This window comes from Camelus bactrianus, chromosome 1 (genome assembly GCF_048773025.1).
Source record: "Camelus bactrianus isolate YW-2024 breed Bactrian camel chromosome 1, ASM4877302v1, whole genome shotgun sequence".
NCBI classification, from domain to species: domain Eukaryota; kingdom Metazoa; phylum Chordata; class Mammalia; order Artiodactyla; family Camelidae; genus Camelus; species Camelus bactrianus.
Window position 1 is genome coordinate 10,711,749 of NC_133539.1, and position 268,652 is coordinate 10,980,400.

The 268,652-nt window shown below is 41.9% G+C and overlaps 4 protein-coding genes, 1 long non-coding RNA gene, 1 other non-coding gene and 1 pseudogene across 21 annotated transcripts; 4 read left to right on the forward strand and 3 right to left on the reverse strand.

The window, feature by feature from the left end:
* The first annotated feature begins 12,975 nt into the window (after window positions 1-12,975).
* On the forward strand, window positions 12,976-44,518 carry PAXBP1 (PAX3 and PAX7 binding protein 1). The gene is made up of 18 exons (XM_010956577.3): window positions 12,976-13,464; window positions 14,883-15,011; window positions 19,217-19,393; window positions 20,811-21,032; window positions 21,594-21,697; window positions 22,521-22,738; window positions 23,247-23,436; window positions 27,160-27,283; window positions 30,654-30,753; window positions 30,841-30,956; window positions 32,818-33,017; window positions 34,062-34,206; window positions 34,894-35,015; window positions 35,858-35,934; window positions 36,458-36,524; window positions 39,216-39,362; window positions 41,006-41,160; window positions 43,321-44,518. Exons 1-18 carry the CDS (start codon window positions 12,978-12,980, stop codon window positions 43,436-43,438), a joined length of 2,898 nt encoding a protein of 965 aa, XP_010954879.3. The 5' UTR covers window positions 12,976-12,977; the 3' UTR covers window positions 43,439-44,518.
* Window positions 44,519-48,255: 3,737 nt separating this feature from the next.
* Window positions 48,256-52,131, reverse strand: LOC123617329 (uncharacterized). Of its 2 annotated transcripts, none has more exons than XR_006725448.2 (3): window positions 51,743-52,131; window positions 49,565-49,614; window positions 48,256-48,451 (listed from the first exon to the last, which is right to left on the reverse strand). It is a non-coding gene; the product is annotated as an uncharacterized LOC123617329 (long non-coding RNA). The 2 variants fall into 2 exon arrangements; XR_012505616.1 differs by lacking the exon at window positions 51,743-52,131 and adding an exon at window positions 50,553-50,939.
* On the forward strand, window positions 51,020-132,461 carry SYNJ1 (synaptojanin 1). Of its 8 annotated transcripts, none has more exons than XM_010956580.3 (31): window positions 51,020-51,132; window positions 52,140-52,285; window positions 71,972-72,058; window positions 73,437-73,704; window positions 76,796-77,021; window positions 77,835-77,918; window positions 82,827-82,888; window positions 83,911-84,007; window positions 85,356-85,525; window positions 86,292-86,373; window positions 88,738-88,890; window positions 91,111-91,276; window positions 96,264-96,455; window positions 98,392-98,476; window positions 103,021-103,161; window positions 103,441-103,633; window positions 103,903-104,061; window positions 104,939-105,095; window positions 105,705-105,822; window positions 105,922-106,137; window positions 109,058-109,136; window positions 112,301-112,463; window positions 115,771-115,980; window positions 116,908-117,051; window positions 117,618-117,656; window positions 119,371-119,418; window positions 120,661-120,699; window positions 120,834-120,904; window positions 122,577-122,685; window positions 122,962-123,179; window positions 129,446-132,461. In XM_010956580.3, the coding sequence occupies exons 1-31, from the start codon at window positions 51,035-51,037 to the stop codon at window positions 130,244-130,246; spliced, it is 4,821 nt and encodes a 1,606-aa protein (XP_010954882.2). In that variant the 5' UTR covers window positions 51,020-51,034; the 3' UTR covers window positions 130,247-132,461. The 8 variants fall into 8 exon arrangements, with proteins under 8 accessions (XP_010954882.2, XP_045373786.1, XP_074216665.1 ...); XM_045517830.2 differs by lacking the exon at window positions 119,371-119,418 and adding an exon at window positions 126,856-126,879 and having other exon boundaries at window positions 129,446-129,582; XM_074360564.1 differs by lacking the exon at window positions 119,371-119,418 and adding an exon at window positions 126,859-126,879 and having other exon boundaries at window positions 129,446-129,582.
* On the forward strand, window positions 84,562-84,634 carry TRNAD-AUC (transfer RNA aspartic acid (anticodon AUC)). The gene has a single exon. It is a non-coding gene; the product is annotated as a tRNA-Asp (tRNA).
* Window positions 132,462-136,335: 3,874 nt separating the features above from the next.
* CFAP298 (cilia and flagella associated protein 298) lies at window positions 136,336-147,323 on the forward strand. 2 transcript variants are annotated; one of them, XM_010956590.2, is made up of 7 exons: window positions 136,356-136,841; window positions 139,548-139,715; window positions 140,914-140,981; window positions 144,263-144,421; window positions 145,733-145,864; window positions 146,614-146,709; window positions 146,998-147,323. In XM_010956590.2, exons 1-7 carry the CDS (start codon window positions 136,703-136,705, stop codon window positions 147,106-147,108), a joined length of 873 nt encoding a protein of 290 aa, XP_010954892.2. In that variant the 5' UTR covers window positions 136,356-136,702; the 3' UTR covers window positions 147,109-147,323. The 2 variants fall into 2 exon arrangements, with proteins under 2 accessions (XP_074216707.1, XP_010954892.2); XM_074360606.1 differs by lacking the exons at window positions 146,614-146,709; window positions 146,998-147,323 and adding an exon at window positions 145,961-146,595 and having other exon boundaries at window positions 136,336-136,841.
* Window positions 147,324-170,831: 23,508 nt separating this feature from the next.
* On the reverse strand, window positions 170,832-251,211 carry EVA1C (eva-1 homolog C). Of its 7 annotated transcripts, none has more exons than XM_074360621.1 (9): window positions 250,416-251,211; window positions 218,949-219,145; window positions 215,994-216,117; window positions 211,745-211,816; window positions 208,323-208,475; window positions 188,530-188,673; window positions 181,353-181,424; window positions 179,803-179,892; window positions 170,832-171,405 (listed from the first exon to the last, which is right to left on the reverse strand). In XM_074360621.1, exons 1-9 carry the CDS (start codon window positions 250,573-250,575, stop codon window positions 171,029-171,031), a joined length of 1,389 nt encoding a protein of 462 aa, XP_074216722.1. In that variant the 5' UTR covers window positions 250,576-251,211; the 3' UTR covers window positions 170,832-171,028. The 7 variants fall into 7 exon arrangements, with proteins under 7 accessions (XP_074216722.1, XP_074216714.1, XP_045373790.2 ...); XM_074360613.1 differs by having other exon boundaries at window positions 181,344-181,424; XM_045517834.2 differs by lacking the exon at window positions 211,745-211,816.
* Window positions 251,212-260,150: 8,939 nt separating this feature from the next.
* On the reverse strand, window positions 260,151-261,190 carry LOC105070407 (elongation factor 1-alpha 1 pseudogene; annotated as a pseudogene).
* Between the last annotated feature and the right edge of the window lie 7,462 nt (window positions 261,191-268,652).

A 268,652-nucleotide genomic window follows, 5' to 3' on the forward strand; every position in this document is an offset into this window, starting at 1 on the left:
GTACCACCTCCCTATTTCTCCTCTCATCATTCTCATCCTGTCCTTCTGCTCTAGAACTCAGAACTTAGATTAATACCATTAGAGCTACATTAAGGGCTAGCCTGCAAATATAATAGCCACTGATAGCATTATTCCCATGAGTAAATATACTCCAATTACTAATAGATACTTTTTTTTTAACTGAAGTACTGTCAGTTACAATGTGTCAATTCCTGGTGTACAGCACAATGTCCCAGTCATGCATATACATACATACATTCATTTTCATATTCTTTTTCTTTAAAGGTTATTACAAGATATTGAAGATATTTCCTTGTGCTACACAGAAGCAACTTTTTTTTTTTCGATTACTAATAGATAATTAACAAGAGAGCTTTTAGGGCTCAGTCCACATGGAAGTTTAAGACTGAAAAGTTAAGACACTTTGTACAACCAAGTTAACAAAATAATTTTATGCGTGTTGATACAAGGAACCAAGCCAACATTTTTTTTCAAATAAACTGGCTCATCATGGTACAAAGAAAATTTTCCCTCACAGAGACACAGCTCACCATTAAAGTGGAATGTAAAGAATCTGTGGTAGTTGTGGTATAAATGTCTAAATTCAGAGTGCAAAGAAGTTGAAACATTATTGAATTTATGATACCATAATGATAAGAAATAGTTTTATTATGAAATAACAGGATGTCTTGGGATTGATGACTCCAAATCACATTTATCACATTTTTCTTTTAATTCTTAACATAGGGTAACTGAAACAACCTGAAATGTCTACATTTGCTTAATTGGTGGGGGATTTGGTCATTCAGGCTAATTAGTATGAGTCTATAATGTCAGTGTTTAAATTAGGCCAAAACTAAGACCAAAGTATGAATTTTAATAGAAAAATATAGTGACCTCATTACTGACATTGTATTTGAGAGGTAAGATTAAAATAATAGAAAAAGACAAAGAAGGAAAAAAAAGAGGGAAAGAAAAAAATAGTAAGAAGGATATAAGTGAAAAGATTAATAATAAATATACTGCCATTAGTTACTTAAAATGTAACAAATTGAATTTTAATGGATTTTTATAAATAGAGTATAAAATTAAATGACTTTAGAAATTATGAGCATCTTAACGTGTGTATCTTCCATTTGGTGGCTTTTCAGAGTTTCAAAGCCCTATCACATGTTTTAAGTGCTTCTTCTAAGAAATAATTGTGGGTCACTGGGATTTAAATCAATAGAAGAAGAAAGCTAATTAAGTTATAAATCAAGCGTGAGGTTGCCAGATTTCTGGGCTGAAATGCATTTCAGGTTGTGGTGGCAGAGGATAAACAAGGAGCAGAGAAAATCTACAGCCTATACATGGCGGAAAAAGGCATGTGGTGCTCAGCCACAGGGTTGGGAGGACAGCAGGGAGTAGTGGGGATGGTGGCAAACTGAGAGTGTACATCCCCCCTGAAGGGGCCACAGCAGCTCAGGCCAGCTGAGTGTTGCAAGGGGAGAACACAGTGGGGCCAGATCTGATCCTTTAGGAGAAGAAGGAATTCCAGGTAATTTGTAAATGTCAGCACACTCTCTCACTTTTTTATTCATTGCTTTAAATAGCACTGTGTGGGTCAAACTATGTCAGTGGTCTGCAGCTAATCTGGGGCTAGCCGTTTGATCAGTGATGTGCTGGTGAAAGTTTAACCACCAGCTCTCCCCCAGAAAGTATGTGTGTATATAAATGTCCATGAGTTTATTATAAATTTTACTGATATAAAGGATGTGTAGCACATAATTTACAAATGATAATAAAATATATAATGATCTTTTTTTTATAAACTCTGTATACAATTAATTCTCAAATAATGCATTAGTTGATTTTTGCCAAATGCTTGTATCCAAAGACAACCTAGGGTTACAATTAATGAGCAAGTATAATTCTGGCATAAATGTTGGTGGATATTTTCATTTACGTGAGGAGTAAGAGGAAATTTAAACAATAAAGATGTGTGTGGGAATGTCACTTGCTAGTCAGTGCTGTAAACAACTACTTAGCTGAATCAAATAATAGTTTTCAAATACTGAAGGAAATCTTCCTCACTTTTGGGGACTACTCACAATGTAAGGGCTACAGACATGATATATATTTTAAGTTCAGTTGCATTGTTAACCTTTCTTTTCTATCACACTGAACAAAACAATAAATCAAACCCTGACATGTAGCATTTTTTGAGACATTTTTAAGACATGTATTTCTTAGCTTTATCCACTGAGACAGCCAAGAAGCAATGACACTCCTGTAGCAAAGAGCACACCAATATCTACATTTTAGCTTCTCAAAACCATTTCCCATTAAAACAAACACCACCACAACAAAGAAAATAGAGCCTTAAAGAAAGGACTGATTCCAGGGGGCGAAGGCAGCAAAAAATTTAAGGTGAGTATGAAACATCTTAATGTGACAGAAAGTAAGAAAAGGTCAATAAATTGATGGGGACATTTTAAAAAATACAGGAGTCAGCTTAGAGGATTCCATTAGCTACAGAAGGACCACCTGAACATCAGTGCGATCAATTACAGGAGTGATCATAGCATACTGATTTGGAAAAGATTCCATGAGTCAGTACTGTCACAAGGAAGGAAGGAAGGGAGGAAGGAAGGGAGGAAGGTGAAAAGAAAGAGGGAGGGAGGAAGGAAAGGAAGAGGGAGGGAGGAAGAGAGAAAAAGGAATGAAGTGGGAATGGGAAGGGAAAGTACTGCTTTTCAGAAGAATGGCAACTAATACATATAGAAGGAATATTAGAAACCAAAATCAGCATTTTGCAAACAACACAGTAATGATGAATTTTGAAAAGAATCATTAGTAGATGCTAAAATGATTGGATGAAATATTGTCTAAAAGTATCATGATCCTTCAGATTACTTATTCATTAAAAATTGTACCTTTATGATGGAGAAAGGTCCGTAAGTGAGTGACTCAACTTAAGGGAACAAATTGGCATCGCAGGCTGCCTGATGAGAAGGCACTCATTCCTTGTGTAGTATTTTTCCCGAAAATGTTAAGACTGAATCTAATCCAAACCCAAATTGAGGGACACTCTGCAAAAACAAAAACAACAAACATTCCCCCACTGCAAAAAAAAAAAAAAAAAAAAAAAAAAAAAAGACCTGGCCTGGACTCTTAAAAAATGTCATGGAAGTTTTAAAAAAGGAATGGGCTGTTCTAGAATGAAGGACACTAAATAGCCATGACAACTAAATGTAACGTGCGATCATCGTTGGACCCTAGTTAGGGGAAAAACCAACAGCTATAAAAGGCAGCAGAAGACAGATGTCCCAGCTCAAGCAAAGAGAGTAAACTTTCGCCTTCTTTGCCTTTTTCTTCTATTCAGGCCTTCAAAGGATTGGATGATGCCCATTTGCATTGGTGAGGGTGATCTTACTTCTACTGGAGACACTCTCACAGATACACCCAGAAATAATGTTTTGCCAGCTATCTGGCCATCCCTTAGCCCAGTCAAGTTGACACATGAAATTAACTATCACAGACAAAAAAAGGCAAATCCATAGAATAAGTAATCACTTTATCTAGTGAGAACAAATTGCGCCCCCTTCATGATAGAAAGGGTCTAGTACAATGAAACTAGCTGGTCCTCCCAGGGAGTGTTCCATATTGGGGGATCAACACTGCCTCTGCTGCTGACAGGCTGAGCACTAACCAGATCAGAAGTCCATGTTGAATCTATCCTTCATCCCTGATACCATGGTTACTTTGTTCACAAGCCCATTGTGTAAGCACTGGCATAGGCAGGGAAAGAGGTAGACTGGTATCTATAGAATGAGTCATCTCACCCATCTGCTTATTGAGAGCATCCTTTTTGGTGGGAGCACTTCAGAGTATTCACATAGACACAAATACCCCCTTATTCCAAGTCCCCAGTCATCCACCCCAGCCTTTCTCATTCTGGGTTCTATGAGAGAAGTAAACCATATAGAAAATTATCTGAATGACTATTTTCTCAATTCTCCCAAGATGGAACATACTTAGATGCATACAAGATAAGTTAATTTAGTACATCAAATGGATGCCTTTAGGCATTATGGCTAATTCTCTCTAGGAATCCCAGTTGAGAAGTGGTGATCAAGCCAAGCCATCAGTTACTATTAATGAGTCAGGATAGACTTGCACTTCTCACCATGTTCTTTCCAGGTAAAGCAGACAACCAGATGAACTGCTCGGTATTCTGATACTGGGAGGATTCCCCTTCACCACCTCCCTCATGTCCACTTCTGACTGGGGCTATAATGCTACAGAGCCCACTTTAGATGATGCCAGCACAACATGTGGAAATATACGTGTCCTAGACTTGAATTTTTTTCTTCCTTAATCAGTTGGTCATAGGGAATTTCTCAAGAGGTCACAAGTATAGTTCCAGGGACAGACAGCAATGCATAAAGAGCGAGAGCAGAAAAGCACAGGGAGAAAGTAGGTGTTCTCCCAACTTGCTCGTGTCTCGGAGACTGCTAGCATCCAGTCACCTATATACTATGTCCACTCTGTTTTGCTTGCCCAACATTATATTTTTAGTAGATCAGATAACTTCCATTTATTTGGGGCAGCTAAGATCACATGGTCCCTTGGTGTCCCATGGTTAGGCATTCAGTCTCTGTTAGGACTTACATCAAGCCAGGAGCAATTTCTCAAAAGGAAACAACTCATTTGTCATTTAATTGAATTCCACTTCACCTTACTACTTGATCCATATTGGCCACGGACCTAAGAGCATCCTTATTATAAGAGTATTTAAAGCCATAGGGCTTAATTTGGTCCCTAAAAAGAGAGTGAAAAAGAGGACCCAGGGTCAAACAACAAAGCACCTGAATACTTAGGGATCACTTAGAGGAGATCCAATAAGGGGGTTGACAAGATTTGTGAAGAAGGAAATAACATAAGCTTAGGGTGTTTTTGAAGCAATGGTGTTCTGGTAAATATTTAATAACTGGTAAATACTTAATCTCCAGGAAAAAGAGATCTAATCTGAGGCTTTTGCTGATTTCCATGATGTAAATACTCCCACCATGGCCAATTTCAAGCTACAAGGTGGCATCACTGAACCTGAAGTTGAGAGGAGAGTGGACAATTAGCTCTTGTAAGCCAAAAGGGCCAGCTCCAGCACACCCTTCAGAGGAGAGTGTTTCAAGTAGGAGACTGGAGTCAGTTGGGCTGAGGGCTGTATATGGGTCAAATAAGATGAACACAGAAGAGTCCACTGAATGTGCAAGAGGTAGGTCATTGGTGACTTCCATAACAGGAGTGTTGGTGAAGTAGTGAGGACAGAAGTCAGATTGGAGAGGTTTGAGGAATGAATGGGACAGGAGGAAGGGCTGGCAGGGAGTGGAGACAAATGTGTGAAGCCTGGCTATGAAGGAGACCAGAGAAAAGGAGCAGTGGCTGAAAAGAGATGTTAAAAGAAGTTTTAGGACGGAACATACTAAAATAGGTATACATGCTGCTGGGAACGACACAGTGGAAAGTGTTGATGAGGCAGAAGACAGGGTGGACAGATTTCAAAACTGTAGAATAGATAAACAAGATTACACTGTATAGCACAGGGAAATATACACAAAATGTTATGATAACTCACAGAGAAAAAAATGTGACAATGAGTGTGTATATGTCCATGAATGACTGAAAAATTGTGCTGAACACTGGAATTTGACACAACATTGTAAAATGATTGTAAATCAATAAAAAATGTTAAAAAAAAAAAAAGAAGAAGACAGGGTGGACAAAAGAGAGAAGTCCTTGAGGAAACAGAATCTTGAGAGCAAGTTGCTGAATTCATCTTTGATAGGAAGAAGGCTACTTTTTTCATTTTCACATTTTCACTTTTTTTCACATTTTCATTTAAGTGGAGGCAAGGGAGACGAGTCCAGACACAAGCAGGTTTGTCCATGTGGCTCTCTCTGATGGTTCTATCTTTTCAGTAAAGAATTATGTAGTTATCAGCTGGGGAGGCATGAAAGGTTAGGGAAGAGGTATATAGTAATAAGCTCATAGTGTGGGAAAGCAAACTTACCAAGGAGACATTAAAAATACTGCATAGAAATCTCTGCAGATGGCTCTCCCATGAGCTCTTCATTGCCATATGTTCATACATTTTAAAGTCTCTGTCATTGTTTTACTGGAATGATGGGGAAAGGAACTGATAAAAACACAGTCATTCTCACATCTTTACTCAAAGTCTCTTTACTTCTTACTAAAAAATCTTCCCAGCTTCTTCTTAGTCTACCATTTTGTTAGGAGCTATAAGGCTCTTCGTAGGACAGTTTTGTGAAATTTGTGTTTTGCTAGAATACACATTTCCTGCAGAATTTCAAATATATTTTGGGTTCCATATAACATTTTCTCATAATTAATTTGGCTCGTCCTCATATCTGGTTATATCTGAAGTTGTGGGTGATATGTGTGTGTGTTCTGTATTATTAGGCTTCATTTTTCTTTGTAATTCCTATGTTTTTGGTTTTTATTTTATTATTTGCTAATTTATTAATTACTATTTTATCTTTGAATAGTCCTACTCCTCAAATTCTTTGAATTGTTTTGCTAGTTTTATTTTTTTGGGTCATTTCTGAGGCTGAATACTTTATTTTTGTTATTACTTTTATAATTATAAACTTAGTTTAAAGTTACACATTATTCTCTGAGTGCCCCTTCAGCTACGTACCATATATTTTTATATGGAAATAAGATTTTTATTAGTTTCTGGAGTTTTCAGATAATGTACATGTATTTTGTCTTCTTTGATTCAGAGATTTAGATGACTATTCATTAATTCCCAAGTAGTTAAGGCCTTTTTTTTTTTTTAATTAGGAAGGATCTCTCACTTTCTTGAATTTGGTTTGTCATCTAATTTTTTCTCTGGTTGGAGAATGTGCCCTATAAAATCTCTACTTTGAAGAATTTGTTCAGGTTATTGTTTGTTTGTTTGTTTGTTTTTGTAGCCAGGTTAATGATTGATATTAACAAATAGGTGATTAAGTAGTCTGTGCAGAGTACAAAATTCTATCTGTACATTTGAGCTCACCGATTATATTATTAAAATCCCATATTACCGTGCATGTTATTTGACTACTTTATCTGTCTAATTCAGACTAAGAAGCATAGTAAAATAATGCATTACAAAAAAAATTACGTATTTAGTGTCCATTTGAAGTTTGTAGTCAATTTAAGGGAAAATCAGGAAGGTTAACTAATTAGAGACAGATACAGAGAAGGCCACAGTCTGGCTCAACTATGGCTAGGGTTTTTCTGGGTGAGAACAACAAAGGAAGAGGGGGAAGGGAGTTGAAGTTGTTGCAAGGAAGTGACTGTAATCTTGTCCCAAAAAATCCAATCTGGATAAGGAGGGGGGAAAGGCAGGAGGAAGAGGATGGGAGGTGAAAAGTGAAGGGCTCATTGGACTGGAGGTAGAGTCAGTAGACTGAAAGGACGAAAGTGAACTAGAGAAGACTCCCAGTAACTCCCTAGTAATTTGAGAAGGTCCAGGGTGCAATCATTATGATTATGATAGAAGGCTGACGGAGGAGATCAGGAGGATAGAGAACAAACTCCAAGTAGGTGTTGCACTGGAACGTTGAAACCACTAAGAATGAATGAGCAAATATTCATAAAACAATTCTGGAAAGAAATGTACCAAAAATGAAGTGTTAAGATTATCAGTGCTTCTTATTTTCTTCTTTGTATTGTTCTGCATTTCCTAAATTTCTAAAATGTGCAGGTAGTACTTTTATAATTAGAAAAAGATTATTTTTAAAAGTCCACTTAGTTTTTTAAAAATTCAAAGCTTGATTTGATACTTCCTTCTATAACCATACTACAGTGTATTTAGTGTACAATTTGCTGCCCTTGAGTAAAACTAAATAACAGAAAAAAGAAACATTAACTTCTTTTATACCCAGAAGAGATACTTACAACTCTGTTGTCTTTAATAATGTATCTGCTTTTGATTTTTCCCCCAAGAAGGAAAGACAATACTGCATGCATGGTATTGAGCTAACAGAGATAAGTATGTTCTTTTAGACAGGATGCACTGCTATTTTTGCTTCTGTAACGGTTGTATAGTTCTTAGATGTATTCATAAAGTGTGCATTGTGAATGTAATATAAATATCATACCACGGTAATGAATTATACTTTCACACAGTAACACTAGAAGACATAAAATACTAAACCAGATAAAATAATTTTCAGCTGCTCCCTATTTTGCATGAAATACTCAAAGAAAAGTTTACAAAAGGAGACATCCTGGAGCTATTAATTGTAATCATCTTGAAGGAAAATGTTCTGCTCAATCCCAGAAATCTTTCCACATGTACTAATGATAAAGAGATTTAAATGGCCATTGGCACATAGGGAAAAAATGAATCAAGCTGAAATTTATATCATTTTATTGTATCTGTGGGTTTTAAGTTATAATATCCTATTGATTTCTTCATAATATTAACTACAATCAGTAATTAATTTTTGTTTTTTTACTTGTTTTATTATCTATCTCCAGTACCTGATTAAAGACCTAAAAGGAGAAAAAACACATCTGTCTTGTTTATATTCCTATTACCTAGCATCATAGCAGATCATAGCAGATGCTAAATAAATTTTGTTGAATGAATGGATGATTGGATGATGATAGAACTACCTGGTCTAAATAGCAGATGTATTTTTAAAATACTGAATAAGCTCAATATTTCCATGGAAGTAAATAAAACATTGTTTACTTTTAAGATACTCTAAATTTGGATGGAAAGAAATTTCACTAACTTTCTTTTTGTTGAAGAAACTATCATTTCAGAAGATGAAGGAATAGCCATTACAGTTCAATTGCCAGTCCATTCATAAAAGTTGAGTGTTCTCCAGTGGGCATACTAATGTGGCAAAAAAAATTTATTTTTTAACTTCTAAAAGTCTGAAGCTTTCAAATGTGAATTACACCAATAATAGTAGTTTGCTAGAAAAGATAATCTTACTGAATTAGATACAATGGCTAAATGCAGTTTGAGGTAAAGAATTTAGAAATTTTCTAACATTTTTAAGAGGACCATTCACATGCTCTGGAAAGAGGTGCTTGGCTCTCTTTAATTGCAAAAGCTACATGCTTGCACGGTAAAGAGCTTTACTCAGTTTAACCCACTGCTTAAATACCACTGAGTATATCTGTATGAATATCTTTAAAAAAAGAAAAAAAGGAAGAAAGAAAAGCTCCTCTCTGAACAAAAGCTATAGCTGAAGAGTTATTAAACTGGCTAAAATTACCATTACTACGAATTTAAGTAACTCTTGTTTATTTTGTTAGAACTCATTGGTCCTAGTGTTCTTAGCTCCTAATTAATGGAAATAAACTTGAACTACTTTAAGCAAACACACACACAAACAATAAAACATCATCAACAGCAAAACAAAAAAGAAATTTATTCTAAGGATTTTGGGGTATCGAAGGGAACCCACAGGCAGGAGTGCAGTCCAGCTTTTAAGAAGAATTGAGAACATGAACCAGTAAAGATATGAGAATCCCATATGCTATTCTTCCTGTCCTCTTCTGCTTTCTAGCACATCTGCTTAATCCTTCTCTCCTGCTGCACAGACTAGCTTTCTCAGCTCCTAAATTGACATGGTAATTTATGCCTTTCCTTTGGCTTCTGAGTTCATTGCAATTCCAGCCACAAGCAGGGACTCACTGTCTCTGTTCCAAGTACAAAATCTTGGTAGAACCTGATTGGCCTCCTTTGGATCAGATGCCCATCCTCTGCCTAGTTAGTACACTGTATAACCAGGCTTCCAGCCTCGCTGGGCTGGGTGCCTTTCTCCCAAAGGACGTAGTTCCCAAAGGCAGAGAGGGCAGTATCTATGACTATTTTAAGAACTAATCTATCCAGTAATTTATAACAAATGTCTTCCCATCTTGTTTTGAGAATAAAAGGATACAAGCTGTAGAAAATGTTGATTTATAGCAACATAGGGCAAAACATTTACCACTAACTAAACAAACAGATAATGTCCAGGACCATTCAGTTGAGAGATATGTATTGCCTACTGTGTGCCAGGTCGGTACTGTGAAGCTAGCAGTGAACAGAACATAAAATGTCCTCCCCCATGAAGCTTACACTTTAAGTTAATGTAGAGCTGCCTTCACCAAGGCAAGGTCTGAAGAAACTTACTTAAATAATTAAATGATTTCAGCTTTTTCGCCCCCTAGAATAGAATTATTGAGTTATAGTTTTAGAAAGAAAAAAATTCATAGATAAGGGCTTCCTAGACTACTAGATTTTGCCTGCCAAATAAAAATTTTAGCTAAAATAAACCATTTGGGAGGACTCAACGTTTTCACCACTTTTTAGTTTGCCAAATAAAGGTGTAACAACAAACTAACACTCTACCAGATATTATCATCATTCTTTCATATAAAGAAAGAGATTTTAGTATAGTGACATGGAAAGGGAAAGATAATCTCAGAATAAAGGACCTTTTTCCCCCCAAGAAAGGACATCTGGCTATTCTATACAAACAGACTGTTCTTCCTCTTCTCATTTGGCAGCTGACTAGGGAAAACTTTTCACAGATTCATAGACCTGCACTGTTCCAGACTACAGAGTCTAGTACTGAGTCGGCAAAGAAAACAAACACACTGGTTTGCCTATTGTGTCTGAATATATGAGTCAATTAATGTGAAGTCATAATTTTTCGGTGAAAAAAACTAATCAGACTTACTGCTTGGAAGGATGATTTAAAAAAAAAAAACTGAACTAACTGATTGATTCAAACAACATGATAAGATGTAACAGTTCTATGGAAGCACCTTTGTCTTCCCAGAATATTAAAAACACTCCAATATTACATAGTGATGACATAGCATATTCAATAAACAAATTCATTTAATGCTCAAAGCACTATAAAATAATTAGTTTTGGATAATATACTGGCTGACAGGCGACTGAAGCAGCCATTCAGTTTCAGGAATTTAATTTCTGCAAGGTCTATAACCTCTAGAAGGACCTTTGGCAGCAAGATAACTTTTCAGTGTTTAACTTTGCCCTTCAATTATCTGAAGAGGTAGACTGTCAAAGTTATAAATACATGTTGTCTTTTAATTTGTTGGCTTGCTTTAAAATGAACAGTGTCCTCCTCTCTATTCATAGCCAACCACCAATTTTACAGTGGAGGATCTTTTTGAAGTTTTAGGCCAAGATATTAATGTATTCTGCTTGGGACCTTATCTTTGTTACCTCTGCCCTAATCATGTTACTGCAGATTTGTGTCTTGGCTCTGGAGTTGGTGTCTAGAGGCTGATCAGGCACAATTCGAATCTTCTGTGATGGGAACTGGAGTTTAATTTCACCAATGAAACACTCTGTTTGAATCAGAACTTAAATCAATGCTGAACTGTCAGAATATAAGAACTTAAGAGTGATGAGAGTAGAATGGAAGCCAGATGTTATTAACTTTCCCTACTAACTGGAAAGAAAATGTTACAGAGGATGCTCTCAGCCTACACCATCTTTCTAGTTTCCAAAAGTGAGTCATGGGTGGGCAGATCTCAAATCCAATCAAAGGAAACCAAAGAGGCGAGGCAGATGTGTATGACACAGAGATTCTTGGGTTTAGGATCTGTTGCTTCAACTTGGAACTTAAAGATCAAGTGAAATTTTGACAGGATGGAGAGTACAAATTGTTGCAGCTTCTACAAAGAGCAATTCAGAATGAGCACAATTACAAATGAACAGTTTGGATTCAGCAATTTCAAACCTAGGTTCTTCACTAGTGACCATTTTTTGAAGCTTTTCATTGCGGCATTGATTATTACAGCAAGACAGGAAAAAACCTTAATACCAATATTTTGGGCTTGGTTAAATTACAGTACAGTCTACCAATGGATCACTATGCAGCTGGATAAAAGAAACCACACTATGTACAGATATGAACTGACCTTCAATTTATGTTAGATTAAAAATACAGCATTTACATACTGTGTAAAAAAGGTAACTCATAAAAATATACATATTTGCTTTTATGTTCGTAGAATATCTCTGGAGGATCATGAGAAACTTTTAACATTGCCACTGAACTGGAAGGCTTCTAGAGGCCTGTGGGTTTTTTTCACTATATGAATGCGCTTTGTTACCTTCTGAATTTTGAGACATGAAAAGTAATTTGCATATACGCACACAGGTGAAGGAAAAGGCCCTAGATTTGGTTATACAACGAGAAAGCCTGTGAGTTCAACTTCAGATAAGCGGTTCCTCGCCCTTGCCCGTTAAGATTGTTATCTCTGTGACACGAGTCTGAAAAGTGTCACAACCATCCCCACCCCTCGAGCTGATTTCTCCTTCCGTTTGTTTCTGAAATCAGCCATGTTTCGGAACTGCCTAGCAAACTTGGCATTCTTTCAAAAACACTTTTGCTTTCAGTGTAATAAAGGGAAGGGGGCTAAAATACCAGGCCAGGTAACATTTTCTCATAAATAAAATTCAGTGTTTTTGGAAGTGCTCTGTAGCCATAAAGCTGTAGAAATACTAAGTGTTACTCAAACAGAGTTAATAATAACTATCATTTCACACCTCAGTTTAGAGTCTCAAGAAGACCACCTCACCGTCGGGGCAGCACTTTCGCTCATCAAACCTGGCTGCACCTTCTAGCTCCTCCCCCTTCTCCCGCTCCTCCCCCTTCCCCTCCTCCTCCTCCCCTACCTGCCCCTCCCAGCGCTTGGCGGGAGGTTTCCTCGCGTGAACACTCTGCGTAAGCGCGGAAGACGCACTGCAGCACCCTGGGCTGAGGAACGGCAGGGTTTACTCTTTCCTCTCATCTCTATGATCCTCTTTGTGACCTGTCAGATAGCATTGGAGTCACAGAGTTTCGTGCCAATAGTCTTCCACGCCGGCAGAGGACGGTGCAAAAAGCTGACACTCTCGCGAGAGGCGCGGAGATCTCTCCAAGTAGTGAGAGCGGGAGCGCATGCGCACTCAGTGGAGCGCGGTAGCTGGAGGGAAGACCGGACCCGGCTGGAGCTCCGGAGAGCGCGCGTGCGCCGTCGCGAGCTCGGTGTTGCCGGAGCCGCGGTGTAGGATCGGGTGTGAGACCTCCGTTCGGGCCACAGGAATGTTCCGAAAGGCCCGGCGAGTGAACGTGCGCAAGCGGAATGACTCGGAGGAGGAGGAGCGAGAGCGTGACGAGGAGCAGGAGCCGCCGCCGTTGTTGCCGCCACCGGGCACTGGCGAAGAGCCGGGCCCCGGCGGCGGCGACAGGGCCCCCGGGGGGGAGTCGCTGCTGGGCCCGGGGCTGCCACCGCCTTCCGCGCTGACCCCGGGCCCCGGGATTGAGGCTGGGGGCTGTTTCCCGGGCGGCGCAGAGCCTGGCAACGGGCTGAAGCCGCGCAAGAGACAGCGAGAGAACAAAGAGGTGCCCCGGGCCAGCCTGCTCAGCTTCCAGGACGAGGACGAAGGTAACTGCGGCGCTTGGACCCACCTCGGGTGCCCACATTCCCTGCACTCCCAGCCTCAGCCCCCGGGAACCGATCCCCTTCCCGCCCGACTTGCTGCATAGTTTTCCCCGCCTCCGGCCTTCTGCTCCGGCAGGGAACGCGTTCCCGCGCCGCCACCAGCCTTTTCTTAACTACCGCCTCCTCTTCACCGTCCTCCCGTGCATTTCTTATTCTGAGGGGCCCGGTCTCAGATCAGTCATTCTGGGTTTTTCAAGTGGAAATTCAGTGTCCCCTGCCCTATCTCTTTCCTGGCGGGTGTGTTTTAGGGAGAACTTGAGTGTCCTGACTGCTCTTGGCACGTTCCTTGAGCCCTGTGCAGGTCACAGTGCCCACGCCTCTTGGCATCCTGGTCTTGGTCAGACATTCTTGATCAAGAAGGCCGGGTTTGTGAAGAGTAGTACTAAGTCTGGGAACAGAAGCCTGGAGTTGAAGTTCTGGTTCTGGTTGACCTTGGGCCAGTCCCCTGCGATGGCTGAGCCTCAGTTTCCCCGAAAAGTGAATAGAGCTGCAAATATGTGGCTTTCCTTGCATTGACATTTGGACAATGAAGAGGTGTAATGGTAATTGAAAGCAATTTGTCCAATCCGGTGTGAGGGGCCAGGCTGCAGTGGATTTAGGTTTCTGATCATAAATGAGCCTTAAACCATTTTATTTCTAGAAGTGCTCAGTGTGTTTTTATATAATTCAATTAAGTCCACTTTACGCAAAAAGAAATTAAAATTTTTTGGAAACCACTCTTGCGTCTTGATGCATGATACTTTCTTGTTTCCAGTAATAGGGAGTTTCTCTTTGGCCTTTCTGTTATTTTTTATTTCAAGTTTGAGAGGAGTACAGCCACATTTTTGTTTTTGAGGATATAGGGGCAGTTTGGTAAAGTGTGTTTGATTTAAAATTTTTTGAATCGAAGTTGATGGATACGTCATTAAAATTTACTTTTGAAAAGTGATTAGTCCTCATTTAGTCTTTGAAATAACAACATGTCACTTTATAATCAAAGAGAGTTACTCAGACTTGACAGCTCTGTTAACTGGCACCTTTTGATTTTGGATATTTTGTTTCATATTCCTTAAGAATTTGATGACTAGGTGCTTTTTCAATAATTTTTTTTCCTCCTGAAATATATGATTTAAGGAGACAGTAAGAGACAGGAAGATTTTGTTCAGTTACATGTGTTACACCTTTTTAAAAGTCTCAACTTGACATTATTGCAAATTAAGAAGTTGACTCAGTTTTTGAGAGCCTATGACAGATTTGAAATAACTTCATATTATGTAGTGATTTGGACTATGAGTATGTACACTTTTTAAATTTTAAAGTTAAAATGGAAGATAGTGTCTGAAAATGGTTGCTACAGACTTCATTTAATTTCTTTTTTTAAGAAAATGAAGAAGTTTTCAAAGTGAAGAAATCAAGTTATAGCAAAAAGATAGTAAAATTGCTTAAGAAAGAATATAAAGAAGATCTTGAAAAATCGAAGATTAAGACAGAACTCAACTCATCAGCTGACAGTAAGTCAAACTAATAAAATTCTTTTGAAATGACAAAATGAAACTCTCTCATAGAAATTGAATGGGTTTGGTATATATTGTGAACTTGTTCATTTGACTTTGTCTTTGTCAAGACTCAAAGTTGAGTGATGATTGAGTTCTTTTATTTAACACAATTGCATTGTAAGTGCGTTTTTTTCAAAAGATTGAACCATTGCCACTGGAATGTTTCTGCTACAATGACTAAATCTTCTCCTGGTTTTTTTTTTTTTTCACTTGTGTTCAGATTCCTGTTGGACAGAGAAAGGAGGTTTCCCACTTAAACCTGAGACTCAGGTTTATTCCTATTTGAAGTAGTACTGTGCAAATTCCTGTAAAAGTACTTTGCTGAGACAAGTTTTCAGTTTCTTTGGTGTTACTTACACAGTTGGTTTAATTCTTAGGGAATTTTTAGGAATGTCCTAGGTCTAATGTTGATAATACTCCCATTCAGCAGCCTTGTCAGATACGCAGATGAAGACTCCTCAGTGGATGGTGCTTGCCTACATTGTATAGATATCTCTTGCTTCCTCTCACAACCTCAGTTAAAATTTTTAAGCAGTTATTTGTCCTTAGGAAAGTCGTTTCATTGTAATATGCTGTGGTCTTAGTTACTCTCATGCAAATGCTTTAGGGAAATCTTTCTTTAATGTAATTCAAGGTAAAATTATTGTTTCCTAGGTTTTCCACTACAGGCTTAATGTGAAAAAGTGTATCATTATATCTCAAATTTACAATCTAATTTTGGAGACAGCATCACTTAAATGTATAACTGGACCCCAGTGTTCGGCAAAATGTCCAATGAGTGACTTAAAGGTTAACCACTTTCTTTTTAAAGAGGTGGGTCAAGGAATGTCTTATAGATAAAGTAGAATTTGAAGCTGGATCTTTGATAATTTGAATTCCAAAAACTAGGGAGTGTATGGGGATATTACCTAAGATTAAAGTGACTTAGGCTGCTTTGGAAAGGAGTAAGTACACCTGGTGGCCAAAATAGATGATTTGTGGAGGAAGCAGAGGTTTAGGGTGAAAGGTACGTTGTTGACAGATTGTGAAGGATGTTTAGTATGTAGTAAGGGGTTTAGAGTTGGCTGTATTCAGTGACCTGCTGAGATGGTGACATGACAAATGCCTTTTGAAACCTTAACCTGGTATTAGCATGCAGCATGGATTGGCACAAGGAGAGACTGGAGGCGTAAAGCAGGTTAAATGCAAGGGCCAGCTTTGATCCATTAATAGTGGGTTTAAAAAGGTCTCAGTTGAGCAAGACTGAGGCTTTTCCTGACTCAGTTGGAAATCGTGGATGAGTTAAAAATGTTTATTATGGGTGTGGGAAGAGAAATGGAAAAAAAAGGGATTATTTGAGAAGTATTCCAAGGGAAGGATTGGTCGACTTGAGTGCTTTAGCTATTGGATTGAAAAGAAATAGTCAAATTTGAGCTTTTGTGCCAGGTGACTGAGTGAATAATTATATATTACATACAGAAATAGGGAATGCAGGTGGGAGGAGGAGTATTTTTAGGGGAACTGATTATTTTGGAGTCTGGGAAGCTGCTTCAGTTTTTCCAAACCATTTGAGAAGCAGCTGTGTATGATGAAATCATATAAGAAAGATCAGGAAAAGTGAGAACCGAGAAAGGATCATTCAGTGTTGAGTTTAGAAATTAAAGCAAATAAGAGGTTTATGAGGCCACCTTCTGTGACCTTCTCTGTCTTCTGCTTTCATAAAACCGATTTTCCACTCACCAGATAACTCAGTTAGTGTCCTCCCCAAAGGTAGAGCCTCTGTATTATAAGTTGTCATCCCTGAAGCGTTGGTTCTCTGGAGCTCTTTCATTAATCAACTCACAGTCCTGAACTCTTCCTACCCCAACCTTCCTGAGATAGGCAGAGGTGCATTGATTTGAAAACTAGGGGAGTATCAACTTGGAAAACCTATTTTGTGATATTCCTACAGTGGTGAGTTCACTTTTAAACTTGAATTTGAGTTCAAGTTGAATCACTGGCTTGATTTGAGCCAGTGAATAGTTGGAGATGTAGATTTAGGTACATTGAGGTGATAATTAAAACCAAAAGTAAATGAAATTGATAAAGGAATAGCATAAAAGAAAAATTCCTTTGAACCAAAGACTTCTGCCTATAATAAGTGTTACATAGAGAAAAGGATTTGCTGAAGAGAGGAAAGAATCATAAAGTCCAAAGGAGAAAAGATAGGAAAGTTTCAGGGTGGTGATTGTCAGTTATATGAAATAGTACCGGAAAGGTCAGGACAAGTTAAGGCTGAGGAAGGGCTATTGCCAGGGTTGCTACATTTTTTTCTGAAGGAGGGCATCTGGCAAAAGAGGCTAGTTTACTAGCCAGGCTGTGCGCCTGTTGGGAGGAAGGAACATCTTTGCTAAATTGCTCAGTGATACTGTGTGAATTAGCTGTGGGTGCAGCTTTTGAGTTAACTGGTGAGCGTGGAATGGGAGAAATCAAAGGCCATTTGCCAGTGTTCAGGTGTGCAGATTGGTGAGAAAGTCGTAGGGAGCAGGTCCACACTGCTGCTTTGGGAAGCTGGGCAGAGAGAGAAGTAGAGGATAATAGCTAGAGAGACAACTGGAATCAAGTAGAAGTTCTGTTGGTAAAGAGAAGCCTGTGTCTGTAGACAGAAGAGAGGAGAGGGAGGGCCTGACCAAATTCAAAGTAAAGAGAATATTTGTGAGAGCAAGTTTGCTAAAATAGTAGTCAAAGAAATTGAGGCACAAGAGTAGCCTAGAAAAAGGTTATTTAGCATCTCTTTCATATAAAGATGTCTGGAAGGAAAATGCCTGACAACTAACAAAAATTTCAGCTGTCACCGTATTTTAGACTTGTGTATGCTCAATCACAAGCAAATACTTGGGAACTTGTTGAGATAGTGAGTCTTTTAAGACTGCAGAAATCATTATCCGGGAATATCTGATCTTGTAAAACTTTCGAAGTTCTGTTTTGTCTATTAAAAGCCATTGATTTAGTTAGATTTAGAGCAGAAGGAAATGGGTAGTTCTTGACACCATCTGTCTTTATATGTCTGATAAAGTGAGAGAGCCTAAAACAGTGATCTAAATCTTATCAGCAAAGTTAAGGAGGGGTGGTGGTGGTGGTAATTATCCCTGGAATTCTTTAGGGAAGTAGAATATGGTTTGAGAAGAATTGAGAATTTTTGAAGCAGTTTTTGGGAAGGAAACATTCTAGGGACACAACAGAAGTACACCTTTCATATTTAGAATGAACTTTTGTTTTACTGTTTCATTATATTCACTCTGCCTGTTGTGTACATTGTTAGGTTCAGTGCTTCAAGGTGGAAAACACTTTCTGACTTTTGCCTGGGTTGGAAGGTAGTAATAGGACTGTTTAATTACAAATAAAGTAAACCACTTGGTGTAAAGTAAAACCAAGTGGTGCCTCCGGGAACCCTGTGGCAGGAAAGCAGTCTTGAAACTGGTTTCAGGAACGTCCTGAGAATTAGTTCTCTTCTCTGTCCGTAGGGCTACTCCACAGCTCCCTTCCTAGTTTGCATGTGATTTTTAGTACCACCTGGTCTCTGACTTGTTTCTGTGTCCCAGTTCCAGATTCCCAGAAAGATTAGGTTCAGTCACAAATTAAAACATAACACAGTCCGCTCTTTGGTCATGCAGTGGAGTCAGAGTTTTGTACAGTGTAACTGTGATGTTTGGGTCTCACCCCTTAAGGTGATAGGTGACAAATGGTTGTGAACTTAGAAGATAACCTGTAAGTGTTCACTACAGAGAGGTTTATCTGGTCTTTAATCTTCATTCTTGATAGAAAGCTGCCTTGAATGGGCTTAAGAGTTTAATGAATTAATGACATAAAGTGAAATAATGCTTCCAAGAGGTACAGACAGTTACCTATGGGAATTTAGAGGAAGGAACGGTTAGTTTTGATAAACTAGTAACATTTTGATAAAATTAACTAGAGCTAGGGGTTGAGCAGGGCCTCATGCATCCGTTTCCCCTGTTATTTTTACCTCTCAATTGTGTCTATTATGGTATTTCATTTTCACACATCAGTAATTTGAATTTTTTTATAAACAATTAAAGTAATTCAGGCTTTAATGAATCAAGCCCATAATAGGAGAAAGAGTATCTCCTTAATCTGTGGATTTTGTTTTAAATATATTTTAATTACTTTTTTCAAAAATGTAGACGAACCACCTTTGGACAAAACAGGTCATGTTAAGGACACCAATCAAGAAGATGGAATTATCATCAGTGAACATGGGGAAGATGAAATGGATATGGAAAGCGAGAAGGAGGAAGAAAAGCCAAAAGCTGGCGGAGCCTTTTCAAATGCTTTATCTTCTTTGAACGTTCTCCGTCCAGGTGTGTGCTCGCAAATACTTCTCACAACTGAAGTAAGCCCTCAGGAATGAGCCATCTGTAAAGATGGTTGTTAAGGAAGGGGTTAGCTAAGTGGTATTTCTTATGACATCCCTGTTAGAAGCCAAGATGTTTGTTTCCTTTTGCAAATACAGAAAGTAAGAGAACTAGAAACTTCCCAACTTTCCAGTTCATCCTGAGACAAGCAGTTATCAAAGCAAATATCAGTCTTCAAGTAAATAGATAAATGGTATTAAAGTCTTTTTTTATGAATTTCAGATGAAGATTTTTAACTTTTTTAGAACTGTCGCTAAAGGCAAAACTAGCTATTTTATGTTCACACTTTTTTTTTTTAAACTATTTTATGGAAATAGTTTGCAGACCTATTCACTGGCTGATCAGCTTTTGAATAAGTGCTTGGTAGCCAAATTTAAATTATGAAGAATTTCCATTTAACTCATTAATGTTTATAAAATTTAAAAGCGCTCCCCCTGTGTTGGTAAAGTTGAGAAAATACTGTACATACATCTAGCAGCATTTTAATCGGTACAGTCCTTATGGGAAACCGTTTGACAATACGAATAAGTAGATTTCAGATACTCTTACGCTTTGACCCTGTACTGTAATTCCATAGCTAGAAATTTATCCCAAGGAAATAATGTTTTTATTGCAACATTATTTGTAATGAGCAGCATTTAGATAAAATGTCTAGCAGAAGAGGAATGGATTAGTCAGTTAAGGTGCATTTACATGGTGGGATACTACATAGCTATTTAAATAACAATTAGAAAAGTAGCAAGACATTAATTTTTACTGTAGGTAAAAATGTCAGTTTGGTTATGTGGTAGATTATACTTTGTCTACGGAGTGAGTGTTGTTAAGCAATTAAAATTTGTACTTAGCAACTTGGAAAAAAGCTTATTTTAATATGAAGAAAAATTGATGAAAATTATATATTCAGTGTGCTTACAGGTGAACGGAAAACTATTTGCAAGAGAAATATATTTGAAATCTAATGGTGTATTTTAGCGTTGTAAAAAATTGTGGGTACCTTGTTTTTATCTGTTTCCTAGTTTAGTAATGATTTTATTACTTTTGCTTATTTTTAAAAAAATGAAAAAAAATTACTATTAAAATAAACTGCTTTAGTATATTTTCCCTTCTCTCCCTTCCCATACATATTGCCATTATGTGTACTTTTTAGTCTCCTTAGTGACTTTTAGTTTCCATTTAAACTAAATTAAAAATAAATCAGTTGGATTGCACAGCACAATTTGGGAAGGGGGTGCCAGCAACTAACATTAGAACATCACTATGCAAGGCTATCTTGGTGAAATTCTTTTATCTTTTATATTTTTAAGAAAATAGAAACATGTGCCCTAATACTTTATAGTTTATAATCCTTACCAACTATTTCCAGGAGAAATTCCAGATGCAGCTTTTATACATGCTGCAAGGAAAAAGCGTCAGATGGCCCGGGAGTTGGGGGATTTCACTCCTCATGATAGTGAGCCTGGGAAAGGCCGCCTTGTTAGAGAAGATGAGAATGATGCCAGCGATGATGAAGATGATGATGAGAAACGCCGTATAGTTTTTTCTGTGAAGGAAAAGTCACAAAGACAAAAAATTGCAGAGGAAATAGGTAACTTGATTTAATGGGACAATAAGCCTGTTACAATGCTACTAAATATGATTTGATATTAAAGTCAAATAAAAAGTACCCGTATTTATTTAACTACATTTAATGTTATAGAACTGTTCTTGCTTGGGTACAAGTGTCTCACTGGGATTTTTTGAAAAGTAGAGCATGGTTTTGATAGCTATTGTTTATTGAGTACAGTGTGACCAGTATTATGCTAAGCACCTGAGATACGTAGAGATATAACTGGCTCAACATTCTTAGGAGGCGTTAGGTTTCGTTCTTCCCTTTGTTGAATTCATGTCAAGCTCACAGAGGTAAGGAAACCTATCTAAGGTTTTAACTGTTACATTGATGCTGCCTTCTGCTTAAGGGATACTGTGTATAAGACAAGCAAAGTCAGTATCAGATGAGATGGAGATCATAATAGACATTTAATTTTCGTAAGATTGAGTTAATACCAACAGTTTTGCTTAGTTTTTATATTAATAAATGTAAAATAGTATCCCTTCCGTCACTGCTTTTCTGGAGTAATTTACGTTTCTTTGCTGCTTATGGCTGTAGGTATTGAGGGGAGTGATGATGATGCTTTAGTAACTGGAGAACAAGATGAAGAGCTCAGCCGATGGGAACAGGAGCAGATAAGAAAAGGAATTAATATCCCTCAGGTAAGATGAAAGAATTAAACTTCAAAAATTAAGAAATTAATTTTAAAATTTTTTGTTGTATTTTGTTGAAGTAAAAACATTGTATATTGAATTGACTAAGCTATTAGAAGAAACTATTATATTTTGATTTTTACAGTCAAAATGGTGAAAGAATTTCTAGATTCTTAGTTAAATATTTATCAAAGTGGTCTTTCAACCACAGCATCAGCATCATCTGGAAGCTTGTTAGAAATGGAAATTCTCTCACCCTCCTGAGTGAGATCTACTGAATGAGAAGCTCTGGGGGTGGGCCCCACCATCTGTTTAATAAGCCCTCTGGGTGATTCTGATGCTCACTCAAGTATGAGGACCACTGTATTGAATGTTTCTTTCTCATATAGCTTGTTTATTTTCTGACTTTAAAAATTATTTTGTAGAAGATGTATTTCTCAGTAATGCAATAACTCACTGTAGATGAAAAATATCTTCCTAAATAGTTACAACAATTTGTTTTATAGAAGTAAATAGTGCAATGGAAATGTTGCATAAATGTAAGCTATTTTTATTACTAGTGTTTTGACATAATTTAATGTCCCTTCTAACTCTAAACTTCTTTGATACTGTTTTTCTGAAAATTATTAGAAATGAATCCAGTAATCCCATAAGACTTAGAACTTTCATCTATCCCTACTTTTATTTGATTTTAAGGAGCTCTGTGATTATTTATTTTATACTGTTTAGAAAATAGGTGTAATTTTTGCTTTTTTTTTAACCCCAAAAGCATGAGATTATTCTTTTCATAGTTTTACTACTAGTTTTCATTTCTATCCCTTTTCTTTTCTAGGTTCAAGCAAGTCAGCCCACTGAAGTGAATATGTACTACCAGAACACTTACCAGACAATGCCTTATGGTTCATCCTATGGCATTCCTTATAGTTATACGGCCTATGGATCATCGGATGCCAAATCTCAAAAAACAGATAATACAGTCCCTTTCAAAACTCCCAGTAATGAGATGACTCCCGTTACTATTGATTTGGTAAAGAAACAGCTTAAAGACAGGTAGGGCAGATCAACTTCTTAAAGACCTGTCCTAGCTTTCTGTTCCCTCAGGCAACATGTAGTCTGGGGTAGCAGCAGATGCAGAATATCGGCAAAGAAGATTCACTGGCCCACCTTCAAAAGCTAAACAGAAGATGACTTCATACTTGGTTCTGCTACCTTCTTGGATTACTTCTGTGGAAGCCTCGAAAAGTTTTTAAAAATGCCACTCCATGGTCTTGTTGAAGACAGTTCTGAGTTTGCACCTCTTGGACTCTGAAAAAGTGTAGTCAAGATATGGGGGGAAAAGCAAAACAGTGAGATTTTTGGTTAGCCCACCAAATAACTTTATATGAAGTGTATAAACTGCCACTTTTGGAGAAAAAAGCAGTACAAATGAAAAGATCCACTCCATGCATTTTTGTATTCTAATAGTGGATCTAAGTGCATTATTGTAATTTTGCAAGAGTCCTGACAGCATAGACTTTTGGATGTAAATGTGTTATATTTATCCTTTTCTGTTCTTAAGGTTGGACTCCATGAAAGAGCTGCACAAAACAAATCGACAGCAGCATGAGAAACATCTGCAAAGCCGAGTGGACTCCACCAGGGCTATTGAAAGATTAGAAGGGTCTTCTGGGGGTATTGGTGAACGGTATAAATTTTTGCAAGAAATGCGAGGGTATGTCCAAGACTTGCTTGAGTGTTTCAGTGAAAAGGTAAGAATGCAAAAATATTAATCTCTTTGAATAAGGCAAAATTAGGGAAGTCTAGACAGCCTTGTAGAGATCATTTCTATATTTCTCAGAAAATACCCACTGAATTCAGCTTTAAAAGAGATGAAAAGTCATGCCTCATTTTCTTCACTTCATTAGCGACATTCTATCCTAGGGGCTAATCTAGTACCTTTGTTGAAAACAAAAAGATAATTCAAAGCATATTTAAATAAGATTTTGGCAAGTCCTGTCTTAATGTAATGGCAGATAATTGGTCTGGCCTTGAATATTAGACTATAAGAGACTCATCTGGTAGAATTTTCTTTTTTGTGGTCAGATCCAAACTTATCTTTAAACTTTTTCTACAAGTAATTCCAAATGTGCATAAAGTTGCAAAATTTTGTTAGTTTTTATTTTTTATCCTAGATAAAATTGATTGCCATTGCTGCTGATAGTTTTCATCTGAATAAGCCTCTGCTTTATCCATTTCAGAAACCATTCACTGGCCATAATTTCTTTTAAGGTCTTATTTCTCCTTAAGTTCATTTTTTTTTAGTATGATAGTTGGCACAATTATTTGCATTCTGTTGTACCATTTGTTTGCATTTTAAAAATTAGCTGCACACAGAATCCTTTTCTCAGACAACCTTTTAATTGATTTTTCTTTTAAGATAAATGTATTGTTTGATGCATTGGTTTGTAGGCACTTGTGAACTTTCTAGCCTTTTCTTTAAAAAAAAAATTAAAATATGGTGCTTTTGAATATCCCATCTCTATACTTGCAAGAGATAACAGGTTTCGGAGGCACATTTTCTCTTATTCTTGGCTATGTGAATTAGCATAGAATCTGTAAGCATATAGTATGTTTAAATGAGTATTTTAACTCTTACTATCTCTGTTGGGTTAATTCAGTATACCCTAAGGGCAAAGGCTGGCTAAAGAACAATGGCAGACTATCTTCCTAATGGGTCTTAATGGTTCCAACCTGTCTGTAGTCAGATCCAGGCTGAGACGGCATTCACCAAGTCTTCTCTGAAGGGTTCATGGTTTTGTGCTTAACACTTAATTTCTGGAAAAGCAGCTACATTCTGAGCTACAGTATCCCTTGTGGCAGATCTGCGGCTTAGGGTGACAAGTACAGGGGTGAGAAAGAAACATGGGCTAGACTCTTTACAGAGGGGCTAGAGTCAAAATGGGAAGCGGACAGAAGGATCAGAGCTGGTGGTTGGTGTTCTTTGGATAAAGCCCTTTTGAGCCCAGCGGGCATGGTGGTGGGGGCTGGTCTAAAAATCTTCTGTGACCAGAGAAAGGATCTTCGTTTTAAACCATACTTTGTAAGTGAAGTTTGTCTCTGTGGAGCTTTTTCTTGAAGTACCTTGGTCTTTGCTTTGGAACTTACTTGAGTAAACTCATACACTTGTAATTGCAAACTGAACTCTTAAAAAATACTGGCAATAATATGATCACAGAGTATACCATGTTTCAGTGAAAGAGACTAGGTACTAGTCTAGGTACTAGGTCCATCTAGTTCCTATAGTTTTCAACTGCTTATTATTTTAAAAACAGTAGTACACTTTCTCTCTCCTTGATTACCCTGTTCCTTAGATTGTGTTCATATGTTTGCTTAGAGTTATTTAGATAAATGTTTGGAGCAGTTCTTAAACCTTATCTATTATATAGTGACTACTCTATTAATAAAAGAGGTAGATAAACCCCTCTTTTAAAGATGTGTTAATTCGTTTTGACATTTTCTTCTGTATTTGGTTTTATTAGAGACCACTCCTGAGGTACTATTGTCATAAATTGTCATTTTGGAAATATTTAGGAATAATTGGATAGATTTGAATATTCATTTCAGTTATACAATAAAAAGTGTTGTTTCAGGGTAAGGCCATAGAAAGATAAATATTCTTTTTGCCTTTTCCACTTACAGAAATTTAAGTGGTTTTGAACTTAGATTTTTAATTATGTTGCAGGTCATTTTAACTTTCTGTTGTTTTATTTTCCTGTAGTCATCTTCCTTGTGTTCTTTGCCTTAAATTTGTTCCTGAAATAATAATAGTTAATAACAGTTTTGAGTTTGGAGAGGGTAAAGAAATTGTCATGGTGCAATTGGGATAAATTGTATTGTTAAGAGACATGAATGAGAGCTGGAAATGTATTTTAGGGCTCTTATTCTCAGTAAAATTTCCTCTGGGCTTTGTTAAAAAGTATTTCAAGTACATAAATAAAAAAAATTACAGTATCAGAATTGTAACTATAAATTGAATAATGAAGTTCTGTCTGATGCAGTCTCAGGCATGTAGTTCTTACAGCTGAGGAGTGTTAACAATCTCCAGGACTAAAAGAATGCATCGTAGGTCCATGGGTACACTTGTCTTTAGTACTGCGTGGTTTGAAAAAATGAGGGGGTGGGAAAGTGTAAGTCACAATAATGTGGAAGTAATTACTTTAAAAATCAATGATAGTAAATTTTAGAGTCTCTGGGCTCAGCTAATATCAAGATAATCAATGCAAATTTGGGGACATTGTTCCTCATGGTGTGGCATATTAAAGAATAAAACAACTCCATCAGTTTGACCTCTCTGAACATTTGCTGCTTTTGCAATGGAATTATGCAAGTGTATGAAATTGCTTTTATTACAGACATCTTTATACTCCACCTGCCTTTTTTTATTTCCATTTGCAGTCTGTTCAGTTCAGGAAGCTGCTATAACACTTGGTGCCAGTGTTTCCCAAACTCTAAATAATGTGTTTTCCATTTGTACTAACCATCAGGAAACTAGAATTTCTGGTTTCCTCAGGTATGTGTAGTGGTTGTTAGTGTTTTGTGAAAGTTTCATAGCATTTGGTTATAACATGAGGTATTTATAAAGAGAAAGTTTTCTGGTTTCTTCTTTTTAAGTTAGGTTTCATTCTATAAGCTTATGTATTCCATATGAACCAAGTGAATGCTTAGCTGTGGATAATAACCTGGAAAAATTTGTTGACTTTGTAAACTGACAATTCATGCAAAGGATTTTATTACGAATATGGAAAAATTTAAACATTTGATAAGAAGAGAAGAACTTTCTGAGTTTGAAATAGATTGATTTTAGATAGGTTAGTGATAGTTAGAAATTTTATTTACCTTATTAATGTAAATGAATGCAGTTCACATTTAAAATGTACAATACAGCTGCAAAATAGTGTAACATTGCTGTAAGGTACTTGGTACACATGAATGGCAGAGCAATTTAAGTGTTCAAAATTGGGCATTTAGCACACTCCTGTTCTTGTCTACTCAGAGCCATTTCATGTTTTTTGGTGCCACACTGCAATAATGGTTCATTTTAAACTATAAAAATTGCAAGGCAGATCATGTTGCTAGAAAATTAAAAATAGACTTTCAAAAAGTTCTTCCAAATACTTTATTTTAGAAGAAAAGCACTAAAATTTCTGACATTTCTTTACTTGCTCTCTTTACTACTGTTAAAGTGTTAAGTTTCCTAACCAAACTTTTGCTCCAATAACTAGGCACTGGACATTATAGCTCTATATATGGATTAAAAGAAGAAGTGGTGTTTCCCAAACATCCTAAAACTGAATTGCTATTTGTGTCCCATTAGGGATTCATGGTTATTCTGTCCAGAGGGTACTTTTTCAGAAATCCGGAAATAATATGGAACCCTCAGATAAATAAGCAGCTGGGAGTTTGGTGTTACGGAGTGTGTTGTATTTTTACAGGTGCCACTGATTAATGAACTTGAATCAGCAATACATCAGCTGTACAAACAGCGAGCTTCCCGCCTTGTCCAAAGACGACAAGATGATATTAAAGATGAATCTTCGGAGTTTTCAAGCCATTCAAGTCAGTCCATCTTGAAGGTTTTTATTATTCATTAAACAACCTTGTTTACTTAGTGCATCCTAATTGAAAATTAGACATCTCAGAGCATTTTTTTTTTTTAAGGAAATGAATTTCCTTGTTCTTGTGTCAGGTAGATCTAAAAATTATAATAGCATGTGCTTAGATTGTGTTTGAGAAAAATAGCTCGCAAAGGAGCTCAAATCATGCACTAGTATTCTATCAGTCTTACTCTTCTTTGGGTATATTTTTTCATTGTTTTGAGTATAGAAAAGACATTGTCAGTATTTTATCTTAAAACCACTGTTTATTTGACTCTTAATTGATTTTTGCCCCCATTTTTATCTTGTTTATAACACTGATACAAATGCTATTGTTGATCATAGCAAAGATTTTTTAATTAGGAATTGAGAATTTTTGGATAGGAGGGGGGAGTTTTATATAACAAACGATATAACTCCAAGATTAGGGGAGTTTTGAGTTTCACCCCTTGGATAAAGCAAAATTTTTTGTATTTACATTTTTTTTAATATTTTCCAATTTGCCTTATATACTGGGTTTTTTAGTAGATCAGTTGATTCCTACACTTCTTAAAATTTTAATGTAAAAATTTGGAAATTGAATTTATATTCCTTTCATTACATGTGTTAATTGAAAACCAAAATTAATTAGAAACCTCTTATTAAATAGTTTAGCTGAAATTCTTTAAACATCAGACATTTTAAACCTTTTAATTCTATTTTTTCATTGCCCTCTGTATTCTTGGATGCTTGGGAATTTTCCTTCATTGAATTTCTTGTGGCTTCTTTTGTCATCTCTTTGGTCCCTATGTCAACAGTTATTAAATGGAAGTATGCATTGAAATTACCCATGATATTGGTTTAAAATGCAGATTTCTTGGTGCTGTCCCCAGGTCTTGGGTAGTGTCCAGTAATCTGCATGTTAAACAGCCACCCTAGGTGTTTCAGGTGCAAAGGGCCCTAAGTTACTATTCTTTCTGAAAAGAATACTTTGCCATATAGCATGTCCTCTAGATTAGAGAGACATTGGATCCCTAAGAAAACATTCTTTGTGCCGATGGGTTTTGGAACAGCATACAGAGGTGGAAATACGATAATCAGAGATGAGTCAGGCTCAGATATAAGCCATATGAGTGGCTTTGACCTTTTGTTTTTGCCACACATGTTTGAATTGGATTGTTGCCATGTTGGGCATCTAAGTGACTAATGCATCCCTCCCAAATCACCTTTGATCCAGACAGAACCAGATTTCTGGGGCAGATTTCAGGTAATCTTTATACCTACGACGGGAGGTAATTTCCTTTTAAGTTAAGGTTGTGTGAGCTGTGCATTTTATCAGATACCTTTTCCTGCCTATATTCTGTTCTTTATAATTTGGAGCTATTTACTTACATGGAATTTGAAGTAAGAGTTGAATGATGGATGTTAATTAGATTGAGAGTTGGAAAGAAATGAAAGGTAATGAGAAAGTGAAAAATACTATCCTAGAGGGAGTATTCATTAATTGCCAAAGAGTTGAGGAAAATTGTGGGGGATATTAAAGTATCAATTCCTTTTCTGATCTTTTTTTGAAGAAACAAAACATAGCCTGAAATTCATCTGTTTAGATTTGTAAACTTATCACAGTTATTGCATACAGTTCTTACAAAAATGAAGTAGGCTATCACTTGAGTCATCTACTCTTTTATCTCCCTCAATATATGTTTTACAAAAAATATAGTAACATTTTAAGCATTTACTATAGTGAATTTTCTTTAAAATATTTCTTTAGTGAAGGCTACTGCTTAAAGAGGCAGGAATCACTTCTGTAGTTTGGGATGTCTTAGCTAATTCATCTGTAGCGTGTAGTGGAGTCACAGTTGAGGTAGAGCTGGGGCATCTTTCTCGTTTACTAATCTTTTGTGTAATGTAAGCTCTGGAACACACTTCCTAATATCTTAAGCTGTTCTGAAATATGAATGAAAGACTCAGTGAAAAAGACAACTTTTAAAAGTAGTAGCATCTAGGTTAGTTAGGATACACTGAAGTAGATAAGAGCTAATTTTTGTTTTTATTTTTCCTGTTGCTGCTATTGGTGACACATCTTTGATATCAGGGAAAAAATAGGCCAAAGCCCTTAATTGTTGTCTTTCATTTTGCATGTGATTCCCCCATCATTGGATTTTTTGCTTCCTGTTACTATCCCATATATAAGAATATCTCCATATAGGAAGTGAGGAAGTATCACAGACAGTTGTTTCCCCCACTCCTCCTCTACCCTAGGCGAGAGATTCGAGAACTCTTCTCTGAAGAAAGAGAATGGGTCCAGAGAAAAAACCCTGAGACACTAACATCTGGGGGCCCCAACAAAAAGTTGACTTTCTACCCAGTGATGTGATGGATATGCCTCAGTTAGACAACTCCCACCTATTCCATGGAATTTCCAATCTCATTCTTACATAGGAGGTAGTTAATGATCATCAGAGAGCAACACAAGCAATAGAACCAAAGGACTGAGGAAAAAGACTGCAGGTGGCAGGAGAAAATTTAAAACATAATTGATATCCTCAGGGAGATGCTAGAAGGTATCCTGTGCATAGTGCAAATAGAGGGTGCTGTAGAAGAGAGATATTCTAAGACTAAGAACCATCTCTTGGAAACTAAAAAAATGTGGTAACTGAAATAGAAATTTAAATAGAAAGGTTGAAAGCTAAAGCTAGAGAATTGCCCTGGAAATTAAAAAATAGAGATGGAAAATGTGGAAAAAAAGAAATAAGAGCATTGTGCTTTGAAAGTAGTGTTTGAGAAAGCACGATTTGTTCCTATTTAGGTACGATTTTCAGTCTACATGTTGACTCTGCTCTTGTTCTAAAAATAGTAATAGAGAATTAATTTCTACAAAGAAAAATTAGAATAAATTATTAAACTCCTGCAACAAAGCTGCTTTTTCATCCTTCCTACCTTTGTTTCTTTGCTGTCATTTCATATCATTCAACATGTGGTGCTTAAGTTCATCCTTAAAAAAAAATCTTAACTATTTTTCCCTTTGCACAAGTAATTCAGATTTTTAATTTATTTGGTCATCATGATAGCATAAACTAGTTCTGTTCTTAGTAGACATAAGAACAGTGATTAAGCCCAGTTGCATTTGTGTAGTGTTGTTGAGCTCTCTGTTTATTTTTCTACTCCTTTTTGTGGGAACACAATAATATTGAGATTTGCTCTGAACTAGAAAACTGTCTGGTTTACTAGATACTGCAGAACCCTGCTGTTGAGATTCGTAAGCAGTCTGTCATTATGGCTTATTCTGTGCAAACTCTTTCCTCAAGATTGTTGAAGGAAGGCTTTTAATTTTAACCGTTACTGTTTTACAGATAAGGCTCTGATGGCACCAAATCTTGATTCCTTTGGACGAGATCGGGCACTGTATCAGGAGCACGCAAAGCGTCGGATTGCAGAACGGGAGGCCAGGAGGTAGTTCTACCAATGCTTTCCTTTGGTTTGCTTGTGAAGGGTGGAGCCCCTTTTGTCTGGTGTGGGAGCTTGTTATTTGTTGTTTAGGACTCGTCGTAGACAAGCCAGAGAGCAAACTGGTAAGACGGCAGATCACCTTGAAGGCCTGTCCAGTGATGATGAAGAAACTTCTACAGATATTACAAACTTCAATCTGGAAAAAGGTTAGACATTTACTTGGAAATGAGATTCGTTGTGAGTAGGGTTTCTCCTTGGCTGTGGTTTTTACCATGAAATAGTTTGAAATTTTGTGGCCTCTGCTTTAGAATCAGGCACTTTTTGCTTAATTGTAAAAACTTGCACCCATTTTTTTTATTATTGAATATCATGATGAGTTCTCAAGATCAGTGGTAACACTTTGTCGTGGGGTTTCTTTAGTACTTGCATCATAAATGGTATTAGCCTTCAGCATCATAGAATTCTGAAAGTGACAAGAATATGTTTCAGATCCCAGGGGCAGCCCCATGCAGCCTGTATGGTCTAGAAAGTTAGGGCACTCAGCCCTAAAGGAGATTCCTGGTTTAGAGAGTCCTGAATAATTCAACCAAGAGGAATAGTTAGTGCTGCTACATGTCAGGCATTTTCAGAAGGATCTCCAAAGAAAAGTCTTCATTTCCCACCAATGGCTATAATTATTTGGAGTTATATTAAGTGCAGGCCCTTTGGAACTTAGTTGGAGAAGCTTATCCCCCCCCCCCTTTTTTATAGTATATTTCTACATGTATTTCCAAACATAGGAAATTGGAAAGAATGACACACTGATAACTTGTATACCTGTCATCCAAATTCAACAGTTCTTACCATCATTTAACCAAGTTTGCTTTAACTCTCTATGTAGGGATATGTGTGTTTTGCTGAACCATTTGAGAGTGACTTAAAAACATCATAGCACTTCCCTCTAAACACTTTAGCATGTGTCTCCTAAAAATAAGGATGCTTTTCTACCTAATTGCAACACCACTATCACACCTGAGAAAATTAACTAAAATTTCTTAATACCATGTCTGTATTTAATTTTCCTCAGTAGCAGCCCCACAAAAACTCTTGGGACTGTTCTTGTGGTTATTCTGTTTTTTCCAAACCTGGACCCATACAAGATTCCTGCCTTGCATTTGGTTGTTACATCTTTTTATCTAAAATTAATGAATATCACACATACTTACACATACATACACCCCTAGTATGTATTTGTTTAAGACATTAACTTTCTGAAGAGATTTTCTTGTAGAAAATCCTACATTCTAGATTTGTCTGTTTCCTCATGGTATTAACTTGTTCTTCCATTCACTGTACTTCTTGTAAACTGGGATTTAGGTCTGAAGTCTTGATAAGATTCAGATTAAACTTTTTTAGGTGAGAATACTTCATAAAAGATGCTGTTTCTTATTGCATAATACAGAGAGCAAATGTTAGATCGTCCCACTATTGGTGATATTAAGATGGATCTTGAGAAGTAGGCTGTCATGACTAAAGCTCTCCATTATAAAGAGTTCTCTTTCTGAAGTCATATGAGGCATTAGATAACCTTTCATTTAGAGATGCTAACATCCATTGCTGATACTTGTCTAAGTCAGTTACTGCAGTCACCAGCATACTTTGAAAGAAGCGATATGATTGGTCACTGATCATGGTACACATCTGTTATTTACACAGTGATTTGTGAGCTGAAGAGCTAGATACAGAGTTTGTACTTTAAGCAGTTACTCACAGTTACTATACCATGGTAACTGAAATTTGAACCAAGATGTTGGGGACAGATATTATTTAAATTGTGCTGACAGAAGATGGTACATATTGAAACTGTACAAAACGAAGACTGCCTGCATTGTGGTTTTCATGACAGACATTTGGAACCTAAACTTACCTCTGGTTATCCTTTCAGTTTCAGTTAACAATTATTCCTTTGTTAATAAGCCTATTTTATTGTTAGGCAAGCTGCAAAGAAAGCACTGATGAAAAAAAACTGTTTTTTCTACTGCATATTAAGTTACGGTTTTCTGTGGGGGTTTTTGTTGTTGTTTTTAGATCGCATTTCAAAAGAGTCCAGCAAGGTTTTTGAGGATGTCCTTGAGAGTTTCTATTCAATCGATTGTATTAAATCCCAGTTTGAGGCATGGCGTTCAAAATACTACATGTCCTACAAGGATGCTTACATCGGTCTTTGTTTGCCAAAGTTGTTCAATCCCCTCATAAGGCTACAGCTTCTCACTTGGACTCCTCTTGAGGTGAGTGGCTTCTGTCACTGTTAGAAAGCAATAGACCATGATGCCTGGGTAATTTTAATCTCAAAGCTGGAGATGTAAGCTTGAGCAAAGTATTTTTCAGGGGAGATAGGTCACGGAGCTATAATTGATAGAAATTATATCTGGGTATAATCTTATGATATTCACATTTATGCTCTGTCCCTCTTCAGGAGAGCTGTCTGTTGCTTTCTGATTTATATGCAGTGTCTTTCTCAATCAACTAAAAGTACACGTAATGACACTAAGATATGAATGTGAGTGAATAAGAATTTGGTTCTTTGGTCCCAGAAACTGTAAGAGCCTCATGGGAAAGCTCAATGAGGCCCATGTGAAATGGGGCCCTGAACTAAGTCACTGGTGATGGAAATCAGGAGAATGAGATAAACTGATGGATTTAAAAGGTAGCATCAGTAGGACCTGTTGCCTGTTACATAAGGGAGGAAACTAGAATTGTCTATATACATGTTAGTGGTCATGTTTAAGATACAGTTTTGAAAGTTACCAACATATGGATGGAGCTGTGGGCATGAATGAGATGGGCTGGGCTCAGTATGTAAACTATTATGAAAAGAAGGCTGAGGGTGAAACCCTGGAAGCAACAGGGGGAAAAAAAAAGTAAGGTCTGGGAACCATTCAACTCACAGCTCCTGGTGATTGCTCTTTGCTAGGCCTTGTGCCGTTCCACCTTGTGCATGTGGCTCCCTCCTCTGCCCCAGAGCTTCCAGCTGCCTCAGCCTCCCTGAACTCCAGTTTCTTCTCAAGTCAGCAAGACTGCCCCCTGCTTGCAATTCCTTTCCCTGCTCTGCAGTCCTGACCAGGAGCTCACCTCATTTCATTCCCTTCTTTCAGGGGTCACAGTCCTGTACTGCCAGTGGTCCATTGTTTGAAAATAGATGTTTCATAATATTTTATCCCATTTTTAGTTTACGACTGAAGGCTAAATCTAGTTCCTGTTAACTCTGCATGGCTAGACGCAGAAACATCCACCATTTTAAATGTTTGGGTAACCTTTTAAATATTTTCCAGGCTAAATGTCGTGACTTTGAGAATATGCTGTGGTTTGAATCTTTGCTGTTTTATGGCTGTGAAGAGCGAGAGCAAGAAAAAGATGATGTAGATGTTGCACTATTACCTACCATTGTGGAAAAGGTGATTCTTCCTAAACTAACAGGTAGAGATTACTGAATTGAATCTTCAAACACATTGGGTTTTTAAATCTATTTTTAGGAGTTTTTAATCAAAGCGTATTTTCTCATAGAAACTACATTATAAATAATAAAGTTGCCACCGGGCCCAGAGTTACCTAAAGGGTACACGTTTCTCAACCTGGGATTTGAAGACCACCTTCAGGAGGGTCTGCAGCTGGGGACAGTAATTGATCCATAGGCAAGTTTTAGACATTTAAGGACTGCCTGAAGCAAAACTGAATACATAGTTTTGGGACAGGGGAGCATATGCATTTTTCTGTGGAGCAGTTTTATTACTTTCATCAATTTCTCACAAAAGATTAGGAATCTTTGACATAGGAACCTATTTAAAATATTAAAAACAGAGCTCAAGTTCAGTTAAAAATTCTTCATGGAGGAGGCATCGCCTCCTAGGATATAGAAATCCTGCTTTCCCCAGTCTTATTTTCGCCAAGCACCAGAAAACAATGGGAGGCTGTCCCCTCTCATCATTTGCCTAATCTTCAACATTCCCACAGTTAGCAGGACAAAGAAGACTGAAGCTTATACTCTAGAGAAAGAAAAAATAAACGTCGATTGGCATTTCTAAGTTGAGGACTGCTTGACATTAGATATAGTCAGCTGCAGATTTCTTCTGCATCTCACTATGTGCTACTTTTTTTCCTTAATAGTGATAGCTGAAAATATGTGGGACCCCTTTTCTACAACACAGACTTCAAGAATGGTTGGAATTACACTAAAATTAATAAATGGATATCCTTCAGTAGTGAATGCAGAAAACAAAAATACACAGGTAATTTAATTATTATCTATGAAACATTTAAAAATTTTTTAAACATTTATTATTTTATCTTCTTTCCTTTTGAAAATGAGTAAGAGTTGAGAGAATTTGAGTGGTTATGTCCTTCTGCCGGAGCCAGCCAGAAAATCTGATTCTCCCATTTGGACCATTTGGTCCTTTATAGCGTGAAATATATAAAATTTAAGATAATGGTTTTTAGTTTTAAAATATCTATATGTAAGGATGATACTATTAGTCTTGATAGACTCTGGTTTGTACTGTTGTCACCCTCCTCACCACCCCACCCCCATTCTCAACCAGAGTAATCAGACATCTCTTGAAGAACTGTATTTTTTAGGAAAAACGAAAACGTGAAACTAGTAGAAAAGGTAACGATGATTTAAATACTGAAACGTTTAAATAGCATATAAAACAACTAAGTATTGTTTTATAACTAGTTTCCAAGCTTCAAATGGCTACTATCCCCCACTGGACATTCTTATGAGCTATTTAGACTTGGACAAGTACTCTTTATCATTGTTTTATTTTCACTGACCTCGTTTTGAGAAGAACAGGATTATAGGTTTGATCTTAAGTCTTTATATAGTAGTAGTTTAAGGGGTTGGAAGCTTTTTAAATGGGTTCATTGCTTGGTAATTGAAGAAGGGTAAGCTAAGAGTAGTAAATATTAAAGACCTTAGACCCTTCAGTGGGGAAAGTAAAAAATTTGAGAAACTGTACACTCAAAATTGAGTACTCAGTTTATTATATGATTTGGAATATAGCTTATTTTTATTTCTTAAAATTTTGTCATAACCCTTATTAAAATGCATGCTCAACTTTTAACCCTTTAGGTGTACCTGAAAGCACTTTTATTGAGGATGAGGAGAACTTTAGATGATGATGTATTCATGCCCTTATATCCCAAAAAGTAAGTAACTCCTGAGAACATGAAATATGGTAACGTTTTCCATTATCTTTCAGAAAAGGCTTCTTAAATCCTGAAACAACTAAACATAGCTTGAAACACAAACTTGATTTATGTATTGTAAACCTGTAGTCCAAAGAGACTAGTTCAGTGGGTAAATTGTTCCCTCAAGCGGAATAAAGCAAATAATGCCCTTTATTCTCCTTCAGTATCTCAGAATAAATTGCCGTTACATTTATTTTCTGGAGTGGGGAGGTATAGCCCAAGTGGTAGAGCACATGCTTAGCATATACAAGGTCCTGGGTTCAACCCCCAGTACCTCCTCCAAAAATAGAAAAGTAAACCTAACTATCTCCCCCAACCAAAAAATAAAATTATTGTCTTCTGGAATATAGTTGTTTGAAAATTTGAAAAATTAGTTACTTCTTTTGTTCACCTTTTTTACTTGTACAAATGTTCTAGCAATCAGATGGCACTTCACATATAAAATATTTTTGATTGTGATGTGTTTGTCTTTTTTCCTTAGTGTCTTGGAAAATAAAAATTCTGGGCCTTATTTGTTTTTTCAACGACAGTTTTGGTCTTCAGTTAAGGTACGTGTCTGTAGGCTATCTAAACTAAAAGACCTCAGATTTTGTTTGACTTCATACATTATACCTTAAAAAGTATTTTAATATTTGGTTCAGTAACTTCATAGGCTTAGGTCTGTATCTAAATACAAAGTCTCCATTTTATAAACTGATTTTATTCCGAAAGTTTATTCAGGTTTGATGTTTCCAGAGGAGAAAATGAATCCTGAGTTCCAGTAAGGTCCACCTGGCCAGCAAAATGCCCTACTATACCATTGTTAATTTATTTAGCAAACAGAGTACTGCGCACTCTTCTAAGCTGGGAAATGTAGCACTGAATAAGATAGAAGTAGAGCCTTCATGATGCTTATAATCCAGCACAATCGACAGATAGAAAATAAGTAATCTTCAGGTGTGATGAATTTTAATAAAGAAATTCAAAGTAGTATGGGAGCATATGACAAGGGGCACAGAGACCTTGATGGGTGGGTCCACCCTGAGGAAGTGGTATTTCGGTTATTAGACTAGAAGAATAAATAAGAGTTGACCCTGGGGTGAGGGAGAGCAGGGCATACTAGAACTGAGAAAAGTCTAGGATGGCTAGAGTTAGGGAAGAGATAAGTGGTCCAAATGATACAGGAGCTGTAATTTACATATAGACATGTAATCACTGCCCAGATCAAGTTGGATAATGCTTCCATCATCTCCCCCAAAATCTGTGTTCTTGATACAAGTACTTGATCAGATACATGATTTGCAGGGTTGTGGCCCCCCCATTCCTCCACCCCCCCAATCTGTGGCTTGTCTTCATTCTCTTAACAGTCTTTCAAAGTGTTGAAGTTCTTCATTTTGATGAAGTCCAACTTAACAGTTTTTCCTGTTATGAATTGTCCTTTAGTTGTCATATCTAAGAAATCTTTGCCTAAAACAAGGCCACAAAATTTTTCTCTTATTGTTTCTTCTGGACATTTCATGGTTTTAGGTTTTACATGTGAGTCTATGATACATTTTGAGTTAAATTTTGTATAGTGCATGAGGCTTGGATTGAAGTTTGTTTGTCCCAGCATGGTTTGTTGAAAAGGCTACCCTTTTTTTGTTAAGTTGTTTTTTGTACTTTTGTTGAAAATCAGTTGATCCTGTATGGGTTATGGAAGGGTTTTTAGTAGGAAAGTGACTTGAAAAAATTGCCATTTTAAAGATAATTCTGACTGCTGTGTAGAGATAATGGATTGAAATAGGTGAAGATAATAATAATGAAAATGGGAATTAGTATTTCTTACATATTTATTATGTGCCAAGCCTCGCACCACATTCTTACATAGATCATCTTTTTGAATCCTCACAACAGCCCTGTGAGCTTGACACTGTTTTTCTCAAGCTCCTGATGGGACAGCGAGGCACAGAATAACCTGCCCAGGCTCATTCCTTTGTTAAGTGTTAAAGATGGGAGTCTAACTCAGGGCACTCTGACTCTTGAGCAGCTCTTCTCAGCTAGGGTTCTTTGATAGCTGATGCCCTAAGGCCTCCATTGTGTATGCATCTAGAATGGTACTGGCTTGTACCACCCTTGGGAAAATTAAGACGTCACTCAAATCATTTTCTGTAGGTTTTAGTTCTCTCACAGAATGCTGTTTGAGAAAGACTATACCAGAGCTCATGTTCGTAACCACTTGAGTAACTGTAGGGTCCATAAAGAGATGATGTCAGCTTAGATTAGGGGGTGGCAGTGGGAACTGAGAGGAATGTACAGAATGGATGGAGGTGGGGTCCAAGAACTTGTGGAAGAGGTTAAAAATGACACGCAGGCTTCCAGCCTGATTGGTTGGATAGGGTTGCCATTTCCTAAGATGAGAAATACTGGAAGCTGAAAAATGTTTACGGTGGAATGGGCTGGGGGCTTCCATTTTACATGTTTTGAGCTTAAGTAGCTTCCAGTGCCCAGGATCAAGAGGTTTGGTAAACATGCAGTATGATAGTCACAAAGAGAATTTCCATTTCTTGGGGGCGGGGGCACATAGGACTGGTTTAGGCATGATTTTCAAGGAGGGCATTTACCTAAGAATCAGCACTTGACCACTAGTATTTTCTGTTATGATGGAAAATGTTCTGTATTTGCATTGTTTATTACGGTAACCACTTGTTCCACATGGCTATTTAAATTTTAGTTGATCTCAGTCATTCTGGGAAATACTCAGACCTTTTAAAACTGCTTATTAGTACTTGGGCAAGACATGGTCCACTGTATTTCATAAGGTGTTTTACTGTGTAACTAACTTACTTTGTACTTAATTTAATTGCTTAACGTTGCCTCTCACTAATTTTTTTTTCCTTCTCCAATAACCAAACTTTTAGTAACAGAGTCAGATTTGTAGTTGCCACAGGTAGGGAGTTGTCGGTAGGGGTGGGGAGATTGAGTAAAGGGGATCAAAAGGTACAAACTTCCAGTTTTAAGATAAAATAAGTTCTGCGGATGTAATGTACAACATGATGACTGTAATTAACAATACTGTATTGTATATTTGTATATTTGAAAGTTGCTAAGAGAATAGAAAAAAGATTTATAACTGAAATAAGGTGAGGTATGTTAACTTATGGTGATCATTTTGCAATATATACTTGTATCAAATCATTATGTTTTATACCTTAAATGTATGCAATGTAACATGTCAATTATATGTCAGTGAAACTGGGGAAAATAATTTTGTTTCTTTCTAGCTCTTAGGGAATTTTCTCCAATGGTATGGCATTTTCTCAAACAAAACTCTTCAGGAGTTATCAATAGACGGTTTGTTAAATAGATACATTCTCATGGCTTTTCAGAATTCAGAATATGGAGATGACAGCATCAAAAAAGCCCAGAATGTGAGTTAAATGATTTATGGTAGTTTTTAAAGCATGTAAGTTAAAATGAATTAAGTTTTGTTTGAAGAGATTTGAGAATTTTATGAAAACTCCTTTGATTATTGAACTTGGTGTAATGTTGACAATCACCTTGCTTCCCAAGTAGTTCCAAACCCCCTTAGCACTTTTTAAATAAAGATTTATATTGTTATTTATGTGTATATTTATTCTTCTATCCATCTATCTGTATCAGTATTTATTTTTGTAGGTATTAATAATAGTTTTAATTTGGGGATTTTTTTTTTTTCAGTTGAGTGAATGCTATTTTGAGTGTTACTAAAGAAATGGTCTCTCCTCATTAAAGAAATAATTTTAGTTAATTTTTTTTTACTTTATATACATGAGTTTGATCTTTTTAAAAAAAATTTTTAAGCAGTCATATGATTAAAGAAAATTTGCTAGTGCAGTTTTTTGACCTAAACTATGTCAGAGTAATTCTCTGATGTGATACTTCTCTACCCTTAAATATTTTTGTGTCTGTTTCCTATAAACATGGATATTCTTGTACACGATTACAATATAACTATCAACATCAGTAAATAAACATTTATATATTACTCACACCTAATCCTAGGCCTCTCTTCAGGTTTTATCAGCTGTCTCAATAATATCCAAAAGAAATTGGCAAGAGGAAGGATTGTCCTTTGCAATTAATTGTCGTGTCTTGTTAGTCTGCTTTAATCTGGAAGACTTCTTCATTCCTTGACCTTCATAACTCTGACACTTTTGAAGATCATGGTTCAGTTATTTGATAGAATGTCCCTCAATTTGGGTTTGTCTGATAGTATCTCATGATTAGATTCAGATTTTGCATCTCTGGCAGGAATTGTCCTAGACTTCATTAGTGGGAATCCCTCCAGGTTGACTTCTGTGACCTCGTGACATGTCCTCTAATTTGGAGGAAGCACTTTCTTGCTTACTGGCACACAATGTTCCAGGTCCATTTTGTACTTGCTCGGCCGAGTTCTGGAAACAGTCATTTCTTCGAACATCCCTGGGTTCTTTGATGAGGAGCCTTCTCTACCCACTGACTGCTTTCTCCCCTGTGGGAACCAGCCTGCCCTTGCTTGGGTTGTGGTACCCCATGCCAGGCTGCCACCATGCTCTGTTTCCCCTGCGTAGGCTCTTGCCCTAGGCTGCCTCTGGTGTGATGCTCTCTTTACCCCATTCTGGGCTAGCATGGCTCCCACTGCCAGCACGGATGCCTACTGACTGAACCGTTCAGCATGGGGAGGGGCTGCACTTTGGTATTTATACTATACATGTTTTTACATCAAAAGCTACTGATGAAGGACAGTTCAGTTCATTTAAGGCTTCTTGGAAGACTGCAAAATGAAACAATTGGTTATTAACTTTTTGTTCCTAATTTACTTAAATATTGGAGAAATATACTTTGCTTTTAGTACCTATCTGTTGAAGTTAAAAATTCAGGTATATTTGCATAATTTATGTAGAAAATCAGGTTTAAAAGACAATCCTTTCTAAGTAATGAGTTACATATAGCTCAACAGGAAGTCTTTTAGTTAAATAGATTATACCCATTATCTAGACTCAGCTTTTAGACACTCATTTATTTTTAACTTTTATATCTTTCTTCTTCATAGGTAATCAATTGTTTCCCCAAGCAGTGGTTCATGAATTTGAAAGGAGAAAGAACTATTTCTCAGTTAGAAAACTTCTGTCGATACCTTGTACACTTAGCAGATACAATTTACAGAAACAGTATCGGGTGCTCTGATGTGGAAAAAAGAAATGCAAGGTAATTATTTATAATTATTGAATGAAACAGTGATCGAGAGTCTTTAGTTGTCAGATTTAGTATTAGTAAAATGTTTTCAGTAGAGATGTTTCTATTTTACTTTAAACTGTACAATGACTTAGTATTGATAAACCTACCGAAGTTATGCATTTCTTCATTTTTGCAGCTTTTACCTAATCTTTTTTCAATGTGTTATATATGAAGGTCTTAAGGGAGGACTTCTGGTAAGCACCAGCCATAAGGGGAATGAATGAATCATTGTTTTCTCTGTCTCCTCCCTTGAGGAATTGAGAAGATCTTAGGCTCTTAGAATGTCATGGAAAGGGGAGGGTACAGCTTAGTGGTAGAGTGCATGCCTAGTTTGCACAGGGTCCTGGATTCAATCCCCAGTACCTCCACTAAAATAAATACATAAAAACCTAATTACCCCCCCTCCAAAAAAGAATAAAATTTAAATTCAAAAAAAAAAAAAAAAAAAGAAGAAGAAGAATGTCATGGATCTTGGTCTTTGGAGATTCATTATACAGATGTAAACCCCAGGAAAGATGGCCACTGAAACCTAAAGTGTACTGAAGGTTCTATCCCAGTTTGGGGACATTTGTGCTCTACATTGAGGTTTTCTGTATCCATATTGTGGACTAAAAAGGTCATCACTCATGATTTTTGGGGAGCAGCTCATGCATATTTTTTAATCAAGTGTTTTGAGGAAGGAATGAATAAACAAACCATTATCCCTTTCTCGGGACATTGTCTTGGATGTTCATGTAATTTGGGGATAAATCTCTAGCATAAAAAGTAAGTAAATAGTAATAATAACAACTAGTATCATTCAGAAGAATTTTATTTTTGAAAGTTTTATTTCATATATTCTTCCTATGTCAGTTTTATTTTCACTTAGATCACACCATTAGTCATGCCCCTATAACAAAATCTCTCTTTTTCCTTGTTCCCCTTCCACAAAAAAAGGACCTTATTTTCTTGAGAGAAAATTTGCTAACTTTTACAATAAAATTAAAAGCCAAGTAGATAGTAAATCCTTCAGTGGTAAAATTGGCAGGTGATTTTGGGTTATATGTTTATTTCATCCTTAATGTGTCATTTTGGTGCTGGTTGTTACTTATCGGCACTAATATTCTCAATATTGGTGTTTACTAGATAGATCCCATTTACTTACTAGATAGATCCTATTTACTTTTTAAAGTTTAGTTTATATGTTTAACAGTGTTTTTGTTTGGGAGTTAAATATCAACAAACAGTAAATTCTTTTCTATAGAAAACAATTTCAGCAGCTGTTAAGCACCTTCTCTGTGCAGTGCACATAAAGTAGGTTCCACATGGATTACAAAGTCTTACAAATTACAATCCTTCCCTAAAAGGTGCTTCCTACAATTTTGTAGAGAAGAGACAACTAATAATGTCACGTTGTGTGTGGTTTCTCACAGTGGTTCAAACTAAATGCTGAAAGTAGTTTCTGGGCAGGCAGCATCAGCATCACCTGGGAGCTTTGTTAGAAATGCAGATTCTCAGGCCCCACTCCAGACCTACCGAACAGAATTCTGAGGGTGGGACCTGGTGGTCTGTGTTTCAACACCCCTCTAGGTAATTCAGAAGTGCGGTGAAGTTTGAGGATTACTGAGAATGACTCCTAGCTGGGGTGATAAAGGAAGCCAGTTTATACTTTACTAGTGAATTTTGGAGGAGTGGGAATTATACTGGATCTTAATGGATTTTGATGAATACAGACAAATATAATTTGTGTTCCAGGTATATTCTAGAAGAGCTAGGACTCTGGGAAGGAATGGGAGGCAGGACTCTGGGAAGGAATGGGAGGCAGGGCTCTGAAGCAGTTAGGCAATAGATTTTCTTATCCTTTCTAGATATTGAAAATCATGTATCTGAATGAAAATTTAGGGTTTTATTTTTGAAAATGGGTCCTCTGTTTCTGGGTTGGTCATTTGAACATAGGCAAGTTTTGTTTAATGTGGATAGTTTTTTTCACACGTTGTGACTTGCTTGTCTCTGTTTCCCTTTTTTGAAAGTATGTGCTTGGAAAAATTGATTACCAAGTGCAGAAAGGATCATAAAGTCAGTAACAGATATTTTCCTTGAAGGCTTTTGTGCTAATTAATGAGATGCTGCTATATATTTTTTCCTTTTTAGGGAAAACATAAAGCAGATAGTAAAACTCCTTGCAAGTGTTCGAGCTCTGGATCATGCTATGTCTGTTGCAAGTGACCACAATGTGAAAGAATTTAAGTCTTTGATTGAAGGAAAGTAGATCTGTGAGACTGAAAAAAAGCCTGTTTGCTCTAATACCATTCCCAATGTACAAATTTTGTATATATGTAAAGTTTCTTAAACTGTAAAATACTGATTCTTGTTTTAATACAAAGAACATTATTAATATTCAATACGTGTCCTTAAATGCAATTTCTTTGGAATGAAAGGAATTCGGGTTATTTCTAGGAAGTCTATGAATGGTTTCCTTACTGCCTGTCATACTTTGTTTACAGAAGTATTTTATATGTTCATTCAAATGAACCCTTTCAGTTAATTGTTTTCTGTAAACGATGTGTGCAGTGTATATTGTGTAATTATGCATATATATATATATATATATATATTTATACCATCATGGAGTTAACTTTCACACTGGAAATTTGTGGTGTTTTTCTACAGAGTAAGCCTTTTAACAGCAGAAAACTATTCAGTAGCATATTGTCTTAGGGAAATTCCTACACTGTTACAAAAAAAGGGCTGGCAGGTGACTAAGTATTCATCACCTTTTGGTTAGCAGTTGCTGTCACTGTAGCTACGCTGCCTTAAAGTTGAGACGTGAGTGTGGACTTGGTTATTGGGTGAATGGGGAACTTTTCTTCCTTGAATAGCATTACAGTCAAATGTAGGTTTAACGTGAACTCTAAGTAGTACATGCAACATAGGTTTTTGAAAAGAACATAGCAGCTTAATTTTGGGGAATGATAGACCCACAACCTAACTGCATGGTTTTGGGCTGACTGTCCTGTCTCATTCATGATTTTACTCCCTGACCAGCTTAAAAAAATACATGCATTTGAATTTTAGTAGTCTGTCATTATATTTAAAATCCCACATATGTGAGTTATATATGCAATAAAGAACACGCCTTGCCGATTAGCTACACCCAGGCAGTTTAATATCCATGGTCTTCTATAATGTTTATACCATGCTGTAAATATTCAGAGAACTTGTTTTAAAGTTTATGCTTTCTGATTCTGTGATTTTCAAAAGAGGAACTTTTTGGAAATTAAGGACTATTGTTTGATAATTATATATGTAATTAAGCTTTAGCCAAACATTAAATTAATTTTTAAATAGACCCTTTGTTGTATTTTGCTGACAACTAATTTTAGTTAGAGTGTTTCATGTGACTAATATAATGAGACCTTAGCACGTACCCTTGGTCAAGTAATATTTAGAACAGTGCCATGCACTCTAATTGCTGTCAATTTTATCTTTCTTGTAGGAACATTGCTTATCCCTACAAATTCATTCTGGATGAATTGTTCGTTACCCTTAGTGGCATACTAAATAGAATTAAAATGAGAACGCTTATTCTCACCTTCAGTGGGCTAAAACATATAAATGTGTGTGTGTGTATGACACACGTAATTTGTGCCTTAATTTGTGTTTCCAAACCCATTGGACTGATTACTTTTCAGGTATCTTCTTTTAAGGACATTTGAAGTAAACTCAGCTTTTTCATCCTGTGAAATCCATCAGGCTGTTTTACTCTCAGAAATGAGTTTGAACCCACAGTAGGACCTTAATGTAAGGTGGATTTATCATAGAAAGCAAGTGGTTCGCACACTGCAGCCAGAAGTTTTTTATTCCTGAAATAGCTAAAGGACATCCTTTCTTATGAAGTAAATTGTCAAAAGATAAATCCAGAGAGTGACATTTTAATGAAGTGGAGGTTTTGTCCTTTCAGTTTTGTCTTTTGGAGCGGTCTTCTGAAATACTTCCAAAATAGGTGAGGAATGTTTTTGAAAAGGAAAGTTGTTTTATTGAGACTGTATTAACCATAGTCATGAAGACTGATAACTACTATTGTACCAGATGATGTTGGTGACCTTATTGATGCCATGGTGACTTGCAAACACCTGCAGCTCTACCTGAGGGCTTTCCCTTGGCCTGTGCTACAGGCTAGAGTGTCTGTCACCTAATGTCACTGGGAGCAACCCTCAGCCAAAGAAAGCAGCAGGAGGATAAATACCCCAGTGCGTTGGTTCAGGTCCTCTGGGGAGCAGTCACTGTCATGGCATTAGATGTACAAGCGACTTGTTGAGGGAAATGACATTGACGGGCAAAGGAGAGGAAGTGGAAGGGGCTGAGCTAGCCTTAGAGCCAAGAGCTCACGAGGCAGGTGTGATCTCTGAAGGAGAGAGGGAAGGAATTAAGGAAGGTGTCAGACATCAGTGCAGTTCTAAAAGTTTGGGCAAGGCTGATGGAGCCCTCAATCCAAAGTCACGATTCTGAGGAATTTCATGTCACCAGTTTTTTTTTAAAAAACAATTTTATATTGAGTTATAGTCATTTTACAATGTGTCAAATTCCAGTGTAGAGCACAATTTTTCAGTTATACCTGAACATATATATATTCATTGTCACATTGTTTTTCACTGTGCTACCATAAGATCTTGTATCTATTTCCCTGTGCTATACAGTATAATCTTGTTTATCTGTTCTACATTTTGAAATCCCAGTCTGTCCTTTCCCACCCCCCACCCCCTTGGCAACCACAAGTTTGTATTCTATCTCTATCAGTCTGTTTCTGTTTTGTATTTCTGTTTCGTTTTTGTTTTGTTTTGTTTTGTTTTTAGATTCCACATATGAGTGATCTCATATGGTATTTTTCTTTCTCTTTCTGGCTTACTTCACTTAGAATGACATTCTGCAGGGACATCCATGTTGCTGCAAATGGCGTTATGTTGTCGGTTTTTATGGCTCATGTCACCAGTTTCTTACCTTCCTTTGTATTCCCACCACACTCAGTAATTGGTAGAGAGCAGTTCTTGGGGACCATGGCCGGTACAACCAGATTCTCCTTGTAGGAGACCTGAGAGGCACAATTTCATGTCTACAACAGCTTCCTAATCTCAGATAGGAAGAGGTATGTTCCACATTATCTCCCAGAGGGCTTCAGTTGATTTGAGCCATAGTTGCCTGCAGTGATAACCTTATCACCCAGAATTGGCCAAGAATTGCACAAGTCTTAAAGCAAGTACCTGCCTCATGAGAATATACTAAAATGTAGCGTTCCCTAATTTTCTTTAAAGATGGGTTTATTGAAGTATGATTTATAAACTGTAAAGTTTACCCTCTATAAGCATGTATAGTTCAGTGGGTTAAGACAAATGCCTAATTTTGTTTTAAATGGCTAATTTCCCTTGAAATCATGAAAACCTAAAAATGGTCAGATGTATAGCTTCAAAATATCCTGTCAAAATGTCAGTTGCTATGTTGTAGTGGTTCTTTATGGTTACAGTTACTCTTCTGATCTGTAACATGGTAATACCCATATAGTAAAGGGAGTGTTGCCATTCTGATTATGACAACACTTTGGTCTCTAGTTTCAAGTAAATGAAAATGAGGACAGTTAAGCACTAGAACTCCTACATGTAGTGAGAAAACAATGAAATATGTCTGAAATGTTTGGGAGGCCTTATACTTCGATAAGGCTGTCATTGTCCAATACGTTTTTGGAGATTCCCCCCCCAGAACAGTCTATGGATGTTAGGTTCACAGCTGCTGAGAGTGACTTCAGATTGCCCAGCAAAGGCAGACAGGCTAACAATTGTCATATGGAGTTGATATTGATATGTAGTGTTGAGTTCTGGACCTCTGGGCCCCAGTAATTTGTACTAGCTTTGTCCCAGCCCTGTCAGCCCTAACTGTAGCAGAGGCTTAGAGGAGAATCATCCAGTACCATGAGAATGCCTAGCACAGCATTTCTCAATGTATGCTGTGGTCCACTAGTTCCTGGGCTCTTACTTTAAAAGATCTTTAGGAAAATGTACCTTACATCCAATGCTTGATAATTGAGAATACATGGTAAATGATAAAAGGTTAGACAAATCCTGTAGAAACCATTTTAAGCTACTTTACAAAAGCACTTTGACCATGAAATCTTACCTTTTACATGTAACTTAGATGTTGAAATTTCAGAGATGCCTGCTGCTTAGGGACCAAGAGCCAGGTTGAAGAGTGAGCATCCTACAGCTCTGATCTCAATAAGGCCCAAACCCTGTTAGAGCTCTGGTCCTTTGATTTCCATGAGAATCCTTACGTGTCATTAAAACAAACCTTTTTATTTGAGCTCTCTTGACTTGGTCTCTTGTTCCAAATGAAAATTTTTTGTCACATGCAAGTTCCCTGTTTGCTCCCATTGCAGTTTTCTTATCTCTGATACATGTGAGCAATTTTTCAGTCTTTCAAAAACTTTGAAGTTTTTGTTTGATTTTACTCTCACGATGATTCTGCTCTCAAGCTCCTATATTTTGCTAGTTATAGGATTTTCATTTTTCCAATTTAAAATCTTATCCTTCACTGATTACTGTGGACGTATTCTAAGCAAATAGCAAATGCTTTTTGTCACCTACTGTTGTGTTGCCTCTCAAGACCACTGTTTTCTCTTTAATAAGGAGACATCCCTTCCTATATATATCTCTGCAGATCCTGACATGAAAGTTAGCTCTAGTTTATGTAATCTGAAAAGAAGCTTTTAAAGATAACTGAATCAGGGTTGTTAATATTCTCCAAATTTGCCAAATGCTTTCTATCATTTTTGATAGGGAAGTCCTTTGATAAGAAAAAGTATGCCCTACTACTAATTTACATGGTTAATTTGTCAAAATTCATAGCCTTGTAACATATGGTATATTTTTATGTCACTGGCATAATCAGTCTTTTTTTTTAATTGAGTTATAGTTGGTTTGCAATGTTCAATAATTTCTAAATTAATAAATCCTGTCATGTACTGGGGACATACTATTAGACTGGGCCATATATAGTCACTATGTGAATATTTTTGACCTATGGAAATGGTGATTGCATGTTTCAACCTGATACAGGGAACTGCCCATAGGAGAAATGACTCAGTCAAAAAGCAACATTTAAAAATCATGGTGTTTACCTTCATTTCATTGACACTATTAGAGCTGACGTCTGAAACATCCATCAGGCTGTTTACTGATCTCAGTTTCTCTTCTGACGGAGTCACATAAGCCTTGTATGGAGTTGTCTGTGGCTGCTGTAACAAATTACCACAAACAGGGTAGTTTAAAACAACAGAAATTCATTCTCTCACAATTCTGAGTCCAGAGGTTTGAAATGAAAGTATTGGCAGAGACATGCTCCCTGCAAAGGCTCTAGGGAAGAATTTCCTGCCTTCTTCCAGCTTCTGGTGGCTGCTGACATCCCTTGGCTAATGGCCACATTGCTACAGTCTCTACCTCTGTCTTCACAGTGTGTGTGTGTGTGTGTAAAATCTCCCTCTGCTGTCTCCTTATAAAGACATTTGTGATTGCATTTAGGCCCTACCCAGATAATCCAGAGTTCAAAATCCTTAATCATATCCACAAAGACTTATTCTTCCCATAAGTTAATATTCACATGTTCCAGGGATTCGCGTATGGGTATCTTTTGAAGGTGGTATTTCTTCCTACCACTGGCATCATTGCTCATTTTCAAGGGTCAAGATAGTGTCAGCACATCTCTGTAGGCCCTTAGGACCTCACTAAGAAGTATGCATATGCCACTTAACCTGTATTTTAAGTCAGGCCACGCCAAGGATACTCTAGATTTGGTGAAAATTTGTCCAGCTATTTTCAAGTGCTGTGATGAACAAAGAAGTATAAACAGAAAAGAGTGAGAAAAACAGAAAGGAGTAACAGCTTTTAAAATCACTAGTAAAATGGCCCTTATATTTTTAAACCCTGGGCATGTGCTCATTTCATGACTAAAACGATCTATTTTGCAAGGATTTGGAAAAGCTGTGGCCTTCTACTGACAACTTGAGGACTAAGAGTCCCACTTACCCGCAGATTAATTTGAAGAAAGAAGCAGAAATTCAAACACAGAACCAAGAAACATTGACCTCGGTTTCTTCAGTTCAAGATCAAAAGAAGCCAGAAATAGGCCAAGCATTTGCTTCTAAAAGAGCCTAGCACCGATATTTCCCACTCTGAGAAAGAAGGGGTACCTAGTGTAGCCACACAGACACAGGTGCACTGGAAGGTTTGGGGTGGGCAAATTTGGATGGAGGTCTCAACTCCACCTCAAACAGTAATTTTTAACCAGTTAACTTTTCTGGGTCTCAGCTGTCAACTTCCAAGCAATATATTCAATAACATCAACCTCTCACCTGGAGCTGTACCTTCCACATGTTTTTCTTCTGGGGCTATAGATGTATACCTGAAAAGGCAAATAAGAAAAATTCCATTCTCACCCACTTGCATTTTGTTTTCTCTGTCCAATGCAATCTCCAATTGAAATGGATTCTCCAAGAGGGAAAAATAAACATAAAAAGCAGAGTATTTTAATGTAGAGTAAGTAGAATATTTTAATGAATTTAATTCTGAGGCTGCTGTCCGTAACCACTACAAAGAGCAAAAGTTTCTCTAAGGAGATGGTACTAAATGAGAGAAATCTCCAGTTCTCAGAACTAAATCTAAGTGTCTTTGCAAATCTCCTTTTAGAAAAGAAGTGGCTTCTTTTCTAATGAATTATAGCTACTTTAGTATCCTGAAACCAGGGTGGGTCTAGCTTCTCTGAAATAGATGAAGAAGTGTTAAATCAAGCCACATGACAGGGCTCAGAGGGGGAAATGATCTTGTGCAATACACTAAATTTAAATTCTGCTTTTGCTGTTAATAAAAGCAAGAAGGGGAAGAGGTAAAGAAAAAGCAAAGGCAAGTGGAAACGGTTTCCCAGAGAGCTGAATTCTTTGGGTTTTCAATTCCTCTTGACCCTGCAGGTTTGACTTCATTCCCATATTTAGATCTATTAGGTGGAAACGGAATGAGAAGCCCGTGGGGGCACACGGATATTAGCCAGGAAGCATGATTTGTTGAAAAGTGAGGATAGGGTGAAAGGGCAAGATGTCTTTAAGAAATTACACGGTTGGCAAAAGCTAGTCGCCATTCAGTGACGACCACAGCTGCCTGGGCCTCAGTACCGCCATGTTTGAGTCTTGAGATCCTGGCTTGTGACTTCCCACTCTCCACAGCTGAGCCCTCATTTTTTTTTTTTTTTTATAATAGTACTCCTGAGAGCTCCAGAACACACCAGAAGAAAAGGAAGCGAACAGAGCTGTTCCAAAGCAGGCATTAGTTTTTCTTCCTGCTACCTACCCAGACGCTCAGTCATAGTAAGAACTCGGCGCAGTTAGCAAGGGGACACCATGGACAGCTCTTCAGGCGCCGCGGGTTGGCCAGCAGGGCAGACCGTCCCGAGCCCTCCCCAGAACCCGTTAGGCCGGTGGAGGCGGCAGGGGGTGGTCCTGACACCCATCTTGGGCACGTATCAATACCCAGCCCCCAAAGCTTTTCCCCAGAGTCCCTCCCTAGCGCCCACGGGGAGGGTTGGTAAGCTCTGAAGAGCCCACGCGAGGAGGCCGGGGAGGCCGGGTTTTCCCTCTCCCGGCGTCCTCAGCGGTGGGACCTGCAGCTGCAGGCTGGGGAACACGCCGTCCGAGGCGAAGGTCGCTGCGTGTGGAGGCGGCGGGCAACCCACGAGTACCCGGCCTGCAGGGCAGCCCGGAGTGGGCGTGACCGCTCCGATGCCCCGCCCCTTCCCCGCGAGGGGCGGGCCTTCCGCCCCCGGCTGAGGCGCAATGCGGAAGAGATGGGCCTGCTGGAGCGGAAGTGACGCTTCCGGCGGCTGTGGCGGCGGCGGCTGCGGGAGAAGGAGGAGGAGGAGCCGGAGAAAGAGGTGAGCCAGCCGGCGGGGGGGCGGGTAGCGGGGAGCGGCCGCGGCCAGACCCACCGGCTGCGGGGCGCGCGGGCCAGCGCTTCCTGAAGCAGTCTCCGCCTCCGCAGCTTGGGCGGGAGCGGTGAGAGCCGGGTACGAGAGGGCCGGCGGGGTGGTTGGGAGACCACCGGCTTTGCCGGGCGCCTCGTCGGCGGGGTCTGTGGTGACAGCAGCTGTCAGCCTGCCCGCGGAGAAGGCACCGAGTCGGTTTGGGCGCCGGGTCATCTCTTCTGGCGTGTAATGGAGGGGTCAGGCTGCTCGGCGCTTCCATCCCTCTGGGAAGGAGCCGCTTTCCGGGCGGTCGACTGCCCGGGACCGCCGAGGAGCCCGGGTCGGGCCCGTGTCCCAAGTCGTGACTCTTCCCGGTGGCCATTCATATTTACTGGCTCTAGCCTGCGGACCCCTCAGCCCGAGGTGCCCTGGGGCTGGGCTGGAGGCAGCAGTAACCTGTGCCGCTTCCTTGCCTTTCACCGCCGCCCCCGGGAGAGCCTGTGGTGTCGGATAATCCTTTCCCTTATCTCGCCCCCTAAGGAGCTTTGAACCAGCCTTGTTAACCTTCCTTCCCACCTACCTCTCTCCTTTCCCCGCAAAGGAATGGCTCGAAGTTTCCGAATCGTTTCCCTTTCAACGTAGTGGCAAATCCTGAAGCAGGAAGCTGATAAACAACTCCGAACGAAATACGCTCAAAATTTTCCCTTTTGGTAAACATAAAGTAAAGGGGAAACTCAACTTAACCAAACCGCTTATGGACTTGGAGTGATAAAACCTTGTCTTGCCTTGCTGTGAGAATTGGTAGCTTTTCCTCTTGCATTTTACTAAAATTAAGTGACGACTTATCTTTTGGAATAAACCATTCTCTTCCTTTTTTTTTCCACCCCCCCCATCAAAACCTGGCAGGGAGGGACTTCTGGATGCCTTGCAGTCCTTGCTGCAGAAGGAAACAGCTTTCCTTTGCTTGGTTTTCACAGGGCTGCCTCCGAAGAAAGGAGAATGGCGTTCAGCAAAGGATTTCGGATCTATCACAAATTGGATCCCCCACCTTTCAGCCTCATAGTGGAAACTAGGCATAAGGAAGAATGTCTTATGTTCGAGTCCGGGGCTGTAGCCGTGCTCTGTAAGTCATATCTTACAACCCAGCTGATCGTGGTCTGTTTTGATTTGAAATAATTCAGATTCAACCATTTTTTCAAAGAAGACCCTGATAACCCCCTCATTGTATTTCATCTAGCAGGTCATGCTTTTATTTCCTTTTAACTAGACCTTATTTTCTTTTAATCTTTTTATTTTCTTTTCCTTCCCCTTCTGCAGGTTTTTGTTGGGGTTAGGGGGAGATGCAGGTTTTGGTACAGGTTTTGCTTTCTTGGGTTCTAATGCTACTTCAAAAAGTAAATCTTTCTTTCCAAAGAAATATGGTTGCAATTTATAGCATAGCACATAAACCCATAGAATGGCTTGCTTGACATTTTTCCTGTGATGAACAGAATTTCTTATTTGTCAGTTTTAGACATGGATTATAAGAGTATTTAATGTTATTGGAGTACCGTATGGTAAGGCTGTTATATTTTCATTAAGAGAACTGTAAACAACCTTTAAACTTTCATGTTAGGTAGACGATTGATTTCGTATTATTAAGAAATTATTTTGACAGTTTATTTTAAAGAAAAGGACTACTGCGCCACAAGAAAAATAGTAGATTAGTAAGATTTGGGTTATTTTGTGGGCAGATGGATAAAATTAAAATAAGTTTAATTTGAATATTACATTTCTTAATATAAGATTTTGGCAGATAACTTCAGCTTGGGATTATTTCATATGTGATTGTATTGTTAGAGGCTTTCTAGTGACAACTACTTGTTCTGTATCATGTTTTTTGCTATGTAGGATCAGTTTATTTATTGGTCATATTTTTATCAATTAAAAATAGCGTTTAAAGGGTATACTTACAGATACAAGCCGCAAAATATTTTAAACACTAAACTTTCTCAAGTTTCAGTAGTGAAGAGCATAAGTCTATAATCTTTGCATACAGAATATTAAATTAATATCAGTTAAACCTAATCTTAATACTCTAAAGTGGAAACATTTTATCCGGATTGGGGAAAAGGATGGTGACATAATGAAAAGTCTTAAGCAAAGAACAGCGCATAAGAAATACGTGTTTTTTGGTACATATAGTAACGTGGTTTGAGGGAGCAGGAAGAGGATCTGTATGTTCTAAGAAACAAATATTAGTAATATTAGTTATTTTCAGTCAGTATGGACTTAATTCATTTAAACTGTTATTTATACTTAACCAAAATATAACTTGCTACAGTATTAATTTGCATAGCATATTTCTTCATACTACAAATATAACTCTTAGATTCTTGAATTCTTAATTAAAACCATCTGTAGGAAAAAAATATTTGTTTTAATATGTGAAACATTTTTCAGCTGCTTGTGTTTTTTTGGTGACATCTGATTTCCTAATTTGTCTAAATTCTAAATGTTCCTTTAATTGTGGTTACTGATAATAATGGGAAGTCCAATTTTTGGCTACAAAGTACAGATTAGCTATTAGTTATTAAGGTTATTGCTCTATTTTACTCCAAGATCAGGAAGCCTCAGGATAATCCTACTTCCAAACCTTCAGCAGTCCTCTTTTATGCCAAATCATGGTTAAAAAAAAAAAAAAAAAAAAAAACCACTCCCCAAACCATCCATTTGGCATTAACATTCATTTTGAGAAAAAAAATATTAAAAAATTGTCTTAACTATTTATTAATTCTATTTATTTTCATTAGCTTTAGACTATATAAGTAATTCAGGGGGAAAAAAACCTTTAAATGTAAAGTTTGTAAAGCTAGCATAAATGGATATATACTTTCTTGGGTATGTCATTAACGTTTCTATTATAAGCTTTAATACTTAAATATTAACATTTAAGAGCTAACAGATTTTTTTAAATAAATAATTTGACTTGTAAAATTAATTTGACCTTCAATTTGGAGTAATACCGAGATGTGTATTGTGCTACAGAATGTTCATCTTTAAAACCTTCACATTTTTTCAGTGCCTGTTGTACTTAGGGAACTGAGCTTGGACAATACTGAGGTGTTCTGTTTATCTTTAACAGTCCCAGTCCTTTGAATTTCAATGCATTCTGCGTATTAATCTACCAGAAGGATTTTCCAGAATCATTTTTGATATAAAACCAAAATGTAACCCCATTTTTCAGTAAGATTCAAGTTCAGTCTCCTCGACCTGTCAATCAAGGCCTTCCACAGTTTGGCCCCATCTTGTTGGTTCACTGTTGATCTCCTTTAAGGACGCCTCTGATGTTTCCTCAGCGCTTTTCCAAAGTACCATGCTTTCTCCAACCCTCATCATGCTGTCCCTCTTCCCTCCAAGACTGTTAGAATGCTTTTCTGTACTTTTCCAGTTGAAGCCTGTCAGTTCCAGCTCAAATCTTCCTTCTTGAGAATCTGCCTCCATCTTCTCCCCCCACCCTCCACCCCCAGCTCACTCTCCTCCCTTCCTTCCCTTCATTTTTTGTAGAACTTAGTCTGTGTTGGAGATGACCACCTTTTTATATGCTGATTTTGTTGTTGTCTTCAATCCTGTATACAGGTAGTTTTCTTGAATGTAGATGGTGAAGATGACCCAAGCAGGAACCCAAAGTTTCTGATTGCTCTAGGCTGCAGTTGCCTGGCTTTAAAGTTTAAACAGTTAGACATCTTAGGCAATACATACCATGGAGGATTGGCAATCACTTAATTTTCTTGGCGTAGGCCAGATGTGCCATGAGATACCCAACATGAACATCTTTCATATTATTAGCTGTATTAAAAAACAGAGCGCAAATAACAGTAGTAATCTCAGATCATGGATCCTCTTAGGGGATCCACTAATCAGTCCAGCCTTAGAAATCTGTCTTTATGTCGATAAAGATGTTAAATCAGTCATGATGCCATGACTTAATCAGTCAACGATCCAGTGATTTTCAGCCCTAGACACACATTCTATTTACCTTGGGAGTTTTTTTTTTTTTTCCTCTAAACAAATCCTGGTGCCTGGGCTCCAGCTCCCCAGAGATTCTGGTATAATTAGATTGGGATGACCATTTCTGAGCATTGTTTATATACGCCTTTCTGTGATAGATTATAGCATAACTATTTTGGCTTGCAAATTTTATCCAAAATAGCCATGTTTCCAGAATTTTAATGCTATTATTATCTCTTATGGGATCAGGAATGAGTTTGCTTGAAACCCGCAGCCTGAACCACATGCTACCATTCCCGTAGCACTTTTAGTCTAGTGCTTTCGCAGAATGTGAAACTGTTCGGGTCTCTGTGTCTGGATGCTGCACTCCTTGAGGAAAAGGTCTTAGTAATCTTTGTATCCCTAGTATTTAGTTCAGTGTCTTACTTACATTGCAGAATAAATGATTATTAAATATGCGGCATAGGGGGAAAGACTAACCTAAACTAGATTACAAAGTTGGCAAAGGTGCGATCTTCTGTTTGAAAGTAGGGTACCTTTTCCTATGAAATTTATTTTCTGTCTTTTAAAGAATTGCTGTTTGACTGAACTGCTGATATACAACACATACGTTACACATTATTAGAATTTGTTATAGAAAAATTCTATTGGAAATAGCTATTAGCTACATTATTAAGGCTTTTTAGAAATACCAGTTAAACTGTGTGTGATGAATGTTATTTATAACTTCCGTAAGTACTATTAACAATTTGTTTTAAAATTACTTTTCTTTAGATGGAAAACATTTTCATTATTGATTTTTCTTTCATTGCATATATTTATTTAAAAAAATCTTCTGAAACATTCTTTTCCTTATATAAGTTAATATGTTTTTTCAGTAGTATGTCCATTTTTAGTATTACTTATTTTTGAAAATGTTGGTCCAGAAAAAAATGTTCAGCTAACCTGAAAATTTGATGGACCAGTGGTAGAGTGTAGCACGTGGACTCTCTGTGACTAGTATGCTGTGTCTAAACCAGCATAAGCAGCAAGTGTGATGGTCAGCAAGTCATAACACTACACATTTTTTCTTGGAAACTAATTTATCAAGACATACTAGAAGACATCTATCAGTTTTGTGTCGAGTTCAGTTTTCCTCCTCATTCTACAGTTACGCACATGAAAAGACCATCATGGGGCAGGGGGGACAAGTAGCCAGTCAGACAGATACATGCACTCAGTTCACAAGCTATCTCATTATTTTATAGTCTATGTCATACTTCAGTAAAGATAAATAATTTACTTCATAATTACATTCTAGTTAAAAGATGAAGAAAAGAGAAGATCAGCACGTGGGAAATGGAGGATGAGTCTAAAAACAGGAATTAGGGATTGCCTCATTAAAAGATGGGGATGTAAGATGTTGATGTAAATTCCTAACTTAAAAAATTTGAGCTTTTGTCCTTCTTGGTATCACTTGCTGGTGCGGTAGTAGGTGTTCATTGCTTTTATCTGCCTAGTGGTGAGATTATTTTCAGGCTTTAACTCTGGACCTGGTTTTACCCCAGATCGTCTAAGTTTCTTTGTCTACCTTCTTTTTTTCCTTTAGCATGGAAACTCGAGCCACAGAACTGTAGGACGATATTCTGGAACTCTATCACAGAATGTGAAGTGTCCTGCCATTTCTTTGAAATTGCATGCCATAAAGGAGTAATACTTGCCATTTTTTGGACACTACTCTGCTAGTCACAACATTAAGCCAGAGGTTCCTAAACTTTATTGCTTCATGGTGTCCTTCATGTCTCATTAAGTTTTTAACAGCACCCCTAAGGCACAGTTCTGTTCATTAAATAGTTAGGTACAAACAATAAATATTTATGTCCTAACAACTTCAGTAGATGTTTGGAAAAAATAATGCAAGTAAATTGAAAATAATTAATTTCCTTTATAAATAACCAGTTACTTAACTTATGGCATGATACGCCTGTTGAGCACTGAACAGCTTTTCAAACCTTGGCATCAGATTGGACAGCACCACCCTCATTTCCTGTTGCAGGTTGATTTTGGAGTGGTATTTGCTTTTTATCACAGCAACCATTGGAAATCCAGCTTCACAAAGATATGATGTCATGAAGGAATGTACTGCAATCGAATGTTAAAACTTTGAACTACCTTCTGCTAATAATAGTTCAGGCAGTGTCCAGGTCATGTTGAGCATCTCCAGGTTTCCTTCCTTTTAAAATATCCCTTGTCTCTCCTGGGAGTTTGCTGAAGTGTCCTGGAGCATCTCAGCATATAGTTTAGATGGTGGCATTAGACATGCTTTATTTTATTTAATTCTGTGGGTTGTACTTTTATCCCCATTTTGCAGATATGGAAACTGAGGCTTGGAGAGATTAAATAACTGCTCCAGTGACATGTCTTACCATTTGTTTTTTTTTTCATTGTAATTATTATTTGTGCTGTTGTTAGGGTGGTGGTTATCATTTTTAGGGTTGGGGAACGAAGAGCAAAAAGAAAGAAATGCTGATAAAAAAGACTTTACAGTTGAGTGAAATTATGGTTGGTGAGGTTCTTGTCTCATCTCAGAAAGAATTCGGAAATGAGACACAGAGGTCATGAAAGCAAAGCAAGGATTTATTAAGGGATAGATAGTACGCTCTCAAGAAAAGAGTGGGCAGACGCAGGTGGGTAGTTGCCCCGAGTTTCTTTAGCAAGTTGTTTATATGGGTGTAAAAATGAATGGACAGAATATTCTTTGGCAAGAAGGGGTCTGGGGTCATCTTTTCTGATCTTCATCCCAACTCCACCTTCCTAGTGGGGGAGGAGGGATTTTTTTTTTTTTTTTTGTCCTTAGCCTTGATTGGGAAGTCAGATGAGGTCATAATGAACAAAATGTTGCGTTTGAATGGGGTATCATAAGTGAAAGGTTACATTTGGATGGAGGTCATAATGAGTGGGGGATGGTGGAGATTCCTGTCTTGTCCCACCTTTCTTTGCCTCCAGGACACTTGTCAACCCAGAATGTATGGTTTCTTATCAGCCTGGAGGATCCTGCTTTTCTTGGTCTGTCCAAGGACCCTCATTGTTCACAAGATGTATATTTTTCTGCCATTTGGCCTGTGTCCCCATTTCTCTGCTCGTATCTAGCTGCCTGCCTGCTCTAACAAAATGGGCAGCATTTTCTAATGAGTTTCTAATGTGTTAAATTTGCTGTGTATTTTTGCCTATAAACTATTAATACATAAGAGGGAAGCATGGTTTGGTTTAGCATTAGGTCATTAAAAACAAAGTTTTTTCTCTGGGCCAAGTTAAATGTCAGGTTTTTGAATTTTGGATGATAAGCATAGTAGGTGGTGATGACAAGCAGTGTGCATAGTTTTGTTTTTTTTTAATTGCCAAATGCTGCCAGTCAGCATGATTGCCCTTTAGATAGTTGCAGTATCTTATCTCTTTTTCAGAAAAAATTTCAAGTTGAGGGAAGAAATGACTTTTTATAGTTGACTTTTTCTGCACAAAAATAATGAAATTTAGACTTGTTAATGTATCACTTTATGTTAGGGTTGCAAAAATTCATCTTCTTTTTGTAAATAATTTTTGGAATGTTCATCTTTAATAGAACAGAAAGTAAATAGCAACTTAAATACCACTGCTTAAAAAAAAAAAAAATCAACCTTTCTCCTCCATCCTGGGCAGCATGATTAGCCTACTAATGTAGGGCCAAACTGATAGTTCTAAATGTTTTCGTTTCTTTAACTTTGCTGTGAGGAGATAAAAGGCGAAGGGAAAATTTCTCTCTCACTGAACAGTAAAACTTTGTTATGTGACTTCTTAAAGCATGATTTCAGGTCTATCAGATGTTCTAAATTGTAGACAGGATTAAATGGTTCAAAATTGTATAATAGCAGGACAGTGACTTAGGGATATTCACTTCTGAGCGTGATGCTGTGACAGGATCTGGATTTACCTTCCGCCGTAGACAGCAACAATAACACTACAAACAAAATATGTGAAACAATTTTCAGACATTAAACAATAGGCAACACAAAACATAGAAGGGGAACAAATGAGGTGAGTCTCACAGTAGCTCCAGCCGACTGCCCTGGGAGCTTCCAGGCTACAGCTGCGGCAGGGTGAACCCAGACAGAGCCTGGCCATCTCCCTGAGTGGAGGAGACAGTTGGACTTTGGGGAAACCAGAGCTAGAATTCTCAGGACTAAGTACCAGAAAAGGGATAACGGCACTGAGCTCCTGAGATGTGTAGTGGGTTCCACTTGAGACGTCAGAGGAGTTCTGATTGGTACCAGTGTGTGAGGCAGCTACCAAGGCAGAGAAAGAACCACCAAAAAGGAGCAAGAGGGAAAATTCCTGGGGCTCACCCAGGCCTGGGAATAGTTCATGCTCCAAACAGCCCAAATGGAGAAATCTGGTAATACTCGGGGAACTGGGTTGAACGCTCAGAGAAGGGGCTGTTGCTTCAGTAGCCGGGCTAAATAGCCCTAGGCCAAATGCCGTTCTGGTCCTGCCCGACAAACAGCTTATAAGCAGGACCCAAAGGGATCAGACTGTTTCCAAATAACTTAATTTCCAAATAATTTAACTCTATCCCACAACAAAGTTTAAGAATGTTTATAGGAAGACAAAATGTATATACATATATCCAGCATTCAACCTGGTAAATTTCAGTGTCTGGCCTTCAATTAAAAATTATCATGCCTGCAAAGAAGCAGGAGAATATACCCTGTAGTGAGGGGAAAAGTCAATCTGTAGAAACAGATGTTAAAATCAATAAACAAGGACATTAACATTAAAACAGCTATTACAAAGATACTCCATATGTTCAGGAACATGCAGTTAATGAGCATGTTAAGGAGAGACATGAAAAATGTGGAAGACCCAAATCAAACTTCTAGATATGAAAACAACAATATCTGGAATGAAAAAAAATGCAGTAATAGGGATTAATAGATTAGACATTGCAGAATAAATGATTGGTGAATTTGAAGACAGAATAATAGAAACAACCCAAAATGAAACACAGGAAAAGACTAAAGTAGATAAAACAGAGCATCAGAGGGCTATGGGACAACTTCAGATGGCCCAGTATATATGTGTGGTTAGAATCCTAGAAGGAAGGGAATGGAGCAGGAAAATATTTGAAGAAATAATGGCAGATAATTTTCCAAATTTGTTGAAAACTATAAATCCACAGGTCCAAGAAGCTAAATGAACCCAAGCAGAAGAAACATGAAGAGAACTACACCCAAATACATGATCAAGTTGCTTAAAACTAATGGCACAGAGGAAAATCCTAAAAACAGCCCAAGAAAAAGAAAGACGTATGTGTAGAAGAATCAAGATATGAATCGTGGTACACTTTTCTTTAGAAACAATCCAAGCCAGAGAACACAGAGCGAGGTCTTTAATGTACTGAAATGGAAAAAACAAAACCAAACCTGCCCACTAGGATTCTGTACCCAATCACAAACAAAGATGATACAGACTTTTTCAGGCAATCCAAAGCTTAAAAAAAATGAGCCAGTTTTGTTGAGAGCAATTTAAATAGTATTGTTTTTCTTTGCATCTAGTGCCAACATTTTCAGAAATTCTGAGATTGTCAAGTCTGAATCAGTGAGATTTTATTACTTAGTTATGTTTAAACTGTAAATTTGAAAGATCAGAAAGAGTGGAATGGATTAGTGCAATTGGCGTTATCCTTGTGAGAAGAGTGCTAAAAGGAGATACAACTTTAAAAATTGCACACATTGTTACTGGTGATGGTTTAAATTCGCTAGAGTTTTTATAATGGTTATTAGTAAGAATTTATCTTTTTCCACTAAAATAGATTTTGTGAATATAAGCCATTGGTGCTTCTATGTGATGTTATGTAATATAAGCAATGCATTCAAATTGGAGTGCATTTCATAGCTACCGAACTATTCAAATAACTGAGTAAATACGGCATTTAGAAATGTGCATTAACTCTTCTTGGTCAATTGGACACTATTTAATTACTCCCTCAGTTCAAGTTGAAAGAATTTATGTGCTCTTTACATTCCGGGATGATTTTGAGATAACTAAGTTAGTTAAAAGAAAAAAATAAAAGAGGGGAGGGTATAGCTCAGTGGTAGAGGGTGTACTTAGCAAGCATGAGGTCCTGGATTCAATCCCCAGTATTTCTGTCAAAAACAAACAAACAAACCTAATTACCTTCCCCCAAAAAACAAATAAACAAAAAGATACTACTTATTAAATTATTGGCTTAAACATTAAATATTCCTATATGTTGAGTCATTAAGATACTCTACCATTTTTTTTGTAGTCTCCTTAAATAAGTATGAAGTATATTTACTTACATAAACTGAGTCTTAGCAGTAAATATTTATTATGGGTTGTGTTTCATTTTATCCACTAGAAGACCATAAGATTGCTGTAGTCTGTCTAATACCTTATTAAAATGTAGGTAAAGTCTTTTAATATCCTGTGGATCATGTGCAAAGTATGGGCAGGATGAATCTTATTAAGTAAATTTCTAGCTGGAATCTTGTTATTAAGTAAATTAGTGCTTATTAATGGTCTGTCTTGGTCAACATTGGGGATATGTCTCTGGCCTACCTTGTTTAATAGTTTCATCATTCTCTTGGAGAATGGGGTGGAAAGTGTAGTTGTCAGATTTGTAGATGTTGCAAAGCTGTGTGGGATTGATACAGAGCTGGGTAGAATAATTAATTATTTTGGATGACACAACTGAGATCCAGCTTTTTCAAACCGAGATTGTGGGTTACAGCCCACAAAATGAAAATGCACTCCCTGTTACAATGGACTAGTTTGAGGTTTGGGTCCATTCCCGAACGAACTGCTGTGGCTATAGTGATGTCAGGTGCTACTTAGATCAGGCAGATGGTGGGCAAAAGAAGGTAGAAATTACTGTGATTGTCTGGATTCCTGTGATACCCCGCCTGTGTGGTGTATGATGGCTACACAGCAAGGGAAGGTTGGCATGGATGCTGGGTTGGTGGTCGTACTGACCACTGCATTCCTTCAAACCTGCTCTTCCCTTGGTCCTCCTTTTCTCGGTGGATGGCTCTCCATCCACTGAGCTGTTTAAACCAGAACTTAAGAATCACCCTCTACATCTCCTCTTAGCACATTCACTCTGGTACCAAGTCCAGTCCACTCAGCTTCCTAATTTCATAGAGAACCTGTGCAGTTCACCGTTTTCACTAGTTCTACACTGGTTCTACAGTCAGGCCACTGTAGTCTCTTTCATGGACCAATATAAAAGCCTTCTTAACTGGTCTCCCTGCTTCCACTCCCCCTACTCACTCTCGAGTGTTTTTAAAAACACAGTTTAGATCTTATTATTCCCCTGTTTAATACCCTTTAGTGGTTGACCACTCAACTTAAAATCTAAACTCTGAAATGACCTGCGATAAAATTGAGTTCCTGCCTCCCTCCCTACTATCTTGTCTTTTGGTTTCTGTGTTCCAGCCACATTGACCTCTTTATAGTTCTGAATGTGCCAAATTCTTTCTGGTCTCAGGGTCTTCACATATGCTCTTCCTTCTGCTCAAAAAAAATTTTTTTTTTCTGCTCAAAATTTTATTTTTGAAAATAAACTTATTCGCACATGTAGAAAAGTACATAAACCATAAATGTACAACTTGATGAATTATTACAGAGTGAACATATTCATGTTACCATACTAGGTTGAGAAGTAGAACATTATTGCTGGCTCTCCAGAAGATTCTCTCAGTTCCTTTCCAATTATTATCTCCATCATGATCTGCAAAGATAATCACTGTCCTGACTTCTTGCATCATAGATTAGTTTTAACTGGTTCTCAGCTTAACATAAATGAAATCATTCAATATGTATTTTATTGTGTCCAGCTTCTTTCATTCAGTGTTTTGTATGAGAGATCGTTCGTGTTGTAGCATATAGCAGTAGTTCATTCATTTTCATTGCTCAGTAGTAATCCGTTGTATGAATAGTCCAATATTCTGTTGACGTTTGCTTTATTTCCATTTTTCCCTATTATGAATACACTAGTATGAACATCCTTGTACATGTCTTTAGGTGCACATATGTGCACATTTCTGTTGGATATTTTCTTAGGAATGGAATTTCTGGTCATAGGTTATGTGTATGTTGCCTGGAACATTTTTACCTCCACTCTTCATTTGGCTAACTTCCTGTTTATTCTTCAGGTTTCAATTTATGGTCACTTCTGCAGGCAGGCAGGCCTGTTCTAATCAACACCCTCCCCAACAAATAATTTTAAATTAGGTCCTCCAATTGCAGTCTGTTGGGGCTCCATCATTGTACTTAGTATAGTTTATAACTTTGCATTTATATGAATATAGAAAGCCTGTCCTCCTAATAGAAGGTATTAGGGCACTGGCTCTTTTATTCCTAGTACCTTGTCAGGGTCCTGGTACATGGTAGGCATTCAGTAAATACTTGTTATGTGAGTGAGTGAGTGAAAGGTTGTTTTTATTTAAAATGTTGCCAAGATTGGAACGTATAACTTATATGAACACTAATTTGAATAGTTTTGTATCTTTCAGCTAGAATTCTGATTACTTAATAATACGAAGAAAACCTTTTCCTTTTAAAATCGTTTTCTTTTTATGTATGATGAAATGGAAAGAGACGTTACCACCAGCTAGTTATGTGATCTTGGATGAATCACTTAACCTTTAGTCTTTTTCTTTTGAAAATGAGTAGCTTGAACTGCATTATCTGTGGGATCCTCTGACTAGAGGCTCTCTGGTTCTAGAATAGTGCCCGCATGCAAATAAGCCAGCCACAAACTGCGGAGCGTGCAACCATAGGCAAACTGTGATTCTAGGAAGATCATGCTAATTTGTAATCTTACTTTCACATTCCTCCTGGTTTTCTTTAGTCTGGTCTTCTGTATCAGCTGAGGAAAGACAGTCTGTTCCCACCTAGAAGGTTTGAGCCACAGCAGAATGTTGACATTGGATGGCCGGATCTTCATTCGGTAGCTTGATTATTTAGTTTAGAATACTGTAATTCATCAGAATTTAGAGAAATTTACATATAAATTTAATCCTCAGAACACCATTTAAGTTTAAGAAAAGTGACTTTTAAATTATCTGATGATGTTAGGTAATGAGTTAGTTTTGTTTCTTTCTGTTCAGACGGTGGCATTGGCAGAGCAGGTATGACCACTATGTGACAGTTATTCTATGTTTAATAAGCCTCTGTTTTAGAATCACAACTCATGAAAATCAAGAAATGGATATATGATTATGTTTTTATCTGAATTTCTATAGCCTGATCTTATGTTTCATAATTTGCCTTCAGTTCTGATTTGTGAAGAGAGGCTGTAGTGCTGAGTAATGCCAGCTATGTCATATGACACAGTGCTGTAAAAGCAAGCCACTCCAGCAGAAAAAACTGTCGACTAATGTGACAGAGAACAATCGGTATGTTAAATTTTGATAGAGAACAATTGATATATTTATGCTCTGAGTGGTTTCTGCAGTCTGTTAAAATAGATCATCTTGATAGCTCCTATTTTCACTACTTTTCCTGTAACTTAAATAGGAACTGTAGATTAGGCCTGCCTTCAGTCATGAATTTGTTCAGTTAAAAGAACTCTGAAAACATGCATAGAGTTAGAATAATGCATGAGTTAAGCTATCTGTATGAAGTTGTAGGGTATCACTAGCTCAGGGCTTTATGTAGTTTAAATTATTTCTTAACTACCTCTGTGATGATAAGTAAAGGCAAGTTTATTATTTTCCAACTATACCTTCTTCAACAGAGGAGGGTATTAAGGCTAAGTTATTTAGGACAATTGTAAGGAAAACTTCTATGACAGAGTATAGCAGAAGTTACTATTCCTGGGGTCTCCATTCTCTAACTACCTAGTCTTCTCCTTTCCCAATTTATTACATATTTATTATTTGATGAATAATGTGGTGGCCTTGGGAAGGACTGGGAAGGGCTGGCCACGGGCTGATCTCAAGGTTGTCGAACCTTACTGCTCCTTTTTAAGTTGATAAAAGTCCTAGTGCACATTGAGCTTTTGACTAATTGGAGGAAAATAACCTGTCGGATCTCTTAGAATTCCAGTAGCCTCTTCTCTCTCACTGACTGGCCAAAGTTATCTTGTTTTCTCTCCTCTCTGAATTTATGCAGGATACCAAAGAATGCTGTCAGAATAAATTTTATTTGGGGGAATATCAAACATACATCAAAGAAGAAAGGACAGTATTATTGATTCCCATGTGTCTGTCAGCCTCAGCGATTAGCATGGACACTAGTGTTTATCTGTATCCCTTATCTACTGTCTCCCCCTCCCCGTTTATTTTGAAGTAAACCCTGAACATCATTTAATTTCATCCATAAGTGTTTTTATGAGAATAAATGTTTATGGCACATATTTTATTTTGCTTTAAATTTTTTTCTGTGACCTTACTCATATTCGTATATTCACTAGGTAGAATCAGAAGGCCTTCAGATGATCAGTTCTAATGATGTGAGGATATATTTAAAAATATAACTATACTTAAATTGATTTACGCTTTAGATAGCTTTGTGTTCTCAGGAAATGCATATTGGCATTAGACTGAAGACTTAAGTTTTAAAGCATGAATGAAAAATAGTGTTGTTATTGTGACACCAGAAGAAACGTTTTTCCTTTTAAAATAAGCTATGGAGGGAGTTAGGTACTATTGATGCCTGAGGTGTCAGAGCAGTAACTTGAGAAGCCTGGCTCTGCTGTACCTCGCAGGTGCGCTGATGAGGTGCATTCTCCTTACCTCCGCTGAACTGGCTGCTCGAGATCTTGATTGGCTCAGAATTACTCCTATAACAATGGTCTTCTTGGACATTCATACCTACTTGTGATTAGAAATAAGTAACTTGCAAAAAGAAAGGTTTGTTTTTCATTGCATTTTGTTTGTTTAATAACAGCAACATGAAAAGGAGGAAAAACAAAGCCCTCTTAACAAAAAGCAATCTGTCCTCGTGGAAAGCACAGTAGATGCCTTGAAAGACTGCACTAGCAGGAGAGTGAGTGGCCTGACCTCGCCCTGTGACCATGTTTCCTGAACTTTCATTTCTACTTGTTCTTCCACTTTGTTGCCCCTGAGCCCTCCACACCCCTTGCCATTTTATACACTCTACCAGCTTAGACCCTGGTTAGTGGTCCCCTGACAATGCCTGTCTTCCCCACCCCACCTTCACGCCCCACTGTGGACATCACGTTTGAAAATTTCCAGACATCACTAGGAGGAATTGTTAAACTTCAGTCAATAATGGGGCATTCAGATACTGTGAATGGTAAGATAAAATGTTTATCCTTTTACGTGCTATTTTAAAACTAGCAAAACATTCCCTTTTGTGCCCAAACCTCTCAATTTATTTTTGTCTATTAGATGAATACTTAATCAACAGCTGCAGTGTTCAGAGACTCTGTGTTAGGTGGGTATTGTGTTGAGCTATAAAGAAATAAGACCTAGTTTCTATTGCTATTATTATACAGGTGTCTGTAGTAGCAAATAAAGAGCAGAAAGAGAGTTCCTTCCAGCCAGAGTAATCAGAGAAAGCTTCAGGAAGAAAGTAGCATGTTTTGTTAGGTATTGAAAGGTGGGTAATATTTGGAAGCACAAAGATGGCTAAAGGGTCTTTGGGATGAAAAGAACACTGAACAACAAAAGAGGGAAGGGAGAGGAAAGATCTTGGAGCTTGTAGAAGGGGCAACACGTGATTCATTTTGGCTGAAGCCTGGGATGCAGGGGGAGAGTGTTCAGGGGAAAAGAATGATAAGGGTGGGCTGAGAAGAGTCGTTACAAATGCTTTGTTTTATCTAAAGGTTATACACATTGTTGTAAAGTATTACAGCTTCCTTATTTTAAATAATCTCATTATAGTGGAAGATTCTCAAATTACTTTCTAGAATTAAATTACCAGAGAAATGGAACGAATAATTTAATTAGGTCCAATCTATTTCTCTGTATCTCATGCAGTTTCATAAAACAAGGGAATCTTTTTCCACCAATTAAAAAAAAAATATATGTATGCAGAGGGTACAACATGGCATTATGAGAGAGTTTATCTTAATGTCATTTAGAGATAAAAGCTTCTTAATTTAGGAATATGCACCTGCATTTTTTAAAGTTGTCTTTGCTGGTTACATTAAAATTTTTTAAAACAATTTCTAACATAGAAAAGTTGGAGTTCAGTACGAAGAATTTTTTTTTGAACTCTTTGAAACTACCAAGTTGCTGACATGATACTGTTGCCCCCAAATACTTTATTACATATTTCCTAGAAAACTAGTCTCCTGCGTAACTACAATATAACCATTAAAAAATTAACATTAACACCTTACTGCTAAATCTCAGACTCCATTTAAGTTCATCAGCTGTCCCAACAATGTCTCTCACAGCAAAAAGATCCAGTTGATTTTGTACATTTTACTTAGTTGTCATGTCTCTTTGGTCTCCTTAAATTTGGGAAAGTTTCTCAGTCTTTGACATTTGTAACCTTAAAACTTTTGAAGATGAAGGTCAGTTGTTTTGTAGAACGTCCCCCACTCTGGGTTTGTGTGATGGTTCCTCATGTTCAGACTCGGGTTATATACCTTGGCAGGAATATTACACAAGTGCTGCTGTGTTCTTTTCATTGTATCCTGTCAGTTGACACAGTTTTGACTTGTCTCATTACTGTTGGCCTGCACTTTGATTACTTGGGTTAAGGTGGCATCTCTGGACAACTCCTTTTTCTTTTATAATTAATAAATGTTTGGAGGTGAGGTACTTTGAGACCACGTATGATCCCATTCCTCTTCAAACTTTCAATTTATGGGTTTATTCAGTGCATTGTAATCTGTTACTTTGTAATTTATTTTGATGCTCAAATTGTCCAAGATTCCACCAGTAGAAGCCCCTGTGAGCTGGCTTCTGTGTTTTTGTGGTATGTCTCCATTATTATTTGAACGCTTTCTTATTTTCTGGCACTAAAATATATTCTAGGCTCATCTTGTCCCTGCCCTTGCCCTGGAATCAGCCATTTCTCCAAGGAGTCCTTGTTCCTGTTAGTAGCGGATGGTATTAGAAGGCAAGGTCTGGGTGCTAGGTATGCTCGTTGCTGTCAGAGTATTGCTTATTACAGGTCCCGTCAATGGATAGAGCTAAGGAAAGTATGTAAGTATGTATGTATGCTGTCACTGCCGCTTCCTCCACCACATAGGTGCCTTCCTCACCCCACTGGGGCTCCAACACCCTGTCCTGGGCTCCTTCCAGTGACCCCTGCTCTCCCCCCGCCCCTCAAGCTCCAACATACCATGCCAGGCCACTCCCACCATCCTTGGGTGGACACCACCCTCCTCATTTCACTCAACTGTCAATATCTCATGCCAGGCTGCCCCTCCTCCCAAGTGGTTGCTTTCTTTCCCCACCTCTGGCTTCAGCTCCATGAACAGGGCCATGATAGCCTGGGCTCTGATAGCCTGCAAAGCACCTCCTTCCATTCTGCCCCAAACCTTTAAAGCATAAGTGGAAAAACAGGTAAACATCCACAGGCCTTTAGATTAAAAATATTTAAGAAGAAAAGATTGTTTTCTTTTATGAAGTTGGAAATGACTAGAGGTAAAGGTTCATATGGCTCTGAAATCTCGTTCAGCAGTTCACTGAACATACAATTACTAAACTCCTGGATGCCAGGCACTGAGCTAGGCCCCGGGGGTAGGGCAGTGACCTGGGCAGAGCCCCTTCCCTCGTGAAGCTGCGCTCTCTGTCTCTGGCTGTTTACGCTTAGACGAGTTAGTAACAAATTAATAACCTCTCTAAGCCTGTTTTCCTCATGTCAAATGAAAATAGTAGTAATTCTGCTCATGGGGTGGTTGTGAAAATTGAATAATGCATAGAAAATACCTAGCCCATGAGGTAGTTAGCTGCTGTCACAGTCATCACAGAAACAGGTGGGTAAGGTACGGCTCAGTGGTAGAGCATGTGCTCAGCATGCATGAGGCCCTGGGTTCAATCCCCAGTACCTCCATTAAAAAAAAAAAAAAAAATATATATATATATATATATATATATATATATAAAATTATCACAGAAACAGTATACAGGTACCTCAGCTGAAACAACACTTGTCACTCTAAAAAATCATTTTAAAATTTCATGTAGTGTTTTGAGGGGAAACCAAAAAATTCCTAGCAGGAAAAATGACATCTAATCTAGTCTTCGAATCATTTCTCTTTCCTTAAGCACACTTTTATCTAAGAATAAGCACTTTAGTTTAAATTGTGTGTGTATGTCCTGTTTCCTGAGTCTCAGAATGTAATACAAAAGCATAACTAACTAAGCAGCATGACGTTTGTTTGCATGTGTGAATCGGGTGACAGTCTAATACATGGGTCTTCATTGGGCCTGAGAGACATGATATACCCATATATTTGGAGCACAACTAACGAAAAGGTAATTATATTGCATAATTAGAAGAGAGAAGATTTTGCATGGTAATTTGTTATAAAATGGCTTTTTGTTTTCTAAGGGAAAGTGATGACTTAAAATTAAAAATATATTTTATTTCAAACCCCTATTTACTGCTAAAACCTATAGATACGTCTAGTAATTCCTGTATTACTCTATTAGTGATGGTATTTGAAGTGCATGTAGCATATAAAGTGTAAAACTAGAATAACATTTACCCTGGAAGCCATGCTTTCTGTCTTAGAGATGTTAAGTCTCTCTAAGGTTTGCTTTTGTGTACATATGGTCCTCTTAATGAGGCCGTATTTGGGGGAAAGGGTTTCTGTTTTACTTTATAAAATATAATTAAAATTTATGTTATGATGTTTTATATTTGTGTTCCTTGTCATGGAACGTTGGGAGTATCTGTTCTCTATTGTATATAGTATAATAAAAATAATAGGAATTATCATTTTAGGAATGCAGAAAGAAATTCAAATCCCCATCATTTTAATGACTTGGTGAAATCCTACTCCCTAATTTCATACTGGGTGGTTTGATAAAAATAAAGGCCCACCCCTAATAATGAACATACTAAAGAACTGTAACATTGTGACAGTTTCAGTTAATGGCGTGATTGATCGTTTAGTCTTAGCCTGTGCTGCCAGCTAGCAGAGCACAGCTCATTCAGAGGCAGAAGTGGGATAACCAGGAAGAAGTGTAAAAGTAGATGGTCTGAAAAGAGGTGCAGTAGGCAGGGAACGTGAGGTGGTCTGTAGAACCCTGGAGAAGAGCTCTGAGACACAGGGGAAGAGCTCTAATGTAGAGCACTGTGGGATATTAGGCAAAGCCAATAGACTTCACTAGCAGTAGAAGATAGCCCTTTTCTTGACAATAGAGATTGAGAAGAAAGCCATGAGGATCTGCTTACATGCTTTTCTAATGTGGAACACATGAGTATTGTCACAAGATACTCTAGTTCTGTATCAGAATCTAATTTATTAGAATATTAGAATTGATAATGTCATGTACAGATCATAGAGGAATGAGGAAAGGGAAAAGGGGCCAGTGCAAGAGATAAGAGGTAAATAAGGAGTGGAGCAGTCCGCCAGGAGGTGAGTTGGGTGTGGGGTGGGGAGTGGATGAGGGAGGGCAGTAGAGAAGAAAGAATTGGAAGGGAAAGGACTGAATGAGGAAGAGGATCATATCTTTCCAGATCTGCAGACCGTAGAATGTACTGTTTGTAATTGTTCATGGAGATACTAGCTATGATTTATGTTTCTTTGGTCCTGTGTCCAATTTTTAATAAGTGTATTTGCTAAGAACTCAGAAGATTTACCTTTAAAGCTTCAGGATTTGTTTTTGTTTAACAACTACAACAGCCTGTCCTAAGGAAATTACTCCGTGGGTTATTCATTAGCAGATAAAATTAACTTTATAGCAGAAGAAATAAATCCAGACAAAGGTCAGACTCATGATTTCCCTGTTCCTGTGCTAGACTCTGCGGTGAGGTGTTACCATTAGCTTTCATTATTTAAACGTTTGCAGTCTTCTGTGTGTCAAGCACTGTTCTAAGTGCCAGGGTTGAAACGATGAATAGGACAGAGTTCCTGCCTACAAGCAGCAGGCCGGCTAAGGAGAAAGACAAGTGATGAGTGTCTTTAAAATGTTTTGAAGAGGGAGCTCTGTGGAAAGAACTATGCCTGGAGGAATAAAGAAAGGTTTCCAGGAAGTAACTGTATGCCTAGGTTTTTATAAGGTGAATAGAATTTTGCCGAGAGGCAAAGGTTGTGTAGAGTCTTGCAGGCAGAAAGCCAAATTGCTGTGCAAAGGTACAGAAATGTGAAAAGAGCATGTTTGGGTAATAGTGAGAGTTTAATGTGATTGGTGTGTAGGATGCATGGGGCGGGGGGAGGGAGAGGGCAGTAATAAAAAAGCGAAGCAGACAAGATATGTGGAGGCCAGATTTTAGAAGATTCCTTGTTAAGGAGTTGGATGTTGTCTTACAGGGGATATCATAACGTAGTGTGTTCCTGGTATTAAGAGTAGGCAAACAGATCAGTGAGACAGGGAAGAAAATTCAAAAGCAACCTCCAAAATATATGAATATTATTAAAGTTTGTACTTCAGATCACTGGGGTAGGATGGATTAATGAATAGATGGTGCTAGAATAACTTGTTAATTCTTTGGGAAAAACTATTAAGTTAACTAGTTTGAAAAAATATTTTATGCAGTACATTTAGGTTAAGAATATCTCATTTAGATTTAGGCATTTTGGGTTGAAACTCTGGCTTTATCGCTAAATAGAATCTGATGTTTCAGGTCCTTTTTCTCAGCCTAAAACTGCTTTTTGTTTTTTTGTTTTTTGGTGTTTTTTTTGTAGCATCAGCAGAAAAAGAGGCAATCAAGGGTACATACTCCAAAGTACTAGATGCATATGGACTTTTAGGTGTTTTACGATTAAATCTTGGTAAGTATACAATATAATTAATTTATATTTTCATTTCTATTTTTGTAATTCTAAGGATTTGAGAGAGATTACCTATTTCAGATACCATATTTGAGCTGTAAGTACATAACATCTTTTAAACCTTAATTAAGCTAATCTTGGGATAATGTTTGTTGCCCAAAAAGGTATGCTATGTGCTTATGCCCTTGTGAGTTTAAGTTCCAGAAATAGCAGCCTATTTGAACACTTGAAGAGATTGGTATTACCTGTCAGGAGAGAAGATCGGGACATTTCCCTTTTTCTTTGCTTCAGTGCATTTAGGAAAAGATGCCTTCCTAGGAACTACACCACTGATTTCCCTGGTTTACAGTGGAAAAGAAATACATATGTTTTGTATTCAAAAGATCTCAGCTTGAGCCTGTCTCTTCCACATAGTGTCACCATGGCTACAGAGTAACCTTTGTGGTTACCAGTTTGATTCTGTAATGGTGTGACCTGGAGTGTGGCCCAAGGACTGGCTACCGGTCCGTGAACTGTTTTGTTATTGGTCTGGATGAGGTAAAAAGCTTGCACCATCATGCAGATCAACACATGGCTTCCTTCACTGATAAAGTCTTACTTACTGAGAAAGAAGGAAGTCAGCTAAACCACATGGTAAACTTAGTGATGTAGCTAATTTCTGTTCTGGAACAAGCACCTTTTCTCACTGCGAACAGGTAATTGTGAACTGGTTCATGACCATACTCTGAGGAGCGCTGGTCTATACGATGGAGATTTGCCATTTATTATTCATCTATCACATGTAAAGCACTGTGCCTAGCATTTAGCTAATACCGTCTTGGGTCATCCCTTACAGTCCCATGAGATCTGTCTTAATCTTATTTTATAAGGGAGGATGTCTCAGGTTGGTTAGGTCAGAACAGTGAAGTTGGTCTAGATAGTAAGTTGTGGAGGAGCCAGGATTTGGGGCACTTCTGCCTACATCAAAGCCCACACTCACAGTACACCCCAGCTGAATTCCACCTGCATACTCATTTCCTAGGTTTTTTGTCAAAATTAGATGAAAAAAATCTCTATGAAAGTTTTTGTAAGCTAAATTGCTTTATAAATTGTTATCAGGGACTTTTTTCCATACATGTATCAGCAGCATGTCATTTTTATTTGCCATTTTTTCAACTTTACTGTACAAAAAACTCTCACATTGATTGTCTTATCTGAACTTCCTAACAATCTAAACCAGGATATTTTTCAATTTTTACCTAAGTCTGGTTGTGAACTTAAATATAACCACGATGTCATATTTTAAAAGATGGAGACACCAGAAGAAAGTTGGGAAAAACTTTGACTAGCTTGAGAAATATTGGAACTTTTCATCCAATTAAGTCTTCGGTTTTTGCAGGTGATGCTATGTTACATTATCTGGTCCTAGTCACTGGATGCATGTCTGTTGGGAAAATTCAAGAATCTGAAGTTTTCCGAGTTACTTCTACTGAATTTATATCGCTACGAATTGATTCTTCAGATGAGGATCGCATTTCAGAAGTGCGAAAAGTTTTGAATTCAGGAAACTTTTATTTTGCATGGTCTGCATCTGGAGTCAGTTTGGATCTGAGTCTTAATGCCCATCGTAGCATGCAAGAACAAACAACCGATAACAGATTTTTCTGGTGAGTTTGTATTATGTTTTTCCCTTCCTAATCATGCGCTATACAGCAGCTTTGTGATTTGGGGTTTAGCAGATTTTACAGTTATTTCCAGAGATAACAGCAGTGGGCGTTGCTGGTTGAGCTCACCACTCTTCACTGCTTCAGATCCTCAGCAGAGCATAGCAGGCATCCACCATCACTTTATTAAAGTTGTCATGTGATGTGAAGCCTATTTGTCCCTCCTGATCTAGACTGACTTTCCATTTCAGGCATCTATTTAAACTATTTCTCTTAGGGGTGAATTAATTGTAATAGAATTCTGTTCTACTATTCCTAGTTTTGAGATCTTGTCTCTGGCAGTATTGCCTTTCTAAGCCAACATTCCCTTATTATTTTAATTTTAAGGTTGTTAAGTAGATGAACTTAATTCAAGAGCAGCAGACTGTGAGGAGGTAGTACACTGCGATGAAGTTGAGTCCTGTAATAAGATAAGACTTAAGTAGATAACTGTGACATACTTCTTGATTATGCGTAAATGTGCTCCATTTTAAGTACACACGAATGGAACAGAGGACCTATGTGACTGTAATTAATACTGCTTTATTGGAGCAGACCAGATTTCTAGCATAGTGGTTCTCTTGTTCACGGTCAGCATCACTGTTGACTTTTTTTCCTTAACACAATGGACAGATTATATTTCATTTGTTTACATAGGTTATAAAGCCAAAGTCCAGGACTCTGCTCCCGGCCTCCCTCAATAGTTCAGATTCAGGGTGTTCTGTATACTTCTCTCCCTCCCAGTTTCACTGTCTGCCTGTGTGATCCTGGGTAGGCCCTGGGTGTCAGAGGCCTTCAAGTCAACGATGTTAGGAAAGGAAACTAACTCTAGAACAGCATCTGGGTTACCTTGTAGCTCCCAAGTGTCTTGGCCCAGAGGAGTGGCACAGGGGTGCAGAGAGGGCAGAGTGAGAAAGGGCTTTCTCAGAGTGAGAAAGGGCTTTCTACAGAGTGAGCACTGTAGTAGGAGACTTGGAGCCTAGCAGAGGAGGAGGTGATGAGGGGGCGGGAAGGGAAGTCAGTGGGATGGATGAGTGGACAGTCCTGTCTGCTCATGTCAGCCCTTCACTTTTCCGTTGGAAGTGATGTGGAAGTTTCTGAAGAAGGTAACAGTATTGCAGTTGGGCTTAGGGCAGCTGTCCTTACCTTTTTCTCCCCCTGCTCATTCTTGCCCCAGATTTCTTAGCTTGAGAGAGAAGAGTTTTCCTGCCATAATTAGAAGTTCAAGCAGGTGCAGATACACTGGCTAAACGGTCAGCAGTCAAGCACGTCACTGAGTTTAACCAGAGGGAATAATTCACTTATCTTTTCATTTAGTGATGGGCGGAGGTGGGGAACATTTAGACGGCAAATTGAGGAGGTTTACGCAGCAGGAGACAGGCTGAACAGATAGGCTGAAACTCCCCCAGTTTCTACAGTTTTGCTAAGGATCGGATTTTAGATTCTGGAGCTTTACTTTGCATAGAAAAATGAAAGCTTATAGAATTCATTATGCATACCCTAGCACCTTAATAGAAATAGTTCCCAGGATACAGCCAGATAAGTTCTGTAGCCAGAGAGTAGCAAATACCTATCGCAGAAACCCAGGTAGTTTTACTCCATCGGAGATTTGAGGCCAGTCTTGAGTGGTATATCAATTTAAATAGAATTAAAACAGTAATGTATTGTCAGCAAAGCAAAATGAAGAGTGACAGCAGAGGGAGAAACTCTACCTGAACAAATACACAGGATCTCTCACTTCTTTTTAAAGGAGGACAATAAGTCTCTTATACTAACTCTGCTAGGACAAGAGCCTCAGCTGTGGTGTCTGGACAAACTGGGTCGCAGTCAGTTGGGCTTTGCCTTAAGTCAATGTAGAGAATAGTCAAGTATGGAAGCATAAGTCCTATTTCTAAATTAATCATGCTCATCGGATTTAATATTATCCCAGTAGTAATCCTACTGCTCCTTTGCATTCCACTGTGCTTTCTTGAGTGGATGAGAGGGGACGGGGTTATAGCTGGTTACCAGAACTGCACACGGCTACCCCGCCTGCTTTCTCGCTCCTGCAGCCAGTGGCGAGGGAGGGTGGGGAGCGGGGGTAGGACGGGAGGTGGCATTGGGGATGACTGCTCCAGCAGTGTTTCTGTATATGCTTGATATTAATGACCCTAAGGCTTCAAGAAAATGCTATTGCATTGTTTTTATACCTTTAAGACAGCAAGATAGTGCAAAGCTCTTATGAAAGATTTCCACTTAAATTGGTAGAGTTTTAAAACTTAGAGACCCACGCTTCAGTATTAGAGAAACTTTACTTTTGTGAAGCACCTTGTTATCTGAAAGTACCGGACAGAAAGTTTTTCTGTACGACAGTGTATTTTCCTTGGTGTTAGGTTGGTTAGGAGCTTCACATCTGTGCTTTGGAGGACTCAGGTTCCAGCACAGACCCTGAGGCAGTCACGAGGGTGAGAAGATGGCCAGTGCTGCAGGCCATAGCCCCCATTCCTGCTTTAGCCATAGCCACTCTGCTTTTATCTGTTTCCCACTCATCAGGCTTCCGCATGCTTGTCTGAACAAAACCCTTTGCCCTGAAAAAGTTTGGAAACCAGACCCCATCTGTTATGTAGAAGGTAAAAGTATTTGCAGCAATGGAAAACTCTAGGCATGCGTTAATATGGTAGCCACTAGCCCATCTGGATATTTAAATTTAAATTAATTAAAATCGAGCCTTATAAAGGTTAAGCCTTAAAAGTAGAGCCTTCTAAAGTGAGATAGGGATGTGTGTATGAAACCCTTTTTGAAAGGAGTTATAAATGCATTATAAATGAACATATAATAGAAACGGGTTACAGATTCTAAAAACATAAAATGTATGTTGCTTTTATATGGACCATAGATCACATGTCCAAGGACCTCATTTTATTGCTTATCTTCCAATCCCTAGCATAGTAAATGTAAATGAATTGATTTATTTTTGGTGCCTTTTAATGTTAATGTTGGAGGAGCACCGTTTGAAACTTAACGCTATGTTACCCAGTGCTCATTACGCTAATGCAGTTATTTCTTTTTCTGTTAGGAATCAGTCTTTACACTTACATCTCAAGCACTATGGTGTGAATTGTGATGACTGGTTATTACGCCTCATGTGTGGGGGAGTAGAAATCAGAACAATTTATGCTGCTCATAAACAGGCAAAGGCTTGCCTCATTTCCAGACTAAGCTGTGAACGTGCTGGGACCAGATTTAATGTCCGGGGAACAAATGATGATGGTCACGTCGCTAATTTTGTAGAAACAGAACAGGTATATAATGTTTATATTACTTAATTCATGTATTAGATGAGAGGCACCGAAAATAATAGAGTAACAGATTTTTGATTGAGTTAGAACTCATTTTGACATAAGTAATCTCATTTTATGGTTGTTCTTGGCTCCTTACTAAGCCTTAAGAAAGGCTTCCCTAAAACAAACTTACTTGGGTGTGGCTCTTCAAGTAAGTAACAAAATTTTTTACTGATCAGCATGGGATTGTCAGTGCCATATGTTTTAGTATTGAATTTAAAATCCTCAATTATAGAGCTAGACAACTTAAGAAAAGTGGGGTTTTCTGTGTGTGTGTGTGTGAAATTAAGCCAAACCCAACTCTTAAAAATAGATATATGTACCATCTAAAATTAAAAGTTATATAATATTTTCAGCTGTGAAACTATGTAATTGTAAATTTAGGCCGTGCACCTAGTGCAACTAAGATCTTCAAATAAGTTTTCGAAAAATATAAAAAACTGAAGAAAAAAGTTAAATGAACTGTAAAGGTACATGTATAAAAGTATTGAGATTCAAAAGGAATTCTTCTTCAAAAATTGTGTTTCTTATGCTTATATTTTCACTATTTTCTTGGTGAGTGTATATAGAAGAACTATCACTAGTTGAAAAAAAAATTCAACTTATCCAACTTATATAGTGTCCTATTTTGGATATGTTGTTAGGACAATTTGTAAATGAGAGATTGGCCATAAGATATAATTAGTGTGCAATAGATGTTAGTAAATTTGTCTTCCAATGTAGAGGTAACAGCGTTGCCTGTGGGAGTATTTTATACATTATTTTTCTCTGTAGGTTGTGTATTTAGATGACTCTGTTTCTTCCTTCATACAAATCCGGGGATCTGTCCCGTTGTTCTGGGAGCAACCAGGGTTGCAGGTATGTGTTTTGACATTCAGTTTTTTTCCCTCTTGGTGAACTTTCCATATTTTCTAAACTTTCAGGATAATTTATTAGTTCATTTAAGAGTGCTATCAATTTTTTTTTTTTTTGCTTTTTTGAGGGGGGAGGAGGTAATTAAGTTTATTTATCTATTTATATATATATATTTTTCAGTGGAGGTACTGGGGATTGAACCCAGGACCTCATGCATGCTAAGCACCTGCTCTACCACTGAGCTATACCCTCCCCCAGTTCTATCAATCTAATAATATTAGCTAGATTCATATATGAGGACCTATGTACAGAGTTCCTAAAATTGTTTTAGATCTGTTTTTTCCTTTAATGTTCTTTCAAATATCCATAGAAATTCAGCTCTTGTATTTAATATTACAATTTTGATGTTTTCGTTGCACATTGATTTTCAAAGTGTTTCTATTTCTGTATTTACTATCTCAGTATCTTGGTACATAACAATTTAGTCTCTGTAGGCAGAAAAATGTAGTAGTCAAAACAAAGCTTCTGAAAACAGACTTCTCAATTTGAATCCTTTACCACTACTAGCTGTGTGATCTTTGACAAGTGATTTAACCCCTTTGTGTCTCAGCTTTCTTATCTGTAACATGAGAATAACATTAGTAGTACCTACTTCTTCGGGCTCTTAGAAAGATGAAATGGAAAGCGCTTAGAATAGTAATTGGCACACACAGTGCTATATAAGGGTTAGATAGTGTTATTGCTGTTAAGAATATATCTGCTAAAAAAAGAGTATATCTGCTACTGAAATTTTACTTTGTAATTTGTAGTGACTTGTCATCTTGAATATATTCTCTGTCTTGCTTTCTGATTTTTTAAAAAATTTCCTTTGTTGATTAAATGTCTGATCTTTAAAATGTAAGTTTTTTTTTCATGTAGGATCATAATATTGGATTGCCCATAGTAGTGTGATTTTGCATTTTATTTTTATTCAAGTATCATTAGTCTTTAAAGTATAAATTATATTCATTTTAGGCTTCTGGTATATACTGTCTAGTAAATTTTGTGCCTCAGTCTATAGTATTGAGAAAATGGACGGAGAAAAATCCTGCCTCCATTTAGTTCACAGGTGGATCTCTCTGACATTCTAGGATGGTTGTTGCAGAGAAAAATTGCAGACCACTTGACTCTTTTCAGTAAAGCAGTTTACTCAAGACAGGCTAAGAATTAACACGGATTAACACTTGTACTGCTTTGCTAAAATTCTTGAGTTCTTGTCAAGACCATTTTGACCCATGTGGATTTTATCTTTGGCATATAGACATAACTTAAGTAGATATATTTCTCCCCAGATCTCCCTTGGGAAAGAATACCAACCCTACCCGACTTCTCCTAAGCTTTTGTAAGCAGAGAAGGGTGTTTGGAATATTTGCTTTAAGAAATTTCTAAAACCCAGCTTTGAATCAAGTTTATGGTTTTGCTTTAGAAATAGGCTAGTGTAAGAGATTGTTATAACCTATTTATAGGCCCTATGTTTTACTAGTTTCTGTGTTATTTTGTTAAGTTCAGAATCACAATGTGTAATTATTCAGTAAGGTTAGATCCTGAGTAGTTATACTGAGGGATCCTCCTTGTGCAGAACTTCCTTCTCCTTCCTTCTGTGTTCGTCCACACAGATAGTCTGGCTGGATAATGTCATGTGATTATGGGCTGAAAACTACAGATTTTTTAATTGTGCTTTTTTTGATAGATACAGTAATTTTTGAGACATCAAGACAGTCGAGCAATCCTGCCAGATTGTCACCGAGCTGGCCTCTTTTCTTGGGTTGGGTTGAGGATTAGGTCAGTGGTTCCCTATTATTTAGCTCAGTAGTTTTTAAAGCCAGCCTGTCTTTAACAGGGATCATGAGTATCTTTTATCATTTCCCCCACCATTCTAAAAGAGTAGGTAATAGAGGAATGAAAATAATGGATATTGATTAAAAAAAATCAGAATACCAAGGCCCCAAATTCATTTCCTCATAGAAGATAAACAAGGACTTTTGACTTAGCCTGGTTGTAAATGGTGGTTAGTCGTCCTGTGTGTTCTCAGGACTGGAATTTATTTTAGAGGATCCTTGAAGTTAATGTTGCCTAGTGAGATGTCCCACCTCAAAGTCACGGACCGACAATCCTTAGGCAATTGCCCCTTGTTCTGCCTCTCTTTCTCCATGATTAATTCCTCTCAGGTTCTTAAATTAAAATATTTTAAAGGAATCTTTGGGAGTGATTTTAAAATGCAGATTCACAGCCTCAGCCTCATATCAGCTGAAATAGAATCTCTTAGAATGGGGCCAGGAATCTGCATTTTTAACAGATTCCCTGCCGCTCAAATTTGAGCACTCCTGTTGGGCGGGGTCCTCCTCTGCTGACCTTGCAGCACATCCAGCCCCGTCTGCTCCCGCCGGCCGCGGCTCCTGAGTCAGCAAAGCGGCGCTGACGCCCAGCCCCATCATTCTCCTGGGTCCAGGGACTCTCTCTCTCTTTTCATTCCCTCTCCTGTCATCTCAGTTAAGGTCTTCATAATTTCTTCTCACCTGGAAGATTGTCACAGTGTTCTAACTGGTCTCCTGGCTTTCAGGCAGTCCTTTCCACTTTTAATCTGTTAATGCTCATCAGATCTACTAGGCCCGCATTTCTTCTTCTTGTGGCTCCATCACCCTGTGCCTGTTCACACCTGGCTGTTCTCTGACAGGGCTCCTCTGCTCCCCAGATTAAGGTTTGTTGTTTTCCAGCAGCCGACTCAGATCTCGTGGAATGGACTCCAGTCACTCCTCTCTTTATTAAATCCTTGAATTCTTCCAATAGGTATTATTCCATATACATTAGGTGTCTGTAGTCTTGTGTCCTATGAGAAATTCAAAGCGATGTTCTAGTTATGCTTCCAGAAAGAACTCACAATCTGTTCAGGGAGTCAGGCCTTTTACAGAAAAGGCAAATGTCAGTATCAATTAGTCTGAGGCATCAGAAGAGTTGTCATAAGATGCTGCACAGTTAAGAATGATATTTTACATGCTGGCAACTCACCCATTTTACTTACGATTTCCTTTCTCTGAAGTTATTTAGCATTTATAGTTTGTAGTATCACTCTGATATTATATTATAGTCTATATTAATCTTAAAAGATGTAAACATCATGAGATTTTGCTCCTGGCATAGTGTTGCATACTGAATTTTTGGCTGAATTGAAGTTTCAGAAATATGTGAACATGAAGCCATAACATTGTCAGAAAATGATGTTCCATACCACCCATTTAAATGGTTTTCTAAAAATATGTTTGATGCGACTTGTTAAAAATAATGGGTAAATTTATGGTTTTTTAAAGCCTTAAAAGTTTCCAGAGTGCTACTTTTAGTGCCATTGATATAACTCTTTTATTATAAAATTTTTTTTTTAACATTGAGTAACAAAGCCTAGTCTAATCTAACCAGTATATTGCTGTGAGAGTTACAATACGTAGCTAGTTGTGTGTATGTGTTGGGGAGCAGGGTGGTAGGGATCAACCACAGCCATTATACCTGAAAAATATGAGAACTTATATTTTTTACCATCTTGACAGTTAAGAGTACTGTGGAAGATGAATGAGTAAACAGAATGCTGAATCTCAAACTTTTATAGAGTTATAGGCAATTACCTGAGATTACTTCAAAGAAGTATTGCCTTCCGCTGAGTTTTCTGGAGTCTAAAAATGCTTCAAGTCCTGGAGCACACCTTTCAAGTTTTAAAATTTTATGCAGACTATTAAGCACTAGAAAATGAAATTGAATATACATGTGACATTTGGCTGATCAATTTCTTATTAAGAAGAAAAACACTAAAGAGAGAATCCACTAATTTCTCAGGACAGCCATTCAATTGTCTCACTTATCAGAACAGGAGGGAGAATGCGGAATGAATGATAATACTGTAAATTCAACTTTTGAATTACATGAGCACATGAAAGCTTATTTTTTCTAGCTTTATTTGTCCAACTGCTTGACTGATTTGGCAACCCTTCTCCCATGCCCCCTTTAAAGTCACTTTGTTTACAGATTAGCGGGAATGACTTCTGGGAAACTTTGATCCCAAAGTCTCAGAGGGAGATGTTTAAAAGGGAAATTCAGGGAAATAATCTGATCTCACCTTTGTATTTCTTCTTGGCGTCTGTTACATCTTTCTCAATTCGGTCTCATCTCTCTGCTACTTTTCTACATGAGAAAAGAAAAACTGTAACAAAACACAATAGGTGGTTATTTTCCATCTGGTTTAATTTTCTTAACCCTCATTTTCTTATTTTGCAAGATGTGCTGTTACTATAGTTGTGTGACTGAGAGATTGACTTGGAAAGTCTTTTTCCAGGAACAATATTTTTAATGTGTTGCATCTTTGGATAAGGGAATGGTAAGTAGAGTATTCAGCATAACAGAGGAAAAAAATATGTAAACATTGCACTTGTAGGCAGCCTAGAAGAGGAGGAATTTTAGTCAGATGGCCTAAATTGTCATTCGAATCTTTTTTGGAATTAGTGTCCCTAGGAGGACACTTCCCTTGGCTGTATTTGTTTTTTTTTTATTGCCCAAGTGGCAATATCTGTTGGCTTATGTTGTTTGAGCTTAAAACAAAGTAGTGTATATGAGAGCAGTCTTAAATATATTTCATAAATAAAAATTCCTGTTAGTTTACTTTACAAGTGTTTGATAATGAACTAACTTGTTCTTTTTCATGAGGTTGTGTTTTACAAAATAAAAAGAAGAAACCTCTAGAACTTGTTTTTTTAAAAGAATACTATGAATGACAGTCCTTCAACTTACTACAATTTTTAGCAAATGAATTATTACCTGTTGTAAACAATGGTATTTCTTTTGTCCACATGCTGCCTTTTGGTATGATTAAATATAATTTTCTTGTCCTAGGTGGGATCTCACCGTGTCCGTATGTCAAGGGGATTTGAAGCCAATGCACCTGCTTTTGACAGGTGAGACTGATTATTTTTACATAGCGCCGTTAAGTTTTGACATAGTTAAGTGGTAAGACTCTTGTAATTACATTTATTGATTCATTTCAGCTTTTGGCTCTAAGTAATATTTCTTCCTGACTCCTAATTTCACTGGAAGACAGTGACACTTAACCATTATACATTCTAGGAATGATGGCACTAGGTGTGTGGGTCTTGATGTCTTGGCCTTAAAACTACCTCTGATGGGTGTGCTCCTGGATTCGGTAGCCACTAGCCACGTGGAGCTCTTGAGCATTTCAAATTGACTAGTCCAAGTTGAGATGTGCTGTAGGTGTGAAGTACACACTGGATTTCAGACTTAGTGCAAAAAAAGAAAAGCAGAATACCTTATTAATATTTCTTTTACATGTTAATTACCTGTAGAAATGATAGCTTAGCTGTATTGGGTTACATAAAATATATGTAAATTAATTCATTTGTTTATTTTTGCTTTCTTAAATGTACCATCTAGAAAATTAAAAATTGTATCTGTGGCTTATGTTATATTTCCTTTGCATGGCATTGCTCTTCACCCTCTTGCATGGTTAGAAGCTGGAGGGAAAAGGGGCTCATATTTGGGGCCTATTTTCCTTAAGGCTGGAGCTCTAAGGAGGCCTCTGAAGATTGACGGAGTATGTGATGTCCTCACGTGTGAAGTGCAGCCCTGCGCCCTCTGCCCCAGCTGCCTTCCCAGCAAGCTGGGTGACCTGTGTTTTCCATGCCTGTCTAGCATCAGCCTGAGTGGAGAGGGAGCTGGATGACTCTAACAGCTCCAGCATAGGTGGGAATTTTAGCATTGATAAGTCAGAGAGGAAACTGCATTAACTGAGTTTTCATAAATTTAGAGTTTTGAGACTGTGTGAAATGAATTTGTATCCAGTTGTGTCAGTTCTGTGAGTTTAAAATACTGCCATGTAGGTCCTGTTTAATAATGGTTTCCTATTAATTGAAAAAAATTTTTGGCTTATCATTGATGTATGCTTATTTCCTTTCTTTAATAGGCATTTTAGAACACTTAAGAATTTATATGGTAAACAAATAATAGTAAATTTGCTTGGCTCTAAGGAAGGTGAACATATGCTAAGTAAGGCTTTCCAGGTAAATATAATCATTTTTTTTTCTTCTGTTCTGGCCCATGGATGCCTAAAATGGTACTTTTAAAATAATATAATATAATAATCAAATTCTTCCAGGAAATAAATTACTTCCAAGTGAAAGGTTGGGTACTTCTTGGAACCATTAACTCTTTGAGGCAGTTAAGCAACAGCTTAGAGTAATGTTGCTGAAATTGGGATTATGGAAAGCTTTCAAGGCAACTGACTCTGTTTTCTAATCTCCTTATTTATGTTGTAGAGAAGCAGAAGAATACCTTCCCCCCAAAAATATTCATTTGTCACTGGTAGAAAGATACCAGGCAGTCTCCTCCTTTATCTGTTCATTGTCTTGTCTATTTCCTGGAAACCAAAGTCATTGTTTTAAACCTATGAAGTGGTGAATAATGCATTTGTGTACATGCAAGACTATACCTTGTATTGAGAAAGAAAATTTGGATTTGGGAATTTCAAGTAAATAAGAACCTAAAGAAATGTATGACTTCTAAAGAAAAAATATTTTTTACAGATGTTTATTGATTCAATAATGAATTAATAGGGGGAGGGTATAGCTCAGTGGTAGAGTGCGTGCCTATCATCCATGAGGTCCTGGGTTCAATCCCCAGTTCCTCCATTAAAACAAACAAACAAACAAGCAAACAAACAAACAAACTGAATTACCTCCTCCCCCCAAATTAAAAAAAAAGAATTGATATAAATTATGGTGTTACATAAGGTTATAAGCTTAAATTAAACAACATGGTTAGAAAACATTTTCTAAAGTTCAAGTTAATGAAGTCCAGAATTATTTATTATTATAATAATTTATTATTTGGCTATTTTGTTTTAATATTATTAGTAAACAATTTATACTTTAGCGAATGACCTTTTTATGCTAAACTTTTAAAATATCTGTATGTGTTGAATGAAGTTACAAAAAATGAATTTTTCAGTCTTTGATAGGCTTTGTCTTAAAAATAATTTTCTTTATTTTGAGATTCTGTAATAGATATAAACAGTCATTATGTTCGCATAGTAAATGAAATGCTGGTAGTTGAAAATCGCTTTTCATTTTCTAAACCAGATGAGAATGTTATTTAAATTCCCTTATATTAATTATGTCATACCTAATCTCTCTGGGATTGTGAATGAGGTTTTAGGGAAAAGATGCCATAAGATATCAGCAAGTAATTTTCCATTTTACTGCCAGTGGTAATGAAAGCTTTGTGAGATTAGTAAGATTTCAAGGACCATGCTGAGATTTTAATTTAAACTGTAAGTTTCCATTTATAACACTGTATTGATAAGATCAGATTTGGTTAACATTTAAATGATTATTTGCCTTTTATTTTCAGAGTCATTTGAAAGCTTCTGAGCATGCTGCTGATATCCAGATGGTGAATTTTGACTATCATCAAATGGTTAAAGGAGGAAAGGCAGAAAAATTACATAGTGTCCTTAAACCTCAAGTCCAAAAGTTCCTAGATTATGGATTTTTTTATTTCAATGGAAGTGAAGTTCAAAGGTCTGACTGCTTTGTTTCGCTTTTCTTTAAATTGGCACTTTGCTGTAATTTTATTTAATTAAGTAAAATATCTTCCTTTATTATATTTGATTTTAAGCTTTTTTTCTTTCTTTAGAATTCAGCAAGTGGTGATAATAGATTACATTACTGGGCACATACTAGGGGTTGGGCAGTGTACTTAGTCTTTACAAGTATTAATAACAACTGTAGGGATAGGTTCTATTACTGTCACCATTCGCATCTGAGGACATGGAGGCATAAAGCCATCATCCGCCCCAAGTCCCATAACTGGGAGGCATTAGAGCTAGGATTCATCTGGCTCCAGACTTAATGCTCTATTCTATTTCTCTCTTAAAATTAATGTCTTAATATTTTGTGACCTTAGTAAGGCTTATTAAATGCAAATAAAAATAAAAAAACACTATTATCGTCTGCTTTAGCATAGAACTGTAGGGTTATAAATCTGAATGTGTGTTCAGCTCCTAACTGCTGGCCTAATTAAAAATAAGTGGATGTGGCTGAAAAGAGAGATGTGTAGTAAAGAATATATGGCAAAGTGTTAACAGTTACAGAATCTGGATGGTTGGTTAACGGATGTTCAATGTAAAATTGTTTCACTTTTTTTGTATGTTTGAGAATTATACCAAAAAGGTTGGGGGTGTGGAAAGTGGATTCTACATTTTAATCTGCTTAATTTTTCTCAGTTTGTTTTAGCTTTCCTATTTTTGTTTCAAACTAGCTGTTTAACTTCACCACATTTTTACAGATGCCAGAGTGGTACAGTTCGAACAAACTGCTTGGATTGTCTTGATAGAACAAATAGTGTACAGGCGTTCCTTGGCTTAGAGGTAAAAAAAAAAAATTAAAATATGTGTATGCAACTTGTATCAAATGACTTTTTCACTGCTTTTTTAACATTTTATGTTTCTCATTAATTTTCATAAAATGAAGTTATGCTAAAGGCATTCTTCTAGTTTTTTTTTTTGCCAACATCCCTTTTCATTTAAATGTTTCCTTTATCTGTTCTAATTACTTCCTTTAAATAGCTTCTATTTCCCTCTATCGTTTAACTTTCTCTTAAAAAAAAAGTGCTATTTATACTATTCCAGTAATTGCTTCTTTTGCCTGTCTTTTGGATAAAGAAAAAATATGTATATATATGTATATATTTGGCCTTCATTCTCTTTTAAAAGTCTTTTCAGAATTGGGGAGGATTTGTTTTCACACGTACAGCTCAATAGTATTATATACTTGACAGAGTCTTATGCAGAGCAGTTTACATGGCATTTTCAAATCAGTTGCTACAAAAAACAGGATCAGATGAAAAATGTCATTGTCAGAATGAAAGTAAATGAGAGCCAACTTCTCCAACAAAGTCTTTCAAAGTGTTTTTCTTTATTACTAAATCTATCAGATTCAGTCTAATTTAGGCATAGTCTCAACTATTTGACAAACTGTGAAGCAATGCTGAGATTCCTAAGTCTTACCTATTATGCAATAGTTAGGGTCCTAGGACTATCCTGGGTCTTCATTTAGTTCCATAGGAACTTAACATAGTTCTCAAATACTGTAAAAAACAGGAATAGAAAGTAACATGTTCTTGTTTTCTCTAGTAAATCATCTTAGATTTGGCCAGAATATTGGTTAATTTCTTCTTTCTATCTCAAAAATGAAAATATGCTGTGTAGAATTCTCTGCTACAGAAATATATTTTTCATGCAACTAAATAAATGTTACTATCATGAACATCTACTTCATTTACTCGCAATATACAGTCATTGACCCTGAGCAAAAAAGTATTCAAAATAAAAATTAAATATTAACAATTAAAAAAACTGTTACTACCCTGCCTTTTTTGAAGTCTGTCATTGAATTTTATCATTTTAATTTATTTGGAAAATCTGACAGAGACAAGAAAAGTGAAAGCAGGCATTTGGTCATTGGGATGGAGTTTGTCACATGGCCCAGGGTTGTTTTGAGTTCTGTTCTTAAGTGGCTGAATACATGTAGTTAGATTCTGAGAGTAAACTTAGTGAAATACTTAAACATCTTCATTAAAAGTTAAACAGGTGTTTTCAGAATCTGACTTGACTAAGTACCCACTGTTCATTTTTAGGTGTGAGAATATTCCGTGGTATAGCAAGTGGTTAACTGGTTACAAAAGTTACTGCTAAAGTAGGCAAAACTGGACTACTAGTGGTGAAGACTATTTTGCCCAGTTCCTTAAAAAAAAAGGTATAATTATAAAGGAGACTCTGGAATTTTTTTTTTTTTAATTCTCCATGCTAGCAAAGAATAGCTTTCGTGTAAGTCCCTTGGCAATCAGATAGACTCAGTTTAGGTTTTCTTTTATATTATTTTAGTTTTTGATCCCTCTATAAGTATCTCCACTGATAGACAAAATAAAAGAAAACACAAGTGGTGGGGAGTTAAGAAAAATGCAAGGCACAAGTTACGACTATATTCCAAATAAGAGAAATAGACTGGATAAGGATTATACATTGCCAGACTGACTCTGCCAGACTTCAAGGCTAAAATTCATTCAGAGTAAAGACCAGTAACTTTTCTCAACACTTCTACCGTGATCTGTGATGAAGGAACTGTGCTGGCCTAGGAATCCTTGCAGTCTTTGCATGCTGTGTTTACACTGGTTCTCCCTTCTATGCATTATCAGTATGAATTTTATTCTATAAAAGCTGATGTGACTTTATTCAGAGAGATGACTTGTTTTTTAAATTTTAGTAACAGTTCAAGAGCAGCTCTACTTTTCTCATAGTCTTCTGACCTTAATTAGCCAAACTTACAGAACCAAATCCCCAAACTAAAGAAATTTAGTTATATATATTTAAATAAACTAGGTAAATATTTCTTTGCTCCAATGCATGCTGTTGCATAATTAGTTCTTTTAGGTGAACAAGGTAAACTTGTTTGATTTATAGGGACATTTTAATAAAATAATATCATTTAGCCAGAAAGAAATTCTTATTACGATAAGGGGGTGCTGAGTTGCTTGTAGATTTCACTGATGTGGCACTTACTTTAGAAACTGAAATGGTGGGAAATAACACAGCTTAGTAAACTGTTGTGTTTTCAGAATCCAATCCCCCATAGTCCTATAACTGTATATTTTTGGTTTCATTCTGGCAGTTCTTAAAATGTCACATAATAATTAATGTATTAACATACATATAAGATTTCCTTTGTTATTTTAGATGCTAGCCAAACAGTTGGAAGATCTCGGCTTAGCTGAAAAGCCCCAGTTGGTGACTCGCTTTCAAGAAGTTTTTCGATCTATGTGGTCTGTGAATGGTGATTCAATCAGTAAAATTTATGCAGGAACTGGAGCTCTAGAAGGAAAGGCGAAGGTAGATCTAGATCTATTGTAATGTTGTAAAAGATCCTCTTTTTCCTTTTTTAATAAAGCTTTAAATGGATTCTTTTTTAAATTGATAGGATTTTTGTTTGTTTTTTAGGTATCTGTTTTAGAATTCTGTTTTATCATGCTTTTATGTCCTCTGACACTTCCTTCTATATTGGATACTAATGACTGAGTGAAGGTAGCTATTTCCCTAGGTTTGGAGGGTGTATATGTATGACCTTTGGTTGTTTAGTGATAATCCACTAGACCTACATATGTACTGCTTACATTTTTAAAATGATTTTCACTTGCATGTCTGTTTTACTTTTCATAATGTTTATTTTGATTAAAAATATGATTTTTTAAAAAATCCTATCCATTAGTCCTTCTAATAAAAGGTTTTTTCTCACTTGTGTTTGTGTCCCCAGCACTTTAGATAGTTCATACTGTTGAATAGATGTGTGACAGATGCTGGATGGACAATAAACCAATGGGCAATTTATCCACTGTGGGTCCACTATGAACCCAATGCTATTAGGGCTTAAGTTATTTTTTTTTTAATCTTATTTTGAAAAGGAGGCTGTCAAAATTGCAAACGAAGTGTGAGATCTGGACTTAATTATAATTCTGTGCCTTATCATTACTTTTTTATTGCTGGTATTACCTGCAAACTACTTTCTACTCTACTGTTTGGCCCTTATTGAGGGACTTTGGATACATACTTAAGTTATTTTTCATTATTTTTTATACTTAATTATTGAATTTTTAAAGCTCCCGGCCTCAGTTGAATTTATTAATATTCTAAATCTTTACAATTTCTCAAATTACCCCAGGAATAGAAACAAGGACATTTACCACTTTTATAGTTTCTTATTCAGCCTCTTCAGTGTAGCAGTTGGAATTCTTAAGGACCATTTATTATCTCCAAGTCTTCTTTTAACTTTCAGATCTTCCTCCTCTTCTGTCTCATAAAATGCTATGCCTCTGTTCAGAGGTATTGGCCTTGCCTGCAAAGTTCCTTTTGTTCAACTCAGAAATTTTTATTGACATTTACAAATATTTACTTCTTAAATGGGCCCTTTGTTTGAAAAGCTGAAATAGTTAAACTTTCAAGTGTTCCTTCTGAATAGAGAACATAATTCTTGCTTTCAAACCTGGTTCTCTGCAGCTGTTGCCTAAAATACTCTTCTGTGCTCTGCCTTTTTGTCTCTGTAGTTGACTAAGACTGTGTATGTACAGAGGTTACATATATTTTCAATGGTCTTTCATCTCTAACAAAAGATAGGAAATTTTATGTATTAAATATACCAACCTGAATTGAACTAAAATCTAACATCTGAACTGCTCTTTCTTTTCCTTTCTCTGTGTTCCTTTTGATTAATTGCCTGATAATGTGAATGGTGAGTGTCTTTTCAAATGTCATTTGCATATGTTTTATGGAAGGAAGTAACATTTTAAACTTCAAATTACTATTATTTCTTTAAAGAATAAGAATTACATATTGCAAACTAAGTTTTTTTTTTAATAATTATCAAAATCCATAAGATCAGAATATCTTCATAGTAACTAACATGCCTGAGTAAAATATATGTTCATTAAAAGTAATAATCAACTCTCTCACTTTAGGAACTGGCATAAGTTTATGATTTTTATTATTTACATAGGCAACAAAATGACCTAAAGTTACTAAATGTAGTTTATATGTTATAGGCTAGACCTTCATTTTCATATTCAGTTTTAGTTTTAACTAATACGAGCTATTTGGGGGCAATTTCAATTTTATTTTTCTTCTATTAGAGTACTTTGAATTTTTTCTAAGAACACATAAGTGTGGTGTAGCCTCCTTTATGTCCCCTTCTTCTCCCCACCCAACCCATCCATCCCCAAGTCTAAAAGATAGTGCAAGAAGTCATTTCCTTGTTTTAAATAAGTACATATCAGTTTATTTCCTTTATAGTAAACAATTTTAAACTTTACTGCTCTGTAGATATCATTAGTGGATGCAGTGTGGCGCAGAGCTTCTTCCGTCTCTGTGCAGAGCTGTTATCCAAAAGAGGAAAAGAAACAGTGACATCTTGAGGAATTTTAATGTGATGATTTGATATTCAAAATAGAATGATTAGGTCTTTTTTTATTACAATAAAGTCATATAAAACTAGGTTCAAAGACCTATTGAGGAAAAACATCAGTATTTAGAATGAAAGTCCGTGCTTTTTTTCCCCAACAGGCTGGAAAGTTAAAAGATGGTGCTCGTTCTGTTACCAGAACAATTCAGAATAACTTCTTTGACAGCTCCAAACAAGAGGCCATCGATGTTTTGCTACTGGGAAATACTCTAAATAGTGATTTAGCTGACAAAGCTCGAGCCCTTTTAACTACTGGAAGTTTGCGTGGTATGCATGCTTTATATTTTACTTACTTTATTTTGTTTATATTCCTTCCAAAAGTCCAAGAGATAAATGTAAACTTATTTACATAAATACTTTTTAGATTGAGTTGATTAAAATAGTTTTGGAAGGGATTTCTATCAATGTAATTTTCTAAAATTGTATTCTTCAGAGGAAGTTTATCTCTTCTAAGATGCTTGTATCATTAGAATTTTTAAGCCATAAACCAAGGCCTATGCATAATCTTTCATAGATTATGATTGAGGGGGTAAATGGTTTAGGTATTGCTAGCTTAATATAAGACAGGATCTCCTAAAATATTCAGCTAGTACTTTTAGTATTTCAATGACCCAGTTATATAGAAAAACATCCCTATGTTGGTTATTTTGCTAATCACCACACCAAAGGCTTCTGTAACTTGGTATTACTTTTTAAATGCTATTGTTTAAATAAGCATTAAATCATATTAATAATTTAAAATGTTGCTTATTATTGGACACTACCACTCCTAGTTTTAATATTTGACATAAGTATATGGCTTTTAGGATGGCTGTTGATTTTTCACTGTGTCTTTCATTAAAATCAAAGGAATTTGAGCTCAGATCAGTGAGCATATATTAAGTGGTATCATGGGAAAACTCAGTATTATGCATTGTAGAACTTAATAAATTAGACTTCCTTGGTTTTATGTTTTTTTCTATTTTAACTTTTCAGCACTCTGAACATTTTCATTTCTTCTGTTATCCCCCAAACCAAACTTTTCAATTACCCCTGTTCAAGCAGGAGAAATTGTTTCTCATCAAATAATGTACTCTTGGGTGATTCCTTGGTCAAATAGGTTATCATGGATTCTTTCAGAATTCCACTTGGGGCTGGAGGTAGTTAATTATAGTCACCTCCTCAGGGATCTGTGGGTAGGCTGGGGGACTGAAACCTGCTAAAGCTCTGAAGACCAGAATCCGATCTTAGCAACCGCTTTTAACTTCAGGCTTCCTCCTGGCTTCCAGCAGTAGACACTCACTGATTTGCATCTTCTCACCTCTTTCCACCTGTGCTACTTTGATGTGGAGGCATTAATCAGCAACAACTGAAAGTAAGCCGTTGAAGGAAAGAAAAGAAGTGAGGGCCCTGAGTAATTCTCAGACTTGATCATCAGTTTTTTAGTTTCCTGCACATTTTACTCTATGAAAAATACACCTTTAAAAAAAGCACAGTTCTACTATAACGCTTTTTCTGAGAATGGGAGTTTGTTCCCACATGGATGCCATATCAGGGAACATTCTGAGCATAATGCCAATTCTGCATCAGTTTATGCATGATTTCACTGGCAATAATGCTAGGTAAATGCAGAAAAGTGCACCCAGCAGAACTGAGTTGGGTAGACATATACAAGACACATGTACACGTGTACGTACACCTCAGACACCCCTCTCCCTCAGTCCACCAGATGTGTGATGAGCCATATTCATCCATATCTGGTGTTACAGCTTACCGTCCAACTTCAGAGACCTTTTCTTCCAGGATTCACAATTACAAGCACAGGCCTCCTGATGCCCATTTCTATAAGAAAACTTCATGACTTTTTTAAGATAAAGTACCATATTTTCTACATATTCAATATTTCTTAACCATGTAACATGCAAAATTCTGCTACAGTTTTTATATTCGGTGCCTATCTTTTTTGGCACGTAATTGCCGAAGTGTTTTGAGTGTTGTTCCCAAACCCTATTTTTGCCATAAGCCCTGTGGCTGTGTGAATTTGCACCATTTTGCAGAGCACAGTGATTTTGCTGGAATGCATATGTTTTGTTATAACTGATTGTGCTTACCAACTGGTGAATCCCAGAAAGACTACTGAAAGGTATATGTTACGGCAGTATCTCCATATTTCAATGTCCTCCAGCCTCTTAGGGTTTCAGATTCATATTCTCCCTTACAAGTATGTGCACATGCACACACATACATACACACAGAGAAGCCTGGGCAGCAGGCCTAGCACCTTCTGATTGTGAAACTCTGGACATCCCTGAGTCACTGTCGGCTTTTTCTTAGATGCAGAGGGTTTGCATCAGTTATTGTCATTTATTTTTATCTTTGATGTCCTATTGCCATCAGAAGAAAAGAAAGTCATTGAACTAAATCAAAAGGAAAAAAGTGAGACCGTCTGAGACTGTTTTGTCATTAACACTCTAGACTTCAACTGTAACTTGCTGTTTCACTAATGATTCTTTGTTTTCTTCCTGACGCATCCGTAGTTTCTGAACAGACATTACAGTCAGGTACAGTATAGAAAAATCAATCTATAAATAAAAGCAACTTTATTTTTTTAAGTTGATGTTGTATATAAATAAAGCTGTAAATAAATGGAAACTTTCTCTTATTTTGCCTTCAGATCCTAACAGGATAAATTGATACCATGTTTTAATCTGAGAAAAAAAATTTGTTTGAGAAAACTGAGTAGCTCATTTAGAAGGAAATATGCAGTGCTCTTTGTCTTCCTGTAGCAAATGCTTCATTCCAGTTAAATATAGCTCATGGAGTTTTAATTTCACTTTATATTTCATTGAACAAACATTAGTAGTGTTATATCTTATTCCTAATAGGATAATGGAAAAAACCCATATGTGACTCTTTTGGATTAATGTCCGAGTACTCTTTGTGAGATTTATGGCTCAGCAGTCTCTTTCACATGTAATATTTTAAAAGGTATTGATTCATTTTCTCATATTGTGGATGAGATATTTTCTGTAACTATAAGACCAGCACGAAAATAAGATCTGAACTCTTTTAAAAAGCATTAAGATTGCTGACAAAGTTAGAAGAGTTAAGTGTATAAGACCTAAGGGTCATTATTTTTCTTTCCTTTCCTGTTCTTAGGGATCTCACGCCTTCATTCTCTGGACAAGATTTATGAGCTTGTCTTTAAACTTGAATCTGTGGCAAAAGGGGCCAAAGCTAAACTCTTGTCTGAAATTTAACCAAAAAGTCATCTTCCCTTCAGTTAAGATTTGGTATCACTTAAGATTTATTTCACTTAGTTGTTGTTCTGAATGTTTCGAGAAACTATTGGTGATTTTTTTTTTTTTGAGAAGGTTGTAAAAGAGAGCACTTGGATATATTTTTAAGTTACACATAAAATACATTTTCTAAAATGATTCGGTATTTAGGGATGGACATCTGTTTGAACACAGACTCATTTCGTTCTGCACGTTTAGGTGCCAACCGATTAAGAATGAACTAGGAATTTAAAAAAATTTTTATCCCATTTGTAAACTGACTTTAGTAGTTCACACAATGTGGCAATGTATTTTTGTTCACACAACTCATTATTTGTCTTGCTGACTTATTTTAAGCTGTTAACTCATAGAACTTATGTTTTGATGTAGAAAGGATCATAGAAGCTGTTTTTGTAGCAGTAACAATGGCAATGACTTCAGTTATAAAGACCAGTGATAAGTCGTAGTAATAGGGAATGATTCTTTATCGAGGTACAGCCAGCCTTCAGTTAACGATTTCAATAGACCGGAACAAATAATCTACTTCCATTCCCACTGGACACCTCTACACAAGTAATCTAATCAAATAGCAAGAGGGCTAGAAATCTGCATGTCTGTCCCTGGGAGCAGTAGGGGGATGTGCTTGTCATCTAAATCAGCAGTTCTTTCATGGGATTCACAGGTCATACGATTTTCATTCTAATCCTGCAATGTTATTTGCGTTTTTCACTCGTTCTCTCTCAAGACTGCTTGCTGTGCCTTGGTATCCAAAAATAATATCATAATAAAATAAGATCATTTGGTGAAAGATGAGAATCATTTATACTTCCTTTTCCTCTGACCAATTAACTGCCAATTAAAGGCTTATTTTCTGTCTTTAGGTTGAGGTCTTGTTAAGGTTCTGTTTACTTTAAGTGCCAAGAAAAAAGATACGTGGAAGTCAAAAAATAGGCAGGGAAGAGATTGAGGATTCAAAATGTGTTGAACATTTTTTCATGTAACCATCATTTATTGAGCATTTACTGTGTACCAGGCACTCTTCTAGTCCCTAGGGATATGGCAGCAAATAAAATAGACCAACACTTCTGCCCTTAGGTAGGTTCTGTTCTTGTGAGGAGGGAAGACAGATCAGTCACAGGATAAATAAATAAAATACATAATTTGTACAAGGCGATAAATGCTGTAGAGAAAAATAGCACAAGGAGGGGCTATGGAAGATAAGAGACAGAATGCGGATTTGAATCAGGTGGTCAGGAAAGTCAGGACCTGAAGTGGGTGAGGGAAGAATGTTGCAGGCAGTGTGAAGGAGGGTCCAAAGGCTGAGCAGTGAGTGAACAGGGATGGAGTGACAGATGAGGGCAGAAAGGCAGGGCAGGTTTTCTAGGACCTTGTAGAACGTCCTCAAGGACTTGGTGTCTCCTCTGTGATGGGAAGCATTTAGTAGTGACTTCATTCTCTGTCATCTCATTATTGTCCATAATTTGTATTTTTGTCAGGGAGCTGTAATTCATCAAACCACCTGTCACTAGCTTAGCTAAAATCCTAAATGTAATAGTTCTTGAGTGTTTTTGTTTGGGGAGGAATAAAATTTGTTTTACCAGCCCTTGAATGAAAGTTGTATGAAAGTCAGTTGCTATATTCCTAAAAATGTGCAGTGTCTAATTCTGTATAGCATAAAATAATGTACTGTTTCATTGAAACAGGACTGTTTGTTCTGCACGTTTTATGTTCCTGCAATAATTTTGTAATTGTTTTTTTCCTTTGCCTGTTGTATTTAATGAGTTGATTTTTTTTTTCAATTGTGTTGGTTAATGGCATCGTGCTGGGCTCTGTGTTCAAGGTTAATCCTTTTTTGTGTGCCTGTGCATGTATCCAAGGCTCGTTTGTGCTGACAGTGATGATTGTACTTTACAGCCATCATTTCTGAGTTAATGAAAATCAGTTGCTATCGGTGGTTTAATGCAGCCAAAATGCTGTTGTATTTTGTTTTTGATTAGCATCTTCTAAAGTACTAAAGAGCATGTGTGAAAATTTCTACAAGTATTCAAAGCCCAAGAAAATTCGAGTGTGTGTGGGCACGTGGAACGTGAACGGCGGGAAGCAGTTTCGCAGCATAGCTTTTAAGAATCAGACCCTCACCGATTGGCTTCTTGATGCACCCAAGTTAGCTGGCATCCAGGAGTTTCAAGGTTGGCTTTCTAGAAAACGGATTTAATTACTCAATTCTGACTATGAATTATTAACCTATAAAGCAAATGTGGCACTTCACAACATGCATTACTTTACAGAAGAAACTGGGATTTATACATTTGAAGACCAGTGTTTTTACAGATCAGATCTCTTAAAATCTTAGCTCTTTTGTATTCCTAGACCTTTATCTGCTACTTCATAAGAAGACATCATGGGAAAATAAAAAAAAACTTTCTCTTTGATGTTTGATTGTCAGGAATTGGGATCCATATATAAATAGGTATCTTTAAGATAACCACATGGATGAGAAATGCTAGTTCTGTTTTTATTCTTCTAAATTGATACAAAGCAAGCTTATTTTGTAATTGATAATTTTTCAAATCCAGTATGTTCCACTTTTCAAATACAGTCCTGTGCTTACTAAGATAAGAGTAGTCAGGGTGGATCACAAGCAGTTTTACAGAACTTGTTTTGACATTTGTTGGCCCTTTATACTTAACAGTGCTGATTTATCCTTGTAAAAACTTGCTTGTCATTCAGTTTGGGGACTCCGCCACCAAGCTCTTAGTAGCCAGAAACAAGGATTAAGCTAAGGACGCTTTTATTAAGATTTTGATTAGAATCATGAATTTGAGGCCTTCCTTTTTTGAAGTCAGCTTTAATTCCTTTTTAAAATGGTACATATTTGCCAAGTTTTGTTTATAAAGGTGATGTGCCTAGGAAATATCACGAGAGACACATTTTCCCTTTTGAGTTATCTTTAACCAGTCACACCCTAAACCCTGGGACTTTTCCCTAAACTTTTTAAAAAATGCCCCTTTTCTTTTACATTGAACCTAACTTGAAATTGTAGTTGTAGTAGTAATAATAGCAATAATAAAATAACAGCTAACACTACAGTTCTAAGTACTTTACATCTATTTATGTAATCCTTATCACAGACCTAATACACAGTTACAGTCACTGTTATTATTCCAGTTTCACAGATGAAGAAACTGAGGCACAGTAAGAGATGTGACCTGCCCAAGGTTCACATCCTAGTGGCAGAGCTAGGATTTGAACTCAGGCAGTTTGGTTCCAGAGTTGTGCCATGCTGCATTTTATGTCTGAACTTTGGCTAGTTGCTTGGCTTCTTCAAAGCCTTAGTTTCCTGTCTGTAAGTAAAAGGCAGATAAAATCAGTCTCACAGGATGTTTGTGTGGTAAATGAGAAGATTCATATATAAGCCTTGCACATAATAGCAGTCAATAAATATTTTTATCTTCGTATTTTTCAGAATTCACTCATAGTACTTATAGGCTCTCCCTCTAGCTATTTTTTCTCATTTCTGAATCCTTGGGCCACCAAAGTCCCCCAGGCTTGCTTATCTAAAGCAGCTTCTGTTCTTTTTGGTCTTGTCAGCTCTGAGACAGCTAATGGCTAGAACAGACCAATCAGCCTAAACCCCTGACTCTTCTCATTTTCCTAGATTTCTTCCCCCTAGGAATTTCCAAATTTAAGTGTAAAAAATCTCTCAACTGTTTTCTCTAGTTTGAGATGGTTACCCAACCACTTTATTGTTTGTGCCTTTCCTGAAAAATGTCTTTACCTCACCAGTTTGATTCACTTTAACCTTTGAGAAGTGGCTTGTTTCTCTGCTGTCCATGGTAGAAACTTCAGCAAGAGTTCTTGCAAAATGCTTTCTGAAAGGACTTAAGGATCTTTAAGAATAACAAACTTAAAGAAGCAAACTTAGGACACCTAAATAGAAAGTATATTTAAAGTAATTTTGTCCCCTTCATGGATTTTTGCCTTTGATTTGAATTTGGTTAAACTTGAAACACAAAAATGGACTTTTATGAGATCTGATGTTGATCTTAGTTGTGTTGGGGATAGGGGAGTTGCCATTTAACTAAGGCCATATTTTAAAAGTCTTTCTTGGATGCTTAATTGTAGATAAAAGAAGTAAACCAACTGATATATTTGCAATTGGTTTTGAAGAAATGGTAGAGTTGAATGCTGGAAACATTGTGAATGCAAGGTAAGCCAGCTGGGTAACACACAGGAAATTTTTCTAGTTGAGAGACACAGAGGGCAGGTAACTAAGTACTTGTTACAAGGATAGATTGAGATAATTTACAGAATGGTGCTATTTAAACTGTAAAATAGCAGTTCTCAGACCTTTTGGTTTCAGGTCTTTCTACACACTAAAAAATATTGAAAATCTGGAAGAGCCACATTAGAAATTAAAAGTCAAAATTTTGACACTTAATTCATTGAAAAATAACAATAATAAACTCATAACATGTTAACATAACTAACACATTTTTTTTTCCTGAAAAGTAACTATTTTCCAAAACAAAATTTACTGAGAAGGATAGCACTCATTCAGTTTTGCAAAATCTCTTTGGTATCTGGCTTAAGACAGCTGGATTCTCACATCTGCTTTTGCATTGCTCTGTGACAAGATGTTGTTTTCTTTGAAGTATATGAAGAAGATCACATAAATATGTAGTTGGAAGCCGAAATATTTTAATCGCCTTTTCAGATCATTTTTTCTCTGATACTGCTTAACAAAGAGCAGTTTCTGAAAGCTTAGTTGCACTGGGGAGTCTGAAACCATAGCAATGAACTTTTTCTGCACTATTGTACTAAAACACTGGTCCATCTTTTACCCTTGGATGATTTTGAAACATCGTGTATTGGTCATTTGGAACATATTAGTTCACTGAATTATGTAGGTCTTTCAAATTTTGACACATTTCATTATATAGTATCAAAACATCATACTGGTTAATTTCCTCACTGATCTCATCAGCAGATTCTTCAAGTATTTGGAAGCTTTCAAGATCATAGTAGCAGAAGCAGATTTTTCAAAATTCTCATTTTTGCTTGAAAACATGAATTTTATCATTGGAAATAAATACTATTGGTTGTTTCGCTCGAAAAGACAGTGTTGGTTAAAAAAAAGTTTGCCAAATAACCTAAATCTGAATAACTATAGCCTGTCTGTCATTAATTCCTTCAAGTAAAAATTGTATTCCACGAAAAAAAAGTGGCATTTTAGCTCTGAACTCAGACTGTCGAGTGTTTTCCTCTGAAACAACCATCGTGTGTGCATTCAGTATGCAGCAGAAGTGCTTGGTGTGTTTTTCCCGTTCATCACACAGAATATAAAAAGATGGGACTTTGATTGAGCTTTGATAAAATTAATGATGTTTACTGCTTCATCAGGATATTCTGAGATGAAATGGCATTTTTTTAAACTGCGAGTGTGTGGCAGTAAAGGTTAAGGAATATTAGTAGTACAGTTTGGTGCCTGGTTTCATGGTAAGGCGTCAGCACTTTTACTCGTTTTTGCACCATCATGCAAATGTCAGGCAACACAGTGAAAGCGGCAAAACAATGTGTTAGTGGAGTTCTGTCCTTGTAGGTTTTGGGGATCACCAGTTCCTAGACCACACTTTGAGAACTGCTGTTCTGAAGCCTTATTACAAATACAAATTATTTTAGTGAAATTTAAAGCTTAAGTTTTATTTTAAGAAAGGATACTTGCCTTGAAAGTTTAGTAGTTGCCCATTTTTGTGATTTTTTTTTATATTCAGGGGTCTTTTATTTTTTTATTTTTTTTGCGGGGGGTATGATCTTTTTTTTTTAACATTTTTTTGTTGAGTTATAGTCATTTTACAATGCTGTGTCAAATTCCAGTGTAGAGCACAATTTTTAAGTTATACATGAACATACATATATTCACTGTCACATTTTTTTTCACTGTGAGCTACCACAAGATCTTGTATATATTTCCATGTCCTATACAGTATTAATCTTGTTTATCTATTCTACAATTTTGAACTCCCATTTTGTCCCTTCCCTCCCCCCGCTCCCCTGGCAACCACAAGTTTGTATTCTATGTCTATGAGTCTGTTTCTGTTTTGTATTTATGTTCCTTTTTTTTAGATTCCACATATATGAGCAATCTCATATGGTATTTTTCTTTCTCTTTCTCTTTCTGGCTTACTTCACTTAGAATGACATTCTCCAGGAGCATCCATGTTGCTGCAAATGGCCTTATGTTGTCATTTTTATGGCTAAATAGTATTCCATTGTATAAATATACCACATCTTCTTTAACCCTTCAAAAAGACACCTGCACCCCAATGTTCATAGCAGCACTATTTACAATAGCCAAGACATGGAAACAGCCTAAATGTCCATTGACATTTTTGTGATTTTTTTAAAAAAGTTTTCAAAATTAAATTATGGGCAGAAATCATATGGTATATAACCATCAATCTTGTGAATGAAAACTTTTTCTTAGCAAAAGTGAACAATTTATATAGGGAAGTAGAAAAGAAATCCATCTTCATTCATTTTGCTGTTTGAATATCTTTCCTGAAAATGCATATTCAGATCTTAAAATAGAACATACTCTTAGGTTTCCCAGTACCAAACAAATTGTTCAGTTGTTTGTTTAAGTAGAGATTAATCAAATTATCCTTTAATAAAAGTAGTAATTACTCATTCATGTATTTAACCGATATCTATTGAGCACCTATATTAGGTGCTAAAGATACATCACTAAATAAAACACAAAAACCCTGACCTGCATGGACCTTCTTTTCTGATAGAAGAGACAGACAATAAACAACTCTAGTAAGTATATTACATAGCATGTGGAGGTGGGGAGATGTGTGCAGTTTTGAGTGGGATGATTAGGATTCATGGAGAAGATGACTTGGGAAGTGAGCTGAAGAAAGGGCGAAAGCTGTCATTTTCTTTTCAGAATCCAGGTCGTGGTGGGTGGAGTCATGGTGGGTAGAGAATCCATGCGCTGAATTTGTATTTTGGTGGTAGCATGGCGTAGTGTGAGGTAGATTAGATGGATGGGTGTGAGATCATAGTCTGGCTTACCATTTATCCTTTGTATGACCTGGAACTATGAGAAAAACTCTTGCTCACCATTGGAGGTTCTTGGGCACAAACTTATTACTCTGAAAATGCCTAGATAGAATGGCTCAAGCGTTTATGCTAACTGTGTTTCAAAATAACTGAATCATTGATTAGAGAAAAGTTCTTTATAGTTGAATTCCAACTTATTACAAATGCCCATGGAATGCTGAAATTATAAAGTCAACATTTTGTAACCCCTAATGACATAATGGGTCTAGGCAGTGATCACCAGTAAGTGTTAAAACCTTAGAAGAAGGATCAATAGGGGAACTTTTTATTATAAAGAGGTGATTGTATATAAAGTATTATATATAAAATAGATAAACAACAAAGTCCTACTATATAGAAGGGAACTATATTCAATATCTTGTAATAACCTATAATGAAAAAGAATATGAAAAAGAATATATACGTGTAACTGTGTCACTTCACTGTACACCAGAAACTAACAAAACATTGTAAATCAACTGTACGTCAATTTAAAAAAAAAAGTTGATTGTCACAGTCTGAACAGCTGATCGGGTGTAATATCAGAGAGTATGTACTTCTGCTGTGATGCAAGGGTGACTATACCACCTATGAGATTATTTTTTTGCCAAAACAAATAAATAAAATGGACTATTTATTAATCAAGCTTCTATATTAACCAGTTTAAAACAAATCTGACAATTAGAGGATCAAGTTAAGGTACCATGAAGACGCATTAGACAAATCCAGACTGTTAAACATTTTACAGACAGATAGCCTAGCTTCTAAAAAAGTAAATGCCTTAAAAAGGGGGTGGAGTGTAAAAAAAAAAAAAATAGAGGTGCTAGGGAGGGCTGAGGGACTATTAAAGATTAAGAGAGATTCAAGAGACAACAAGCAAATGCAATGTATGGGCCTTATTTGGACCCTGTTTTAAATAAACCAGTTGTAAGAAGACTTTTTTTAGATAATCAGGGAAATTTAAATATGAACTGAGTATCAGATGATATTATGGAATTGTTAACATTTGATTGTGATAATGGCACTGTGCTTATGTGAAAGGTACATACTAAGGTGTTTCTGGGTGAAATGGCCTGTATCTTAGATTTGGTTTAAAATATTCCAAGTTAAAATAAAAAGGTGGGGGGAGGAGTATGGATGAAAAAAATCTGCAAAATGTTAATAATTGTTGAAGCTGGGTAATGGGCATATGGTGGTTTATTTTATGATTATCACTTTTTGTGTATATGTTTAAAATTTTCCATAATAACTTTTTTTAAGCTATTACAATCCATAAAAATAATGAAAGAGGGGGAGAAGTCTATCTGGAAGCATGTTCTCTGTTACCTTAGTGAATACTAAGGAAGAAGTAAAGTGTACAAGCTTGAGGTTACTCACATGGCGAACACACGTTTAATAAGTAAGCTCAAGTTTTCTTTGTAAGGAAGGGAGTAATAAGTTAGACTTCGAAGTGTGGTGTTCTTGGCTAAGTTTGGGATTTTCCTTTTTAAAGGAAACCAAGAAACGGCCTGCATTCCACTGCTGGTGTGGATTTCATGACGTCAGTAGTTTAATAAATGTGGGCATATAAAAGTGAAATGTCTTACAAAATAGGCTATATTACTGTAGTCATCTTTTTGAAGGTTTCCTTTTTAATAATTTTGATAGCACAACAAATCAGAAGCTCTGGGCTGTGGAACTTCAGAAGACCATCTCCAGAGACAACAAGTATGTGCTGCTGGCTTCTGAGCAGTTGGTGGGCGTCTGCCTGTTTGTTTTTATCAGACCACAGCATGCTCCGTTCATCAGGTCAGTAAACAGATCACTCCCCCAAGGCTCCTTCCCAGAATCTCGTAACAGGGAAAGCACATTTGTGGCTTCAGAGAAACACTTACTCATGGTTCTTGTGTCTAAATATGTTCTTGATTGGAGAGTCACTAGTGGTTTCACTGTACTGTTTCACAGACTTGCCCTCAAAGTGCCCCACGGTGTGCAGGGTTGTAATTATGTAATAGACATTCCTAATTGCTCATGCACACGGAACTGTTGGAATTTCTGGTCTTTGATTTAGAATTCTTCATTTTAAAGGGATGTTGCGGTTGATACTGTGAAGACTGGAATGGGAGGCGCCACTGGAAATAAGGGAGCGGTTGCAATACGCATGCTGTTCCACACAACTAGCCTCTGCTTCGTCTGCAGCCACTTTGCTGCAGGACAGTCACAAGTCAAAGAAAGAAATGAAGATTTTGTAGAAATAGCACGGAAGCTGAGTTTTCCAATGGTAAACTCTTGCGGCTTGTTTTTGAATTGGAAGCTTTGAAATGTATTACAGTTTACCCCAAATTCTATATCAGTTTTTGCAAACTTCAGGCAGTTCCTAGAAATGTCAGCAGTGTTCACCTGAATAGATACTTCATGTGACATGACTGTCAGGCTACATAAACAGGACACAGCATGGGGGAGGCAAGCGTATCTGAGGCAAAGAAAAAGTTGTAAAACATCGTTTAAATTGATGGTTTTTAATTTAAAATTTTATCTCCCTGCTTCTAGGGAAGGATGCTGTTTTCCCATGACTATGTATTTTGGTGTGGTGATTTCAACTACCGAATTGATCTCCCTAATGAAGAAGTTAAAGAGCTGATAAGACAGCAAAATTGGGATTCTCTTATAGCAGGAGATCAACTTATTAATCAGAAAAATGCTGGGCAGGTAAATACATACTTAAAGTACTTGCATTAAGAAGAGGATCTGCGGTTATGAAAACATACGTTCCTTAATCAAACTATTGCTTTTTCTTTTAATCTCTTGGAGTCTCTCTATACTTAATAAATGTATATTTATAGTTTAACAGCTGTAAAACTAGCTTCTCTTTTAAAAAAAGAAAAGGAAAGAAAAACTCATAATAATTCCCGGGGGCAAAAGGTATTATGTCTCTATGAGATTCACTTTCAAGTAGAAGAATATGCTTTTTTTTTTCAGTAATAGCAAATTTAGAATCTTACTCATCAGGGCTACTGCTTTTTTGCCTTTAAGAACCTATGGTAATTGGCTTTATTTTTTGCTGTTGTTTCTCATATAATCTGACTTTTTGAAACTTACTTCTTAAAACTTGTGACCATAAGATTTGGGAATAACTTACTAAAAAAAATTTTTTTTTTAAAAGAAGTGATTGAGGCCATTTGATATGGTACCTTTGTGGTCATCCGCCTTAAATTCTAACACTTTGGGTACTATGTAACTTTCTAAGGCCCCAGTTCCTCATTTGAGAGTAAGACACCAGACTCTGTGATTTCCAAAATTCCATACAGTTCTAAATACCTCATATAGCGCAAAAGTCTCATGGAATTCCACCGTTCATGTTTTTGTACTTTGTTTAACCAAATGTTAGACAAGTGCCATGAAAAAGGCCAAGTCTTAAGTTGTTTTCCTTAAGGTCTGTCCATTCAGTTAGAAGTGTTCATCAGAGGCACGTAGATTTCACATGAGCGTCTCCAGCACATAGTAGATATTTAATGAATGGCTGCCTGAGTGAAAACAGAACATTTTTGCCTTTTTGAATAACTTACTTTGTGTATGTTCATTTTAGATCTTTAGGGGATTTTTAGAAGGAAAAGTAACCTTTGCTCCAACATACAAATACGATTTGTTTTCCGATGACTATGACACCAGTGAGAAGTGCCGCACTCCTGCATGGACAGACCGTGTCCTCTGGAGAAGACGGAAATGGCCTTTCGACAGATCAGGTCGGGAAATGGGGTTCATTTAAATGAGTTAGTGCAAATTTTACAAAGAAAAAGGGAAATGATATAAATATCAAATAAGGAGAGAGATGGGCTACTTTTTTTTTCAATAAAGGTTATCTAGGATAAAATCAATGCAATTTAAAAGTAAAACTTAAAAAAAATTCTCAGACCTGCTTATAATTATTTAATTTTTCAGTCTATTTTCTTTCAGTGACATAGTGTCATATAAAGAAAAGCAAGGAAACCTCTTTATAAAATTGTTGGCTGGATGCTAATTAAGGTTTTTAACTTGAATAAGTCAAGTGGTTTGCAAATATTTTGAACTGCTACTTGTCTGTTGAATTATGTGTGAAACCCTGTTTGGTCACAGGCCTTTAAGTAATCTCAGTAAAGGCTCATTTTAATTTTAACTAAGTAAAGCATAGCATGATAACCTCACCAAAGAACCTTTCTAACCTAATGGTGTGTATGCTTCCTGCCTCTTAGCAAGTGTGTCTGGCGTCCCAGCCTCAGAAAACTGAAGCTGGTGAAACAAAGGCGGCAGCTCCTTTCTCCACGTGACCTGTCATGCTCATGTGGCTTCTGTGTTTTGTTTTATTCTGACTGCAGCTGAAGATTTAGATCTTCTAAATGCTAGTTTTCAAGATGGAAGCAAAATCCTCTACACGTGGACTCCTGGCACTTTGCTGCACTACGGAAGGGCTGAGCTGAAGACTTCGGACCATAGGTTTAAAGTCTCCGTATTTCTATAACCGTGCTTGCAGTTTACTTGAAATACATCCTTTCTTAAATGTTTCTAACACATCTCTCTTCCTTTATGCCTAAGGCCTGTCGTTGCCCTGATTGATATCGATATATTTGAAGTTGAAGCTGAAGAGAGGCAGAACATTTATAAAGAAGTGATTGCCGTTCAGGGTCCACCAGATGGTACGGTGTTAGTCTCAATCAAGAGTTCCTTACCAGAAAGTAATTTTTTCGACGATGCTTTGATTGATGAGCTTCTGCAGCAGTTTACACACTTTGGTGAAGTTATACTCATAAGGTGAGTAAAGTATGTACTGTCCAAAAGCAACTCATGACTCATAAGTAATATTTTCTGTATTAGAAATCACTTACTTTATGTTTGACTAGTGTGTGAGTATTTGTATTTTCAAACTAAAAGAAAATCACACTATAGAAGTATTATTCAAAGGGCTCATAGGTTTTGAAACTGAATTCTTGAGTCGTGAAACTGTATATGAACAATTGATAAACAAAAATATGTGCACATTTAAATGTGTTCTCTCAAGATTAATATGCTATATAACATGTAAACCTGTGGCAAAATGAAGATGTGATTGCTGTTTTTTTTCAAGGAGAGGTAAGAGTAAAGTGGAGTGACTGTTTTGCCCTAGGTTTAAGAAATTTAATATTTTAATAATTTTAAGTCATTTAATTTCCAGCTAATGGAGAAGCAGTACTGCTAGGGGAACAGTCAGGAGTCACCCGTTCCTGTCTTGGTTCCCGTCAGCGACTTAACCATGTGCCTTTTGCAGAACCAGATGCCTCTTTTGTTGTTAAAAAAAAAGTTCTCTTCTGAATGTGCAGCAGTTTTGAGACATCGAAAAACATATGTGTCTGACTTCCATACAGAAGAGGTACTATTAAGTTCCTTTCTGTGCTGTCCATCTGCTTATTTAGGTGTGTTTTATAGACAGTTGGTGGGCACATCTCTATACTAGGTGCTGTGGAAGAGCAGAGGAGAAACTGAAGACTCAATTCCTGTCTGGAATCTAGGGGTGATCAGCATATGTATAATGGCCTCCCTAGCTCCTAAACAGAATTGTCCACAGAATGAAGTTGGTATGATTTCTTGTTGAGTGAGGAACATGACTGAGAACCCTAGAGTCCTTTTAGAGAGTAAATGGGCAAATAGAGAGGAAATTGTGTTTAGACTTCCCTCAAACCGTTTGACAAAGATCTACCCCAAGGATTTAAAATGAGACATGAAATATCTGAAAATTGTAAGGCTCTAGCAAGTCCATAGTGAAATCTGCAAGTTTACAGATGACAGTAAGCTTTGCCAAGTACAGAAATGCCAAACCACCGGGACCATCATGTGGACTGTGTGAGTGGGCGGCCAAGTAGCAGATAAACGTCCTTTGAGCAAGTGTGAAATATTGCACTGGGCTAGACAGAACCTGAAGTGCACTTCAGGGATGAAAGACTCTGAAGAGGACTGTCTTGTCTGTATCCTAGTCTCAAAGAACTTGGTATTAAATTAGAGCCAAAAGCTTCCCCCCCAAATGCTTGTTGTCATTGGAAGAAGTATTGGTAACAGAACAAGGCATTACTCTAACATTATAAAACCATGGGGTGCCTCCTCACACGGAATATTCCAGTTGTTACACCTTAAGATATCCAAGTTAGACTAGAAAAAGCAGGCGCTGAAAGTAAACAAGGACAGGACTGCTGTCACAGGTAAGGCTAAACTGATTATCACCTTTTGGTCTAGAATAAGGTAACCATTAAGGAGTGGCTCAAGTCTGTACACCCCTTTACATGTAATTAAGAGATTTTCTGGAAATGTAGACTGGGCAAATTTAGATACTTATTGGGGGAAAAGTGTAGTTTTTATCCTAGTGAGTGAAAATAGGAAGAAAACACAGCTTCTGAAATGTCCTACATAAATCTGTGGGTTATCAGAATCAGAATCCAGTTAACAGTTAACTTGTTAAAGTTAAAAAACGTGTAAGGGACACACTGGCAGTTAAGAATAGGACCAAGAAATTAGCCCTGCCTTATGATCACAAATGCTTTGGTTCCACCATCAAAGAACAAATGCTGCTTGGGGTCGGGGAGACTGGTGCAGCCTGAGTGCAGCTGTATAGTAGTGATTATAACCTTTGGAGGAAGGTTATTGTCCGTTGTCAACAATTTGACTAAGATCCCTTCATAATCTTTAGGTAGGAATGGTGTCCCTATGTTGTTCAAACAATAGCATCCTGCAACTTAGTAATAACTTCATGCCAAGAAATTGAGTCTCTTACCTAAGTTGAGTGTGTGTGTGTGTGTGCGCGCGCGTGCGTGCACACGTCTGTGTGTTTTGCCATTTCTCATCTGAAAGATCTGCAAGGATGTCTGAATTTATAAATACAGTTTGGATTTAGTTCAACTGTTAAAATTGTTTCTATAAATAAGACTCATAATGTTATAATTTGTTTTATTCTTTTTTCATGATAACATTATTTCATATCAGTGACCGTCTTCTTCAGAACTTGTTCTAATGGCCTTTCTATTTTTCCTTTTGTGGGTTTCTTATCTCAAAACTATAAACTTAGAATCACAGTAAGGCTTTGAAGTCTCAAGAGAGTAACTGGCTGTCATTGAATAAATAAAGACAGGACCATAACCTAAGAGTCCCTCGGGCCAGTCTGATTGAGTGACTGACTGACAGACTTTGTTGTTGTTGTTGTTGTTGTTGTTGTTGTGACAACTCCCTGCCTTCTTTCTTGGTCAAAAGAAATTTGCTTCAGGAAATTTGCTTCAGGAAAGTCACTGAGACAGTGGCAATACAGAGTACTGGATTCCAGGCTTGGGAGACTGGGATCCTAGCCCTGTAACTTACTCTCCTCGTAGGGTCACTTTGAACAAGCCCCTTAACCTCTGGCCCTTTTTCTCTTGTCAATGAAATGAAAGATTAGATTAGCAGGGATCATAACTGGAGGTCCACAGGCCCATTTCTTCTGGCAGACTGTTCTATTAACTAACATAGTACTTGAAAGAAATTTGTATTTGAACGCTTTTAGGGGAAGAGTGCCCTCTGCAGGTCACCACTGGCCCCACTGCTCTCGCTCTTGTGTTTTTACTTTCTGGCCTCTGTAAGCCTTCGTGAATCAGTAATCATTGGACTAGTCACTGAGCTAGTTATAAACTGAATATTAATTATAGTTGTTTATTGTTTGTTTTTCTCTTCCTTAAAGATTTGTAGAAGATAAAATGTGGGTTACATTTTTGGAGGGAAGCTCTGCCTTGAGTGTTCTGAGCCTGAATGGTAAAGAGGTAAGTTTGTTGATTCTAAACCATTCTGCAACTAAGTATCTGAAGATTGTATTTTTATAGGCATACAGCAAATTATCTAAATATATTTCTAGTTCAAGAGGATAAAAGACCTTATGGTGTACTTTAACATTTATTATTTAGACTAGGTTTCAGATTAATTTAAGATTATTTTGGTCCCTCCCTAGAGATATTAATCATGGCTATAGACTAAGAAAAAAAAGTATTATTACCCAATTTTATTTTTATTATTTTTTTATATAAAACTAAAATTTTTAATTGGAATAGTTACTATGGCTCATCTATATAGTAGAACAGATTTCTAGCAAATGAAGAAAATGCTTTATTTACAAGAAAACAAGGGAGGAAGGTGCTCATTAGTCTAAGGAACTTGTTTTATTGGCTTGGATCATGGTACCCAGGTACCTTTTTTCAAGCAAAGGTAGAATAATTCCCATAGGTAACAAGTCCATCCCATTGAGGCATTTTAGAAATTTTTAATTAGTGGAGATGTTCCTAGCCTGTGATTTGAAGTGTCATTGATGGGAGAAGTTTACATCAATGGCCTAGAATAATTTTACTTCTGTAAGATGCTGTCTATGTCCACTAGTGTTTCGTGAATGGTTTCAGACAAATCCTAAATATCTAAGTATATGATCAATAGACTGGACTAAAATCAAGGCCTAATTTCTCCAATGGTAGGTAATTCCATAAAGATTTTCCTGAGCTTCCTCTTCTGTTTCAGAACTTCCACTTGGAGAAAAAGATTTTCATCCATTTATTGTTTTTGAAATAGATTTTGTAAGATTTTATTTGTTTTTCCTGAATGCGCTAGTAATATACTCATGCAAAAATAAATCAAGAAATACAGAAAAGTATAAAGAAAAATAATAAAGACTGTTTGTAATCTGACCATTACAAAATAATTTTTCTTAAGCTTCATATATGCATATATATATTAACACAAATGAGCTATATGAATCATGGACATCTACATGAACAAACATGTCATTTTTAATGGCTGAATTAGTTTCATTATGTAGATAAATATATAAATATAAATATAAATTTACTTAACCAGACTCTTATTAGTAGACATCTGGATTGTTCCCAACTTTTAATAATTAAAAACAACATTCCAGGGAACCCCTGTATACACTATAATTGTGCATGCTTATCCTGTTATTCCTTAAGATAAATTCTTAAATGTACATTTGCAATGTCAAAGAATATAGGCATATGAAAATTTGATATTTATTGGCTAATTGCTCTTTAGAAAGAATGTATCTAGTTGCATTGTGACTCGGATTACCTAATATCCAACATCCTAATCAAAATGGGGTATTTTTTAACTTCGACAATCTGTAGAACTAGAAGTACTATGTCATTTCTGTGTTAATACTTTGATTACTAGTTTTTTTAATTTATTGGTCATTTGTACTTCTCTGACAAGCTGTTTATGACCTAGCCCATTCCCCATTGGGGTATTCATCTTTTGAAGCTCCCTTGATGTTAATCCCTTTTTATAATGTGCTGAAGATACTCTTCCCAGCTTGTCTTGTGACTTTGCTGTGTCTTCACCATATGGAAAGTATTGATTTTAAAATTTAATTCTACCTTTGACCTCTTAAAAGCCCTTCCTCATCCCATGAAGACACATTTAAGAGCAACTCTCATTTTGGTACTTTGTCAGCCTTATTCCCTTCCTGAATATTTCTTTTACCTTTCCCTGATAATTTTCCTAGTTTTGTTTTTCCTTCCTTCTTTTCAGCTCTGTTCCTCACCCTCAAGTCTGGTCATCTATGTTATGCTCTTAGAAAGTAGCCGCCTTAGCTCCCTTAAAAGATTTTCAAAATTCTGAGAAAATAATGTTTTTGGAAAATACATAATGTTTGATTTATCCTTTTGAAAGTTAGACATTTCTACGCCTCTGGTCTATCTTTGTTAGTACTGTTATTTCAGCCCAAAATCTTCTAGCTGCAAATAGATCAATAGGAACTCTTCCATTTCAGGGGAGAATCTGGAAAAAGTATACAGCTTCAGCAAGGCAAACCTAAAGGATGACCTTCTTGAGCATTTCCTTTTCTGTCACGTAATTTTTTTTTCTTTTCTCTGGGCTCCAATTTCTGCCAAGTGGATATTCTTAAGGAAGTTCATCTTAAATGGCCATGATAGTGACTGGGGCTTAAGAATACTTGTTGGTATTCTTTGGCAAATACATAAAGAATGTGGTTGACTTTAAAAAGTAACAAATGACCTATGAAGCCTGTTGCCAAGTTCTGAAGTTTAACTGATGTGGTCTAATAAGTGAGTAAAGAATTAGTCCTTAGGACTTTGACTTCAAAGCTCAATGTAGACACTAATTACTCTCATACATAGCTGTGCTATTCACGCCAGCAGCTTTCAATCTCTCCATCCTATGCCTTCAAAGAATTCTACTGTCAATAGCACTTTGAGCCAAGGAGAGTATTTTTTTAATACATCGACAGGACAGTATACCTTGATTATAATGTACTGGTTGGTTTAGATTATACTTTTATCTAAAAGCTGCTCATATTTATGGGAAAGGCAGGGTGCCAGTGTCATAGATACCAGCCTTTCTGTTTTTAGAATGATTAAACTTTTGTTGAAGATTAAAAATGGTCTTAAATTCTCTCATTATTCTTCTGACATTTGAAATGCTGAAACTACTTTGGCAGTATAAGTAACTTTCAAGACCATTATACCAAGTTAGAAAGTTACCCTTATACCGAATGAACAGGGAAAGTATTTTAAGGATTGTCCACCGTCCTTTCTGAAGTTGTTTCACATAAGAACAGTGATTTAATCTGTATCTCAAAACCCTAGGAAGTATGAAATGATGAAGCAGAATTGTCAGTGAATTTATATCTCACCTTCGGAAGATACTGTCAGCAAAGGAAACTTAAATCTGTGTGCATTCTGGAAAAGAAGACCTTAGATTTAGCAACATAAGCTTTTGAAGGGAGAATTGGGAACATTTTTAACTAGTTAAAAATGCAGTATATGTAAAACAGTTTATTTTGAATTGAGTGTAGCCGAATTGAGCCTATACTGTTGCGTAGTATAACTAAGGCAGTCACTTTATTCCCAGAGAGTTAATTTTCATGCCAATGAATTTTTATTTTATATCTCTGTTACTTACCTAGTTATTGGGTCGGACTATAACTATTACTTTAAAAAGTCCAGACTGGATCAAAAATTTGGAAGAAGAAATGAGTTTAGAGAAAATCGGTGTCCCGCTGCCATCGTCAACAAGCTCCACACTGCTGGGGGAGGACGCGGAGGTCACGGCCGACTTCGACATGGAAGGTCTGCTTACTGGGCGCGTTTACTTCTGTACTTCTAGATAAGTTTCCTTCCCATCAGTGAAGTCTCAGCCTCCGAGTTTATCCTTTTCTTCCTTCTTGTAACACACAGAGCAATATTAATTAGGTTTTGTTTTGCATTGTATTGTGTGTATTTTACTCGTACCCAGACTTCAGATGTATTTGCCATTGGGCCATTCATAGGTTAAGACCTTTACAAATGTTGATGTCCTTATGTGATAAGAGCACAAATTGGTATTTTGGGTGTATGGTTTGGTCCCACTAATTGTCCTTAAGGTAAAAAAGGAGAAGTTCATTGTGCAGAAATGAGTTCAAAATAGTTGCTACAAAAGGGGATATATTTCAAAATTAACTTTAAAAGATTTTCCAAGTGGCTAGGAACACATGCATTTGAAACTGAACCCTTCACACCTATATAAATGTAATCATTTCAATTTTAGAATTTGGGACAGGTTATTTCAAGATAATAATTTGCTTAAATGTGATTAAGAAATGCATTTGCTTTCTCATACTATCTGCTATTTTATTTTAGCATAGTTTCCATTAAAATGCATACCTTAGTTTATAAAATGACATACATCATATTGTGATACCCTGTATAGCTAGATAATGCATTTCAGAGTTGAACACCTTAGATTGTCTCATTTTCAGTCTCTGTTCATTTGTTTGCTTAGTCCCCACATTTATGCAGTACCTTTTATATGCCAGGTACATGCTAGGTGCTAGAAATTCAACAGATGTCATCCTTGCACTCCCCAGACTCACAGCTCAGTGGGTGCTACATACAAGTAAGCAGGCAGTTATAATCATGTGACATCAGTGCACAAGGGGACGATGGTACAGGAGTTATGGGACACTTGTCTAACCTAGAGTTGGGAAGTTGGGAAAGTTCCCAGAGAAATTGAAATTGAGAATCTGAGGACTGGGTGAGAATTAGATTAAAGAGAATAGAGCAGGGTGAACCAGAAAGGAGGAGTGTTCAGAGGCCTAAGGGGGAAAAAGGATCTAAGCAGACACTGCAGGTACGCTTGTGTGGGAGTAAGTGAGGAGAAGTGTGGGAGTAAGTGAGGTGAAGTGCGGGAGGAGGAGCAGGGTGGATGGCAGGAGATACTGGTTTTGGGCATGTTGGATCTGAGGGGTCTGTGAGGTCTGTCGGGCCCAGGCTGTGGGTGTGTGGACTGTTGCTCAGCAGAGAGCTCTGGGCCCGCGAGGCAGCCCCAGTGAGAGTTAGAGTCCTGCGTGTTTATTAGCATGGCCAGGGGGATTATACAGAGATGGGAGAGGACTGGTCCTGGGATTGAACAGAAACTCAGACTTTAAGGATAGGCAGAACAAGGCTGTGCATGAAAGGAAAATGAGAAGAAACAACTAGAAATGTCATTGAGCCAGGAGAATCCAGCAGCTTAAACATCAAGGAAAGAAAGGGTAACAGGGGAGCGTGGTCCGAGGTGTCCTGTGTTGCAGAGAGAGAAGTGAGCAGTGCAGCTTGCCCTTTGGGTTTAGCACCGGGGAGGAGGCTGTTGGTGATGTTCAGGGGAGTGATTTCAGTGGAGTGATGAAGCCAGATGGTGGTAAATCGAGGTGAGGAGGGAAGGTGAAGAAGTGCAGAGAGTGTCTGTAGACAACTTTTTAAGAAGTTTGGCTAAGGCGGAGTTGAGGGGGAGCGGGAATAGGAAGGCAGTTGCCCCAGGGAGTATAGTTTTGAAATCGAGAGGCTTGAGAAGGCTTAGTGCTGATGGAAAGGGCTGGCGACATTGGGGAGGGGCAGGGGAGAATGAGCAGGAGAGCACGGTGGCAGAGAAAACAGGGGTGGTCAGAACCCCATTCTTTTCATCTACAAATATGAGTGCCAACCATGTGATTCAATGCCAGCTGGGGGGCAGGTTACTGAAGAGAGGGGTTTCCATCTTAAGACTGCCCTTCTTCTCTGTGAAGTTTAAGGAGTGAGGCAACCCACAGTTTTCGGAGAGTTGAGCAGGTTCAAGATAGCACTCCTGAGAAGGGGTAAGGGGGAGAGAGAGCCAGCCAGGAACTTGTGGGATTGCCAGGCAGCTGTGGGAGCCCAGAGGAGGCTGAAACCCACGGAGTTAACATGACTGCAGTCATCAGGACTGTGTTGTTTCCTCTGGCTGCAGCCCTCGGCAGCCTTGATGCGGTTATAGAGAGATCAGACAGCGGGATCGATGCAGGTGCAATGGAGGAATGTGCAGGAGGGGGACAGCCGAGGTGAAGAACCAGAGGATGTGAAGACAGATGCAGAGACGCAGAATTGAATAGGGGCCAAAAGAGGAGGGATGGAAGGCCTGGATCCTGCTGAAGTCAAAAGAGGAAAGAGTAACCAAGGGCAAGACTGAAAGGCTGGAAGCTGGTGGTCAGAGTGAAGCGTTTTGAGCGTGTTGTTTCGGAGGTCCTGCGGTTCCGGGCACGCATGTGTTTGAAGTGGAGGAGACTGGCAGCAGGGATAAGACATTAGCCCATTGATGGGTTCTCCACATGGACTTCAGTGTCACTCAGAAAGATGATAGGACCCACTTGCCATCTTGCTCTGTCCTTAGTCCTAGACGAATGGGTTCAAGTGACCAGAAGGAGGGAGGTTGGAGATTATGGCGGCAAGCGGTGGTTGAGGGTGTGATATACATTTCTTGATGGCACAGCTCCAAGAAATAGGCCTTTTTGTTCCAGGTTGGAGGATTATAGTTCTGGAATTGGAATTAAGTTGCAAGGGGCACCCTGACCGCACTTGCCAACCCTAAGGAAAGCGGAGATGAGGAGACCTCAGGGGAGAACCATTTCCTCCTGTTCAGTTCAAGCAAAGAGGCTGTATATTGGGTAGGAGGAGCACAGGGGACAGAGTAGTGAGGAGATTTTTGGGGCAGGGTGTGTGACTCTGTGAGAGCTTGTCTGCTGTAAGGACCAGACCTGAACTGAGGGCAGTGGGTAGGAGGCAGTGCCCTAGAGTAAGATGGGAGGTTTGGAGGCAGAGCGGTAAGCGTCTGAGTCAGCCAGCACGGAGACAGCTGCGCACGGGAACACTGAACACCATTGAATCAGCCCAGCTCTGGGCGTGAGTCACCACCTGCATCCTCTGCTCTGAGACAAGAGACGGTCTTTAGTTACATTTTCCATCAGAGCATTTGTGCTCCTAGTTTTATGCATATACATTTTTATATATGCCTGCATGTTTAATCTTTATGTATTTACAGTGTCATAAACCCCTTAAAACCTAGATTGGTGGAAAAAATCTCTGAGAAAGTTACGGTGGTAACGTTAAGAACCTTGTGTTTTCCCAGGCGATGTCGATGACTACAGTGCTGAGGTGGAGGAAATTCTTCCTCAGCATCTCCAGCCATCTTCGAGTTCTGGCCTTGGCACTTCCCCGGGTTCTTCACCCCGAACCAGTCCCTGCCAGTCACCCACAATATCGGAGGGCCCTGTACCTGCCCTTCCCGTAAGACCAAGTCGAGCACCATCGAGAACGCCTGGGCACCCAGCTTCACAAAGTGTGTATTTTATTTAAAGTGTTGTATGACTTTCCCTGGCTGATACATTTGATTTTGGAAGGTTACATCTCTGATGCCCTTGGATCTCCTTTGGAGAGCCGTGTTTGTTTAACTTTCATATCCATAGGCTAATGTGTACCATGTTTTCTCTGCATATGAAAGAGGAAACTTTGTAAGTAGTAAATGAACAGGATACTCATCACTGTCACTGGATGAGAATTTTTCTTCATCCTTTTTCTACGTGGTCAGGTTTGTCCGTAACTTATCATTGATGATTTTCTATTGTTTTGTAAGAACCCCTAGCTGTTTGGGCTTAACTGTATGTCTGTACATTACCTAAATTATAATATGGAACAAAAGAGACAAAGCAAATTTTTCAAATTCAACTTTATGGTCATGACTCCTTCAAAGTGGGAAGACTTGTCTCTGGAAGTTGTTACATGACGTGGTTAAGTTGCATGTTCCATGTTAACCAGCATCTTCAGAAAATGTCTTCCACCTTACACATTTCCCTAGTTCCCCCATGCGACTCTTATAGGTCTGGCTTCGTTCAATAAATTCGAGATAAGCTAAGGTAGAGAGAGAAGAGACTCCCTTTTTCTTTTTCTTTTCCACTGGCCAGCAGACCACAGTGACTTATGTCTACAGTACTTTGTGCGGTCTCGATGGGGCCACTCAGTAAATCCCCTTCAGCACCTGGGGCCTGGGGAAGGGGTCCGGTAGAGCTAGCCTTATGCTTCCATGGTACCAAAGCATAATTGAATAGCAGAACTGCTTAAGTTGTTGATAGTAAAACTGTGCGTCATTATGCTGTAGTATAAAGTTAGAAAATAGCACAAGAGAGAATTGATGAGATGCGTGTAGAAATTGCGCTTTGTGCTCATACCCACCTGGAACCTGACCCTCTTACCTGAGGCACTTTTGTAGGTTCTCCTGTTGACACTCTGCCAGCAACACAACCGCAGCAGAAAGAGTCTTCCCAGACCTTAGAACCCAAGCGGCCTCCTCCCCCCCGCCCCGTTGCCCCTCCTGCACGCCCAGCTCCCCCACAGAGACCGCCTCCGCCTTCAGGTAACAAACCATTTTATTTCCAGTTTCGCTAGGTTGAAAATCCTCCGCCACTCTATTTTAAAACATGTTGCATGTTTTCGAACCTCTAGCTTCTAGATTTTATTGCTTTTCTTTGGTTGGTGCTCCTTCCTCAGCTTTACTAAAGAACATGGCAGGCCTGACAGGACAGGTGGAAAGACTGTCGCCCAGCTAGACTCCTGCAGCATGTTTTCAGAGCTGACTTCTTACAAGCGTGCGAGAGGCGTTTGTTTTGTTTCTGCTGATTTCATGTGGTCATACTAATTTCTGTACAATGCATAACTAGAACTGAAGAACATGCATGTACTTATTTACTACAAAGTTTTATGTATTTGTTCTTTTTAAGTATTATGTTCCTTGTAAGTAAGTATAGTGTTGTTTCTTTAGTTATTAGAAGTGTTTACATCATAGCTTTTTTATGGTGCCAGTATATGAATGTGTAGTTTCTACATGCTGTTTGACATCATGAATACTATGGTAAATCTTTGTTTCCATTCTTTATTTAATGTCATTTCCTTTCTGCTGCACATTCTCTTGTGAACTATAAGGGGCTAGGAGTCCTGCACCTGCTAGAAAAGAATTTGGAGGTAACCATTTATATTTGTTATAATGTATGGATCTTGGTTCATTAATTTTTTGGTGTTTGGTCCCTATAACTGAAAGACATTTTAGGTTTGTTTGATAAAAGTCAAAATGAATGACATTTATATTCCAAGTTAAAAATAAGTGCAAACTTCCATTATATTCCTGCTGAGTGAAAGATCAGAGCTCGGTTTTATTAGTGAATAGAATTAATGAGAGCGTCCGTTTCCCAGATAAGCACAGTTGAGTTACTCATCAAGGCCTGATATGCTTTTTCTTAATAAATATAGTCAGTTTGGCTACAAAGATTTAATTCCCCCAAATCACACTAATTTCAAGAATGATTCAGGTACAGTGAATATAGAATATTTCCCAAGTATCTGATTCTATTAGATTGTATCAGCTCTAGTGCATTCCCTTTCTAGTAGCCTGTGGATTAGCAACATGTTCCAGGAATGCAGTTTACAATTATAATAATTATCTGAAATACATCTTTCATTTTACATGGCATTTTCATGCCCTGTCATAAAATTCATGCCTCATTTTTAAAAATAGAAGAACAGTTTTCTTTGATATACTTCAATAAAGAACTTCTTACTAACACATGGGTCGCTTTTTGTTTATTTGGTTCACATGAAAACTCGCACAAAGCTCAGTCGGAGGTATACATTTGACAAGCTTATTTAATCTAATTTAATTTAATTCTCTAGAAGGGCTGAGGCAGGTTATCACAGTCCCACAGAGAGCTTTTACAAATCCAGTTTTAACATCATTAAGGCTCACGTGTAGTTGGTCTCTTTCTGCTCTGTCTGCCTAACGACACTGCTGACCGATTCATGTGTTATTACAGATTGACTTCACTGTGTGTAGATGTGAAAGACTTTGTATAATAAGGACAGCAAAATTATTTCAGCACTACAGCTTCTGCAAAATACTGCTGGGTGATAATTTTCCGATTGACTTACAGACATTTTTTTTCCCATTTCAAACTCATATTCTATTTATAGTTTCATGATAGATTCTATTTCTTCTCCTTTAATTAACAAATCTATCTATATAAAAATAAATTTTTAAATAAATTTGTGAAAAGTTATACCTGTTAGCAACTCAGTGGCTTACTTAGAAATCTGATTTAATTTTAAAAATTGCTCCTCTTCACAGTTCTTTTGTAGGCAGTGTTTGCAGCATATTTTTTTAACCCTGTAAACCAATAACTGTTTGAAGGTAGTAAGCTCAGAGAAAGTAATTATAGAACTTTTAGAGTTTTTTAAAATAATACATCAAAAACTAACTTCTAAGAGACTAAAATAGTCTCATAGAAATTTAAAATGAAATTGGAACTTTAAGATTTTTTTCCCTTTTTGACTGTCAAATATTGGAGCTTTTATTAATGATTTAACTGTGAATATAAAGAATGATATGATCATGAAGCGAAGTCTTTCATTACACAGATTTTTAAATTCCCCACTGCTAGTAATTTCAGATATAAAAAGAAAACTAGCATCCCCTTTCTACTCATAACTGAGGAAAGGGCCCAACTCAGGTTTGGGCCAGGCATCTAAAGTCACTTTGGTTTGTACTGATAATCTTTGAAGAAATTTAAAGTGGTGAACTTTCTTTGCAAAAGTAAGTTTAACTCAGAAATTGTTTTGTGTACCTGCTTTTCATTCTGTGCTGTGGGCTCTGAACATATACAGCTTCTTGTTTTTCTCTAAAAAGGTATTGGAGCCCCTCCCAGTCCTGGGGTAGCTAGGCGAGAGATGGAAGGTAACAAGACTTTTGCATCATGGAAACGGATCTCTCATTTGGTTCCTAAATGTCAGCCCCTCCAGTGTTTAAAGGCATAATAAGTCTTTTCTTAGTCCAGCTGTAAACTCCTCTTCCCACTCCTTATGTAGTCCTTGTTACCTTGTATTTTTTCTCTTTTCATTCTATGTTGTGTGTAGTTTCTAATGGATGTCCACTTAATTTCCCTGCAGTTCTTATTATGCTGTTTTGCACTCTGTTTTTTATATATTTCATATATAATCAGGATGTGAAATTACTGTACAATTTTTTTTTAAGAAGAATGCCTTCAAAATTTGAGGGGGAATAAGTCAGATTTTAGAAATGTACTGTACTTGACCGATTAAACCTTATTAATTCAGGTCCAAGAATATAGTGTTTTTTGGATGATTTCAGGTAACATAAATGTTTCTATATAAATGATGTTGAATTAAGTTCGCTTAAAAGATTGTTAAGACTAGAGGCCGTTAAGATTATAGTTACTAAAAGACTGATATATTTCATATAACAATTACACTTGAATTTCCTTTCAAAAAGAAGAAACCTTAGATGCTGCCCTTAATAGTGTCCCCTACTCCTTTTGGCCCCAAAGTAGTTTAATCTCATTTCATCCTTTTATTACCTTTCTACTGAGACTGAACCATATTTTAACATTGTCTTGCATAAGGCAGATAGTTAATAGCAAGATGTGCCTGTCTTCTGCCTTAATCCTGGGATTTTTCTGTAGAAATCCAGAAGATCTCATCGTAAGATTACTTTATCCATAATGACATCTTCAGCTTGAGGCACCTTCAGGTGCCTCTTACGTGACTCGGAAAATGCATTTTTGTCTGTTTGCTCCGGAGTAATTTGTCCGCCAAGTTCTGGGAATTAGTAGTACCACATCTTGTGACCATTCCCACAGGCTGACCATATGTGTCCTAGGTTCACAGGAGACAGCTCTACTGGGAAAGTCACCTTAAAAGTGACCTTATGGATGAGGTATCAGACTGAGTGCTAACCCGTCTGCCAGAAATATCACCATAAGTGTTGTAATTTTTCTCTGTTTGGGGATATACCCTTCAGGGCTGATAATACCCTTCATCATTATCCAAAACAAAGTACTTTTGTTCTCATCTCATACCCCCATTTCTGCTGATAATGAAACAGAACAGCCCACTAATGTTATGTAATATTGCTTTATTGTCTACTTATGACTAATTTTTTTCCCTTCCTGCTTCAAAGCACCCAAAAGCCCTGGAACGACACGGAAAGAAAATATAGGTAAAAACACTTGAATTTAGCTACTTAACCTTAAAACTGGATCATGACTAGACACTTGGGATAGAAGTACATGGTTTCTTATTTCTTTCTTTCTCGCAAAAACTTAAATACATGGTGTGATCTCTTTGTTCTAGGACGCAACCAGCCTTCACCTCAGGCAGGATTCACAGGCCCAGGACCTGCTGGATACAGTGCAACCAGACCGGTAGGCAGCACCCCTGCCTGGGAGCCGAGAGGTCCAGGTTTTAGGTCCCAATTTGCTACTAATCAAATATGTTATCTTGGAGAAGTCAGGGGGCCCATCAAGGCCCCAGTTTCCTCAACTTAAAATGAGGGAATCGCACTTGATGATCTCCAAGGCATCTTTCAAATAACAGTATTTTAACATCCTCTGCATAAATAACTTAACATACTTCATTGTTTGAATAAAAGTGATGCAGTTAAGTAATTACTGTCATTAAATAAATATCTTAGAATCTCTAAGTATATGAGGAAGTACTGTATTGGGGCAACTTTTTATGATATTGTCTGAGTAATTAATGAGGTAAAATCATTCTTCAATAAGAAGAATTTTAAAATTAGATTTCAGAAAAGCCATTTATGGTAGTCGGTCAAATCAAGCTGGTTCTAAAGGAATTACAAGCAGGAGAGCAGACGGTGTTACAGAGCTTTTCCCTATGCCGTGAATCTCTGGTTTTCTGGGTGTTTACCAGTGTTCTCTCATACATAGAATTATTCTGTTATTTACCCAATTGAAAATTTTCTCTGGGATAGAGAAGTAATTTAAAGAAAAAGAAAAAAGAAAAGAAAGAAAATGGAAACCAGTGCTCAGTGACCTGGACTGGTCTGGTGGGGACTGGGGCAGGCGGGAGGCCTCTAGCTGAAGGGGGGTCTGGGAACTATGACTCTAACCAGAAATTAGGAAACTTCTGCTTCTAATTTCTAAGAAATTCTCATAAAATTTCTAAGTTAGAAACATTTTGTTTTTTTGTCTTGCAGTTTTCTATATAACATCCAACCTAAATGTCCTTTACTGTATATAATACTATACTGCAAAGTGTCTGTGGAATATACCTAAAAATAACCATTACCCAGTCTTCCTTTTTTTCAAGAAAGGGAAAATTGCTGTTCACTGACTCCACTACTTTCCACAAAGTACCTTCTTTATTCTGTTTAATGCTCTTAAGAGTAGGGAAGGAAAGTCAGGATTTTGTGAGTCCCTTTGTAACTTTTGCTTAAAATAAGAAGTATCGGGCTTCTTAAAGCCTTCAGCAAACGTATGAAAGTAGAAAGTTTTTTTCGCCAGCATGTCTTTCAGTTTATTTACTTCAGCATATTGACTTAATCATTAAAGAGCTTTCACCTCCATGTTTAAAGAAATAACTCTCAGGGTGGTTTTTTGTAAGCCTCCGGGTTGCAAAGCGTATATCCCTGACCGTCTCCTGTGACCTTTGATACCATCCCGTCTCCCACGCACGCAGCGCCACACAGGGTGAAGAGCAAGGGCCCTGCTGCTGGTCGGACCTGAGTTTGGATCCTGGCTTTATTTTCTAGCTCTCTGGCTCTGGGAAAGTTGTATACACTTCTGCATCTTCATTTAAAATAGAGATGATAAAATAATACCTACCTCTGAGGGCTATTTGGAAGATGAAATGGAAATGCCTATACAGTGTGTAATTAACACAGCGCCTGGTACATAGTAAACAGTGGAAAATAAAAAGGAAGATTTTAAAACTTATCACTGTATGGCTGTCAATAGCAATTAAAATGACAAGAGGCTGAGGAAATAAAACAAGATGCAAAAGCAGGTATTTTCACCGAATCATAACTGTTGAAAATGAGTAAATGTCTCAACTGTTAACGTTTCCCATTTTTAGACTATTCCGCCCCGCGCTGGAGTGATCAGCGCCCCGCAGAGCCATGCTCGGGCGTCTGCGGGGAGACTGACCCCCGAAAGCCAAAGCAAACCAGCAGAAGTACTGAGAGGTAGACACTGTATCAGAAACGGCAGTTTCCTTCTATATTCTTTCCTTTCACTTCTTTTCCTTTTCCTTTCTGCAGTCTCTCACTTTACACAACTTGCTCGAATAAGAATACCCTTCTTTCTTTCTTTATGCCGCAAGAAATGAGGCTGCTCGGGGCCAGAAAGGGGGACGGGGGTGGGGTGGGGGCAGGGATGATACCATAATCCCCTAACATTTCACTAAAGGAAGGATAAAACATGGTTTTCTAGAAAACACCCAACCTCTGAAATGTTTTCAGGGCCAGCTCTTCTTCCTGAACCACTGAAGCCCCAGGCTGCCCTTCCTGCGCAGCCCTCTCTGCCCACACCTGTTCAGAAGATGCAGGAGCCTCTGGTCCCAGTGGCCGCACCTATGCCTCAGGCCGCCCCGCAGCCAAACTTGGAAACCCCACCACAGCCACCACCTCGGAGCAGGTCTTCCCACAGCTTGCCTTCAGAGCCCTCATCACAACCGCAGGTAAGTCCTCCCAGCAAACAAAAGAGCATCGTGATACCTCTGTGAGGGAGAAGGGTGTTTGTTTTGTTGTTTTGTTTTTTCAATTTTTATTTTTTTATTGAGATATATTTGATGCCTTTGGTATAGTTTTTGAGCATAGTTATTTTAATTATTAGCTTAAGAAACAAATATGAGATTCAGTTTTTTTTTTTAAATATTTGTCTTTTGGTAGTTAATAGCATCTTGAGATGTGACTTCAACAAGTGAATGTCATTTGACATGTCAGACTAGTCACACAACAGATGCATGGTTTGGCTGTTTGAGGGTTTGGGGTTTATGTTTGTTTGAACCTGTTGCTTTGATCAGGGGTTCTCAGAGAGGAACCCTAAATTGAGGCTCTTTAGGGAATTTTCAAGTGCCTCCGAGGCTGTTTTATCTTGTTAATGTTTAACGTGTTTGTGACTTTTTGGTTTTTTTAATGCATAATTTACTTCGGATAGTTAATGGAATAGGATGGACAATAATAATTTATTTTCTTATTGTTTGTGGCCAAAAATTCGTTTTCCCTTTCACTTCCTGGAATGAGAGGCATAGATCAATCCTTGACCATTGGCAATGTCGTTCATTTCCAGTAAATGGAGGAGAACTCTTTTATTCCACCTAAGGCAGCAGTTAGCTCTTGTCTGTGGTGCAGCTGGCGCTGGGTTCCTCCGGTCTCTCTAACACTTTCAGACACTGCTGGGTCAGTTCAGATGTTTGGGGCGTGCGGCAGTAGGCTTATTCACCAAAGTAAAAACCATCAAAATAGTAAGTTATCTCATCATTATCACACAGAAAACAGTGCCATTGCCTTAGTGGGTAGAAGTCTTAGGGTCACAGGGACTTTGTTATGCCAGGGTGATCTCACACTGGAAAGACTTCTGGTGTGTGTGTACAAAGTTATTTTAACACAGGAATAATCATGCAAGTTATTTTATTTGGATGCTATTTTACTTTGTTTGTATTATATACATTTCAGTAAAATTGTTAAAATTTATCTTTAGTATAAGTGCATTTTTGTTGTCCAGCCTTACATTTTATTTCATCCTAAAGTTTTAACTTGAAAATGCCACCAAGGCTAAAGAAATATGTGACATTGTAATCTGCTTTTAAACTTTGGAAAGATCTGAAATACAGAAATGTTATACATTGGGAATGTCCCTTAAGCACATTAATAAATAATAGTTTGCATTTATTTTTATAGATATCTGAGCATGTCCAGTTAGTTGGCAGAAGTTAACAGTTTCTTATGCTTCTCCATAGTGAAACCTAGACATTAAAATAAATATGAATCTTAAAACGAATATTGTTAGCAATTAGCACTTACTCATTAGACTCATTAGCTGGTCACATTTGTAAAATCTGAGGATTATATAATCAAGAAAGACAAAATGTTCTCTTTGCTAATTAATACAAAAAAGTGTTCTTTGTATTTTAATTCAGAAAATTGAGCATGCTGAAGATATATAATACTTGTAGAAATCTTTCAGGCAATGAATTTTCTCTGCCAACCCACTTTCAGTGCATCATGAATTTTCTTCTAGTTTTCTTCTAAGATGCACTATAGTGTTTTCTCTTTAATATAATTGGAGGGCAAAAAACTTTCAAAGTAGCCACCTTAGAGCTTTGTACTACTGTTTTAGGACAGAAAGTGATCATTCCTATTCCTGGTAAAAGTGAATGCCAATTCGTAAAACTCTATAAATGTTTTAAGTATTGTAGGTAAATACAGTACTCTGAAAAACTTCAGAAAGAATAAACTGTCAAGTAAGATTGCAATTTTCAATAGAAAGTCATCTTATGACATAAAAATACTGCAGGATGAATATTCCAATAACTGCAGTGTGTCGTTTTCTTAGGTCATTTCCCTTGTTTTGGTCTCTGATTTTCACTGGAATGGGTGATTTGGTGACACACAGCAAGTACATGCTTTGTGTGTGGCTTAGTGGATTGTATTCTCAAATCCTGTATTCTATTCATCAAAGCTATGAAAGATTTTTTTTAAACATTTCTTTTGCCTCAGTCATTGATGTCAAATTCCTGTGAACATTATATACAGACACACTCTTCTTTCTCATGGGTTGGGGGTGGGGGTCTTGTTCATGTTGGACTGTCTTTGTGAACAATCACAAAGTGGTTAGTTTCCTCCTAGGAGCTACGGCACTGAGGGGCAAGACGGAAGGGGAAGAATTTTACCTTTTGTATCCTTCAAATTTTGAACCATAGAATAATGCCTATTCAAAAAATTATAAACATTAAAAAATTTTAAAACCTTCTCTAGTGTCTATAACTTAAAGAATAAGATATCAAAATATGACATTTGATATTTTGGTAATAATATGAAGTAGTCTTAGAATTGAACACTTAGTAATTTTTACAAGTCTTTATTAATTCTGCCAAAAATCTGCAAGGTATTTAAAACATAAAAACACACATGACCCTGCTTTACTTTTTATTACTATTGAAATGTTCTTTGACTCTATAATTCTACATAGAAAAGATCCTTTTAATTCAAATGATTATGTAACATGTTATATATCCATAACTTAAATTCAGGAGTCTCATGTTTTGTAGGCAGGAAACAAATAATACATAATGTATTTCAGAATGGTGTCTCTCTAAATTATCAAAGTGAGTTTTGGTATTTTAAAATAAGGTAAGCTTTAAATATTGGGGAGGATTTGCTCAAACTGTTTCTTGAGAATACTGCAGTTTTTAAAAGTACTGCTGTGTTATAGAAAGGTTGTGATTTCACTTTTAAACAACAAAAAGAGAATCTAGTTTCTTAACTTGTACTTTTCAACCAATAAATTATGAAGTGAATTAATGATAGTATCATCCTTCAGAAAATTTGAGTAATACAGAACAAGCATGAATCCTGACCATTTGTTAAAATAAATATCAATTTTCACTTTTTTTGCACAGTGATGCCATTTTGTACATTTTCTCTAATGGCTATCTTAAGGCTATGTCCTACTCTTGGGCTGCCATAACAAGCCATAAACTGGGTGACTCAGACAGCAGACATTTGTTTTCTCATAGTTCCGGAGGCTGGGAAGTCTGAGATCAGGATGCCAGCATGGTGGAGTTCTGGTGAGATCTCTTTTCCTGGCTCGCAGACAGCTGCCTTCTCACTGTGACCTCACATGGCCTTTCCTTGGTGCTTGCAGGGGGAGAAAAAGACAGCCAGCCCTCTGGTGTGCCTCCTCCTAAAGGTGCTAATGCCCTGCAGAGGGCCCCACCGTCATGACCTCATCCAGCCCCAGTTACCTCCCAAAGGCCCCACCTCCAAATCCCATCACACTGGGTGTTAGGGCTTCAGCATATGGATTTGGGGGAGGACACAAACATTTTATCCATAACAGGCTGCTTAAGAGCTCCAAAAACCTATTTGATTTTGAACCAATTAGTAATCAACCTCAGAGAAAGTCAAAATTGAAGCCCTAATTCAACAATACATTTTTCTCATTCAAAATGACAAATGAAATCGGAATTGTCTCCTGAATTTATGCTGTGACCTGCAGATATCACTGCTCTTGGATTCCTTGTATGATGTAGAACTGAAAGTATTTTGAAGACCGAATAATTAGGGTTGCTGGTTGGTCTCAGATTGTCCTCCTAACTCTCTCCTTTGATGTCTGTGTTCCCTTTCTCAAAGCAGGAGCAGCCATCAGGGTAACAGGTATCGGATTATTTCTCAATCTTATATGTGCTTTTCATCTGTCTTATCAGCACATTAGATGTATGAATCTTTTGCTTCATACATCTAAATTTTCACCCATTTTTAAAACCACCTGTCCACATTAATAAATTCTATTATCATACCATAAAACTTTCCTTCTTTTTAGTATTTTGAATTTTTAGGAACCATTTTATTTGTTCTTGCTAATGCTTTACCATTTTTTGCTTTGTTTTTTTACAAAAATTAACAAAACTAAAAAGGGTACTTCTAGAAGATAAGCTTTAGGAATATGAATGTCTATTTGGCAAAACCAAATTGGTTCTTGGTTTTAACAATGGCATAGTTTTACATAAATACAAAATTCAGGTTTTGTTTCACTTGGGAAATTTTTTTCAATAATTTTAGTATCAAGATTCTTTTTGGTAAGGAAAAACTGATGATTTACAAAGATGAAAGTTAACATTATAGCAGGTTTATTTAAGGGGCCTTCCAACACCCTTCTCTGTAAAAACATCATTGTCATTAATATTAATGTTGAGTCATCACAAATCCTGCTTAGATATGTATAAATGAATTCTAATGTAATGAATGGTGGTGTGGCTCTCACTGTAATTTCAAGTATAGTTGGGCAAAATCATCTGCTATCAAATTACCTTCATTTGGAAAGAAAAAGTTTTAATATATGAAAATAAACATTTAAATGTATAGCATTTATTTGGCAAGGGCCTGCTATTCTAAGCTGTGCAAAGCAGAAACTTCTTACCTATCATGTCTATGCTGTGGACTCTTCTGTCATGGGAGAATTGGGTCACAGACCCAATCAAGTATTTCTGTTTTGTTATATGAACCATAAATAATCCAGACATTAGTGATAGTGTAGATGTTAATTGTAATTTTATGTCTATAATAAATTTGTCTCTCAAGTACTTTAATACACTTAGAATACAGTTGACAATCTGTGACATGTTTGCTCTTTAACTTTGTACAAATTTATTGTCACATTGTTTGAAGAAAAACATACTTTTTGACTCAATTATAAAGTATGTTCTAGATCAGTCAAAGAAAACAGATACTTGAGGGCAATTCACTTATGAAGTTATCCTCACCGTTTCCTTTCATAGACGAACAGCCTTCCCTGTTCTTAAGCACCAGATTATTGTTTTATAAGATGCAATTACGTGTTATTGGGACTGCTGCTCTTTTTTTCCAACAGTTTTATGAATGTTTAGTTATTTCCTTTAACAGCTATCTGAATTCATTGTGTGTGGGGGGGTAGGTATAGCTCGGTGGTTAGAGCACATGCTTAGCATGCACAAGGTCCAGGGTTCAATCCCCAGTACTCCCATTAAAAATAAAAAAAAAAAATAACCTAATTCCCCCCCCAAAAAAAAGGAAAAAAAAAGAAAATCATTTTACATAATGTTCCATTTTGTTACATTGCAAGCCTTAAGCTAAAAGTTCCTGTCCTTTTTAACCCAAAGGTTTGTTTTCTTACCTTTAATTTGGCATAAATATCCAAGTCATCCACCTAATTTTAATAATTATATAGTTTGTTTTTTTTTTTAATGAAGTGAAGTTCCTGATGAGCTGAATATCTTATAAGGCCAGAATCATGTTTCACTTCCCATAAGAAAAGCTGGCTTTGCTCAGCCCACAGCCATACTCCACTCCAGCCGGCTTCTTTGTGAAACAGGCGCAGAGGGCAGATTTCTGATGACTGTGAAGTAATTCAGAACCCTCCTCCTACCAACAGCAGTTCACAGCCAGCTCTGTCACGTAGAGAGGACTGTGCACCCTCTGGGCACAGCTTCAGCTTCATCTTGGCTTCAGAATTAATATACCAAATAGAAAATGGGATCTCCCCCCAACCCAGTTTTAAACAATCATTGCCTTTGGTTATTAATAAACATATCTGTTTTGGAACATTTTAGATGAAGAAGGTCAGTTAAGGAATATTGTGCCATTATTCACAGAGTTTATTCTGCAAAGAACTTAAGAGGCAAAAATGCTTTGCAAATTTCTTTTTCAAGCTGAAAAGGAAAAGATGCATTGTCTTCAGCTTATGAATATACATACACTAATAAAATTAATTTTCATCCACAAAGTTATATTTCCATAGTAACATTAACTTTAAATGAAATTATATTTAAAATAACAATGAAACCACATCATCATCGGGGATGGGTGTTGGAAGTTTATTTATAGAGATTTAGAATATGGTTTCTTAAGTTCGTGCTAAAATCTGATAAAGGGCATGAATAGAGCTCATCTGCTAATTCTGTACAATTCTCCACTTTACCATATCAATACTTGCATGGACAAAATAAGCTCTTTCTAATAAAAGGATTTATTTAGTAAGGAGTTTTTAAAAAATAAGATTTTAGCTGTTTTCTCTTAGTTAAACCACTAGAGTAACAGACTGTACAAAGCTGCCTTTTTTTTCCCCTAGATTTGTATACTTGCCCCCTAAAATGAAGAATAATTAAGACAGGAAGCATAGTGGGTAGTAAAAGTAAATGTATTACTTTTTGTTTGTTTTGATTATTCAGTGCTTCCTGTCTTCCAGGTAAAAACAAATGGCGTCTTGGCCATCAGACTGGAATCACCACTAAAGAATGACCTTTTTGAAGATCTGTCATTGAATCTGCTTACTGTATCAAAGGCTCAGTTATCTGTTCAAACCCCAGACCCAAAGGGGTTGATTTCGTTGCCTTCTGCAACCCTAAGTAACACGAATCCTTTGAGTTCTGTAAGCTGCATGCCGACAATGCCTCCAATCCCAACCCGGAGCAAATCCCAGGAAAACATGCGCTGTTCTCCAAACCCATTCGTCACAAGCTCCAGCAGCACAAATCCTTTCACCGACAGGACTGCCGCTCCCAGAAACCCATTTAGAGCCGAAGCTCAAGAATCAGAGGCAACTCCATGGTTCTCCAAAGAAGAGCCTGTTGCTCCCAGTCCTTTCCCTTCTCTGAAGCCGCTCGGTCATGACAGCAGCAAGCCTTCATCTTTGCTGGATGGCTTTAAGGACAGTTTTGATCCTCAGGGCCCACCTACAATAAAAATCAGCAACCCCAAAGGCTGGGTAACCTTCGAGGAAGAAGAGGACTTTGGGGTGACAGGGAAGCCGAGGTCCACTTGTTGTCCAGACTTACTGGGCAGTCAGCTGGATTTGTCTTCCGGCTCCAAGGCGACCTTCGATGATGACTGGAACCAAGGTACCAGTGTCTCTTTCTGTGTGTTGCCGGCAAGAAGACCACCTCCACCTCCTGTCCCTCTCCTCGCACCTGGCACCACCCCTCCAGGAGGTCCTCTCACCACCTTGGCATCTAAGGCATCACCCACACTAGACTTTACAGAAAGATGATGTTCTGCGGTAGAAAGCAGCTGTTTTTTAGTTTCGGCAGGGTAGAGCCAAAAGAGTCGGGCATTAGTTTTTCATTATGTGCAATAAGTAATTGTTAAGTGCACTGATGGTTGTCATGAAATACCACTATTTAATGTGTACAGAGTTGGAATATGTGTATATTGGGAATAAGGAAAAATCTTTCTCGTTATTAACTGGAATTTTGGTGTGTTTCTGTTGGGATAAATAAGAGAGAGTAGAAGCCATAAAAAGTGCTCAAAGCTACTTTAGAAAATGGTCTTTATTCAGAAATTCTTTGTCAGTCCCCTTTAAAGAATCTCCAAAAGCCCAACCAAATTCTAGCTGACAGTACTGCCAGCCCGTCGGACTTGCTGACAATTGGTATTTACAAGTATTTTACCAAAGAGCTGTCAAAGTCATACTGAAACAATTTAGAAAGACATTGCTTTAAAAAAAAAAGTGTGTATACACACACACACACACACACACACTAATATATACACATATATTTGTAAAACTCATTTAAATTCTAAAACATGTCAGACCAAATTTTTACCTGAAAGCTCTAACAGAGTTCTTTTTTCAGTATTTCAATATCAAAAGGATGGGTGAAAATGAAATTTGGACATTTCATTAATTTTCTTTCCAAAACGAGAATCATCTCACAACAGAACCAGAATCTGCTACCATTCCACACCCGCCCCTGTGCCACACATCACACACTCTCATTACTTTCCACTCCAGCACCTCCGCCTGCTGTTCTGTGGGAGGAGGCTCTGCAGCCGGGAACAGCATACTGTGGTCACTGTCGTGTGGACAGACACTCTACAGCCTTTTCAAAAATGCACGCTGGCCTTAGATGTCAGGAAGGCACCTGCCACCAAGTTCAGTGAGAACTGTTAGAGCTAAACGTACGCTGCCCGCGTCCCTCCCACACTTCTGTCCGCTGCTCCCGCTCTGGAAGTCGGTGAGCAGGGCACCCGTCCCCCGGGCAGGTGTGCTGAACCGGGGTGTGCTGCGTGTGTGCTCTCTCCCTTCACGAGGCTACACGACCCATCTGTGATGCCGCTTTACGTTTTTAGAGGCTCCACCTCAAATCAGCTGTGGATTTTGTCTCCTGCACTGCCAATAAGCAACTGATCCTGCTTTGATTAATTTTATGAAGAAGTACACGGAGTTTGTACAGAATGTAGTATTTTGATATCATTAAGTAATCCCAATCAGAAATCTCCTTGAGCAATAGTTTGTTGTCAGTTTAAGTTAAAATCACCTCTACCCGTTAAGACTTACATTAACGTTCCTTTTATACAAAGAGTTGTATATGTCCACCTAAATCCCATTGTCTACATTTCACCTTCAAAGATGTGCATTGGGGCAACATCAGAAAATAGAGTTCATGGCTAAGGATAGGTAAAATGTAAAAGCACAGCAAACTGCATTGCACTTAACACGTAAAGCAAATCTGTTAGGAAAAAGCACTTTTCTAAATGCTCCAATGTTATCAGAATACTATATTTATAAAACTAATCCTCTCTCTATTAACAGCCAGTATTTGCTGTTAGAAATAACTCTTGTGAGTTTTATATTGTGCTTTTTTTGGAGGTCTTGATCATTTCAGCAGTAGTGTATTTTAAACAGCAGTATTACTATAAGCAGTGTGCTTCAAAATGTGAATTAACTTGTTGAAACTGTGGCTTTAACATCTATGTGATTAGTATATATGGTATTTGCTCTTTATTAGCAAAATTATTCATTATGAACTTCACTAGTGCAGACTGCAGTTCTGTGAGCAATGGTTCCTATTGAATATAAACTACTGTCTAAAGTATACATATCATACCGCAGCTCAGCCTTTATCAGGAAATTCTATTTGGCAAGTTGCTGAAAAAGTGCTCAGTTACGAAAGTTAAAGGTATGCTGCAAATAACTAGCCATCATTCTGTGTATCCTTAAAATATTTATGAGCTCTGTTAAAAGCAGAGCAGAAATTAGACACTAAGGATCTCTTTGTGAATTCTTTGTTCTCTATAGTAGATTGCTGTTTATATGTAAGAATTTTATTGCTTATGTGGCATACAATATTTATAACTATGTACTTTATAGAAGTACAGTATTACAGTCAGTGGTATATAAACATTATGTGTATATATATATATATATATCCTGTGAAATGTGCTCTCATATGAAATAAATATACCTGTCTTTACCATATTGACTACTTTGCTCAGAAGAGAAGAATTTTTCTCGGCCATTTTCCTTTAACAAGTTTAGTGACATTTGAGGACTAACTCTTATTGTCAAATCAGGTATTTTACATTCAAGATCTTATTTTCATCCCTTTCACTTCTCTATATAATACTTCGGCTAAAAGTAAGAAGAAAGCTATTCTGCGATACTGATCATCATTTAGAAGCCATGCACTTAGTCTGTAAGAGGCCCCCATTCAAAATCCTGTTGGCTTGAAAATAACACATGAAGCATGAATGACGACTTTCTAACCCACCGCAAAAGAAACACCTGGGGGCCGGAGGGGAAACAGGCACACGAACAGCCAGACACAAGAAGAGACCACCTTAAAAGACCCAAAGTAAGAGGTCCAGTTTGGTAGTTCCATCAGCATTGCCTTTTTTCAGATTGCTTTCAAGACAAAAACCTTGATTCTCAAATAGTTCAATTGTATTCATTAACCTCTGATGAAGAAGTTACAGATACAGAATAATAGGCTTTGTAAAAACTTTTCAAAGATAATTGTAGATTTGTACATGGTTGTTTAAGAAATAATACAGAGAGATCCCATGTACCTGTTACTTGGTTTCCTTCAGTGGTAACGACTTGCAAAACTAGCACAGTTCCACACCCAGACACTAACATCAATAGAAAACGTTCCATTGCCACAAAGATCCCACATGTTACCCTTCTCCCACTTCCCTCCCATCCTGTGCCCCTCTCCTGTGTCCTTAACATCTGGCCGCCACTAATCTGTTCTCCATTTCTGTAATTGTGCCTCTTCAAGGATGTTATATAAATGGAATCATATGTAACCTTTCGGGATTGTCTTTTTTGACTCAGCATAATTCTTCGGAGATTCATCTAGATTGCGTGTATCAGTAGTTTGATCCTACTTACTGCTATGAATCATTCCACGGTATGGATGTACCGCAGTTGGTATGACCATTCACCCACCCATTGAAGGACATCTGGGTTGTTCCCAGTTTGAGGTTAGTATGAATGAAGCGGCTATGAACATACATCTCAGGTTTTTATGTGAACATAAATTTTCATTTCTCTGGGATAAATCCCCAGGAGTACAACTGCTGAGTCACAAGGTAGTTGCATGCTTGGATTTTTTGAAAACTGCCAAACTGTGTTCTAGAATGACTACCATTTTACATTCCCATCAGCAGTTTTTGAGAGAGCCCGTTTTTCTGCATCCTTGCCTGCATTTGCTATTGTTGGTATTTTTTATTTTAGCCATTTTAGTAGTGAATATTTCATTGTGGCTTTAAATTTGTTTCCCTAGTAACTAATGATAGTGAACATATTTTCATGTGCTTGTTTGCCATCTGATATTTTCTTTAGGGAAGTATCTATTTATGTCTTTTGTCCATTTTCTAAATAGATATTTTTTTTTACTATGGTGTTTTTTGCAGATATTTCTCCCTGTCTTAGCTTATCTCTTAAGCCTCTTCACATGCTCCACTGGCCAGATCGTGAGCCCTGCAGGTCCACAACTGCAGCATAAGTGACTGACACAGGAAAACCAAACTCATAAAAAATGGATATACAAATCAAAATGCCAATTTATTGATATTAGAAAAATAAGTCTGACCACATCAGGATTTAGCGAACGTGCAAAAAAATGGGAATTCATCTGCTGTTGGTGAGAGGGCAGGCTGGCACATCAGTTCTAGACAGCAATTTAACAATGTCCAGTAAAGTGCATATATTCTATCACAAGAGATCTGACTTGTAGAGAAACTCTAGGACACGTGGAACGGGACATGCATTGTCTGTAATGGTGAAAACTAGAAATAAACTAACCATCAAGAAGGGGATGGTGTGACATTTTCATACAGTGGAATACAATTCAGCAGTGAAAGTAAGTGAAATGTTAGTAAATTTCATTATGAAGCCATAAAGCAAGTTACAAAATAATACAGTATGACACCAGTTGTATAAAATTTAAAACATTCAAAACAATAGGCTCTACTCTTTAGGGATACATACATGTGTTAATGAGATTAAAAAGACGAATTTTTCAATAGAGAAAAAATGTGCTCTTTTCCTCCCTGGCTGCCTGGTTTCTGACAGCCATCATGAGTGGACCATTAATTATCTGGACCAGAGTGTTTGTCATTAATGGATTGCTTCAACAGATGCAAATGATCATAAGATGCTTTTCCCCCTAGAAAGGCAACAGTACCTAAAATATTTAGAGACAATAAGCCAAAGTACATAAGATCACACAGATGTCATCTTTGTTTTTGGATTCAGAACCCACTTGGGTGGTGGCAAGACAACGGGCTTTGGCATGATTTATGATCACTTAAACCACACTGAGAAAAACCTACACACAAGTCTGTAAGACAAGGCCTATATGAGAAGAAAAAGTCCTTAAGAGAACACTGAAGGGAATGCAAAAAAAGAATAAAGTTAAGAGGACTACAAAGGCAAGTGTCAGTGCTGGCACAGATTAAAGTTGGTGCAAGGGCTTAATCTGTGACAATCTGGCAGACTTTCCATCAGATATGTAGTTAATAAACTACATATTTAAACAAAACTGGATGCTCAGTACAAACATGGGTTTCCTAATACTTTTCATTCATTTTATTATTAAAAATTACACCCAGAAACCTTGTAATACATGAGTTTGTGGATAAATGGTTTTCAATACCTAGAAGGCTATACTGTAAACTGTAAAACAAGTTTTAAGCAGGAGTTGGCCTGATGGATGTGGAATTGGATTCAGGAGAAATAGGGGGATGATCTTATTATTAACCCCAAAAGTCAGGAGCTAAGAGAACACAGTATGCCCCTTTCTCCCTCTGGGGAAGAGAGACATTTGCCAGTCTGACCAGTACTGCATGTTCCAGGGTCTGGGTGATTCCTGCCCTAACAGTACTAGAGATGAAAACACATCTCCTCTCCTTGGGCGCCATCCCCTCTTCCATCCAGTATCAGTCTAACAGTCCTCCTATGAAGCCGTAGATTGGGCATTTCCAGGCCTACAGTCACACACTTTCTCTACCCTGCCCCAGAACTCCAGGTATACAGTTTTAATGCAGGGAGCCAAAATTTTGGGTATACAAAGTAGCAGGTGCTTTTAATATTCGAACCTCGCATTCAGCAATGGCCCGTAGAAGGAAATAACCAGGGGTAGGAGCCTGGCACTATCTCAGCTTTGCCAGCGCCTTATTATCAAAGGCTCAGTGCAAATGTTATCCATCCCTAAAGACATTCCTTGAGTATCCAATCTAAAAAGCCAATTACTGTTTTGTTTCCTTTATACTTCTATTTGAATTTGCCAGTCTGTTTCTGTTTTCTCTTTGTCATTTTCACTAAATATAAGCTCCATGAAAGCAGTGACTCTGGATCTGCCTCCGTGTCACCGGCGCCTGGAAAAAACAGCGCCGCCGAAGCCCTTCCATTAGCATTTGCTGGGCTGTGACTGGCTGGCTAGTTAAGGGAGGGTCGCTCTGAACGCAACTGCTTGAGCCACTCTAGATATGCGAATCCGAATCGGCTCGCACGAAGGAGTACGGGCACTTTCCTTGACCCCTGAGTGCTAAAAACCAAAGCAGAGGTGACAGATACCAGGGCTCAGCGAACCGAGAGAACCTCTCCAAGACTCTCCACACCGGAAACAGCAAGATTCGTTTCCGGAAGTGAAACTGCGGCAGGCGGAAGTACTGCTAAGACTAGGAGCGGCGGTGGGGAGGCTGCCGCACGGTTCGGCACCTGTGGGTGCCCACCACCCCACTCTTTCCCGACCTAGCAACCTCCCTCCCACCCACCCACCCATCTCCCTGGGTGGAATCTCAGGCCACGAGCTAGACGACTGGGGGCCTATGATCCCCTCCGACGACTTGGTCTGTTTGATGGTTGCCCGGACAACAGCCACTTCCGGGACAGGACTCGGCTAATCTGGCCCCGCAGGCCGGCCCGGCGGCTCTCTCGGGCTGTGTGGACCGTTTCTGGGAGTGGAGGGCCGGGTCTCCGCGCACCGTAGCTTCCCCAGCCTCGGGTTCTGACTTTTAGCGGTGGCCCCTCAGACTGCGTTTCTTTGTTGCTCCTGGCGACAGCCACTTCCGGGAGCGGGTGCAGTTCCCCCAGCCCCGCCGGCGTCCGAGCCCCGGGTTCCGGCCTCCCTGCAGCGATTAGTCCGGCCTTCGCTGTTCGCCCGGCGAGTGACCGGGGGCCGCGCATCCCGGGCCTTCTCGCCGCCTCGGCGGGGCCATGGTTCTGCTGCACGTGAAGCGGGGCGACGAGAGCCAGTTCCTCCTGCAGGCGCCGGGGAGCACAGAGCTGGAGGAGCTCACGGTGCAGGTGGCCCGGGTCTACAACGCGCGGCTTAAGGTGCAGCGCGTCTGCTCAGGTGCGACCTGGCGCGGCGAGTTCCCGCGCCGGGGCGGTAGAGCCGAGCCAGGGCCGGATGAGGGCCCGGGCCGTGCGGGGCCCAGGAGGGAAGAAGAGACGGGGCCATCTGAGACGGAGGAAGTTGGGCGGGACCCAAGGGGCTTTCTCGAGTAGGCTGGGGCCAGGGTCAAGTTTGTGATTTGCAGAGATATGTGGCAGACGGGCTTGAATTGGGACAGTGGGGTTCGCTAGAGATGGTTAAAAGAGCCGGCGCACCGGTGGAGAGGCGCCCGGAGCCAGTGGGGCGGCCGCGCCCCAGGGTCCTGGAACCGGGATTGGGGAGCTGTGAGCAAACAAACTGAAATAGACCCGGTACAGAGGCAAGAGGCACAGGAGGGAGCCGAAAGCCTGGGCCCCAGAGGAGGTGTAGTGGATTTTAACAAGTGTGAGAGGTGGGACGACCAGTGGGGCCGTTTTTGAAAAGTGAATATCATATTTTGAGACTTTTGAGATAGAGCAGTTTCCGGTGGTGAACCACCCAGCTTTGGGATGGCCTTCAAGGGTGAGAAACAGGGAGAAAGCCTTGGTGTTCTTGCCTCCCTTGGTGTTCCCTTCTCCAGGAAACAGCCTGATACTCATGTTACAGTATTTTGTCACCGTCCTCTCAACGCTCTGGAGCAGCGCAGTGCACTGGAACTTTCTACTTAAAACCCATTCACTTCATCTACAGTTGATTTAGACAGGCTCTGATGTTAAGCCCAGCAAAGACAAGGATGAATGAGGCCAGCCGCCTGCCCTCTTGATACAGTCTGGTGGGGAGAGAGACAATAGATATCCCATAAATAGCCCGTTAAGTCACAGCATTTGTTCCATAGTATTGTATTATTGCAGGCCACCTGGTGTCTTCATACAGTGCGGTGGGAAGACTTAGCTCCATGTACCTTTTTCACATCGAAGAAAAAAGAAGGAAGGAAGGGAGAGAGGAAAGAGGGAGAAGGAAGGAAAGAAAGAAAGGCAGTTTTACAAGGTTAAAACATAGATTCGTTTGGTTGTGAATATATATGGAATAGGAAAAATAAAAAGCATGCATCTGAATAGTGAACATGATAGTAGAAAATCAGTCTTTTCCTATGTCAGGCACTTTAGAAGGGCGTGAGCTGCCTTAAATCCACCCCCCACCATGATCTGATTTACATAAATTATTATTTTTTAATTGAAGCATAGTCAGTTCACAATGTGTCAATGTCTGGTGTACAGCATGTCTCAGTCATACATTTACATACATATATTTTCATATTCTTTTTCATTATAGGTTACTACAAGATATTAAATACAGTTTGCTATACAGAAGAAACTTGTTTATCTATTGTATATATAGTAGTTAGTATCTGCAAATCTCAAACTCCCAATTTATCCCTTCCCACCCACTTTCCCTCCAGGAACCATAAATTTGTTTTCTATGTCTGAGAGTCTGTTTCTGATTTGTAAATAAGTTCATTTGTGTCTTCTTTTTTTTTTAGATTCCACATAAGAGTAATATTATATGGTATTTTCTTTCTCTTTCTGGCTTACTTCACTTAGAATGACAATCTCCAGGTCCATCCATGTTGCTGCAAATGGCATGGTTTTATTCTTTTTTATGGCTGAGTAGTAGTCCACAGATTTACATAAGTTTTTTAACATTTTTTTATTGAGTTATAGTCAGTTTACAATGTTGTGTCAATTTCCAGTGTAGAGCACAATTTTTCAGTTATACATGAACATACATGTATTCATTGTCACATTCTTTTTCTCTGTGAACTACCACAAGATCTTGTATATATTTCCCTGTGTTATACAGTATAATCTTGTGTATGTATTCTACATATGCCTGTCAGTATCTACAAATTTTGAACTCCCAGTCTGTCCCCTTCCCACCCCCCTCCTCCTTGGCAACCACAAGTTTCTTTTCTATATCTGTGAGTCTGTTTTCTGTTTTGTATTTATGTTTGTTTTTTTTAATTCCACATGAGCGATCTCATATGGTCTTTTTCTTTCTCTTTCTGGCATATTTCACTTAGAATGACATTCTCCAGGGACATCCATGTTGCTGCAAATGGCGTTATGTTGTCATTTTTATGACTGAATAGTATTCCATTGTATAAATATACCACATCTTCTTTATCAGTCATCTGTCGATGGACATTTAGGCTGCTTCCATGTCTTGGCTATTGTAAATAGTGCTGCTGTGAACATTGGGGTGCATAAGTTCTTTATGAAGTATTTATATAAAGTTTTACACACAGTAGTGGCAGTATGACCTGAGCAAGCCTCAGGTGATACAGCTGCAAGTTGGAGAAAAGAGATAAACCTTGTCAGTGCACTTGGAGAAATGTAATGCCCTGTGGGACTAGGTGTGCAGACTGTTAATGAATTTTAATTTGTGCCTCCTGAGTGCTAGGAAGTACAACATAGCACAGAGATTTGGAGCGCAGAATCTGCAACCTGTGACGGTGGGTGAGATCCTAAACTCTCTGCTGCTGTCGACCTCTGCTCACGAATCAGTGAGCATTTGTCAAAGGTCAAGGACAGGTCTAGTACACAGCAAATTGGCATCTAAGTGTTTGTTAAATAAAACAGCCAGCGGGCGAGACCCTTGACCGCTAGGGAGCTCACATTCTGATGAGGTGTAAGGTGTCACGATGATGATAGTGATGCATATTGTGTAACTTCTCTTGTTTTTAAGAAATGGAAGAATTAGCAGAACATGGCATATTTCTCCCTCCTAATATGCAAGGACTGACTGATGACCAGATTGAAGAACTGAAATTGAAAGATGAATGGGGTGAAAAGTGTGTCCCCAGTGGGGGTTCAGTATTTAAAAAGGACGATATTGGACGAAGGAATGGTCAAGGTAATCCAATAGTTTTCTTCTGTGTGTCTGCCTGAATATAGCAACCAGTGTGAAAGCAGTTCTTTAAGTCAAAAAATGGATTTCAATAGTTCTATACAAACTTATGAAATACTGCCCTGTGTAACTCCTCGTGGCAAAATGCTAATCCAGTGTGACTTAGGTGGATAAAGGGAGCGTCTGTCTTCTTCCTGTAAGTTGCCCCCTAGCCTTTAAATGTAATACATGAACCATATGAAATGACCAGTTTTGTAAGCAACAGATGGTTGAAAATTGGCAGTTTCATATGGTTCAACCTGATAGTTTGGGGGGTAATCATTGACAATGTGTTGAAGGGTAGGCTTGTTACAGTGTGCAGATCAGGGTTTATTTAGAGATTCTGTGCTGAAGAAAGAAATGAATATCAACCTGGCGGTCTCCACTTGAATTGAGGACCCGCCTCTCTTTTGTACAGAGCAGCTTAGGACATGTTGGAGCACTGAGGAAATTACTCTGCTTTTAGTGCATGGTCGCTCATGTGGAACTGGAGGGAAAAAGGGGTGATAATCCATTTTGGTGGCCTATCCCTTTTAAGCAGCATAAAGATCTCTGTTTAAAAGACGGTAATTGATCATTTAACAAACACCTAAGTAACTACTGTACCCTTAAAACAGTACTGGGAGCAAAAGAAATACATAAGTGTCCCATAAGGCCTTTGTATGCCCAGAAAAAGTTTTTTAGTATTGAAGGTAATAGGAATTTCTAGTATTTTTTCCTTTTAATTTTAACCTAGAAAATTGTTGGTTGTCTGCCATATCTTTTTATACCTAAACTCATTCTCAAATTGGAGAGATTGCTTTTTGGAAGGAATTGCATCAATGAAAAAAATAACAGTATCTCATAAGAACAGTTACCAGTTTATTATTAGCCAGTTCCTTATCATCCTTAAACCAAAACTGTCTAAATTAATCACTTCTATTTTAATACAATGTTATATTTGTCGTATTTTTAATGTCTAAGTATTACTGTTATTTATTAAGAATATAAGGTTTGAGAGATTTTTACCTAACTTCTGAGAGCCAGCTTTCCTGTGTCCCTCCCCTGAATCCCATTCTGAACGTTCTCTCAGCTCACTTCCTCCCCAACTCAGACAGAAGGGTTTAGGATATTTAAGAGTTTTAAAGATGACTCTCTCTCCCCCTCCCTTTTTCTATTTCTATAGCTCCAAATGAAAAAATGAAGCAAGTTTTGAAGAAGACTATAGAAGAAGCCAAAGCGATAATATCTAAGGTTAGCTTTCTAAGTGATGCTCTAAATCTTGTCTTTTGAAATGTCAACTCCAGTTATGGTTTCCAGAGTTATCTGCCAACCAGCCTTTTCCTTTCTTTTCTTTCTATTCTTTTCTTTTCTTCTTTTCAAGCTTTCCAGAGGCAAGGGAAACAAGCATGTTTGGGGTGAGCCCTAGCTTTTTCTTTTCGTAATTATGACAGTTGTCCTCAATCCTCCCAATTTCTGCAGGTCAGGCAAAAAAAAAAAAAAAATGTTACTGGCTTGTGTAAATGAGGTACAAATATGAATTGATGCATATGTGAGTTTATTTCCTTAACTTTTTTTTAAATTGAAGTATAGTTGATTTACCATATTATGTTAGTTTCAGGTGTACAATAGAGTGATTCAGTTTTGGTTTTTATTATATTCTATTTTAGAGATTACAAGATATTGAATATAATTCCCTGTGCTATACAGTAGGTCCTTGTTGCCTATCTGTTTTATTTACAGTAGTTTGTATCTGTTAAGAACTAAAGAAAGTGAAGTAGAGGGGATGTGAACCGTCTGCCAGGTCTGTAGACACTTGGCTGACCCAGCACGTGTCTGTTATGCGTTAGCTTCTTGTAATCGTCTGAAGTATTTACGCAAAAACCATTTCATCGAAGGAGAAACATAAGTCATACCACTCACATACAGATAATGTGAGTCTGGAGGAAAAGAATTTCAGGATTTTTAAAGAAATGAATGTTTTTATCAGATGCTTTTCTTTCTGTGTTGCTGTTGCTAGTTGCTACCACCGTCCACCGCAGGCCTTCTCACTTGATAACTGCTTTTTCTTCCAGTCCTCCCGGTGCACTGGGCATAATTATGGTTTCCCAAATTCTTCAAGCTCTTAACCAATCCTTTAAGTGCCTCAGGAAAGACTGCCCTTCTGTGCCTGTTAACATAGGGAAGGCTCTGGGAAGGCCTACAGGGAAGGCTTCGGTTCAGTCCAGTGTTCACAAAATGCATCTGACTGCAGAACCTTTTTAAAAAGTACAGATAATAACTATTAACATCTTGTCAGATTGGCATATCTGAGAACCTGTTATGAAAGTGGTGGCCTGGACCCTTCTCGGCTCTCTTCACCCCCCAAGACTTTCTTCTGTGGAAATCCTTCCTGTTCATTCCTATCACTTCTTCCCTTTGTGTGTATTTTTATGTAGTCATTTCATAATTTAGAGAGAGGGATTTCACAGGGGTTTCAGTCATTTGCTGAGGTGATTTGCCAAAAGTTGCCGAGTTTCCGGGCAGCCAGGCCCAACTTCCCATCACACCGGCCTCACCAGACCTGCCCTGCGAGCCCGTAGGTCAGAACGCAGTGGGCCAGCAGGTGAGGGCTCGCTCCCAGTGGCCTCACCGACCAGGCCCTTGGCCCTCTTCTTATTTCTTTCTGCTCTTTCTCCCTAAACATGTTACCTTCTCTGCCAAATACAAATTCCACTCTCTGCAGATAAGTCTGAAATCTCTGTCCTCCACCCTAGCACCTTCCTCCACCTGCAGCCTGAGTTTTCAGCTGGTTCCTAGGTGGGTCCACCTGAAAGTCCAGCCAGCACTGCGGTCTCAGGTCCCTGCACAGGGATTCATCGATTCCTCCGCCCTGTATTCTGTACCCAGGCGGAGGCACTTCTGCAGACTTTTCACTTCTACTAACAGAGTCACCAGTGTCTCAGTTGTCCAGGCTGTGGTCCTCGGTGTCACCTTCAGCACGTTTCTCTCGGATGCCCGTATGCCTTAAGTCTGGTCCTGTCCCTTCTGCTCCCATGAAGCATCTTAAATCCCCCTCCTCCTTTCATTTCCGCAGTCACCACTTTATTTAAGGCTCCCTGATAGCTTTGTGTTCAGACACCAGCGCGTGGGTGGTGCCTGCAGTTCAGCTTATCTCTGACGCTGACCACCAGAGCTGGCGCAGACCCCACAAGTTAAAGGGTGAGGTCTCCAACCAGAACTCCCTTACTTCAGACACTAGGCAACCACACTTCTGTCTGACTTGGCTACTGATTTGGAGGTTCCCACAACCCCCTTCAGGATCAGTAATTCGCTAGAGTGACTCACAGAGCGCGTGCTGTGCTTACTCTTGTAGTTTTGTCGTAAAGGATACAACTCAGAAACCACCAGATGGAGGAGACCCATAGGGCAAGGCTGGGGGTGGGGGTGCAGAGCCTCCGTGCCCTCTCCTCCTCCGTGGACTCCGGGCACCCACCCTCCAGAACGTCGGTGTGTTCTCCACCCAGGAGCTCCTCTGAGCATCAATGTCCAGAATTTTTATCGGGGTTTCATTGTTTGGACCTGATTGGTTAAATCATCGGCCACGTGATTGAGTTCATCCCAGTCCCCTTCCTTCCCCAGGCGTTGGTGATGGCAGGTCCGAAAGCTCCAGCCCTCTAATCTCAGCTCAGGCTTCCTGGGGAGACTGTCCTCCCCCGGCCATGAAACTATCTAAGGGCTCATGTGGGACACCTTGTTGGCATGAACTCAGGTTTGGTCAGAAAGACTCGTTACGAATAACAGGACACTCCGATCATTTACAAAGTGCCCAGGGGTTCTGAAGCTCTGTGCCTGGAGCAGTGCCAGAAGCAGGGGGCAGAGATCAGATACATCCTTTATATCACACCTTTCCCCTGCACTCTTCAGAGCCTGCTGCCTGGTCTCCCCACTGCCTAGCTCCGTGCTCCACCCACTGCAAGGTTAGTCTCCCAGCATCACCACCTCTTCCCGGAAGTTCCACCTGCTGCCCGTTGTTCTCACGGTCAGTGCCGACTCCACAGCCTGGCGTCCATGGCCCTTCCAAAGCGGGCTCCAGCCGGCCCGGCCAGCAGCCTTTTCTCTTCCCCTCCCCAAGCAGCATGGGCTGCTGGCTGTTACCTGCTTTTCTTTGCTGCTGCTTGTTCTGAAGCCCCCTGTTCCCATCTTCACCCAGTCACTCCACTTGCGTTTGAAGGGCCACCTGGGATGCTGTCCTCTCTGCACTGTTTCCTGGTCCCCATCCCGTCTGTACTGCTGGACTGGGGTTCCTTCCTCTTGAACCATTCCCTGCACATCACTGCAGTCTCCCTGGTGCTGCTCGTGTTCTGCTCTGTGATCCAGGTCGTGGTGGCCGTGGCGCAGCCCCAGAAGTAGGCTGTAGTCACTGGGAGCGAGCTGTGTTTGGTTCGTTTCATTACTCTGGCAGTATGTGGCACGGGGCTGTACAAGAACTTGACTGATAACTTGTTGAATTGTTTAGCTGTGTCTTAGATAACAATGGCTGCAACTACTTTTAGAAACAAGTGGAAGCCAGCGTCTGCGTTACCATGGAGATGGTGAAAGACGCCTTGGACCAGCTTCGAGGTGCGGTGATGATTGTGTATCCCATGGGGTTGCCACCTTACGATCCCATCCGGATGGAATTTGAAAATAAAGAAGACCTGTCGGGAACTCAGGTATGTGGCCCCTGTGCCGTCTGTAAGGTGGGTTCACACCCTCCCCGAAGAGCAAAAGCCCCCAGACCTGGCCGTCCTCTTCTGGTGTAGTTTACGCTTCATGCGCAGCTTTCCACTTGCTGGGCCAGGCTTCAGAGCAGAGCCGTGAATTCAGGGGACGCCCCGAGGACGCGCTCCTGGCTGCGGGTTTGGCCCGCACACAGACACACAGGGGCGCAAGGTTTGTGCAGCTGGCCAGCCGGAGTAACTGAAAACACTCTCGTTTTCTTTGGCCACTGAAAAGCTAGAAACCTAATTGGTGCCTATTTCTACCCAAACATACTGGTTCCTTTGCATGGAATTTTGTGTTCTAGCCTTACCTGTTGCTCCTTGTTACTTTCCTAGGTTTATGTACCATTCTCCTTTGTTTTTCTCATTTATTCCTTATTCTATGGGATGGTATCTATTCCTCTGAGCCATCTTAAATCACTGGAATATTCAGGAGCGAACAAACAGCCCCATTATAGCTAGACCGTTCTTCCTTGATTTTCAGTGGGGTTGTATCCCCATAAGCCCATCATAAGTTGAAAATATAAGTCAAAAATGCATTTAATACACTTAACCTATTGAACATCATAGTTTAGCCTCGCCTACCTTAAGTGTGCTCAGAACACTGACATTAGCATATGGTTGGGCAAAATCATCTAACACAAAGCCCTTTTTATAATAAAGTGTTGAATATCTCATGTGATTTATTGAATCCTGTACTGAAAGTGAAAAACAGAGTAGTGGTCTAGGTACAGGGTGGTTGTAAGTGTGCGGGTTGATCACCGGCAGGCGAGGCTGACTGAGCGCTGCTTGCTGCTGCTGCCCAGCGTCACGAGGTATCACACTGTGTATCCGAAAAGATCAAAATTCAAAATTTGAAGTGTAGTTTCTACAGAATGCGTATCACTTTCACACCATCATATGGTCAAAAAGTCAGAAATCGAACTGTCATAAGTTGCAGACTTCTGTATTTCAACACCCAGCAGGATTCCAGTCGTCTTCCCTGGCAGTAACCAAAAAATCCATCTAAGAGGGACCTATCACAGATGAGAGTGCCCATGAGATAGGATACCCCCTTCCCAGAGCAAGAAGTTACTGGAGTTAGGGCCTGAGTTGAAACTAACAGGGAAGGTGCTGGAATGAGCAAGGGCTCTGAGTAGGTGGGGGAGGGCAGGATGCTGGAAGCCTGTCCCACGCTGGGAGGGGCTCTGGCCAGCCTCCCTGCACCCAGGGTGCCTGGCAGTGTCCTGACAACCCTAAAGCTGGTTTTTACCATGGCCCCAGGCAGGACTGAATGTCATCAAAGAATCAGAGGCACAACTGTGGTGGGCTGCCAAAGAGTTAAGAAGAACAAAGAAGCTTTCCGACTACGTGGGGAAAAATGAAAAAACCAAAATTATCGTCAAGATTCAACAAGTAAGTACTTTTACTTTGACATACCACTATTTTTCACTTACTTTCAAACTGACGGCAATTTACAGTGAATCTGAAAGATTTAAACTCCTCGTGCAGACACTTCAGTCCTGCTGGTCCAGGCTTAAAGTAAAACTGGCCTCTTTACAGAGCTACAAAAACTGGAGGAAAGTATGGATTGAGGACAATACCTAGGGTGTGTTTTAATTAGGGGGGAAAGGAGAGTCTGCCTTGTTAATTTCAGCTTTAAAAATAGGGCTCCAGGTAACTAAAAAATGTTTCTTGAAATGAAAAATACAGCTGAGAGCTCTGTTTTCAAGTTTGCCTCAGTGCTGATCCCCTGTGAAGGAGGCTGGGGTGGGGGGGTGGCCGTAAGGACAGTGTGGGGCCGTATCTCTGCAGGCCGCTGTGTGGTGTGCTCTCTCCCAAATCATCTCTACAACTGGGGGAAGCAGCCCCTCCCCCCCGTGATTATCTCTGCCCCTTTCCCACTGGGCCTGCGGTGGTTGACTTGGGAATGGCTGTGACTGAGATGGCACAACCCCGCCTCTCCTGTGAGGGTCTTGAGGGGCTGCCAAAGACCTAACTTCCCCTGATACTTCACTTTGGAGGAGAAGAAATGGAAGTGGATGACCTGTTTATCTTTAGTAGTTGACAAAGGCAAGTGTAAGACATTTGCTGTAACTTCCTGGGGCGTCCTTACAAGGATGCCCTAACCTGCAATTTGCAAACCCTAACCCTCATCTTTTCAGAGGGGACAGGGAGCTCCAGCCCGAGAGCCTATTATTAGTCCTGAGGAGCAGAAACAGCTGATGCTGCATTACCACAGAAGACAGGAGGAGCTCAAGGTACCAGGGGAATGACGGGTTTTCAACAGAGCTGGCGCCTGGGTGTTCACCCACATGCCTTCCCCACAGCACTGGGGCAGTTAAGGGGCAGCGTGTTCTGCAGGATGTGGAGAGGAGACTTTCTGAGCTTCAGCCTCTCCAGGGCTGTGGGGCCCCACCAGGTGTCCACCTGCATTAGAGCCTAGAAATACCCTGCTTCTGGGGAGGCAGGGAGCGAGGAGGTTGGTCTTCGGTTCTGCCAAACACTTTCCTGCGATGCCTTCCTGAGTAAAACACATTTATTTCCAGAAATTGGAAGAAAATGATGATGACTCCTGTTTAAATTCTCCGTGGGCAGATAACACCGCTTTGAAAAGACATTTTCATGGGGTAACAGACATAAAGTGGAGACCAAGATGAAGTTCACCAGTCGATGAAGCTTTCCGAAACATAGCTCCCCTTTCTTTAGGCAAAATAATAATAATAAAAATAAAAATAATAACTAAAAAGGACACCTGCAACCCTCTGTGAAAGATGTTGAAGTTTCTAGTTTTCCTAGTTTTTCTTTCAGTTTGAGTTTTTTAAATAAAAGTTATTCAAGGTTTTACAACTTAATAAATACATCCTCAAAAGAATCTGCCTGGATTAATTTTATTTGCAGGACAGCTGTCTAGTATTTGAGGTTTTTCTTTGGCAAAATACTGAAGATGTAATTACAAACATCTTTTCTTCCTGGTTTCTTTATTCTGTAGTCTCAGGACAGCTGCTGTATTACAGGAGATCGAAAGTACCTTTTCTCCACCGTAGTCAAGGACCTGCTGTGACACGTGGCCATCAGTGGCCACTAGAGGCCGCCCGCCACTTCCTTGTCCCGCAGTTTTCTTGGGGCCTCCTGTGGGACTGTCAGAGGCTTGACTCTCAGCCTTGTTTCAGAGACTGGGGTGACCCAGCGGGAGGGTCTAACTGTAGTCTGGCGTCTCCAAGCTTCAAAGGTTGAAGTTCGCCTCCTGGCTGATACCTGGCTGAGCTTGTCTTCCAGGTGTAAAGGCTGTATCTGTGATGGAGGTTGGGTGGCCACAGTAGGCTGACCTTGAAACTGGACAGGATCTTTTGTAATTTCCGGGCTTTTCCTGAAAACCAGTGCAGATCCTGGATCTCCATGTGGATTCAGCCCGCAGCTCTCGGTGTGCTGAGGTTGGCACCAAGGCTGACCAATGGCACCGGGCTCAGGTCCCTTGTGGGCTGGGTGACCATCGGCCACAGGACACACTGGCTTACCTGTCATCCTGACCAGTTTTCTAGCACACCTTTGATTTTAAATACTCCAACTATCATCTCCAAAAATCATCTCCAAAAATCTGACACGTCAGCAGCTCAAGTACATCTCTCAGATTGCCTGTGTGTCCAGAAGCGACCTAAGCATCTTGTCCTGCTCATTTTGGTCCATAGAATACTGTTCCCCTAGTTGGAGGGGACGCAGCGTGCTCACCCTGAGGAAAAGTGGGGATGGGGCGTTCCCTGCCCTGGTCTCCGGGTGCGCACTGCTCCCCGCGGTGCCCTAGCTCCACCCACAGCCACGAGGGCGGCGCCGCAGGAGCCCCCGTGGGTGAGGTTTCCACCTGCTGAGAGGCAGCCCTCCCTGGGGGGCGGGGCCAGGACCCTTGGTTTCCAGACCTGGTCCCATTGTGGGGGCGGGGACTGGCCGCTTCTCCCTCTGTGCTGCTTCATGGTTCAGAGGAGATAGAAGTAGGGACACAGCAACAAGACCCACTCAGACTCTGTCCCCACCGCAAGGGGAGGGCTTGTACCAGTAGAGACGAGTCCCTCTGGAGAGTACCCTCACAGGGTCCTCCAGAACCTTCTGCCGCCGGTCCTCACCTCCCCTCCATCCCCATGTTACCTAGGGAGGCTGCCCCTGAGCTATCTACTGGGATTTCTCTTGTTCTTAAAACTGCTAAAGCGGCTTGTAACGGACTAAATGTCGGGGTTTTTTTATTTAAGTATGGTCAGTTACAATGTGTCAGTTTCTGCTGTACAGCATTATGTCCCAGTCATGCATATATATATTCAATATCTTGTAATAACCTTTAATGAAAAATAATATGAAAATGACTGAATGTCTTGATTATAGCTTACTCTTTTGGTTGATTGTCAAATTTTGTAAAATCAAATTTGCATCTGTTTTCTTCTTGATGTTCATTATTTAATTTTATTTTTATTTAAGTATAGCTGACTTACAATATTAGTTTCAGGTGTAACTTTCATTATAATTTTAATGTCTCCAGGGAAAGCTTTTGTCCTTGGATGACAAAGATCTTGTGAGTTTATTTGAGGAGCACCTGCCTTTGTCAATGTCGAGTTTATGTGCGTTACATCCATGTTCAACTTGCAAAAAATGTTAATCAAGCCACGTGATCACAGTAGCTCTTCTTAAGGGTCGCTATTTTCACATCATTAGAAATTCTTCTTGACTCAACGGGCTAGAAATGCTTTACATAATCACCAGAAGTTATTAGCCAAAGAGCCACTCACTCTGGAGTATAGAGATCACTAACGTCACACTACACCCCTTTACTGAGGACTCACATAGAAAGAGCAGTCCTCTCTGCCTCATAACCCCGAGCTCTGTGTGCTCTGATGTAGCTGCATTAGAACAGAGGGACGAGAGCCACCTCTTCACAGCGCCTCTTAGGAAGTGGTGCGGGCAGTCACCGGTGCCTGCTCTCTGCTTGTGTGTGTTGATTCACTTCCCATCCACCCTGAGGAAGGCAGCGGTGACCTCAGAGGGGTGACCTGACTCATCTGTGGTCACATATCTAGTGAGGGTAGAGCCAAGGGGCCACGCCCAGGACTCCCCAAGATAATCAATTTATCAGTCGTCTTGCCAAGTGCCAGGCTGTGGATTAAGTATGCAGTCTTGGTGTTACTGTTTTTAAATCCCGTACATCTTTGTAATCACTATCAATAACGAAGTGTCTGTTGTCTGCAGGTTCCCAAGCTGGGTCTGCGTTTTTAGCCTTTTATTTGTCTCCTCATGTGGTTGTTTCAGGGAGACCAGGAATGCCAGTGACAAAGTTTGACACCACCCAAAACCCTCTGGACCAGCAAACTGAAACACCAGGTGGTATTCTGTCACAGGATTGCCTCGTTCCTTGGCAACTGCTCTGCAAAGAATGTGCGTCAAGCTTGAAATCACACGCTTAGGGCACAATCACCCTGAGCACTGCCGAATTCTCTACAAAGCCTCAGAAACACCCCAACCACACAGCCATTGTCACAAGATCCCAGGAGCAGGAGTCCTCTCTCCAAGTTACTCCAAGTGCCACCAGCCCAAGAGAGTCCCAGGAGAGATGTCATTGCTTCCCAAGTTCAATACCCAGCATCATAGTGATGGTGGCTGCTTCCCAGCTACCATCATACCAAGTGCTTTCCACGTGTTTTCTTACTTACACGTCATGACGGCCAAACCAGGAAGAAACCAGTGTTGTCATTTCACAAATAAGGAAACCAAGGCCCAGAAAGGTTCTTTTGCCCAAGGTGAAGCATCTAAAAACCCACCTGCTTGCCCCAGAATCAAGAATTAACTCTATGTTAAGTTTCCATTTATACCTATTGTAGATTCTAAACCGCGTGCTAGTGACCATCAGTGAGTGAATGACCACGGAACACACGTCTGGGAAGGGCCCCAACCAATGCTGTGTCCAGAGTGGGCAGATAGCAGCCTTTAATTTTCTGAATGTCTGAGGCCAACAGGGATGGGACTGTGGGTCCTAAGACTGCTTTGGTTCACTAACCACTGAAAAGGGGTAAAGATAAGTGAGCCCACCCTTGAGACGCTTTTAGCACTTGGCATCACTCTGAAAAAAGCTGCCCTGAACTATAGTCTGGGGTTGTGTCCCAGCTGGAGGAGGGACCCCAACCTGCTCTCTGGCCCAGGACACACCGGTCAGAGGATTCTCTGCCCATAGGATTCTGGGTCACACTAGCATGGACTGAGAGCTTAGCAGAGTCCACAGGCTAAGTCCCGGTCTGTCATTACTTTGAAAAGATTGAACTTGATACATTCAGACTAAGGAAACAGCCACAGCTGTCTTGCTAGTCCAGCTATGAGACGGGATTCCAAAAGACCATGTGAGCCAACATTGTCGTGAAATGCAGAACGCAAAGCACCAAAAACACTCTTTCTTTACAGTTTTGTCACCTAAATCCCTGATCCAGCACTGCTCAGCCACCATGTAACCACAGCTATGCCCCTGCCTTTCCCCTTAACCACCCCCCACCACGAGTGCACTTGGCACCTCAGCCCATGCTACCTAACCTGGTCTGTTTTTTTCTCTTGGCTCATTGAGAGAGGCCACGGTACTGCAGGTGCCAGGTGGCCTCAGCACCTGGATGTGAGACCCATACCAGCGCCTCCATTCTGCCCCTTTGTCTGTCACATCGTTTTGAAACAAGACAAACCCATATATGAGTGGATGACAGGACAATAGTGCAATAAATGCCCACGGGCTTCCTCTGTACTCTCTCCCTGCCCGCTTACCATCGCCTCCCCACACACATCCCCACTCCCCTCCCCAAACAAGGTAGGCAGATACAATAGCAGCCTTATTCTGTGAGTTCTCATTTCTTGTTATCCTATTTGTGTTGTGTGAACGGGTCCCATATGCTCAGAGCAACTGTATGCTTCAGTGGTAAATTAGCAAAATACAAAATGCACTCAAAGCTTCTGCTATCAGAATCCTATGTTGGCATGAGGTACCACTTGTATGTAGAATCTAAAAAAATGATACAAATGAACTTATTTACAAAAACAGAAACAGACTCACAGACATAGAAAACAAATTTATGGTTACCAAAGGGTGCGGGGGAAGGGATAAATTAGGAGTTTGGGAGTAACAGATATACACTACTATATATAAAATAGATAAGCAACAAGGTCCTACTGTGTAGCACAGAGAACTACGTTCAATATCTTCTAATAACCTATAATGGAAAAGAATCTGAAAAAGAATATATACATGTATATATAACTGGATCACTTTGCTATACACCTGAAACTAACACATTATAAATCAAATACACTTCAGTTACAAAAAAAAAATCCTACATTGTAGCTAAATCACTTATGATTGTAAAATAAAAGGTGGAGATAAAACTATTGAGAGTATAAATATGTTCGAACTGAGTGGGGAGTATAGCTCAGTTGTAGAGCGTGTGCTTAGCATGCACAAGGTCGTGGGTTCAATCTCCAGTCCCTCTGTTAAAAAAAAAAAAAACTTAGAGCAGCTCTGAGATTAACTATTAGAACTTCACAAAATGAACTCAGTTCACATGAACAGATGTCCACCTTTTCTTGTAACTGTTTCCAGGCCTGAAAACACTTGGCATTTCTAGAGGTAAATTAGAATTGAACTGAGGAGAGAGATTTTGAGCGACATAGCTTTTAATTTTTCCTTGGGAAGTAAATATGGTTTAAGTTATTGAATACAGTGTTTCATTAGCTTTCTGCTAAAGGAAGTCAAAAATTGATGAATTTGTCTAGAAAATAAATGTCACAAATTGACTATTAGCAAATATGATTCGACCTATGAAAGTTTCACTGAAGCTGTCTATATTGAAAAATTCACCTTGAGCTGAGATGGAGGAAAAGGAAGGAAATGTTACCTGGTCGAAATTAGCAATTTATTAAAAACAGAGAGAATTTCAGAGTGTGTGGACATCCCATGCTTGCCGAAATAATTAACGTTAAGACTGAGGAGTTGGGCATTTTTCTTTTTTCAAAGCAATACATTTCCTATGGTGCTTCATAATGTACTACCATAGTTAGAATAGACCTCTCCGAGCTGCTTGTAATTCAGTCTTTATTTACATATCTGTCCTCTTGAATGGACTGTGAGCTCTTGGAACCAGAGATACTGTTTTAATTAGATTTTAATTCTCCCCCCCAAAAAGCAAGTGTTTTAACACTTCCCTCAACCTTTCTGAGAAGAAAGGTGAGGCAGGTGTCAAGTGAAGGGACAGTGCTCCCATCTTACGTCAAACGCTGCTTTGCTTTTTGCTTATTGACCATGGAAAAGGCGGGGTGGGGCCACAGCTGGGGAATGAGAGATGTTAATTCCTCACAGGTCCATGCCGCAGGGTCAGTGATAAGGTTCCACGGTCACCACTCGCCAGAGTCTCTGGTTTTGCCTGGAAGATGCTCCTTCTTCCACGCGCTTAGGCTGGATGTGGGATTTCCTGGTACAGGATGAACGCTCAGTGCACAGCGGATATCAGGTTTATGGTCTGCCCTGAGTGCCTTTGTCACAACCCAATTTTTGGCCTGGGGAAATTCCTCTCTGCCAGTCAGTCTCACAGCTTTTGTGACTAGAGAAGCAATGATGTGATCAGACTTTCATTTTAGGGGAAGTCCTTTTCATTTTTTTAAATTGAAGTATAGTTGATTTACAGTGTGTTAATTTCTGGCATACAGCAGAGTGATTCCGTTATATACAAATATATTATTTTTCATATTTTATCATTGTAGGTTATTACAAGATATTGAATATAGTTCCCTGGGCTATACAGTAGGACCTTGTTGTTTATTGATTTTATATATAGTAGTTTATATCTGCAAATCCCAAACTCCTAATTTATCCCTCCTCCTCTTTCTCTGCTGATAAGCAGAAGTTTGTTTCCTATGTTTGTGAGTCTGTTTCTGTTTTGTAAATAAGTTTTTTATGCCATTTTTTTAAAATTCCATATATAAGTGATATCATATATTCATCTTTGTCTGACTTACTTCCCTTAGTATAATAATCCCTGGGTCCATCCATGTTGCTGCAAATGGCATTAATTCATTCCTTTTCATGGCTGAGTAATCTTCCATTGTATGTATATACCACATCTTTATCCACTCATTATGGACAGGTAGGTTGCTTCCATGTCTTGGCTATTGTGAATAATGCTGCTGTGAACATTGGGATGTGCGTATCTTGTCTAATTAGAGTTCTCTCCAGATATATGCCTAGGAGTGGGATTGCTGGATCATAGGGTAAATCAATTTTCAGCTTTTTAAGAATCTAGGAGAGGAATCTTTAGCAGAGCACAGGAAGTTCTGTTATCACACAGAGAGCACCATAAGAGATCATCTATTTTTTTTTTTAAGGAAACATTTTAGGGACAAACATTTATCATGGATCAGTTCCACCAGCACAGCTTGAAATTGGGCATACTACTTCTTTCTGTTCTTGGAGGCCTCCCTCCAGTCTGGTGTTTCTCAAAAGGGCCATAGAAATTCTACCAAAGAGAAAATCTACCAAACCCTCACAGAAATTGTTCAATGGAATAGAAATGTCCCTGGGAAGCTTCCTGCTGTGTGTGTGGAGCTGAGGTGTGTAGGTGCTCACACTAACCCCACCCCTACCCCAGGAATGTGTCTTCCAAATGGGAGACGGAGCACCTCCCCCGAGAAGGTTTGGGTATCTGGAGCCCCCCTTGGACCCAGCAGTGCCAGACGTGCTGCGGGATAATCGTTCCTTTAGAGCTTTCCTCACTGCAGTTGAATTCTGGTCCCGTCTTCCTAAGGCCCTGCGTGGTTCAGTCTGCCCCTCCTCCTGGGAACTGCGAGTTAACAAGCTCTTATCAGTGGCAGTCGTCTCCTGATCTGCTGGTTCACTGCACTGGAGTAATAATAAAACCTAAATTTTACAACACAAAACACAGGCAAGAGGATAACACAAAAACGTAGGCAAGTACAAGCAGTTTAGAGGACGGCTCAGGCCGGGAGCATTGCTGAGATCAGGGTGTACAGTTTAGCCTCCGAAGGGCTACTTGCCTCTGTCCAGCTCTGAAGGTGCAGCTTCTCCCATCGAGACAGGATGCCCAGGATGCCTGCCCCTGCCTACGGGGGTGGCCCTTCTTGGCTGTTCTTCCCCACACTGCTATCTAACCTGGGCCCCACTGCCCAGCACCCCCACTCCATCCCGCCCCGACATCCCACAGTGATTGAGAGGCTGGGCGGGGTACAGCGACTAGGCGTTGGGTTTCCCAGAGTTCAGGCTCCATCTGAACCCATATTTGGGGAAGCAAGAGGGGAATAGAGGCTGCTAGGTTTAGAATTTCAAAGAAAAGTTCACAGCTTGTGAACCCAAGTGCGTTCTGGGCTGATTCAGTAACAGGAAGTTTATATAAAACTGTGGGAAATGTAGCACTTCCTTGGATACAAACACAGCCCAGTTACCTACGAGCTCAAGATTCTGGCATAGTGAGAAGAGTCTCAGCAGCTGGAGAGCGAAAAGACTCCCAGCCAGAATGTATGGCGACCAAGTGAAGTTGGTGGTTTTGGGGGCTCGAGAAGGCGATTTGGGAACATTGAGTATTTTATGGTCTCCAGACTGGACTGCTGCCTCTAATTTCTCTCTATTCCAGTGCTGCCTGAATCCCGCCACGAGCCCCCCTCACTAGTTGAAGTCACCTCTAAGGCTCCCCTTTGACTTCAGAGTTCAGTCCAAACTCCTCATTCTGGTAGCAGAAGCCAGTCCTGGGTCACCATGGGAGGTCAAAACCCATCCACTGGCTGGTTGGTGCCATGATCTGCGCCCAGTTGGCTGTTCCGTGGTCCCCACCCCAGTGACATCGCCGTCATTCCCTTCTGGCACCCGTGTTCCAGGTGAACGGAGCTGCCCACCCTTCCCTGTGGTGGTCACTGCTGAGCACACGTCACCCACACTATTCGCTTAACTGGGCTGATGTGCCCATCCCCCCATTGCAGTGAAGTTGGCTGCTGAATTCTCACTACCACCCCATCCCCCGGGGAGTTGCTCTCTGCCAAACAGGAGCTGCCAGGATGGGGAGGTTGGCCCCTCTCCCCAGCAAATTCCTCACGCCAGTGACCGACTGGACCAAACCTGTGTGCAGTCAATGCTCCAGAGCTCCGGTGGGGCAGGCCGCATCCACACCCCTGCTGGGCTCTCTTCCTTTGCTCCACCCTGATCCCCCCTCCCCCACCCCCCGACAGCCCTCCCTTAATAAATCTCTTGAACACGAACCCGCATCTGAGGTTCTGCTTCTAGGGATCCTGACCTGAGACATTCCCCAAGTAGGCTCCCATTTGTGGTGGCCACCCCTCAGCTCCTCCTCTCCCCCAGAAGGCTCTCCTCCCCACCCACTTCTGCCGGAGCAACTTCTGCCTATGCTTCAGGGACTTGCTCAACAATCACCTCCTCCACGAAGCCTCCCGTTATGTATAATGAGATGGAGACGACAGCAGGCGCCCTGGTTGTGCCATCCCACTGGAAATGGAGCTCAGGAACTCCACGCTGTCCTGATTACTGAGCATGAGATGGAGTTGATCTGTCCTGTGGGCGTTTGAGATTCTGCGCTAAGTGCTTCACATTCCACGGCAAAGTCTGTAACGGTCCCCCAATATCTCCTCTCCACTGAAGCCCCCATATTCAGCTGGTGGCATGTTCATCTCGAATACAAACTCCGTTTCCCAGCTTCCCAAGGAAGTGTAACTTTGTGATTTCTGGCCAATGGGCTGCAGACAGGAATTTTATGTGTGACTTCTAAGACACAAACCTTCTCACCCGCGCACCCCTTTCTTTCCAGTGAGCTGGAATGTGCAGGTTATTATGTCCCTGGAGCTCCAACACCATGGCCCATAAACTGACCTTGAGAAGGGAGTCACATTTTGGGGCTGGACACAACATCTCCTGCCATTTGAGTATGGGAGGAAAATAAACTGGTATCTTTTTTACACCATTCTTCTTTTGAGTTTTTCTGCTTCTCAAAGCTGAGTCTAATTCTAACTAATCCACGTGGGCTATCTCTCCCTGAACCTTCTGAAGAATCCTGAGATGGGTGTTATGATACTCATTTTAGAGACAAGAAAACTGAGTCTCAGGAAGGTGGATTTCCTGCCCAAGGTCACCTGCAAAGCCAGGATTTGAGCCCAGGTTTATCTAAATCTGAACCTATGTTCTTAACTGCTCTGCTCTGTCCTCTCCAGCTTGGCAGGGTGGAGGGAGGGTTCATATCAATGGGGGCAGGAGGTCAAGGCACTCCTTACACTTGAGAAATAATCACTTATGGTTGTTAGAGTGACCAGGAAACATGATGCCAGCCCCTAGTCTATATCCTCTTTACTGGGGCTGTCATTCACAGTTGTTCAGGTTGTGCACAGCACAAATAGTTCTGGCTAAGGAGATGTGTTGGGGCTGAGATGGAACATGGAGCTACCTCTCCCCAGAGAGAGCACCTCTTTCCTATTTTCCACAAACATTGTTCTATCATTAAACCTTGTATCCAGGGGCTCCATCCAAATCTAGAGGAAGAATACATATTGTCATTTTCATAGAGGCAACATATGGGCCAGTGGGGGCCTTGAACTTGATCCAGCTGAGACTCCTCCTACGTGGGTGGTTTAATGAGCCTGGGGAAGCTAGGCTACGCATGGACACTTCTAATAAGTGGTCTGAATTCATGAGAGATGAGCCAGTCCTAAACTTGACTCTTTGTGACATTGAAAAGGATCTTGCGGCAATTAACTGGATGTCAGAATAAACAGGGACTGACAGGGACCCCATAATGCCAGGCCTTCATCCCTGGTGTGATGAAATAGAGTGGACTCCCCTTGCATTGGCCAGGAGACAAGTTGAACATCTTATTTTTATCATTTAAACAGCCCCATGTGCATCCCACCTTCAGGATGCTCTGGGGGAGGCAGAAATCACCTTTAGACCAACCAGCTCAGGGCGCTTTGCTTACACTGCTTTCCCAGCATAGCTTTTCCACAGATCCCAGCGCCAGACACATGGATGTCCTCTAGTTCTTCCTAAACCGATGGCTTTGATCTTCTTTCCTGTAATACAGCAGAGTAGCTATAACAAAGCCTGCTATTTGCCACCTTATAGCAATTCTTTCCTTTTCTCTTAGCAAAAGAGCACTATAAAAAAAAAAAAAGAAAAAGCTGGACACAGTGCTACTGGACACAGTGCTACTGGACACAGTGCTGGACACCACATTCCCTAGCATTCTTTACAACGAGGGGTAGCCATATAATTACGCTTTGGACAAAGAAATTAAAGTGAGGGGATGGAGGTATTACTGAAGCATCTCTTTAAAAAGGACTTCTTCCCCTTCCTCTTCTCTTTTTTCCTCTCTGTCACCTACAATGCAGAGGCAAAGGCTGGAGCTCCAGCATTCACATTTGACTATGAGATGACACTGGAAGGGAGGCCATGTGTGGCAGAGCAATGAGATAAAAGGAGACTGTCTGTAACATCCTGGGCCACCGTATCACTCAGGAATGCCCATGTGTGTTCTTCTATACACATATAGAACCTGAGAACTTGCTTACGTGGAGATGAACCAATCTAAATGGTACAGCGACACCACCCATCTCATCTTCCTCCCACCGCACCATGGCCCCATTCCTGCAGTGCTTAACAATGTAAAGAAGAGAAACCAGACGCAGAATTGATGAAGTTGCCTCAGACTGTGGAAAATCGAGAAGCACTGAGCCACTCCATTGTGCCAGAGTGCTGAAAGTCTACAGGGCACGCACCTGCCAGGGGAGAACAGAGGAGCCCTTCAAAGAGGCTTCCCGCGTTCCAGGCTCAAGGCAGGAGCAGACGCTGCAGCGCTGGATTGTCAGACAAATGTGGGGATCGCTCATTGCTCCCGAATCAACATCAAACCTGGCAACTTCTCTTCCTCCTCTACTGAGCACTTTCTGCTGGCAGTTTTGAAGTGGTAAGTCATTGCAGCAAGTACCAATCGGCCGTTTCACACTAAGAGAGGAAGGAACAACAGGAGCTGCTCACTGAATGGGTGACCGTAGTGGGAGGCTGGGGAGTGACTTTTGAATCAAAAGAGAAATCTTTTAAACTCCGGAGTTGGGACAATTGAGCAGCGCCCTTTATGCTGCTGGCGACGTGTGTCAGCTTAGGCTTTTCTGGGTGCTTGTTTGCAATGGTGGCAGGCAGGGGAGCCTGAGTGAAGACCCTGGGCTCACATTCAAATCCTGACACCTCCACTTGCCAGCTGTGAAATCCAAGCCAAGTTACTTTACCTTTGTCTGCCTCAGTGTCCTCATCTGTAAAATGGCATGATAGTATATCTAATTTCATAGCGTTGTTGTAAAGACTATGTGAAATAGGCCTTATAAAAGCGCTTAATGTGGCACAGAGAGAGAGTTCTTGGGGGCGGGTATAGCTCAGTGGTAAAGCTGCATAAAAAGGAAGCGTTCCAACATTTTCAGTTATTGTTCACAGTGTCAGGAGATGTGACTGGGGGACAGTCAAACTCTCCAGAGCCAAGTGGTAACTGAGCTGTCCTGGACCGAGGGAGATGAAGGACCACAGGAGATGATGGACCATGGGAGATGATGGACCGAGGGAGATGATGGACCGAGGGAAATGATGGACCACTGACACGATCTCAGGACACAGCCTCTGGAGGAAAGATGTTTGTCATGTTTGGGTCCAGCTGGGATCTCTTGTGGTGCCTGCCACAGGTCAAGTTTTAATAGAAAGTTGTCGAGTGAGGAACTTCACTAGAGCAGAGAGCCCCAGGGCCTGGTGCATCTGTGAAGTGCTGGGGGACCATCCTGGCAGGTCCCATCATGCCCTCGATACCCCTTTTTGATGGTCCCAAGGAGCCCAAGACTCCCGGGTCTCTCATCCCAGTGCCACGTCCTTCCGTTTGGTCCTTGAGAGCCTATGATACAGCCACAAAATCCCTCATATGCTCAACCTCCCCTTAGATATCTCCCTCCTTCCGGCCCATCTAGATTCTGGATCTCCCCTGAGACTGCTCTCTGTGCTGCTTGTGAAGTGGGGGCCAGTTTCCCCCCACACCCTCAATTCCTAGATGGATGTGGGTCGATACCTCCCTTGTGGCTTCTAGATCACAACTCTCTCTTCTCCCTCAAAACCTTGCCTGTGACACTTCAACCCCTCGGGGTCTTCCTAACATTCTGTTTGCTGCCCCCTCACCTCCCTGACATCTGAACCCCTCCTTACAGACCTTGGGGCTCCATTAAACCACCCCAACAGGACCGGTCAGCTCCCACACTCCACTCTCTCCCTTTGGCATATCTATTTGGCAAAACCCCAACCATCATTAAAAACAACATCCCAGTGCAGTGTGGTGGAGAGAAGCCCACAGTCCTGGTCATGGGGGCACCCGGGTCCTTAAACTTCCCACTTCAGCACCGATGTCACACCTCCTCCTTCACCAGATCTCTGCCCTCCTCCTCATCCCCTCTTGCCTCTTAACTCACAGAGAAGACAGAAGGTCCATCAGAGAGATGGTCCACATGCTCCCGCCACCACTGCACCCCCCACTGGGCATCTGTCCCCACATCAGTGGACAAACCATCCAGGCTCCCACCCCAGCCACCCCGCTGACCTCCATGCTGACCGGCCTCTGTTCAGACTTGCATATGCCAACTCGCAAAGTGGAAATGACACCTCACACCCTGGCCACTTTGCAACGTGAGTTTGGGGATTGAGGGAGATGAGACACACACCCACGCACACACACGCGCAGAAGCAGATGCACACACAGATACTGCATTCTGTTTGCTCTTCAAACAGCTAGCGATTCTGATGGAAGGAACAGATGAGCAAATGAAGATTTGAGAGGATGGAAGCCTGGTTTCTGCTGCTCTGGTGCCAGGTAGCCTTTGTGGGAGGGAGGAAGCGGCGCTCTGCCCGGCGTTGATGGGGCTGGAATTTGAAGGCGCTGATGGATCCCTACCCCCTCATCCTGCCCTCCCTCCGACGGCACAGCACCTTGTATGAGAACCTGACACATCTTCATGCTGGAATTCAGGTGAGGAGCTGAAGCCCAAGCAAATGAGGATTTGTTTGTGAAAGGAGTTTAAACAGACCCCATGAGTGGGAAGGGCCGCAAGGGGACACGATGGGAGCAGCACCAGGGTGAAGTAGCTGGCCCAGACCCTCCCAGAACTGAAGTCCAGCCGACCAGCCCGGGGACTCCATAAGCACCACATTCCTCTTTCTTGTTTCTGGGGTCACATTCCTGGGAACACTGGATATGTCAACCTGACATTTCACGGTTCAGCCATCCAAGTGCAGAAAAGGGCATTATTTTAGACTGAAAAGGTGTATTTTATATTCATACACTTGACTTTCAAGACCCTGAGTGAACTTTGCTGAAATAAATATTCACCTTTGGGTTTAGTCCAAGTATGCAAGGTTTTAGTCTTTCTTTTTAAAAGAATATTAAAAGTGACTGAAAAGAGGGATTTAGAAATGAATGGCAAATTTTCAACATGCCTTATAAAAGGAAAAGGAGCAAATGCTATAATATTTCTTAGAGATACGGATTTAAGGAAAGTGAGATTTGGAACCCAGTGGCTGTTCAATGGGAGACTGCTCTCTGTACAGGCCTCGGGGTTCCACACTGGATGTTCAGAAGGGAGGTGAGGGTGAGGGGGACCCCTCCTTGTGTGTCTACCCATCATGGGTTACCCAGGATGACTACCCTGGTTTTAGCACTGAGACTCCTGTGCTGCTGAAACCCTCCCAGACCCCAGCAAACCAGGACGGTGGGTCACCCTAGTTGAGATTAGTACAGATATGAGAGGTGCTTACAAAACCCCATTCACCCCAGTTTCTCACCAGCCCTGTAGACAAGACACCCAAGGCTACCCACTCTGAGTCAGTGAAAGGTTTTAGACAGGCTTACAGGAGGGCTTAGAATTTCTAGAGGCATGAAGTTGAACTGTCTTCACCTGCTTGGCTTCCTGCCCCCTGCATTTCCCTGGGACCAAGGACCCCTAGCACCCAGTGGCCAGTCCTGGTCCTCAGCCAAGGCCATCTGCCCCCCTGCCCAGGGCTCTCCAAGTCATCTAAAAGGATAGATTCCAAGTCCCCACCCAAGAGTCACTGAATCTCTGGGTAGGGGGCCCAGGGGTCTGCATTTAAAAAATTTTTAAACCAAAGTGTAGTTGATTTACAATGTTAATTTCAGGTATATAGCAAAGTGATTCGGTTATGCATACACTTACGTATATATTTTTTCTTTTCAGATTCTTTTCCATTATAAGTCATCATAAGGAGTTGAATACAGTTCTCCGTGGTGTACTGTAGGTCCCTGTGGCTTATCTCTTTTATATATAGTAGTCTGTGTCTGGGGACCTGCTTTTGTATCATGGGCTCTCTGGGGTATCTTGACAGGCAGGCAGCTCAGAGGCCCAGCCTGGACTCTGCCGGGGCTTCCTGAACCCCGTCGTCTACCCACTCATCTCTTACAGCCCAGCTCCTCATTTGGGCTTTTTGTTTGCCCTGGTACAGAATCCTGTCCCTTTGCCCCACTCCACCTGCTCTCCACTCTCTTCTAGCCTTTTCCACCCTGACCTCGCCCCGTGTGTCATCAGCTGTCTTCCCTGCCCTTCGACTTCCCATTGGTCTGGGCCAGTGGGGATCCCGTGGGAGATGAGAGGGCAGGAGTGGGGAGATCAGGTGTTTATTCTCCCGGCATCTTCATTTGTAATATGGTGGCATGGGGTGGAGGGGGCAGGGTCAGACTCTGGCCCCTGATCCACTTTTCTCATCCCATCTCACCTCTGTCCCTCCCTCGGGCTGTTTGGGGACATGGATGAAATGGAGCATGGGCACATGAACCATGTTGTCCATGCTTAAGTCTGTGAGGCCTCTTACCAGGGGTGACAAGGATGAGCTGGGCCGAGAAAATAGGGACAGGGGCCAAAGTCTGACCCTGCCCCCTCCCCCCCATGCTGCCATACTGTTGCACCAAACCCTGAAAAGTCTGAGAATTCCAAGTTTGAACCTGGTCTTCAAGGTCATTATAAAGGTAAATTTGTCAAGGAAGGAAAAGAGAACTTTTTTTTTTATATAAATTTTTGTTTTCGCTTAATGTATATAGCATTTGGCTGTGTGGTATGAAACACTCCATTTCTTCTCGGAGCCCCTGCAAATGTTACAGGCAGACCTCTAGATGTCTGTGCATACACAGAAACATAGAGTTTTATGTTCAGGCTTTTCCTTTTCCATAATAATACCATCATCTATTGCAATATTTCCCAACTGGCACTTTTCATTTAATAATACGACTTCAAGAATTTTTCATGTCAGTCCATACAGATCTACCTCATTTAAAAAACCAACACAATGCATCTTTATCTTAATTTTTTCAGAACAGTTGGAATTCTTCCCAAGACATCTTCCGTGAGAAAGGAAGTTTTCCACGTGCATGAGCTGAGTGATGTAGGCGAGATGATTTAACAGAAAGCTTGGCGTGACTCCCCCTCTGCTGACAGCACATGCCTCACTCTCCCAGGCTCCAGAGGCTTCACAACCAGAGGTCAAGTTCTAAGGAAGGAAGTTGGGAGCTCAGAGCTGGGAGGCAACTCACCGGGGTTTGCAAATTCTTCAGAGATTCGTAACACATTCTCTTGCTGGTTAATTGTTAGTAAGTTGGGAACGTTTTGCTTTTTCTCCTTGAGGGAGGTCATGTCACGATTCTGCCCATGCCTCTAATTGCTGCTCCCTCCCTTCCTCGGAAACGAATCGAGCATTTTCCAGGTCAGATTCGTGTTTAGTCATCTGAACACGAGCCTCCTTCTCCTTGCCGTAATCTTTCCCAGGCTGGATTTTGTCTTTGAAACAATAGGAAATGACAAGGTCTATTTTTCTTTTCTTGAAAGAACTCGATCCATGGAGTCATGAATTGGAATAGAGAAAGTCCAGGGAATTAATATGCACCCCCGATCGGAAGTGACCAGCTTTCCTGTCTTTGTTCTGCCGAGTCCTGCAGTCTGAGCTCATGATACCACGGGCAGTTTGCTTAAAAGCAGGAAGGCGGCATTTTCACCACAAGATAAATGCCCAATTGGATTTTCTGTTGGACCGATCTGTAAGAAATGCAATTAGGCTGTGAGCAATCTTTCAAGCAAAGATCGGGAACCTTCCAAAGAAGGGCCTGGCTGGAGATTATTTGTCAGGCCCTTGACATATATTTGCATCTGAGAAGTTCATTGCATCTTAAAACACCCGTGCGAGTCAGTCCCTGGAACAGCTTTCTAAGAACGTTGTTTAATTTCTCCAGTAGAAAATTAAGCTGTAATTTACTGATTTCTAAGATTTTAAGACTAACTGGATGGTGATCAGCAACCTTAACATCAGAAGCAATGATTATTCCAAGAGTTTGAGGCCAAGGTTTGAGGCCAGGCCCAGAGAGTTACTGGCTGTAGGGGGACTGAAAAGGCGAGTCCCTCACCTGCTCTGAGCACTGACTTTTGCTGCTGGGAGATGGAGGCACACAGCTCGAAGTGGATGATGCCATCCCTACTGCCAGGACGTCGGGCAAGTCCCAGGGCAGGAGTCCAGACCCAGCTCCTGGTGTTCTGTACCCCGTTAGCCTTATTTTCCCCGGGACCCCTCAGCCTGGCGGTTCCCCATTCCCAACCATGCTGTTCCTGTCCCCACCTGCTGACCCGCTGCTGCGGCTCCTCTCTCCATCCCCAGTTTCCCCACCAGCACCTTTGAAAATTGTGCTTGTTCCTGAGGACCCCGCCGTCGAGCACCATCTCCAATAAGCCTCCCCAGCCCGGTGGGTAGAATTGTTCTCTCTGGGCTCCCAGGGCCATTTGATTTGACCATTTAATATCCTTCTTACACTCTGTCTCATGAAACTGAAACCTCCAAAGGATACAGAAAAGGGCCTGCGCTGACTCTGCTCACAGGTTCAGCAAAGAGATGGCAGATACCAAGGTTAAGAGGAAGAGAAGGGCAGGAGGGGTGGGCCTCGTGGACCCAGTGGCCGTTGCCTGGGAAATGGGGAGGCAGGGCCTCGGTGTGAGAAAGGCTTGGCTTGAGGTTTCTCTGGACCATTGCTGGGGAAGCTGGTCTCCTGCTGGGTCAGGAGGAAGAGGGCCTGGCTCTTCTAGGAAGCCACACCCTTCGCAGGAGACAGAGGAAGGGCAATTAACAGCAGCAGCGGTGCCCAAAGTGGGGCTGGTGGCTGCAGCTGCCACGGGGCAAGTGACCAGAGCGAAAGGGCGCTGCGGGCTGTGTGCAGCCAGGGCGGAGGAGGTGGACACGACCCCCGAGGCCGTGGCTCTGCAGGTGTTAGTGGCCACAAAGCTTGTGCTGCACCAAGTGCCAGGAGGACAGAGCCCTCAGGGCTGGGCCACCAGGGCCGTGTGCCGGTCCCCAAGGGGGTGAGCAGAGGTGGGAGTAGGTGGTACCTGAGTCCCACGTTTCTGTGCCTGTGACTTTGATCCGATTACAGCCTTGGCTGTTAATGAAATATCCGCTTTCATTACGGTGAGCTGGGCGTGTGTCTCTGGGGCTGATTTAAGGCAGTAGCTTGGCCTTGCCCAGCAGAACTGTCTGCACTGTCGAAGGCAGTAGCTGCTGGCCGCGTGGCCACCGAGCACTAAACGTGTGCCTAGCGCGACTGCGGAGCTGACTTCTAAATGTTATTAACTGAGTTAAAAGTTTAGCGAACCACGTGTGGCTGGTGGCTCCGTACTGGACAGCACAGTCCTGGATTATCAGCATCACGGCTAGATATTGTCTCATTCACTCTCCAGGGAGCCTAGCGCCGCCCCCGCAGGGAAGGGCCCGCTGATTTGAAACTCCCACAAAGAATGTAATGGCCTTGGATAGTGATTAGCTGGCTTCCTGAATTCTCCCTTATCTGGTTGATGTTATCATGGTTCTTTCTTGCCTTATTTCCAGCTATAGACCAGTATGGCTTCCAGTCGGCAGGGCATTTGGTTGGAGTATTTATTTAGGATTTAATCTCTGAGGCTACCGTCCAGTCATGGGATGGAGTTTGGCCAAATCCGCATTGGTGGTCAGGCTTACAATGGGCTTCTTAAAACCAAGTGACCATGGTTCCGGGTTTGTAATTCTCCTGCCAAAACGGGGCCTGGCCTTTTAAGCCCAAGTGTGGGAGACTTCACAAATGACTTGGCCGAAGAATCCAAGGAAGGTCAGGCCTTGACACTCTCCTTGGAGCCCTGCAGACAGAGGCATTCCTCCTCCAAACTCCCCTCTGAGGCAGAACCGCAGGGGCTGCCTTGTTCTCCCCAATGGCAGCCTGTTCTTATTTTGCCCTTGAGTTCTGTCAGCTGCCCCGAGTGCAGCACGACTGGTGCAGGATTGGCCGGGCTGGATGCTGACCCTCATGAAGAAGAAATAATTGATGGGAAAAGCTTACATTTATGCTGGTTCTTATTAAAGTGTGAGGCACAGTCACTCTCAACACCACTAGGAAGGAGGTACTATTATTATGCCCCTTTTACAGATGAGGAAACTGAGGCACAGACAGGTCAATCTGAGACCAAGCCAGGACGAAAGTCAGACAGCAGCTGGGAGACAAGAGGGCAACACAGCAGGAGGGCCCCTGCACCTGGGTTGGGACAGAGTCATGTCTAGTCTGGTTGACGTCTGCGTTCCAGAGTCTGGGTGAGGGCAGGGAGTGGGGTGAAAGCTTCAGAGCAGTGGTGCTTTCCAGGAGGCCCCCACTGGACCGTACGGGCTGCTGAGAGTAGACCAGCCCCAGGGAGAGTGGATGAGAACTCTCTCTCAGCTCCCCTGCCTGCCAGGGAGGACTCAGCGTCAGGCCGTGGTTCCCCAGGTGACCTGGCCCAGGAACAGGCGCCCCCCCCCCCCCCCACGAAGAAGGGCAGGAGCAGATTGAATGAGGGCCCTTGTGGGCGCCGCCTTCTGAGACTCACCAGATGCCAGGTGTGTGAACGGCTGGCTGCTCCCTGACATCACTTGCTAGTGGGGAGGGGCCCCGATGTTCCGTCCACTCTGGCTCCTGCTGAGGCTGCGGGTGACAGTGTGCCAGCAGTGTGGCCTGACAGGGATGGATATGCCCCCAGGCCCCTCACACTGGATGTCTTAGGTCAGCTTCCCGAGATCCTCGAATGAGTGGGTTATTGAAGCAGGGCTCTCAGGAGAAATACTTATAAGAAAGTTGCTATGGTCTGAATGTTTGCGTCACCCCCACCCCAAATTCATATGTTAACATCTTAACCCCCAAAGGTGATGGTATTTCGGAAGGCTTTTAGGCCACAAAGGTGGCGCCCTCATGAATGGGATTAGTGCCCTTATAAAAGAGGCCCCCTTGTCCCTTCCACCATGTGAAGACACAGCGGAAAGTCTGCATCCAAGAAGAGGGCCCCCACCCGCCCCTGCTGCCACCCTGCGCTCAGACTGCCTGACTCCAGACTGTGAGAAATAAGCTTCTGTTTCTCATGGGCTACTGTTTTTCATAGTCTGTGGTATTTTTGTTAGACAAAAATGGCGAAGGGGCAATTCTCTGCAGAAGAGGGCACCTGTGGGCTGTTCACGGGCCCCTCATAGTCCCCGGGGGCCGCCAGGCCCGACGCACGGAGCTGCGCAGGTCAGCGTCACACACTGTCCACTTGTGGGATCTGCTTACAGGGCCTCCCAAGAACTGCTTGGTCCTTGGATGTGTTCTGCTTCTCCCTGAAGCGGCAGCAGCTGGTCCAGCATTGACCGAGCAGGAGCAGCCCCGCTGGCAAGCTCTGTGTACCCAGAAGGGCTGAATTTTACAGCAGGCAGCTCACATCTTGAAAGTCAGCACTGGCAGCAAGTAACTGAAGTAGGGACATGTGCAAACCTCCCACCGAGAACTGGCCTCTTTTCACAGGACTTCTGGGACCGCACAGCTTGGAAACAGCAGGGTGTCGGTTGCCCAGAGATGCACAAAGCTGAGGAGCAGCAGCCCAGGTGTGCCCCACACTCGGGGTGGAGTTCCCTGCGGCGCCTTCTGCCAGCCACCACGCTCCACCAGCAACCCCTCATCCAAATCTGGTTCGGTCCTTTTCCTCCAGGCTTGGTGCCCATCCAAACACATTCTCAGCAGGACCCTGCAGCTCCTTCCATGAGAAGAACATAGCATTCTTCTCTTGGCCTCAGAAAATACAAATAACTCACTCACTGCATTTGCACAGGCCAAAGAGCGACCCTCGCCTTGGCCAGCCTGTCTTCCAGCACCTTCTTGGGCGACCTGGGAAGGGTGTGCCTGTGGGGGGGGGCTGGGGGGAGACTCAGATAAGGGAAAACCCATTGTGGTGTTCAGCAAGAGCTTTGAGACTGAGGTCAGTGGGGGCATAGCTCTTTTTCCAACTGGAAAAGTGGACATCTTCAGCTGCCATGTTCTCTTTAGCCGCAGGAAGTCACCAGATGGACAGTAGTTATGTTCTTGGAGCCAGAGAAGATGCTGCTTGGGAGCTAGAAACTGAGACCACGGGGACAGGCTGCCTGGGAGCTGGGACGGTACCAATGTGGTTTTTGCTGAGCTCAGGAAATCAGAGGATGAGGATGCTCTTTGTTTAGAACAAAATCCTCACAAAGAAATTAGACAAAGGAGCCATATGTTCATTCTCTCATTCATTAGATTCATCTTCGTCTCTAACGACAGACTGAAAATGAGTCATCCTCACCCAGTCAACTTCTCCCATTCCCCTACATTATGGATGGAGGACTCAGGGACGTGAAGTCCTGAGAAGTTTCAGCCTCTGCCCAGCCCCACCCACCCACCCCCAGCCTGTCCGTATGACACCTATCTCAACCAGTCTCTACCCTCTCACCTTCACAGGTGAGTGTAAGGGAGGCACAGTCTGACACTGGCAGAGGGGTTGAGAGATGGGGTGTCACCCTGCCTCACTGTCACTCCCCCTTCCCTCTGTTGAGTGGAATCCACGAGATTTCTCATCAACTTTATCTGTGGCTGCCATGTTTATATGTTATTTCACTGCTGTTAAAGTACCACACATGAGGTGGGGGAGGGTATAGCTCAGTGGTAGAGTGTGTGCTTAGCACGCTCAAGGTCCTGGGTTCAATCCCCAGTAACTCCATTAAAATAAAAAATAAATAAACCTAATTCCCCCCCCAAATTTAAAAAAAAACAAACCACACATGAATGTTTACGGGGGCACTATTCACAATAGCTAATGGCGGAAACAACCAGATGTCTACCAATGGATGAATTAATGCCTGAATGCGGCATGTCAACACAAAGAAATGTGATTCATGGTAAAAAAAAGAGGAAGTACTGATTCCTGCTACAACAGGAATGAACTTGAAGACATTATGCTAAATGAAAGAAGTCACTCACAAAAGACTGCATCCTGTGTGATTCCACTTACATAAACTAACCAGAATAGGAAAACGCATAGAAACTGAAGGCAGAGGCTGGAGGGAGAGGGGCGTGGGCAGTGACTGCTTAATGGGGAGGAGGTTTTATTTTCTGGTGCTGAAAATGTTTTGGAACTAGACAGAAGTGGTGGTCTCACAACATTGTGAATATACTAAAAGCCACTGGACTGTGTGCTTTAAATGGTTAATTCTGCTTCATGTGAATTTCAACTCTAGTGTCAATTAAAAATTTGTGTCTCCCCAAAACTCATGTTAAACCCTAACACTCAATGTGATGGTATTTGGAGGCGGGGCCTTTGGGAGGTGGTTAGGTCATGAGGGTGGAGCCTTCATGGATAAGGTTAATACCCTTTTATAAGGATAAGGAGGAGACCCCACAGTGCTCCCAGGCCCCTCTGCCATGTGGGGATGACCAACTATGAACCAGGAATCCAGGCTCTCACCAGATACTGAATTTGCTGGCCCCTTGATCTTGGACTTCCTAGCCTCCAAAACTGTAAGAAATAAATTTCTGTTGTTTTTAAGTCACACAGTCTATGGTATTTTTGTTATAGCAGCTCAAATGAACTAAGACACACTGAATTCACAAAAAACAAACAAAACTGCAGCCCTTCCCCAATCTGGGCAGCAGGGCTGGTTGACAAGAGACAGACTGTTTCCTCTACACCCACCCTCCTCTCTGTTCCTCGGATGGGCCCTTCACCCCCAGGATCTGGGAACTGAAAGAAATGCCTTCTGTCGTAAGTGTTATCTCTCGGGTTCCTGAGGGAACAGCTAGTATTTCCTGATCACCTGGTGACTGTGTTGGCTCCAGCACTGTGCACCATGTAACTTGGCCCCAATACTTCATCTGTCAGCCTTCAGTTTCCTCATTTACATATGCCTGCTTGCACAGTTGATGTGATAAAGCAGAGAGACCTCGTTGAGAGTAGGCATATGAGATAGATATAACACCATCATTTTTATGCTTTAAGCCCCACTGGGACAAGACAGAAAAAAAAAATCTTATTGTCCGTCATAATTATAAGCCTCCTGTCCACCAGGGGGAGCCTTTTAAAGGAAACCATCACCAGTTCTTTCACCAGGAATCTGTTTCCTTAACTCCTTTTTCTTCTGCTCCTTCATGGACCCCTCCCTCTAATATGGTAGGACACTTTTTTTTTTTTTTTTTTGGCAATAATTTGAATGGTAACTCCACTTGCTCTTTGCCCACAGGACTGCTGGGGAATCTGGTTGATTGTTTTTACCACTAGAAGGTCTGCAGTTTTAAACTCTAAGCCAGGAGTCAGCCAGCTTTTTCTGTACAGGTCAAGAGAGTAAATATTTTAGGCTTTTCAAAACCATACTATATTTACAAAATCAAGTGGCAGGCCAAATCCAGCCTACTAACTATCTTTGTACAGACCATGAGCTAAGAATGGCTTTTACATTTTTAAATAATTGATTAAAAAAAAAAAGAGGAATATGTGACATTCTTATGAATGTGAAACAATTTCAAATTACAGTTTCCATAAATAAAGTTATTGAAACACAGCCATGTTCATTCATTACGAAGTAGTGGCTGCTTGTCTGAGCTACAGTGGCAGAGGTGAGTAGTTGTGGCAGAGGTTATATGACTTGCAATGCCTAAAATATTTATTATCTTTCCCTTAAAAATTTTTTGCCAACCACTTCTCTAAACAAATTATGTTAGTGATTAAAATCTACCACCAGTGAACACGTAGTGACTGAACTCATACTTGCCATCCTGAATATTAGTATAATTCTTTTGTGGATAGATAAGGATCTCCTGTTTACTCATCTATAAAATGAGAATGACAGCACTATATCACAAAGCCGTCCTGAGCATTCAATGACTTAATACATGAAAGCAGTTAGAACGGTGCCTGGTCTTCTAAGTGCTCAATAAATGTGAACTCTGTTAGCCCATAGACATGAATTTAAATAAATCCAGAAAACAAAGACTTCTTCCCTCCTAATTTATTTTGAAATGTGCTGTAAACAGTTTGAAATGTCCCTTTAAGAGCTTTCTGGCTTCCCCAGTATTGGATGACATGACAAATTCTCCTTCATAGAAGGTACAAGTGAAACAGAACCGGAGGGGCATTTTGGATCTCCTTCCCTCTTCAGGAAGTGTGGTAGCATCAAGATGCGTCTAGTTTTCAGTAGAACTGGCTCATGTTTCTTGGGAGTGAAGTGTCCAAACCACTGTTCATCCATATTTCCTGGATGATTTGCTCCCTGCGCTCAATCCGTTCTGCCAGCTCTGCAGCCTCTATAGAACTGTAGACAGGATATGTAGTCCTACAGAATCCTGACCGTTCCCCTGGAAAATCAGAGTCAGAGGAGTCCTCCTCCCCGTCTTCATCCTGGCTGTCCTCCTCGGCCTTGTCACTTCCTGGCACCAGGTGCTCCCTCGCCAGCTGCAGCTCCCGGAAGTCCTTGGTGCAGGACACTCTGAAGACCAAGGCACATAACGTGAGTGCCAGCCCGATGCAGACACTGGACATGAACAGCAGGGCGGCTCTCTCAGGGTGGGCTGTGGGGAAAAGAAAACATATCAGGACCTGGAGGAACTGTCAGTCTTCATAAGGCCAGAGTCCCATAGAAACAGGTAAGTGCCCAGGCAGGCGGTTAATGTAGAATGCCAGCCCTGGAGAGCATCTTTGAGACCATCCACACCTAACTGATCATATGCCTCCACTAATTAAAAAAAAAAAAGGTTTGGAGCGTATATAGTCAATATATGTATATTTATAAGAGGACACATAGCAGAGGAGTAGAGGGACTGAGAGGCAGACCCCCGTATTCAAATACAGATTTGCCACTTACTAGTTGTGTGTAACCTCCCTGTGTCTCAGTTCCCTCATCTGTAAAATGGAGCTAAAAGCCCCTCTCTTTTCATTTCTGTGAAGCTCTCAGAGCACTCAATGACACATAGTAAATGTTCAATAAACTGTTAGCTATTATTAACAGTAGTAAATTTTGAAAAATTAATTTATATGTAAAGTATACATACAAATGTAAGAACTAATATAGTAAATGTTACAAAGCGTAATTTCTTTTAGATTAAAAAATAAATATAGATACAGGTTCTGGTAGTTCTTTCTACATCCAAATCATTGTATAATAATAATAGAAATAGAACTAATGCTAATTTGTACTATGGAATCTGGTCTAAAGCCTTACATATGGCTAATTGTTACACTAACCCGATGTGGAAAGGACTATTACTCTTCAGTTGTGTACCCCTTGTGGAGTTAGTACTCCCATTTTGGGAAGTAATGATCCAGCTAATGCCCTCATAATGTAGATCAGGAGTTGACAGATTTTTCCTGTAAAGGATCAGATAATACATATTTTAAGGCTTTGTGGGCCACACAATGTGTGTTGAAGACTATTCAACTGTGCTGTTGTAACATGAAAGCAGCCACAGATGATACAGGTGTGGCAGTGTTCTAATAAAACTTTATTTACAAAATCAGCCAGGGGGCCATACTTTGTGGATCCCTGATATAGAGGCTCAAGCTGAGGCCCAGAAGGGGAGCTACTGTCCAGCTCAGTTGGCCTCTTTAGGTGGCGTCAGGATGGGAACCCAGGTCTGGAGATTCAAGCTGCTAACGTGCATGGAGAACCACTGGCATTTGCTCCAAATTCTCAACACAACCATCCTCCTCCAGGCACACAGCCTCCCGTCTCACTACACTCGAATACTGCAGACTGCTATCTTTGCTGCTGCGTCTGTCCTTCCCCAGAGGTGCAGACTGGAGGTTCAGAACTCGAGGGTTGTTAAGTTTCCCGTCAAGGGATCCAGCCACTGTGATCTGACGGGAGAGATCTAAGTGGGACACGTTATCTTCTTGAAACTTGAAACTTCCCCATTCGGCTTCCTTCACTCACAGCTCAAGTCACTGGCGGAGTCACTGGACTCAAATGTCCTTTGCTGCCATTGGCCCTGCAAGCACAATCTCATCACTCCCTTTAAGACATAGAAGTCTAAGCTCAAAATTGATTTTGGCTGGGGGAAGGGCAGTGAGCTGCGTCTGTAGTGCTGTTAATAACAATGTATTTTTTCCTAATGGTCATGATATTTTGAAGATGTGGTCAAATACAGACACATATCCTTTGTGCTATGTTCATTTCTGGGAGTGGTGGTAGAATGGGGGTTGGGAGACACTGGCATTTGGGGCACAGTCATTAAACCATAATACACAAAATGATGCTAAGACCCGAGGCCCTGATCTGATGGGGTAAATCCTTTCTCCTTCTCCCCTGCACATCAAAGCCTCTGCCAGGAGTGGACTCCTCACTCCCGACCTCACTCTCACCTTCCTTTTCCTTTCCATCCTTCTCCTTTCCTGTCTTGCTGCGTCCTATCCCCACCCACCCAAGCCTCCCAGCCACTGTCCTCTCCAGTCCCTTCTGTTCTCATGCTACTCTGATGTGGGCTTTCAACTCAGCCACAATTCATCCCCTCCTTCTCCTGGGAAAGCATAAGCCTTGAACCCCATCCCAGCATGCTTGGTTGGGGCCATCATTTCTTGCAGTGCCTGTAAGGAGTGCTGTGGATGGGGAAACTGAGTCCCACCCTTTTGTAACCTTTTCCAGACATCCCAGTTGAGGGAAAGGTCAGCTCCAGGCAGAAAGAATCCTGTGCTGGTCAAGCTTCTGGGAAACAATGACCACCCACAGTCCTCTCCTCTCCTCGTCCCAGAAGCCATCATTCCCAGCGGTGGTGTCGCAGGCAAACGAGGTGCTCAGGCCAGGACAGAGGAGGGGCCAAGGTCTCGCTCCACCCCCAGACAGGTGGGTAACTGCGGGCTAATTACTGTCCTTCTCTCTCTCCCTCTCTCTCCCTTCCTGTCCCTGTTTCTTCTTAAGGTCTCCAGGCAGACGGAATCAAAAGAATCATAATTCCCAGGATGCAACATGTTCCCTTTGTCAGTCAATGCGTGGCCTTCCTTTATGTTTATTTATTTGATTAATTACTTGAAATTCTGTAATCAGTACCTGCTCTGTGAATAAGCCCCCCCCTCCCAAAATGGGAGCTCGGGCTTTGACAATACCTGTGTCTACCCTGTGGGTTCCCCTCTCCCCTGCCCCACCTCCCCCATCAAGGTAACCAACACCTGAATTCCACGGTCATTCCTTCCCTGCTTGCCCTTTTATATAGTTTATTGCATCTCTGTGTATTCCTAAAAACTTTATGAAAAGGGTGTAACACTACAGATACAGTTTGGCGCTTGGCATTTGTTTTGTTTTTTACTTAACGTCATATTGCCGCATGCTGTTCTGTTGTCTTGACCATAGTTTATTCACTCACTCGCCTGCTGGTGGGCATCTGGGTTGCTGTGGGGTTTCTGCTCTTTTGTAGCCGTGCTCATTCCTGTAACTGTAGCTGGTGGACAAGGGCAAGGGTTTCTCTCGGGTCCTGCCCTGGGAGGGATTTGGAAGAGCTGTAAGGTATGTCCATTTGGGGAAATACTGCCAAAGTGGTTTCCAAAGTGGTTGCACCGAGTGACGAATCCTGGGAATCCTCAGCTTCTCCGGCACCAGCTACGGACAGGCTTCTTGTTCATTCCCCACCACATGGGAATCAAATTGCATTTCACTATGGCTTGATTTGTATTTCCCTGATCCCCAGTTATGCGTACATCTCTTCAGATGCTCACCCATTCCCTCTTCTCAAAATGCTGCCTCATGTCGTGGTCCCACTTTTTTAAACTGGGTTTTTTGTGCTTTCCCTCTTACATATAAAGAATATATATATGTATATATGTAATTGAATCACTATGCTATACACCAGAAACTAACACAACATTGTAAATCAACTATACTTCAATTAAAAAAAACCCTGCACACTTAAAAAATCAGAAAAAAGAATATATATAGGAACTATATATATATAGGAACTATATATATTCTTTTTTTATTGACATATAGTCCATTTACAATGTTGTGTCAATTTCTGGTGTGCAGCATAATGTTTCAGTCATACATGTACATACATATATTCCTTTTCATATTCTTTTTCATTATGGGTTACTATAAGAGATTGAATATAGCTCCCTGGGCTATACAGTAAAAACTTGTTATTTTATATATAGTAGTTACAGAGGAACATGTTTCTATATATTCTTGATAATAATCATTTGACAGCACATATACTGTGAATATCTCCTGGTGACTGGCTTGTATTTTCATGTTCACAAAGGTGTCCTTGGAGCTAGTGAATTTATCTAGAAAACAGGAATGATAAAACTTCTTCCCTGCCTCCAGTTGGTCCCCTCTCTCCTCTCTTCCCTTCTCATCCATCTTTCCCACTGTAGCCATTGTAATCTTTTTTAAAAATGCACAGCAGATCACATTACTGCCCTACTTAAAACCTATAAATGGTCCCCCTCCTTCTGTAAGAAAAAATCGAATCCTGACTACCGCCAATGATGCTTACTAGGGCCTGGCCTGTTCAAACACCCTCTCCAAGTTCAAATCCCAAGACCCACCCTCTGCTCTCTGCTTTCCTGCCCATCGGCCTCTCTCCAGCCCTCATGGGGCCAGACAGCTTCACACATCTGTGCTTTTGCGCGTGCTGTTCCTTCTGCCTGGAATGTTCTGTCTCCCCTTTTCATCCAGCCCTCTGTGTCCCCAGCCCCAGTCTGGACCAGGTCCCCAGTCATTAGGTCTCATAGCCTCTCGAATATCACTCTGTTGCTGTGTTTGTCCTTTATTGCCCCATAGAAGGCAAGTTCCATGAAAGCTGGGGCCAAACTGCCTTGTTCTTCACCAAATCCCCAGTGTCCGGTGCATAGCAGGGGTGACACAGTCATCCGCTGAGTGCGTGATGGGAGGGGTCCTAGGTCTACAGCACTAGGCTTGGAGCCCTGTGTAGGGGGCTCCATCGTGTTAGCTGCCTTTCTTCCTCTCCCTCTGTTCCTAGGGAGTAAGGGTCTGAATTCTATTTCCAGGAGAGCTTCTCAACCATCAGATCCTCAGTGTCTCTTGGCTCAGGTAAGCCTCCTGCCCAGTGATCACTCTCCAGGCCACGTTTACAACAAGTCTGCTGAGATCCTGCCATCTTAGCAAGCCCATTGGAAACGAGGCTTCCAAGTCACCTGAACCAACTAGTTTGAAGTCGCAGAACCACCAGATGTTGCTTAGATGGAGCCCTGGCAGGGAGCTGGCCCAGCTCCTCCTGTTTCAGCCCCTTTTTGTGTCCAAAGCTGCCACTTGGCTGGAACCCCAAGCTCGGGCCAGCGCTCCCTCCACGGCCCCAGGCTTTACACTAAGGGCAATAATTGGACCACTTTAGGCTTTTGTGACCTCTTTTCCTAGTACAGACTCTAGACAAATAAAGGCATTAGTCTCCTTATTAAACAGAATCTTCACACTGTGCTCCTGTTGGTATGAGTCTCGTTTTAGCCTCGGTTCATTCCAGGCTCAAGTGAATGCTGTGCATTTCATCAGCTGCAGCAAGCCCTCGGGACTCTCCCAGTGGCGGCCCGTGGCCTCTTAGGTGCCTGGACCCTCAGATCTGAAGCCAACACAAGCTCCAGCTCAAACTTATAAGACACCGAGAGGCCAGGGCGAGGGTTCCACCCGTGGGGCCCTGCTACTGTCGGGTGAAAGCACAAAGCGTATGGGGCCTGGTCTGACAGCACTCAGGGATGTGATAATAACTTTCTGTCGTGGAAGCCAAGATTGGAGGCCGTGGGAACACTTCAGAGTCCACACCTATGTGACAAGGTGATGCTGATTTCCAGTCGTCCTCCCTGACAGGGGATCATGTAACTCCAACTTTGGAACGTGTTATTATGCTTCTGTTTTGATGTGGGTTTGTCTGATATCCCGGAGTCCCTTTCATCTGGAACAATGATACCTTCCCAACTCAGGAGATGTGCTGCTTTCGCACCCGTGCACCCTGGGAGTCCACAGAGAGCTCTGCCGGAGGCTGAAGACACACACAGCCCCAGCCCAAGGCAGGGACAGAAACATTAGGCCACGGAGGGCGCGCAGTGACACACCAGCTAGGTGGGATGGCAGACATCAAGTCCCGAGCAAGTCCATCTACAGAAGTCTCCTTCCGCACAAGCTGCAGGGGTGCGATGTCTGAGCAGCTAACAAACTGCCTTCCCCAAGCCTCCAGCACACACACACACACACACATACACACATGTACGCACGCACGCTCCTTTCCATTTCCCTAATTTCAGAAATCTTCTATGAGCTTCAGACCATGATCTAAATTCAAGAATGAATTCAAGGAGTGGGTCTCTATTATTGACAGGAGGGTACATTCAAAAGCTCCTAAGAAGACATTTCACAGACCACTTAAATGGCCCAAAGAGAAATCATTTATCCAGGACCCTTGGACATTTTCGTGTCTGTTCTGCCAGCCTCTGTGTCTCGCCTTCCTGGGACAAGCCCCTCAGCTCTGTTTCTAGTCTTCTTGTCCCCTATGTGCACTTGGCTGCACTAATGCAGCAAAGCTACCTGCAGCCTGACCTGGGGAAACACGCTTTTGGATTCGCTCAATCTACTGTTTATTTGGCTGATTTTGCCAGAATCTTCCCAGCTCACTTTTGACTGCTCTGGCCGAGGCCTCTCCTGTAGAAAGGCCTCCTCCCCTGGGTGGATGCCCAGGGACCCCAGTCCGGTCTTCAGATCACATCCCTACGTGGGGATGAGGATGCGTCTGAGAGTTGGCTGGGGCGATGCTTTCTAGCGACCATGAGGGTGGTGCTCGTGTTGAGATGGCTCAGCCTGGCATCCTGCCCTTCACTGCAGTGGGCTGACCTGCTGGGAGACGAGGAGCAGTGGGCTGGGGACCACATCCAGAGTGACCACCCACTTCTAGTAGTGACTCCATTTCACTAATACCTGACAGTGTGTTCAGAGCCTCTTTCCTTTGACGTGAAATTCAGGCTTGGTCGTGCCTTGCTGAGATGAATGTGTCTAAACATCCCTCAATAAAACCAAATAACCCATTGAGTCCTTTTATTTCTTTAAAATTGAATACCTATAAATAGCAAATGTGGGGTGACAATCAGCTGCAGGATGGCTCATGACACCAGAGGATTCACCATCCAGTCACTTATTAAGTCCTTAATAAGTGCCAGCTCTGTCCCAGGCACCGGAAAATGACAATGACTAAGATGACAAACATCTGCCCTTGAGATGCTTAATGTCTAGCAGAGACATGGGCACTTAACCAGTAAATCTCTCCAACGACTTCTGGGAGTGATGAACGTGTAGAAGGACAGACAAGGATGGAGCGAAGTTAACTGGGATCACTCCAGCTCGTGAGGTTTCCATCTTTCAAAATTCTGCAGGGTATCCTCTCTTGGAGAAGCTGAGTCTGAACCCTGCCTTGCCACTGGCCACTCGGTATCTTCAAGCAAATAGCTCAGCTCCTCTGAGCCTTGGCTTCCCTGTGTGCAGAATAAGGGATCCCAGTCCCTCTCTCACAGTCATTGCTATGGTCTGAATTGTGTCTCCCCAAACTCATGTGTTGAAGCCTTTACCCACAATGTGACTGTATGTGGAGACAGAACCTATAAGGATGTAATTGAGGTTAAATGGGGACATACAGGTGGGGCCCTGATCCAATAGGATTGGTGTCCTTACAAGAAGAGACACCAAGAACTCTCTTTCTCTCTTGCTCTCCCTGCTGTGTGATGACTCAGGTCTACCAGCCATGAAGAGAGCTCTCACTAGAAACCAAACCCACTGGCACCTTGATCATGGCTTTCCAGCCTGGAAGAAAATTAATTTCTGTTGTTTAAGCCACTCAATCCATGGTATCTTGTTATGGCCGCCTGAGCTGACCAGGGCGGTAGTTGACGGGAGCTGACGTGGCCCGGAACGGCCGCAGCACAGTGAGCAGCCTCCTCATTGTGCCCTGCGTGCGGTGTTCTCATGGTGTCTTTCCCCAAGGGGCTCTCCAGGCACTTGGAAATACAGGGATACTTTCGACAATAAAAATTGTTACATCTCTTAACTTCGATAATTATTGGGAGCAGCAAGAAATGGAAATGGGAGGGTGGTTAGAAAAGAGAAGATTCTCAGAGAAGATTCTCAGCAACCACACCACAGCCACACAAGAGGGATGCTGGCAGAGGACCCCGACACTGTTCCACCTCCTGTGCTGAGATGTTTCCTCAGGCCTTTATTTTCCTCTGAGGAAGGCTCACCCCAAACAGCCCCGCTTCAGCAGGCCTTGAGTAAGGAATGCTGCCATGCATCATATTACCATGTATTTGACAAAAGGCCTCAGAGCTTTTGGCTCCCTGAGCAGAGCCAGGCAGGCATTGCCGAAACTTGCAGAGGCAATATTCCAAAATACAGTCTGTCCAGAGTTGAGCGGAGAGGCTGGTGAGGAGGGATGGCAGGCACCCTGCTCGCTGACGAGCAATCTTGCCTCCCCTACTTAAGGAGGGCCGAGTCTGATTGATCCTCGAGGCTAAGATTATCAAGGGAAACCTTGGCAACCGACAGACGTAACATCGGTGACTCAGAAAGGGGCTCTGCCTTCGCAGGGCATGACCTGTTTTATTCACTAAGTCAGCTTTTGGCTCAATTTTCTTCCAGCCAAGGGTGGAATTCAATAATCTGATGCCCTTCCCAAATTTTAGAGCTGGAAAGTGCATTCCTCTGGTTCCTACTCCGCAAAGCAGAAAATTCCCAGGCAGCCCAGCTCCTATGTCGCGTGACTTTTGCGTCTGCTACCTTCCTATGTGGTTCTCTTGTTGGTCGCCCTGTGGGAACTGTGCCTGAATTCAGGGGCCTCTGTGTTCTGGATTGTAGAAGATAGCAGCTGCTGTGTCAAACTCAAAGTCATTTTTCTTTAGCTATCCAAGTGTTATAACTAAACAGATCATTTGTGTGAAGACTTCAGCAAATCCATGAGCATCTAGGAAGGTTCAGTTCACTGACCTACCTCTAATGTAGGCAAATGCCGCCAGGGAGTGGCTGACAATAACTCCATCCTTCCTCAGAACCCTCGGTTCACTTGGGTCAAAGTTTATACCTGTTTCACACACAAAAAAATGCAAGACTGATTAACTCCAGCTGTTCACAGTATGCATTTTGTTCCTAACCCAGGACTGCGACGACAAATAAAAAGTCATAGAAATCCAATAAGTGGGCTTCTAACTAAATTACAGAGGACTAAGCCAGGAAGAGCATTTGGTAAGCAGGCTCTGAAAATATCAAGTGATAAAAGAGATTTAGAAATTCTAAAATGTGTTGGTTCCAACTTCAGGTACCACTTACCTTCTCTACTGCAGAAGGGAGCACATTTGTTCTCCCATCCTAAAGGCAACGGCATTCATCATGCCTCTGGGAGATTTAACAGTGTCCTACATAACCGCAGCTGGCCGCAGCTGGTAAGAAGGCCTTGGATTATGCAGGGAGGCTGTGTTGGGCTACATTTTTGGAAATGACAGCAAAATGCAGGGCAGATCTGGTTTCAGTTGCCTGGTTAAGCTGCCATGATGGGGCTCTGTGGACCCCTGGGAATGTCAGAGCTCTCAGGCCTCTGGGCAGAGGGTCGGGGATATTCATAGGATCGAGGTGGGAGCCCTGTTAAAAGGAGCAGTGGGGCTGGGAGATGCAGAGCCTGGGGGAGAGCTGGAGGAGCACCATGAGGAGAGTGTAGGATATTAATACTGGTTATCTTTAAGCTTGTTCTAAAGTTTTATTTTGGGGGGGGGATTAGGTTTATTTATTTTAATTTCTTTTTAATGGAGGTACTGGGGATTGAACCCAGGACCTTGTGCGTGCTAAGCATGTGCTCTACCACTGAGCTATACCCACTCCCCTATCCCTAAGCTTTGAGACTAGGGGAGAGTTGTTTCCTGGTGCTTTCCTCCATGTTCCACATCAAGCACACTTTTCTACTTAGTGGGACGAGACCTCATAAATCTAATTAAACTAACACCAGATCAACTCTCAACCCGCAACGCGCAATCTCTTAGACAGAATGTCTTGAAGGCCTCTGTAGTTCCTATCAGGAGCCCTAAGGGTCTGAATTCCACTCTAGATTTGATAAGAAAACCAAAACGTTCATCTCCTTATTTACACAAGTCCCGTGAAAACCTCAGGAAGATGGTGATATGTATGTGGATGGAGGCCCGCGGGCCCAGCCTGGGTCTGGCCCACTCAGGTCCCCAATGGGACTGTGTTTCCATCATATGATCCAGGAACCCCAGATTTATTTCTGAGCAGATCTCTCTTTTTCTTTTAGGAAACAAGAGAGGGAGTGGAAGGAGGATTTATCCTACTTATCATTTAAAACACGAAACAAAATGTTGGCCACCATCTGCAACCATCTGCCACAGCACCACCACCCTCGGCGCTGGCAGCTCCCACACCTCCTGATGTCCCCTTCCATCCCGGCCCGTGTGCACCCACCTGCGCTCACATGGGCTGTTTACCCCTACTTAAAGGAAAATGCTGGGAGTAAGCCATAAAAATTACCATATTCACCATCTTTCTGCTTCAAAGTCGGTTTTAGATTGGCAACGGCTGGATCAATCGCTGAGAGGATGTTCTTGGGGACTAAAAACCAAAAAGAAACACTGTAAATACTTTATACGCTTAATGTATCTTTAAAATGCAATGCAGGTAAGATTAAAAGAAATCAGTTTTCAAATCAGTACATAAATCACTCACTCTGCTTGTCAGATTCACTCATACACAGACACCAGCGGTACCCACGTGATCATCAAATGTTCCAGAAGGGTTAAATTTTAGGCCTCTTTTGCAGTATTAAAAAACCAAAATGAGGGCAAATAAACAAGATATGGTAGATCTATGCAACAGAATAATATTTAGAAATAAAAAGGAATGAAGTACAACCATCCCCCGGGATCCTCAGGGGACTGATTCCAGGACCCCTGGGGATATTAAAATCCATGGATGCTTTAGTCCCTCATATAAAATGACGTATGACTTGCACATAACCTATGCACATCCTCTGGTATGCTTTAAATCATCTCTAGATTACTGATAATACCTAATACAATGTAAATGCTGTGTAAATAGTTGTCAGTGTGCGGCAAATTCAAGTTTTGCTTTTTTGAATTTTCTGGAATTTTTTTTTTTTTTTTTAATATTTTCAATGCGTGGTGGGTTGAATCCATGGATGCGGGACCCGCAGGCACGGAGGGCGGACTGTGCTAGTACACGCTACAACGTGGATGCCCCTCAAAAACATTACACTGCGGGAAGGAAGCCAGACACAAAAGACCATCTATGGTACGATTCCATTCATATGAAATCTCCAGAAGAGGTAAATTTACAGAGACAGAAAGTAAATGAGTGGTTACCGAGGACAGGGATGGGAATGGGGACTGACTGCAAACCGGCAGGAGGGGACTTTGGGGGATCATGGAAATGCTTTAACACTGGAGTGTGGTGTGCAGCTGTGGGGCTCTCTCAGTGTACCAGAAATCACTGAATTGTTTTTACTGAAAACGGGAGAATTTTAAGGTATGTAAATCACACCGCAATAATGCTGTTAACTTTGAACATGAACTTCTCTGAGATACAGTGAAACCAAATGAGTGCAACCCCCTCAGAACCCACCTCTGACCTCTCCCAGCTGCAGCTCTGCTTTCTGTCCACAGCGCTCTAACTCATTGCTTCTATAATAAGCCTGCAGAGAATTCTAGGGCTCCGTGCTAGAATGAACCTCTCAGTACTATTAAACAAAACAAAACAAAACATCGGAAAGATGAGGAGAGAGGGCGGTGTAACAGACACTTTTGGAAGGTGGTTAAAGATTCTACTGAACTGACCTTAAGAATAAGCCATCAGGATCTCAAAGACCCCCCCCCCCACCATCCCAGGCAAAGCAGACAAGATGGGAGCAGGAGCCAAATGGGGGGAAAAGCGAGAATTCTGAAGACCCAGTGCCCTGCAGCCGGCTGGGAGGAGGGAGAGGAAACCAAATGTTTTTGCTGCAGAAAACTGCTTATTTTTGTTTGTTCTTTAGCTCAGCTGGTATCTGGGAGAAGTGGCAACAGGAAATAGAAGTGAAGCCAATACAAACCCTGCAAGTTCAAGTGTACTGATTTTTGAAACAGAGCTGGTAAGACATCTTCAGCGGCAAGAAAATCTCATTTCCTTTCTCATAGTGCTTCACTGAAGACTTTTGGGGATGTCCCAGGATCAGCAACCAAGAGGACACTCCTAAATTGTGAATTTTCCCCATGCAGGAGGCCCTGGCGCCTTTGTGGTCATCAGCAGCGGGGGTCAATTTCCAGGGCCGCCGGTGACGGTGGTGGAGGCAGCGGAAGCTGTCCAGGGCCCCCCAGGAATGCCCTCTGGGACCTGCTGATCCTGGGACACCGGCAGTGCCCCAGAGAGCTGAGCTGTGGGGCCCCAAGATGCTTTCTGATGAGACAGCCTCTCCATCACTTCTGCACCCTGAGAAGGACTCCCTTGGTTCCTCAGCGGGAGTAAGTCCTCTCTGCCAGGAGGGGCACTTCCTTCTCACATTCATCTCTTGGCTTGTTCTCAAGATACGGCCCCGAGGAGAGCTGGGCTCTTGGCAAGTGCCAGAGGCTTGACAGCGCGAGAAAGAGGAATTGCTCAGAGAGGAAGGGCATTGCAGGATGAACTTGGCAGAATAAAACATTAAATTGCCCGTGTACGATACAGGCTCGTGTCAGGGAACTTGCCCATTTACTACGTGAAAATGGCTCTGATAGAGGGAGAATCTTTCAGGACCTTTGAAATCACAACAGGTGTCAACACACCTGTCAGATTCTCGTAGCTGCTGTTTCAATGTGATTCAGAATGAAGCCGGGGACTGGGTGTGATTTATTACTGCCTCTCAAGACCACCCCTCTCCACCTGAGGTACATTTGTGAGGACACTAGCAAACCATTTTTCGCAGAGTGCCTGCCACATGCCAACCCTGTGCTTTTAAAGGGTGTTTAGAGGGTGCCTCTTGTGTAGTCCTCATAGTGACCCCATGAAGATGCGTATCATTCCCATCCCTGCAGATGGGAAAACTAAGGCTCAGAGATGGACCAGCTACAAAGGTAAAAGGCAAAGCTTCAACTCCTGGTCTCGCTCACGCATGCCCTGGCTCTTTTCTGTGATGCTGTACTGTCCGTGGGACGCTCAGCCCCTGGGAACTGGACAGAGGATTATTTTAAAGGATTATAAAGGTGGCAAAGTGGTTCCCAACCAGACAGTCCCTCTTAAGTCTGTTAGGTGAAACCAGAGATGACCAGAGATTCAAATGGGCTTGAATGGCTCACTAAATTTAGGTAGGGCCCCTTCCAGAATTTTTTTTTTTTTTTTTGCTGAATAAATCTATGTCAAGCTTGGATGAGGGCAAACTTTAAGAAAGAAGCCTCAGGGGGAGGGTATAGCTCAGTGGCAGAGTGTTTGCTTAGCAGGCACGAGGTTCTGGGTTCAATCCCTAGTACCTCCACAAAAAAAAAAAAAAAAAAAATCCAAGAAAGAAGCCTCCACAGGTTGAACTTAGGGCCCAAAATAATTTTTCATATCTGGGACAAAAAAAGATCTCAGCTTTACTATTTCCCTCAATAGGTACCCAGATTGCACGAGCACCTCCGAATCCTGTCACCCCTCCATCCTGCCTGTCCCAAACCTGCACCACGTATTCCTCCATCCCCAGGGCTTGCACCTCCTATTCTACCTGTCCCCAAATCCTGGCACACTCAGCCCTCATGTCCCGCTATCCCAGCACCTAGGGAGAAGAGGTACCCAAATCCAGGTGCCACCATCCTTCTTGTCTCCAAATCCTGGCACCCATCACTTTTACCCCCAGATTCTGTTACCAGCATCCCTCCTGCTCCCAAATCCTGGCATCCATCTGCCTGCCCATCTCCTGGGAGGAGCTGCGGGCCCCAGGCTGAGATCCACACATTTCCCGTCCCTCTCAGGAACTGTCAGAAGCTGTGCCTCTGTCTTCGTGACCCTCAGGGACCAGTGGCCGTGGCTCCTGGGGAGAAGCCCTCCCTGCAGAGGTGAGGGGGAGAGCTGGCCAAGTTCTCCAGGTCTGCCTCCTCCTATTAGGAGGTAAGTCTAAAATCTATCCTGTCGAAGAAGTATGGCTAATAATGAAACTTGGATAAAAAACTGAGAGAGAAAACCTTATCTAGCCATGCATTAAAGAAGAGTGCTGGAGCGAGGCAGCTCCCTGACCAGTTAATGACCAAGTGCTCTGCGCTTCCAGTGGTTTGACTTCGGCCACATGAAGATACCCTGCCTACAGCTCTAAAAGCAAAAGGCCCACAGCTCGAAACATTCCCTGAGAGCACACAAAGATGCTGAAATTATCCGTCCAGCCTAAAAGCTGTGTGGTAGGGAGAGGTAGGATTAAAAGAAGCTATAAAATAGGGAAGAGTGTTCCTATTAAAATGCGAATTGCTTCTGTCCCCTGAGAAAACCCTCCAATGGCTCCTCGCTGTCCTTATGCACCAGCCAAGCGTTAATCTCCCATCCCACAAGGTCCGTCCAGTCCTGCTCCTGCGCTCACCTCCCAGCCTTCACCTGCCCTTCACCTTGCTGACTCCTACACATCCGGTCTCATTTCCCTCAGGCGGCACCTCCCCTAGGAAGCCCTCCTGGTCTCCCAAGTCACCAGGGCCTGAAATTCACATTCGATCCTACAGCCCATGAGGGCAGGAACCCTAGTGCCCACTGATGCACCCTCCCCCTACCCAAGGGGTGAAGTGTCTCCTGGCTAGGCACCCAGGATTGCCGGGCAGGACAGCAAAGCCTGGATGGACACTGCAGTTAGAAGCAGGGCATTGGAAGAGATTTCTATTTGGGGTGGATCTTCCCTGAACCTTTTGTGTAAGAGCATCCTGACTTGGGTTGGGGGCTGCCTGGGCCCCTCTCTGACAGCCATGTTCATAATCACATCATGTAGTCTCTGATCTAGGTGGATCACAGCGGGGGCTACCTGACCCCGGCTCAGCCAATTAAATATCTTTCTATCAGAAATTGCGGATTAAGGTTGCCAGACTACCAGTCTTCATATTGTTAGAACATAAAAATCTGACATAGGAATCACTCAGGCTGTGCAGATAGCGGTATGCCATCCAGCCCAGGCTCAGCGGAAGGCGGTCTGCAGGGGAGGGAGAGAGACAGAGACAGAGACGGAGAGAGACAGAGAGAGAGGACTAGGAAGCAGAGAAGAGAGACGCGAGGGATGGCTGCCACCCCCTTGGAGTTTCTGGCTTCAGCCCCATCCTGAGACCTTGCTTTCCTGCGCTAGCTTCTGAAGATGGTCTTAGGCTGCCTCTGAATTACCTTTTGGCTTAAACCAGCTAAAACTGGTTTCTTCACTCGTATCCAAAGAGTCTCAAGTAAGACAGATTTGCTTAGAAATTAATTCCTGACATCCTCTGTTTTTGTATCAACTTCCACATTAACTGAAATAATTTTTTTAAGTATAAAATCTTTAATGCCCATTTGGTGATCTAAAAGATAATGCAGACATTGCAAATCCTCTGTTAATGATTCCGGTTTCACAGTGAAGAGCCATCTGTCAGGGGAGAAATACTTGTAAAATGTCAAACACTTAGAAGGTGATTAGAAGGAGTCTGTTTGGACACTAAGTCACCTCCTAGTGAGAGTCACTCTCTCCCTTTGGAATAACTCCTGGGGGACCACAGCGATGGTCCATGACAAAGGGGCACTGTCCATGGTTCCACATCTTAAACCAAGATGCAAAGTCCCGTCTTTGACCTCAGCCTCCTGTCCTAAGTGGACTCCCTCCCTCTGCAATCCTCCACACTCATCCAGACCCTCCCATGCTGACCAGTGAGCCTGGAGGGGCCCTCTTCTCTAGGCCGGATCTCGAGCAGCTGGCCTGAAGGAGGGAGCCACGGCCAGGCAGACTAGGGTCCTGGAGCATTTTGACTGCTAAGCTCCCCCAGGCCCTCAACACTCTCAGCGCCGTTGCTGCTGATCTTTCTGAAGTCAGTCTGCCCTCCGGCCCTCACAGCCCCTACTTCCTGTCTTCTCTCATCTCCTCAAACCCCTCCCGCTCCCCGTTCTCAGCGCTGGTGACCTCATCTCACACTTATTTTGAGAATCTTGCAATAGGAACACGAAGCCCTCCCTCCACCCATTCCCAGAGCCTCTTCCCCCTGTTAAGACAAGGGACACACCCTTCCTGCCCTTGTCACCTTCTTTGGACCCCAATCTGTACAACTGGCCAGATGTCTTTAGCATCTTGAATGTCTTCCTACTTCCCCAAGCCTCTCAAATCCACCCAGTTTTTACCACGTCCTCCGGCACCATTCCGGTCTGAGTCACTGCCTGCTGCTGTCTGACTGGTCTCCGCTTCCACCCAACTCCAGCCCATCGTCCACCCTACAGCCGAGTGGTATTTTAAGAGTCTGAACATCATTACCGAGTGACCCCCCGGACTTAAACCCTGCAGTGGCATCTCCTCCCAGGACCCCGCCGGATCCAGTCCTGGCCCTCCTGTATCACCCCACGCTACCTGCCTCCTCACCCACTCCTCTCCTCTCTCCCAATTTGGTTTACACAGGCGTCAGGTTCTTCTTATGATGCCCTTGGCTCTCCCTTTGCTTCTACACTTATTTAAAAAAAAAAAACAAAAACCAGTCCACATGTCAGGATTACCAACCAGATATCCACAGCACCCTGAGAGAGCAATTAATACCTGATTTTTTTAAAGGTAGCTTCATAAAATTGGAATCAAATGAACCAGGAATTCCATTTTATTATTTGAAGATACTGGGAGAACAGAGTTGTGCCATCACGTGCCATATTTAATGGTTGTAGGTAAGCATCTGACCTGCTGGCTCGACCCTGGGGGTCTGTAGATGAAACGGCTCTTGGCAGCATAGAGAATTAGTCATGTTAGGGCCTAAACACAGGACTGAAAGCTTAGCTTGCAGCCAAACAATACTCAGTGAACTTGCATCACATAAATTGCACACCCATAAATCTTACAGCCTCCTAAGAACCCAGATTAAAATCCTTCTTCTCAGGGACATGGATTTGATCCCATTTGCTGTTTTTTCCTACCCTCCCTGCTTGCCGCCAATCTGATTGCTAAAAGTGCTTTTAAAACCAGTTTTGACCAGAGGAAATTCTATTGCTTATCTGACTTGAATGTCGTAAAGAAGAATAAAGCATTGGAGGAAGGGCTCTTAAATATGGAGGACAACTGGTTTCCGGGGTGGGGTGGGTGCAATGGCTTGTTGCCGGAAAACACCTTCTGTTCATGTGATCACCGCCTTCCCAAGAGGCCAGGTCCTGAAGCAGCTCATAAAGGGTGTATTTCTCCTCCCCACCCTCTTCCCCGCAGGGCGAACCGAGGGCTTCACTAAACCATCCAATTGTACTAGTGACGGGCGGTGTGTACAAAGCGCAGGGACTTAACTGACACAAGCTTATGGCCCGCGCTTACTGGGAATTCTTCGTTCATGGGGAACAACTGAAATCCCTGATCCCCATCACGAAAGCGGCTCGAGGGGTTACCCGCGCCTGCCGGTGCAGGGCAGGCGCACGCCGAGCCAGCCAGCGTAGCCCGTGGGCAGCCCCGGAAGTCTAAGGGCATCACGGACCTGGTACCGCTCAGTCTCGGGCGGCGGAATGCCACTCGCCCCATTACGAAGTAGGGAGGGTGCGTTCTTACCGCACGCGTAGGTGACGGTGAGGTATTTTTTCACTCCCGGCAGACAGGGGCTTCTGAAATGGTGATTGTTGACAAGGATTCTGCATCTCTGTTTCCCGTAGCACCTCCTGGATAAGACTTGCAAAGCCGAGTAAGACAAGCAATCTGAGAGGCAAGAAACACCACGGAGGACTTTGTGTTAGAGTCACATAACGCCACCACGTAGCTGAGGGTGTTTTCTGTAAGTAAGTATGCTGGGCTGGATTTCACACCTCAGATTGTGTCTCTGATTATGCTCTGTCTCATTAAAGCACCCAACTTAAAGCTAAGTTCCACACAGGCAGAGCTGGCTAGAAGGACTTACTTTATCAGCTTACTCTAATACTCTGCTGTCATTGTCTAGAAGTCCTTATATAGTTTTGAACAAGGGGCTCTGTATTTGCATTTTGTACTAGGACACCCCCCCCCCTACCCTGCCAGTTAGGTAACTGGCCCCGCATATAGAACAGATAAAATACATAGAACATTGATGAAGATTCTTATTTCTTTTCTGTCCTTTAGCACTCTTTGAAACATTTTATTGATTGGTTTATTCTGAGAATCCCTCACCCCATAAGCTCCACCAGGACAGAGACTATTTGTATTTTGTTCATCACCTAGTCCCGTAGCTGGTCCACTGTGGAAACTCAGCAATAACTGATGAGTAAAAGGATTCATAAACACGAGGCCGTGTTTTTCAGCATCCTGGCACAACGTCATCACAATCGGTAAATATTAATTGAACACGTACCGAGGATGCGGCTCTGTACTGTCAGGAAAACAAGTCAGAAGAAGCCTGCCTTGCGTTTGCAGGACTAGGGCTGGACAGACAAAACCACACGTGTGACCCGTTGTCTAATAGTGTGAAACAGGGAGTGAGTGGTCCAGACAAGAGGGGCTGGGGTCAGAGGCAGGAGAGATTGCTGGGAACCGGGTTGGTCAAGACAAGCTTTATGGAGGAGTGGGGTTTGGAGGAGTGGGGGAGGAGCGTGCACTATGGAGAGGCAGGCAAGAGAGAGGTATAAACACCACGGCAAGGGGCCCAGAAGCACTGAGCGGGAGTCTAGCAGCTGAGTGTCAGCTGGAGCAGCAGGCGTGGGCAGGGCAGACACAGTGAATAAGCTGGAAACGGAAAATGGAGCAAAACCGAGACATCTCTGAATGCTGAGCTAAAGATTGAATTTTATTATTCTGCCAGCAAATGGGAGCCTAAAATGCCCTGATGCTACTATCCTTTGGGGACAATATGAGATGCCCTGGGGGAAAAAAGGAACCAAAGGCAAGGAGACCAATTAGGAAGTGATTTTAATAATATACACTGGGAAAAGCTAAGGACTTAAAGAGCAGAAGGAGAAATTTTAGAGAACTTGCAAACTTCAGTTCACTGAGAATGACAGTTAACATTATGCCAGGCTCTGTCCTCAGCCCTTGTATGTTAACTGATTTAATGTTCCAACAACCTTATGAGATAGATTGTTTATTTTATATCATATATAGAATATATATGGAATACTACATACCATTATATAAGTTGTATAATCTATAATGTGATTTAAGACAGAATAGGTTGCTCATATTACATGTGCTTATAGACATATACGTAGAGATACTGTGTGTATATGTGTATATAAAACATCAATTTTGTGGATGAGGATGCAGACCCAGAGAGGTGACATGACCTCATACAGCTAGAGAATTAGAAGACAGCATGGTCTGGACGTGAGCACAGCAGCAAGGCTCCCTAGGCCACAGGTTGAACCCGTTAACCTCTGAGCTCTACCCTCCGAGCTCTACCCTCCTGGCCTCCAGTGGAGGTTGGAGTGGGTGAGGGCCGCATCGAGGATGATTCAGATCTTCAGCCTGGGCACGAAGGGGACGGTGGCGCCGTTGCCAGGGACAGCGGAAATCAGTCAGAGGAGGCAGTTTGGAGGATGAGTCAGTAAATTCATTAAAACAGAACAAAACCAAAAACTAGTCTGCATTTCAGAAGGGAGGGGTCATTAAAGAGCATTTTCAGATCAGGAGATGCCCATGGGAGGTTCGTGCCTGCAGAGCCAGGAAGCCTGTCTCAGGAAAAGCGCAGGGCCCAGCGGCGGGGGCCGCAGCCACAGGACTTCTCTTGCGCTGTCTGCTCATGTCTTACAGATGACAAACTCCTCTAGTTGCTAAAAACAAAACCCTGCGCTCCCTCTACCCCAGAAGCTCTCTCCAGCCTTATCTCTTTCCTTCACTGTCAGGTCTGGAAGGGTCCTCTTGGCCCCCACCTCCACGGCATCTTCCCTACCTATGTCCCAGCCATCCCTCCATGGGCCTCTATCCAACACACACCCTGGCACGGACTCCTTCCCTCAGGTCACAGGGACCTGCTGCTGCCCTAGCCAAGAGGCGGAGCTGGTCCTAATCCTGCCCGTCTCTGGAACACTCTTGTTGGACGGTTCTGCACCCTGACCCTGGCCGCCTGGTACCCGTCTCCCCCATTTGTCTCTGACTGCTTCACCCCGTCCCGCCCAACGTGAGCTCCTTCCGGAGCCTGGGCTCTTGCTCTCCACCTGCACATTCTCTCTGGGCCCACCTCCACCTGGACTGTCAGAGAACCTTGAACTGGGCTGCTCTTTTCAGCTCCTGTCATGGGTTTTGCCTTTACTATCTTCCAGGAGCCTCTCCGCCCTCATGTCTAGACCTCATTCCTCACATCCTCCACCCGCCCCACCCTGGACACCCAGGCAGCCCAACCAAAGCCTACTCTTCTCCCACATCCAGCTCTCCGTGACGGCCACCACATCCCCTGGGAGCCCAGCCAGCAGCCCCGGCTCCCTCCTTCTCCGAGCATCCTCCCGGTCTGACGCTCATTCCTCCTCAGTCTGAATCATCCCTTCTCAGTCCCCAGCCAGAGCCTCAGCTGCAACCCTGTCACTTTTACAGGATGTCTCCCTCCCTCATTTTCTTCCTCTCCCACTGCTCCTCCCCTTTGCCCTCAGAATGCTCTTTCCAGTCATATCATTCCCCAGCTTAAGATCTGGCTCCCACTCACCTGACCCATAAGATCAAGTTCAGCTCCTTAGAATCATGCACAGAAACCCCGATGTGACTCACTTCCTCTCCCCTGGCTGCCGTTCTTCCGTCCCAGCCCATGTCCCCAGCCTGCAGAGCCCTGCGTGTCCAGAGAGCCATGCTGTAAACCTCCAGGTCTCTGAACCTTTGTGTGTGCCCTCTTGCCTGCTTGCAACACCCCATGGTCCCTTCTCCATCACTCCCACCCCTTGGGCTGCAGCTCGCAGTTTTCTTCTCTTTGTTTCTACGGATCCTTGTATGGCTTGTATCTCACAGCTCCACTTATCTGCTCCTTTTTCTGCCTCCAGACTAGATGGGGACCTCTTGTTCCGGCACCTTATATGAGGCCTAATGCTCAATAAATAGTCAAAGAATTACAGAAGAAAAGAACGAAGGTAAGGTTCCAACCTCCATCCCTTCTGAATCTCCACCCAGGCTCTGGAGACCTGCTTCTGATGCCCTTATCACCAGGTGTTTGAATACTGCCCAGAGGAAGAAAGTCTTGAAATAGATTACTCAGGGAGAGGGGGGAGGGGTAAATCAGCAGTGGGGTACAGGGGGTGCATGACAACCAGTGTGAGTGGGGTGCGAGAAGGACTCAAATGGGACCAGAAGCAAGAGAAACACCACGGCTTCACCCCCGTGCTCCTGGCAGCATTATTCACAATAGACAAGACGTGGGTGGACAGACACACAAGATGTGGTCTGTACATGCAATGGAATATTATTCAGCATTAAACAGGAAGGAAATTCTGGAATACGTTACAATGTAGATGAATCTTAAGGATATTATGCCTGCTGAAACAAGCCGGTCACAAAAGGACAAATACTATATGATTACCTATATGATTATATGAGGTAGCTACAAGAGTCAAATTCATAGAGACAAAAAGTAGAATGGGGGCTGCTGGGGGCAGGAGAGAAAGGGGAATGGGGGTTATTGATTAATGGGTACAGAGTTTCAGTTTTACAAGATGGAAAGAGTTTTGGAGATTGGTGGTACAATGTGACCACACTTCATATCACTGAACGGTACACACAGAAATGATGGTAAATTGTTTAAGTTGTTTCAACCACAATTTTTTTAAAAAATTGTATTTTTAAATACCCTGGCTTAATTGTGAAGCTTAAATGAATTTTTCATAAAGTGCTTAGAACACTGCCTGGCACACAGCAAACATGCAGTAAGTGTTAGCTCTTATTAATAAAGGGGAAGGAGAAAGGATGAGGGAATTAAGAATGTGGTGGAAGAGGAGAGGCTTTGCAGATGAATGAAGAAAATGGGATGGATGGAGGAGGACACTCAAGTGGTATTCAGGGAAAGGGTCAACATCATGCAGATACCAGTTCTTCCCAGATGGATCCAGAGAGACCCAACTTAATTCCAACCCAAATCCCCACCGGTTATTCATGGAATACAAGCTGATTCTAATATTTATACAGAAAAAAAGGCCAAGAAGAGTCAGGACTCTTCTGCGGAAGACAAATGAGGTGAGGGCACGTGCCTCCCCAGATACTAAGACTTGTCATGAGTCTGTAGACGTTAAGACAGTGCAGTGCCCCAGGATACAGATATAACTGATGGACCGAAAGAGAGGACCTAGAGATTGAGCTGGGTGTGTGTGGGACTGTGGTATGGATGAGGGTGGCGTGGCAGAGAGGTGGGCAGTAAAGGGAGGGTGACGTATATGCATTGATGGCACATCTGGTTATCCAGAGGGAAAAAGCAGGATTGCATCGCCATACAAAGATCAATTCCGGATGGACTGAAGATCTCCATGTGAAAAGCAAAACTTTAAGAAAAAAAATAGGATAACAGTTTTCTGATCTTGAGATAAGAAAAGATTTCATAAAAAAAATACAAAAGCACTAACTAAAAAAAAAAAGAATACTGATACGTTTGATTGTGTTAAAATTAAGAACTACTGTTCATTGAAATACTTCATAAAGAAAGTAAAAGACAAACCACGATGACCAGAGGCAGGGGATTGGGGTGAGGGGGAACGGGATGAAGGCAGTAAAGCTACAAACTTCCAGTTATAAGATAAATAAGTCCCAGGGATGTAATGTACAACATGATAAATATAATTAACTCTGTTGTATGTTATATATGAAAGTTGTTAAAAGAGTAAATCCTAAGAGTTCTCGTCACACACAAAAATTTTTTTCTATTTCTTTCATTTTGTGTCTATATGGGATGATAGCTGTTCACTTATTATGACAATCATTTCATGATGCATGTAAGTCAAACCATTATTCTGTACACCTTAAATTGATACAGCAATGTATATAAATTATACCTCGATAAAGCTGGAAGAAAAAAATTACAGATGGTAAGAAAAAAAAAAAGACATAAGCCACAAAGGGAAAGATGTTTTCAATCAAAAGATTCAGTGCTTCTACAAACAAATGCAAAATAGATAATCCAATTTTTTTAAATGGCCAAAAATTATAAGCGGGCAGTTCGCAGAAGAGGAAACATCTGACACATATATGAAAACACTTAATCTTATTAGTAATCAGAAAAATGCATGTTAAGACCACAGTGATGGCACTTTATGCCTTCCAGATGGGCAAAAATGAAGAGCCTGCCAGTGCCAGATGCAACTCACTGGAAACTCTTGAACGTGGCTGGTGGTTGTGTCCCTGGCCATACACGGGCATCTTTAAATTTGAACATTTTTATATCCTAAGACTCAGCAGATTGACTCCTAAGAGACCACCATGTGCCTTTCCTGAAACCCTTCAGGATTTACAATTCTTCTGATTTTAGGGAGGTAATCCTACACACGGGGCAGTGGCCCATAGTCAAATACACTGTTATCTCTCCCGTGAAATACACAAGTATGCACGTTAAGTGAGATCAGTGAGGACCAACGAAAACCTCACATTCATCCTGGTTCCATCAGGTTTCTCTGCCACATGAATTTTAAAAAAAATTCTTGTTTTTTTCAGAGTTTTGGACTTTCAGAATTGTGATAAGGGGCTGCAGACCTGTACCTGAGAGGAAGTGTGACACGCATGCTCACAAGGAAACATACACAAGAGTGTTCAGGGCAGCACAGTGCTTACCAGCAAAAACCTGGAAACAGCCCAAATATCCATCGTTATGAGAATGAAAAAAGTATGCAATGTCATTCATCAGCGCAAATGATTGGACCATAGTTACACACACACAGTATGGATGAAACAATGTTAACTGAAAAAGGCTAGTCCCAGAAAATGACATGCAGTTAGACACCATCAGTATCAGACAAAAAAAGAAAGAAACAAAGACTTAAAAAAAAGTATGTAACATACATACTTATGAAATAAAACAGGTGTGACAAAGGGGAAGAAATAAACACAAATCTCAAAATAACTGTCGCCACTTGGCGGGACGGGGGCTGGTGCAGCGGAGTAGAGGCAAGTTATCTGTAGGCTTCTAGTTGTTTGTGGTGTAAAACATGATATTATTGTGCTTTACAACTTGCATAAGTGTTATATATATTGTTTTGTGTATATCAATTGTATTAGATAATTTAAAATTTAAAAATGGACTATTAAAGCCTTTTTCAAGAAGACCTTTCTCCCAGAAATCTTTTAGACAAAGTGGGGACCAGAGACGGTGGAGGCAGAGTCAGGTAATAACAATGCCAAAGGAAATAAAAATAAAACTATTTATTTGTTGGCATATTGAGCCAGAAATGTCTCACAGAGGCACAGAGAAAGCAGTAACATCTGGTAAAAATTTGAACAAAGGGAAAGAGAGAGGAAGTTAGGTGAACAGAACAGCAGTTCCACATCCGTTCTTTCTCCCTTTAGTCTCCTTAAGCTGTCAATTCAAACGATGCTGCTAGAGTCAACTTCTAAAAGTGCAGCTCTGGTGACGTTCCTTCCCTGTTCATGCTGAAGCCCCATGAGGTGGGAGAAGCCTGGATCCGAGTCACTGCCTGGAGAGTCACCCAGAAGAACCACCCACGCTCCAAGGACAGTGATGTGAGCAAGAAATAAATCTTCACCGGGTTAAGCACTGAGTTGTTTGTGATGACAGCTAGTGCTAATTACCTTGACTAATGCTTAGCAGGATGGGTAACTTGCCCAAAGCCTCAGTGTCTGGGGGAAGTGTGGGCCCTAGATCCCTGCCTGGTTGACATTAAATATGTGCCCTTAAATATGAGTGTTCTACTTAGGCAAGCCCAGGAAAACATACTGGGGGAATCATGGGCTCAAACTATTTGGTAGGAGACAGATGGTACAAGGGTGGGCTATGGCGATGAAGAAATGAGGGGCTCTGGATCCTGAGAGTCAGCTCAAGAAGGCAGAGGCGTTTCCTAATGGACAGTATAAGTGATTAAGGTATAAGTGAGTGTGAGGAAAAAAGGCAGGTGTCAGGTATGCAAGAATGATTGGCACATGTCAAAGATGCGGCCCAGCTGGAGGAAACCAAGGAGGCAGCTTAGGGGAGGAGAAAGTCAACAACGGGACAAAGCATGTATCCATAAGTCATGGTTTCAGAGTGGGCCACGGGAAAACGTGCTCTGGATGGATCTGGAAGGGAGGAGGTGCGACCAGTAAGGTTAGTAGAGTAAAAAGATCACCAAGGAGGGCAAGAGCCAGCCCCTCGCTGAGGGGTGAGTGGGAATTCAGCGGGTCTGGAGGTGGCAGGGGCCCTGTGGTTGGCTGCTTATGGACAGAGGCACACGTGGGGGGTGACAATGGGTCAGGAGATGCTCAGGGGGCCCAGCAGAAGGGGAATGAGGATCAAGGATGCTTTCACAGAAATAGATTGGGGGCCAAAACCATAGACTGATGAGTCCCCTAGAAAAAAGGGTCAGAAAAAGAGAAGCAAGAGCCTCTAAGAAAGAGATGAGTTCATGGCCCAGGTAACTTAACAGGCTGCACATGGAGACCAGGGCTAAACATGTGAGTCAAACAGGGGAGCACAGCATCTGACCCGACCAGCCCTTGATGGGTAGTTCTTCTTCCGAGAGCACTGGTACTCAAACTGTGTTCCAGGGAACCCTGTTTCCTGAGGAGGCACCTCAGGGACGCGTAGCCAGAGCAAGGTGGGAAGCTCACTTCTAGGGGACACTCCACCTTTATCTCTTATATTAACTGGAAATCTGTGAAAAGGTCCAGCTGAAAGGAAGGATTGGTGGCTAAACACTAAAAAGTTGGAAAGGATGTTCTGAAGAAAAAGAATTAAGTATATATATAAATGATATCTTTTTGTCTATATAATGTGTATATATATTCATATATATAATTATATGGAGCATGTATAAATGTACCATGCATACATATATGTATATGTCTGTATAAATATATGTATACATTTTGTTACAAATCTAAATGTATAAATGTTTTATATATATATATATACACACATACACATATCTAAACAGGCAAATGGTGAGAAACAGTACTATAAAAACACTTGATCTGAATTGAATGTATTCATGACAGTTCTGTTTTATTTTGCTAAGTGCAGTTCCTTAATACCTGATCACTGGAGTGCTGGGCATACAGTAGGCACCTAAATAATGTATAAATTAGTGGACTGACATGGACACCACCTAATGCAAACATGCCATATATCTGGCTTTAGAATCTGTGTGTGTGTTGGGGGTGGGGGGCTGACCTGTGAGTTCAAACCTATGCTGAGAAAAGCTGCCTCGAGGGGCCTCAGGAAGCTGTCATCCTTCTGTTGTCCCCAGGTTAGCTCTTCTGGGCAATTCGCTCTGGCTTGGAATAGACCCATCGTTACTCTGACTGCTCCTGAATATACCAGTCCAAAGGATGCATCCTGCTGAACCTAATTTGGCAGGTCCTCATGAATGAAAGGAAAGTGGACGGAGCAAGTCAAGCAGCCAATGAAGATGGAAGGAAATGTTTTAGGTGCCAGAAGCATCAAATACGTCTCTGTGAAGAGTAAAGAGTGGCAGAAAGAGCAGTGGGCATTGTCCGGGTCCCAGCAGACCACCCATGGCTTAAATCAGACACTCTAAAGTGGGCTTGATGAGGAGGCTTTACAGAAGTGTGGATGGGATGTGAATGCCTTGCAGGATGGTGTGGGACCCTGGGGCAAAGAAGGGCAGAGAGATGCTAGCACTCCCAAGCCTGAGTGGCAAGGGCCGTGGTTTCCAGAACCCAGAGGGGGACATCCCCCGGGGAGAGGGCTGCTGCACGGAGCGGATGCCGGCCACGGGCAGTTGTGGTGCTTATGGTGTGCTGTGTTATGTTAGCTGTTTTTTGTGCCTGGATCTCTCATTGGACCGAGAGCCCCCAGAGGGCAAGGGGGCACGCTCTTCTCTGCGGTTTGCCCAGCACCTGGTATCTGTTCAATACATTCAGACTCTTCCATGTAGCATGAGGAACGCCTTTGTCACTGTCTTTCTGTGAGGTTCGTACAAAGCCACTGCAGAAGTCAAAGCCCGCATAAACATGAATGGTTCTCAGCTTGAATGAAACACCTCCTGTGGTTAAGATTCCAGAAGACCCTCTGCCCGTGGCAGCTGTGAGGAGGATGGAGCAGTGGACGTGTCATTCCCCTTGCTAAGCCAGTTTCCTCGGTTGGATCATGAAGATCTGAGGAGATGACTCCTTGGTTGGCATGACTACTGAATAAATGCTACATTTAAAGGGTCCAATGCCAGCACCCAATGTACGTCAGTTACCATTACTGACATTGGGCCACTTACGTTAGATGGGAAAGTGGTACTTCTGAAAAAGGCCTTTGGGACTTAGATAACTGATAGTCTAAATTACATGCCTTCTTTGAATCCTGTTAAGTCAAAACAAGCATATATAGTTTGGTATGAGCAGACCTAAATATTAAAGCTGAACCTGGGAATAGGAAAAGAAATAAAAATAAAAATGGAAGGAGAATCGCCAGGATGGTAGCAGGGCATGTGTTTGGTTGATGGGAAAGAGATGGGGGATTTTTTTCTCTATAGATTTTAAGATACTTCCCAAGCTTTTACGAGTTTACACTGCTTTGAAATGAAAGCGTACACAATGAACTTCTTACAAAGAAAGATAAAATTCATGTCTGGAGAGACGACAGCTTTTGAATATGAGGGTCTCTGAGGCGATTTTTTCAGAAATGTAAATTTTTCTGCAAATGTAAGAATAAACTGTTCTTTTGTAGAACTCAACTTGCCCCAGAAACTGTGACGTTTATCTAGAAGTAAAGAGATATTCTTTGAATTTTCTTCCTGTTTTTTTTTTTTTTTATTGCTTTCAGAGGCACAGAGTTGATTGTGGATATTTTTTTTTGTCTTCAGGAGTCTCATTATTATTTGGGGTTCTTAGCTAAGCACATTTATCCATTGAAAAAAACCCTAAAAACTCAAGAGATTTGAGAATGAGATGTATGATTTCTGTATAAACTTCCTACACTGGGAAGACGCAACAGTCTGAATTATGAAGTTACTCTTAGAAGTCTGATAAACTTAATTTTTTCTGTAAACTATTGTTTTTTCCTGTTTCAAAATAAATACATGTTTGTAGTTAAAAAACTTGAAAATCACAAATAATGCCAAAACCAGGAAATTAAAAATCCCCAGCAAATCTCACTATTAAGGAGGAAACAGTTAATCTTCAAAGAACATCCTTCTAGTCACTTTTCTACGTGTAAATGGGATTATACACATATTACTTTGTAAGCTACTTTTTTCCATTCCTAACGTATTTGTAAAAATTTTAATATAAGCATCATTTTAAAGAGCTGCGCAGTTTCTCATGGTGTAGATATACCAGATCTACCGGCAGTATGTTCTTGGTAGACATTCAGATGATTTCTGTTGTTTGTTATTATAAAGAATTCTACGTGGAACATCCTTAGAGCCAGGTATTTGCATACACATGTGGTAGTTTCCAATTCTTGGAAGTCGATCGCTTTGTCAACAGGTATTCAAAATATTAAGGCTTTGGATACACGCTGCCAAACTGTTATGCAGAAAACTTGTACCAACGGGTGCTCCTGCGGAATTGTGTGTAAGTCCTAGAAACTTAATATTTTCTTAGGAGGTGTGCCTGATCATATTCTTTAAGGCTAACAGAGGAAGCGGAGGCCAAAAAGACTCCCATTTATAAGATCACAATCCTCTTGGACCCAGGAGGTCTTGTGACTAGTGTGATTTACAGAGGCAAGCTTTTGCACTCATAGTTACCCTGGGAGCGAAAGAATTTATCTTGGTGAAAGTGAAAGAATCCACAGTGTGTTTTCAGGAAGAGGCCCGAGGTAATTCAGGCCCCACGCGGGTATGACCATTTCCTTGTTGACGCTGAGCTCTGAACCATTGGCAGGATTCTTTGCTTTTCTTTCTTTTTTTTTTTTTTTAAATGGTTATTTCCCTCCCAGACTGATTTTGTTTGCATCCTCTCTTCCTGGCAAACTACCTTCCACCCCAATACATGTGATAACAAGATACTCAACCATTTAATTTGTATTTTTTTGGCGACCGTTTAACACTGAAACTGAAGTTAATCGCTCTTTACAACCTGTGTTTATTTAGATAATTAGGTTGGTTGCTCTTAAGAGAGTCTGCCTTGGCAGTGGGAGCCCCTGGCACCTTGATCTTTAGCTGAAAAGTCCAGGCCTGCCCACACTTGGCCTTGGGGCGGCCTCAGCCCAGCCTTTGAGGTGCATCGTGTGGTTTTCTCACTCTCTTATTAAGGAAATAGAACCCCTGGAGCCCACCCAGAAAATGTATCTGCAGCAGGAAATGACGTGCCATGGTGGACGCCCCCCCAAGGGACCTTCCTGAAGGCCGGCTTTCCGAAGTTCACGCCCAGGTCTGTGGCAAGGCTCACTCCCCTCTCGTGCTAGGATGCTGTTTCGCTGGTGCTTATCTGGAATCGATGCCATCCATTATTTTCATACCTTTCTTTCAGTTTCTTTCTCTTCCACTAGACGAGGCGTAAGTTCTGATGGATCTGGTTGCTCCTTGGCAGCCAGAGCGGTCACCAGCCTTGCTGGTCTTCTCTTTGGCTTGACAGCGCTGATGGTCAGCCTTCATATCCCAAGGGCTGTGGTAACAAGGACCACAAACTGGGTGACTTAAAAGACAGAATTTTGTTTCATTTCAGTTCTGGAGGCTGGACGTCCAACATATGAGGAGGGTTGGCTCCTTCTGAGGCATCTGTCCTTAGCTTGCAAATGGCCGACCTCTCCCTGTGTCCTTGCGGGGTCTTCCCTCCACAGGTGTCTGTGTCCTCCTTCCCTCTTCTTGTAAGGACTGCAGTCATGCTGGGTTAGGGCCCTCCCATACGACCTCAACTTAACTGAGTCACCGCTTTAAAGGCCCCATCTCCCCCAAACATTCTGAGGTACTAGGGGTTAGGACTTCAACAAAGGAATTTTAGGCGGGACACAATTCAGCCCTGAACAGCCCCAAGACCGCCTCTGATGGTCTCCACTTCCTGGAATTCACATCCTGTGTAGCCTCCTCCCTCAACAAATGAGCTGGTCGGTGTGACCCAGAGTCTGGTGGAGGGGAAGGTGTGTGGCTTCCTTTTATTCTTCCACCTCACAGGCCCTGGGAGAGGCCAGCTGCTGTGTTGCGAGGACACTCAAGAGGCCCCGGTGGGGAGAACCAAGGCCTCCCACTGACAACCAGCACCCGCTTGGCCGCCACAGGAGTGAGTCACCTTGGACGTCCAGCCCTCAGATGACCACAGCCCAAGACGACGTCTGAGCTGCAACTTCACAAGACCCCACGAGACCCCAAGCAAGAACTTCCCAGCTAGGCTACCCCCAGGAGCCCTACGCCACAGAAACTGTGAGGTAATACATGTTCATTTGTGTTTTAAGCCATTAAATTTGGGAGTATTTCATTACATAGCAATAGAAAACAAATACACATTTTGAAATGTGGAAGTGGGTTGTCAGGGTAAAAAAAACCCTAAAAGTATGGAAGTAGCTTTGGGACTGGGCAGTGGGCTTGGGTTGGGAGGACCTTGAGGAGACTGTTGGTGAAAGTCTAACGGCCTTAGAGACAAGCCCAGCACCCGTAACCTCTGTCCCCCGAGGCCAAGCGCATCTTCAGGGCAGAGCTCCCCAGCTTCAATGGTGGACGCACACAGGCACGCTGAGTGTTCCTGCTCCAGGCTTCCCTCGGGCTCTTGACTTTGGCACTGGGCAGTGCCCCCCTCCCTGTACCACACAGATATAATTTCCTGTGTGTGATGACGTGGGAAGGCTGGGAAGCACTGTTCAAGTCCAGGGTGTGGCGTGTGACCAGCGCCTGACCATGGCTGTGCCTGCCCTGATGCATTCCAGACGGGGCCAGCTTAGAGCATCACGCATGGTACATGGAGGCTCTGCCCACCCTCCTCCAGGCCCAGACCCGGAGACGGGGGCCTTGCTGAGGAAGCGTGAACACCCTTATGTCCCTGGGAATGTCCAATAGGAGCTTGGGTCCCACTAGGGGAGGTGCTGACAGCCAGGCCTCGGGCAGCCCTGAGGATCCTTGTGGGAGCATGATGGTGTCATACCATGACTTGCGAGCCCCAGGCACATGCCCCGACTTCCACAGCGGCGTCTCTCTCACCACCACCACTCAGGCCTTCCTCCTGAACTTATCCTATGAAGTACACAGAAGCAACCAGCCCTTTATAACAAACCCAGACTACGACTACGAGTTCAGAAAAAACACAGGGTGGGGTTAGGACACTTACAGCAGAAAAAGTATGTAAAGGGCTAATGTCTCCACTCTGCTGCAAGCTCATACAAGTTTATGAAAAAAATTAAGACCTCAACAACAATAAAAAAAGGACAAGGGCTAGAGATACAATGTGCGTAATCACAAATATAATAACCACAAAAACATGGGGAAATGCTCAAAGTCATTGATAATAAAAAAAAAAAAGCAACTAAAAATATATAGAAAGACCATTTTAGACCTATTAACTTGGAAACGTGAAGTAAAAATAATACACAATGTTGCCAAGTTTGCAGGGAGACCTGCAGCTCCATGCGGATGTTTACACATATAAATTGGTATGAAAAGGTTTTGGAAAGGCCTCTGGCGGTACAGATGAAGACTGTACACATGCCCTCTTTTGGTATAAAACTTCTGGGAATTTATCCCAAGGAAATAATCCAGAAGGAAGAAAGAGCTATAAGCACAAGTTCATTATACATTGTTTATGATATTTGAAAATCAGGAACAATGAAAACAAACAACCCAATTAAAAAAATGGACAGAAGACCTAAATAGACATTTCTCTAAAGAAGACATACAGACAGCCAACAGGCACATGAAAGGATGCTCAAGATCACTAATTAGCAGAGAGATGCAAATCAAAACTACACTGAGGTACCACCTCACACCAGTCAGAATGGCCGTCATTAAAAAGTCCACAAACAATAAATACTGCAGCGGGTGTGGAGAAAAGGGCACCCTCCTACACTGTGGGTGGGAATGTAATTTAGTGCAGCCGCTATGGAAAGTAGTACGGAGGTTCCTTAAAAAACTAAAAATAGACTTACCAGATAATCCAGCAATCCCACTCCTGGGTATATGTTGAGAGAAAACTCTAATTTGACAATATACATGCACCCCGATGTTCATAGCAGCACTATTTACAACAGCCAAGACATGGAAGCAGCCTAAATGTCCATGGACGGACGACTAGATAAAGAAGTTGTGGTATATATATAGACAATGGGATACTACTCAGCCAAAAAAAAGGAATGAAATAAGGCCATTTACAGCAACATGGATGGACCTAAGGATTATTATACTAAGTGAAGCAAGTCAGACAGAGAAAGACAAATATCATACAATATCACTCATATGTGAAATCTAAAAAAAATTTATACAAATGAGCTTATTTACAAAACAGAAAGAGACTTAGAGACATAGAAAACAAATTTATGGCTACCAAAGGGGAAAGAGGGAGGGAGAGAGGGATAAATTAAGAGTTTGGGATTAGCAGATACAAACTACTGTCTATAAAATAGATAAACAACAAAGTCCTAATGTAGAGCACAGGGAACTACATTCAGTATCTTGTGATAACCTATAATGAAAAAGAATATATATATATATGTGTGTGTATGTATAACTGAATCACTATGCTGTATGTCAGCAACTAACACATAACTCAACCAAATTTCAATAAAACTAAAAATTTTTTTTTAATTTTAAAAATCAGGAACAATAGAATAATCTAGCCACTAGGGAATGATTAAGTAAATTATACACTGCATCCCTTTAAAGTGAGTAATTGACATTGTTAGGATTTTGTTGGCCTCTTGGAAAACCACGCATGATATGAAGTTAAATTTGAGAACAGAATTCAAATGTATCTGCTTTAGAATTGCCATTATGTAAACACTGTTCTCTGCTCACACACTGGGACTTGGAGGAGCTCTTGAAAAGAAAAGTCTTTTCATTTGATGGGTAACATTTGTGGCTGAATCTTTTTCTTATTTCTAGTCAATATCATTACAGTGCTTGTGCAGATCCACAACAACCGTGATAACAGTCATCTTTTAGGAAGAACTGGAAATGTTCGCTCACAGCTGGTGCCTGAGGGCTGAAGCCACACTTCGCTCCTCTTCCTGACTGTGTACTGAGAGCTTCACCACGTGTCCTCCCAGCGGGGTACCTCTGAGCATGTGGGGTTTCACCAGACTTTAGCTTACACACAAGAGGAAAAGGACAAATATCACCCCTCAAAGGCTCACGGTGGCTTTCAGGAGCCAACTCCCTTGGCTTTTAGGCAATCATCCTATCAAGCTCATGTCAGGCTCCAGGGTTAAAAATAAACAGCCCTTTCTCCTTCTTCAAAGCCTGAGGCCGAGCTGCAGTAATAACTAGGAACACAGAGCAGAGAGCACACACTGGCGGCCCGGGGACCGGATGTAGCCTGTAGGCATGTTTTATTTGGCTCACACAGTGTTTTAAAAGTCAGAAATTTTCACATTAAAAAAAAAAATTGGATTTCCAGCATCTCATGAGAGGCTGGAAGCTGTGACGACACCAGGCCCACATTCCAGGCCAGCAACCATCTGCTCGCAGGGTGCCTCACTTGGGCGGGGCTCTGATCCATTCATGGGGCTCAAATTCACATGGGCACCTACTCTGAGCCAGGCCCTGCTCTGGTTGCAAGAAAGGGACAGACATCACCCCTGCAGTGCTCACCTTCTCCCGGGGAGAGAGACCATATGCACATAAGTACCTATTTCCATGTTATAAAGACAATCACACAGATGGTGGGGGTTCGGGGGGACAGCTCTAGAGGGACATTAGAGACAAGGTAATGTGCTGGAAGGGTGCCTTGGAAAACCTCTCTGAGATGATGTCTGAGTTGATTCTTGAATGACAAGATGGCGCTGGCCAAGCAAAGATGTGGGGTGAGAACATTCCAAAGGAAGAACTTGTGCAAAGGCCCTGGGGTATAAATGAGTGTGGAGTGCTCTAGAGGTAGTGAAGGAAGGAGAGAGAGAGGCAGGACCACAGCTGGGAGAGTGGATTTATTCTAATTACAGTGGGCAGAGTGGAGGGCTTTAAGTGGGGTGGGGGGGATGTGATCTCATTTGATTTAAATAAAACCCCTCTGACTGCTAAGTGAAGAAGAGACTAAGTAGGGGGGAGGAAACCGGGGGTTTGGGAGGCCAGAGACTAGTCAGCAGGCAGCCCAGGTGGTCCAGGTGAGAGAAGCTCAGAGCGGGCTGGGAGCAAATAGGCTGGATTCAAGATGCAAAGTGCAGGGAGAGCCCACAGGACTTGCAGAGGCAGTGGGTGGGAGACGGGATCAAAAGAGGGTGCTTTTTAAAGGGAGCAACGTTGATGTGTGTATACAGGAGGGAAAACTGATGATTGTGGGGGGCAAATATGCCAAGTGCAATTTGGAACCCTCATGTACAGTCTACCTGGGCCAAGGAGGGGACAATTTCTTAGCACGTGGTTAAATCAAGAAAATGTGTCAGCACAAGCAGCCAATGGTTCACATTTTTGCACACATGCACAGTTCTACTTAACCTGGGAGGTAAGAACAGAGTCAAGGCTTCTGAGTGAGGCTGGGGGTTGAGATGAACGGGCATTCAAGATGGTAAGATGGATGGGGATTCAAAACGGTGAGATAGATGGGTACTCAAGATAGCGAGATGAACAGGCATTCTCAAGGACCCTTTCATTTTCCCTTGAAGCCCCTTCTCACTGCAGAGCTCAGGGCCAGCAGGTCTCTGGCATTTGGGCAGCAGTTCATAAATGCAGTGAAGAGTGTGATCCTCTCTAAAGAAGGTATTTCACACCAGTGGAGAAAAGGAGGATTAGTCATTAAATAGAGCTGAGACAAAAAGTTGTCATCTGGAATAAAAATTGGATCCATAAAAAAAAGAAAAAGGAGAATGTGATCCTCTGCCTCACAGGTACCCAAGGGGCAGTGGGCAGAAGCTCTCAACTGTGAGGGGTGGGAGGGGAGGGGCAGAGGAACAAGCAGGCTGTTTTTGCTCTACAACTTGGCCAGGGCTCAAGCTTTCAAAACTGAACAGCAAAGCCAAGAGCAGTCTTCCATTCACAGACCTTCCTCGAGTCAACAAGGCTTACTCATGGCATCAGAACAGCTGGCTGACCTGAGGATTCCTCAAACTCTCTACGGAAACCTGTCTTCTAGCCATGGTGTCTGCTAACGCTTCCTTTGGCCGATGACTTTCCCCTTTAAACCTAACTCCCATCCATCTTCCCAGGAACCTAAGGCAGCGATTCACAGAACATAAATCATTCAGCCTGCGTACAGATCTGCCTACTTGGTTGACCACCTTCTGCTCAAAAGAACTGCTGAAATAGATGTTACTGACTGCTGTCTCCCAAACACATGTGGCTAAGCTAGACTTAGAAGGCTCAAGAAATGGGGGGCCCACACCGATATTAAGAATTAGAGTTCCTTTTTGTAGAAAGAGGTCAGATTACCTTGTCCACCTAAGCAAACCAGATAATTCACGGAGCCCTAGCAGCGTGTTCAGAAAGGCGGAGATCAGATTTGCTTGTTAGAAGGCTGCCTCCAGCCACCCTGGGGAAAAACCATGCCTAGGGCTGGAGGGACTCCTGTGATGGCCAGGCAATGGTCCCTTGACCTAATGGAGTAGCAGGAACAAGAGCGGAGGGGGTGGAGACACTCTGAACACATGGAGATTTATATGAGAGGGAGAATGGAGTTTCCAAACCAACGGGTCACTTGCTGGGGCACGGGGCATGGACAGACAGCAGGAGCCACCCTCACAAGTGCCTCTCTGCCCATGTGGCAGCCAAGCCTGTTAAGACAGAAGCTAATTAAGAGTGACTGGATGCCCAGATAGAAGGACCTTTCCTCCTGAACACTGGATGAGGGACCTGGGGATACACGTGACACAAGTTCCTTGTGAATCATGTTTTGCCTGAGAGTTTGACTGTGTAGATAGGGCACTTTATGTTCTTTTTTGTTTTTTCTTCAGACCCAAGATATTACTTATACATGAATGTCTTTTTTAAATTAATGTTTAATTTCACATGTGATCCATGAATCAATTGGAGCAATTTAACACATTAAAGAGCTCGTTTTAGATTTGATGAATAAAGTGAAACTTTCTTGGGAGGTTTCATTCACAACAGGGTCTGTTCTCTCTGGTTATAGGGTGGGTGAAGATCATGGTTAATCTCTTGTGTCATTCTGGTGAGGCTATTTGCCCAGTGGTTTGGTCAAACATCAGTCTAGATGCTACCGTGTAGGTATTTTTAAGATATGAGTAACATTCAATCAGCAGAGTTTGAGTAAAGCAGATCACCCTCCACAACATGGGTGGACTTCAACCAATCTACGGGAGGCCATAAGAGTAAAGACTGAGGTTTTCCAAAAAAGGAATTTTTTTCCAGGCTGCAACACAAAAATTCTGCCAGGATTTCCAGCCTGCTGTCCTGTGGAATTCACATTCAAGACTGAACATCAACTCTTACCTGAGTTTTCAGACTGCCCGTCTGCCCTGCAGATTTCAAACTTGCCAGCCCCCACAACTGTGTCAGTCAATTCTTTAAAAACCAGTCTCTTTCCATCTATAGATCTCCTCTTGGCTCTGTTTCTCTGGAGAATCCTGACTAATAATAACACAGAGTGACTTTGAAGGCTGGAGTTTCCAGGCATATCCTGGCCATCACCTCTCAGCTCCAAGCTCAGACTCCTAAGAAGGATGACTTGTTGAGCTCTTCTTGACCCTGGACACAGCCTCAGGGCCTTGTACAAGCCCTTCCTTCCACCTGGACACCTTCCCCAGGTGTCTGCAGCCTCATCTCCTCTGCTCTGCATGCTCATCACCCCAGAAAATGGAGCTTCCCTGCAGCACCCACCCGGCTTCCCTCCTTCCCTTCCCCACACGCGGTTCCCTTAGCGCCTATCCACACCTGAAATACAACATGTTAGCTTGTTTGTTTTCTGTTTTCTCATTGCCTCCCCATCCACTGCTGGAAGGTCAGCTCCATGTAGACTCTGTGTTTATCACTGATGACTCTTCCATGCCTAGAACGGGCCCTGCATACAGCAGGCACTCAATGACTCCTTGGTGTAGACTAAATGAACCACAGATGGATTCAGGCAGGTGGGGCAGAAAGAGGCAGGACCCTGGTGGGTGGTTTCCCCCTGCCCTTGACCTTCCCTCTAATCCAGGTGCCAGCCACTGCGTGGCTTCCTTCCCTGGGGAGACAGAGACGTAACCTACTCAGACAGCACCCTAATAACAGTCACATAGAAACACCTACCAAAAGGGGGGAGCCGCTCGGCTTCCGAGGAGCAGACGTCCCTCTCCTGGGTCCTCCTGCCGTAGGTCGCAGAGTAGATGTTGAGAAACTTGGATTCGTGGCAGTGCAGTTTCAGCTCGTGGTCTTCACACACGGTTTTGTTTTTTAATTCATCTGAAGCAGAAACAAAAATTGGCGGCACCATCACCTTCTCGCAGAAGGAATCGGTGAGCACCTCCCACATCCCGCCGTGCCCCGTCTGCTGTGGGGCTGCACCCCAAGAAGCAGACAGTCGCTATGGCCCTGCCTGCCTTGGGGTCTCTGACCCTGAAATCTCTTTGCAGGAAGAGGGTGAGTGGCAGCCTGTCGGCAAGTGCAAAGCCCCAGGAGTTAAACTACAGAGCAAACGGAGGAGGAGAGACGCCTGGACGAAGACCTCGCCGGGCTAGGTTCCGGGTCAGGTGTGGCCGTAAAGGAAGTTTCTCTCTCTCTCCACTTGAGGTCACACATTCCTTAACTGAAGGGAGCCTTTTCTCAAATGCTGTCTTGAGACCCATACAGGTAAAGACTAGGAATTACCTGATAGAAAATTAATTTCAGGAGGGAGTCCGGCTAAGCCTCACCACCCAACTTCACAGTGTTCTAGCATCCCATTTGTGTATTCACAAAGAGAGAGAAAAGTGACAGAAAAGCGTAGTATTTCCTTTCCTTGGACAGGACAAAAACCAAGGCACAGGGTCTGGGAAGAACCCCTTCACGGAGGACTGTGAATAGCCGGCCCCAAGTCTGGTGGTGCAGGAGCAACGGGCACCCGGGCTGGCGTGTGCCTTGGGGGAGGCTCATTCCAACCAGCTCACAGTTCCCAGAGAATTTAGGAAAAGTCTGTTTATTTGTTTAATCCACGTACCGCAGTAAAAATTTCCCTTTGTAACATCACACAGAGTTGACATTATAAATGCACCCTGAAGAAAATATAGTTTATTGGTTTTTAAAAAAAGAGTGTATCGAGAAACATTCAATGACTTAAAGTGCTTAACAATGATTTGATTTTTAAAGTAATAACAGTTAACGTTCCAGACACAAAAAGACTACCTAACGTATGATTCTATTTCTATAAAGTATCCAGAAAAGGCCAACCTAGAGAGACAGAACAAAGGTCAGTGGTTTCCTGAGGCTGAGGGTTGGGACCATGGAGTGAGGATGGCAAACGGACACAAGGACATTTTTTGAGATGATGAAAATGTTCTATAGCTGGTCTGTCGTGGTGGCCGCACAACTCAGCACGTTTACTGAAAATTACTGAATTGTACACTTAAAACAAGTGCATTTTGTGCTATGTAAATTATACCTCAACAAAAAAAATTTTTTTTTTAATTTTTGAAGGGGGAAATAATTAGGTTTGTTTGTTTACTTACTTATTTATTTATTTAATGGAGGTGCTGGGGATTGAACCCAGGACCTCATATGCGCTAGGCATGCACTCTACCACTGAGCTACACCCTCCCTCCTTAAATTTTTTTTTTAAAATAACGAATAGCTAATGTTTACTGAGCACTTCCTCTGAACTAGGCCTTGTTCTAGAATCTTTACGTGTATCGGTGAGTTTACTCAGAACGGCTCTTCTGTGAACCTCCTCTTCATATCCTTTGCATATTGTGCTTTGGAGTTTTAGACATTGTCTGGAGAAGGGAATCATAAATTCTGGATGCTAACTTCTGAACTTTTGTCTCTTATGTGTTATAAATATCTTTTTCTAGCCTCCCCCTTCTCTTGAACTTGGCAAAAGCAAAGCAGAGCAAAACATAGAGGAGACCACGGTCATGAGTTTGCACCCTCTCCCACCCCAATGTTTATGAGAAAAATCATCAAAACAATACTAGCCCCACTTGCTCATGCCCTGTCCTAGTTTCTCCTACTTTGAAATGGCACCCAGGGGCACCTCGTTTAGCCAGAGAAGCATTGGAGTCAACAGCAAACAAGAGCGAAATTCCAGGAGCTGCTCCCGGTGTCATGAGCTGCCTGGGATGGAGAGGAAGAGTCCGTCAAGAGGAAGGAGAACTAGTCCGCACCCCCAGTAACCCCGACACCCCCGTCTTTCACGTCTCTCACCCACTCAAGTTTCTGTTCCACTTTTCTTTCCTGGATTGGAGGTACAGGCTGATCCCAAGACCCAAATACACCTTAAACCAAAGTTTTCCAATTGTCACTTGAGGCCCATTAATAAGCCATGAAGTCAATTTAGTGGATTGTGACCAGCAATTAAAAAGAAAAATAAAGAATAGTTTGGAAAACATCAAAGTACATCCCACAAAGTAAGGATAAACATTGTTCCATAACGTAAAAGCTTTTTTTCAGTTGTGCGTGTGTCGTGTTGGATCTAAATGTAAAATGTTTTTCTTGCTCCGGGTTGCAATCAAACCAATCCGAAAGGCCCTGAAGAAGGAGGGAGTGGTAAACATCAGGGCAACGGGGGCCAGTGGGAACTTTGTACCCTGGCATGGATGATGCGTAAGTCCCAAACTTAAAATATAGAAAAAAATAATTTCCAAGTAGAAATTCCACCTTTCTGTGACTTGTAAGTTCCCATGCCTTTCTGCTCAAAACAGAGAAGCAGCAGTGCGGCCAAACTTTTGAACTGCACGAAGGAAAATGTTTAGGCTCTCAAGATTAACATCAGCTCCGGTGCTGGTAAACCTTGGCAACAATTCTTCAAAACAAGATGACGGGAAGATTCATTAATGAAAAGCGCAGAGCAGACACCGGCTTACAGATGCTCACAAAATCCCCATCCCCTCTAGTATCTGAGCACACCTGAGGAACCATCAGAGGAGGGAAGAGTTAGGAGGTGACTAAGCGAGTGTGCAGGATGCCCTTTACCCACTAACTGGAATCTTCATATCTCAGTTTAAACTTAGAGCCAAGAAAAGTTCTGTTTTCTTTTTCTAAATAAAAAGAACACTGAGTCTGACCTTGACTTTGGAGGGTTTGATTTCGGTGAGTCATATCCGCACTGGCATGAGTTTTTCGGTGCTTTTGATGAGTAAACACTAAATCTCACCAACACCGAAATATTGCCTGACTTTAAAGGTCCGGAGTGAACGAGGGCCTTTGATGCAGAACAGAGGGCAATGGGTAGACACACCAAAAGAGCTCACGCACCCTTCCAAAGAGAAGAATACCAAAAATGTGGAGAATGCCTGCCATCGGCAGAACTTGCCAAAAAGGAGGAGGGAAGACAAAAGCCAAGCCTTATCTCAGTCAGCTGGAAACTTTTTAACAGGAATGGTTTCTTTCTTTCCTTTTCTCTCTCTCTGTCTTACTAGAATTTTTAAAATTAGAAGTTTTTTTTAAGGCATGTCATGAAATGCATTTAGTAGCCACCATCTCTCTGATTCATTAAGATGTATTCAATGAAACGTGGCCTCAGTACCAGCCAAACTCACCCGGAGTAACACAGCACCCCTCAAGTAAGGCTTCCAGCGATCGCTGTCCCCAGATTATGGGCAAATCATCTCCTGGAATGGAAGGGCCTGTGAGTATCACATGACATGCTTGGAGTTCCCTTTGTAAGGTGTGGAATCACCTCGTTCCTTGGGAATGTATTAATTCACTGTCGCCTAAAAGTGACATTTCTGGGTTCTAAAAGCAAAGTGACTACTAACATAATTGCTGCTTTTCTTAGAGAATTAGAATCTGTTTTAGATCAGGGTTAGAGGCGGGAGGGTATAGGTTGGTGGTAGAGTGTGTGCCTAGCATGCATGAGGTCCTGGGTTCAACCACCAGCACCTCCATTAAAAAGATCAATAAATAAACCCAATTACATCCCCTACAACAAAAATTAAAAACATAAAAAAGAAGAACTGAGTTAGAGTGCTTAATGGCATCAGATTTAGAAAAGGTGTGGGCCGCTTTCCAGAAACGGGTCACCAACATCCCCATGGGTTTGGATGGGGAGAGTGACAGGAGTCTGGGTGAAGGCAGAACCATGACTCTGCTTAAAGGACGACAGCAACCAATTCTCCCTCCCAATTAGAGGGTGATGTGAGTGACTCATTCCTCCTTAATAACACATAGACACATGCGCACAGCAGCCAGGGCCTTCCAAAGACGGGCAGGGGGAGGATCTGCCTTGATGGGGATATGTTATCAATGATGTTACTTACAGCTGCCAGAGCATGGCAATGGTCACGTGCAGACAGATATTTAGTCCCTTTTATTGTGTTCTTAAATTCTCAACAGACAGTGCACCCTACTATGGCCTACACCCAGGGCAGAACACACCCCCTCACCCCCAACCAATGGTACATCACTGCCTTTCAGTCATTCACATCTTTAGCAAGAATTACTTTAACCTACCTCTTGGAAGAAGAGCTACCAATTACTGAGCTCAACTCTATGCCAGGCCCTGTGCTAAGCATTCTACACACAGCACTGTATTTTCACAGTCTTGCAACGACTCTATGCAGAAGGTACTTTGTCTTCATTTTGCAATTGAGTTAGGGGGCCTCAGAAAGTTTCCCTCCCTTGCCAAAGGTCAACAGCAGCTACACAGGAGACAGAAATATGAACCCAGAGCTGCCTAAATTCAAAGACTCACTGGAACCAAAATTCTCTGAGGGGATGAGATTCAGGAAGGAGGTGATGAACTTTAGGGAGGAGGTGAAATGGGAAAAGAAGGTTCTAGTAAGGATTCCTGGTAAAATATTCTCCAAAAGTAAACATATAAACGAGCCCTGTTTTATAGCCTTTGCCGATCCCCCTGGTGTAAATACTGCCATCGTGGCAGATTTTGCTGTACACGGGCAAGGCTAGGAAGAGCTGGGTACAACTGGCTCCTGTGGTAACAGCTGGCTTCATGCACTCCTGGGTGCATCAGGGGAGCCTCTGGACAATCAGAGTGTTATTATGCAGGGGCTGGACCTGGGACCATGGAGAAGAGCTGCCAGAAATGAGAGGGGCTGCAGAAAAAGAGGAAGGTGTGGGGACCACCTCCTTCCTCCTCTATCTCACAGCAGCAACAGGAGCTGCCTCCCCAGCTGCAGTGCCTCTAGGTCACACGAGGTGCTCTGGTCTGAATGTTTGTGTCCCCCTAAAATGCATATGCTGAAATCCTAATGCCCATGTGGTACTGTTAGGAGGTGGGGCCCTCACGAATGGGATTAGTGCCCTTATAAAAGAGACCCCACAGAGATTCCTCCTCCCTCTGCCCAGCGAGGTTACAGGAAGCAGGACAGCTGTCTGTGAGGAAGCAGCCCCCTTGGCAGATACCTAATCTGCTGGCACCTTGACCCTGGCCTTCTCAGCCTCCAGAACTGAGAGAAATACATTTCTGTTGATTACAAGCCACCTAATTAATGGCATTTTGTTACAGTAGCTCAAATCGACTAAAATATAAAGGCTCTACCCCTCTCATCTGTACACACGGGGCAGCCAGAGGGGGTCCCAACCCCATCGAGGACCCACCCTGCAGAAATGCTGCCCTCGAGAGAGACTCCACCTCCTTCCCTGGCTGTCAGGACCCTGCGTCCTGCTCCAGCCTCTGCCTGGTGCTCCTTTTGCTCCCTCCAGCCCCCTGCACCCTCTGGTCACAGGCTTCTGTAAGGAGTGGTCTTCCTGTGCCCTGACCCCACCCCAGGAGTTCAACACCACTTGCCAGGAAAGTCTTGCCTGAAGGTCAAGTCCTCCTCTGAGCTTCTTGCACAGGACCAAGGGCACAGGGGTCTTATTCAGATGTTTTTTGGACAGTTATGATTTTTCTGGAGAAAGGTGATACTTGGCCTAGAATCTAAAGGTTGAGAAGCAACCAGCTATGTGAAGCTTTGAGTAAATGCTAACTGGATGAAAGGACATTGGAAACCACCCAAGACAGAACCACCATCCAGGAATCCTTTGCGAGATGCGAGTTCTCTTCAGAGCCAACACCTGGCCACCCCTGTGCATAGCAGGTGCTTAATAAGTGTTTGCTACGATGAGATTAGCAAACAGACCTAACTGCCCGCCGTACAAACAAGGCTGTGTCCCAGCACTGGCTTATCTGGGGTTCTGCTAATTCACAAAGGCCTTTCACTTCTTCAAGAGGCTGGTCTTGCTTAATTTTTTATTGTGAACGGTTTCCAACACATAGAAAGCATGAGAGAATATCCCAATAAACAGGTGGAAGAGAAAAAGAAGGCAAAGCTAAGGCAGTCAAGGGCGTGGCCAAGGGCGTGGCCAAAGGCAGGGCAGGGTGTGGTCACTTTTAAGAGTCAGCAGTGGAAGGATGCCACTAAGAACATGGGCATCTGGAAGTGATTTTCCTGAGTCTACTGAGGGGAGCAGGACTTAGTGAGAATTCCTAGAGGGGAGGGGAGGGAGTTAGGCTGCTCTGCAAAGTTTGGGCCAGCTTGTGGGAGTCTGAGATTGTGTGAACTTGCAAGTGTGTGTATGTGTGACTATGCGTGTGACTACGTGTGTGACAGTGCATCTGTGTGTAACAGTGTATACAGGTATGACAGTGTGCATGTTTGAGTGTCTGTGCATGTGCACTGATTGTGTGATAGGTGTATGAGGGTGTACGTCTGAATATGAGTGAGTCTGAGTGTGTCTGAATGCACAACATGGGAGCTGAGCCACCGCGTGGGTCTGAGGTATCTGGGCCCTAGCGAGGAAAGGGTTTGAGACAGAAGCCTGGATGTTTTCCTAAAGGATCCAGGGTTTTCTCCACAGCGGTGTGCCCGAGACCATTGCATGAGCGTGGCTGATGCCTCACCCACCGCGGGAACCCAGGCCACCCAGGGTCTCGGGAGATGCTGGGCTGCCGAAGCAGAAACCAACAGAGAACATAATGCAAAAAAACAAAAAACAACAACAACAAAAAAACAAAAACGAGGACCATTACATTGGAGTGGCAGTGCAGAATTTTTAAAATATCATCCTTTATGTTTGGCTAAATGTTGTTGCTGTCTTCTCAATAAGTTTTTCAAGTATTACTTGGAAACTGTGATTACCTACGGCTTGTCTCAGGCTGACCCTCCATGCCTGGAGGTGTGACCTACTCACTGAAGAGCAGCTATTTCTGGCCTGCAGTGGGTTAACTACAAAACCCATATGTGTTAGAAATGGCGAAAGTCAGTGAACAAAAGTGCAAGAATCAGACAGAAGAGGTTGCTCCCGCCAATTCCTCTTCCTCTTTCTTCCTCTTTCTTTCTCCTTGGGAAAGGACGCTGTTTCAGGAGCCCCCAACAAAGACAAAAGTGGGAAGGGGCTGGTCTGTAAAGATCTGGAACCGTGAGCTGGGCTGGGAGCTGTGCCACCGGCCCCCTTGGAGGAGCAAGTTGCCCTTCAGCTGGCGGGGACCCTCACAACACGCCTTCCTCAAAAGGAGGACGGGGTCCTCACATTGGGGACGAGCAGCTGCAGTCTCCTGCCACCCGGATGCCCCGACATCTTTGGCATCAGTACAACTGAGTTTTACATATTAGGGAGAATTTTTAGAAATTCAGGGATTTGCAAGAACATACACAGGTAAGCGTGCACACACACAGAAAAACACACGAACTAAAAGGCCAAATGGGATGAGCCCCAACATTCCTATTAACAAGAGCTGCAAAGTTAAACGAATGCCAACTAGCAGAGAATTTTGGTCCAAGGTGTGAATGAAACGGGGCGCCCACACCACACCCTCCCCCGTTGTCCCCCTCGGAAGTTACTTACTAGGTTGGCATTTAAAGGAGACCAGGAGGTATTTACTGCTTCCTGGACAAAGGTCAGGTCCAAAAACACGGCTATTGACCAAGAGGTGGCAGGCCCGCTGGTTCTGGCATTCGTCCAGCACCTTCTAAAATGAGGGGGTAGAAAAGGGACAGGCTTGAAAACCACACGCAGTGTCTGCGAGACCCCGCACCTGGGCTGCTCCGCGCCCTGAGGAGGGAGGGGCACCTGCCCGCCTGGCGGGGGGCTCACACAGAAAACCTCTGAGCGGGACGAGCTGCGTCTCAGACAGAAGCGCACACACGTGGCTGGTGGGGTTGGTGCCCCACCTCTCCCAAAGGGACACGTCTGCTCCAACAGCGCCAGGCTGTCAGAAAAGCAGCCTCCCGTGCGCCTCGCCTGGCACTCCTGCTGATGGTTCTGGCAAACTGATTTGGAGGCTGCTGGGGACGGAGGCAAGATCAGGGCACCGCAGAGTGTGGACTGGAAGCGATGTGGGGGCTCCCGCCTGGGAGGGTACCCTGGCTGTAAAGCTGAGAGGGCGCTCTGGGGATGCGGACCTTCACTGCAGCTCCTCAGCCTTAGAGACGGCCCCACGCCGGCCGCAGGGACACTCAGCTTTCCGGGGACGCCTCGGAAGCCCAGACCCAAACCCAGGTCAACAAGGGAAAACTAAAAATGCTGTTTCCCACCCTCGCCAACCTCAAGGGCGCGGCACCCACTTGACTTAGAAGCTTTCCCTGCGTCTCCCCTGACCTTCTCCAGGCCGACCTCCCCTGCTCTGCGGAAGCGTGTGGAGCCTCAACGCGGGGTCGCAGACAGGCCCAGCGTCCCAGTGCTGCCCTCCCAGCTCCCAATCGGACCAGGCCCTGCCCGTGACAAACACAGAGTTTCTTCACTTGGTTCTGGTAGAAAGGACATCAAAAACAGTACACGTGTTCCCAAGAATCTACTGATGACTGTTGGACTGAATTTAGCACAGAGTCACCAACCTGTCTGAGTCGCCAAGTTCTCACAGCAGCTCAGGGAATATCTCTGTAAAGGACGCTGGTCCTACCTGGACTCACGTGTCACCTCAAGGGCCCCACAGATGTGTATGAAACCAGGGTCAGTGTCCGGGGAAACCCTGAGCATCCCTAGATGACGGTGCACATCCTCGTGGCTGAGGGTGAGCCCTGGGATGGCTCCTTGGGTTACAACCACAGAATGGGACCCGAGGCAGGGCGGCTTCCAAACAGGATGACAGCTGAAAAATGCACACAGGCCACTTCCCGCGGCCGTTTAGTCACAGGCTAGATCAGGGGAGGTCCTCCTGTGCGATGTCAACCTGTTCTCGCCCACGTGACGCAACAGCTCTCTGAGGAGGCACCTTGCCTCAGCTCCCAAACGCGCTTAAAAGACACAAAGTAAAAGATCCTTTGATCTCTGGATGAAAGGGCAGCACACAGGGAGGTTTCTGGCAAACAAAGCCTCCGAACAACATCAGAATTGTGTTCACAAACGCTGACTTGTCTGCCTGGTGACGGGAACATCCTCGTCCCGGGGGCTGCCTGGCAGAGGCAGGCGCCCTATTGAAGGACGAGGTTGGTGCCCAGACTTTGGAACTGCAGGGTGCCAGGAGCTCGTACTTGCACAAAGCAGGTGGAAGTGTGAACTTCCGCCCTGGAGGCTCTTGCCAACGTTCTTTTTATGCACCGAGGAGGGCAGCAGACAGCCTAGGCGCCAGGGACGGGTGGGCAGGACTGCTGGGGTGAGGAAGTGGGCATTTTGGGGATACAGGGAAGGATTGGGCACATAAGGAAAGTCACTGCTCGCCTCCAGAAGACATGTTGTCTCTCCTCAGGGTGTAGGAACCAGGGGATTCATTCAAGCACATCCCTTTTGGCTCCTCAGTTATCTTTACCAATCAGATGACTACCGAGATGCTACAGTGCTTGGAAGGGAAGCAAGACGTACTACACAAATAGAAAACTCCTTCCATTACCACATTACGTTTGCTTCTCCGCCGCGGGTCTCAGGGAGCGCTGCATAGCGTTAAAGCGAAGTCCATTTCTCCTCAGTCCTCCGAGGGGTTTACCTTCACCCACACTTCCCACAACTGACAATATCAAGCTGACATCCAGTTGCTACCTGCTCTAACCACCCTGACTTCAGCGGATTCATATGGAAATTTGTAGGCATTAAAAAAAATCGAAAGCCAAGTGACTCCGTAATCTGGGCCAATGACTTATCAATGTTGAGGGGCTGGGGACAGCAGAGTAGAGTTTGCTTGGATAACTAAAAGCCACAGTAGTCTAACATCATCACTTTTGTATTAGTTTTGACCTCCTCATAGACAAAATATTTCCCTATCACCAACCAAAAAAAAGAATGAGTCAACCCCCCACCTCTAATTCCTGGTACCATCCAGAAGGCAGAGACTGCCCAAAGTTTCCCAAATGAGATTACCTACAACTGGAGAAGCAAAGCATAAATAAACAAAACAAAAAAACCCAAAAAAGATAATTATCGATGTTTGGCTTCCCTGAGTGCATTGTCTAAGAATTTGATGTGACCTCCGATGTCTGCCTTGTGGTTTCCACTAAAGCATCCGCAGCCTTGTCTCACTCCTGGGGTGCTGACGAGAGATACAGGCTTGGAGGCTGACGCCCCACATGGCTGTACTCTGCTTTCCTGCAGGGAGCACTATGGCTATGAAAAAATTCACCTGGCACGTGTATTAAGGGAGCTCTCCGATAAGTAGGAATTCTATTTAGACCTGTTTGGTAAGGAATCCTTTTGAGAAGCAAAGAATAGCTCACCTGCAAAATTGGTGATTCGTAGAAAGTGGGATTTTCATGGACTAGGTTTGCTTTGAATGAACTATATAATCACAAATATATACACAGAGAGAGACAGAGACAGAGAGGGAGAGAGAAAATCATTTTGTCATCTTGAAACAGCTACAGAAGGCAATACCTGCAGCGTGGTGGGCGCCACACAGGTTAAGCTGTCTTCCCGCTGGGAGGCAGGCGGCTGTGTGCTACACGTTTGGTAATCTTGCCCATAAAATGCCGACTGGACACTTATCGTAGAATGCCGAGGGCACTGAAGCTTCAGGTGGTCCCCGTCGCAGGCATAGGCCGTGTGGTTTTGCAGGAGCTTGGTTAGGTAACCTGGAAAATATTCAGCCGGGTTACAAGAGGCCCGGGAACGCTCTGTTCCTTCAGGGGTTTCAGAGCAGGAGGACCTCGGCTCCCCCCGGGGAAGGGGCTGGTCAGTGAGGAAGGTGTGGATCGGAGCTTCCTCTGCTGCTCCCCGGAGAGGACACTAGGCAGGCCCGGAGCTGGGGCAGAGGGAGCAGGTGCCAGTTTTCACGTCTGGGCTGGAAACCTCAGTCTGGGATGGCCCGCTGCAAGGCTCCGAGAGATCTTTCCTTCCAGGAAGTGCCAAGGGACTGGTCAGGGGCCAAGAAGTCCCAAAGTGTCTCTATAAAGCAGGAAAAAATTGCGAGTGGGAGTCCCTGGGGCATGTGGATGCCTGTCCTGAGGGAGATGGAGTTCTCTCATCTCCTACTAGCTAGACTAGGCCTCCCTGGAGAAAGGGGGTGATATTTTATCTTAGGAAACCACTCCTGGCCCTGCCCTCAGTCCTGCAGGCACCTTGCACAGAATGAAAGGAGGGGAAGGGGTGGATGGCAGGGCTCTGTTATGGGTCGAACAGTGTCTCCCCCAAATTCACGTTCACTTGGAACCTCAGGATGGGGTCATCGCAGATGTAATTAGCTAAGACGAAGTCACACTGGAGTAAGACAGGCCCTTAATCCTTGATGACAGGAGTCTTGATAAGAAGAGACGCAGAGGGAGACTGCCTCTTAAAGACCAGAGCGATGTCCCGACAAGCCAGGAACACCAAGGACTGCCAGGAGCCACCAAATGCTGGAAGAGGCAAGGAAAGATTCTTCCTTAGAACCTTCCGAGACAGCATGGCCCTGGTGACACCTTGATCTCTAACTTCTGGCCTCCAGAACCGTGAGAGAGGACATTACTGTTGTTTTCGGTCACCCGAGCTGGTGGGCATTTGTTCCAGCAGCCCCCGCAAACTCACACAGGCCCCCGATCCCTGCAGCTCCAGCGGGCGGGGGGAGCTGAGCGGGCCCTGAGTTCTGATGTGCTACGCAGATGGCCTGGCAGGCGCCGGTGGCCCGGACCGTGGCTCAGAAAGGAGGAAGGAAGGTTCATCTGAAATGTAGATTCCTTTCCTCCTTCTCACACCTCACGAGGTCAAGTGCAAGGCGGCTGGGAGGGGAGCCAGGGACTTTCTGGTGAGGTGTGTGGGAGACGGGCTTGGCAGCCCTCGGCCTCCGAGCGGGAGGAGTGGGTGTGGAGGAAGGCCGTGTCACGGCTCCCCAGTTCCCACACAGATGGGCTGTGCTCGAGCTATTCCTGCTTAGGTTTCAAAATCCTCTGGACAGCAATGCTCCGCCAAAGGCACCCCGTCCAGCTCCCTGGGCGTCCCTGACGGTCAGAGAAAAGGCACTGAGATGCTTTGCTGTAGGTGGGCAGCCGTGCCCATCCACACTTGCCCATCTGAAGATGGAGACTGGGCACCCGCCCAGCACACTTCATCCAGACCTTAGGTCTCTCGCTGCAACTTGTTTTTTTTTTTTTTTTCTTGCCCTTAAAAACCATCATAAGAATGGCCAAGAAATCAGCTACCCTGATTTAACTTCACTTCGAGAAGCAGAATCTAACTGGAGCAGCAAAACTGCCCTCAGGCAGCAGGCAAGTGAGTCAGGGTCCTGCTTGTTGGAATGTCGTCATTCATACGGTGAACCCCACCAAGCACTGAGAAAGGTCAGGCAGAGACCCTCTGGGGGCCCAGGTCAGCATCCTCTTGCAGGACACACAGGTAGGTCCTGATAAAGCCACTATTTGTGAGAGTTGCAGCCTCCTCTGTGGGATTTCAGCATCCTGTTATGAGCCAAACCAGGGAACTCAGGGTGGCCCTGATGCTGCCCCCCAGCCGGTACCCATGTGGAAACTCCTCTGGCTGGTACCCCCTTTCTTGAGTCTTTTCATCTTTGTCATTAAAACTTTCTTGTCCATCACCCCATCACTCACCAGGACCATAAAGGATGATCAGCTGACTGAGATGTTAAATTAATTATAGGACCGTGACTTCAGCTTCATGTTTATGGTTCGTCCACAAGACCATGTGTTACTCTGGCTAAATGAAGGTAATGATAAGGCCCTGGGGCTGGTAGAGCCACAAGATGGAAGGGGGCTGGGTCCCGGATTCATGGAGGGAATTGCTGCCTGTTCCACAGACTATTACAAGAATGAGAAACTTCCTCTGTGTTCGGGCCATCACCTTTCTTTCCTCCATCTGTCATGTGGTCTGTCCTCCATCCCCAGTAAACGAACTTGAGCTCTGTGGGACCATTTACATCAGAACACAACACGAGTACAGTGCAGTGGCCCGAGCCCTGCTGTGTACCATATTCGTCTTGTGAGAGTGATCTTTGGGAGGCAGAAACTCACTGCACAGAATTGACAGACTCGAGGTCTTTCGAGCCCTTCTGTACTTTGAGGCGAGAGCGGGGAGCCTCCCTCCCAGGATACCAGCCTTAACACTGCACAAGGACAAAGAAGGTACTGTAGCAGTAAAACCTGCTCCAGACTCAGTCCACTTCTTTCTTTGAAAACCTATGCCTAGGTCCAACAACGGAATATTATTCAGCACTAAAACGAAGTGAGCTATGAAGCCGCAGCAGACATAGAAAACATGTAAACACATAGTATTACTAAGTGAAAGAAGCCAGCATGAAAAGCTTCCATACTGCATGATCCCAACTATATGATGAGTGGAAGTTAAGGAAATTGAAGATGGTTCACGTGACAGACAGAATAATGCTCCACTCCTAAAATGTCCACAGGTACCAAGCCGCAGAACCTGTGAATATGTGGCTTTACATTGTAAATGGGACTTTGCAGTTATGATTAAGATCTTGAGATGGCGAGATGATCCTGGATGATCTGGGAGGGACAAACATAAAGACAAAGGTCCTTATAAGAGGGAGGCGAGAAGGTCAAAGTCAGAAAAAGGAGATGTGGCAACAGAACCAGAGGCTGGCATGGTGCAGCCATGAGCCAAAAACGTAGCTGGTTTCTAGAAACTGGAAAAGGCAAGGAAACAGACTGTGCCCTGAAGCCTCCAGAAGGAATGCAGCCCTGCCAACACCTTGATTTTAGACTTCTGACCTCCAGAACTGTACGAGAATAAGCCTGTGCTGTTTCAAGCCACTAAGTGTGGGGCAATTTGTTACAGCAGCCGTAAGAAACCAGCAGTTTACACAGATGGCCCTTGCAACCACTTGGTGAAGATGAGGAGAGAAATAAGGATATGGTCATAAGAACTGATGCCCAGGGAGAGATTTTTAAATAATTATGACTGGGTTGGGTTTGGGAAAGGTCTATGCATGTATGTATGTGTGTGTGTGTATAAATACATACGCAAATGTCCTGGGTCATATGTACATTGTATTTCTTCCTGTGAGTTAAGGTCAAACAAAATTGAAAGTAGGTATTAGCAAGAAACAGCTTGATTTGATGGACTGTGGGCTCCAAGCTAAACAAAGAGAAGGAAACGAGCACGGACAGGCCCGGGGGAACAGAGGTCCTGCTGAGGTCCAGAGGTCAGAGCGGGGCCAGTCACACCAGCCAGCTGGAGAGAACTCTGCAGACCCAGAGCTTGTGCCCAAAAGCTGTCTGAAAAGATTTCAAAGTGGAGCAGTTGCAGGTGATGAATGTCCGTGGACGTGGCCATGGAAGACGGTATACGAGGTGGGTGGAGGAGGTTATTGGAAGTGAGATGCCAGGAGCTGGAAAGATGCGCTCTGGATCCTGCATCTCCCAGGATGCAGGTAGGAGCTGGAGGAAGCAAAAGCCTGCTGCCAAGGTTAATCTTGAACAAGGGGCAGATGACACATGACCTGCTCCCAGTCTAAAGCCCCTTCCAGTGTGCTGTCCGGCTTCCCCAATGAACACATGCCCTCTTTCCAATGTGTTGGGTAGAGTCAACACATTACTTGGTGTCTTAGTCCATACTGACTGCTGTGACAAAACAGCACGGAGAGGGTGGCTGACAAAAAACAGAAAGCCATTTCTCACGGGTCTGGGGGCTGGAAGTCTAAGGTCAAGACACCAGCATGGCCACATTGTGGTGGGAACCCTCTTCCTGGTTCAGCGCTGGCCCCTTCTCACTGCATCCTCACATGGTAGAAGGGACAGAGGAACTCTGTAGGGTCCCTTTTGTAAGAGATTAATGGGATTCATGAATCTCATTCATGAAGGCTCCACCCTCATGACTTGAGCATCTCCCAAAGGCCCCACCTCTTAGTTAGAGTTTTAATACATAAATTTGGGGGAAAGGGGGTAGACACAAACATTCGGGCCGGAACACTCAGCTTCCCCACACCTTAGTTTCTTGGCTGGTTCAAATGAGATCCTTTCTAAAGACACAGCTTTTTGTTAACAGTTCTCTCTGTAGCAAATGCCCCACCACGCTGAGTCGGTCAGAAATATTTACTGTGTTAATATTCTCAGCCAGCGTTTTCACAACTGAACTGTGTATTTGTGGGCAAATATTTACCACCCTGAAAGAAGGCAGAAGTGTACACTCTGTTAAGAAATCACTCCTCAGAGTCTGGTATGGCCTGGAAATGCTCCGTTGATCCTTGTTTAAACCAGGGGAGAGGGAAGGATGGGAGGGTGTCGACTTTTCGTCAGTTCCACATGACCCAGAGGCCTTGGAGCAGCTTCTGTTTAACTTAAGAAGCTTTCTGGACTGGTGAACCCTCCATCGTGTATCAGCAGAAACTCCTACAGCCCGGGCCACAGAAAGGCTTGGTTTGGGCCAGTCTTAGAGTAGTTTAGATAAAGGCTTTTAAGTTTCCTTTTTTTTAAAGGTAGGTGAATAGTTCATGGCACGTGAACCCCTAAGAGTGGCAGTTCTTCTCTGTCTTCAGAAAGACACGGGGAAATCATTCCTGGGATCATCACCCCATCGCATTCACAAGGAAAACCCATTTATACACAAACAATCCGGGGATCACTGAATGACGAGAATGATGGATTTTCAAAAAATGGGGGAGGGAGGAAGGCAAGGTGTTCCATGGGAGGAATGGGTGTTACGCAGGGCAAAAAGGAGGTTCTATGCAAAATAAGCTTGGAACGTTTGGGCTAAACCCAGGCAAACACAACTCCCGCCCTTCAGTTCTTCACAGAGACACAGATGTGCCACTGTGCCCTGGGGCGAGGGGAGGGACGCAGTGGACAGAATCTCACACATGTATCTGACCAGCCCCCCAGCACCCCCTTTTTTGCATGAAGCATCTGAGGGCAATTGTTAAGCACATTATTCTGAAGGGAACATGCACTGGGTTCCGTCAAACACAGTCAGTGCTAAGAGCCGCAACTAACTCGGACGATTTCTGAAGGCATTTCAGAATCCCTGACGGCTGGAGAATCCTCATCCCAAGGTGGGTGATGGAGAGGGAAGAAGTGGGAAGCAGTGCATCAAAGGCTCCGAGATCAGAGTTCAACTTGGAATTTTTTTAACATTTTTTTTATTGCATTATAGTCATTTTACAATGTTGTGTCAAATTCCAGCGTAGAGCACAATTTTTCAGTTATACATGAACATCCATATATTCATTGTCACATTTTCTTTTCGCTGTGAGCCACCACAAGATCTTGTATATATTTCCCTGTGCTATACAGTATAATCTTGTTATTAAGGTGTGTGACTGTGACCATCACCTCTCAGAACTAGTGTCCTCATGTTTTCCTGTGAGGGTCAAATACTAGTGTGGGCATATAGCATCTTCCATCCACCATAAACCACTGCACAACACTAAGCTATTGCTTTTATATTGTTAAATGAATAGATCTTAATAAATAATAAATAAATTATTAATAACAAATAAATTAATTAGGAGAATAAATACGTTAAATCTTGAAGAACATGAATTTACTCAGAGCTCTCATTGATGCAATGCAATCACACTCCGAGTCAGCCTCCTTTGCTCTGAGCATCGGTCATCAGAGAGTCTCCTCAGAGACAAGCTCACGGCCCAGCAGCCACACTCACGGTCCAGAGAAGCCACTGCTGAGCTTGGAGGGAAAGGAAATTTTGCCTTCCCTCCCTCCCTCCCCTCCTTTCTTCCCTTCTTTCCTTCTCTCTCTCTTTCCTTCTTTTAAATAAATGAGGTCTTAAAAGTTACTAATATTTAAAAGAGGCCAAATAGGCTGCAAATTCTTCTTCCTCTGAAGCCAGACACTCTCCACTAAACTCCAAGTTTCCCAAGGGCTGATGTTGCTTGAGTCACTCCAAGCGCAGGATACAAGCGCACCAGCCCCTGGCCCCACATCCGTGCGCTCAAGTCCCCTAATCACCAGCGGCCAATTTCACAGCCTTACTTCTGGGAACAGAATGGAATTCAACTGTATTGTCCTTACCCCCAAACCCCGTTTTTTTTTTTTTTTTTTTTTTTCCAAATAAAGCAGCACCGCCTCTCGGTTCATACTTTCGATAAGAGACTACACCCTTTTATTCACAAATACTCAAAGATGTTTCTACATGTTTCAAGTTCTTTACCAGAAAAGGGCATTTCTGTCTTTTGTGTTTGTGAGTGTGTTTAGAAAACTGGCTAACGCACGAGGAAGTGCAGCCCACGTGGCTTTAGGGCAGTGAGTCAGGGATTCTCAGGACACAGGAAAGGCCCCCACAGTGGATAAAGGGCTCATGACTGGGCCCCACGCTCCCAAGAGCGTTAAGATCAAAAAGTGAATTTAGACTTTAAGTCCCTTCTCTAGTCTCCAGTTTGGCACACAAAAAAATGGAATCTGGAGGTTAATTCTGAGGAGAACCAGAACCCTCAGACTGTTTCTTCCATGTCTGCGGGAAATCATGGGGACAGGGACGAGCAACGTGGTTGTGCTGCTCTTAAGGGATGAGCTCAGACTCTGGTCCCCAAACAAGCCAGAGGAGGACAGAGGTAAAGTGAGAGACTAAACGGGGCAGAGACAACACATTTCTTGCTAAGAACACGGGAGGAGCAAGCTTTCCCGGCTTCCTTACAATATGGGGACCAGTGGAAAGTGCTGGCCGATGGAAAGAGGGCAGAAGTGATGTTTGGCCACCTGCAGGTCTGGCCCTCGAGACCCCCGTGTTACTCTCTATGCCCTTTCTCTCTTCATCTGCTGTCACACATGGAAGACAGAAGGACAAGGACAGACTCCGAGGTCCTAGAAAATGGGGGAAGCATGATATGGAAGGACCCTGGGTCCCTGAATGACGACACAGAGCACAGCCTCCCACCTCGTCCAAGCCCACTGGACCAGGGCACGAACAAGAAGTAATGTTCTATCCCCATTATTCCTCCGAGGTCTGGGAGTTGCTGGTTTCAGCAGCTGGCCTCCCCCGACTAACACTCCAGCATTCTGTCAGCTGGTACTTGTGTTAAGTCAGAAGCCAGTAGGTCTTTGAGGAGATCCAAAAACTTTCACCAAACACATCTCACTGGTTTGCGGTGGGTGTTGACACCGTTCCACATGACCTTCAGTTCTCCCTGGGGGACTCATTTCTTTGACCTTGCTACTGAAAGGCTACAACTGAAGGGAGTTAAATTACTAAGAAGACAAAAGGTATAAGAAGTCTCATTAATTAGCCTATGAGTCCCCATTCTTCATTATGCCACTGACTTTTAAAAACTGCATTAGCACAAGTGGAAAGCAGAGATGAAGTGGGCTTTTATGGAATGCTCACAGGCAGGCAAGTTTCCACGTGCTGGTGTGTGTGGGAGAGGGGACGGGGCTGTGGGCAGACTGGTGTGATGCTCCAAAGAGTTCTGCGCTGGGTAAGACGTCCCAAGCACAGAGAGGGGGCCACAGGCTATGATGGAGGGAATTTGGGCTTTGAAACCCCTCAGCTCAGATGCTTATTCGGGCATGTTAAACATAACTGCTTTAGATTACAGTTTTCTCACTTACACCAACTTTACAGGGTTGGTGTCCAGGTGATAAGAAATAGCGTTGGTAGGGCATCTTACACAGCAGGTGGGCTCATCGATTTCATCCCTAGGACAGTATGGGAGGACCAGGAGGAAAAGAGATTGGGAGTCCAAGTTCTATGGAAAAGGGAGCCCCCAAACAGGCAAGGACAAGCAGCCCCAAATCCACTGCTTCCCAGCTGAGCCTTGCTTTGGATTTAAGACTAAGACATCTGGAAAAAGAGAATATGATGCTTGCCTTCACATTCTATGAAACTACCCCAAGGACCGGCTCATCTTCACGATGGGGACTATACCATTAATCATTTGTCCCCAAGTTTGAGGGTACCATGGAAGCGTTTTTTACAGAAATGAGCACAACACCTCCCGAGAAGAACCAGCGGAGTGCTAATCTGGATCAGTTTCCTGGCTTCTGATACGTTACTTCTAAATCTACAAATTTCTGATCCCTGGGGGCCTGTGCCATCTGGTCCCTGGCGTGGAGTGCCATGTCTTCCTCCTGTAGGACCTGTGAGTGTAATCGATCCTTCAATTTCACATGCCTCTCTGAGTGTAATTTCCATGGCTCTGTTGGAGTGACATTTAAAGAGCCCACAGGGAGGAATTACTGCCCTATTCACAACACAGTATTGTAAGGCGTATATGTGTGTATGTATACCATACACAGATGAATATCTATATACGAATATAGACAGAAAGAGAAAGATATGAATCAACTGATTAAAAATTATTATTGATTTATTTACAGAGGAGGTACTGGGGATTGAACCTAGGACCTCGTGTATGCTAAGCATGCACTCTATCACTTGAGCTATACCCTCCCCCCTAAAAATTACTATAAATGCACTACGTTGGACCTGAATTACAATCATGTGATTACACTCACTATTTTGGACGGTCTAGTAGAAGTTCCTTTGTGTCTTTTCAGCCAAAGATTTCACATCCTCTAAAAATGAACACCTTATTCGGTAACCAGGTACCCACCCCAGAAAGTTATTCAGCGAACACCATCTGGATTAGGTTAGTTTAAAAGTAACTGGATCAATCCCCACTTGCCCAAAGCATTTACACGGAATACTTTTTCTTTTCTTTGGGGTGCAGAGTAACCCCCAAACTGCAGAGCACACTTGGCGATGAAGGCGGGCTCGAGGGGCATGTGGTAACTTAATGCAACTTCTTACCAGCACTTAAAACTCAGATATGAAATCTACACTTGATCTTTTCTACTTGGAATTGGCCAAATTAGTGGCTCTATCCCCATGGACAACAAAAGGCCTTCAGAAACACTCAGGGAAGCCGCCCAACCAGAGGGTCCAACACAGCCCAACAGATGGATGCGGGGGCGGACACGTGCTGTCTCCGCGACCAGCCCCTGCAAGAGTCTTTCAATGCCAGGCTGTTTCATTTCACGTCGGCCCGCTCTCAGGATGTGTAGGATGATCAAGGTAGCTGTGATACGCTCAGGGTAGAAGTAAAGACTTCAGGGCATGCATTTTGAGCTTATTCAGTTAATTGGAAAATTATAGTGTGATTTCACTGCTCATAATAATAAAACATTTTCTTTTAACTTTAAAGATGATGGCTGGCCGGCAGCATTATAAACCTAAAAAAAAAAACAAAAAAAAACCTATTTGGAAGGTTAAAAAAATTGGATTTAGGGGCAGGAGAGATTTGCTGGAGTTTTGACTGAACATGCTTTGTTCCCTAAGCAGTGAACAAAACCAGGGCAGGGAAGTTCCTAAAACTTGCAACAGATATAAACCTCATATCCAGAAGGCTGTGCTTAGGGAACACGGTGACCGACTGTATCTATTACAGCCTCCTCGCTGGTTTAACAGAGGATTTGGGCAGGTCATTTTGCATCTCCCTTCTTTGGTTTCACCTTAGAATTAGGGGAAGTAACAGCATTTCTTCCTTTGTATTTCACAGAAACGGGAGGCTGGCAAACGTAAAGAAATACGGGCACCTGCACGGTAATCAGGCTGGCCTGGCCTCAGTCTTTACATTCAACCTTAATTGAGCCCCTGGCACACTCACCCCCGCGGCCTGGTGTAAACCTTCTCCAGTGGGCTGAGCATCACTCAATGGCCCCGGGGACCCACATTCTCTTCCTTCTCCTCTGAGGTCTGTATTTACTCTGCTGTATCCTTCCTTTGCCAACACCTGTTACTTCTGACGGCCCTCATCTTACACCTGCTATTCTGAGTCTGCTGCTTTCTTTAATATACATCCATTTGGGTGACAGTTGAGTGATTACATCCCCTTATGTCTACTCTCATCACCACCATGCTGGAGTCTCTTTCTACCGGTTGGCTCCTGGCCATCTATCTTCTGGATGGTGAAGTGGAGGAAAATTTGACCCTGGCTCATTGGTTGATACAGCTAATCCTCATGATTCACAGACTCCGTGTTTGCAAACCCACCTACTCACTAACAGTTATTTGTAACCCCAAAGTCAATTCTCCTGGGTCTTTCCCACCCATTCCCAGGAAAATTGGAGTCACCCAACGTGCATGGTTTCTGCTGAAGTGGAACCAGTCGACACTCTGCCTTCTGGTTTCAACCCTCATACCGTGAACAAGTGTCCTTTTCATGGTCTGTCAAGTGCCCTGTGGTTCACATTTTCATGGTGATCCCCAAGCTTGGGGGTGCAGCACTGTCTCGTGTTCCTAAGCACAAGAAGGGATGGGCCTTATGGAGAAAATACGTGTGTTAGAGAGGTTTCATCCAGGCATGAATCACAGTGTTGTTGGCCACGAGTTCTATGTAATGAATCAACAGTACATATTAAACAAGGGGTCTCAAAGCAGAAACATGCATAAAACAAGGTTGTATATTCCCCTAGGAGCAATGGCTCAGTATTTGCTAACTCAGTGCCGTACAGCAGGGACTTTGTAGAACATACCACCTGGAATCATGAGGATCCAGTGTACTTACGAATTAGGGATAGAGTGGGATTTATCCAGCCACATGAGTGAGAGCTTTTATATAGAATTCAAACATGCAGAACTGCTTTCAGGACTGCCTTCAGATCAAGTCTCCATGTGAAAGAACTCTGTCTTTGATTTTTAAAAAATAGATGATTATTCATTCCTCCTCTTTTTATAAAATTTTTTGAGCCTTACTAAAAGCCTTGCCATCTTTAGCTCATGAGTATCCTCATGGCAGCTCTCTGGGACGTCAGGGAAGTATTCTACTTTCAATGGCACAAAAGACCCCACGACCCACTAGTGATGGGACCGGGGCGAGTCCTGGCTCCGACTCTGGGCCTAAGTTCCAACTCCAATTTCAAGGCTCCTCACTATGCCTGAGCCCAGGACACCGAATAAAAGAGGACCTGCTTGCGACTTCCCTCTCTACACTTTGTCACAACAGTATGCTTAGAGTGATTTTAAATCCTATGGCAGAGGAAGCACGGGGGGTGTCTGGTGGGTAGGGGACAATGACAAGAAACACCTGACGCATCTGAGGGGGAGGCCTGGAGGGCTTCCGGGTGGGAAGGGACGCCTGAAGAATGAGCAGGGGGCAACCAGGTGCAACTGAGGCTCGTGCAGCAGGGGCAGAGGAGCAAAGGCTCAAAGGGAGCTTCTGGACATTTGGCACAGCTGGGGTAGCGGGTGTGAAGTCAGGAGCAAAGGCTGGAGAAGGTAGCCGTGTCTTCCTATGGAGTTTGAATTTAACCTTAAGTCAGATGGGAGCGACTGGAGGCTTGAAAACAGCCATGCGATGCTGGTCAGATTTGCGATTCCAAGAAATCCTGAATCTGGCTGCCTGTGTTGGCTGGACGGGAGGGACCCATGAAAAAGTTAGGGTGGTCACAGTCCTGCAGGGGGCCAAGGAAGAAGGCCTGAGCAAAGCGGCAGCGGGGGGATGGAGAGGCAGGGATGGAGGTCAGAGGCGACGTCATGGGTGCACTTCCTGTGCTGTTGCGCACAGCCACCCCCGTGCTCAGGAGGGTCTGGCTCTCGCTTTAACACTCTGCTGTGACCATCTTGAAATTCTTAGCAATTTAATCTTTGAACTTGTGTCTTATAAACGAAGCCCAGTGCGACAGTGGGGCAGGTGCGTGGGCAGAGGAGACACCAACAATGTGAGTCCCTGCGGTTCCTGGCCACCACTTTGCCATGTTGCGTTTGAGATGCCCTGAGCGTAGGATTCTGGCGGGAGTGCAAACCTCAGCAAAACTCAAAGTGAGCATCGGGAAAGCACGCTACATCTCCAACTGGGTAAGCAGAGATGCTGACGGCACCGGGACCACACTCTCCGTCAGACCAGGAATGAGCTTTGAATGAGGAAAGATGGCAAGGGCATCAAAAGAAATAGGAACAACCTAGAAACCCATCATATCTTTCCTTACTCGTGTTACATCCCTGCAGTAACCAGGTACTTATGCTGAAAATGATGAAACAGAAGGAAAGGGAAAGATAGACAAAGCTTCTTTTCCTTCCTCACACATCAGTAAGCCAAGGTAGAGCATGGCAGCAGTATATATGCAAAATAATGTGTCATTTCTGTCATTCCACACACCCGTTCAGTGCTCTTACATTTGCATATTTAAAACCAGCATAGCATAACAAATGATAAATACTGGAGAGGGTGTGGAGAAAAGGGAACCCTCCTACACTGTGGGTGGGAATGTAATTTGGTGCAGTCATTATGGAAAACAGTATGGAGTTCCCTTAAAAAGCTAAAAATAGACTTACCATATGATCCAGCAATCCCTGGGCATATATTCAGAGGAAACTCTAATTTGAAAAGATACATGCACCCCAATATTCATAGCAGCATCATTTATAATAGCCAAGACATGGAAGCAACCTTAATGTCCATCAACAGATGACTGGATAAAGAAGATGTGGTAGGTATTACAATGGAATACTAATCAGCCATAAAAAAGAATGAAATAATGCCATTTTCAGCAACATGGATTGGACCTAGAGATCATCATACTAAGTAAACTAAGCCAGAAAGAGAAAGACAAATACCATATGATATCATTTATATGTGGAATCTAAAAACATGACATAAATGAACTTATTTATAAAACAGAAGCAGACTCATAGACATTGAAAACAAACGTATGGTTCCTGGGGGGGTAAGCAGAAGGAGGGATAAACTGGGAGTTTGGGATTTGCAGATACTAACTTCTATATAAAACAGATAAACAACAAGGTTCTACTGTATAGCACAGGGAACTATATTCAGTATCTTGTAGTGACCTCTAATGAAAAAGAATATGGAAAGGAATATATATATATTTGTGAGTATAACTGAATCACCATGCTGCACACCAGAAACTAACACAACATTATAAATCGACTATACTTCAATGAAAAAAAACTGGCACAGCTTAATATGAAGATGAACAGTAAAATCTATACTAATAATTTAAAGTGTTGCTTTTTAAAATTTAGAACAACACTGAAGAGCAAATAAAAAACACAATGACAAGAACTTGGTATTTTAATGCCTTTAACAGCTCCTTCCGCCCCTGATTTCAGAACAAGGGGCCCCCATTTTCATTTTTCACCAGGCCCTGCCAAGGACAGCGGGTCCAGTTAGAAACGACAGGAATTTAGCCCAAGCATCAGTGGGGATGGGTGATGGGAACGAGGGGCACAGGGACAGGGAGGCTCAGTGATCCCTCCTGGGGTTTTAAACTGGTGGTGCCGTCCTTGTGGGAAATGCGGCATCAAAAACGGGGTTTGTGATTCTGTTCCGAGTGCCTGTGGGGCGTCCCAACAGTGTCCAGCGTCAGGAGAGGGGCTTTGGAGGAGGGAAGCCGGCAAGTCATCAGCACATAGGTGGTGGCTGAAACCTGAGGGCACGGCCAGGGGGAGAAGAACTGTGGACAGGGATGCCGGAGAATGCACACCTTTAAGGGACAGGACAGCAAAGAAGGCCCCTTAGAGGGGGTAGAGAGGGAGGGAGGACAGGAGGAAGGACTAGGCACAGGGTGGCTGTGAAGGAGAGGCAAGAAATAAGATGACAGCCAGAGGTCAGTATTACAGGGTTGAGCAAAGTGGGGTGTTATCAGCTCAAGGGACCTTGAGCAAACTGCCTGACCTCTGAGCCTCAGACAGGCACCCACAAAATGAAGAAAATAAGAGCAACACATACCTCAGGGGATTATTGTCAAGATTAAATGAGTGTGCTGCTCAGAACTCTGCTGCATTAACTTCCTGTGGCTTCTGTAACAAGGTACCACAAACTGGATGGCTTAGAAGGGTAGAAATGTGTTGCCTCACAGTCCTGGAGGCCAGAAGTCCAAAATCGAGGTGTCAGTAGGACCAGGCTCCCTCTGCAGGACCCAGGGAAGGCTGTGTCCCAGGCCTCCCCCAGCTTCTGGGAGCGCCTCGGGTTGTGAAGGCATAACTGTAAGCTTCACATGGCTTTCTCCCTGTGCGTGCATGTTCAAGTTTCCCCTTTTTATACAGACACCAGTCATATCAGATCAGGGGCCACTGTAATGACCTCATCTTCTTAACATGATCACTTCTGTGAAGACTCTATCTCCAAAGAAAGTCACAGGAACCAAGTAAAGACTCCAATGTACCTTTTTTGGGGGGACACCCAGAGTAAGCTGTGTATAAACATTCACCTTTGTTATCATTACCTCCATTAGTTGCTGTTTGGTTCAAAGGTATGAGGAAGAAATCGAGGGACAACTTGAGTTTGGGGAACCTAAGTTTGTTGTGGTCACAATCTCCACAACAAAGTGACATTTCTGCAACAGCCCAGATGAAGGTAAATATATGAAGTAAGGAGAGGAAACAAAGAAGAGGGAATGACACATTCTGATAATGAGCCAAAGACAACCATGAGCAGAAATACCGACAGCCATGCAAGAAAGAAGCCACTGGGGGGCCCTCAGGAGGCCTGGTACATCAGATGGACAGAAATGAACAGCATCCCCTGTTCAGCCTTAGCCAATATGCTGTTCCCTACATGCTCACAGAAGGAATAGCAAGTTTTGCTAATTGATCAAAACAAATAATAGGTTTCATCAGTGGAGTAAGAAGGCCTTCTGAGCCAGAAGCAAAATGGATGCCTTCCACCAACTGAAGCTCTAACGCTCTTTGAAGTGGTAAGAACCACAGCTGATCTGGAGATAAGCTACAGTTAATAAACAGGCTGTTACCAGGAGTGTCAAACTGGTCATCATCTTAGCAGGAAGTATGTCTGAGGCTAACCTGAAAACCATCATTCCCCAAGGAAAAGACAGGGAGCTGTGAGGTGCACCAAAGCTTAGAAGAGAGTTGCTCTGTTTTAGAGGATTGAAAAGCCATGGATCAGAATCTCTCTTCCCTGCCTCTCTCCCAAATCCAAAGCCCTTTCCAGAACAAATGCTCTCCTGCCATTTCATCCGACACCAGGAGCAAACATTGGCAGTGCCTTCCCTGGGCCAGCCCCCCTCGCCAAAGCTCCACATTCCAGAACCGTTTTTTCTTTCCCTTCTTTTGCTTTAAGAGTTGCGTCCCCTGAGTTCAAGGCCTTGACAACTTTGCTAGATAAACTGCTGACTACACTGATGACTCAGTCTGTGCAAGGATGGCTGATGATGGCATCTGTCATCTAAAAGTCACCTTCACCAAACATCAAAGTTCACCTCAGTAACGGGGTGATGGACTTCCCATTCCTCTCCATGCAAAGCTCCAAGAAGAACACAGCTTCACTACTATGATGTCCTGCACAAATGCATAAGGATAAAACCATGAAAAAACGTCAGACAAATCCAAACTAAGGGACATTCTATAAAACGGCCACCTCGTACTCTTCAAAAATGCCAGTGTCATGAAAGATACAGACCGGGGAGCCGTTCTTGGTTGGAAGGAGACTAAAGAGATGTGACAACTGAAACTGCATGAGCTGGGATTTTCTTTTGCTCTTAAAGCACATTATTGGGACAACTGGTGAAATCTGGATGAGGTCTGTAGATTAGAAAACAGTATTGTAGCAGGTTAATTTCCTGATTTTGATCATTGTTTTTGGTTATGTAAGAGAGTGTCCTTGCTCTTAAGAAAGATACAGAATATAAAATAGATAAACAACAAAGTCCTACTGTACAGCACAGGGAACTATATTCAATATCTTGTAATAACCTATAGTGAAAAGGAATACACACACACACACACACACACACACATATATATATATATAACTGAATCACTATGCTGTACACCAGAAACTAACACAACATTGTAAATTGGCTATACTTCAATTAAAATATTTAAAAAGAAAAAAAAACTCATGAAAGTGCTTGAGAGTAAGGGATGGACATCTTACCCGTAACTTAGAAAAGAACAAGGCAAATGTGATACAGTGGTAACATTTGGGAAGCTGGATGATGGGTATCAAGGCAGTCTTTGTATTAGTGTTACAAATTTTCTGTGTCCAGAAAAATAATAGAAAATATTTAATATTTAATAAATATACAGACAGATAAAAAAAATGCTCAGTGCTTTCCAGCAGGTCTCAACCTTGAGTGTGCATCAAAATCACCTCTGGAGATTTAAAAATATCAATGCCCAGGCCCCCGCCCAGAGATTCCGATTCAAGTAGCCTGGGCTAGAGCTCCAGCCATGGTACGTTTGAAAGCACCCCAAGGTGATTCTAGCATGGGCCCAGAGGAATGATAAACAGCCAGTTCAGCCCATAGTACTGTCAGGTGAGGGGAGAGTTCTGGGCTGGGGTCTTTCTGAGCCTGGGACATCGGCTTCTTTTGAGAACCGATCCTGAGGGCAGCAGAGTGGCTCCAAACAGGAGCAGAGTCCTGGGTCCAACCATGGTCTTGGTCTAATGATCTGGAAGACAGCCTGGCAAGCCCCTCACTGGCGCCCAGCCCAGGTTCTCTCTGCTGTGGGGTGAGGTTAACCAAAAGCGGCCTCCGGGTGAAGTGGGCTTTCCGGGAGGAGGATGCGTGGTCCTTGCATCCCCGGAGCCCAATGCCCCGCAGTGGGTTTGCACAGGACGACAGTCTGAAATCCTCGTGATGTCAGGTGGCAGAAAGGGATTAAGGCTTGACCAATTTCTGGTTCTGTTGGAAGGTTCTGTCACAGTTTGGTGATACCCAGCAGCCCTCTCCCTTCCCAAGGACCAAAGTCTAGATGGGTTCTTGGGAAAGGGGCTGGAGGAGGCAGGAGGACATCAGTCCTCTTCCAAGCGGCAAAGAAGCAAGCTGGGGGGGTAGGAGGGGCAAGCTCCCTGCGGTGGGGGTAAAATGGGGCAGCTGCTACTGGCCTCTTCATGAAGCAGGCCTGATGAGGGCTCTGTGGGAGGAAGGTGCCCCCACCAAGAGCTGAGGCCTGAGGCTCCGTCCTGATTTGAGACCTCAACTCTGCTCTGGTCTAGACTTCTAAAGACTTCTATGCCCTGCTCAACTTCTAAAACCGTGCTGCTCCGAATGTGGCCCCAGGCCACATGTGGCTACTGAGCCCCTGAGATGCGGCCAGTTTGAACTGAGATGTGCTGTAAGTGTGAAATACACACTAGGTGGGGAGGGTACAGCTCAGTGGTAGAATGCATGCCTAGCATGCATGGGGTAGGTCCTAAGTTCCATCCCCAGTACCGCCATTAAAAATAAATGAATAAATGAATAAATAAATAAGTAAACCTAATTACCTTCTGCCCCCCTAAAAATTAAAATAAAATACACACTTGATTTCCAAGTCTTATAAGAAAAAAGAACATAAACTAGCTCAATAATTTTAAAAACACTGATTAATGTGGAGACGTTAATACTTTGGGTATATTGGATTAAATAAAATTTTCTATGGGAATCCATTTCACCTCTTTTACTTTTTCTAATGCAGCTACTGGAATATTTAATATAGCTTCTGTGGATTACATCATAATTCCATTGGACAGCTCTGTTCTAAAGTCTGCATATTGTCCTTTTGTGACTTAATTCCCTGGTGATAATTTTATTAAAATCCAATCAAGGAAGGATTTAGCATGCAAAGACATCAGCCCTGGGCCCCGAATGCCCTGCCGTGAGAAATGCTTAACCCTCTCCCCTGTGGTTCTCAGGCTTCTGTGATTCCAGCAAACTCACTCTTCCCCTACAGCCCAGGGAAGTGCAGATACGGTCAGGTAATGTCCCTTCCTTGCAGCTTGCTGGAGTAATAATCATAATAACTATATTAATTCACAGCCTAACACTTGGCACTGCAATTTTAACCCAATTGGTGAAACAATCACAAATGTCTGATATTCTTAAAATAAAACTCTAAGTAAGTCAGACTGCATATACTCCACCTAATAATGTACTTTGCCATGGGAAGAGAATACGTAAGTGGGTAATGAGGATAAATGGTGCAGAGTAGACGCTCATCAAAGATGCTACGGCAGCAGCAAGTCACATTCCAGAAGGTTCCAGAAGCGTCCATGAAGTCTGTAGTCTGGATTTGACTTGCACGTCACTGTGTGACTGCCTCCTAAGGATGAAAGGCCCCTCACGTGTGTGTGTGTGACAGTAGGAAATAACTAAGCCATTCCCTTTGGTCAGGCCTTCCTCACAACAACCTGGGGCCATGGAGAGTCAAGATGGGTTTATCTGTGTTCTGTTTCCAGAGACCGATCTTGACCATGGTCTGATTTTATTTTGGACCCCAGCCTGGTGCAATCTATGTTGTAACGAGGTCTCCATGTTAAGTTTCCCATTATTTTAAAAAAAAACAACACCTTAAATTCAGTGACTGTCCAGGACTTTAAGGGAGTTTTCTAGAAACCAGGAAGAAGGAAATAGAGGTTATTTTGCCGAGGACCAGTGGTGTTGGATGTAGGGCCCAAAAGACTGGTTTGGGCAGAAAGTCACTCCCATAATGTGGACTGGTGCTTGGCAACACTGTGAGAAATTTCCCCGGCCCAGAAGCTTACATTCTACTCACAGTTTAGCTGAACCCAAGGGCTAAACACGGTGCTTCGGTTCTTGTTTGTAAAACACAGTATATAATCTTTATTAACACAGAGGCATAGAGTATAAGTGTGTACTCTGCATTAAACTACATAGGTGATGAGAAAAATCTCTGTTCATGGTTTAATATCCTGGGAAGAAAACACCTAGGAAAGAGCATCTTCATAAAAAGTTTTTTCTGCTTATTTTTATAACGTCTATACCCAGAAGTAAATGCCAAATGCATGAAGCATTTGGGAAAATCAATAATGTCTCTAGGCTACATTTTCAAAAGTATATTAAAAAAAGATCTTGCAAGAAGATGCTCTATACATATATATATACACACATAGAGAGATGGTCAAATAATCAAATATACTATATACATATGTGTGCATAAATATATATCAATAGTAGAAAAATGTTTTTACTTTTACTGCAGGAAGTCATATTCATTTTAAAGACATACTGTACTTTGCTTAGGGACATGATGCCTTTTCATTAAAAAAAGGTGTCAAGGAAAGATGCTCTGATTTCTTCCTGTGAACAGATTCTGAAAACTCAAGTTACTCTCATACCAAAATGGGCAGAAATGAGAAAAAGCAGCCAAGCCCCCTTCATTGGGCAGCATTCTTACATCACCCACTTTAAAATTAAATCTGAAACAGAGTTCTGACAGGCCTGCTATTTTCTTCAGTGCCAAGAGCCACACAATAGACCTTTTTTTTTTTTTTTTTTTGGACAAAGCTCTTAAAATGCTTGGAGATTCAGATGTACTGAGTCACGAAACTGTACAAATACTGCACACCCATTCCTGCTGGTGCCCCTGCTTGCTCTTTTGGAAACAATACTATATTTTCTCCGTATTTGGCAGAAGGAAAGAAATATTTTAATTAGAGTTGCAACCTGTTTGAAAGAAGGGTGACCCAAGAAGGCAAGCTCTGACAGTGGGGGGCTGTCCTCCGGGCTGGTGGCCTCTGAGCAGTGCTGGTGGTTATCATTTCAGAAGAATCCATTTGATTCGCCTTCTGCTAAGTGTGGGCCTACAATGCTGCCCAGTCCCATGACCATAGACGCTTCAAATGTGACCTGATAAGGTTATAACATTCGGCAAAGAGGGGTGAGTGAAGTTGCACCAAAACTGCGGACACGATTCATCCATGTAATTAGCACTCTTAGAACCATCTTGCAAGGGGCGGGTATAGCTCAGGGGTAGAGCGCGTGCTTAGCAAGCACGACGTCCTGGGTTCAATCCTCAGTATCTCTGTTAAAAAAAAAAAAAGTTAAAAAAAGAACCATCTCTGAGCAGGTCTCTTTAGAGAGTGTATAACATGCAGCACAGAGAGGTGGACACGACATTGCACAGAAGTACTGCAGGTATATGTGCTGTCTGTGGGTGCAGAGGTCTGGAGAGGGTGCAGCTAGAGAGGGCACCGGAGAAACAGAAGCAGAAACTGAGGAGGTGGAAAGTAGGGGGAGACAGTGGGAGGAGCCAAAGGAAAGCAGATCTATGCACGGTTTTCAACACTTTCGCTCTCTCCCCTTTAAAAATTCAAATCAAATTGCTCCCCCCACCCCTTCAGCCAAAAGGACTGTTTGGCTGAAGTCGTGAAATAATTGAGAGGTGTTGCAAATGCATCTTCGCACTGCAAGCGAACAACCGACTTCAAGTCTGAACACCTCTCCATCCAGAGGGATATTTTAGGTTGACTTTAATGATGGCAAGTATTTGAGCTTGAAATGAGGAGGACAAAAGGGCCAAAGACACAGGCAAGTTCCAAAGAGGAAGGTGCAGGCAGGGGGAGCCTGAATAAAACCCTCCTGGATGAGAAAGTGTGGAGATGTACAACAGCGCCTGGGTTGCCATGCCCTTGGCTTTGAGGAACTGAAGACTTCTTCGTGGCTGCAGAAGGCAAGCTAGCCTTGAAACGCACCAAAGAACCATCTCTGGGTTTTCTGGACACAACTTTCATTTTTAAAAAATTTCCCACCTTCTTCAGATTCCAAACATGTAGAAAATAAAGTGAGGACACATCAGCCGGTCTAGCCCAGTATTCCTCGACCTCAGATGAGGATTGAGGACCAATCATTCCCTGCTGCAGGGGCTGTCCTGTGCATTGAAAGATGTCCAATAGCATCCTGGGCTTCTACTCACTAGGTGCCAATAGCGCCCCTAGTTGTGACAAAACAAATTGCCTCCAGACATTGCCAAATACTCCTGGGGGGACAAAATATCCCTGGGTTGAGAATCATTGTTTTTTTTAATTGAAGTATAGTTGATTTACAATATTCTGTTAGTTTCAGGTGTGCAGCACAGTGACTCAGTATTGCTGCAGATTGTATTCCATTGTAAGTTATTATAAGATAACAGGTATAATTCCCAGTGCTGTACAGTAAATCTTTATTGCTTATTCATTTCATATCATAGTTTGCATCTGTCATCCCCACATCCCTAATTTATCCCTCCCCCCTCCCCCCTTCCCTTCGGTAACCACTAGTTTATTTTCAGTGTCTGTGAGTCTGTTTCTGCTTGCATTTACATTCGTGTTACTTTTTAGATTTCACGTCAGTGATATCACATAGTATTTGTCTTTGTCTGACTTATTTCACTAAGTGTGATACTGAGAATCATTGGTTTAGACTAAACTGTAGAACAAGCTAAATTTTCAATAGGTGAAGACAGCCACTTTAAGGACCAGATGGCATTTTTGGTGACGGTTGACAACCCCAAATAACCTGCCTTGAACAGACAGAGATAAACATAAATGTCTGAGAGAGAGGTAGACCTTTTCCCTCAAAGTGCTGGTTTATGGCTTTAGGGAACCACAACACTATTCACAGATAATCCTGGGGGGAAAAATCCTAGGACACTTTTCTTACAAAAAAAAAAAAAAAAGGTAAATTAGAAGAGAAAGACCATCCACTTAAACACTGGGGTTTGAAGAGGCAGAGCAGGGAAGACAAGAAAGAAACTCTGCTCTGCGGATTTCTGCACAGCCTGCAGGACTGATTCCACCGGGCCTTCGACACCCCTTTTCATCCCGAGGCTGTGGACGGGGCTGAGTCTTTGCATCTGGTCTGACCTGCCCACAAAGCTTCTGGCATTGTTAGTTTGCACCTCACAGAATAGAAGAAGGTGTTGAAAAATGACTGTCCCTTAATTTCACCATCAAATGAACAAAAAAGAGGTGTGTAAACCTGAACTTGGGTCAGTGTACATTTTTTTAATGGGAAAGGGACTATAAAATTGTGTGCACGCCTTAAAGCATATCCCTCAAAAGCTGTACAAATTGGCCTTTGAGATAAGATCGTGCATTCTCATTTCCACCTGTCTCCCGTCGAACAAGCAGAGAGGAGAAAGGGCTCGGTGACCCCCGTCTCTCTCGTGCCAGAGTACAGTTCGATGATTTATGATTTCTAAGCCTGAGAATTTTGGGAGCTGCTGAACATGAAAAGAGTGGAAAATCTTCTAAGTCAAGAGAAAGAAAGGAAGGACGTGGTAGCAGAACGCTCTTCTCGGACTCTGAAACACTACTCTGAAAGCTGTCACGAGTAGGCATCGCCCGGGCCCTCGCAGACAAAAAGGGTTATTTTATCCAGATTATTCCCCCACATTGCAAGGGAAAAGGGACTCATTTGTAATCATCAAAAGAATGCTGACAGACTTGAAACGGGATTACATTCTATTATCCTCATCCGAATTAAAGATTTGTTTTGGAGATCATTCTTAGGTTTCTTCCTCTCTGCTCCTCCCACCCCAAATGAGGTGATTTGTATTCACGGGACATCCGAGGCAGACATGAAATCAGACAGTTTGCAAACATACATTTCAGATTCAGTGGCTTGAGTTCTGAATTTTAATGTTGCCTGGTTCTCTGTGCATGGAGAACTTGGCTCCTGGGTCAAAACTATCCCCAAGCATCACTTCATTCTCTAACTTGTTAACACAGGAGAAATTCAACTTCAGGAGCTTGAGTGAGCAAGGAATACAGGTGTCCAGAAATACAGGTGTGGAAATGTAAAATCTATGCATGAGTGGTATTGTCTAGTAGGTCTATGGAAATTCTACCAAACCCTCAACTCCAAGCTCTGTGGTTTGGGTACCATTTGGAGAATATGACCTGCCAAGTCTAGTCTTCATCCCCCAAAGTGCTTTGTTACATATGTGACCATGAACCTACTGAGAAGGAAGCCTCCCCAGGACAGAACGGAGTCTTTAGAGTATGCCTGGGTGATAACTAGCACAGCATCTGATACGTGAAAGACTTGAGAACACTTCCTGTTCTGTCATACAGACCTCCCACAGTGTGGCCACAGTGGAGCTGATGCCCATCTGGGGAAGTACCTCGGCTGAAAGTCATAAATCAGTGGAAGAGTTCAACTGGGTCAAAAACTACCTCTTGACTTTAGTTGCCAAAAGGACAAGATACCTTAGGGAACATCTCTGTCAAGTCAAGGAGATGGGACTCTCTAAGCAGGAAGACAGCAAGGAACGTAGGTAAAGTACGTTAGAAGTTGTACCATTTTTTTTCTTTATCTCTTAATCCTTCCTTCTAGACACAGTGTCCTTCGGGGTCCTTTGGCAGGTCTTTCAGTCAGGCTTTATTAGTGGTAAACATGCCCTTATTTTACACTCACACATGAAGATAGTTTAGCTGGGTATATAGCTCTGCAGTGACAGGTTTTTGGGTTTTTTTTTTTTGTTTTCTTCCAGAATCTGGGAAATGTTTTCCTGGCTTCTAGCTCTTGTTGATATGGCAAAGTCCTTATAGATGAAATTATTTTTTCCTCTCTGATTGTTTTAAGACTATCACTTTGCTTTAGTATTTTATAGTTTTAATATGATAGGTATAAATTTATTTTTATTTATCTTGCTTGGGATGCTTGAATGTGAATCTTTCATCGACTCTTGAAATTTGATCCTAAGTTATTATCACTTTGAGTATTGCCTCCTCCTCATTTTTCCTATTCTATCTTTCTGGAATGCTGATCTAATATATGTTGAACCGTCATTTGATCCTCCATGTCTTATAAACTTTGTTCCATGTCTTTATATCTTTTGCCACATTCTGGATGACTTCTCCAGCTTTATTTTCCAGTTCACTATTTCTCTCTTCACCTCTATCTAATCTATCCATCAAGCTTCTAACTTCGATGAATGTATTTTTCATGTTAGTAGATATACTTGGTTCTTTTAAGAATATGTCTGGTCTTTCTTGACAGCCTTTCATTCCTTCCTCATGTTTTAGATTCCCTCTTTTATTTATTTAAAAACTCTGTTGTTTTTGCTGCTGACTGTTGTTCATATAACGTAACTTTGGACTGTGTGTTCATAATCAGCAGAATTTTATCTATTGGAATCCTGTGGGGCCTGTGTTGATGTTTCTATGCAAGGAGTATTAGTGTATTTTTCCCAGGTACCCTGGGAACCTGGGACAACTTTTTTAGTTTCTCAGCTTGGGTTTCCTGGTAAAGGCCATGTGAATTCAAAACCCGGACTCTTGAAAAGGCAGACCTGTGGTTACATGTTCTTAAGGGAGATAATTTTTTTTCCCTCCAACCCCAAACCCAGGCTGAGATGTTTCTTTGTCATCTTTCTTTTCTCCTCCATCTTTTTATGAATGTTTAGCCCTTTCAGGTCCCAGCCTTATGCAGAGAGCTTTATTCCAATTCCTCACTTGACATTGGTCTAATGTGTAGTCTCTTGCCCTCGATCACCTATTAAATCTGGTTGTAAAGACCATCAAAGGCCCCCGTGTAGTCATAGGGTCAGTGCCAGCTAACTTCTTTGGTTCTCTGATGTCCCCCTTCATTTTTGTTCCCTACAAGGCTATTCCTTGCATTTAGTCACTCACTCGTGCATTTAAACGATGTTTATTATATTTCATTCAGCAGCTCTAGGTATTTTGTTAGGGAAATAATTTCAGAACACCAGTTTCACCATATTTCCAGAAATGGATTATAGATCCTACACTGTAATCAGTTATTTGGGGCTAAATGGTGCTATCGTGAGACACGATGTGGAATGGACAATACCTGTATGTCCTGGGAAAGATTTGGGTCTGGTAGATTAAGAGCTAAAACTTACAGGAGGGGCACTGTTTTAAAGTACTTGTAATTTATGTGTTTTGGTATTAGAGATGCTGTCTGTGTTCAACTCCCCAATAGTTACTTAACCTCTCTTGCCTCAGTTTTTTCCACTTATTGTAATGCCATCCCCTTTGCAGTGATGTGAGGATTCAATGAGTTAATGAACATGACATTCTTAGAACACTGTCTGGCACAGAGTGCTTTATGTGCTTGATCCACCACAGCATTTTTAACTCACCAATTTCTCTCACTTGTGCTGAGGGAACCAAGTAGAGAAGTTACCCCTATGCTGGGTCAGAGTTTTAACTGAGAGGGTGCACACACAGGGGCCGGCCAAAGGGTAGCAGAATTAGGAAAGAAGCTTAGAGAAAACAGATCAGAATCTCTTGGTTAGCCTCCCTCCCATCTGAGAGTCTCCTTCCAGTACTAAAATCTCAGTGACCCTAGGACTGATGTTATTGAGGGAAGCTAGTCCCTGCCAGAAAGATACAAACACACCAGCCTCATTCAGATAGTGGCCGAGTATCACAAAAGTTCAGAGTGCCTCACCCCTGGCTCCCAGAACCATTACTTAGCTTGAATGACAAAAGGATGGATTTTTGCAGTAAGACAGTTACTAGATTCACATCCTGCCCCTAATTTTTACTAGCAGTTGTGGAACTGGGGTGGTGGGCAAGGTGGAAATAGGGCTGGATAATAGGGGAGCAGCTGTCTCTCAGTGTATGGTACCCCCAAACTGGTGCTTTTTCAAGAATTTTTAAGTTGCTGACAGGATGGCTGAAAAAATCAGTAACTTTCAAATTTTTAAAATCATGAACCCCAGCAGTAAAAACTTTTTAAGAATGCATCTCCTAAATATATGTACATTTAGAAATTACATACTCTTCTACTATCAACTTATATGTTAATTATAAGCAAGACATAACTCCTTTTTTTTTTAAGATAGAAAAGAAACAAATAGAAAAGAACAGAAGTTCTAACATTTTCCTCCTGTATCGACTGGTCCCCTTGTGCGTGAACCCACTCTGCATGGACCATGATGAGAAGACGCTGAAGGAAGGAGTGAGAAAAGGTCAGTCTTCTCAGAGGGCAGGCGAAACCACCGTGGTCAACCCATGAACTATCTAGAAAGGTTAAGCCAATTGTGGCACCTTTTTTTCCTGGCCTTGCTCCCCACTCGGCACCTATAAGCCGAGTCCCTCAGGCTGGCCCCACCCCTGGGCTCACCCTAGGGTCTGCCTCTGCTCTGCTTCCTAGCTGGGGAGGGGGGAGGCGGGGCTTGGGTTAGTTAGCTAACCCCTCTGAGGATGGGTACTCATCTGTAAAGTGAGATTAATACTTAGCTCAAAGGGTTGCCATGAGGATGAAATCAGATAACACTCTGCTCAATTAATTTTTACTCCTTTCCTTACTATTCCTTCCTTGAAACGGCTGCTAGGCTGCCCTTTCCAATAGAGCACCTGGGAGACCAAAGCCATCAATAACGGATCACTCGCTTGCTCAGACTCCTCTTCTCTGCCTCAGAAAGAGCTGGCAGAACACTTTTCAAATGCAGTTACTTTCCATGGAAACAGACCAGCCGTTTGAGATACTAGCTCTTCATCCCTCTTCTTCTGTGACAGCTGGACAACTCCTTCGGACATTCGCTTTGTTTTTCTTTGGTTACAAGCTGGCTGTAAATGCCACAAAAGTTTTGAAAGTGAAGACAATCCTGAGGAAAAGGGTGATGTGACGAAGGCATAGATAAAATGCAGAGCTGTGTGTGCACATAGGCACACATGCATGTATGTGTAAGTGTGTGTGCGCACCTGTGTGTTGGAACACAGTGGCAACCTGAGAGCTGGGAAGATACATCCTGGAGTCTCCCTGGCGGTGAGAGGGTGGAGGGAGATCCAGTCCGCCCGTGTGCCCTCGGATGAACTGACACACAGGCAGGAGGCAGCCCTGCCCTCTGAACACCAGAGCAGTGGTTCTCAACTCTGGCTGCGCGCTAGAATTGCCTGGGGAGCTTTGAAAAAGAGCCCAATGTCCCGGTCTCCCAGATCAATTAAATCAGAAGCCCTGGGGTTGCTGCTAGAGCATCCAGACATTTGTTGAGACTCTAAAGATTCTAGTGTGAAGCCAGGGTTGAGACCCACCACTGCTCTGAGCAGAACAGGAAGGTTCAAATCCTCCTAAAGGGGCACCTCCATCAGGACCTTGTTCCCACCCCGAGCCCCCAAGAACAACTGAATGACTATTTTTCTTTTATTTTAAATTTTTTTGTTTTTAAATTTAAGGGTGGGTAATTAGGTTTATTTACTTACTTTTGATGGATTTACTGGGGATTGAACCCAGGACCTCACGCATGCTAAGCATGTGCTCTATCACTGAACTATACCCTCCCCCTCGAATGACCATTTTTCTACATTCAGAAATTCTTGGCCAATGAAATAAGGAGCCAGAGTCAGGCTTATTTGCTGGTCTGTGAATGATCTGATAACAAGCACCACTTCTTGTTTGCTTGGGCTGCTGATGGAGGGGGGAAGACATCAGCCTGGAGACCCCCTCCCATCATGTGGTGCCATTTCTCTGAGGTCTGGGGACACTTTGGTACAAGGAAGGCCTTAAAAGCTGCCTCTCTCCCCATGTTTCTCATTTCCTTTCTCTTCTGCTTCCCACATTCACCACTACATGCCCTAGGGTAAAACCAAACGTGTAAACATATGGTCATGACTACTTTGTCAAAAGTCAGGAGTTTTCTAGGAATCTGAGTGAGGCCTTGATGAATTTTCCATCCTTTCCTTCCCTCCCTCCCCCCCATCAGCCCATCAATCACTTTGAACTTCTTTGAGAAGAAAGAAAAAACACACACAAGAGTGAGAAAGGAAAGAGAGGAGAGAGACAGCAGAGAGTAAAACCATAAAAAAAAAAAAAAAAAGAACAAGACCTGAGGGACATGGGAAATTCAGTTCAGAGACACACTGAAACATCACTCTCAAGCGGGACCAAGTGTAGAGGATCCTTAGCTTTTTATGGCTGGAACCCAAAATGGGACCCCTCCCGCTCCTCTGCCCTCACCCCCTCCTTGTTCTTTGAACAAAGATGATGCTGACATTATACTTCTATTAAAAAAAAAATCAATGATCAGTTTGGACCTCTCAGGCCAAATCCTCAATCTGGGAATGCAGTCAAAAGAACAGAAGACTATCCCAAAGAGGAAGATGGATGAAAGCCAGGCACATTTGCACACGGGATTAAGGATCAGAGGCACTAATTTTGCATGAACTGTTCTTGCCTTCCTGGGATGCGTTTTTAATGCAGTGATGATAGCCTTTCAGTGGCCGCTGGCAGCATCTCAATATCTTCAGGGATGAGGGGGAAGGGGGTGCCTGGGGAGCCTGTTTCCTAGTGGGCTGGGAGGTGATTAGCACAAGTCACGAGCCGTGGGGGGAGGAGGCTCTGATGCAGGCTCTGGCTTATTAAGAGTGAGATCCGATGCTGGAATCTCCGGGGGCAAAAAAAATCAATGACCCAGGAAAACTACACCAGCTGACAGCCTCAGGAAAAAACTCAAGGAAGAGGTGCAAAGAAGAGAAAGGCTGAAGTAACTTTCCAAAACCCTGCACTGCTAATCTCCTCGGAGCCCCCAGTCTGTACAGACAGTGGCTGGGACCCCTTTCATTCCAGCACTTTCTTTCACCTGGATGCACCATCCTTCCTCCATTCCCTTCTTCATGAAGGTTAAAGGGGTCCCACGTTCCCTCCATCCTCCCTCTGTTTCGGTTTTTGATGTTTTCTTGTTTAGAAAAACAAGCAACTAAGGGCATTGTCAAATGCTGCTCTCCTGAGCTCAGCTACTGTAAGGCTCTTCGGGGGAGGGTACACTGTCTCTTTACAAGCACTACATTCTGCATATCCCTCCAAGTTCATAAAAAGGAACAAGACTGCCTGTCCCCAGGAAAGCAGGCATCAGGCTTTGAGGCCAGGATGGGGTGGTGTGTGTGTGTGTGAAGGATGGAGGGGGAAAGATGTTGGAGTCACATGATCAGGATCCACTGCTTCAACTAAAACATTCAGCTCATCTGAACCCTCAGACTCATCTTTGGAGCTTAGGAATTTCCCTCGATGCTATATGTCACATGTTTAGGGGATCCCTAAAGGTTCATCAAGTTTCAAGTCAAATTCATCAACTTTGGAAGACTTCCTCTTTCTCCCTGAGCCTTTTCTAATATTTCCCCAATGCCCCACAAGATAGATTTTAGATCTCAGTGTGAGTGTCTGTGGTTTAAGAGGAGGTTATTTTTCTTTTCTTCTCCCCAAAAGGCTCCCTGACACTTTCTCCCTGGTTTTCAGATCTCACACTGAGCAAGGCTGACCAGAGGCAACACAGAGTCTCCCTGTGGATGGACCTGGCAAAATCACTACCGACCGACCACTGGCTCAGGGAGTTTTAAACCCCGGAATTCAGGTTCCCACCGAGAAGAGAAGAAAATCCCTCTTGACATTTATGTCATTTAAAAGAGTGTATCTGTTATAATGGAAAAGACTCTGAAAAAAAAACTATATAGGTGTATGTATATGTATAACTGATTCACTTTGCTGTACACCCGAACCTAACATTGTAAGTCAGTAAGTCAGCTGTGCTTCAATAAAAAACAAAATTTTTTTTAAAAAGTAAATAAATAAAGAACATGTATGAAAACATCCATTTCCCAGGGTAGAGCGGCCCAGTTTGATAAATCAAGTTCACCCTCTGTAACTGCTGCTACATACAGACAATTCCAAACTTGGGTGGTAACCTATAGACTGCTTCAAGGATTGCAACCGCTGCACTAAAGAAACAAACTCTTAAGTGTCTATAATCTGTGAAAACAATCTAATGGTTACACCGCAATTTACCTAAAGCAATATTTGTTCAGTTACAATGATGTCACAAAAGAAGGGCTTGTCAGCTTTCAGTTCTTTCCTTAACAATATTCAGACCCAGACTGTGGCTGAATTCAGAACTGTTTTCCATAGCTTAAATCAGCAAAGACAAAACTTTTCTAGCAGCCAAGAAAGTTCTATTGCAGAAAAAAAAAGTCGATAGCACTTGAAATTCAGCATTTTCCTAGCACATTTACCACAGCGCTCTGACCCTGTGGTGCACGATTTTAAGGACCACAGTTTCCTTGCCAAATAGGCATATCTTGGCTTCCTTTGCTAGGTAGAAACGCTGCCTTGATATTAAATATTCAAAGCAAAGAACCTCTGACCCAAGGGCTTTCAGCTAACAATGACATTCTCTGTAAGTAAACTAGAAACCCAGCTCAGCTTCTGATTTGCCAGTGTTCCCTGCCATGTACTAGTCTACTGCACAAACAGGGCTGAGGAGTGACTCCCGTTTACCGTGATTATATTGCAAAAGACCCTCAGGCAGGGATACGGGAAGCCTGGACTTGGCAGAAGATGCTGGAGAAGCGGGGGGTGCGGGGAAAGAGTAGGGTTCAGAGCTGCTTCCTGGGCTGGGCAGGGGCGAGGAAAGGGTGAAAGGCCTCCAGCCTCGCCAGAGGGAGACCCGGGTCTGATATAATGGCAGAGACGTTGTTACTCTCAGCAAGCGCAACCAGTAACAGAAGAATGCAGCTCCTGTAGCCCTCATCAACCTAGAAACTTCTCTCTCTTTGCGGCGCCACGCCTACAACCCCAGAACAATCTGAGATCAGCAGCGGGAGCCTTGGTCCCAGTCCCCTAAAAAAAAAAAAGCCTCAACGTTTACTGGATGGGGGAAGTCATCAATTTTTAAGGCGGTTGGGTCTGGAGGGGGCAGATGCTGGTAACTTTGGGCGGTGAAGTCCTACCCCTGAGTCTCCGCTCTGCTCCATAAGCTTCTTCTCATTTCTCATTGCATCTCGACCAGACCTCCCATCCACTTGGGCTTCCCTCTGCTGTCGGCGCAGACTTCAGGTCAAGTGTCCCTCTGGGTTGGTCTCCTTACATGGGCACCCTAGAGGCTGGCTGGGGCACACCCGGACTAGGCGGATAGGAAACCAAGTGCAACTCCTTGGACCACAACACGTGTACCAACAGCGCCGAGCGCCGCACAGAGCTCAGCTTAAGGTGCTTCAAGCGGACACGCAACCGTGGGAGCAGGGTTCCTGACACTGCGAATTGACGAGGTCAACTCACGGGGAGAGAAACTCCAAATACCCTACCCACTCTTCCTTCTAGAAGGACTTCCCTGCCACCAGTCCACACGCAGCTACTTCTCTGTTAAAGGCTCACGCCAGGCAAGAAAACTGGCTCTGAGCGCGACCCAAGTTTAATCCAGTCCGACTGTGCCCTCTCGGGTGCCTGCCCCCAACCGAGGGCTCACCTGGGCGCACCGCGGTACCGGGGGCGCACAGCGAGGGAGGTCGCTTCTTACCCGAGAAGTCCGTGAGCGCTGCGATCTCCCTGGAGCAGACCAGGACAGTGCAGTAGAAGAGGCGCAGGAGCTGCCCAGGAGGCTCTACCTGCCTGCGGAGGCCGGGATGCTGTGCCGGCTGGGGCACGGGCAGCGGGGGCGCCTGTCCTGGCAGGAGCATGGTGCGCAGCCCGACCGAGCTCGGGCGCGGGCCCGGGACGCGCAGGGGGTCGCTGGGCGGCGGGCGGCGTCACATGGCGGGGCGGGGCGGTAGCCAGCGGCTCCACGGCCCCCTGCCACCTCCTGGCCCAGGCTGCCAGAGCCTCCTCCCCGGCGTGGGCCAGCACCGGCTCCCCAGCAAAGAGGAGGGGGCGGGGAACTGGGGCGGGGCGAGGAGCCCCGGGAAGGATCCGCGTAGTTTCCCCGAGAGGAAATCTCCGCTGCGGCCGCGCGGGAGGAAACGAGGTGGGGGCGAAGGGAAAGTGTAGCCTCTCGCGCCCAGAGACTGCGGAGGCCGACTCCTGGCGCGCTGCCGGCCACGGAGGGCGCCCCCAACAGCGCGCCGAGGGCAGCGCAACCTGAGCGTCTTCCACGCCCGGGTCCCCGCCCCCGAGTCGGCTGGGCACCCCTGGCCCGGCCCGCGCTGGCCCCGTGCCAGCCTCGCCCTGGCCGCCGGAGGAACACGGCCGGTGCCCGTGACGCACTTTGGAGCCAGCGCCGCTGGTTGAGCCCGGGAGCTCCGGGGTGGGGCCGAGGCCGGGGTGGGGGCCTCAGGAAGGTGGGTCCTGGAGGCGTGGGACCGCATCATTGACCCACCGCGCTCCACTTGCAGAATCATGGAGCACGCACAGTTATCCCCATTTCACAGGAGAGGAGACTGAGACCCAGAGCATCGCCCAACGCCGAAGCTAACTGAGCCAGGACCTGAACGGCTGCGGGGGCCGGGGAGGAGAAGGGGACGTTCTGCTCAAAACGGGTCAGATAGCTCCAGAGCCGATTTCTCTTCGCTGCGACTACTTTTCTTCTGGATACTGGTTGTCCACGGCGCTCAAAGGATCTGACACTGGACCCGCACAAACAGCCTCCAAACGCTAATAATTAGGCTTTGTTTTAAAATGGGCCACAGCATCTTTCTGAACCTCTCGATTACGCGCGCTATGACCCACGTTTGGACGCCCAGCCCATGGGCGAGGAGCGGACTGCACGGCCCGGGCTCGGGGAAACTGGGACATGGGCGTGGGGGCTCCCTGGCTGTGCGCCGAGGGGTGCGGTACCTGGGGTCCAGCGACCCAGACCCGGCGGACTGCGCGCGGCGGCCGGGCCAGGCGGCGCCGGCGGGCGGGAGGAGGGCCGGCCGGGCGCTCGGCACAAAGTGTTCCCGAACACCGCGGGAGGGCCTGCCAAGTTCGCGGCGGGCCTGACGCGGAAACGTAGATGATGAGGCCCAAGGGCGGGACCGGGCGCACTGGGTCCGCGGGCTGTGAACCGCACGGCAAACGCCGCAGAGTGCCGTGGGGAGGCCTGGAGCCCGAAAAACCTAGACTCGCTGTGGAACCCTCTTAGACGTGGGTCGCCAGGATCCCGGAGGGCTGGACGTCATGCGTCCCACACGGTGCTCCAGCAGGGGCAGGGTCAGGGGAATTGCGATTCGGGCCACTTCCTCCCTCTCTTGGGGTTGGAGGAGGGGGCCCGGGTGGCAAATGCAAGGATCAGTATTTGTTAGTGGGACCCAATCTGACAGGCACAATGATTTTTAAACTCTTACTAAAATATTCAACCTTCTCAATAACCCTTGGACATAAGTATTCTTACGCATTTTCTAGGTTGAGGAAACTGAGGCAGGGAGGGTGGGTAAGGATGCCTAGCACTTAGGAGCCATTCAGTAAGTAACTCAAAATGCAGTTCCCTCATGTAGTTCCATTCTATTCATCCATCTACTTTAGATGTGAATTAGGTACCTATGTGTCCAATCCTCTGCTGGGAGCTGGGGACAGTGGCACAGGAAGGGAACCATGCTCCCTCAGGGCTGGGGGCTGCCACCACTGTCCCGTAGGAATGTGCTGCCTTCCAGATAACCGTGTGGGCACTGTTACTAACTGTGACAGCACCACCAGGCCTCCCTATCTGTAGTCATCAGGCTTACTGTGACGATTTGATGAGTTGGTACAGGTGACATGGGTAGATCTGAGTCTGGAACTAGTTAGTAGGTGCTCAGTCAATATTAGTCATTGTTACAGCAAGAAAGACGGACACTGAGCAGGTAATGCCACGTAAAGGACAAGGGGCCGTGGGAGAGACCAGATGGAGGGAAGGAGGTGTTAGGCATCTTTTTAAGAGAAGATGGGTGGTAGAGTGTGTTCTTAGCACGAGGTCCTGGGTTCAATCCCAGTATCTCCATTTAAAAAAAAAAAAAGAATATAAAGTTGGGGGGAAAAAGACAAGATAGGTGACAAAGATCATAAGAGTTGGCCAAACAAAAGCTAGGTGTTTGGGGAGGATGAGCATCTTAGGAAAAGGGACCAGCCTACATGAAATCCAAAAGAAGCATGGCTCCTAGAGAAGCCTGGAGGAGATGGAGCAAAGAGAAAGGGGGCAGGGCAAGGGGACGTTGAGAGGTCAGCTGCCAGAGCTCAGGGACCCAGACACCTAGTGAGCACTTTCATCTTTATCCTTAGCCCTTGTGAGCATTTCCATGTTAAGCCAGCAGAGGGTTGTAAGCAGACAAGTAACGCACTCAGCAGTATGCTGGTAAAAGATGACTGGCTGCTCAGGGCATCTGGACTAGGGCGGTCAACAGTGGGTCTGGGGGTTATACACCCAAAAGAATTGAAAGTGGGGATTCAAAGAGATATTTGTGCACTCATGTTCACAGGGGCATTATTCACAGTAGTCAAAAGATGGAAGCAACCCAAATGTCCATTGATGGATGAATGGATAAACAAAATGTGGACTATTATCCAGTCTTAAAAAGGAGTGAACTTCTGATACATGGTACAACATGGGTGAACCTTAAAAACATTATGCTAGGTGGAATAAGCCAGAGACAGATGATAAATACTGTATAATTCCACTTACATGAAATAGCTAAAATAGACAAATTTATAGATAGGGCTTCTGTTTAGGGTGATGAAAAAGTTCTGGAAATAGATGGTGATGATGGCTGCATAACCTTGTGGATGTAATAACACCACTGAATTATGCACTTCAAATGGCAATTTTTATATTATTTACCATGACTTCAAAAAAAATGTAATATGCCAAAAACCACTGGACTCTATGCTTCAAATGGGTGAGTTGTGTGGTATGTGAACTATATCTCTATAAAGCCTTTTTTTTTTTAAGATCAAGCAATGACAACAAATTGGGTCCAGGGAGATGGTCAGGAGGGGAGGGTAGCCTGGAGGCTATGACTGTGCATTGGGCTGGGCTTTACAGGACCAGAGAGAAGGGGAATGTGGCCAAATTGGAACAATGTCTGGGAAGGCTGGAGAGCGTGGTGTGACTGGCTGAGTGAGGAGCCTGGAGGACAAGCCCCTGCTTGCTGTCTGCTTTGCCCCTCAGCTGCTCCCTGTTAAATCAGATCTTAGTCCTAATCTGATCTCTTCAAGAATTTTGGAATCTTGCAAGAAAAATGTAAAAATTCCATTTATTTTCCTCTCTGGTCCTCATACTTTCAAGTCTTTTTGTGCCCCCAACAAATGGAAGCCAATTACTCCCCACTTCCATTTCCATCTCTGAAAATATGATACAATCAAATACTTAAACTCTGGGGTTCTAACCGGGACCAGCTATATAATTCACAGGCCCAACACAAAGCGAAAATGCGTGGCTCCTTGTTCAAAAATGATTAAGAATTTTAAGATAGTGACTGCAGGGCATTGAACCAAGCATGCGCTTTTTGAGCACAGGGCCCTGAGCGACTACAGAGGCCACACGCCCTTGAAGCTGGCAAGGCACTACCAGTACCTCCATGTCTCAGGTGCGGAAACCAACAACCCAACTCACACAGATCGTCTGCGGCAGGATTTGAAGCCCTCTTAAACTGTAAAGGCACAGCGATTAGGGGATGAATGCCAAGAATGAGTCAAATAAAAGTGTTCTTCCTTTCTTTATGATGGCAGCATTGGCAATCTGGGCCCTTCCTGCGCACGAGTTTGAGACGTATCTCTGTACCTGGAACACGCATCCTTCGTGTGAGAGGCATCCTTGTAGCACATTGTAAATTACATACCTAAGTTTCTGCCTTTTGTTTTTCTCTACTTTTGAAGCAACTTTGTTCCTTCTTTCCAGCTCCAAATTACATCCCTGTTTTTCTTCTTCCTGGCCACTTCCCTTCCCACATAGCCAAACCTGCTGTGGACGATGTTTGTGTGCTGCGCATTTAAATCCAGCCCCAACCCTGTCCTCTCACCTGGGCCATCCAGGTAAGGCTCTGGGGCTTTCAACAAAGATGGGCTGCAGCTGCTCCAAGAAGACATAAGTCACCATTTGTCAGCTGCAAAGAAACCAATCTTTCAACTCAGGACAGTGAGGCAGAATGGTGTCCAGAGCTAAAAAGACTTATTTTTAGAAAGCAACAAATGGTGGTTTGTTTATAGAGCTGGCACCAAAGAGCCACATCAATAGCAAAGAGTCTGCTTACTGAGGACGGTGAAAGCTGGGAAGGGGAGGGCACTAGAAAGGCCATGTGGGGAATGTTTGGCCCCGAAGCAGATGGAAGGAGGTCTTTAAGAATATGGGCTCAAAACTGGTGTCTGTATGGCAGACCAGCCAAGGTCAAAGGCATCGAGTGCAAGAGTCTGTATCCTGCTCCCGACAGACAGCCACCCACAGAGGTGTTTACCTCCCTGCCTCTCCTTTTTCTCGAGTCTGCAAAGTGAAAATGCTGCAGGCTGAAGTCCACTTTGACTCTAAAGCTCATAACCTATTTACATGAGATGTAGGATTTCAGGATATTGAGTTCAGCCTATACTGGTTCCTTGACATTCTTTAATGTTTTCTTAAATACGTGTTTTAATTAATTAATTTTTTTGCTCTCAGTTTGTTTCCCTGTTATTCATATTTTTCTCTTTATGAAAGAAGAATGCAGCATGAGAAAATTTGGGGGTGGGGTGGGGGTTCTTGGAGCATTGTGAATGATTGAATTCTGCTCCGTGGGAGTTCTCAGTGTGAAAATTTCCAAGTATCCAAAGCAGTAAACTCAGTTTCTGAAGGAGGGCAGACACCATTTTCCCTTCTAAGGTTGGAGAATGCTGGGTTCCCACAGAAGCCCCGAGGCTGCTCTCTGCTGCCGCCTTCAATAAATGCTGCAGGGAACCCAGCCACCTGGGCCCTACCTGAGAGCGGGCTAGTTTGTTTCAGAGACCCCGGTCCCCGTCTCCACCCCCTGGCCTTCTCCTCCCTTCCCTCTCAGGACAGGCACTCTTCCTACCTGGTCCTCTGCCATCAGAAAGGGAAGTATGCTGATGGAAGGGAGCTCCGTAGTAGGTTGGAAAGAAGCACATCCAGCTCTGCACGACTGGGCTTGCCCTGCAGGCAGACACAGCGGGGGGCAGTGGGTCCTTGTACGGGCTCCACGTTCAGAGCTCACAGGTTCAACTCCCAGCTCTGCCACTACTGGTATCTGTGTTGTGGATGGTGGTACAGCTTAGAGCAAATGTAGCTGAAAGGCTACTCATAGCAGAAGCCCCTGCAGGGTAAGAAACATAACCATTTTGTAGACTTAGTGTATTGTTGTTGCTTGAGCATAAGACAGTGTTTGGTTTCCATTCAAACCCCTAGGAATGTCTTTGTGATCAAATACCATTTGCCTTGTTAGGCAACAATGGAAATAATTTCCAACTTGCTTACCTGGATGACAGTGGCCCTTGTCCCAGGTGGGCTTTTCCACCAGAATTAAAAAAAAAAAAATTTTTTTTTAAGTGAAGGTACTGGGGATTCAGCCCAGGACCTCGTGCATGCTAAGCATACATTCTACCACTGAGCTATATACCCTTCCCACCTCCACTAGAATTTTTCTTTCTGTGAACTGGCTGAGACACTCTCCCCCGCCCTGCTTTCTGAATATCCCCTTGTCTCCCCACCCCTAGCCCACTCTGTTGGCCTCCTCAGGCCTGGCTCGCCTCCTCACCTTCTTCCCCTGCCCAGAAGCATCCCTGTCCCCAGCCCTCTGTGACATGCCCGAGCTCTTGGAATCTTGCTTCCTTCCAAAATGCCAGCCGAATCTGACATCAGCTCTTCCAATCCTCAAAGTCCTGACACTATATAATCTTTCTTTTCCTACATAATTTTTTACTGTGGTAAAATACGCATAACATAAAATGTAGCATCTTAACCATTTTTAAGTACATAGACCACATTGGTCCCTCTAGTAACTTTGTCTCTTGGAGAAGGAAGGAAAAAGAAGGATGGTCACATATGAGCCCAGTCTGCTTCCCTTTGGTCAACAGAAGTAAAAATCTTTCAGCAGAAGTCTCAGAAGGGTGAGGGAGAGTCTGGGAGGCCAAGGACTGTGGTGCTGCGTAAAGAGGTGACTGCAGGTTCAGAAGGTACAGTTCCTGCAACCCAGCAAGGGAATGTACTAGGAACTGACAAGGGCGCCCTCTGTAGGTGAGAATCTTAACTTACACCTTAGAAATGGTAACGGTGGCCCATGAATTTCCTAAATAATTTTTTTATCGTAAAACACACATAATATAAAATTTACCATTTTAACCAATTAAAGTGTACAGTTCAGCGACATTGAGTACATTCACGTTGTTGTGCAATTATTGCTCCCATCCATCTCCAGAACGTTTTCCTCTTCAAAAATGGAAACTCTGTACCCATTAAACTATAACTCCCCATTCTTTTGTCTCCTGGCAACCACCAGTCTATTTTCTGTCTCTATAAATCTAGCTACTGTAGATCCCTCATATAAATGGGCTCATACAGTATTTGTCCTTTTGTACTGGTTTCTTTCACTGAGCATAACGTCTTCAAGTTTCATCCATGTTGTCAGTATTTCCTTCCTTTTTAATGCTGAATAATATTCCATTGTATGGATACACCACATTTGGTTTATCCATTTATCTTTTGATGGACACTTGGGTTTCATCCACCTCTTGGTGCTTGTGAATAACGAACATGGCTGAAGAAAAAAAAGTTTTTTTTTAATTTAAATGATCATTCCCAAGGGGAAGTTTCAGGCTACTAAGAAGAAAACAAATCAAAGTCCATTGACAGGAATTCAGAATCAATGAAAGTAAGTTCCAATTAAGGGTATAGAGCAGAAGTTTCCAAACTTTCTAAGTTCTTGGCACCCTTAGTGTCTCAATGATATTTCACAGGACTATTAAGCCAAAAAACCAAACCAAAACAAAACAAAACTGAACTGTTACAAATTTATTAAATAGCTAGATCCAAACAACAAGTATTTATGTTCTAACAATTAGGTAGCTATTTGGGGGAAAAAGTATATATTATTTAAAGGAAAAATATTTTTTATTTTACTCTTAAATAACTGATTTATTAAGGAGGTGTGTGCACCCGTTAGGCATGTCACTGTCTATCCGATCTTGAAATCTGATTGGACACCGTCACCCTCACTTTCTGTTTCATGTATATTTTTCTTGGTCCTTGCTTTTATCACAGTAACCACTGAAATCCCAGTTTTATGGAACTGTGACAGCTCTGACAGAAAAGTAGCTCAATCTAATGTTGAAATTGAACTACCCTGAGTTAGTAGTTTGCAACAGAAGTCAGGAATTGCTATATTTCCTTCAACTTATAAAAATATTCCAATCTGTGAGTTTCTTGCAGCGCTCTGGGCAGTTTGGAGCCAAGTTTGGCAGCTGCAAATCTAGATAATTCAAATACTATGGAGACCTTACTTTGTCAACAAGAATTGCATAAACTGTGTCCGGCTCACTCTCCAACTGACTTCATTTTTACCACTCTAGCCCTCCCTCCCTCGCAGACACGCTGGCCCTTTTGCTGTTTCCTGACCGCTCTGATTACATTGCTACCTCAGTGCCTTTGCATTTGCTGTAGCTTCTCTCTGGATGCTCTTCCCCCATGGATTGCCACAGCTCTCCTCCATCACTCGTTCGGGGATGTCTGCCAGTCCCTGTGTATGCTAGTCACCACACCCCCCCCACCATTTTCTCATCTCCAGAGCTCTCAAGTTGGCCTACCTGCCATTCTATTGGTCTTCCTGCACTTCCAGGGGTGATTTGCCCCAAACAAACCTCTTTGAAATGAGTGATCTCCAATGACTTCAATAGCAACAAAGTCAGATTGCAGCGTTGATGTAATTAAAATGTTAATGGGCACCAAAAAAAGTAAATGGAACTAATAAAGACCAAAGAAAGGAAAGGAAATAATGCAAATGCACAGAACTGTCACAATTTAAACTAGCAAGCCAGGAGTACTCTGAGAAGGACATCACATGAGGAGAAGATGGCAGCATGGTGGCCGTGGCACTCGGCTGCTAAGACCCCTAAATCCAAATGGCTCCTGGGCAGGTGAAGAAATGCTGCTCCCACCTGAGGGAGGAACTGCAAAGTCTTGTTGCCAAGAGCCCTGAACACCAGGCTGGGAGGGGTTTGTGGACATGCTTTGCAATCTATCAAACCATGCTTTTCCCATTGATCTTAGGTGCCATCTTTTTTCCCTCATTATTCTCCTCATTAAACTTAGTTTTAAGGGATCTCAAAATTCTGTCCCAGATTTTTGGTCAAGTTGTTTCTATTAAAAAGTGCTAACTCACAGACATAGAAAACAAACTATGGTTACCACAGGGAATAGGGCTGGGTGGGATGGATAAATTAGGAGTTTGGGATTTAAAGATACACACTACTATATATATAAAACAGATAAACAGCAAGGCTCTACTGTATAACACAGGGAACTATATTCAATATCTTGTAATAACCTATAATAGAAAAGAATCTGAAAAAGTATATATGAATATGCATAACTGAATCACTTTGCTGTACACCTGAAACTAACACAACATTGTAAATCAACTCTACTTCAATCAAAAAAAGCAGCAACTGTTGGCAAGAATGTGGAGCAACCGGAACTCTTATACGCTGCTGGTGGGGGTGTGCAATGGTACAAGCATTTTGGAAAAGTTTGACAGTTTCTTAAAAAGGTAAAAATACACTTACCATGTAACCCAATATTTCCATTTTTGAATATTTATCTAATAGAAATAAAAAAATATATCCACACAATAAAAAAGTGCTGATTTTAGAAACTAAAACTTAAAACTGCCACCCACCCACCCACCCACACACACACACAAATGGCTCACAAAACATTCCTTTCCCTCTGAAGGTTTTCATGATACATTGTTATCATTAACCAGTCTTTTACTATTAAACCTAAATGGCCAATTGAGACAAACAGTTCTGAGGTCATTCTTTCACCACTGATTAATATGATCTTGACATTTTTTAATGAGAGGTGGCAGGTAGTGGGGATAATATTAATTTAGCCTCCCAAGCTTTCTGGGCAGACCTTGCCCGCTGCAGCAGCCTCCTTGGCCACTGCTTTGATGATACCCACAGCAACTGTCACAAACAGCAAAATGACCCAGAGGATGATCATCAGAGAAGCTCTCAACATACATGGGCTTATAGGAACTATATCAACCATGGCAGCATCACCAGATTTCAAGAACTTGGGATCACCTTCTAGCTTCTTCCCAGAACAGCAATCAATGTCCTCCAGCTCAGCAAATTTGCAAGCAATGTGAGCTGGGTGACCATCTCACACAGGTGTGTAGCCAGCGCTGATTTGGCCTGGATAGTTCAGAATAGTCAGGAAGTCAGCTTCTTCCACTGGTGGATCATTTTTGCCATCACCAGCCATGTTGCTGTGGTGAACATCTTTGACAGACACCTTCTTAACATTGAAGCACACGTAGTCCCAAGGAAGAGCTTTACTTGAAGCTTCATGGAGCATTTCAACAAACTTGACTTCATTGTAATGTTGACTGGAGCCAAGGTGACCACCATGCTGGGTTTAAGAATACCAGTCCCCTTGGGGACAGTACCAATTCCATCAATGTTGTAAATGTCCTGGAGGGACAGACAAAAGGGCTTGTCAGCTGGATGAGTCGGTGGCAGGATGCCATCCAGGGCTTCAGGCACTGTGGTTCCACTGGCATTGCCATCTTTATGAATGACTTTCCATGGCTCCAGCATGTTGTCACCATTCCAACCAGAACTGGCACAAATGCTCTTGTGTCAGGGTTATGGCCAATTTTCTTAATGTAGGTGCTGACTTCCTTAATCATTTCTTTATATCTCTTTCTAGCTGTAGGAATCCCTTTTGTTAACCTGAAAAATTAGTTGTTTCACACCCAGCGTGTAAGCCAGAAGGGCATGCTCATAGGTCTGCTTGTTCTTGGAGACACTTGCTTCAAATTCGCCAACATCATCAGCAACAAGCTGGACAGCACAGTCTGGCTGAGCTGTGCCTGTGATTGTGGTTTTGACAAAGTCTCTGGGTCCTGGAGCATCAACCATGGTCACATGTGTTGGTCTTGAATTTCCACAGGGATTTATCAATGGTGATACCTCCTATCAGTGGTGATACTGCACTCACGTTCATCTTTCAGTTCATCCAAGACCCAGGCATCCTTGAAAGGAGAACTTTCCCATCTCAGCAGCCTCCTTCTCAGATTTTTCAGTGCTTCTTTTGTCAGTCCTACCACCCTTGTGGATCATATGGCCGTCAGTGGTAGACTTGCCTGAATCTACATGTCAAGTGATGACAGTGTTGATGTGAATCTTTTTCTTTCCCATTCTGGCTTAGATTCAGTGGGGGTTTTCACAGCACCTATGTTCTGGTGGAAAATTCACTGTTGTCTTTACCACATACCAAGTTCCTATGTATGCATGGGTCTTTGTTTCCTTTTGAATAAACTTTTAGTTTTGGAATAATTCTAGATTTACAGAAAAGTTGAAGAGAGAAGGATTCTGTACACCTTCACCCAGTTTCATCTCATGTCCATTTTTTCATGCTTCTATGGTACATTGGTTAAAACTAAGAAACCAGCTTTTGCACATTGCTATTAACTAAACTCCAGACTTTATTTGTATTTCATCAACTTTCCCCCTAGAGTTCTTTTCCCATCCCAGGATCCAGTCCAGGGTATCACAGTGCATTCTGTTGTCATGTCTCCCCAGTCTCATCTGATCTTTGACAGTTTCCCAGTTTTTCCTTGTTTTTTTTTTCATGATCTTGACAGTTTTTAAAAGTAGCAGTGATATATTTTTTAGACTGTCCCTCAGTTTAGATTTGTCTGACGTCTTTCTGGGGTTATGGATTTTGGGGAAGGATGCTATCAATGTGAATGCTATAAACTTTCTCATCACATCACATCAAGGGTCCATGATAGCAACACAATTTGTCAGTGATGATGTTAACCGTGATCCCTTGGTTAAGGCAGTGTTGCCATGTTTCTCCACTATAAAGTTACCATTTTTCTTTTTCCATGCTTGAATCTTTGGAAGTTGGTCACTAAGCCTGCACTAGAGGAGGGAGGAGGAACGGTTGTGAACTAAGCTCCATTTCTTGGAGCAGGGAGTATCTACATATTACTTGGATTATTTGTATAGGAAAAATTTGTAAAGACTCTCACTTTGTAAGGAAGATCTTCTCCCCCATTTAATATTTTTTGTAACAGCACAGACTTTGTATATTTATTTTATACCTGAAATTATGATCCAATTATTTGGATTTTTGTCACTCAGATTGTTAATTATCATGTCACACAAATTGTTCCATTGGGAACTACTTCAGGTTGGTTCCTATGTCCCTTTCACATACCACCCACCCCCCCTTTTTTTTTAAAGGGTTCTTGTTTTCTAGTACTACAAGATACTCCAGGCTCATTTTATATGTGCCCGGTCACAGCCTTATATTTAGCCATTTCTCCAAGGATCACTGGTCCCTTTTATTTGATAATGGTATTAGAACTCAAGATCTGGGCACTGGGTGTGCTCATTGTTAACCGGGGTGTTGCTGCTTCTAGACCCTGTCAATGAACAGAGCTAGGAAATGTATGCATGTGTATAAACTCAGGTAGAATACATATCTATACTTATTTCTGTATCCATCCACTTCTGTTAAGCTAAACATAAGATCATAATGTCTCCAACTCTTATCCAGTCCCACAGGGTTCATTCTGGACTTACCTTCTTGCTTACAAGTAACTTATCTCTTTAACAGTGAAAAAGCTAGTGGCACCCCCATCATCCTCCATTCACTTACTTATTCGTTCAATTCCAGGATACATGAAAGTAATTTCAGAATTGTTAACTTATATCTCAATGACATAGGTCTGTTTTTGAGTCTGTATTCTGTTCTGCTGGGCTATTTGTCTATTCTTTTGCATTCTAATTTGCCATTCTAATTTGAGTATTATAACTTTTTGACTTAGCCACTCATAGTCCTTTATTTTTCCATACAAATTTATCATGATTTTTTGAGTTTCTTAATTTTCACTGAAATGGCGTAGTTTTATAGTCTGAACTTCTTTTACAATTTTTTCCTTAAAGGTGCCGTGCAGTCTTTTCTAGCTCAGTTCTGAAATAATTTACAGGGTTTTTTTTCCTTTGTGAATGGTGTCTTTTTTTCTATTACATTTTTAAATTAATTATTGCTAGTGTAGAGGTAATGGTACTGATTTTGGTAACTTGATCTTATATCTGACAACCTTGCTAAACTCTTATTAAGCTCGTATTTCTGGTGAATTTTCTAAGTAGATGAGCATTGTATCTCTTATAATTCTTTCATATCTTATTTCTTTGTCTTACCTTATCTCATTAGCCAGGACCTCTAGTAATAGATAGAAGTGTAAATAGTGTACATCCATCTCTACCTTCCTATTGTACCAGACATAATTCAAATGCATCTGAAATCTTTCCATTATGCATACTAGTTGCTGCAGGTTTTTGGTACATATAGTCTTTATTAAAGAATGAAAGTGCCTTCTATTCCTAGTTTTGTGTGAATTTAAAAAATCATAAATAGGTATTTTTTCAAATGCCTTTTCCCATCTATTGAGATAATTGATTTTCTCCTTGAATCCATTAATATAAAAATGATATAAAAGCATCCTTGTATTTCTTGTTTTTTTTGAAGTGCAGTGTTGGATTAGGTGAGCTAATACTTTATTTACACTCATCTATGTCTGTAGCGAAATAAGCCCATCATTTTCTTACTGTGTATTATCCACAGTTAGTTTTGTATCTGAGGTTTTATTAGTTTCATAAAAGAAGTTGGGGTGCTTTCTTTCTTTTCTGTTTTATGAAGCAAACTGAATAAAATAGGAAGTATCTGTTTCTTAAAAGATTGCAAGAACTTACCTGAAAAATCATCTGCACCTCAGGGTAAAGTTTGATTATCATATTGTTTTAAGAATTATTGATCAATTAAAATTTCCTAGGTTTTTTTTTTTTTTTTTTTTTTGGTCAGCCTTGGGATTTTTACCTTTTCCCAGAAATGTATTCATTTCTTTTAGCTTTGAAAGTTTTGTGAATTGTTGTTTCTAATATTCTTTATTATTTAAAAATCTAAGTTTGTGTGTTGATTTCTCCCTTTACTCCTGTATTTTGCTGTTTTGCAGCTTTTCTTTTTTCTTCCTCATTAAGCTTGCAACAGGTTTGATGATTTAATCTGAAAACAAAAAACAGTCAACTTTTGATCTGTGAATACTTTTTAGTGTTTTTTTATTCTCTTTGTAATTGATTTCTCTCCTTACCTTTGCTTGTTTTTACTTCTTATTTTTTGGGTTGGTTCTATTGTACTTTTTCCAGTTTTTTGATTTGAATATATATTAGTTCATTTGTTATCAACTTTTCTTCATTAATGTGCTTAAAACTATACATTTTCCTCTAAGACTTGTGTCTCACAGGTTAAACAACATAAAGTGTTCATTTTATTGTATTTCAAGTCTTTCATAATTTCCCTAATGTTTTCTGAGGATTACTTAGAAGGTTTTTTTTTTCCCTTTCCAAGGCTTATGGGATTTTTAAAAGCCTATCTTCTTCTTATCAAGGTCAAATTTTATTGCCTGATGGTCAGAGAACATGGTCTGTATGATGTTGATTTTTTTAGACTTTACTGGGGCCTCCTTTGTGGCCTAGAAGGTAGTCAGTTTTTATGATTGTTCCATGTTATTTTAAAAGAACATACATTTTGCTTGTGGGTATAAAATTTTCATACCATCTATTAATTTGAATACATTGTTATCCACATTTTTAATATTTTCTCTTATTTCTGTTCAATGATTAAGATGTTAGACCAGTTTTCACAATAGCTTTGAAATTTATCATTGATATTTTAATTTCTAAATTGGGTATGGATTTGGCTACATCCTGCTGTGCAAAGAATAGGGCTATGAACTCAATAACCTAGTATTTTTTTAATTGACTAAAAAAAATTTTAGGGGAGGAGGAGGTAATTAGACTTTTGATTTTTTAATTTATTTTTTTAATGGAGGTACTGGGGATTGAACCCAGGTCCCCGTGCATACTAAGCACACACTGTACCACTGAACTATATCCTCTCCCTTAATAACCTAGAATTTTTGAGTAGTCTGATCTGAGACCCTGGTCAACATAATACATATTTATTGAGGATATGGCTCTTGTGGGAATTGTCCCAGCAGGATCAGTGCATAATTTCCTGAATGGATTTGAAAGTATATTTTTAAACATGGAGGCATGCCCCTAATTATAAAATGTAACCTATGGGATAATGGCCAGAATTCAGAGGCAGCTTCCTGCACAATGTTCAGAAGTTCTTCTTCTCCTGGTCCATGACCTGCCTGTCCGTAACCCCACTCCCCAGTGCCCATTCAATGCCGTAGTGACTAAAATGCAACTACTAAACATTCACTTGCAGAGTTGTGATCTCCAAATGTCCTCTTTTAAAGTGTAAAAATATTCATGGACTGGCTGTAAATTGGTATTATTCTCCAACACCTTGTGGTAAATTTACCAAATTTCTCTACTTTCTGATGGCTAGCTAAAAACACTTTTGTAAGGAAAGAGGTTAAGGGGAAAGGGTGGGAAAGAAGGGAGACATAGCATGGGGAGGGAGGCAGCAAAAGGCATTTTCCAGGGAGATGATTTCCGGGAAAGCTGCAACTGTTGGGGTTTTGGAAGATGGGGGCAGCAAGAAGGTATATGTTTGTGGGGAGGTGGATGAGCAGACAGTGGACCTGGGGATATTTATGAAGTCAAACATCATCTATGTTATGATTTTTATCAGCTGGCCTCACACATATGGCTAGCTTCTTCCCTATTAGACAAGAGGCACATTTTCTACTCTTCTTCTGTGTTGCCTCAGAGAAATAAAAAAGGCAAATTTGATGTTTCTGTTTTCTTCTCTGCTTTATTATCATTTCAATAAGAATCTCACAACGACCTAACCTGGATCATACTAATGTGATATATCTATTGCTCAAATAATTCATTTGATAGTTATTATATGGCCTTGTAGCATCTCATATCTTCTTGGGTTCTTGGTTAAGTTCTTTATTGTGACTGAACTTAACAGGTGTGTCATAGTCTCAGTGATACTGTAGGTCTCTTGAGGGTAAGTCCACTGGGTAATATTTTTTTGAATCTGTGATGGCTGGTTATATAATGCAATGCACATAGCAAACATTGCTGTAGGTTTATTTATCTTTTTAGCCTATGGACACTGTGTCCTTCACTAGAGTTCATAGTGACTGCCTTTGAAGGAATGCTTCAGTCTTACTGATAACCAAGCAGATAACATTCTTGATCTCAGATAAAAGTCGTACTAAAACATTCATCACCAGAGATTAAAACTTGTATCAGAATAGAGAAAGAAATTCCATATCTCTCCTCTTTATCGTGTAATTGCATTAATTAGCTTTTAACTAGATGAAATAATGCAGGGTAACCTGTCAGGACGACTTCATCTTGTGTACAGTAATGCATACTTCTCAGATCCTGAGAGTCCATGATAAACATGCTCTAATATGAACTTGACATGATTGAGCCTCTCTTTTTTACCCCTTTCCAGAAGTTGAATTTAACCCTGTTAGATTGAAATGGGAATAAATAAACACACTTACTTAAAGGTGTGAATGAGAAGTATGGCCACTGGAGATGAATTGATTGGCTATTAAAGGCCGGACTCTTGCGTTGGTTAATTCACCACAGTTCAGGGGCCAGTTCACAAGGTTGTAGACTCGAAAACTTGCATTCTGAGGCTTTTTGACAGCATTCCTGGTCAACCTGCCCTTTAGGATGGATTAACATTAACCAAGCCCAAGACCCAGGTCTTTGTATCCAATTATATCAACATTTATTTATTCAACACGTATTTATTGAGCCCTACAAGGTGACAAGCCCTGTTCTAGGCACTGAGAATGGAGCACTGAACTTTGTTTTGTGCCATTATAGAGTGCACATTTTAATGAAGGAGTTTGACAAACAAATGAATATCTAATATCACCAGTAGGTGATAAAGGCAATAAAGGAAAATAGAGGAGGGTAAGAAGATAGTGAGAGATAGACAGGAAGAGCCCACATGAAATGAGAATATGAGCCATGTGAGGTCTGGGCAGTTTCAGAGGGAGGGAACAGCAAGTGCAAAGGCCCTAAAGTGGATACCAGCTTAGAATGTCCCAGGAACAGTAATGCCTACCTTCAATAGACCAGAATGTTTTGGGGGCAAATAAAGTCCTTTCTCTCCGTGCAGGTCTTTTACCTAGAAAGCCATGTCACTATCCAGAGGCTAACTGGTGAGCTTGGTATCTGAACAAGTGGGGTTAAAGACCCAGTATCAAGGATCCCCTGCATTGGGCTGACTTGGTCTGAAGCATCGATCTGTACTTCTGCTTCACACCTCATCTCCTATGTCTCTGGCTAAAGATGGGATAGGCACTGGCAACTTCTGTTCCTTTGTTTTTAAATCAGGCTTAAGATACACTGATGAGTGGCTCCACCACTTATCAGCTGAGTAATACTGGCAAGTTCTCCCACTCTCTCTGTCTTTGCAAAGAGACATGATAATTTGCCCAAGGACACACAGGCAGAAACTGAATAGAGTTTTTGACTGTTTCCTACCTCTCCCTGCGGTCTCTCAGGTCAGGTCCACTCTGGTTGAAAACAAACTTGGTGGTTGCAATTAACCACAGAAAAGAAAATAATCTGTATGAACAATTAGAATTCAATCTGCCTTTACTAACACGAGTATTGCCCTTTACAGCCTGAATTTTGAGCACACCCTTGTCTCTTAATACTGTTCCATCAGTTCACAACTGCTCAGGGTGCTCCCCCTGGCCTGCCCACAACTAGTCTTTTCCACAGGCATAGCAGGCTTGCCAGACCAGGGGCTCAGGGTCAACACCATGGGCTTTTCCTATTAGAGACTCTAAATCCCCAATAAGCCATAAAAGGCCATGTCCTCACGTGCTCACCACAGATCTCCTAACAGAACACAGAGCAGTATTTCCTCAGACTAGAAGACAAGCTGATAGGAATTCCAGGAATCACCAAATTACTCATCTAATGACCTGATTCATGATTTATTTGACATATAACCAAGTATTGATGAAATTTTATTTAAAAATGCACCAGCCTATTTTCACTTATTTATTTATACCTCCATTTTATTTCAGAACACTTAATGCGGCTCTCAACAACTTAAAAAAACACAGTATTTTTTTTTTTCCTTTCAAAGCAGTATTTCGTACATTGCATCATTTTACCCGCTCAGAACAGCTGGCTTTGCTGTCTCAATTTTAATGACGGGGACTTAGATGTGAAGGCCGCTGAGCTGTCCACGAGGAGTTTTCACAGACGTTACTTCACTCGATCACCCCCTCCCGCCCTGCACGGCCGAAAGGGCACGCGTCCTCCCTTGAGTCTGGGGAACTGGAGGTCAGTCGGGGGCCACATCCCATCAGACAAGCCAGTCTGGTTCAGGATATGAAAGAAGCTAGGGGTCAGGGTTAGGGGCACCCTTTGGAGCAAGGACCTCCCCACAGAAGCCCCCCTGGCATCTAGCCAGGGGCATCCACCCTCCCGGCAGATCCGCAGGACCACGAATAGGCAAAGCATCGAATCCCGCTGCAAGTCAATCAAGTTCAAGAGGCACCATTAGGGCGCCCTCAGGTCAAGAACTGATCTGACTGCGCAACTACCAAGCGTCTGGGCTCCTGCCCTCCGGGAGTGGCGGTTCTGGGGGTTCTTCGCCAAGAACCCTCGAGGCCCGATG

Excerpts from the sequence above, each read along its gene's own strand:
- PAXBP1 (XM_010956577.3), top strand. The coding sequence starts at position 12,978 with ATGCGCACTCAGTGGAGCGCGGTAGCTGGAGGGAAGACCGGACCCGGC. Across the intron at positions 34,207-34,893 it reads GATTCTTCCTAAACTAACAG|TGATAGCTGAAAATATGTGG; the intron begins GTAGAGATTACT and ends TTTCCTTAATAG. Across the intron at positions 35,935-36,457 it reads ATGCCCTTATATCCCAAAAA|TGTCTTGGAAAATAAAAATT; the intron begins GTAAGTAACTCC and ends TTTTTTCCTTAG.
- SYNJ1 (XM_010956580.3), top strand. The coding sequence starts at position 51,035 with ATGCGGAAGAGATGGGCCTGCTGGAGCGGAAGTGACGCTTCCGGCGGC. Across the intron at positions 82,889-83,910 it reads AATGCACCTGCTTTTGACAG|GCATTTTAGAACACTTAAGA; the intron begins GTGAGACTGATT and ends TTTCTTTAATAG. Across the intron at positions 120,700-120,833 it reads GACACGGAAAGAAAATATAG|GACGCAACCAGCCTTCACCT; the intron begins GTAAAAACACTT and ends TCTTTGTTCTAG.
- CFAP298 (XM_010956590.2), top strand. The coding sequence starts at position 136,703 with ATGGTTCTGCTGCACGTGAAGCGGGGCGACGAGAGCCAGTTCCTCCTG. Across the intron at positions 145,865-146,613 it reads TTATCGTCAAGATTCAACAA|AGGGGACAGGGAGCTCCAGC; the intron begins GTAAGTACTTTT and ends TCATCTTTTCAG. Across the intron at positions 146,710-146,997 it reads GAAGACAGGAGGAGCTCAAG|AAATTGGAAGAAAATGATGA; the intron begins GTACCAGGGGAA and ends ATTTATTTCCAG.
- EVA1C (XM_074360613.1), bottom strand. The coding sequence starts at position 250,575 with ATGCTCCTGCCAGGACAGGCGCCCCCGCTGCCCGTGCCCCAGCCGGCA. Across the intron at positions 216,118-218,948 it reads TGGCGCCCACCACGCTGCAG|AAGGTGCTGGACGAATGCCA; the intron begins GTATTGCCTTCT and ends CCCTCATTTTAG. Across the intron at positions 188,674-208,322 it reads CGAGCGGCTCCCCCCTTTTG|ATTGCTTGTCTTACTCGGCT; the intron begins GTAGGTGTTTCT and ends CTTGCCTCTCAG.